Source organism: Centropristis striata, chromosome 18 (genome assembly GCF_030273125.1).
Source record: "Centropristis striata isolate RG_2023a ecotype Rhode Island chromosome 18, C.striata_1.0, whole genome shotgun sequence".
NCBI lineage: Eukaryota > Metazoa > Chordata > Actinopteri > Perciformes > Serranidae > Centropristis > Centropristis striata.
The window spans coordinates 11,936,766-12,214,265 of NC_081534.1; the positions used below are offsets into that span (position 1 = coordinate 11,936,766).

Sequence of the window (277,500 nt, forward strand, 5' to 3'; positions counted from 1 at the left end):
AATGTTGGCCTCTGAAAAGTATGTCATCTATATGCACTCAATACTTGGTTGGGGCTTTTTGACTTGAACTACTGGAAATTTACTTTTTCCAAGATATTCTAATTATATTAGAATATATTTATATATTCCTGAGATAAGACACTTACAGGACTCCCGGAACCGCACACTGCTTGGCCGTGTATTTGAAGCTCACCACCTTGTCTTTAGGCAGCTTTGTGGAGATGAAACTAAAGCAGCACTCATCTGGACCAAAGGCGCCTGGGAAACCGAGAAGAGAACAGAAAGGTTGAGAACATAAAGAGATGAAGTGGTAGTCAACACAAAACCACGACATCAACAACAACATCAACAACCGTGTTTTGCATCAACGCATCTGAAACCTGCTCATCATAATAATTTTAATAATCTTACCAGCATTTTGAAAAATACTAAAATCTCCTGCAATTTTTTTAACATGTCTGTTTTTCTCAGCATTTAAAAAAATACTCTCAATAATGAGACACTTTTAGTCCTTTCTCCACCTAGTAAAAACCTTGATAAATCTTTTTAATTGGTCTTTTTTAATCTTTTTTAATCTTAATTTTAATCTTTTTAATAACCCAACTTTTGTTGGGTTTAATCTTAAAAAAAATTGAACTGCGTCATTGATTAATTTGACCTGTTCTCAAATAACACTTTTATTCCAATGACCTTAAGATATATATGACCTTTAAAAAAATGAAAGAAAATGTAATGCAGCCAGTCTACCTTGAGATGCCAGGACGGCAAGAGATGAGAAAAGCACGACACAGGTCACCAGAATGACGGGGTTCTTCATCATCGTCATCGTGTTGATTGTCTTCTGTCGTCTATCTGGCCTGCACTTCGATGTAATTGTCTTCTTTCTGTCCGCTTAACTCATAGCCCCTCACTTATATAATGCTGTTTGTGCGTGTGTGTATGTTCCATTACTTGACAAAAAAAAGACCATAACCTGAAACTACCCAACATGCAAAGTGCGGACATGTGGTCAATGTTTCTCAGTAAAAGAGAGAGCAGGGGAAGATGAGTGAGGGGTGAGGGGTGAGGGGCGGAGGATGGAGGACGTTGTGGGTGAGAACTGATATTGTCGAAAACATCATGACCGTACCTCAGTCATTTTACGTGTGTGTGTGTGTATTTGTGCAGCCTGCAGATGCACCGTGGTTAAAACATTTTCATCCTTTCTCTAGTGCATGTGGTTTGTCAGAGAACATGCTTTAAAATAATGAGAGACAAGAAATGATGGCTGGTTATTCACTGAATGCTAATATATTTTCCCCAGCATTTTTGTGAAATGGGGGGAAAAAACTGCATACGTGGGACAATACCTGCAATTCTGGATGAAATTCACAGCGATTTAAGAGCATTTTTGATTATTGAAACTATATACACTGACTTATGCTGATATAGGTTAGGGACACAGAATTTAAAGGTTTAGGAAGATTTCGGGGGGTGCAACAGCTAATATAAAGTGTTTCGTGTAAAAACAACACTTTTTATTTTTATTTTGAAGGGGCGGAGGTGGGGAGGGTCCCCAGCTAGGCCTGAATTGGAGCGTTTGTGGTTCATGGTCAGCAGCACTTTAACCTTCAAGCCACAGGGGCACACCTGTGCACCAGTTAAGTTCTAAAACAGTGACATACACACACACACACACACACACACACACATATTGCACACTAAGAGGTGGCCTATTAAAATAGTTTAATTTCACAACATACCATAACATACAAAACTTACTAAGTTTTTTTCATGAAAAGATCGTGAAAGACCACTTCATTTCAAGCAGCCTGATTGATCTGTTGACATGTTAGTTCAGTACAGATGTGGATGTTTTCTGTTAAATATAGTGTGTTATATTCTGAGTTTGTATCACAATGTGCATCATACATTTGCAGAAAAGAATACACATATAAAGAAATCTGCTACTACAGTGTTATGAGAAAAACATCTTCTGGTTATGAGTCATTGCCGTTATAGACACACAGGTAAAGAGATATACAGACAAACACAACACGGCACAGACTGGATGCTGCAGAAATTCACCCTCTGCTGATTTAAACGGAAACCTGTGGTTTGTAACCGGGTAAAATGTAACAAGTATGCTCTAACATGGACGTGTGAAAACAAATATAGTAGACAGCAAGTATGTTGTTGCACCTTCTATTGGCACAGACATTTTTTAGACATGGGTTATTGTATATATTATAGATAAAATCCTAACTACGTCCTATTCTAAATCTATACATTTTAGAAAACATGTCTTTGACCTTGTGGCCAAAGATAAAGTTCCTTCATCCTAACATACCGTCAAGGTATGTTTGTTCTGTATCTGTTCATTAAGTCTCAGGTAGAGCTAAAAATTTGAATACAAAAAGGTAATTTAAAGCCTTCTGTGGCTCCGGAAGGATCAGACACACTTGGAAATTTGCTCACATGACATCACTTGAGTGAGTAGAGGCTTGGTATGGAAAGGTTGAAATGGAAAATCCGACTTACAAATCGGGGTGTTGCAGTAAAGAGGGTGTTAAGGTGGTAAGGATGGTGGGAGGAGGAGAGAGATTGAGTTTCACCGCAAATTAGATCATCTTAGCTTCCTGCCCTGCCTTTACGATTCTTTTTCTATTTTGATGACTTCAGCCAAACTCAAGACATGTACAAAGACATGAGCCTTTAAACTCTTGTTTAAAATGACAACCAAACAGGCGGTAGTGGTGCAAAGCATGCAAGAGAGAGAGCCAACAGGTTGATCATTTATGACCCTATTTATGTTTATATTTATATGGTTTATCCACATAAGTGTGTCACTTACTGCCTAATTAGGCCAGTCTGTGTGGGTTTGTATAGACCAAGCTCATTTTATTTAATTTTATTTTTTTACAAATCACTTTAAAATCCAAATGAAAATTTCAAATCATAATATACAGCAAAACGTGATCTTGTAAAAAGGGTAACCCCAAAAGCTATCAGTAGTTTATAAACGGGGGCCCAGAACATCAAAATAACAATACAATATATTCTGAGGAAAAAATGAAGATAATAATTCCTATTTCTACCTGATTCCCATACCTAACCCCAAAAGTAATTACATAAGTACAAAGAGTATAAAGTTTAAACACAATGACAAAAACACATCAGACCCTGGTACAGAAAACCCCCCCCAAAAAACACAGTGACCCCGGCTTGAGCTACATATATTTCGACAGTAGTTTTTGTTTTAATCTCTTTTTAAAGATAGACAGAGATGCAGACTCTTTTTATCGTCCTCTCAAGCTCATTCCAAGTCTGTGGGCCTTAAATGGTCACGCTAAGACTTTTTCATTTCAGTTTCCGTTTCTTTGCCTTTATAAGTTGTTTCCCTCTCGTGTTGTAGTCGTGAGTGGGTAAAGAAAGTCTGTCATTGAGTCTAAAAACTACATCATACATTACACAGGAGTTGTGGAAAGTGTTGCATTCAGTGAGTTTTACAAGTTTGTAACTATAAAAAAGAGGATTGATTGACATTTTTGACTGAAAAATGAAAAATGTCACAAGTAGAAATATACATTAATAGATTAATGAACACGTGGAAATTTAAAAATAAATGTGGAGATTACCAAATAAATAAATGAAAATGTAGAAATAAATGAATAAATAAATAATAAAATACATGTAAAAACATAAAATGTACATTTATTTTTTGCATTGATTCATATATTCTATTTATTTCTACATTTATTCATTTTCTTTATGTATTTACATATTTCTACTTATGTCATTTTTCGTCCCTCATACTTGAAAAGTAACCACAATGAAATGGAGAGCAGCTGTTTACAGACTAACCACATAATATATAATGTTATGTAATATAATGAGCTTTAATGGTGCTGGTAGGTGGATAGTGTTACTGTTGGACAGAGACAGGCAGACTGTTGACAGTCATTATGCTGAGCTAAGCTTACTGGTTGCTGGCTGTAATGTTATATTTAGCCTATTAATGACAGTGGTATCAATCTCCTTATCTATGAACTCAGTTTATTTTTTAATTAAACACTTGAATAGTTTCACAAACCAAAAACCAGTACCTTTAGCCATTGAAGACACAGACAGAGCAGCTCCACTGAGCCAAAGACGAAGAGGAAACAAACTACAACAAATGATTCATATTCGGGTTGTCACGATACTAAAATTTTCAACTCGATACGATACTCAGGAAAATATTCGATACTCAATACCATTTTCGATACCACAAGGATAAAAACAAAGACCCCAAAATTTAACAGAAATATTTTTATCAACAAGAAAAATGCAACATGTAAAAATTAACAGAACCACAGGTTAAAAATTTATAATAAAAAACAGTTATGCAAAAAGAAACTGCGACTATGATAACAAGCTTCAGATAGTCGATACTTTTGAAAATGAGTATTGTATCCGGATACAACGTTTTAGTATCGATACTTTTTTGAGTATCGATACTTTTGACAACCCTAATTCATACATTTAACAACATTTAACATTTTTCAATCAACATGTTTCAGGATGCCAGAGAAGAAAACATTTAACAGTCAGAGCTGTAGTTATTTTTCGGAACTAAAACAAAAAACACACCACAGATCTTGAACAAAATTGTAAACATTCCTTGCAATTGAAAAAATTTAAATATTCCCTGTGTATTTAAACAAATTCGAACAACACAATCTAAAGTGCTGTAGATATTTGAACATGAAGCCTAAACTGTTGCAGTATCAGAGTGACCACTGAGTGGCAGCAGAGACATATGTAATCAGAGGAGTTTAGTCTTTGCTGTTTGCTCTTTTTTGTTTAGTTTATTCCAGTCATCTTATCGTTTTTCTTTGTGTATTCCCATTATTTGTGTTTGTGAAGATGTATTTGTGTAGGTTTAACACCAGAAAGGTCAATAGATTAGGCAGATCTGTGTATAGAAATCTTGTCTTAGATAAATCACAGTGGGACATTTGAATGTTACGATATTATAACTTTTGGTGTGTCACACATGGATTCCACAGTGATGTTTTTTGGGAGATTATGAATCAGATGGGAACTTTTTTCCATGTCAGGAATCAAAATATGCCACATAGTGTGAAAGTGCTTTTGTCATTTTTTAAATTGGATTATCAACTTCAAAAATACCATCAGGCTTTTATTACCACTGTGTTTATAATTCAGCTTTGTGTTTTCTGAGAATACATCCTGTCTGCGTGTTAAAGAGGAAAATGTTTAGCGAACCATATCCACAGTCTCCTCTCGGCACATCCTCTCCTCATCCTGGCTCTTGACCAGTTCAGATAACAGACGCTCATTCATCAAGTGATACAGTGTTCCCTCCGTTTTCAGTAAGCATGCTGGCTCTCCAGGACGACTACCCTGTCTGCGGGAAAAATGCTCAGCCTTTACGCAAATGGACATAAGCAAAATTGGACTATTAAGGTACAATATGTCTATATATCAGGCTATAAAATTCTTGATAAAGAACCACACATGGAGCAACAACTGGTCGTGGGAAGTGGTGGGCTAATCTGGATCTAAAAATGACATACTGACAGTAATCGTTTGATGTAAAACAAATAAATAGAATAAAAATAACAGTAGTTACTAGACTACCCATGGTGCAACTTGATGGCATATTTGATGTGGTAAACATTTGTTTAAAGTGCTACGAATCCAAAGGCTTTCTGTTGATAATATCAGAACTAAACTTCATGTGTAAAACTGGTAGTGTCCCCATAAAGTGACAGTAGAAAATGTATTCCAAAGGCACTGTATGACATCTTGAAGTAGCATGGGATCTTGGGAGTTGTGGTCCTCATTGTTTAACAAATCTATCTGAAGAGAAATAATCTACACGAACAAGTTAATATATTACAGTTTGGTCCATGTGATGCATGCTTATGTTTTTCACATTATGTCATTTCAGGCTGATGAAATAACTGTGTAATGTTAGGTAACATTAACTTGTTAGCATTAGATGACAGCAACCGTATCGACAATCAGACTAAAGATAACTTTATGAGCATGTTGAACTTTTTGGTATTTTTTTGTAACATTCTCGTACACATTACCTTAGATGCTGGTGTAACAGCACTCACTTTGACTTAACTGGTTCAAGAATCAAAGAAATTACTACCTTAACGCCGGTGATCTCGCTACGAGCCGGGGGACAGCGGAGCCGGCGAGAGACCTTTCGCCTTTCAACTTTCGCTCTAAACTATTTAAAACACCATCTACAGCTAAAGAGAGTTTCGCGTCTGCTGCAGCCATGTTGGATCCGTAAGAAAACTACAAGCTTCCATCTGCCGAGTAGTACGCATCATCGTCTTGCCGTCCCTCCCCGCTCTGTGATTGGATCCCTAAAACAGGGCTAAGAAACCTCTCTGGTTGGCAGACTGGATGGAGGTTCGAAATGAAATTCGAGCGCGCAAGGCAGTATGGGTATACCCAGGCTAGTTACTGAGTGTAATTCTGTGACATTTTTTGATTTACTATTTCATCATCTGCTTCCCCGGAAATGAGAGCAACTAGAGGGCTAAAGAGGATATAAATCCATTGACAGGTGATGAGGTTTATTGAATCATTACCTTGAATAAAATCACAGATTTGAACATTGTTGGAAATAATTAATGTATGCAACTCAAATATATATAAGTCTAGTTGGATTTTGGCATTTTAATGCAGAAATGTTTCATAATATACCTTTAAGATGATAAAAATGGTACCTTGAACTGACTATTCTCATAATAATCAGTAGGAATAATAGTGATGATTGGTCTACGCCTGAATAAATGAGTCGTTGACAGCTGAGTCAGTCTGGTGCCTGCTCTCTCAAAAAGACATTATGTTCCTTGATAACATATCAGAGAATTCCTCATTTGGACAACTCTTACATAACAATGATGAAAACTCCTGTTCCTGCATGTGGTGCACACACACTTCCACTTACATGCACACACAGACATAAAGCCGCACATATACAGGAAAAAACACCCAAATTTGTCATGAAGTGAAGAACAGGGAGTTCTCATACAGCAACACGTCCTGAAAGTTATCTGGCATGTCTCTCAGATGAAAATTATAATACATAAAACCACATTTCACCTATCTTACTTCGTCCTATCTTACTGTGTAATAAGAAGTATTGTGTTGCCCATGTAGGCAGGAGATCTAGAGTTACTAAAACAAGTAATTAAGACAACAACAGACCAAACGTGACAATCGGAATTGACAGCAGATATTATATATGTATTCTTAACAGAAGAAATTCCCAATTTTACACAATAATTAACCTATTTGTCCACCAGGTGTGAACGAAGAATCAAAATCTGGTTTATTTGCAAGTAAGTTTTCACATAGAAGGCATTTGCTTTGGTCTTTTAGTGCAAGGGAATAAACATATTAAGAGATAAAAGCAAATACTGTAGTCAAGAAACATAAATATAGCATAGATAAAATAACAATAAAAACCTAAGGTGTGTATAATATATTGTTTTTAAAAATGACAAAGCTGAACTGTTTTAGAAGTATCATTAGTTTGCAGACACATGAAAAATATCATCCAGGGGATTTGGAAAAGCTCACAGTATGAGGTATAAATAATTATTACACATAAATAACATCACAGTTTAGTTAAATTTAATCTCAGTCAAAAGGTGGAATATTTCTGGATCGAAAACAATGATGCTTGTTATTCTTAAAGGTCAAAGGTCAGATTTGTTTAGCAAGCAAAAGACACAAGAGATTCCCTGAGATGGACGTACAGTGTAACATCCAAATAAATGAACGGTTGCATCATGAACGTTGGTGTGTGTGTGTGTGTGTGTGTGTGTGTGTGTGTGTGTGTGTGTGTGTGTGTGTGTGTGTTACAGGATGTTGACCTCCTCCACGGCCTCTGTTTTAGCCAGGAAGAGGTTTAAGGCCACCAGGACTTGGGGTTTCTTTTAACACAGAGACACGTTTTACACATTAGTTGTTTCCTTCAGTAACAGGATACAAACAGCTGACCTGACGAACACCAGTTCAAACAGCATGTGAAGAGTCATTCATAGACTCATCAATGGCTCCATCAACTTTTATTATATTATAATTAGATTACAACCAGATTCATACTTGTAACATCATGTGACAACATCTCCTTCAAATAAATTTTCCTTCTAAATTCATTTAAATTTTAATTTCATGATTTGACTAAATTGAATTCATTTTAATGACAACTTCATAACAACAGTCTTGTGGTTGTTGAAAAAGAAAGCTGTAAGTGAAATAAATGTGTATTTTGTTTTGTTATCATGCCCTGCTCTCACACTTTCTGTCACCATGGAGACAGCGGGCAATTAACAGTAGGGTGTCACCACTCGACCAACCTTGTGACCACCCCTCCCTCGAGCATGCACACACTCATCGAAGCAGTAATGGCTGTGACTCAGAGTCACAAGTGGATGCGTAAGTGAGCCAGGTTCAGGGTCCTTCACAAGGACCTCCTCGGTTCGGCCGTGTGTTCCATCAAACAAAGTCGGCGTGTTTGCTGATGGGAAGCTGGTGAGGGATCTTGTCCATGTCGCTGCACTTATTACCCCAATTGGTTGGTTGAGCTGCCTGCAGAGATGTGGATTAGTCTGTGTAAATAGTGTAAACTAAACACAGGCAATGTCTTCTTGGTGAAGCTCCTGGCTGGCATTTGAAAAGAAGCAGCTGATGACAATTACTGTCAAAGAGGGGTGGATAGTGTTATTTAATGGGTCAATGGGGCACAGGTCTAATGGGTCAGGGGAGCCCTGGACCAGAGCCTCTGTTTGAAGTGATTTTTAACATTTTTACGGGTATCACTCATCGGCCACTTTACTAGGTAGCAAGGTGTACCTAATAAAGTGGCGGTGTGGTCTTCTATTGCTGTAGCCTATCTTCTTTAAGGTTGGACATGTTTATAAGAATATATGTATGTACATGTTGTTTAGATATGCATACGTGTGCAATGCATGCATGTGTATGTATGTGTGCGTGTATGTATACATAGGCCTATATAATTTCGTGCAAATCTACCTGGTGTGAATGGGTGTGTGTATGAAGGTTTGGGTTCTGCTCTGCATTCTTTATGTATGTTATCATTTTCTTTTGTTTGCTTGAATTTTACTGTAAAACTTGAAAACTAATAAAAACATTGTTAAAAAAAAAAGGTTGGACATGTTGTGCGTTCAGAGATGCTCTTCAGAGACCCTTCATCAACGAGGCATTTTGGCTCACTGGATATTTTTTCTTTTTAGGACCATTCTCTGTAAACCCTAGAGATGGTTGTGTGTGAAAATCCCAGTAGGTCAGCAGTTTCTGAAATACTCAGACCAGCCCGTCTGCCACCAACAACTGTGTCACGTTCAAAGTCCCTTAAATCACATTTCCTCCCCGTTCTGATGCTCACTTTGAGCTTCAGCAGCTTCTCTTCACCATGTCTACATGCCTTAGTGCATTGAGTTAATGCCATGTGATTGGATGATTAGATTTTGCGTTAACAAGCAGTTGAACAGGTATGCATAAATGGCCGGTGAGTGTACATGTTAATGATGGATACACATTTCTAGCAAAGCTGGGTAGCTTGCATGCATTAGCAGGTAACTTAGTGTTTGCTATGTTAACAGTACCTGGCTCTGTCTGGGCTGTTAACCTGCGTACCCTCTCTAGACCAAAGGCATCCTCATTTCCAAACATGGTCACGATTCTGACTCCAAAATAACGGGACAAAGCAGTGATCACATGATGATCACATGATCAGTTATCATATGATGATTAACTTAATTATCTTCAAACATATGTCGGTGATATAATACATCAGTTTCCAATACTTTATTCAATAGATTTTGTTGTTATTAATATTAATGAGCTGAAACTGCTGTATATTAGAGGCCTGTAAATGCATATATTATTTATTTAAACTATTACTTGTGCGATGCAGTTTAAAGCTTAAAAAAACAACAACTAATAAATAGACTTATTAATAATAGAGTTATTTTATACTTTTAACCCGTGGTTGCAGGATGACGATAGATTGTGTTTACAACAGTCATGACAGTGACATGTATGTACGTATGTTTGGGTGTGTGTGTGTGACCATCGTCCACACCCAGTGTTCTCAGATACCAGCTCCCTGGTGTGTCTGGGTGTATATGTTTAATCCTGATCTATAGCTTCCTCGTGCGTGACTCCCCAGCAGACAAACACACACATCCATCACACACGTTCACTGCACACAAACACACATAAACGCTCATATATCACCGCTGACAGACGTCTCCACATTTTTTACCACTGACGAACCAGTTCAAGATATTCCGTGTTTCCCCCTGAACAGATAAGATACAAACCAAAACCAGAGACAAACACGTTTCAGCTGTCGCCGACTCTTTCTCCTCTCTCTGTCTGTCTGACTCTGAGGTCTGTTTCCGGGCTTTTTCGGTATCTTTTTATGTCTCATTCCTCCACAAATTCCAGGAAAGACCAAAATACTTTTTCCTACTTACTATTATTTTTTTTTCTGTGACTAATTTTAGTTTTATGATGTAGGAACAGTTCCAGAACTACAAAGCCCACACACGCAAACGCACCATCAAAACATAGTGGCCTTTATATTCTCTAATCGCTGTTAATTGTTCTTCAAATTGAATATAAAAAAAGTAAAGCTGCATGTCCTCTTCTGAAACTTAAACTCCTCTGGGTTCTTTCAGTCAAGTGGCCTTTAAAATAAATACATCTAAAACAAAATTGAAGTTGACTCGTGCTCCACATCTTGTGGATGTGTATGTTGGTGTGTGTGTGTGTGAGGGTCAAGGTGGGACAGACGGGAAATGGTGGACAAGAACAGACTTCCTGTGTGAGAAAAGAGAGTGCTGCATCTTCCCTATGTATGTGTGTGTGTATATGCTTAGGGGTCTCATGGTCTGAGGGGATGCTTTGACTTCCTGCCATGCGCGCGCACACACACACACACACACACACACACACACACACACATGCATATACAAGTCCCTTGATAAAACATAAAATGTCTTATATTTCCTGTCATATTTTTTAGCTCCTGTCATGTTATGGATATCGATGTCAGTGGCTCTTGATAATAATGTGGAAATCTGCCCCTCATGTAAATACAGAACAGGACATTTTAAAGAAACATTGCCCCGCCACATTCAGCTGTATTAAAAGCACAAATAACCCTCACTGACTTACTGTAACACTGATGGAAAATCTCACTACTTGAGGTTTAACATGAAGAAATTCACTTTTGTCACTTATATCCTCTTCCTCTGCCCACATTACAGTCTTTAAAGGCTGAAGCAGGCTCACTTTTATAGCGAGAGTGAAGACACTGCTGTCATATGAAAATTGAAGACCGAATGGATCCATGCTAGCTTGTTGGGAAAGTGGCTAAATGACACTCCAATGTCAGGCTGAACTGAAAACTGACATGGCCATTTCCAAAGAGTCTCCTCTTTGCAGACATGCCCACTTTATGCATATATAGTTTTTTTGCTTATGTCAGGGGTGGGCAACCTTTACTAACTAAAGAGCCACTGTTGGCCAAAAAAAAAGAGAAAATCGCGGAATGGAGCCGCAAACCTCATATTGAGCCTTAAATGAAAATTAAACAGCCTAATAAGTCTAAATTAACCTACCAACATTATTAATAGTCATATTGAGCATTTATTAATACGATTTTCAAAACTAGTCTATCTCAGGGAACTCAAAACTAAACTCAAAGTTGGCAAAATTTAGAGGTTAAGGCGCCGGGCCGGAGACTTTCGTAAGCTATGAAGCACATTTTATTTGACTTAAATGTCAAAACTTTTTTAATATGCTGTAAAAAGGCTATACAATTTTACAATTGAGGAATACAAATAGCTTTTGGTCTACACCATTGATAAATGAACATTTTAATGTAAAAATATGTATATAATTTTTTTTGTCTCATCCACCGGAAGCCCCTGCAGGCGGCCTAAAGAGCCACATGAGGCTCTGGAGCCACAGGTTGGCCACCCCTGGCTTATGTCTTCATACTGGGGTGCCTAAGCAGTCATGGAATTTCAGAAATGGACTGACTCACATAAAATGACCTGCTGTGTCCTCAAGGATAATCTGATCCTCATGAAATGTGCACACCCTTTCATAATTTGAATAGAAGCCTAACCAAAACTTAACACAATCCTGAGCTTCTCAAATGAATCTTCAGATTCCAAGCTTTCAATGTTCACAACTTCTACATCTACTGTTGACCTGCTATCCCCCCCTAAAGACCCCCTGTCCTGCTCTCAAATATACAAAAATGGGTGTATGGTAGGCAGAGGTGAAGAGGAAAAGGTTAACATACAGTATGTTCTCCTCTATTTTTCAATAGTTGGGACCAAAACACAACATGTTTTTGTAATTCATTGAGTCTCTTGGGTGCATTGTATTGATACACCCCAGAAATTAACTAATTCAAGATGTTTGATTCTCTATCAGTTCTATTGTGCACTTTTTGTGCAACAGTCTGCCTCTGATTATGCTACTATCTATCTGAACATAAAATCCATTCTTGCAAGCTCAGGAATGAAGACATGAGCTTCTAGTGTGATTTTTTTTCTTTTTCAAATTTGATTGAAACAATGAGTTATAATCTAAATATTAACATCTTCCTTACTGAGTTAGTATGGATTTTCACTCAACTGTTGGGTTAAGAACTTAAAGAAAATGAACTGCATCTACTGTCTGATTTTCTCACAGGAAGTCAGCTTTATATACAAATGTATGTTGTCTTGTGAAAAATATAGCCACTAACCACTCTAAAAGCTCCACACACAAAAAAACAAGGCAAAAAAGTTGAGTAAATTAACTTTTATTACACTTTTGGACTGTGTATGTCGACAGAAAAGCAGTGAAGTACAGATTTAGCAAAGCATCTAAAAACAGAGGAAATACCATAACGCCAGTGTTTCCACTTAGTGTATTTACCAGTACACAGAACTTTATGTTGCAATCCGTCAGGGTCTGAAAACAACTTGTGAATTTCAAGCACTTTGTTTTGCAGAGAATGCACATTAAACAAACATCCATTTTTAGATTTACTCTGTTGATCTGATCTGGCTCGTCTGTGAAATATGAGCAAGTGATGCATAAAGCATCCGAGATGATGTGGATGATTTCCTAATCTGTGTTCATGGAATGCAAACAGTCTTATTATGTACAGTAGATTCACAGTAACAGCACAGAGACACACAGGGAGGGAGGGGCACAAAAGGGCCGGAAATATTTCAGTTAAGTCCATTCTGGAGCATTTCTTACCAAGTGGGAACCCAAATTTAGTTAGTTTAGCATTTCACCTTATGACCAAGACTTAACCACAAACATGGTCCTAATGTGAAGTATATATACACACATACTGGCATATGGCTACATGAAATGAGATTACATTTATTACATTGAACAATTTAAACACGTGAAATGAAAAGCCAATTTTTTCTTCAAAAACATTTGAAAAATGTGTTGATTAGTGTTTTGTTATCACCATTTTCAATTAGCAACCCACTTAATTATCCCCGACTCAGTAGCCTATGAGATGCTTAAGACTTAATACATATATATACGTTACAAATAATAACACTACATGTGGTCATATGCATACATACAATAGTCAGGATGTGCCCACACAGAACCGAGAACGTCTGCACATTCAACATTCAAAGTCCTTAAAATACATTTATACTGAGACTGTTGGCACACTCACGTGTCCTAACAATACCCATTATATATAGTTCCATATTATAGTCACAGTATTTCCAAACATGTTAATGACATTTAGAGCTATGTAAAAATCATAAAAGAGACGCTTGTCATCTTATTTATCCCCTGCTTGTTTCTCATTAGAAAAACATTTTCCACCTTCATTGCAGTAAGTCAAATCCAGATGCTACAGTAAAATGATGGTGATGTCATTCACACAAATAAACATCTGCATAATATCACATTTAAAATGTTGATTTTAATGAAGAGTGGGTGTAGTCCTTTGCTGACAAACCATATCACCAGAATTGTGTTAATGTTCTGTGTGTGTGTGTGTGTGTGTGTGTGTGTGTGCTTCTACACCTTTGTTTGGGTGAATTCTCAAGCGACTTGACAGGAAATCTTTGTGGCTGTTTAAAATGTCGCTATTAAACAAAAGGCAGAATTCTCAGCCGTGCCAGGAGACCGAAAATAACACAGGACCTCAAGATGCAAGAATTGTGAAATGTTTTTGGCGGTCATCTGAAATACTGCAATCAAACATATGTTTACTGTATAGATTACAGATAATAATACAATAATATTTCGCATTTTTACACCCTTCTACCTGAATGATCCTTCCGACAAACTTTCACAACAACTTCCCATTTGCTTGAAGTAGTTTGGATCACCTTAAATTGTGCTGTATTCCAGTGTTTCTTGTTGGAGATTTTTAATCTGTTTTTCTTTACTAATTACCATATCAGCTGTCCTAACATCTCTAACGATGTGTTCACACCAAATGCAGCAAGTCAAGCAAATTCTTCCTTTTGTTACTCACAAAAGTTTGAACTCTGGAACATATTGGGGTAATTTGTATTTACACGCTGCATCAACCATTGTTGAAGAAACCACTATTGTTGCATTTTTTTATCTGTTACAGTAGTCGGAAAACCAAACGCTGTCGTGTCTGGGATCATAACATAACACATCCCAGAACTGCATCTGGATGACCAAAATGCAATAAATGAATCAAAAGTATGCAGATATAATTACATCATGATGAGACCATTTCTAAAAAATCTGAATTCATGCTTTATCAGGTCTGTCTGCAAGTTGACAAGCAAATCACTTTTAAAAGGGTTGTTTTCTGAATGGAGTTTGAGTCGATCACGGTTATGCTATGCAGAAGGATCCCAAAATCAGTGTCGCGCAAATGCTGCGTATTAGAGTTGCCTGGCACAAATTACTCAAATCGCCCATTTACTCCCCATCTTTGCATTGACTTTGTATGTAATCATGCTACATGAAAAATTTGCTTTGTTTGGTGTGAACACATCATAACACCTGTCCAACCTAACAGATCCCAGTATCTCAGCCTTAAATACAGAAGACACTGGGCTAAAGACTTTAAAGATCCAGTTTTTCCAACTTGGTAAAAGCCATTTTAGCGCTACAGAAATGTAGCATTTGATTCCAAATGCTAACAGTTTTTTAAATTTAAATGTAACTGAACATTTGTTGTAATATTTGTATCTCAAAGTGAAGGAAAGACTGCAGCAACAGAGCAGGATTGGGAGTTGGATGTGGGCTCTATTTTCATTCAAATATTTTTCATTGTTCTATAATGCTACAGGAATATTCCTATTCTTATTGGGATACTTTCCTCTGTGTGGGTCTACTTACAGGTTTAAGGGGTCAGGGGTTGGTGTAATTTTACATTTACTCAGGTATTTTCCTCTTAGAAGGAGGCACCAGGTGTGCAGGCAGGTCCGATGGCAATTCGTGTCCCTCCAGTTTCACTTTTATCAGATGGTTAGCTAGCGCAAACTCCTCATCATCAAGCATCCCGTCCTTATCGATGTCTGCCAGCTTCCAGATCTTTCCCAGCACCGTATTGGGCAGTTTTGACTTCACCATCTCCTTCTTGGCGTTGGCTCCCGTCACCTTCCCGTTGACGGGAGACAATGTGTAGAAAATCTCGTCGTAAGCTGGTTTGTCACGAGCCACGACCCACTCTGCTTCGTCGATGCCTTCACCAGCTCCTTCGCCATACCCGTGGCCGAACGGGCCGTCCAAAGTGCCGTCAAACGCACCGCCCTTCACCACCGCGTTGGGCCGTTGGGTTTCTTCTTGGCGGACCAGGACCATTAAGCTAGCGATGTCGTGGGCCAGCATGTCATCCACCGCCTCCAGGAGTTTGGGCTTCAGAGCCTGGAATTTGTTGAGATCCTGAGCTTGGAGTTGGTCCTGGAAGATATCAAACAATAAGTTTAGATGTCATCTATTCAAACCTTTATCTATAAATCTACATTCCTTTGTTGTTTGCAGTTTACCTGCATCTTCTTCAGATTAGGAAAATCTCCAGGTGATATCTGATGCTCTCGTTCTATGCGTTTGTAAATATCTCCTAGACTGTTGATCAGTTCCTTCTTCTTGTTCTCCTTCCCAAACACAGTGGGCATCTCTTTCTTCAGTGCACTGATGATGTAGGCATGGACCTGCATTGTGACAGTGGAAGTTAATTTACTCACCAGCAACAGGACAAAGGACATGCGTGATGAAATGATCTTAACTAGCTACTATCACTCGTCACAACTTTCAAATCCTAAATAAAAATGTAGCCCATTTAAGTTTTATAATACTTTATAATACAGACTTCTTATTGACTTTTGGTACTATATAGCTGAAATGTTACCAATGTTATGTGACTTTTTCCACGTTTCAACAGAGTAGATGAGTGGAGGTCAACAAATCACTATTATAATGTTAAGTTTTTGTTTCTGTGACCTTCAACCAACCCCAATCTCCCCTATATATAGCAGGATGAATGCCATAGAGAGTATCAAAAATTGGGATTGACATAACAAAAGTCTTAAGGATTAGGCAATGACCTTAACTGTTGACTCCCCATGAGACAAAATGAGAGTAGTTCATCCATTAGGTCTCATGGGAAGCAAATGTATTATTTATAGGGACATATATTGCACATGCTGTTGTTTTAAGGTTTTATATAAGTAGTTTTAAATTTGACCTTTCATTACTTGACCACAACAACACAGCAGATATCTGCACTTAGTCTTTTAAGCAGCAAGAAATACGTTTTTTCCAATAAACAATGAATAATTAATGAAGAAATTAACCAAGTTTACTTCCAGTTACTTCCCAACTTTCATTGTCACGATTCTTATATTTTCTGGGGGGAGATGAGCTTTTGATAAATGTCTTACATGTAACATCATAAGAAGCAGACTGTTGCAACCCTGGAGTCCTGGGACATTACCCAGACAGTAAAGCTCTTGGATTACCTTTGCTGACATTTGTTTTTAATATTCAACACAAATTGAACATAGCTAAAGGAATGCGAAAACCCTTATTTATTATGTTGCTCTGGTGATGGGTGTGTGTGTGTGTGTGTGTGTGTGTGTGTGTGCGTGTGTGTCTCTCTCTAAATCCACCTTGTGTCCTTGAAGCTCATTGCTAAACACACACACACACACCCTATCAGCTGTCAGACAGGAAAACTGCACTCAACTTTCTGTTTGATGAATCTATGTGTGCATGTGTGTGTTTGAGTGTATACACGCATACATCCTCTGCGTTTCCTCGAAATACATCGGCCGACTGTCGCCTCTCCTACCTGACTTCCTGTCCGGAGAGGAAACAGGAAACAATTCACTCAGAGGAGAATAGGGACATTTGTCTGGGTCTATTGGTTCTGCGACAACGACAAGGTTTTTCTGTCAAGGTTAACAGCTGGACGGGGCGGGGACAGCGAATGAGTGAAGGGAAGAATAAATAGGAAACACACACACCTGTGCTAAAAACCTAAACACGTCCAATAACATCCCCAAACAAGAAGAGTAAGAATCCCCTCTTGCTGCTATACAGCAGATTCTCCATCAGTGAGTGTCCTTGTATTTCACTCGTGCCTTACCTTGGCCAGTCTTGCCCTCTTGATCAGATCGTTGAGTTTTCTAAGCGCTGCATTTCTCGGTAAAGACTGAATGTCCTTAAATAAGTCCTGCTCCTCTGCTTCAAACAGCTTCCTGTTGTCTGGAATCAACAGCGGATGGGACCAAAATGACCCGATGTAGACACGGATCACCTATCAGTGAGGGAGACAGACAGCCAAATCAACAAAAGAAGACCTAAAAGGCACAATCCAGCTAATAGCTGCATCACCATTAATAATTTGGTCAGCACCAACTGTAAAACCAAGGTTTTGTGGACATGCACACAACTACATTTTGCCTATCTCAGGTTCCCCCAGGCTCTGACCTTTTGCCCAAATTTGGAATTTCTGGCTACAGACACCAAAAATGATGATGGTGGAAAACCCCAAACTCCTCTTGTTTACTATACCTCAGGTGTGTTGACTATTTTTCCCAGTGACCACATCAGGGCACCATAGACTCTCATCAGCTGCTGCGTCTCTATCTGGTCAGCCTTATTCAGCACAACCCTGGCAAAGAAAATGAGAACAGAGAACCGTGTTGAAGTGGATTTATGTGAAAGCAAAGAGCTGCTGACAGTATAATGCTGCTATAAACTATTCACATCTCTGTTGTCTAGAATTGGGTATGTCTGAAAGTCAACCCTACAGTACCTGATCTTGTCTTCATGGTTCTTCAGGGCCTTTATCACCTCTGAGAACTCGTCAGAGATATCCAGTTTGTGGGCGTCAAACAGTAAAATGATCCTGTCCACTCGCTCTGCAAACCACTCCAAGACAGCCGCAAAGTCATAGCCTGAGAGGAGGATGAGGGAGAGGATCCAAAAAAGAGGTGGGGGTGTTAAATAAAAAGTAAAATGATGATTTTAGATGAGGGATAGGAGTGTTAAGATAAAAAAAAAAAAGAAGACGTTAGAAAAAAATCATTAATTGTGTATCCTTTCACTTTGTGTTTCTTTGCTCTCATCCCATACATGACAAAACAGCATTACAGAGAGGCACTTCATGTTCATGTTATTTTTGAGGTACAGGTCAGTTGATGATAATCAAAACTTGAACTTCAACTGTGATGTTGCAATATTCCTAGGAGGACATTATTACAATGGCTTCGGGTCATAGAGGAGGCAGTAAGAAGGACGCCCATATTGCAACATGCTGAGAGAAGAGAATGTTTACAGATGGAGGCAGCCCTGCAAAGGTTCAACAAAGTGCTTTTTTCAGGCTAAATAATGAAGGGGGAAGAAAACCAAAAACAATGACATTTTGTAGTCTTATTTAACTCACATGTTTTCTGTAAAATGCAATCATGGCAGTAATGAATGCATCAATGAGTAAATGATCTAATTAATGCCCCCATAGTGCATGAATAAATGAATCAATGATTAAGTCTGTCAGCAACAATATATCACTGCCTCCTTTGACTTTCTATCCCACTCAAGGACACAACTTAGCAGGAGAAATTCCACAGTATATGAGAGGAGAACAAAGAACAAAAGAACAGAATGAAGGATTAGTGAGCTAAAGTTTCCAACCAACACTGAAAGATGCATATGAGAACCTGTTACAGCGGAGATTATGGGACAGCAACTAGGAGCCGTTTGCTGTCAACTGATAGTGGGAAGAAGCTTTATGTTAATATAGTGAATGTCAGATGGATTATTTTGAAGAGCTATGTTTGTGAAAACATTTCTTCCTTCAAAATTTCAAACTAAATCTACAAGCATAGACTGTATAAAAGAAATGGACGTAGACACTATGAAATCACCCATTGGTTTATAGACTACTGTTTTAAAGCCTCAGGTCTGGCATTTTGGCCATCACCATTGTGGTTTTTTGGAGCTAGAAGTGACCATATTTGGATGAGAGGGTGGATCTGACTGAGATCTCAAGGACACCATACACACACACGCAAAAGAAGTTCACAATCATTAAGGGTACACAGTGGCATGGATACTCTACTATACTAAACCACTATTAAGATCACACTGCTTTGAAGAAAAATTGAAATTAGAGACCATAAACTCATTAGAAATATGTTAACTAAGGTAATAAATCAAGTGAGAAGTACAATCATTTTCTCATAGACTTCTATACAATTGAACCTCTTTTTGCAGCCAGTGTAGGCGCCCCCTGCTGGCCATTAGAAAGAATGCAGGTTTAATCTGCACTGATCCGGAGGTTACATTCACTTCTTATACACAGTCCATGTCTCCAAGCTTTGCATTTTAATCATTTTTAATATGTCTTATTCTGAATCATACTGGTCCACCTTACTTGTTTACATGGAGGCAGCCTCACTGTACAGACATAGCTGCAATAAAAAATCCCACTTGATACATACTTGCTGATCTGCGGCTATTGCTACTGCAGCTGCACTGCTGCTCCTCCTAGTAGATAGATCATTTATAATCAGGGTATATGATTTCTGCACTGGCTGTGTATATATGTATATGTACATTTATTGTAATGTTAAATGGTAATGCTGGCATGATGCCTCAAAGGTTCTTTTACCAACGATTCTAAAAAAGAAACGGTCATCTTTCAGAACAAATGTTGTGGAGTGCTATATAATTTCTCTCTTGAAAGTGAGCAAAAGTTTAGCAGTTTGTAGCAATGAGTATGTAAAATATTGTTTTTAGCTGCATCTTTCTGTCCTGTATGAGCACAGCTGAGAGGAAACAGAGGACACACTGCTGCTTGAGCAAAGCTGTGGAGGATTAACAAAGAGAGAGACAGATAACTTGGATATTTTGAATTTTAGTGGATTGTTCTTCACAGGAAGCACTTTTCACATGATTTGGGGAAGAACAAGACTGACGTGATGCATTGCAGGTTTTCATATCCTAAACCCATACTATAATGAAAGATATGAATTTTGTCCTGACAGTCGCAGGGCTGTTGATTGGCAAGAATCTAGCGATACAATACATATCATAATATCACGACTCTCTTTATTGCGATATATTACTATATATTGCGGTACTGATGGTGATTTATTTAGATTTTTTAAATCTAATTTTATGAAAATTTTGATAGTATAATGAACACACCTAAAATGCCTAAAATCCGAGTTAATAACAAGTGAACTTTTTTTTGCAAATCTAAATTTGCATTATCACAGTTACTGTAACATCGAACATCATAGCACTACTTATTGTCCAATTTGTCTGCTGCAAATCTTTACATGTAGACTATTTATCAAAGATCAATTCAGTATTTTTTTTGGTGTATCTATATATTTTACAGTTTTTTTTTCCTGTGTGTGTGTGCATGTGTGTGCGTGTTTCAATTTGTCCACCAAATTTCGAGCACAACTAAACATTTTGGTGCTGGCAGAACTATTGGGACCAAAGTCACTAACAGAAATCCACTAGTTATTGCGACATGTCATGGACAAAGGTGTTGGACAAAGGGAATTACATTAGATATAACAATGAAACAAAAGAAGAAACTTATTTGTGATTATGAATATAAAGCTCACTGCATCTGAAAATCAATTGTTGAAATACCTTGCTCTGGAAAAACCTGAAGGAAACCAACACTTAAAATGATAAACTCAGGGACACATATACTGTATATAAAGTTTTCCCCAAACCATGTGACTGAAGTCTGGTGAAGAACATGCAACAGTCCATTCATTTTTCAAAGTATCACTTTAATTAGCCTTTATGCAGCTGGCTGATGCCCAGGTTGATTATCTACAATACCTCCATAAGGACATCTATGTAGGCAGCTATAGCCTGACTCCTCATCTGGACACGCACACGCACACGCACACGCACACACACACACACACACACACACACACACACACACAAATACCCACACTGATGAAAACAATGCAACATAGTGGAAAGTAATAACAGCATTAAGAAAAATGAGACACACAACAAACAGATGAAACATGATATATGACATGCAATGAACAAATGGGTGAAATTGGGTGAAAAGAAAATGAACAAACTCTTCCAAACACACACACACACACACACACACTCTCTCTCTCTCTCTCTCTCTCTCTCTGTCCCCAGAGAAAACACAGCTGTGCTGACTCAGCAGAGGTTTAAGTGTAACCTGTAGTTTTTTTCTATATCCAACAGACAACAGCAAGGTCACACCTCACTGTGCTGCTTATTTGGTTTGACAACACGTTCAGGGGACACTTGGACAAGACTAATAGAAAGCAGAACAGAGCTGATGCGGGTCCACTTCAATTAATCCACTTCCAATTGTAAACAAAATCTGACACTGTGTCTGTGCTGACGGAGCGTTTGCTCTGTTATTCCTCAACAGAAACATTCTCAGGACGAACTTTAATCCAGACCCAACCCTGCTATGAAGTCATGTGCTGAACTCAGTGACCAGAATATGTTCCTTGTTCTTATTTAGCCTTTGGAACTTCATAAGTATGTTTATATATTTAATCATGTCAACACTCAGACTTTCATGATACTGTCCATGCACTACATTTTTTGAACAACGTAGGAAATACTGCCTCGAGTGGGAATTATTGGATTGGCATGAGCTCATATGAAAGTATCATCTCCATAGAATCAAGCAAGATTGCCAGCACTCCCATGTTTAGTTTGTGTTGTTAAATTATTCAGTATAAAACCTTCTTTCTTAGTTATGCTTTCTAAGGTCAATGATTAATATCCTGTGGTCACAAAGAGACAACGAAAATAGGCTCTGCTTGGCATAAAATTAACCTTCAAACAGTGTAAAATTAAGACTAAAGTACAAACAAGAGGAGTTAATGGACAGACAAGAGCAGCGTGAAAAAATACTGAAAGAAATTCCAACATTGACAGTGTAAGAAAGAGTGTGTGAATGTGGGAAAGAGTAAATTCTACTAGTCTTTTATTGTCCACGCTCTTTTGTTAATGTTAGCGGTTGGTATGGCAATGCCACCATCCAGCTTTGGGAATGCCAGCCATGCCAGACACATATCAAACTGTAAGAAAGCCTTTCACACCGAAACCTCTCCTCGCACTGTAGTCTCTCCAATCAGTACAACAACAGTAAAACAAACATAGATAAGAATGATCACTGTATCTTATTTTAGTGTTTTCTTCTTCCGTTTTTACTCCTACTTTTATATTAGTTTTACATACCTCTTGTTGTATTTATCCTTGTTTTGTTTAATGTTTTGCTTCTTTTTATCTGCACGTATTTCTATCTTTGAGCTGATAAAACACCTGGATTATCCCTTTGGTGGTCAATAAAAGCTTATCATATCTCATCTTATCTTAAAAAGCTTATCATATCTCATCTTATCTTAATTTTAAATTAAAGTGGTTTGGAGAGAGTGTTTGGCTGCCCTGGGTGTCAGGAGATCATCATCAGTGGATAAGCTAAATTTATATAAATTCCGTCTTCATTTTTATAGATACTAGCTAAGAATTGTTACAATTAAATGAATACGCTGTCTGTTTGACTTTCCAATTTGATCACAATAACTTTTTTTCCACAAAAACAGGAGTAAATTTAGTTAAAACGATAAATGCTTCACATGTCTTTAGTGGGTTTTTTTTATCCCCAAAGTGTTCTCTGAAATATGCAGAGGACACAGAAAACTGCAACATGTCCAACGACTGTGACTTGTTTGTGGCCTCGCCGCAGCACCATTCAGTGGGAATGAAGTGTCAACAAAAGAAAATCTAACAACCCTTTTGAATGATTTTATGGTACTGTGGTTGCATTTCGTGTTCAGCAATAACTCTGAAAATAGTTCCTGCAAATACTGAATTTTCCTTCCGAGCCAAAGCTGAAGCATATGTGACTACTTTGACTTAAAACATGCCACTCTGTTTGTTGACTGTTTAAGTTTATTGCAAGATCAAGTAAATGTGCATGTTTAAAAATCTGTGTTCAGAGTTTTAAATCCCAGCTGTGTGTGTGTGTGTGTGTGTGTGTGTGTGTGTGTGTGTGTGTCAGAGAGAGGGAGCACATTCAAAGCTCATCTTTTTGTCGCTGCTTCCTGCTCTTTGAAATGAATGAAGCATAATCCCCCTGATAGCTAAAAGCTAAAATAAACACACACACACACACACACACACACACACATCCAAAAGAAATGCTGACATCGTAGCTCAGAGTTCAGTGGGACCAGTGGGCTGCAGTTGAATAGATCCAGGGAACAAACACTGACGCACACACACACTCGCTAACTCATAAACATATACATATACAGAGGACGACAAAAGAGTGTGTGTCTTACCTCGACTGATTCTCTGTTTCTCCCCTGACAGAATCCCTGGTGTGTCAATCACACTGATGCTTTCCAGCACTGGGTTAGGCAGCTGGGCACACACAAACCTAGGAGAGGAGAGGAGAGGAGAGGAGAGGAGAGGAGAGGAGAGGAGAGGAGAGGAGAGGAGAGGAGAGGAGAGGAGAGTTAAAAGAAACTGGACAGAAGTGTAAAACATTTTAACAACAAACATCATCCTACACCAGACCTCTTCCTCCCTCTCTCCTCCTCCTCCTCGTCTATCTCTCCGTCTCCAGCTGTATAAATACTAACAAGTTAGCGGTCGTCCTCACTGCGAACCCCCCTAATCCCCACTGACAGTCAGCGTTTCTTCTGTCTCCTTTCACCAGTGGTGGGCCCTCACAGCGAGGACACTACTGCAAGAATAAAGACTTTTTTTGGCACTTTTCCTTTTCCAGAAGGATGACTCTGCAAAGATGACTGGCTGTCTCTCTCTCTGTCTGTCTCTTTCTCACTCTCTCTCACACACACGCACACACACAACAGCCATTAAAAGAGAAAAGCCTGACCAGTGAGCAGAGGGAAATTCAATCACACAGGAATGTAGAGCAGCGGTGTGGATTCTCACTAGTACTCTCACTCTCCCTTTCTTCTCCACTCTTTTCCCCCGTCGTCCACATACTTCACCCTGGTGTACCACTTTGTGTTTCCACTGCCCACACCCCCAAAAATATCTGACAGCATCTGCTTCCATGTCATCTTGTGTGACAACTGTGTTGTTTACCTGTTGAGGAATGCGTTTCCAAATGCGTTCAGCTTTCTGAAGGGCTTCTTCGGGTCAACCACCAAAGCATTGCCGGGGATGACTCCTTCTGTGTCGCCGTGCATCACCGCGATGAAGGAATCCGTGGTGGGTTCAGGGCCGATCCGCATACCGGGAAAATCCTGCTCCAACAGGTAGCTGTGGGGGGATATCGAATAACATAGCGTTACATAAAACAAGGCAAGATAAGGGTTGTTTTTGATAGTGACAATGATGGGAATGAATGGGACATTCTCACTTTTTTAAGTACAACCCTGATTCCCAAAAAGTTGGGATAATACCTTTTAATAGTGAACTTATTTGGGGTGAAAATACACATACAATTTTGAAACTAAGTTTTCTTGCAGCATGTTTTGGCTAAAAGTTTGCCCATTTAATTTAATTGTAATCACCCACTACATTTAGCATGCACAGTGTATTCTCCCACCACATGTGCAGCACACACTACAGCACTGTCTGAGCTAAAAGACTACAAGTTTTAATGTTATTATATTTTAATGATATTTCACTTAACCAGCAGATAGAAACAGCAGACTGCCTGAACTATAAAAGACATTTACATAAGTAGTACATCCACTTTTCTCAGTACAACCCTGATTCGAAAAAGTTGGGATGTTGTCAAGAGCAAATATAACTGAATGCAATAAGTTGCTAATCCTCCCTGATATATGCAATTGAAAACTGTACAAAGACAGTATATTTTGAAACTGATAAGCTTTTTGCTGCAAGGCCTGTTGGTCTGTATGGTAGGAAGCACTTCAGATATCACCAGAGAACAGGTCTGCCTTGAATTAGAAGCTGCTGGAACTAAAATTTGGGGGATTTTTTACATGATCATATGCTGGATGGCTGCTCAGCACAAAAGAAGCCACTGCTCCAAACTCAACAGAATGAAGTTATGTGGTTAGTTGAGACAAAGATCGAGGTTTTTAGCCAAAAGTAAAGTTACATGACCAAAAATCCATTTGGCAGGAGGGACAGTGCAGTATTTAACCACAAGAGCATGGTGACTACTGTCATTAGTGGTGATGACAGCATCACACTCTGGGAGTGACATGCTGCAAACTGATAAAAGTGGACATGGTAATAAAGCAGAAAGCATAACCATCAGCCACAGCTGTAAATCTTGGACTCACTTAAGTGTTCCTAAAGGGCAATTACTTTAAACACATGTCAAAACTACTTTTGGAGTTCCTAAATAATGCTAAATTGAAAATATTCTGAGTGGACTAAGGAGATGAATCTGTCCATAATTTGGTTGAGCTCTACTGCCGCTGACATGATGCTTGCCAGGCGTTTGTTTTGCATACTGATGATGAAAAACAGCCGACTGAGGTGAAAAGGGTTAAGTGACAGACAACCAGACATCAGTTTATGCATGCATGGTTTTGACTGGGCACATTTTTCAGGAGACCTATAATAAATTCCCCAAATAACTCACATTTGTAAATGTGTTTTGCTGTAAATGGGTATTATGTTCAACTTTTGACCTGATCTTATGGCAGCACAGCCAACTTGCATCTCATTTGTTTGAGGTGTGAAAGGTTGAACGGTCGTCTGTTAATTCAGTGACATCACACGCTGCAAATGAAGATAAGTGTCTTTCTGTTGAGTTTCAAAATCCCAGCAATGTGAACACAGGTCATAAAAAGGAGATTTAGGCAAAAGAGTTACAGCTAAAAGGCCCATAAATTCAAAGTGTGAGTGTGGGATGTGTATGCATTTAACTGCTACCAGATGCAAAGAAGGTTCCCTTATACATCTTCTCCAAACACACACACACGCACCTTGTCAGAGGAGTCAGCAGTGCCTGGTAGAGCCATCTCTCTGCATGCTCTCTGTGGAGAAGTTGTGCAAGGCATGTGCACAACTAGATTGTATGTTTGATATCATATGTACTGTGTGTATGTGTGTTCAATCCACATATCCACTCACACCATGGCATTTCCTTTATCGCATTCTGTGTTGTCAGAGTTTTGTTAGTGAGATGAAACTGAACAGGCACAAGCTTCACCAACCCACAAACTGATAGTTACAGTTCATGAAATTTAAAGCAAGCACCTTAAAATCTACCTTTATGAGCCAAAAGAATAGAAGATTATGCTTAGGCCCAGAGGTGCTTACACGTATCCAATCACAAGTCAAGTCCAGTCATTGCTCAGGTCAAACAAGTCACAATTTGAGTCATAGCATTCTAATAATCTATCACACTAGAGAGTAGAGCTGTAAAATTTAAATGTAGCTTTCTATCCAACGTTGACACAACAGTAAGCAACCAAATGGTTAAAAAGACACATTCACATGCCTTTCTCCTTGGCTTTTGTTGTGACAAACGAGTTTGGATGTTATGATGGTTTTGTCACAGATTATTTTAAGATGCAGACCTTGCATACTGCTGTTCTCTTCTTACTACTGTCATCAACAACATAAAATCCCTGAATCCAAATTATATTATTTTTGGCCTTGCCCCCTCCATGATAGCTGATGTGTTGGCCACTGTCAGTCTGTTGGTTTGCTTACATTGCTCTGTTTAAAAAACAACAACTTCTCAATATCTAGAAAGTATTTAATGTAATAAAAGTCAAGTCCTATCAAGTCTCTGTCTCATGTGTCAACTATAACCAAACCAATAAAGGCTATATTAGTCTGTCAGAGATATATCAGTGATTCAGGATACAATGCTTACAAGAAGATCCTTTGTCTTTTAAACGGTGTTTACAACACAGTTATTTGCCAAACAGAATACTAATACTTAATAGTTGTATTTGCCTCTAAAATTCACTTTCGGTCTTAATTCATGAATACAAAGTCAGCGTCAAAGTTAAATCAAGTCTTACTCCTTATGAAATCCCAACTGCACTGCAAACGTGTCCAGTCACCTTGAAGGAAAACTTGGACTCTGGGGATGATCGGCTCTTCATAAAAGTAGAAAATCTATCAATTTCAGGCCTAAAATGAAGACAGGCTCAGATTACTGACCTCTGAATAACCGCCAAAAACAAGGGACAACATATCCCTCCATCAGCGTTTCTCGTCTTTGCATCCATCTTCTTTTACCTTGGGCAGACATTCCTTCACTCTTTCATTATTTCAAATCAAGCAAAAATATGATTTAAATAGTCACTGTAACTTTCTGAGAAAGGCCCTGCCCTGCCCCCACGTCAAGAGTCTGAGCCTGAGATATGAAATGAACGAGATGCCGACCGAGGGTTACTCAGCAGTTTGTAAATTCTGCATCTTACTGTCACAATGTCGGGCTGCTGACTGGGGGGAGTTGTCACCAGTGAAAGAGTAACAAAAAAGATCTAGAGAGTATCAGTGTGAGACAGAAGAGGACGAAGAGAGAGAGCAGGGATGTGTGCACTGTCCTGTCTTACAACAGGAAGTCACTAACAGCATCCTCTCTCTGGCTTTCAAAGGCTTACCCCACTAATTACCCACTATGCTCTCCAAGAGTGTGTGTGTTAGTGCAAGCCTGTGCGTGTGTGTGTGTGTCGTTAACAGCAGCACTGCAGTTCAAAAGAGGCCCAACACCCAGCTGCTAATATCTTCGCTGTCACACATACACCAATAGCAGAAATATTCCAGGTCAAAAGCTGTCACAAAACTCTGAATATATAGCATTATTATTATACAAAATAAGTTATTTTAAATCTAGATTTGATTAAAGTTTGCATAAATTCGACACTTTTGTCCAAAATGACTTTAAATAACTGATTAATTACCTTTCATACACTGGTAATAAAGAGTAACTGAGTTAGTTATAAGCAAGCGAAAATTCCTTTTTTGCTAAATGTTTTACCCCTTGGGAATAAGTGGGGTTGTGGCCAGGGAATTTTAGGGGGAGATAGCAAGTCAACAATAAGTACATCATCTGAAAGCTGGAAGATTGATTTTAAATGCAGCTCAGCACTGTGTGTCAAGTTGTTCTGGTCATATATCTCTAATAAAAACTTAATAAAACTAAACTAAACTCAAAACTATTAAGGTGGGTTCAGAACATTAACTAAGATAACAAGTTGTTTTAAGCTTAAATGGCTAATTCTAATCTCCACCAGATGATGTTTTAGGAACTAGGTTTCGAAAACAAACCCTGCTGTGAAAGATGTCCATCTGTCGGTCTAATCACACACACACACACACACACACACACACACACACACCTCATCAGGGAGGGCTGCAGAACCAGGCAGTGCTGTGTTTGCACGCATGTGTGTGTTATGTTGCCTGTCATATAAACATTTTATGGATTCAATAAAACTTTCAGAGGTGTGGCTGCAAGTCTTTTGTGTGTGGGTAACGGCTGATATTTCATTTTGGTCTTTATTATTGTTTTCCAAGCAACAATTTTTCTCACTCTTGACAAGAGAGAGGGAAAAGTCAGTTTGGGTGTGTCAGCCTCTCCCTTTCTATCTTTCTGGTGCCCTCATTTGTTTACGTGTAACTCCCCTTTCTATATGAAGAGCTTCATATGTGTGTGTGAGTGGTGTTATTTTCTCACCGTATGAAGCTCGTCTTGCCGGTGGAGTACTGTCCCACCAGTAAGACCATGGGCTTGTTGTCAAAGTCTGCATCCTCCAGAGCCGGAGAGTGGAACTCGTGGAACTTGTAGCTCTCTTCCAGTGGCAGGAGTTTGGTTTTGTAGAGCTTCTTAAGTCCGTCACTGACCGTCTGAAAGACTTCAGGATCCTTCTTCCTCCTGTCGTCGGTTCCCAGCCAGCTGAACATGGTTTCTTGTAGTTAAACTAGTAAAGCCTCTGATAGGTATAACTGGCCAAAGATGCTGTTTGATAAGTGTGTGGTCTATATGAAATGTCTACAAATGTGTTATGTCCTTGAGGGATACAATACTAGGGAAAAAAGATTTCCTCACATATATGACAAGCTCAAAATTAAAATATGGAGCTAAGATCTAACCTAATTTAAAGAAAAAGATAAAGATCCACCTTTAAATCTAAACAAAAATGATAGTAAGTGGCATATACGCTCTTAAAAAGTAATCTATATTGCTGCTTTTTCGATGTTATATTTTACTGAAAATGTTTTTAAAGTCTGTTTTGGAGAACAAGAAAAATCAGCATCTATTTAATATATATATATATATATATATATATATATATATGAAACACCAGTCTGACGTGCTTCACGGGTGGTGACTGTTGTTATTGTTATTGATAATACTGAGGTTTTGTCAGATGTTATATTATCCCTAGTTAACGGTTAATTTTGTCTCCGTTAGTGACTACAACAACAAAAAATCTACTTGTATGTTTTATCAGAATTTAAAGCTGACCCTTTAAATGCACTCTCATCACTGAGTCCATCGGTCCTCCCAAGTCCAGGCCACTCGTGCTCCTGGGCCAAAAAAACCCAATGCATTCAAAGAGTTTCTTTTTTGTTTACCAATCTATTTCAGAAAACAAGCTCTGCCCATTAAAATCCTAAATCATTCCGCTCATGCACAACATCACGTTACCGCTATTCAGTTTCGTCCAAAGGCTAGCAGAGGAATCCCAAAAATGATGCACCGAGCTGCTGTCAGAGCACAACCACCGTTATTGTTCAGCTGCTCCCGCTCCTCTGTCCACTAAACAGCCCGGACCTCCTCAGGACCAGCACTTATTTCTGCCTGTTTGGCGTCAAAAATAAGAGTAGCTTGTCTTGCTAGTGCTAAGGGTTATTTTCTGTTACAGCGCGGCGCTGAATGTAGCAGCAGCTGATGTCCTGCAGCTCAATTTAAATGCCGAGTCAAAGGAAACCCGAGCCCGGCGGAAGTGCCCAACGCCTGGCAGTCCGACACGGCGCGGTCCCGCCCAGTGATGGAGGGGAACTGAAGCTGCGCAGGACGACGCCATGATGGATGAGGAGAGATGGAGGAGCGGCTTTTGGACGACAGAGCGCCACCCCATGGTAGGTTCAATGTATAATGTCAGTGGGCAATGCAGTGCGTTTTCGGTTTTCATATATACAGTCATGGAAAAAAGTATTGCACTGTAATAAATTATTCTGTAGTCATTTCATTTTACTTAATATATTTGATAAAATCTATCAAATATAAATGCATCTTTGATTTTGAGGCAGTTGTTTAAGTAACTTTCATATAAAAATGTTTGAGATAGAATCTACTTATTTTGACCACATTAAATATAATCTTTATATGTATGTAATTATAAATCAAGAGAATTTTGAATGAATTCAACACAATAGAATTAGTCCGTTTTGAAATGACACTTTACACTTCCTGTTAAGTTGTTATTAACTCAACTTGTAACGTAGTTAGATTTAATAAATAATATTGCGTGCAATCTGTTGCCTTAATTTTATTGAGTAGCTATTGTTTGTTTTGTTGGTGGTTCCCAAACTGGGGGGCGTGACCCCTGGGGGGGGGGGGGGTTACCAAAAGGGGGGGGGGGGGGGGGGGGGGGGGGGGACCGTGGCAAGGCTAAATTGAAATAATTGCATTGTTCTACAATGCTGCACTGTAAAAAATAATCTGTTTAATTGACGGAAAAATACTGTCGGCTGTGGTTGCCAGAACTTCACCGTAAAAATTACAGTGAGAGGGTTTTCTACTGTGAATTTAAATGTAGATATCAGCAAAAATTGTAGTTTAGACTGAATAATCCGGTTATTTTTAGGGTAATGTGTCATTCATTCACATATCATGGTATTTCTCCATACATTTTGCATGAAAATGTTATATTTTTAAAGCAAAACGGTGTGTTTCTTCCAGTTTATGACAGAAAAAAGTAAAAGTTTTGTGCTATTCTTTGATTTATAGTAATTAAAAGTGTCTAATAGGGTGATATACAATTTTTAATTTTACACCTTATTTCTGATGTATTTGACGGTGTTCTACTGTAATTTCTACAAATATATTTATATTACAAATACAAAAAACAAGGATGAAAAAATATGACAAGACCATTCTTGCTCGTCATCATATTTGTCCAAAGAAATTAGTTGTACCAGGCATTAAAATAATCAAGAAATTGAAGAAAACAATGGTCTAATAATTGTATTAGATTAATGAATTATAGTAGAATCAAATCAAATCAAATCAATTTTATTTATATAGCCCAAAATCACAAATCACAGATTTGCCTCAAAGGGCTTCACAGACTGTACATGGTACGACATCCTCTGTCCTTAGACCCTCACATCGTCCAGGGAAAAACTCCTTTAAAAAACCCTTTTAGCAGGGGAAAAAAGAAGAAGAAACCTCAGGGAGAGCGACAGAGGAGGGATCCATCTCCCAGGACGGACAGACGTGCAATAGATGTCGTTGTACAGGGCAGGTCTACAGAGTAGAATAGAGTAGATAGAGGTTGGGGGGGGGGGGGCAATAGAGAGAGAGGGAGAGATAGAGAGAGAGAGGAGCAGGAGTTCCAGATCCACACCCTGTGAAGAGAGAGCAGAGAAAAGTGCGAGTACTCTGGGAAAATAAAAGCTTGTGTCATGTATTATTGGGACAGAGAGAAAGAGGGCCCCGGTGTATCGTGTCCCCCGACACATTGGGCCTATAGCGGCATAACTAGGGGCTGGTCCAAGGCAGGCCTCGGCCAGCCCTAACTATAGGCTTTGTCAAAGAGGAAAGTTTTAAGTTTACTCTTGAATAAAGAGAGGGTGTCTGCCTCCCGAACTGAGACTGGGAGATGATTCCACAAGAGAGGAGCTTGACAACTTAAGGCTCTGGCTCCCAGTCTAGTTTTAAGGACTTAGGAACCACAAGTAACATAGAATTTTGGGAGCGTACTGCTCTAGAAGGGTAATATGGCATTATGAGGTCTTTAAGATATGATGGTGCCTGACCATTTAGAGCTTTGCAAGTAAGAAGAAGGATTTTAAACTCAATTCTGGATTTTACAGGGAGCCAGTGCAGCGAAGCTAGAACAGGAGAAATATGATCTCTTTTCTTGGTTCTTGTTAGTACACGAGCCGCAGCATTTTGGACTAACTGAAGAGTTTTAAGGGATTTATTGGAGCAGCCTGCCAGTAAGGAATTACAGTAATCTAACCTTGAAGTAACAAAAGCATGAACTAATTTTTCTGCATCCTTTTGAGACAGGATGTGTCTAATTTTTGTAATATTACGTAGGTGAAAAAATGCAGTTCTTGAAGTTTGTTTTATATGGGAGTTAAATGACAGATCCTGATCAAAGATAACTCCGAGATTCCTTATGGTGGTATTGGAGGCCAGGGTAATGCCATCGATGCTAATTAAGTCTTTAGATAAAGAGTTTCGGAGGTGTTCGGGTCCCAGCACAATCACTTCCGTTTTTTCATTAGGAAGTTGTGGACCATCCAGGTTTTTATGTCTTTAAGGCATGCATTAAGTTTAGCTAGCTGATCAGTTTCACCTGGCTTGATTGATATATATAACTGAGTGTCATCAGCATAACAATGAAAGTTAATTGAATGTTTTCTAATTATATTACCTAGAGGGAGCATATAAAGGGTGAATAAAATTGGTCCAAGCACAGAACCCTGTGGAACACCATGGTTAACATCAGTGCGCACGGAGGATTCATTGTTCACATGAACAAACTGGAAACGGTCTAATAAGTATGATTTAAACCAGCCCAGTGCCGTTCCTCTAATGCCAATTACATGTTCCAGTCTCTGTAATAGGATACATAATAAGGGGACTACAAGTAAATGTACATCAATTTTACATCAACATTTTTCTAAATTGACATCAAGTTTGATCCAATAATGGTAGTCCAAAGACCTCTATTTTTGATGGAAAAAAAATCCAGAAAAATAAGAGCAGAATTAGCTTTTAATGAAAACTTTCCTCAGAGCTCTGAGATAATTATCTCTTCTTTTTTTTTCAGAAAAACTCTAGAAAAACAAGAGCTGATTTTGTTTCCATGAAAAATTGTTTGAGTTCTGTATAACAATCTTGTTGAAAAAAAAACCCAGGACAGATATTTGTATCTACTCTGGCAGGTCATATTGTGTTTTTATTTATTCTGATTCCTTTATAGATTACGCAACCCAGATTTGTTAGAATTACGCCTTTACCAGCTGGAACACTATAGTGAGTCTTATAAACGAATTATATGATATAGAGTATTCTAAAGTGTTTTAAAGTTTAGTAGTTTTAAAACCAACATGGCTAGAACAATGAATTACATGGTTACACATCCGTTTGTAAATTGAAAAACTTTCCTTTTATTGTACAATAAAGTTAGAAGAAGTGTCCTTGCTCTTGCTTTTACATTTAAAAAAATCATGATGGGTGTTAGTTAACAATTTGTCCAGCAGATGTCTCTATTCACTCTCCTGTCTTATCTTGTAGAGGCAGGTTTCAGGAATGAAAGTTAAAGTTTAACCACCACATATTCAACCCTGATACCAAAGAAGTTGGGATGCTGTGTAAAATGTCAGTGAAAACAGAATGTATCAAATAAAGGTATAAGTTGACTTTACTGTTAAAATAACATCAGAACAAAATAGTTAACATTATCACTTTATTGTCATTTATTTAAATTATACAATAATTATATCTTGAAACATACAAAACTATGACAAATATGACTGACTTATTTCCCAGCATTAAACATTAAACTAAATTTTACAACTTCATGCACGGCATAACATATCACCACATTGCAGATGTATACCTGAGTTATGTAAATACATGAACCTGAAACCGAATGTATCTGTAGAGTTTCGTAATCCCCTTTACTGGGAAAACATGCAGGCTAAACTGTACAGGAAGAGATTTCACAGTAAGTCCCTGCCAGAAGTTCCCCTAATGATAAATCATGCATAGTGTCAGTAACTGCTGTGTGAAGACGGTCAAAACAAAACTTCCTTCATGTAAAATTTTGAGTGTTTATAACTTCATGCGGGCAGAAAAGATAACAATCAAGAGGAACGCCACTGACAAAAGATACAAAAGTACCATTATTACTTAATAAAATATTACTTCTGTCGCATTCCTCTGACTAACAAACAGTAGTGAAACTGACTGCATGTGCTTTTGTAACTTGATGGAATGCAGAAGTGCCAACAGTAAAATTAAATCTCTTAACTTGTAGATTAGACAGCATAAAATACCCTGACAAGCTTCTGAACATCAATATAAAAAGAGAAGACAAAGAGACAGTATTGTAATATTGCACCACAGACAATTACTGTTTGAAGAATAGAACAAATATGATGATTGCAAAACCGTGTTGATTTCTTAAATAATATTGATATATACTGTAGGCCATGGCCTTTAATTATTTATACATTTCTACATTGAGTAGAAAAATAATAAAGTGCTATGGATTGCTATTTGACTTAATAATATATGAACACAGTAATAACAAATAATCAAATCATCTTCCTCTGGAATATATCTATATATATTGCAACAAAAAAAACAGAAAACTATGATTCTATTAAATCAAAGTTTAAAATTCTGGTTTCATGTCAGCTGATCAGAACAAACTGATTCTTTACAAGGTTTTTTGTTTTTGTTTTTGTACTTTCACTAAATCACCGAAACTCACATCGATCAGGAAGAAGAAGAGAACAAGATGACGCTTATCTCTAGGAAGAACTTTGACTTCATATCATGCACAAATAAATTAAGAAAAACATTACATCTAGTATACATCTTGCAAAATTAAGGTTAAATTATTAACACAGAATTTACTTCAGAGTTGATCACAAAGTGATTTCTTCATAAGTATTCACATTGGGTTTTTTTTAAATAATCAGATAAAGAAGATCAGATCAGAAAGTAATTGGGCTGGGTATCCTTTTAAAAATTACAACACCAGTACCTTTACAGTGATACCGATACCAATAGAGTCATTTTTTTCCCAATCACTCATCGCATTAAATTGAAAAAAACAACAACAAACAAACCCTGGAGCGTTTTTCAACAAGCAAAAACAAACAATGCTTTTTTTTCTGTGTACAGAAAGGATCAAATGCAGGTATTGTTTGACTAGAGAAGTTTCAATACCACTTGGAATTGGGTCATTATGGTCAATACCAGAAAAAAAAGTTTTTTTAAGTCTGATACTGTGGACGTCCCTTGGAGAAAAGCACCCCCCCACCCAACCCTCAGTTTACTTGCTTTGTTTCACTCAGTTCTTTGGAATTATGATTGTGTTATTGTTAGACTACACCGAAACATAAAAATGTCCGTCCTGAGGCATTTATTAGTTTCTGAATCTGGGAAAGTCCTACAAACAGTGAAATCTCCCAAAACTACTCTCTCTGTACTACCTCTTTAACCAAGTCACAAACATTTAGAATATTCAATGTGATCTTCTTAACTAATGTACTGTTTTTTCACTTCCTCTATTCACTTGCCCGAAACTGTTTGGAGTCCCCCTGGGGAGTCCTGCCTCCCACTCTGAAACCCTCTGCCTTAAAGGTACTAAATATCAAAACCAAGTCAAGGCCATGCCCTATCTCACATTGTTACCAAATGTGGAAAAATAGTATGATTCAGATACGCTCCAAAACTCAATGGGTTCTTCTTTGGCCCATGTTACAACCTTCCCCCAAGTTTGATGAGGATTGGACTTGTTGTTTTTTCTGTATTCCTTCTAGCAAACCAACAAACCAAACCAAACACATAGCGTTCTTGGTGGAGGGAATAAAGCAGCAATATTCACAGATAAAGAAGTAACCCGCCTACAGTACAAAGTGCTCCTAAGAATTTTATATTAACATGTGTATTCTAATAAAACTGATAGGTCGTGCTATTGAATTTAATCAACATTATAAATGCAGAAGAAGTAAAAACATGCTAAATATTGTGATGAATATCATCTACTCGTCCATCGAGAGTACCAAGTTCCATCTGGTGAAAAAATCGCCCTCTGTTCCCTCCCCTCTCTCCATCTCTCTCTGTGCCTCTGCCCTTTCCTCCGACCCTTGTCTTACGAACACATTTTCCAACCTCAGCTCGCCCTTCACGTCCTCCCCTTCTCCTCCCATCCTGTTCTCCCTCCCTTTCCCTCCCTGCATCAACCCATCCAACCCTCCAGCCTTGTTGTATTCCATCGCTATCTCTGGCAACACTAGTTTCCTGGTCTGGGGATCCCAATCAATACAAATAGTTCCCTCTTCCTCCTCACCTGTCTCTATTTTGTGTGCTGTATCCACTCTCAGGACCCCATAGTCATCTGATAAGCAATCTGATTGGTCAGCGTGTGAGGTAGGCATGTATGTAGTGTTCTGAGATGCATAAGCAGAAAGAAGGGGCACTTCCTCATTCTCACGTCTTTCCTCCATTCCTCCATCTCTCTCTTCATCTGTTCTTACTCTCATCTTTCTATCCACTTCTTCCCCCAGTGCTTCATCCTTCATTGTTTGTAGGTTTAAAGGAATGTTGAAGAGGCCAGTTTGTGGGGTTGTGTTTATAAATAAACCTGGAAACTCTCCATCCTCCTCCTCTCCATCCACCTCTCCAATGGAAGCTCCCTGAAAAGACGGTAATGGTGCCTGAGTCCTTAAAACTGGCTGTGACCATGGTTGCGCTTGTATAAGTGTGCTCATTTCTGTCTGTGAGTCTCCAGTGGAGTGGCCGTTCTCAACTCTCCAGTCTTTCTTCTCATAACTGTTGCATTTCTGATGTTCACTGTCCAGATTATTCCCATTTTCAGCTCTGTTATTGATTTTGGGAGCCACACCAATAAACCCATAGTCGATGGACGAATCATCCCAGGGTTCCTCAAGCATTGGTGGTGTTTCATGCCTCTGGGAGGCGTATCCTGCTGAGGGATGTGCCACATGTTGCGGACGCTTGGGACATCCAGGGTTTGATTTGCCACTCTCTGATAGAGGCTCTGTAATGATGGTGATTGGTAAGAGCTTGGGATTCTCAGGTGGGAATGTCAGAGGGGGCGAATAAAAAGGAGGTGGGTCCTGGAGGTTGAAGGAGAAGATGTGTGCCATTAGCACAGAGCCCAAACAAACAACATCACTATGTCTTTTCAAAACTAGACTAGATTTGTTGCCTAAACATTACCAAGTAGTTCAGTTTCACATTGTTAGCCATGTACTTGTGAAAAGTTTAGGTGGCCATGAAATAGAACTATCATTTATGTCATTTTAAGAGTTATAAGAAAACAACCTAATCTGTTGTTTAGATTTTAACCACCTGAAAAATGCCAGTAATAGCAGCAACTCCTACTGCAAGGTAAAGTTACTGATTTTGTCAATGAAGTCCGGTGGCTCCATGGATAGATATTACAGCTTCAGTTCCCTGTTGTAAAAGGTTGTCTGATGGCAAAGTAAAGCAGTAAGAATATTCTAAATAAAGCATACTCTTAGACTGATATTGATTTTTTTTAAAAAGGTGATTCTCCATCAAAGTAAACTGGTCATTACGTGTACAGTTTTTGAAAAAGGAAATGGTACGTGTCTGAATGCCTTACCAGTATATAAGGGCTCTTCTGTCCTTTCCCTGACAGGTAGTTATAGAGAAAGTAGCCAACAACCACCAGCGTACATATGCACAGAGCTGGAACAACAATACCCACAACCACCCTCTGCAGCTGGCCAATCACAGGGTCTGCAGGGAGACGGGAATCAGGAACATGTCACACAAATACATCCATACATATGCAAAAAGGAATAAACATATTCATCATACTATGTGAAGCTATATCAGAACTTATTGTATAAAAACTAAAATTCACTGTTAATAAGCTAAAGCTTTCATTTTGTAAATGTACAAACAATACAAGATGACTCAGGCACAAACATCGATCTTCCACTTCTATAACATGTTTAGTCACATTCCTTTCTACCTGTCAAACAAGGAGATAAATATTCACACACACACACACACACACACACACACACATGTTGTACCTTGAGGCGTGGTAATGCATTGCCATGCTGAGTTCTGACATTGGGTTGGCATGGAGAAGAATCTTGACTTGGCAGAGAAACAGTACTGTGTATTGTATTCCATCATGCGATATTTGTACGAACTGGAGGCCACTGTGAAATGGTGCTGCAAACCAAACACAGATCAGTCAAGATAACTTCATGTCTGTTTGATTTAACAGCCTGTCTGTACCTGGAGGGTGGAGACAAGTTTATATTATATTTTTTCTCACCATCTGGACACGACGGGTGTTATCGATGGAGAGGTTGTAAGTCATCATGGGGTAGAGCGTTGCCATGGAAACAGCTGGGGTGTGGTTATTCGGCTGATACCTCATTGGTCCCCTCAGGGTGATGATGGCGTTGTTGTCCTCTACTTCAACAGACACCAGTGGAGGGCCAAAACTAGCTATAAAGCCAGACAAAAGCATTTAGTTTTAGGTGAATTTTAAATATCTCAAGTTGAAATGTCCACAAATGTTATCAGCTTTCCTGTCTGTCTCTTTGTATTTATGTCACTTTAACTTACTGTCCGTCTTTGGATCGAACCTCCTCCGCGTCAAGGCCCATTTGGAGGATGTTCTCCGGCTCACAGCACGAACCCTGCCATAATATCCGTGCTCCAGATCCCACGTCTCTTTGCTCAGATCGCACCAGCTCCGCACTATTTCTGTGCACCGCCGCACCGCCCTCCAGTGCACCCGTCTCCCCTTGATGCCCTCAACACTGTCCCCATAGCTGGGAATGACAGAGTAGACAAATCACAAGATGTCCCTGCACGAGCTGAGACAATAAGGATGATATAACGCACTCAAGATACACTCCCTTCGTTGTTCAATTTCACCTGAAGCAAGGAACTTAAGCTTACATAAGCTGTTGGTTGGATCTAGTTACATTTTTCTTTTGTTTTTCTCCCTTTATCGGCTTCTTTATGTCTGTAAATCCTTTGAGACTTGCTGAAGAAAGGGCTATATAAATCCTTGAAAGCTTTTAAGGTGAAGCCTAACATAAGTACAGTAATGTGCCAAAAAGAAAATAACTTAAATTATTTGCAACATAGCTTGCAAAATTGAAAATTTAGGTAAATAAATTATAAAAATAATTATTTAGATTTTAATTTTGATTATTTAAACTCTTAAATCTTCACTTACATGGCATACTGCACTGTAAAGTGCGTGTCATCTGGCGTGCCATTTCCTGGTAACCACTGCAACACATTCCTCAGATTAACCGAAGAGAAGATCACATTGACTGGGTCGGGGGGAGAGGTGGAGGCTGAGGAGGAAGAGATTTAGAATGATAAAGGAGACATATTTATTTGGAGCACATTTGTTTCAGGTTGGCATACTGGGCATTACATTTTCTCTTGCATTTGTTTTTACCTCAAATTGTTGTGCTGTAATACCAAAAATTAAGCTCATTTAATTACTTGTGCTAAGGCTGCACATTGCTGAATGTTTTATCCTGTGAACCAAATGATAAATTGAACTTGAACTCCACACATTACTCATTTTCATACCATGCACACACCCATATGACAGCTCTGTGACCGATACTTGGTCCAACCTTACAGAAGCCATGACACGCCATGACACGGACAAGTCATGCATAGGAGTCGTAGGTTAATCAAAGCCTTGACTACTGTGTGCATAGTAACAGTTGCTATTTTGATAATTATTATTTACTTCATATGATTAAAAAACTTTTTTTTTAATTATTGTGCCATGCATACAATTATACTCATCGTGCATGGACTTTTGAAATAAAATAAATGCATGTTTGAAAATAATATTTGCATGCGATGCAGGTTGTAATGACAAACCAGTTGTACTATGATAGCCTACTGTGCGTAATCTGGGTAAACATCATAAAACAACTCTATTAAATCAGATCTGCTCCACAGTGAGATTCAGATCTGTCGATGATTAAATGAATCTGCGCAACATTTCACTTGATGTCATAATCAAAGCCTAAAAGTATCATAATAATCGTGTAATAAACGCTTCATATAACTGTTGCTTGTAGTCTTTGGAATAGAAAGAATACGAAAAACTATAATAGGCTATACTCGCAGTTAATATGTAACGCTAGTTAATGCAGTCATACCTGTATAGTGTAGAGCCACCAAGTTGAGAAAAAGTAGCAATGTCCACATCTCTGTACAGAGCGGTCATGTTTTCACACTGTCTCAAGAATCACCAACATTTTCAGCCCTCCAGTCCGGCAGCTGTTCAGCCTCTGCACCGGCCTGAGGGCTCCGCAGGCTCCGTCACCTCCTCCGAAAGAACACCTGTCAGAGTCCCGATTCTTCTCCACACGGTTAAAAAGAAAACTGAGGATAAAAACATGTGTTCAAGGAAGAAGTAAATAAAAGTGGATTAAGTCGGTGTTGTTGTTGGATGTCGGTGACTGCCCAGAAGTAAAACCTCAATTACTTTTTATACAACCGCTAGCGACAGGTTTCCGTGTGGGAAGGAATGTGACCTCACTTGTTTGTGCACCTCACACCTGCGCGCGCGCGCGCGCAAAGAAATACCTACTTTGGCATTGGTGGAAGATGTAATCTGATCCGTAAGTGAAACAAACAATACTGCGTAAACAAATGATAAAAAATAAAAGTAAATAAAAAATGTTTCACAAGTTATTAAAAAAATCTCTCTATGTGAAATGGACCCTATAATATTAATAATAATAATGGATTCTAATTATTCGTTTGGTAAGATAATTCAGGTAAATAACATGTGAGCAGTGAGCATGTTATTGGTGTATGTGGCGCAACAGCTCGTTTATATAGATACACTGAATAGGCTACAATGTTATACTCTATACAACGTTCCTCCTTATGTTTTTATTTAGTTTTGTGGTGTGGTGTAAATTTACCACCCCTCTGAGTGAGTCGGAAGTTCCTTTTAGTTTTCTTTATTATCAATCAATCAGAACACTGCCGAAATACAGCGGAGACAGAACTTTGTCAATTTGAGGCTGCTGAAGAAAGGTGTCCCGAGTCCAATGAAGCCCTCAGTTCGTCTGACTCTCTGTCTGTGTGTAAGATAATTTAATTCAAATGTTACAGCCCATGCATGTGTACGTTTTCCCGGACACGAGCACGCTGCTAAGCCTACTTTTTAACCTTAAAAGGATAGAACCTATACTTGTTTATATTCAAGTTCCAATGCCTTTACTGTCTGACAATTCCCAGATATGAATGGTCATTATACTGGTTGGAACCAGTTTCTACCTGAAGACTCTGGCTGTTCTTGAAAAAAGGTTCATACTGAGGCCTTTTAACACAGCAGAACTTTTAATATTAGAGTAATGTAAATCTGTAGCAGAAAATACACTACAGTGGCATTTGTCTAAGCTGCCTTTAACTTTTTGCATACGTTTTTGGATAATGTTCTAGTTTTCTACCAACCCTGCCCTTTTTTAAACTCTGAATAAATGTATGTATTATACGAAGATAAGCGTGTGTTTGTGTATATTTTTTCTTTACTTTTTTGAAATCACATACATTAAAGTAAGTTGCTCAGGCTTTGCTAAATATAGATCATACAGGGGTCTGTCGACTGTAAGCGGTATGATACATACATAGAAATATTGGTATGGATAAACAGCAATTTGTGCCAACTTAAATTATACTTATCATAGGTTTTAATCACTATCAAGCGGAACTGTTCAGCTTGTCTGTCCGGTGTGTCTCCGGATTGTTTTTGCAGTTGCGCATCGCGCGGCGCATTCATTCCAGTGCCTGTTAGCATTTAGCCTGTTGGTAGCATTGTCTGCGGCTACCGAAAGGAGCAACCTGCTTAATTTGTGTGATGTTTCGTTAAAAAAATTGAACTGTTTGATACAAACATGGCGCTTTCGATGGAAACGCAGCTCCAGAGCATCTTTGAAGATGTTGTGGTAATTTCAATCTCTATTTAATGACCTGGGTTCAAAGCTAACACTAGCTAGCGTTGCAAACACCGTTAGCCTTTTACATTATACGTTCACTCGTGAACTTGTTGTGCAAATGAATAATTACAACAACATAGATATAAAGCATTTGCTTCTGTATACAGTTACGTTAAAGCTAACCATAAATATATGAACTAACAGCTGATATTGAAACCGAAAACGTAACTGTTTAGACTTTGTGCAGTGTGTGTACAAGAACTTGATTGTTGATTAAATGCACTCTTATTCAGCTTTACAACGTACCTCGTAGTAATGTAGTACTTCATTTGAAATTTTGTTTTCATGTTTTAGCTAATTATGAAATATGTTATGATATTTTCAGTAACGTCGTTTGTCTCTTAGGGTAATTTCCAGTTGACAATGAGAGAGGGAGAAAGCACTAATGTTGGGTGAAGTAGAATTCCCCCTACAGCTATGTTGGAATAATATGTACTCACTTTAATCTTTACCAACATCAGGTGTTGTTCTCTAGCAGCTGATATCAACTTGTATCAGACTTCCCTGTGTGCTGAGGCAACAGCTTACAATTGTTATTACTCTTACTGGAAAAAAAGAAGTGGACGGAAGAGATATAAAGAAAATATAAGCATTATATTTCCTCCCAATTGGGCTGCAACTATTGTATCGTCTATAAAATGTTAGTCCAAGGAGATAGTTTTTATACAACATTATCATATATTTATTATTATTATTATTATTATGTCTTTATTTTGCTAGTCTAAAATGTAATGTCCAGTTTAATATGATGAATACATAATATATATATACATATATATATATATAAATAAATAATAAATATATATATATATTTCCTGCTTAAAGTAAATATAGTCATCAAAACCTTTACTATTGGTCTACCATGGGTGTCATGTGACTGGAATTACATAAAATATTTTTAAATTTAGAAAAATATAACAAAGTCAAAATTGCAAAAAGTGTCCCACATTACCCAAATTCACTATATATATATATATACATATATATAAGAAAATCATTTTTGTTGTTGATAGACTAATTGATCAGTTGACTAATCGTTTCAGCCCCACCTTCCACATAATTCTATTTATTTATTTTAAGTTTTATTCCTCTCCTCAGAAAACGGAGATGATAGAAGAGGCCTTTGCTGGGTAAGATCTCTCTAAACACACATTCCCACCTCCTGTTGTTTTGATATTATGTCGTGAAAGCAGGTCTGACTAGTTTTACAGTAAAAGGTATAATGTTGATTTGAGGAAAATGTACATTGAGAAATTAAATGCTGCAGGCTAAAATTTGGATTTTGTTTCAGGATGTTTATGGACACTCCAGAGGACGAGAGGACTAAACTGATCAGTTGTCTCGGAGCTTTCAGACAGTACTGGAGCACACTACCACAGGTCTCTTAACACACAGAGACAGACACACACTTGCACATAAATGATGAATGATTGGATGGATCATGTTTTCAATTCCCTCCATGTGTTTCTGCAGGAGTCTCATGAACAGTGTGTGCAGTGGATAGTGAGGTTTATACACAGCCAGCACAGTCCAAAAAGGATCTCCTTCCTCCACGACTGTTTAGCAATGGCTGTGGAGACCAATCTGTTACCGCCCAGGTACACAAACACACAATCGTGTCTGCTTACAAGGGCATACAGCATGCATTAATTTACTCTATGGGGCTTGGCAGAGTCTAATTTTATAATTATATTTAATTAGCTTTTTGTTAGATTGGTATTTGTTTAGGCCACAATATCACTGTGACCTCTTGTCTTGTAATATATAATTAAAATAGATTAGATCTCCCCTGTGGTTTCCAATAATGCCATAATTGAAAGTATTTCTTTTCATTTTCTTTAAGTCTCATTAACATGAATCTGCACTTAATCTATTTAAAGCTGTGACATAAAACAAACACATTGTATGTACTCTATTATGTCTGTTTTTTGAGACAGTCGTACATCTAATGAATCTCTTTGTCTGTCCGCAGGATGGTGTGTGTAGCTCTGATAAACTCGGACAGTCTGGAATGGGAGAGGACTCAGCTGTGGGCGCTAACTTTCAGACTGATTCGCAAGATCATTGGAGGGGTGGACTACAAGGTCTGACACACATGGGCACAGACAAACACAAGCATGACAGAGACTTATCATCAATAAGATCAAGGTCTTAAATAAAAATATCCTCTTGTGACTAACTGAAAGCTGACACATTTGGACATGTTTTAAGATTATATGATAAGATAATCACAAAATTTTGTTCTGTAATCCAACATTTTCTGCACTTTCATTGCCCTCATCAGGCATCTTAAAGATGTAAAAGCTTTCTTCCATCTGGATATGTTTCATGTTAAGTGTGTGTTTCAGGGTGTCCGTGACCTGCTGAAAGCTGTACTGGATAAAATTCAAACCATTCCTACAACGGTCAGCTCAGCTATAGTCCAACAGCTTCTGGCTGCTAGAGAGGTATTTCCTGTCCATCTTTCACTTATCATGCCATTATTTGTGATTTATCTGCCACTCTGATGGCTTGTTTGAATAATTAGCTTTACGTTTACCAATTCCTTCTCTTTAATTTCTTACTCTGTGTGTTTTCCAGGTAGTAGAGTATATCCTAGACAGAAATGCGTGCCTTCTACCAGCCTACTTTGCCATCACAGAAATCAGAAAACTGTATCCAGAAGGACAGCTATCGCACTGGGTAAGTGCAAGTTTCTTGTGTGTGTATGTGTGCAGTGTGTCACATGTATCTAACAACTCTTTCCGTGTTATTTTCTTTTCTTTATTCGCTCCCTGTTTGTAGCTTCTAGGCAGTTTGATATCAGACTTTGGGGACAGTTTCAGACCTACAGCCAGAATCAACTCTATCTGTGGTAAGAGACACGTCAACACACCCACACTTTTAAAATATTGATTGGAAAGATATCAAGGTTTCAGAGTTTTGTTGTTCTCAAGGCTTCATGTTTTAGCAAACCCTTCTTGATTGTTTGCAGAAGCTTTACTGAAGTGCATTCTTTTTTGATATAAACTAAAAGGGGAAAGTATAATTTATGCCCAAACTGGTAAACTTTTATTTTTGTACATATACACTGTGAATTCTGAATTTGATCCATTCTGGGTCTTTTTTAAACATTTTACACTGTGTCTCAACTATTTTGGATTCCGGGTTGTTATTCGCATGTCAATATATTATTTCCAACTGTTATTTTTTTTCATGAATACTTTCAAACAGAACACGAATATAATGATTTTTTTTTAGAACAAGTCCATTTTTTCGCAATTAAAGGCACAAACTAATCTAATGTGTGGAACAGACATACTCAAAACGAACACTGTAGTGTAGCTGAGGATTTAAATAGATCCAGTCCTTACGCTCTTACCTTTCACAGTAAAAGTCCTAGACATATACACTGTCTAAAGCAATAAAATGGCTCAGTGTAGGGTTGATAGTGATGAAGTGCGAAGTACATAATGCAACAGTGGTGAAGTACATAATGCAACTATAAACAGTGTGCCTTTTGAGTCATTTCGCCATGTGTCCACAGGTCGATGCAGCTTGTTACCAGTGGTGAATAACAGCGGCGCCATCTGCAACTCCTGGAAATTAGATCCCATGACTCTCCGTTTCCCTCTGAGAGGCTTGCTGCCCTTTGACAAGGTATTATTATTAACATATGCACAACATAAGATTTTCCACAGATATACCAGAGCAGTAATACATTGTATTATTTTTGTACGTAGGACCTGTTTGAGCCACAGACGGGCTTGCTGCGCTACGTGTTAGAACAGCCATATTCAAGAGAAATGGTGTGCAACATGTTAGGACTCAATAAACAGGTAGGACAACCTCTTCTACTTTTGCTCCGTTGCTTCTTTACCAGGACCTCCACCTGCCCTCACTTTTCCTGTCCCTGACTCTCTTTATTTACTTTCCCCTTTTTAATTTTTGCCACCCCACTCTCTCTCCTCCCTTCTCCCCGCTTCCTGCTCCTGCTCTTCCTTTTTCCTTGTTTTCCTTCTTTTTCAGCCTTGTCTCCACTCCTCTTCTGCAGTCCTTTTTCTCCTTGAATTATTCCTTGATCCTCATCCTATTCTACTTTTTCTGTTTGTTTTTACCTGGTTCTTCTCTTCATATTCCTTTTCTAAATTATTTATTTTAATTTCTTGTTTCTCCTTTCTACCCTTTCGACCCCCTTCTCTTCCCTTGTTGCCCTAGTAACACAGCTATATAAGACCATATGTAAAGCAAGCCAGTGCTGTGAGCTTGACCCATAATGCACTGGTGTTAGTTTTCCCTGTTGGGTTCATGCAGTTTCAACTCAGCCATAGACACAGTTTGACCAGCTCTCAGACAGTTTATAACAGAAAGCATCAATCAACACTGGCCAGAGCTCTGATTTGGACTTTTCTTCATATTTTGAATATGAACCAAAAACCCAGAATCCAGTTTGTCTGTTTGAATTGGCTGAGTTGATGCTAACTGTGCTGAACGGACAGTGAACGACCTAGCTCCTTAGTCACCACTTTCTCTCTCTGTCTCTTCTTTTTTCCCTCTCTGTTTCTTTCTCCCTCTATCTTTGTTTCTCTCTCTTTTCTCTCTCTTTTGTCCTCTGGTTGTGTGTTGTGTTTGTCTGTCTCTCTGCCATGCGCTCTCTAGACTCTGAACATTGCCCAGGTATGTCGCTGTTCCTCTTCCTGGTCACCTGACCTACCAACTAACCAGCCCATTGGTCGCTTAGCTTTTTAGGCACGCTGATGTCATAAAAATGGGAAACTGGACAAAAAAAAGGAAAAGAAAAGAAAGCTTGAAATGGAGTGAACTTAAATGCTACAGAGCTTGAGATGGCCACAGCAGGGCTTCATAGAGATACACTCAGTAGAAATGTGGCTGAATAAAGCCTGGGCAGGTACACAGACAGTGAAACGGTTGTATAAAATATGAAAGACAAAGGCAGCAGCAGGTTGATCGATGTTTATGGATCATGAACTGTGGATGGCTTGTTAAATTAACAGGGTTGTGTACAAAGTAAATTGTTTTTAGTAACATCAATTTCCTTCATGTGCTGCCTTATCTGCTCCTAATTCAGCAGAATAGGTACACAATATAATAAATTGTATTGACTGAAGCCACAGATGGCTAATATTTATTCACTGTGTCATAGACAATATTCTGGGCAAATGTAAACTCTCCCAAAATAGACTTCCTGGCTCATATAATGTTAATATGATATTAATCCTTTACCAGCTGGTCACCATAAATGCTTATAGGGAGGGAATAGTTAGTCAGCTCTGTTGTGTTCCTGTTAAATTTTTCCTCAATAATGTTTTTGCAACACTGGAATTTAGGGCTGCATGATATTGATAAAAAAAACAACATTGCAGTAAAAAAGAATCTGCAATATGTTCAATTTCAACCTTGAGGCAGAACATGTAGTTGGTTTGTATGTTTTAAAGTTAAATGTATCAATCTGGCAAAATCTATGAAAATGTTTCTGCTGAAGTAAACAACTTAATCATTAACACATTGGTTGTATAGATATGAATGGTAATGACACAGCAAGACTGTCAGGCCCACTAGGCATGGTGAACAACACAGGTCCATGTTTCAAGATAGGTTGGGGGGTGCTGGAAAGCTCACAGGCTGTACCACGAGCCACCTCGACCTCGAGCCTTTCCAGGCTGATCTAGAGAGAGGTCCCATGAGGGACAGCACGCGGTCATCCCTGACTTGCTGAGTCGAATCCCCCTGGCAGAATGCGGGGGTCTGTTGAAAAATGTAAAAAATATTTTTGGTTCGTTATGAAACTGTTGCAGGTCTGCTTAGATTGTAGGTAATTAATGGGAAATACTGGTTTAGTCATCGAAAATGAGAGCCATGTGAGAAAATTTGTAGCATGATGTGAGTTAATTTGCCTTATTGCTCATCCTGCAACGTGACTTGTGCGTCGCCATGTAAATCCTGAGGCGATACATCATGCAGCCCTATTTGGAATTGCTTGTTATGTTAACATTCACTAATCTGTCTTTTATATTTAGTTCCCTATATTCTTGCGTATATTTGCCATGCTACAGACAATGCTCAGTTTTAAGAAACTGATCATTTTAAGATTATATGTTCAAACCCTGGATTGTCCTTAATGTCGACTAAGCTAACTGACAACTACCATCCAGTTTTTATTTCACACTGAGACAGTTTAGTCATTAGGAAACAGTACATTTAGTCCCAGCCATGTCTGGTTCAAGCTAACAAGATTTAAACCCTGCTGTTGACATTTCAAGTCCTGCTGCACTGCATGTATGAATGTAGTCTGGTTCTTGCCTGTTGTTAGCGAGGTCCTCTCGTGTCTGACCTTATGCTGCTTACTGTTGTGCTGACCTGGGCAAAACTCTATTTAGACTTATTCATGGGCTTGGTCTGTGCAGCATTATGTTTTATTATTTTTTGCAATTCAAGTAAACCGCAATGGCGAAGCAGTAATCACAATAAGACCAGCTCTGCTTCTATATCAGGAAGTCTGCAGGTCAATTAATCATTATCAGTGTTTTTTATTTAATTGCTTTTTGGTAGGTACTGTGAGTTGGATGATCTTAATGATTTTCAGATTGTCATGTCTTCTACTTCCAGTCTAATAAATGATGCTGCATTACATTAATGAATCTTAATCTTATGCACCTTATGCCATCCAGTCAATTAATTTCATTTTCAAAAATGATAAAGTGTTCTTAAATTAGTGGCTTATAATTGGTAAATTTCATGCTCTGCCAACTTCATTCCTTTATAAACTTAGCAATTCTCCACAGAGAACATCTCGTCTTTCCGGGTTAGAGATGAAGAGATGATTTTGTAATTACAAAGTTCCCAAATTTAAATTGCATGTGCACAGGCAGCTTCAAAGAGCGAAGACATGGCAAAGTGTGGTTTACAAAGCCAAACGCTCCTCACGCTCCCTTTTAGTTTTTAGTCTGTTGATCAGTGCTTTGCCCAGGTCGGCTGATGAGTGAATGAGTGAACTCCGACCTGTGTTGTGTGATGTTCATTGGTTGATGCGTGGTTGATTTCTTTCTTTCTTTTTTTCCAACCAGTTCATCTTGATTAATGGCACAGTGTTTCCCCCAAATACTTTTTTCAGCAGCAGGGGAGATATTGAGATTAGGGTTAACAGAGGGTTTGCTGATCCCAGGCAACCCCAACTCCCCGCTGGATCAGCAGACTTTCTGTTTGTGTGGTTACACAGGTTTTACCCAGTGCTGCAGCTGGCCATCAGCCTACTGTGACCCGGCGCTGCCCGCTCTCCTCTCGAGGAACTAGTCTCTATCAGCAGGTAGTGAGGCAGAGAGACCGCAGGGCTGTGCTGGATAGCTAACTCTTGTCTCATTTGTTGTCTGATAAACAGTACATTCATCAAATTCAGCGCCCCATATTGTTACTGTAGCTCTCATATTTCACAGTACCCACATGAGTGTGGTGTCGTCCCTGTTTTCCACTCTGTCTTAAGGCAAGATACTGAACTTGCGCTCTTGTTTATGTGGTTGTCATGACTTTGCAAGTGACTGACATCCTGTCACTGTTCCAGTTGCTCATCCTCAAGTTGACAGAGAGTGGAAGGCTGTTTAAGGTCAGCGGAGCTGGTAGGTCCGCAGTCTTGTGGATGTGACTTCATGAAATCTCATCAAATTCAGCTGCAATAGTTTTGTACCTTGGGATGTTGCTGCAAAATATATAGAAGAGAAACACCGATGCATAATGGACTACAAGCACAACGGCTCTCTGCCTCTCTTTTTTTTTTTTTTAAACTAAACTTTTATATGATGATCACTAGGTGAGCAAAATAAATTCTGAACGTCATAAATGCCTAAATGGAAAGCATGGGAAGGAAAAGGTTGAAATTATATAAATTGTGAAAGTGACATGCATATTTGTTTAACGGTTTGAGAACTCGTAGTGATCATGATTAGTGACTGATAGATACTCATTTTGGGGAAATGGGGGGTTGAGAGACAGTTACCTTAAAATGTGTTTGGTCCTGATACACATGTTTGCCTTTGGTTGAGTTGGTATGTTTGGAGGAGGTGGTATTGTTTTACTGTTGCTAAGACACTGGTTTGGGATGTAACTAGGTAAGCCATGGGGCTGATTTCTTTGTACAGTAGACGGAAGATACGCCTCTGGATCCTTCTCTCTTTCTCTTTCTTTTTCTTCTCTTGCCCTCTCTTTCTGTGTGAGCATGTGTGTGTGTGTGTGTGTGCGCGTGTGCATGTGTGTGTTTTGGCAGAGGAAGAGAAGTGACGGTCGCCCTCACAGCTCCTCTTCTTCTTCCCAATGACACCTCCTCCCCACCTTCCCAAACCTGTTAGCCTGCATGCAGGAATGTTTTGCACCGTTCGGTTTGGTTTGGTGTTCAGTGCTGTGCTGTTCTGTGTCATATCGTACTGCTCTGTGCTGCTGTGCTGTGCTGTTTGGATCCTTGCTATGTTGTGTCCCAGTTGTGTGAAGAGGGCTGTTAAGTCGTACAGTGGTAGCCACTGCAGAGATCCACACTCCTTCTGTCTGTCTGGTGGGTGAAGTTAAGTCTCCCACCCTGGGTTAATAGCAATTAGTCAGTATTAATCTTTGAAAAAAATTGACAAACGACATGACCAGTGTCTTGTTTTGGCATGAAATTATGTCAGCGTAGCCAATACAGGGTCCTCATGTGCACATGCACCTTGTGCTTTCTACTCTATGGCCTGAAGTCAGTTTTTATTGTGAGGCAGAAGCTGTACTATTCACCAGGTGGGGCTTTAAGATCTTGTTAACCTGCCTTCCCGTCACTATCCGCCTCCCTTTCCCCCCCTCTCTCCCTCGCCCATTTTTCTGACTTTGTCTTTATTCCCTTCCTGCCTTCCCTCTCTTTTCCCCTCTTTCGTCAAAAGAGTACCCCTTATATATTTAAGTCTCAACATTGTTGCTTCAGATACCCCAATGAAGTTCACATATTATGCAGTTATGTGTGGAAACTTTTTGTTCCGACTTGATATGATCATTACAGAAAAAAAGGTAATACTTGCACAAGGCTTCTGCTGAGCTCAGTATTGTTTTTATCAATGTTGCTATTAGGCTTGAAGATTGATCACATTTTAAATTCAATCACTGTTATTTGATGAAACATTATATATTTATTATTTATGTTTAGTAGTTTTCCGCAGGCTATGGAAGTTAACTAACTTCTCAACATAGTATATATATAATATATATATACATATATATATATATATATATATATATATATATAAATGTTTATTGAAATGTGTATTTCTTATTTTTTTTGTTTTTATCAACATTTTTACACTATTTTTATTTTGTGTGTAGTTGAATTATTTTTCAACTTTAGGAAATACATTTTTAGTTTTTCCAAAGTTTCCACTGACATTTCACATTGACCAAAATGACTGATAATGATTTCTGCCATATTCTAGAAGACAGATGTTTCAATATGCTTGCATTAGGGGTTAGGTTTATTTAAATGTTTTTATATTTAATTCTCCTTCTTTATTTAATAGGGCAATTGACATTAATCAACATGTCAGTGTGGTGACTTTAGCCAGGCTTTTTATCAACTGTTGATTTTTGGCAGGATGTTCTAAAATCACTTACCTTCTTGTAATGTCCACATTCATATTTACTTGTTTTTTTGTGCAAATTGGCTTCTGTATGTTGATGCTTAAGTATTTTAACTACCTATAATCATGTCTTATGTGATCAGATCAGCCACTCCACATAAAATGTAAGGGTGCTGCAACCTCTTGCATGCACTGGAGCTGAAGCAGAAGCTTTGACCAAATCTTACCAGCTCCAAATTACAACTTCACAAATTACTGGAGCTACATGGACAATTGTGTTTAGCTCCTTCACAGTAACGTCATAAGGACATTTGCAGATAAAGGTAAACGTGGAAAAGCCACAGGAAGGTTTACCCAGCTGACAGAGGCAGGAAGGAGATGCTGTCCTGCATGGAAGGGGTTGGGAAAAGGTTTTTTTTATGTCAATTGTTCATCTGTTAACATGAAAAATGTGTATGTGAAGTAATTTAATGACTTCTCTCCCACATTGTCTCCCTCCCTCTGTCTTCTCCCTCTTTTTTTTCTGTCTCTTGGATGTCTTTCCCTACTTTTCTCTGTTTAACTTCCTCTCTCTCCTGCCCACTATTTTCTTTATCCTTTAACACTCCCGTCCTCCGTCATCAGCAAAAGCAGCGTTGCCCAGTGCTGGAGGAGCAGCTGGTGGACCTGGTTGTGTACGCCATGGAGCGCTCCGAGACCGAGGAACACTTTGATGCCGACATCGGAGGAACCAGCCAGCTGCTGTGGCAGCACCTCTCCTCCCAGCTCATCTTCTTTGTGTTGTTTCAGTTTGCAAGCTTCCCTCACATGGTGCTGTCGTTACATCAGAAGGTAAGAGGAGGGAGACAGCAGAGTGAGGAAGAGTAAACAGTCCTAATGATGAGTCGTTTCATTTTGGCTTGATTTGATTTATTTATGATATTCATACATATATTTATAAAATACAAAATGGTGACTGTTCGGCACACTTTAGCTCAAGATGTAAGTGTCCATGAAAGAAAAGGTAAAAGCAAGTTGCAATCTCAGACTGAAGGGCAGCCAATGTAGTGTCTTAAAGCTTCATTCTTTCAAATTACCAGCAGGGGGCGACTCCAATGGCTGCAAAAACAAACCAGATTGTAAAGAAGTCTATGAGAAAATTACCCCACTTCTCACTTTAATTGATTACCTTTCAAGTCTTCAATACAGCATGATGTTCACTCTCCTGATTATGGTTAAGATGGACAATAAAACGGCATGCTTTTTGGCGTGGCTACCTTGTGATTCAAAGCTCACTACGGTGGCACATTTCTGTGTTTTTATCTAAAAATTTTACCCTTCACTATGTGTTTTCAGTTAATGAAAGTGGATTGTAACATTTAGTTGCCTAAAAATCTCGGACTATAGGCCACTCTAAGGAGTCGGCTATTCATTTTTGCACCTTGCTAACCAGCACTAGCTGGTAACTGAGCTCCACACTCAAAATGATGTCACTTCTTGCTCCAAAAAAACAAGATAGTGACTCAGATTGACTGAACTCAAAGCTTCGTTCCCACATCAATTGACAACACGCTCACTACATCCAGTTCTTTTATACGGTTTATGAGAAAAATCCTTGAGATCTCCACATTCCTTGAGGTAATACTATCTAGCATCTGTTGTTTAGCCTTTGCCTTAAAGGCAGAAGAATTTGAATATCACACCCACAAACCGTAGGAAATACATTTTCACGGTGAAGACAAACCCATGCATTTAAACCAACTGGAAGGCAGCTTAGGCAGTAACATACTTGTCAAAAACGAATGATGTGACGCTCTGCCAAAAGGAGTAAGCTAATTCCAGCTCTCTGGTGTTTGTGGCTCCTGAGAAATGTAGGTTAAAATTAAATGAAGAAAAATTTACAAGGCAAATACAAAAATATTCAGGAGTGGGTGTTATATTTTATATGTATTATAAAACCGCTATCAACTGATGTGTCACTTGTTGAGTTCGTCTTTCTGTCTTTAAAGCTTGCTGGTAGAGGACTCATTAAAGGGAGGGACCACCTGATGTGGGTCTTGCTGCAGTTCATATCTGGAAGCATTCAGAAGAACGCCTTAGCTGACTTCCTGCCTGTCATGAAGCTCTTTGACCTGCTTTACCCAGAAAAAGAGGTACAAATCTGCTCAGAAATTATTTTGTTCTATTATCACAAGTGCTCCATTTTATGCCCATTTGATTGGCTGTAGTGCAGTAGCAGTAGTGGTAATAACCTTAAACTTTACAGGCAGATTTTACCATCAGATTTGTCTGTTTTTTTTCTCCCACTCCAGTGCATTCCTGTTCCTGACATTAACAAGCCCCAGTCGACTCATTCATTTGCTATGACCTGCATCTGGATCCACCTGAACCGCAAAGCTCAGAACGACAACTCCAAACTACAGATACCCATACCACACTCTCTGAAGCTACACCATGAGTATGCATCTTTAAAGCGCTGGACCCTGAAATATGTTCAATAAATACCTAGTGCATACCAAAATACAGTTAATAGTAAAATAAAGCTCAAGTAAATATACAATTTGTTTCTATTTCATCCCTCTTGTCGGTTAGGTTTCTCCAACAGTCGCTGCGTAACAAGACTCTGGGCATGTCTGACTACAAGATCGCCCTGCTGTGTAACGCCTACAGCACCAACTCTGAGTGCTTCACACTGCCGATGGGTGTCCTGGTAGAGACCATCTATGGAAACGGACCAATGAGAATCAACCTGCCTGGCACCAGCTGCGCAGCGTCAGGTTCTGTCACCCCGCTGCCAATGAACCTGCTGGATTCACTAACAGTGCATGCAAAGATGAGGTAAGGGAGAGCAAAGGGTGTGTAAATGAATTGATGGGGTTCAAAGATGTATAGCTGATTTTATCCCTCTGAGCCCCAAAACTGGTCAGCAAGTTTGAAAGGCATGTTAAAATAATTATCCTAGCCAGAAACTAAAAGCATAAATTACCTTCAGATTTTTTTACATTTCTGGTGGTCCTTGAATTAATTGGGATAACACAATATAAGTCTAAAATAATATTTAATCAGAATCACTTTGTTCTACATGTCTTATTTAAAATAAGCCAAAAATAATCAGTTTGAACTAAACAGATGCTGTAAAAACAATAATTTCTGTGCTACTCAGTGCAACTTGGAAGCCATGAAAGACCAACAGACATATATAAAGTTCAGCAAAAATTTGATCTAAAACATTTAGTATGTGAAGCCCCCAATTTATCCAATATTGGTAAGACTTGTGGGAAGTTGTTGGAATAAATAGATTCCATTTACAAAGAAAACCAACCTGTGTGTTTTCTTTTTTTAATGACTTATAGCTGTTTAGACATGCTTAGTTTGTCCTACTTCTTGCCATGGTTGAGCTGTTTCCATAGAGGTGCAGGACTAATATATTGCAGTGAAAAAGGAGGCCACAGTGAGTAAAATTTAACAGACAAGGAAAAAAAATGTGGGTTAAGAAGAATAGACGTAAAATACACAGAGCTACACAGACAATTTATTAAAATGTATTTAACTGTCTCTTCGTACCTCTCTGTTTGCTTCCCTGCCTGCAGTCTGATCCACAGTATTGCCACACGAGTAATAAAGTTGGCCACTACCAAATCCAGCATCGCCCTGGCCCCCGCACTGGTAGAAACATACAGCAGACTGCTGGTCTACATGGAGATCGAGTCACTGGGCATCAAAGGATTCATCAGTGAGTTACAGAAACATTTCAATTGAAAACTGTGTTGAATGGTTGAGTGCAATTTGCCTCGCTTCAGTATCATTATTTTCCCTTAGGAATAATTGTTTACAGTCACAGTACAGGATTTGTAGAGTGTAATAACTCCTCCAGCATGTCCTAGTCTGGTATATATTCAGTCGTCACTGCTCGTCCACTGGGTTGCATTTTGAGCAGACTGGCTCAGAACAGTTGTGTTTAACATTAATTCGCCTCTTCAGGGCAGCAGACACATGTTGAATAATGTGTCGCACTCTGTCTGTTCAGGCCAGTTGCTGCCAAATGTGTTTAAGTCTCACGCGTGGGGAATCCTTCATACGTTGCTGGAGATGTTCAGTTACAGGATGCACCACATTCAGCCTCACTACAGAGTCCAGCTGCTGAGTCATCTGCACAGTCTGGCTGCTGTGCCCCAGACCAACCAGAACCAGCTGCATCTATGGTAATGTTTATGACACGTATTAAACGTAATTAACCACTAAAACTTCAAGCCACACATAATTACATCAATAAACCATAAGGTTTGGAGATCCCAGACCTCTGCTTGTGTACTGCCCCAGATTCAGATCCACTCCAAAATGTAATGGGTTCTTCCATGGCTCATGCTCCACACGTCTACATGTAATTTTTCTGTAATACTGCTGACACTTATGCAAACTGAAAACATAACCCCATGTCCTGTACTGCAGTGGGTGCAGCTTCAGCTTCACACCAAGGCGCTGGTGATGACAGGAATTCACAAATAATACCACACATTCACACAGTTCCTGTCATCATCTGCATGGAGTAAAACATCAACACAACACTAGACGTTTTACTGGTTCTGCAATAAAACATGTAATTGTTTAAGTTACTACTGTAAGTATTGTCTCAGGTAGGGTTAGACCAGAACATTTCGGTTGTGTGTCAGCCACATGCTAACAAAACACAATTGCAGAAATTGTGCTATCTTTTAAATAAAGCCTTATACATTTTGGGCACTCAAAAGAAGCTATGAATGTATAAGAACTACATGTGTTACAGCCCTTGAACCTATACAATGTAAAACTACATAGAACATGCACCTCACAAATAATCACACACATTTACAGCAGAGCTTGTTTATCATCGTACATGTATTTTTATATTATGTCTCCAATGATGGTCATTAAAACACACAAAAGGATAATGATCAGTCTGATAATGGTCTGTCTCTTCGTCTCTGTCCTCAGTGTTGAGAGCACAGCTCTGAGGTTGATCACAGCCTTGGGGAGTTCGGAGGTGCAGCCTCAGTTCACTCGCTTCCTCAACGACCCAAAGACGGTTCTGTCAGCTGAGTCTGAAGAGCTGAACAGAGCCTTGATCCTCACTCTGGCCAGAGCCACACACGTCACAGGTAGCACTCACTCATAATTACTTCTTTAGATCTTTTGAGGTTTAATTGCTCTCGTCTTTTTCTTAAATTGAATGTTCCTTACTTTGTTAATTTCTTCCAGTAAATTAAATGACTGGCAGCCACCTTTCCCCCCACATCCTCTTGTTTATATATCATTTTAAATTGCCTGCTTCGTTTGTGTGTGTGTGTGTGTGTGTGTGTGTGTGTGTGTGTGTGTGTGTGTGTGTGTGTGTGTGTGTGTGTTGTGTGTTGTGTGTTGTGTGTGTGTAGATTTTTTCACAGGGTCCGACTCCATCCATGGCACTTGGTGTAAAGACATCCTCCAGACCATCATGAACTTCACGCCTCATAACTGGGCCTCACACACACTGTCCTGCTTCCCCGCTCCACTACAGGTTCCTCTTTGGTCACTTATACATGAATGACATGACACATTTAGTTGGATTAATCCTGTTGTAAAGACCAGTTCTCTCTTCTTCTCAGGCGTTCTTCAAACAGAACAATGTTCCTCAGGAGTCTCGATTCAACCTGAAGAAGAACGTGGAAGAGGAGTACAGGAAGTGGAAGTCCATGGCCAATGAGAACGACATCATTACCCACTTCTCCATGCAGGGCTCACCCCCGCTCTTCCTCTGTCTGCTGTGGAAAATGCTGCTTGAGACGGACCACATCAACCAGATAGGCTTCAGGTTTGCATCTCTACAGACAAACATGTATTTATTATATAATGTCACAGATACATATTGTATTGTACTTACAGAGCCTATAAAAATCTACTTTCCGAAGTTATATTTATGAACTTTGGAAGTATTATGGTTGATATTGGGGGGAAAAAATATATTTTATAATGTCAAAACAAGAAATCTCTGTAAATTGACTTCAATTATTTACAAATGGCACAGTCCACATTCCCACCATTTATTTTTTCCTTGCATTACACATTCACTGTCTGTGACACCACAGATTGTGTTTTAATGAAACATGCGATAATGATGCATCTCACCACTGATGTTCTGGCATTTTCTACACTAATTAGCCTGAGGGGGGGAGGCATTCCCAAGTCTCCTAATAACATCTGTGACTAATTGATCCAGAGGGATTATGCAGTGTTTTTTTGGGATGATGAGCTAACTGGTTTTGTGTCCTTCAGGGTCTTGGAGCGTATCGGGGCTCGTGCACTGGTGGCTCACGTGCGAACGTTTGCAGACTTTCTTGTCTATGAGTTTTCAACATCAGCCGGTGGACAGCAGCTCAATAAGTGCATCGAAATACTCAACGACATGGTCTGGAAATACAACATAGTCACACTGGACAGGCTGATTCTGTGTCTGGTGAGGAGACTTTTGCATATGGAGAAATAAATATATACTATATGACGAGGTCTACAATGTGTGCTCATTTTTCTTTTGTGTCCAGGCGATGCGTAGCCACGAAGGCAACGAGGCTCAGGTTTGTTACTTCATAATCCAGCTGCTGCTGCTGAAACCCAACGACTTCAGGAACAGAGTCAATGATTTTGTGAAGGAGAACGCTCCGGAGCACTGGCTGCAGAGTGACTGGCACAACAAGCACATGAGCTACCACAAGGTAAACAAAAACAAAACTCTCTGTAACATCTATTATTTCATACTCTAGTATGAAATGGTGAAAAGGATAGAAACCCAGGTCCGATGTCCACAATGTTTGGTCCGTTAACAGAAATACCCAGAGAAGCTGTACTTTGAGGGACTTGCGGACCAAGTGAACCCTCCCATGCAGCTCCAGCCTCAGTACCTGCCCATCTACTTTGGCAACGTGTGCTTGCGCTTCCTGCCCGTCTTTGACATCGTCATCCATCGCTTCCTGGAGCTTCTTCCTGTCTCCAAATCTCTGGAAACTCTGCTGGACCACCTAGGCGGACTGTACAAGTTCCATGGTGAGTAAGGTTGTCCTAAAATATAAGAAATGAGGAAAAGGAGAAACAATGAATTATGTGGATTAAAAAAAAGGGGGAAACTGGTCGTCTCCTGGGATGTGAATGAAATGCGCAGGCAGTTTGTGGACACTGATGGCTATTTTCTGCTTTGTTTGTGTGCAGACCGCCCTGTCACCTACCTGTACAACACACTTCACTACTACGAACGACATCTTAGAGACAGAACCAACCTGAAGAGAAAACTGGTGCACGCAATCATGTCTTCACTGAAGGTAGGCAGACAGAAACACACCAACCAAGACAAAGCCTCATAATGTAACAACTTACTGTGTATTATTTAGTAAAACTGTACATAATTGTGGCATGCAGTTGATTCTTATTCACACCAAGAATGTTAACGGTAATAATAATTATAACTGTGAGCATCAATGAATGGAAAACAGCGTTCTGTAAAAGTGGGGAATCAGAACTCCACGTCCCTCATCTTGTGCATCAAGGTGTTTCCTAAATACCACGAATGAGTCAGAAACAGCAGATAAAAGGTACTTGATTTAGCTTTTGTCCATTATTATTCTTATGAGAAATATTAATGACAAAAAGCAGCAGCTGCTGTGCAACATAGCTGTGATGTTGTGCATCTTCCAGCACCAGGGGGGTAAAAAGAAAGACGGAGATGCTGCTGTTTATAATATGAAGTAAGCAGTTATGAAGTGTACATATTAAAGAGTTTGAATGTGACACGCTGTCAATTCTGATTGTGGATTGTTTCTATCAAATAATTCTGAAAGTAGTCCCAACGATATTGTTCGCCACAAAATCTAGTATGTCCACTAGTGATTTAAAACAATATATTTGGTTATCTTTATAGTTATCGTTCTTTCTATGAACAGTCCTTCAGTCTTTCATCTCTCTTTTCTTTAGTCCGTCACTGTGACCCAACAAAATACATTTTTGGCCATAACTCAACAATTCATCCACTAATGATGACAATTTCACTCAAAATGTCTTAACAGGATAAAATGGTGAAGTGATAACATTATATATTCAAAAGTCACCAACTTTACTATGACAATCAGCAAACACACTTCTGCCCATTATTCCATGCCATAATTCAGGAATGGAAGGGTAGTATTTTATTTGGTAAGATACTTATGTGGTGATTGTATTGATATTCTGTGCTGTCATGTTGAAGATGTGTGTAAAGCATCCATGTATAATAATTTGTAGAAACTTCCATATTTGAAACATTATCTGGACAGATACGGATGTAAACTGCAACAGACACAGTGAGGCAGTAGTTCCAGTGTGTGTGTAACTACAACTCAACTGATTTGTTTGTATTGGCCTATTTTTTCATAGGACAACCGTACCCCAGGATGGTGCCTTAGTGAAACTTATCTGAAGTTTGGCATGAACCCCAGAGAGGACAACGTGTGGATCCCTGATGATACCTACTACTGCAAGCTGATTGGACGCCTGGTTGACAATATCCTTCCTACTAATCACCGTGTTGGTGAATGATTCTTTCTTAGAGGCCCTGGTACTGACAAAAAGCCACAGGTCTCTAGGGTACCTGAATAATACATTTCTCTTACTGCCAATACTTCTAGTGTCCCTTAATGCCTCTTTGCTTTGTGAGTCAAACAGATAATATTTCACTTCTGTAGTTTATTTAACCTCAGGGAATTTTATTAAAGCCAATGTAGCTGTTACAACAGAAAACAAAACAAGATAGAGGTGGCTGTTAAAGCAACAACATTGGCCTCCATTATTTCCTCCCCCAGTGATCTTCACCCTCCTTAACTCTCTCTTACCCATGGCTGGCAAGTCACCAGGTCCCTTCCCCAACTGTGACTGGAGGTTCAACGAGTTCCCCAACCCTGCAGCCCACGCCCTCCACGTTACCTGCGTGGAGCTGATGGCGCTGGCGGTGCCGGGAAAAGATGTCGGCAACGCTCTGCTCAATGTTGTGTTGAAGAGGTACAGTTAATGACTCTAAAACCCCATCTTTCTGTAATGATAAAAGTTTATTTCAGCATTCTGGTTGAAGTGCTGTACTTGCATTTTTGGATTTGTGCACTTGTGATATCAGGGTTTGATTTGAATTATTGATCATGTTTTCTTTTACCTTTCAGCCAACCTCTGGTGCCCAGAGAGAACATCACAGCTTGGATGAATGCCATTGGACTTGTGATAACCGCACTTCCTGTAAGAAAAAAACTCAGATCATCACAGTCCTTAACTATTTGATGAATTCACACAGTTTGTTCACCATGACAACCTCCGTCTTCCCTCTTCCAGGAGCCCTACTGGATCGTCCTCCATGACCGCATTGTGTCTGTGATCAGCTCTCCGGCTCTGACATCAGAGACAGAGTGGGCAGGATACCCCTTCGCCTTGCTGGACTTTACAGCCTGCCACCAGAGCTACAGCGAAATGAACTGCAGCTACGTGCTAGCATTAGCACACGCCGTGTGGCATCACTCATCCATCGGACAGCTGTCTCTGATTCCCAAGTAAGGCGGTCTTTCCTCAGTCTCTCTCTCGTACTTCTGCTGTCTCTTTAGCCCATGTAGCATTTATGGTTGTCATCAATGTGTGTCCCTGTAGATTCCTGTCAGAGACACTGAAGCCCGTCGTCCAGACAGAGTTCCAGTTACTCTACGTGTACCACCTGGTGGGTCCGTTCCTGCAGCGCTTCCAGCAAGAGAGGACACGATGCATGCTGGAGGTACACACAGTCTCTCACACCGTCTCCCTCAAACAAAACTCACTCTGTCTCACACTCACTTACACACTCTCTCACTATGTCTCAACGCGTTTCAGATTGGCGTGGCATTCTACGAGATGCTCCAGGCGGTGGACCAACAATGCCAACATCTCAGCTACATGGACCCAATCTGTGACTTCCTGTATCACATTAAATACATGTACACTGGAGACAGCGTGAAGGAGCAGGTGAGAGCAAGTCTTTAAAATAAACATTTCAAACTGCAGTAACAATTAGGCTGTGCTGACTGGCAATCGATTGCTATGAAATGAATAATACCTGGACCAAATTTGTGTCTGAGTGACTAATGGGGATAACAGTTTCTGAAATGGCTCCCTTATTGAGGGAGAGAGCTTAAACCCTAAGTTGTTCAACAAGCTATAATGTAAACAGACAGAGCGATATATGCACGTCAATTATTGCCACAGTCCTTATTTTTTGCTGCTGACAGGCTTGTTGAACATTGACGTAACATTCGGAAATCTCATGTGACTGACAACCCAGTGAATGTGAGTCAGAGAGTTGAGACAGCCTGAACTGTGATAAATAAGCCAGCCTTATTTTCTCAACACGCTTTAAAGACCTGCAGCAGGCATTAGTACCAACGAAAGCATGGTGGAAAATATCAACTGATCCATGACTGGCGACAAAAATGTCTTTACTTTTAGCGACCCTACTCTCAAGTTCACTGGGTTATCACCAACACAAGTCACATAACATTTCAGAGTGTGACATCATTGTTCCACAATCCTGTCAGACACAAACCTGATCCTGTTGGCAGCAAAATAAAAATAACTTTTAGTGACTGTAAACTGATGTGCACACCTGCTCTGCATGTTTATATTGTAGCTCTCCCTCAATACTAGAGTGTTTTCAGAAACGTTTATAGCTAAATTCCCTCTTTAAAATCTTTTAAATTTACTTCTCAGTTAAATTCTCCTTCAGTTACAAATCAGTTTGACATCTCTCTGTTCTCCACATGCCTGCTCCTCAAGAGTATTTGTTATAGATATGATTTGAATTTTGTTACTGTTAAATGGAACATGATGCTTGATGGTGTTATTTTTCCCATGGAGCCGTTGTTTAAATATGGGAGACATTACTTTTAAATATTGAAAATTAAATGTTAACAATCTTGTTTAAACATTTAGTCACATAACTTTATCTGTATATCTTTCCGAAAGCTGAAAAGGTTCGATTATTACCAAGCTTCGTCAATAATATATTTTCTTCGACACTTAGATGAACTGCCACCCCCTGGCAATCAGATGCCCTTTTAGTAATAGATAAACGCAATATGACAAATTAGTCACGCAGACTACGGGTAAGATGATATCTGTGAACGTACAGCTCCTCAGGAGACAGTTTTGTGTTTGTATTTTCCATTTTTAGCTTGAATCTGTCACCTCCGTGCAGCATGACGGCTCCCCACCAGTGTCCAGACCTGACACCACAGTTAATTAGAGGAGATGGAAGTGTAGCTCCGTTTGTGCTCGAGGCTTAGACAAGTGTACTTAAAATGACTTGAAGTAATTAATTAAATAGACGAAGCTGCCATTGAACACTGGAGCAGTCTTAACGCTCGCTATGTGCTGTGTTTTGGGTGAAACATGTTGACACTCACCTTCTCCGTCTCCAGGTGGAGAAAATCATCATGACTCTGCGTCCGGCCATGAAGCTGCGACTGCGCTTCATCACTCACAGCAGCTTGACAGAGACATCATCAGCTGCTGCTGCTGCTGCCGCCGCTGCCGCTGCCGCCGCTGCTGCTGCCGCCGCCTCCACTTCTTCCGCCTCGTCCTCCTCCACCCCTCAGCCCCCCACCTCCTCACTGTCATCATCCTCTGCTGCTGCCTCCCCCTCCTCCACACAGCACGCACACACACCGATGTAGGCAAAGTCACAGTTACAATCATGACAGTGGACTGTCACACACCTAAACATTTTCAGTTTCTAGTCCTCCTGGAGTTGGATTTTTATCAAATTAAGTATTTCCTGAATCTGGTTCAACAGTGCATAATTTCAAAATGAAAAACCGCAGCTCATCTCCTGCCTTGGAAAAATTGAGACACTTCAGCAATCTATCTGCTGCATTCAGGACAGTCAGTAGGACACATTTCTTGTTAATATCATGGCATCTTTTTGTATTTTTCTGTTTGTAGACAATTTTTATATTGTATATTATTAGTTAATTAAAAAAAGATTTTGGTAATTCTGCTTCAGTTTCTTTTTGATGCTTCTTTTAACAAGTCTGTGTACCTTTTTATGCACACATGCAAGGTGAATAAACAGCCCGAGATGATGTTCTTTTCAGTGGACATTTAACCATCTCACATGATTTTGTATATTGTTATTATAAACTTTTGTAAAGCGCGTGTTTTCAGTTATTCCACCAGAAGGCTATTTTGAAATATGGGTGTCTATTCTTGGCTTACGTCTTTTGAAAATGCTTGTTTCTTTAACTTGCCCTAGACTCATAACTTAGTCAGCTGTTCAGCCCACTCGGACAGGTCATGACCTAGATGACCCAGTTTCTGAGAACGCTAAGCTAAGCTACTGTGTCATACAAGCAACACAGGAGCCTGACACCAGCAGGGGGAGTCCAACTTTTACAGTTGCCTTCAGTTTGATGACTGGATCATAGACGGAGAGAGAGGGAGAGATGTTAAAGACCCTATTGGCCCCCTTTAGATTGTTTCCCTGTCTCTGTGCCAGAGGGACATCTCTAAAACATCTGAACAGGCATCCATTACGTCCGGTGGAAAGCAGAGCTGTGAGCAAACAACACTTTGGATTTTGGCGGCGAGTTGGATCTGGGATTTTTGCCATTTCACAATTGGCAATGTGACTAATCGTGAGAGAAAAACTTGATTCCAAATCCAGAGGGTGTATTTGTTGGGTCAGTAAATCAAATTATAATTAAAGTGGTGCCTTTGGGTGTTAGAGGAAGCTGGAGAATTGAGGCATTGATTATGCTTTTCATTCTCATTCTGTAATGTACAACAGCATTTGCTTATTAGGAGCGTCATTTCAATTATTGAAGTAAAAAGTGATATTAAAAAAAAATGATGGTATGAAACCAATTATTCTTTATGGATCGTGACTTGAAAGTCTTACAATGGTTTAGCCTTCAGTGCAGATTTTTTTTTTTTAATGGAAAATTAAATCAAATTGTGTTCTTACAATTGAAAGGCTAATTGAATTTTGAATTTGGAGCATTGTGACACCTAATTATTGCACAACACAAAGTACAGTGGAGGCTGATGAAAGTCATTCATTTGTAGTGTAGATATTAAAACTGCCCTGTTGATAGTGCTAGATAAAGCCCTCAAATCACATCAATAGTTTGGCAAAAAAATCAGATGATTTAGTTAATTTAGGGTTAATTTTTAGGGTTTAATCCAAATAGTACTCTACGTTTAACCAATAAAAGTTGTTGAAATATGAAATTTGGCATTAAACTCTCCATCCTCTGCTGCGGTTTCATAATTAGCTGATAAAGATTCAATGTTATACTTACTATACTGCAGCCACCTGATGGGGTTTCCTCACTGCTGTTTAACAAGCGGCCCGGCCAGATGGATTGCACCAACGTTGCACCTAAAACACAGCAGTGATGTCAGAGTATTGACACTTCCTGGAATACACTTTACATCACTGCAGCAAGGTGAGAGGTGAGCAATATTTATGGGTGGTGTTTAGTTGCTCTGTAAAGCTATAATCAATATTTTTATAATATTCGGAGAATGTGAAAGTTGTTGCAGCAAGCGGACACTGTTAGTGACCGCTTGCTGCATCTTGTGAACATAGAGCATTTAGCAGCTAAAGAGCCAGATATTTAAGTCAAAAAGGTTAAAAAAATGTTCAATGTTCAAAGAAACACTATTTTTCTCAGACTGTCAATGGCTGCTGCACCTCTATTCACACACACACACACACACACACACACACACACACACACACACACACACACACACAAAAAGGTCCACTCTGCTCTGACTGGTGAGTGTACCATATTTGCAGCCAGGAGGACTGAACAGTGTATAGCAGCATTTTTCTTCACCAAAACCATCAAACAAGGTTACAGGCCCAGACCTCAATTCAACAGAGCTGCTGTTGAATGACTTCAAGAGAGCCATTCACAGAAGACATCCTCAGGATATGTCTGAGCTGAAGCAGTTCTGTAAGGGAAAATAGCTCAAAATTCCTCCTGAACGTTGTGCAAGTCAGCTACCGGAAGCGATTGGTTGAGATTATTGCTGCCAAAGGAGGTTCAACCAATTATTAGATCCAAGGGTTCACTTACTGTAACCAGCGCACTGTGAATGTTTAATGGATGCGTTCAATAAAGACATGAAGTATCATAGCTGATTGTGTGGTTTTAGGTTACGCACATTGTGTTTGTCTATACTTAGGAACCAGATGCAGATCAGATCACATTTTATGACAAATTAATGCAGAAAACTAGGTAATTTCAACCAGTTCACTTACTTTTTCTATCCACTGTATATAGGCATGTTTCCACTAGGTACTTTTTTGAAATCGGCTGAGTGTTTTGGCTACGCCCACTGGTGAGTTCCCCTCAGCCTCTGTTCCCATACAGGTACTTTTGTAGCGGCTACCCAACGGAGTTTGAATGTGATGTACGCGGCAAATACATCGTCTTCCCTTCTTTAGTTTCTTGTTCTCGATTCTCTCGTCTCAGTCTGCTCTGCTTATTTCTTTTGAAATGGCGCTGTTATGTTGTGGTTGTGTCGAGTTCTACTCAAGTCACATCCTGCCTCAACCGTATCCAATCAGCGCCGACTAGTTAGTATCGGCTCAGAAAAGTACCTACTCGAGGCAGGTCCTTTCTGAGCCGCTACCCGGTGAAGTTGGGTGGATCTGGGGTGGATCCTCTCTCCAAAGCCACACCCATAGCGGCTCACTAGAGGGAGAAGTACGTAATGGAAACGTGGCTATTGACAGAAGATAAGGTAAAGCATGACGGGTCCCCTTTAAGTTGTTTTTGTACAATCATGAAGGTGTAGACTTAAGTTTGAGGCCCTGAAGGTTAAAGGCTGTCTTGTGGTGTTCTTTGATGGATTGAGTATGTTTCACTGTCTGTAGGTGCCAGAATGGGAGACCAATTTCACCCAAGTCACACCTGGAGGATCCTTAGAAAGGTGGAAGTCTCTCATGTTGAAGGCTGTTTGAATCCTGATGAAACTCTAGTGTTTGCCTAGAAGAAAAAAACAATAAGGTTAACACTGATAATCAATCATTCCTACTTATTCGATCTCAATTATATTATATATTCAGCGGGTCAGCTGTAACTGAATTACATGAACATTAGGCAAGCTGTTACTTAAGTACATTAGAGACCTGAACATCTCTGGTGATTTCCATCGTGATGACAGTGCAAAATTAACTCTTAGTCGTCTCTGCTTGTGGTTTTGGAGGAGAGCGGCTTGATGTTAAAAAAAGGATTGATATTCATTTTCAGTTTAAGATAATTATTCCTCTTCGTTAAAGTCTCATGTATACTAGGTCAACTGTGACTTAATCACATCACAACTAATGCAGGGTTCTCTGGGTGTTTAATCCCATTCTTCTTTCTGCGTGTGAGTCACCGCATGATGTCTCTATAAGGCCCAGCTGAGATGTAGGTCACCTCATGTGCTGCTGGGCCTGTGGCTCACCCATTAAACTCTGGACCTAAATGCAATGTGGCAACATGTAGGCCTGTGGGATGCGGATGGGAGTTTTCGTACCACAGCATGGTCGAGTAAAGCTGTCGCTCCATATGTGTGTTTGTGATTCAGCTCTGCTGGCTTTGCGTGGGAAGCCCGGGTTTATATATAGGACGGCAGGATATAAGGCTCATGAGCTGTAGATGGACTGGTTTGCTGCGTGAATGTGTCATCTTTTATCGATTGCAGACTTTCCTCTAACCTAAACCTCCTCATCTTCATTCATGTTCAAGTGTCAGTCCCAGAAGTGCTCCTAATATTAGTGGGCTGTTTCTAACACTCATTTCTATTTAAAACAACATGTCGGATATAGGCTTAACAATCTGTATATTGATCTGTATTGATATATATGGATTCAGTGATCATTGATCAAATGTAATGATATGAAAATATCGATAACAAGCAGTACTGAACATGCCCTCGCAGTACACGCGTGTCGGGGCATGCTGCCGTTGGGGTGTGTGCGTTACAGGGGCCAGTCTATACCACCACTATGAATTTCATTGCCTTAAGTGTTATAGTGTGGCCATGGTACCAAATATGAAATTAGACTGCCACCACAGTGCCACCTAGGGCCGATCAATAAAACCTTAAAGGGTTATCCTCAGGAGGGCATTGACAATAATTGTACCAAGTTAATGCACAAACTATCCCTTTAATCCTCATACAGTGTCTGAAGGAGGACAGTTAGAAGAGGCAGGTAGCAATGGTGGAAAGTAACTATGTACATTTACTCAAGTACTGGACTTTAAGTACAATTTTGAGGTACTTTTATGTACATTTTATGTAACTTTATACGTCTACTCCACTACATTTTGAGGCAAATATTGTACTTTTTACTCCTCTACATTTAGCTGACAGCTTTAGTTACTTTTCAGGTCAAGATTTAAAATGAAAAACATAGTACATTTAAAATTATTACCCATTTTTATAAATGAAACGTTTATAAGGTAGTTCAAATGAGTGGAGTGGAGTCATTTCACAGTGTGGTATTAGTACTTTTACTGAAGTAAAGGATCTGAATACTTCTTCCGCCACTGTCCTTTTTACTTATTTACTTTTCTTTTTTTTTTACTTTTCAGGTCGAGATTTAACATAAAAGATGCGCGGGTCGCTTCGTGGTGCGCATGCGCGGGTCGCTGCGGGGTGCGCATGCGCGGGTCACTGCGGGGTGTATAGTGAATTATAGTGCAGTATCAAGTTAGAGTTAAATAAAGTTTGCTGTGGTCTTATCAATAAGCACTTTGTATATGGTTGTATATGTCTTAAAAAGATTCATCAAGAATATGCATCTTCTCTTCTGATTTTAGAGTATGTTATTCTCTGTTAACAGCTAATTTCATGCTGAAGTTGAAGTTAAAAATCCAGTAAGCACACTCAGGTCTTTCCTACGTACTTCCTTCACGTTCAATTATTGCTGAATGGGAAGCCCTGAGCTAAACACACATGCACAAGCACAGAGCACCACATTTCCTCATCCGATGTTGCCGTGGTAACCGGGTGCATCTGGGGCGGGGGGTATATCAGAGGTATATCAGTGTGTGTGAGTGTGATGATCTCCTAACCCCGTCTCTATCAATCTCGTCTGATGATCCGATTGCTGACAAGAAGCAGGGAGACGGAGGGAGGGGAGGGGAGTGTGAGGGGGGGAGCAGGTGAGAGGAGAAGAGGAGAAGAGGAGAAAAGCAGAGGAGTCATAGATTGACCAAAGTGACAGAAGTGGCGCACAATTGAAACAAAACACCTGCTGCACATTGGAGATGCACTCAAATCTGAAAAGAGATTCATCATGCACACAATAGTGTGTGTGCGTGTTTGGAAAATGCAGTCTAGAGGGTAATGATGCCAGAGAGGAAGCAATTACTGACATAATTGTCATCTACCACACAGTAAGTAGGGTTCCTGTAGAGGACAGAGACAGATGGACAAGGACGAAGAGAGCAGCATCAGGTTGTTTAAGTAGTTTCACTGCAATCAAATGACTAATATATACAGACGCTATAATAATAGAGAGAATAATCAGAATTAATTTATACATAATACATGCATTTATGCACCATAGAGCATGAGGTTACCTGTAATAATCCCAAAGATATATAAAAAGTAAAGCTCCGGGAGCCAAAGGTTGACAGATTTTATTCAGATAAAAAAATGTTCAGAGTTCCAAGAGTGCTGATATTCACATATAGAACTCAATACATATTAAAGAGATAATCAAGCAAAAAAGATGTTTGTAAGTAACTGCAGGATTTAACAAGGGGAAGAAAGAATAGATCTGATCACAGAATAACACCCATTTAAAGCTCTGTATTTTTCAACTTCGACCCTGTTTTCCCATGTTTGTGTGTCGAAGGGACTAATGGCGACAACAATTTTTGAAACTGGTCCAGTATTGAGCAAGAGCCCTGCAGCCACGAAACCTTTCACTATATCTGGTCTGTTTGTTATTGTGTATGGAACATGTTTTTCTCACATACCTCTACTGTCAGTGGAGAATCTAAAAACTGCAAGCAACTGCAGTAAAACTTATTACATCCACTACCTCATCCTAAAGATCCTAAACACAGACAAACCACTACACAACTGTTTCAAATGTTGCTAAATCCTGATTGGTGCATAGTGGTACATGACATCCCTTTTTTTCAAAACACGTCTACTTCAGACATGTGAGAAAAGCTTCAACAAAACTACAGAAATCTCTCAATGTAAACAAACACTTTTTCAGATCCTTTAAAAGGGTTTTACTATATGCAAAAATAAACCCTCATGAGACTAAAACTTCAAGATCAGTTATAAAATCCCGAGCAGCACTATTATAGATTCAATGCGTTTTTGACTGTGCAATTACTATATATTCAAATCAGCGCGGGGACAGAAATAATTTCCATGCAAATGTGCTTTGCAGCTGTGTTGTAGTTGAAACTGTTCTGGCCGCTGCAGATTGCTGATTGCCAGCAGCGTGTCTCCAGCTGATTACAGCTGCTTTTTTCCCCAAAACTTTAAGCCATTACACACAGAATAAGTTTGCATGCTTATCTGTGGACTGCTGCTGAAGAAGCTGCTGATAATTAGGGATCTGAAGAGTGAATACAGTAGACAGGAGATTCAGAAGAACAAAAGGAAAGATTTATTTCTGTGCTGGACCTGGGCTTTAATCATCACACACACACTGAACTAAAAGCTCCACTCGAAAGTGAATTAAAAGGGTTTTCTTTTCAGTGCTTAGTCACTCAACTAAGTGCTGGTGACTAATTTCTGTGACTGTAAACCATTTTCTATTTACTTTGAAGGAGTCCCACCTGCTTAGGAGTGTGTGTGTGTGTGTGTGTGTGTGTGTGGCCAGATGGTAGTCTGTAGTGTAACGATGAAGAGTGAGGAAAACAACAACCTCCTCCTCATCTATTGGTGCAAGGGGAGTGTTGAGGTTTACAGCTGCCCAAGGATAAACTGAAAAATTTAACAATGGAAATAAACAGTATCACCCTGAAAAAATTGTGATTCATGATTATGAGACAGAGCCGCAAAACTCTTAAATGTCTCAAATGTCTATTTAAACATTTGGTCCTTTGCGTCGAACAAACAAATACTGGACTGTGACAACAACTTTCCACAAAGTAATGGCATAAATACATTTTAAATATACATTTTCATTAAACATGTGCAATGTGCTATCCAAAAACATTGTCCATATAATATAAATTTAACATAGATATTTGTCCTCAAGCCACATCCTCCTAGCATGAGAGCATGGGGTAATTAGCGAGCTAGGTAGCTAAGCTAACTAACCATCTGTTAAATAAGTAAAATATTAACAACTTCATGATTCATCCACACACTTGTCACAGCGCAGGAAAGCACATTGTAAAAAATTAGCTCAACAGAGTTTTCAGGTATCATGCAATAGCAACTAGCATGACAGTATGGTGGAATTAGTATAATATAAGCTAGCTAACTTTGTGTTCTGGTAAACAGTCAATTTATCAACGCAGTTGTTGGGCTTTAATCAGATGGCGTTGGATTGGAAAAATGATCGATGGGGACATTAAGCCCCACGTTCTAATCTGACTCCACCCCATTCTGCGTTCAACGACGAGGACACTTTCTGTTGTGTGTCTGTTGAGTGCTTTCAAACATTCGGAAAAAAATTCTCTTATATAAGAGAAAAGCAGCAACTCGAAAACATTGGTGAAGCCAAGATATCAATGGGCACTAACAAAATAAGAATAAATTCTGGACACAATTGAAAATAGGAGGATATTATTGCTTCATGAGGCCCAGACTGTACAGTGGGAAAAGAAAAAGACAGACATGCAGATCAAAAAAGCATGGCACCACATCTACTCTACCCTGAGTCTCTCTAACAGAAACAAAGCTTGGACATATTGTCTCGTTGAGAAGAGGTTTGTGTCTGTTGGAGCTTCGGTGCAGCTGGTGTGTGTGTGTGTGTGTATGTGCTCTAGTAAACACTTGGGTGCACTCTGCCCATTTGTGGCTTTGGAAGTTTCTTCTCCAGTGTCAACAGCTAGACAGCAGCTGATATTTGCTGAGACTTTATGTGCGTGCGCTGCGTGGGCGGGAATGTTTGGGTACATTTGCAAGTGTGTGTCTCGCTAATAGGGACAAAATCTTTGAGCAGCTTTTAATAAGTCTGTGACTTTTATTTCCTGATTGAGGCAAAGCTGAGCGATGAGTGCATGTTATGGTCATGCCTGCATCAAGCGTCTTTTAGTAACTTGTAAAGCACTTTATAAATAAAATGTATTATTATTATTATTTTAAAGTACAAGACCTATAATGCAGCTCAAACAGCTTATAAGTCAGAATTTGAACTCTGAACAGGATCAAACAATAGATTTGCTTTCAGTATGTGTTTCTGCACACAGTCATGCACAGACATGCATGCTAAGTAACCACACTCACAGGATGTTCACAGAGCAATTTGCTGGTGACATTTCGCTGCAGTGCAAATTGCAGCAGTTATTAACAGAGTAAACATAAATCTCAGTTTGAGGCTGTCAGATATAAAACCTTTGAAATAGGACAAGACACAAAAGCGATCCATTATTAAATCCTTTGCTTCCTCTTTCTGTCACCATGTTCCTGTTTCTAATGATTCCACATAAAGCCACAATGACCATGCACACACACACACACACACACACACACACAACAGCAACATTTATGGCATACAGCTCAGAGCATGTAAGCTTTATCTATTTGTATAATATATTATAACTCAATCAGACTCAACATTACTACCTGCGCTATGCTTTTCCAAAGTACAGCGCAGTTTTTTAAATTGGATTTCTACCTTCCAGGCAGCATCATGCAAATCACCCTTCAAAGCTTTTGGAACTTTCTCAGAAAAAACAAATCCATCACAGTGAACATGCATCCTTTTAAATGCTTTGTCAGGGTTATTTATTATTATGATTTATTGCTGTGGCTGCAAAAGATTGCCATGACCATCCGAGCTGGTAACGTTGACGTAATATTAGCTACTTCACTAGATGCAAGCTTCCTTCTGCGTGGTGATGTGGTTGGCAGGTGTGGTTTGACCGAAATAAAATAGTTTCTACATGAAACTGCTCACAACAAGGTTTGTGGATTATCTTTAATAACTGGGTCATGATTTCTCTTGAGCTTTTCAAATTTAGTTTTTGGGCCCTTTGAGCACCACAAATTAGCCAAGATCCCCAACACTCTGCAACACACACCAAAACAATGTAGATTGATCAATAACACTACAGGGACGAGGAAAACATCTGCAGTTGACGTTAATGCTGTACTGAACTGAAATAAAAGCTGCCTTAAAAGGTGGAAAATCGCAGTGATGTTAAGTATAATTGATTTTAAGTTAATGGGCTAAAACGAAACCTTAATTATGGCCCTTTAATGTGTTCTTGTAGCTCAATAAAAGCAACTGCATGGAGTCTGGATAATTAGTGTGCTGTGAGAAAACCAATCTGAACTTCACTAAGTAAACACATTTAGAAAAAAGGCCATAATCAGTATAGTTTGTACAACTTGTATGCTGATGCTTTAATCTGTGATCTAACCTGCAACAACTACATAATCTCATTAAATGGTAGTCTCCTTTAAAGAATGCAAACAACTACTTACATTTACAATCCTTCAGATATCAATCCTGGTTGAGTCCCCTGCACTGATGCTGATCGGGTGTTTAACAAACAGGTCCTGGAGTTATGTTCAGAATAAAACATGTTTAGACCGCTCAGAAAAAAAACAAAACCTTGAAGGTCTACACTGTCAGAAATGCAAATTATTTATTGGTTTCCAGTGAAGCCGAACAAACCATATTACTGGTTTCTACTGTTTAAATAAGAGGACTTAAGGGGACATGTTCTACTCATTTTCAGGTTAACCCTCTGGAGTCCATGAAAGCGCCGGAGCATGACTTCTTCATGACGTCACAACGTAAAAACCAAGCAGCATGGAGCCCTGCTGTCAGCTTTTCTCTAAAGTTTTGGCTTTTCCACAAGTTTCCATGTCCAATTTAATGCATTAACCATTTTTTAGCAAAGGGGAAAAAAAACACCTCAAAGTGTATTAACATGATTTTGCTTTTTTTGCAGAGATTTTTCTAATTTAGCTTTGTGCATTTAGCATTTGTAATGCAATCTGTTGTGTATGCTGTTTTTTTTTTTTTGTAATTTCTTTGTGTTTTTTGCATTTTTATTGTGTTTTTGGTGTGTTGTGAGTGTGTTTGTATGTATGTGTTTTTTGTAACTTTGTGTGTGTTTTTGGTTTGTTTTTCATGTTTTATGTGTTTTACATGTGTTTTTTGTAATTTTTTTGTGTTTTTTTTGTATTCAAAATGTTGATCCAGTAAGTCAAAATGAAAAAATAATCAGGTCATATATATATATATATATATATAAATATTTGATATGGACACATTCTGTGGGCTGGAGCCATCTGCCTATGTCCTGCTGAGTAAAGAAAGACAGAAAATCTACTGCATACTACTGTAGCATGTGCATGCATACAGGCCAGGGCCCAGGCACAAAACACATATTTATTCATTCACAGAACAAATAATGTCACATTTCTTGGCACACACAAAAACAACTCACTCAAACAGAACGTTCACAACCGTCATGGCTTAAAAAGCCTCACAAACACTTTCCTGTGACGGATTCAAAAACAAAACAAAACAACCTCCGCCTCCTGTTATACAGCCGTCACTGAGAACACCCTCGCGTCCTCAGTTTCAAACAACAGCTCGGATAAAGAGACAGATGTCTGAATCCTGTCACCCTGTGCTCTCTTTTACTCAACACAACCTGCTTCTAAACTCAATTTTCCCACTGCTGGATGGAGATTCAATTCATTAAAATGAGCGCCACTTGTCACTACCTACATTTATGCACTATGACCCATTGATGTGCTTTTTTCAGGCTTCATTTATTGTGTGTTTATGTATAATGGACTGCTGTTGTGTGTAATGTGTTTGTTTTGGTCCACTGACAACGAGCGGCTGAGAGAACTGCACCCACAGAGCTGAACTTAAATTGTGATGCTGATTGAAACCCTGGCTGCATAAAATTTTTCCTGAGGGGCACATTACAGTCCAATAACATATACTCCAAAGTCTGATCAACCATAGCTCCTCCGCTGTGATAAGAAATCCATGAAGAGTCCTTCAAGCAGAGTCAGGGAACTGTGATCGTAAAAAAATATGGCTGGAGGTGACACAGTTATGTTTCTGACTAACTGCTTCTCCTTTTTTGGCTTGCCCCGCCACTGTAGCTCCTGCTACCCAGGCTAACTACCCTGATACATTATTTAAAGCATGAATTACAAACAATGAATCAGTGCCTGTGTTTGAGCTGACACTCTGTGTTTATCACAGCAAATTAGCAGAAAATGGCTTTTGAGGTAATTTATGACGTGTTATTAAAGTTTGTCAAACAGTCCATTGTTTACGACGCTGTGCATTACGTGAGATGACAGAGTAGTTTATCACAGCTGCAGGCTGTGAAACTAATTGTTCCAACACCTTATCTGTAGTAACATGCATTTTTCATAAGCTAAAGCCACAATGTGAACACACTCTAGTACAAGTAAATGACTTAAATTTAAAAACGTACAAGAGTATTAGTCTTATGGTTTCAGCACATTTAACCTAAAAGCTACATCTATGTAGCCAGAGAGTCAGCAGCTGGTTAGCATTAGCATAAAGACTGAAAGAGCGGCATTTACTGATGTTTATGTTATAGAACAAAACGTTAAACTGACTTAGGTTTGTCTCAGCCACAGACCTTATTTCAGGCATCTAACCAGAATGCATCCAGTATACCCATAGGGCCACATGCAAGAACCACCTGTACCAACAGATTTATTCTTAAGTGGCTTGTACCAGTGATGAGAACTTGCAGCATTCACCAATTTTCTCTTATTTTGGATTTTCTCTTTTGCACAAAGACAATTTACTTTTTAATTTTTGGATTGTATATTTCTTTACTAAGAAGTAGTTTTAAGTTTGAAAATCCATATAAATAATAAATGACGAAGTAAGAGAAAGTTTAATGAGATTATGAAAATGTTCTTGCATGAGGCCCACTGACTTTGAGAAAAAAAAAGCCCCTTTCGGACTACCATTTCAAGCTGCGATATTTTGCGGCACTTCTGAAAGGGGCTAAAGTGGCCAAAAATGCAAACTCATTACCAACTTTGCAGGACAGAGAAATTACAAAGATCCTTCGCTCCTACAGCCATCAGGCTGTCTAATTCTTCAAGAGCTAACAGACTAACTGAATTTCCCTTCGGGGATAAATAAAGTAATTCAATTTTGGATTTTCTGTATTGAACAGGAAAACACAAAAAAGTAGCCAGTGTCAAAATATGACTTATATTAGTTGGTTCTGTCACTTTTCACTGATAGTGTACTTCAGTGTTAAAGTGCATATTTAATAAAGAATCCTCAAGTGAGACACATGTTTGTCAGATAAATGACCTTCGGTAAAAACTCCACTTTCAATAATTTTCTAGTTGTATAAAATTAGCTGGGAAACTAAACACACCTTTCTTCAGTTGAAAACAATTTGCGTTCCTGGTGGCGCTAAGAGATGTACTGTGTACTTTCCTGAGTGGATGACAGAGACAGCATCATTCTTCCTAATAGATTCTGTGTATCTGTATGTGGGTGAGCGGTGGGAGGGGAGGGGGGGTTAGCTTGTTCATATTCCAGTCATGTTTGAGTCACCTTGCAGCTAAGGCTCTTCAACACAGAGAATGGCTCTTGCTCTACCTCCCTCTGCTGCCCTTCAATTCCTTAAATTCATTATAGTGATAATTGCCAGCTTTCAGCCCACAGCCTCGGGAGATGATTCTCTTCTTTTTTTATTATTATTACAGTAGGTGTTGTGCAGATCTGGAACTTATGGGAGAAAAAAAAGTGAGATCTATGAGGTGATAAGTATAGTACACTGACCAGGCACACATATGGAGAATATAGAGCCCACTCACTCACTTTGTTTTACACTCTCTCTCTCTCTCTCTCTCTCTCTCTCTCTCTAACAAATACATGTGTTCAGTAAGGCAGATGGTGCCAGATGGAACTGCTACAAAAATAGAAAGAGAAAAGAGGGTAAAAAGGAAAAAGGATATTTTGTCTTCCAGAGCAAAAGCAGAGAACAACCCTGTGGGCTTCAGAGAGCACACACACAAACACACACACAAACACACACAATGTAGAACACCGACACTGCATCAGAGACACACGGTTGTGTGTGGACGCTGACCAAGTTTTGTTACTTTTTTTGTATACAATAAAAGTAAAATATGAAATGCAATAAGTTTCTCAAGGGGTCCTGAGTATGAACTACAACCAGGATGACACTTCCCACAATGCAACTCAGCAGTGTCTTCCTGCTTGGCAAATGGAGAAGACCCTGATAACATTTTATGAAGGTTATTTTGACTCCGTCCAGATGACAAACGGCATTAAGCAGCTGTTTTCCCAAGCTGAATAGTGATAAACTGACCTTCCTGAGTGAACTTGATGGATTGCTTCTTTAATTGTACTTGGCCTTCCTCATTTTTTGATGTTTTTTTTCTTCAAAATAACCAATCACTGTCCAGTAAATCAGAGGAAGTTCATCTGATCAAACACTCAAGATTAAACGGACAGTAGATACTTGAAATATTCTCAGAAGAAGTCTCAGTTTTTATGAATATTCAGAACAGGTCACATAACCCAGTCTCTGGTTACATCATGATGACTTTGAGAGTCAGCTGGTAAGCAAAATGTTAATGGTAATTTACTGCAGGATCTACATGAATCACTCTGAATCTAGACCAATCACAGCATTATATCACATACAGGCTGGCTGATGACTAAATCACAGTACCAGCTATGCAGCATTATGCAGCATTACTCCACGTGATTCACCAGATTCTCACATTAAGAGGAAAGCTGTGAAATAAAGGGGCTGGTGAGGTCTCATGTTGGTAACACCTCATGACCTTGTTTCACACAGTTCGCACTGACTTTTTTGCATTTATTTAAGATGAGGCACTACAGGCAAAAACAATTTTTTCATGCACTGGACAGTTTTTTCTCTACACCGAGCTATTTTGCTTGCATAAAATGTCTTCTTTCTGTCTTCTTTTTTTTGTTCGTTTGTTTTCTTTGCGGGAGTAATAGAAATTCTCAGATCTAAGTTGTTTAATATACTATGGTTGACTAATAAGAAAATAAGTAAATAAATAATAATAATAATACATATTTATTTGACATTAAGTGGCTATATATAGAGATACAATTTCTTATTTTTGAAGTGTTGAGTATCAGGGGATAGGCCTAGATAAGTATTTTTTACTTAAGCCTACTCCCTTTTTTTTCGAACCAAAATGATATAAGGAAATGCATATTGAATATTAAGTTAACTGGTTCTTATTTCTATCTTATTACTTAAATGGGGCAGATGCATGTATATGTATAGGGCTTTATATACTGTATGTGTATAAATGTTTATATGTTTATGTACATCTGTTTAATGGTGTCTATGTGAGTATGTGTATGAATATGTATATGCATCTAGCCTACGCTGTTGTAGTTTATGTTGTTTATTTTTTTTTTGGTTCGAAAAGAAGAATTAATAAAATGAAAAAATGAAATTATCTCACTACAGCTTGTCTTCATGTGACTACAGATTTACCCTAAAATCTTCAAAAGTTACAATTAGATAATGCTCCATTTGCATATTTAAACAAAACATTGCAGAAAATTTCAAATACAAAAAATAATTGTCTTAATGTAAGTACTCGAAGTGTCATGATGATATAGCGTCTTGTCTAAAAGGTGTGTCTTATATGCTGTGTGCTTGCTCACCATAAGTCTCAGTTGTGCTGGTGCAACAGGTGTGCGGCTGCATTAATCACTTACGCCTACATGTCAGCAGAAGGAAGGTCATTATTGTTCATCAAATGTCTCGTTATGCTGCTAGCATGAAACCCATGTGCATAATTTCAGTCAATGGTTTTGTTGCCTGTCCTATTGTTTTAATTTTTACATCTGAAACAGCTTATATATTACAATCCCCCCAAAAAAACACTCATTCATCACTGTCCACTTATCTGCCTCCATCCAGCCATTAGGAGTCATGACATCTCCTACAGATGAGACACTCCGGCAGGATCATTAACTCACCTCCTCTCTTTCTGTGTGGGGAGCTTCATGTGACACTGTCCTTGTTTTCCTGTGAAACCAATTACTCACAGGGAAAACACAGTTGACAGGTCCTGCAGGAGTTTGTCCAAACCTAACACTTGCAACAGAGAGGGAGGGAGCTGTCAATCAAGGACCAGTCTAATCAGGTAAAGTGAAATTACTTGTACGTAAAAAAACACCTTGAGGAAGGTGGAGTTACCTGCAACCTACTAAACAGTAAACATGGTGAATTAACTGTAGTGTTCAGCAGTAACACTGCTTCCACAGATAACTCATGTCATTCTCATTACTCTGCTTCCAGGCATCACAGCTAACGTCAGTTAAACCTTTTGACTTCTTGTAGTTATTTCACATTAAAAAAGGTAGGATATGTTGAGTTTGTGTATGTCTACATGTCCCTGAATTCTAATCACAAGTGTGTGTGTGTGTGTGTGTGTGTGCGTGTGTGTGTGCCAAAGGGATGGAGACCCTTAATACCATCAAATTCAGGAGAATCACTGTTAACAAATGCAATTAAACGCCTCAATGTTTATTTTGATGTTTTCTTTCCACTAGTCTGAAAGACAATGGAAGCTACTGTAAATAGCCAGGAGTCTCAACATTGGCCAGTGCATGAAAAAACAATGTTTTTGCCTGTAGTGTCTTGTATTAAATGACCAAAACATGAATCATTTTTACTCTACCATAAGGCACACACCACTTGGCAATGATACGAAGATTTTAAAAGGCATGAAAAATGTTACATTTTAGGGAGCTCTCGGTTTTATATTATTTAAATCATGATTAAATGCTTTAATTAAACAGACAGGATGGTCTTTATTTGTAGCAAAAAAAGGATATTCAGAATGTGCACTCTCTGCATTATTAAAAGCAGTGTATGTTGTGTTAAAGTTAGCATCCTCTTAAAGCATTTGCTCATAAAAGAGCTAATTTTAGAGAACAAAAACTTTTTTTTTTCAAATCCTGCCTGATGCATTTACCGCCTGGCATTTCCACCAAGATGGAGATGACTTTTGGGACACTGGAGACCTGTCAAGCCCCCGTTTTTCACCTTTTTTTTGTCACCTGGTAGCTCTGCTAGCTTGTTGTGCTAACTTTAACACATGTTGCTAACGGTGTACGGCTAAAAGTTTCCCGACACTATTTGAAGTTACTACAAAACGTTTGCTTAAAATAAAATGATAATACACTAATTTACCTTATCGTGTAAGAACATGGTTGTTCCTTAAAATGTTTGTTAATTATCAAGAAGACGGGTTCCCGCCGCATGCGTTGGCACCGTGTTACGGTTTAATGGTAACTGGCGAATTTCAGCCGGATGTGTCTGTGGGCAGCTGTGGAACAGAATTTTTTAATTTTTTTAATTTAATTTTTTTTACCTTTTTTAATCCTTTAAAGCAGGGATGGGCAACTGGAGGCCAGCACCCTCACTTGAAGTGCCCCCCAGTACAGCTACATGCATTTGAGCATGAAATCTTAAAAGTGCAGTGTAAAAATGCACAAAATTACTTCTTGCAATTAATCTTGGTCTGCTGTTGTTGCACTGAAAAAAAGAAAATCACAGTAAATGGTTATTTTTTATTTGCTTCACCTTTTGTATTCCTATTTATACTGTTAAACATGCATTTGAGCATGAAATATGTTAAGTTACTGCACTGTAAACATATTTAAAATTGCAGTTTCATCATATATGGTTAAGTGCACGGCCCTATATGTGGCCCTGTGGTAGTCGATGAAAAATTGTGGCCCCCTCCAGCATTTGTTGCCCATCCCTGATTTAAAGTGTCAAATAGGTAATAGAAGTGATACATGCATACTCAGATTCCAAAGATCAAATATTAATTCTGACATTGTAATGAAAAGCTAAACAAAGAGGGTGGCTACGTATTTTCTCCCTGTTTATAACAGTCGGCTGAAAGGGTCACTAAGTAAACTGTAACACTGGAAAGCTTTTCCTTCAAAATAAAAGTCCCATTTATTTACAATTCTCTGCCTACAAATTATATTGTGAATATAAAAATATAGTCGTTTCGGTCTACTTCTTCCCAGATATTTGCTATTATTTCCTAACAGGTTGTCAGGCCTAGCAACAGCATTTTAATCACTACTGTTATTTTTTAAATATTTTTTTATTACTCTCACCATGGCCATGTTCCTTAAATTATAAATTGCAATTCTGTTGTACATGGTGAATGAAACATGGCTATGTTTTCATCACATCACTGATGTTTGAATCAATTTGGCTTGAATTAAATCAATTTACTTTCAATAATGTATCTCTAGTTTTCAATTCACCTCCTTTTCCATTATTATTTGTGTGTAAGAAGACTTATGGGGGCAATGGCAACCTCAAAATGATCTGTCTTGGTGTAAACATATTGTACACACATACACACTCTGTAACCACTGTGGACCTACATGGACACCCAGACTGAAATCAGGAGACGAAGAGAGGGATATTGGTTTTGAGACTCATATCCTGTTTTATTGTTCAAATATGGCAGAACAAGATATACAACACAGTACAACCAACACGCCCACCTGGTCAGACGTACACATGGACAAATGGAAAGACAAACAGAAAAGACAAATTTGTACATACGCTCACACACAGGCACACACACATCACACAGCTCTGAGTTGTCATGATTGATAGAGACAAGAATTTCTCTGGGGAACCATTGATCAAACATCCTACAGTCACACACTCTGAAACACACACAGACATGCTCTCAGAGACAGGTGAACAGACTAACAAACAGGCCAACAGGACAACTTGTGTATTAAAGGGGATTTTAAGGAGATTAAGGATCCGGTGATGACAAAAGATCAAAGTGAAAACGTTCAAAGTCCACCTTAAGACAGAATTCACCTCTGTTATTGACGTTTGAATGAGCCCACAGTGACAGGACTTAAGTGGATTTCACAGGGATGGGAGCACATTTTCGAGCTCACACCTGTTTGCTGTACAGCGAAATAGACCTCACTTGGCTGAAAATCTGAGCTGTTTTTCAAACACTGATGTATATTTTTATACAGATGACATGAATTGTGGACAATTTTTAACATTTAACTCAAGAATCCAACTCTTTAGCCACAGGTTTACATTTAAGAGACTTTGGTAAATCTCACAGAAAAATGAGCCATCATTACCCACATTGGCTAAAAATGTTATCTATGCATTGTCACCTTAAGCACTTACAGAAAAATCTATTTGTTTTAGTGACTTAAGGCCACTCTGAACAGAGGTGATTTGATTTAACAGCATGTATATATTAACCTGCACATAAAAAAGTGAAATTAAAAAAAAAAAAATCATTTTGTGCTTTTTCACCTTTGAATGCAAACTGAATGCTCTTTTTCTCGAATTAAAATTAAACATCTTTTAACATGAAATTAAGTTTTCTTAACAGAGACAACAAAGCATTATTACGGAAGTCAATATCCGCCAGTAAAGGACAAATAATAAAGTGAAGACAGCATTGTGATGAAAAAAAGATCCTGTCAGTAATTTTTATGAGAACATGTCAAAATACTTAGTAGCTCAAAATTAGTTGGTTTTTCAAAATAATGACTTAGTATCACACAATAACAAGTTTGTTTAAAAAAAAAATGCATTAGTATTTCAAAATAATAATAATAATAATAACAATAATAATAATAATAATGAAAACAAATAATTAGTTGTCTCAGTATAATAAGAAACTTTCTCCAAAACTACAGTCATTATTTCCAGAAAGTTTCACATTATAATGATATGAAAAGATCTTTTTTTAATCAAACTGGCAGAAATTGGCTTCAATACATCATAAATAATAGTAGAAAGGATAAAATAACGTTTAATATCAGAGAGCAAACCAGTCACTTTGAATCATAGCTGTATCATCATCATCTTGCTGTCAGTGGAAAACCTCATCTCCAGGAAGTCAAGTTTTTGAACAAATATTCAGACAATCCCCCTTAATTTCACACTGACGGCCGTGTGTTTCTGAATGAATTTCATGAGCTATGGGGTCAAACGCAGAGCATGAAAAGGCCAATTTCATTTTCAAGTTTAACAAAAAATAAATGGATGGAAGACACTGAAATCAAAAGCCGGAGGGTTTTCAGCTGACAGCAGCGATTGTCTGAGTTAACCTCCCCGACATCAGCATCACCATCTAAAGAACTCACTTGGCTGTAAATGCTCTTGCGTGTACAGTACTTCAAAATAAAAGCTCCTCAGATCAGCATAAATACTTCCTATGAACACTGAGCCTCAAACAGACTGTCTGTGGAGACCTGCTGTTTTAAATTCATTTCACAGAACAAAAAGACAATAAAATATGTCAACAAAAACAAAAAATAATTACATCTATATATGATCAGGCAGGATGCAGAGTTATGAAATTAATGCATGTCTGTTATAATAATAGCCTATCACGTAGTTTTCATTGAGACAAGCACCCAGGTAGTTAATGGAGGTTTTGGCATAAATGGAGTAAAAATGCTTTCTTGGCAACTTATAGTGTATTGATGGAGTGTTATTTTATCTTTAGCATACACATTTAAAGGTATACTATGCAGGAATTGTCACTTACCTGTTTGTAAACAAAAAAAAAAATCAAACCCCAGATTCACTCTTATTTTGGGACAAGCTTTGTCTCCTTGGTGGTTCACCTCGCTATATTTGCATTTTTTTCAACACTTTGCTATTTTCATAGCTTTGCGCTGATGGCTGATGCCATGAAACATATGACTCTATACATTGTTTTGTTGGAAAATCTTGCATAGTATACCTTTAACAAACTCCAATTTACTCTTTGTAAAGTTAGTGCCGTTAGTGTGGAGATAAATTCACGCCATAAGGGGATACCAGTGTTTATGTTCCCACAGTGTTTGTGGACCCAATAGAGTCCAGATTGGGTTATAAAAGGCTGGCACATAGTTTCAATTTAAAAATGTGAATTCCTAGCATAGAACTGATCTTAAATTGGTGATTGTCTCAGTACTGTCTCGGCAGGACACACTCTGTCATCAGTGTTAACATACTTTCTTCAGCCACGAAGATAAGCAGATGTATAATCTTTTGTCAATGAAGGCAGCACTGATTTTCGAGAGAAACATGCTAAAAGAAAAGTTAAATATTAGAAACAATAAAAGTAAAGAAGAAAGAAGTTGTTTTCATGGGAAAGTTGAAGATATTGAGTCCCATTTTTAATGAGGGTGATGGTAAACTAAACTGTTTATGAACAAGCTATTCTCATGAACGCTTTGTAGGTATTCCTATGAAAAGTGAATGCACTGAAATTTTGTCCAGTGACATAGCAAGTAGTATGAAAGCCACGTATATCCCCTGTGGGACGGGCAGGAGTAGTGGTGGATAGATCAAACCAACCTACAGCTTTCACCCAAGAGACTTGTGCTCTTGTACTGTTGGAACTTATGTACAGAAGTAGCCCGAACCCTGTTGTTTTCCCTAACCTTAACCAAGTAGTTTGCTGCTGAAGTCTAACCAAGTAGAAAAAAACAGCAACTGGTCCAATTGTGTAGGATATCCTAAGAACTATCTTGAGAACCGGGCTGTAAAAGTTTTGGTATACAACCCAATCATGAGAATACATTGCTACAAAATATGATATCTTAGTCTAAAAGGGCAGTTTTGTGGTTGGCAGGTCAAAGTGAACCCTACACGTGCAAGTGTGTCTCTAGAGGAGTGCTTCACATATGGTCTCTGGGTTTGGCGTGCAAACACAGACCCACAGCTGAGTGAGGATCGAGGGATGATATCCTTGTATGTTAACTAACAGGCAGCTTGCTGGCCTGTTGGGACGGTCACTTAGCACTGAACTCAAGCTACATTATCTATTGTGTCATGCTAGGTCAGTTGGGCAGGCAGCTAGCATGACGCGCTAACTGTTGTGGTTGGCTAGCTGGGTTAGCTGGTCAGCAAACTGGGCTTCTGACTGGTTGGCTGGTTCAGGCTTTGTGCCCAGGGCTTACTGACTCTTCGCCTTGTTAGCCAGGCCTGGCTGATGTTTTCTGGGCGGCTGTTTTTTCAGTCTCTTTACCTCAGTCCAATGATGTCACTTCCTATTGTCTGTGGTGGAGTTAGCTGTAGTGTCTGTCTTTGTTGCAGGTTCGTCAGTGTTTCCAGGGGGCTGCGGCGCCGTGGCATTAGGCCCACCCCCATTTTGAAGTGTTTCTTGTTTGTACTGTTGCAAGGCGCGATTGACTGCATCCTCCACCAATCGCCTGCTGACTCTCAGTAGCTCCGCCTCGTCGGGCTCAGACCGGCGACGCCCACCTGTTTGGAACAAGCAGCATAATTATTCAAAAGAACACACTTTACATTATCATTCATCCGGAGATGTGTTTGTGGCCACCTGATGGATGTCCAAGTTGCACTCTCTTTAAGCTCTGTTTTTGGTCTCCACCATCTCCTGTACAATATCCAGCTCTTTAACTTTTATGCAAATGTTCCACTTTGTTCACCAGCAAGTCGCTAACCTTGTCATGTGATGTCTGCTCCTTGACACATAGGCTACACCAGATACACCTGAGCTTTCCTGCTCAGACAATTTTCATTATAGATGTTTTTTTTCAATATTTTTTATATAAAAAATGATTAGCGTGAACTGTAAAAAGATTTAAAGCCAATTAATAAATATGCCCCTGGAATAGCACTCTGGGAAATAATATCTTTCTATTATTCAACCTTAATACTGGTTGGACAATGTAAACATTTTCAAATGGGTTTGATATAAAATCAAAGATCGGACCGATGTACCGAATTTTACCAGTAGGTGTCACTCTAAGACTCAGCAGCTGCTCCAGAGTGTAACATAATGAGAATGTTGACTCTAATCCACTCGGTGGTGGTAATGCACTGCATCAAAATAGTAAAAATAAAAAGTTTATGCTACCATAACAGTCGTGCTGATTCCCTAAACACAAAAAATCAATTTCCAATCATATGAAGACAATATACACATGCATTTTGAAACCTATTATCACACTATGGACATTCCAACTGTGTCATGGTCTACTTCACTATATGCGACAGGAATACCATGTTCAACTTCAATAACTAAAATATCTAAACCCATAAACTGCATAATGAATGACTGTATCTGTGGTGTTTGGGTGTGTTTTCAAAAATCCCGATTTTATTCTTAATCCAGTATGTTGAAAATGAAAAAGGAACTAACTATTAATCTGACAACGAAAAACAAGTTTATATTCAATCATCATAGACTGAATGCAGCAACTAAGATTGGATGTGACATCAACTGAGACAAAAGATGAGATGTGACAGAGTTGATTACAACAGATGAGCCAAAAAAAAAACATCCATAGATGCATTTTGGATTTAATCTACCTCCTGGAGTGATTGAAAGTTCTCTAACACACAGCTGGTTTTGTGTTTTCGACAGACAAAATGACAATGATAGAAGAGGAGTCAGACAGACAAAAAGCCATTTGGGGAAAAAAAAATAAGACGGGCACATAGTCAATAATTCATGAAGGAAGACAGTTAAGGCAGGCAGGCCGTAAGAAGGGCAGCCCACACTAAGCCCTTCAGAAAGCGTGATAGAGAAACACTCAAGCATCCAGTCTGTCTGACACACATACACACAGATTACTGCACAAATACACACTATAGCAATCTCAACATTTGATTACCAAGGCCAAGAGCAAAATCCCTGAGCTCATCTTCTATACCACAAACTCCCACCGGGCCCATAGGCTTGTTTACATTTGAAAGCAGTGTGGTGCTCCATTATTCATTATAGAAAGAGAAGGTTCATACAGTAGGAGTGAGACAGCAAATGAGGAGGATAGATGTTTGTTAAGGTCAGAGACATATCCATAAAATGCAAAGTATTTCTATTGGGTTGTAGTTTTCTTAATAATCTGTTAATATTTAATATTTCCCTTTTGCATATTATCCTTCATGCTAGGGTAGGCAGTTTCCTAGAAAAATGCGAGAATCAGAAAATAAAGCCTTCCTCCTTCAGCTCTCCACTCTCTGTTATAAGCCCTTACCAACAGACAAGCACCAGCATATGTACCAGCTTCATTCAGCACAAGTACTAGTCATATTTTTAATAATCCCGATTACGGGTGTGATCCTGATGCCGATACATAGAGGTAATTCTGTTTTCTTTGCAAACTTGTGGGCTTGTAAAGTCCTTTGAGACGACACACTGTGTGTGATTTGAGGCTCTGGCTACAGCTTGGCAAAAGGCTTAACTCTAAGCCACATTTTCTCTCAATTTCTGAAACGCCTTGCTGATACTGACAGGTTTTATTGCATTTATATTGAGACTCTTTTGTAAACAACTTTTTTTGGGTTGCTTTACAGCGCATAATAACTTCTTTTGCAGGTCACGGAGTCAGATTTTCACCATCTGAAGGAAGATCCAATAGAACAATAGAACAGTCAATAGTAACACCCTCCCTCTGAAATGACCTGAGATTCAGTGAAGGTCTTTTGTCTCCTGAAAACAAAGCCTCGGACCACTTGGATTACAACAATATAAAGTTATTATTTTAATTTTTGCTCAAAAGGTACTTTGTGTTGAGTTTTAACCAAGCGGCAAGCTCCGGTCCAGAGCTGAGAAGCCTATGCGGAAGTACCAAAAACTGCAATTCCTCCACTCGCCGCTTGAGGCAGGCTGCAGAAGGGAGCAAGTTAGATTGACTCTCATGTTAAAATGTCCGATTTCACAGTAGAAATAAACTTGTTTACAGCCTGGTTCAAACGATGGCTCTACTCTCAAAAGCTGATTTCCGCTTTCATGTCAACTCTGAGGGGGGTGAATTATTTTATATCTCACTAGTTTAAGTTTTGAAAATTCTGCATAATAAAGCAGTCCCCGCTCTGAGTGACAGGTGACGTAGCGGACGGCACTAGCCGCTAGCTGTCTGTAGCTACTAGCGCCGTGGCTAATTCACTGGAAACTTTCCCTGTCGGCTGTCGGAGAGTTTTACAGGCAAACATCGGACTATTAACACCACCTGCTGTGTGGTGAGCTGTACCACTGCTCCACAAGAAGCCCAGGCTCCAGTTGTTGGTGAGTGTTATTCTCGTTTTATTTTATTTATAAATGATCATTTATTAGCGTTTACAGTAGTTTGTTAGCCAGCTAATGCTGCCTTCGATGCTAACGGGAGTGAAGTAAAGAAGATATTATTAAACCGGTATGGTGACTGAAGTCATAAGTAATACAGAAGTGTTATAATTTATTTTTGTAATACGTGGAATCAAACACAGCGTCTGTGTGTTTGGAAAATAAAGCTTCACCATGTTAGTATGGTAACATTATGCGATGTTATGAAATGATGACTAAACTTACCATTGCATCAAGGTAACGCTACACTCGGCCCAATTTAACATGTTCATCTGTGTATAATTAGAATAATATCTGTGTAATTAAAAAGAATCACATTTAAGCATGGTTCAGAAATAACGGAGTTTGTTATAAAGACTCGGACTGTGAAATATTCGTTAACGTAAAATTTGACGGCGCAGGACCCGACTTTATCTTTTTTATTTAATATCAGTATCAAAGCAGGCATTTTAATATGAAAACACTCCAGAAACCGACTGATTGTGATCGACTTTAGTTAACACATAACGTCAAGTCTGAATTTCAGGAGGAACTGTGCAAAGCATGATAACGTTTACTAACAGGCTATATTGAGAGTAGTCAATACTGTTGAATGTGTTTCGTCATCCTGAACAATAATCAGTGTATTAAAACTGAAATGAAAATAAAGCCTGTCCGTTGTAACACATATTTTACTTACATCTCTATTTGTCTGTGTAAAGTTTTCCTCTGCAGGTGATGCAGACAAGGTGGACCTCTGATGCTCCACATGAGAAGACACAACTGGACTCAAACACATCAACAACTTGTCAATATCTGAGGTTACATATTGATGTTTTTATGTATGTGTAGTTTGACTTAAATATTTTGCTGCTGTAGTGTTTTTACGTTATTGCATTAAATCATATTATTAAAAGCACCCATTTATCAGCTTCCTGATTGTATTCTCACATTTTTAAAATTAGACATATATCACCTGGAATAAGAGTTGAACATAAATGCTTAATGTTTTATCTGTGTTGTATTATATCAGATATTTTAAATCTAACATTTTCACACAGCAATAAAGACAACGTTAGCTCAAATGCAAATGTAATTTATTGAAATGCATAAAAAACAAAAAGGTGGACAATATTTAAGTCTAGAAAAGTTCTCCATGATGGTGAGCAGCTTGACCTCTGACCTCCCCCATGCTGCTGCTGCCGTCACAGTGGAAGAAGAAGACATCTGGGCAGCTCTTCCTCAAGGAAGGGGAGAAGGTCTTTCCACCACAGTCCACCAGCAGACACTGATGTCCAGCAGCTCACTGGACACAGAGCTGTCACCAATGATTCACACTGACTATGGGAGGAAAATAAATGAGAGTATTAAATGCTTCAGGTAAAACAATATATATAACAAAAAGCTATGAAGAGTGCCTAAATAATGTTGAAAACACTAGGATTTGAAGGATAAAATGGAAGAAGGGATCCACACCTCAAAAATATAAAACATTATTCAAATTAATTAATTTTTTAGTCCTTTGAAGACAGATAATGTGATCATAATGTCAGCCGTCTAAAGTCAAGTTACCAAGACTGGAAGTTAAATTTATTGACAAATGTACTGAAATAAGTAAATATAAATATAAAATGGCCTTTCTGTCTTAACTGATATTCCAGATAATAATCCCAGACAGTCTGTCAGTGTCACATCATAAAGGTAAATGCATACTGTTTAATAGCGCTGTGGGGGATTATCATTTTACACGTTAACTGATACGCCCTGACACATCTACACTGAGAAACAACTCGCAGATTTACTAATGTAATACGTTTGTTTTAATCATACCTGAGTAGAAGTTATTAATAAGCAAAAAATATATAATTGTGTGCCAGTATCAATCCAACATCTACGGTAAGAATACTAACCTAATTACATATCACTCAGCTCATAAAGTTTAATCAAGGGTCATCCAAAATAAACAACTTCTAGCTAAAGTAAAATTAAGTTAAAAATTAAAATTCAGGTTAACATGTTTGCCTCATGTAAGTATCCGTAAACGTGTTTATTCAAGGTAACACTGGCGACATTACTGTAAGTCTCGACAAAACCGGTATTTCAAATTACCCTAATTATATATCTAAAACAAGTTGAAGTTGCTGTGGTAAAGTTTTAGAGTAACTTACCCTGAGTTAAGCAGTGTAAGCTGGGACACCAACAGACGGGAACATCACGGCAGTAGTCAGCGAGCCGGCCGGCTGCTGTCCGTCCCGGTGTAGCATTTAGCCTAGCTTGTTAGCTCCGGTAGCCTCCGCTAGCTTGGTAGCTTCAAGCTAAGTGGGCGTGTTTCAGCCGCCTCAGCTGCAGTTCTATGTCCATTTATGGATTATCCGGGGGAGTTGGGCGGAGTCAACTTTGCCAAAATGGCGACTGTGGGAACGCCCACAAAGCTTCATTTCAGCTCTTCAGAACCCTATGGGTGACGTCACGGAGACTACGTCCATATTTTATACAGTCTATGGTTTTAACCCACTAGTAGCACTATGGAGCTTCAAGACAGAAAGTAACATGAACTCTTAAAATCAGCTAATCCATATAGTCATAAAGGGTGCAACTCAGTCTGGGTAAAACTGTGCATTCATATTTGTGAATGCACCTGCCAGCTGCTATGCATGACACACCAGTGCCAGGTATACTACTGCTTGGTATGGATTTAAATTGGCTTTACAAAATGCTCTTCAGGGATCTCAGTCCATTATTGGCACATCCATGCTGAGGACATTTTATATATCCCCTTCTTATCCTCCAGGTATTCTGCTGCTTTGAGATCCACTATAGAGACCACCGGAATAAATTCCAGTCACGGTTATCTCAGCATTTCACCATCACTACCAGCTTGTGCTGTTGACACATTCATTATGTGTTATTTATGCCAAATATTCAGCGTGCAAACAGCATAGCAAACAGAAACCACATATGTGCACTCTTCACTCATCCAATTACGGTGCCATCAGCTTCACTTTCTTATTTTTTTGCTAAATTGATTTGAACATGGTGTCCTGTTGTTGTACACTACAACTATCTAATTCATGGTTTATTGAGTTGTGTTGTTCTCAGAAGCCCTGCTGCTGTTCTGCTGAGATGCTATTTGATTTCCTGCAGCCTGCCTGTCAGTTTGAGTGACTCCCACCTCTGACCGCTGGTTGATGAGGGATTTTTTGCCCTCAGGACTGCAGTAGACTGAATTTATTCTTAATATGTCTTCCATAGTATACCGTAAACATTTGTATTTAGAAGTAATAGGATGTTGGATAATTCTTATTAAGCTAAAATTGTCACTTCTGGCAGCATTTCAGAAACATTTTTTATTATTTACACCTGGTATTAAAATGCATTCGGAAAATAACATTACATTTTCAGCCTTTGCATTTACACCTGGTATGAATCCATGTTAACAATATGTTGAGACTTTCAGCATTATAATTATACTCTCAAATAATTTAAGCAGGATTTATGTTACCATGAGTGTCACTCATTTTCAAATCGCTTGTTGTGATAGAAGACTTTCTAGCTACTGCTACTCCTTGTACCTCTCGTTAAGCATGTTCAGCTAGCAGGAATAAGTGGAGTACAGTGACCTTTTAAAATGGCTGGCAATATTTTATTCTGAAGAATGTGGCCTCAGTGTACGGACTGTGTCCACAGCTGGCTGAGCTCCAATCACAATGCGAGCCCAACAAAATCCAGATGTTGTCTCGCCATTCTGTGTGTGTTTACTGTCTTCTGCGTTTCTTCTTGTCAAAAGAAGATATTGAGATACAAATTGCATCTTGATACCAGTCATAAATGGAGTCTATCCTTAACATATTAAGGGCCCTGTGAAATTTTATTCACTTAGTGTTGGACACAGCACGCACCTCTCAGCACTAGAAAAATATTGGTCATGCAGACTACTTGCAGCTTATTATTTATGATTGGCTGTCTGGTCTGTGGTTGTTCAGCTGGTGATCACACAGAACAATTTTCTTGTATGGAGGGAACCTGAAGCTATATCTGCTTTTCAATTGGAGCAATTTGAAGGTCCACTGTGGGAAACCAAATGTGGAGCAGAGTCCCTTTGTTCCATCTGTGTGAATGCTGTTGAGATACTGTATATGTGTCCTGCATTTCAAATAAACACACTGCACTGAACACAGGTTGGATTATTTAAACACACCCCAATCCAACAGAAGTCAAATAGCTGGTTAAAGTAACACTTTTCAGATTTTCAACCTGCTTTGTGTAATTGCAGTGTTAGTAGTATATGCAGATGAAAAGTGTTGGCGTCCCTCCATGTTGCCTGAAGGTCCCTTTCCAATTACCAGCAAAAGTTGGTGGTTTCACTTTTTTAAGGCCTAGAGCGGTGATCTATACATTATTTACACATAGCTCATGGTGTGGTGGAGGAAGCTACAATATTTCAGCATAAGCGGGAGAACGTCTGTTATAAAGTCTTGCAAATAAAGTGGAAACCGCTTATAGTGTTCAAAATTCTTGGGATGGAATAATTTATACACAAATACTGTTTGAATAATTATGGTAATCAATCAGTCTGCCTACAGTGTTCATATTGGGAATTTTTTTAATTTTTAACTTTCTTCACAGTAACCTGTCTGTCTTTTCAAACTCTGATTGCTTACAGTTTATTTTCAGGGCTGTTAAAAATGTAGAAAATGCACTGAAACCACTGCCAGGCTGGGGCTAAGCAGCCTGTTTGCACTACTGAAGTTACTGTAGTTTACAACTGTTGTAAACAGCATTATACGGTTTTATTCTGTTATTACAAATGTCATTGAGATGGTAAAATGCATGTCAAATATAAGGAAAAGAATGAAATCTGTATAATAACCATCTAGTTTTACAGTTTAATTTGACCTGGACAGATGTGCTCACCTTCCTATAAAGGTTCCACTGTAATAAAACATGTGAAAAGAAGATATTAGCTGTGTTTAGGGCTGTAAACAAAAACTATATAGACATGTTTTTTTATTAAAGTAGTCATAATGTGATACTTTATATATCTTTGTAAGGAAAGCCTTAGATTTGTCCGCCTACAGACTTTCTTGATGATCAAGGAAGCTTCAGGCCCTAAACTCAGCAGGCAGCACATTTAATGGACAGACTTCTTAATCACTTCCTGTCCTGCTTCCACACCGGACGCTTGGATCATTTAGGTTAATTGAATTTAATTTGATGAGAGAGGTGAAATCATTATAGAGGAGAAATATGATATTAGCTGAAAGGAAACACTGTTTCATTGATCATAAATGTGATTTCTTTTTTATGTATATGTATTTTTTTACAGTTCAAACAAAGACTCTTTCTAGGAAAAAATATCCCCATGATTACAGATCCACATGACCACTTAGATTATCATCTTTTGAAATCAATATAATTATAGTAATTCAGAGGCTGCTGAGAATAATCATAATCATTAATCATCCTGTGTTTCATTGTTTGGTGATCTGAGTATAATTTGTGTAACGTTGATCAGCTTTAAAGTGAACATAGACACATACTTGTGCGTTTGGCATGGAGTGGGTTCAAATCTGCAACACAAACACAAACATTAAATATTAAATAGAGACACACATAAAAAAAAAAATGCTGTCTCGTGGATTTCATACACTCATGAAGCAGCACAACCATAAAAGCCTCTTTGTCTGTTAACACAAGGGCAACACTCTTAGTGCTAGACAGCAGTGATTTTTATAAAGATTAGATTTGGACCCCTGGGCTACATGAAGACTAAAATGGATGCAAAAATACTTTGAAGAAATATTGTTATCCAAATCCACTGCTGAAGAACTGCAAAAATCTACAGTACATAGGGTACAGGTGTGCACATTCTGGTGCAAGAACAGCAGAAAAAGAGGATAATTTATTACACAAATCTTTACATAGAAAGAATAAAAACATCTGTGCACTGAAGAAAACTCTTGACTCTTTTTATGCAAACTTATACAAACGTCTGAATGTGTTTCAGATGAGGCAGCACTTTAGAAAAATAACTGCTGGCTGATTTAAATAAGGGAAGATTACTGACATATGAAGACTAAATCCTTCATTTTGTCTCCTCCCTCTTATTCCTGCTGTCGTTATGAATACCAAGAAAATGTTAGCTGTTAGCGTTTTGACCCTACATAAGCAGACTTCTGTATGCTAGCCAAAGGTCTGTTCTGTACCTTTTATAGGGGTGTGTGTTTGTGAGAATTAGTTTTTATCTGCCTTTTCGATCTTGACCTGACAAAATGAAGGCCATTATGATGGCAGTAAAGCTGCCCTCTGTACCCATTACACACTAACACACACACACACACACACACACACACACACACACACACACACACACACACACACACAGGTAAGCCTTTCTCACTGACTCCACAGCAAACAAGGCTGACATGCACAAGGCCATCTCTTTCTCAGCATATCTGCCTCACACACACAAAAACACACGTTCAACAGTATCTCACACACTCTTCCTCAAATCTTTTCATCCTCGCTCTCACACTTCTCGTTTTCTCTTTACTTTCCCTAACCACAGCCTCTCTCTTTCTCTCTTTTTTTCTGGCAGTGTTGTCATGGTGACGGGATAAGAACCCGGCCAGCACTTTAACTTTTAACAACACAGGACTTATATCAGTTTTTTGGCAGGTTAATATTTCGTCTTTGAGTGTGCTCTTCCCGCACATCTGTTCCTTCTCCCTCAACCTTCTCGTCTCTTTCTCTGCATCTGACTGCCTTTTTTCCTCGGACCGCTGTTTCTCTCCGTCAGGCTCATTTTTCCCATATTTATTGACTGGTGTGTCTGTTTGCGAATGTCTCACTCTGTGGGCTGATATCTTTACCCCCTCTGAAATCTATCGCTGTATATTTGATATCAGAGAAGCAAAAGCAAAAACAGTGGACCAAATCTTGTGAGTAAGCTGAAAATACCTAAGCATTAATATCTATAAGCAATTGCAGTTTCAATGAAAATCAAAAACAGACCTAAAACCTATGCATTCCCTTCTTTACCAGCATGTATTGCACTAAAGTCAGTCACTGCCTCTGTCGCTGCAGTGTTAATTCATATACAGCCAGACTAAACCTCTCAGCCCATATGGTGCAAAGCAAGCCAATTAGTAGTTTCTGGTTAAACCTGTAGTGGAAATGGGATTAGTCCAGGATATGCTGTCTTCTGGCCAACAGCAATAGCTTGCCAGGTTGTTTTTTCATTACTCTCTTAAGTTTTTAGCCATGCTAGCGTCACTGCTGTAAGACTGTTGATTGATCTATCACTTTGGCCCATCCTGAAATATCTCAAGTAGGGCTCCAACTAATGATACTTTTCCTCACTGTTTAAAGGCATACTCTGCAGGAATTTATAAAAAAAACAACCCAGTTTATTTATATTAGACTTATATAGATATAAATTTCACAGGTGATGGTTTTGGTGGTGTGGTTGTGTCTGTTGCTACAGTGACCCCACCCTCTGCCTGTATTTTCTCTTTTCTTGTTCAGGAAATTTCTGGGCATCACTTTGTACATGAAGCTACAAAAATAGTGGACACAGAGCTGAAGAAATGAAAATATAAGGAAGTAGACAAAGAGCATTGTAATATGAGAGAATTTGGAATTTGCTTTCACTTTTGTGGAGCTGGGGACTAGTTTGAATGATGTGTTAACAAACGGTAAGCGGTAATTCCTGCACAGCATGCCTTTAATTTGCTGATTTTTTCCTCTATTTATCAGTTTATCAGCTCTTTGGTTTTCAGACACAATCCTTTGTTATTTGTCGTTTCAGTTCCATTGTGATATGTTTGGAAGAGATTGATTAATAAAGTTTAGAGAAGATTGAGAAGACACTTTATCCGTCAATAATAAATCACATTGTTACAATCATTTCATGGAAAGAGGTAAAAAATATTTTATTCCAACTTTATGACCAACCGTGTATTTTTTTTTTTAGAAACTCGTCACTATTTTCAAAACCCCCAGTGTCTTTACTTGTCTTGTTTTGTAGAACTAAGACTCCAAAAACTGAAGACATTCAAGTAACAATTAAATATATCATTGTAAATTGAAATATAAATATCAAACAGAGAGAAGAAGAAACTGGAACCAGAGGATGGTTGAGAATTAAGTTAAATGATTAATGAATCATCACAAAATAAGAAAATATTGGTTTATCACTGAATGCCTGTAAAACTAATGTCATTCCCATCGGGGTGTAGTTACTTCTAAGTGCTACGTAGCAATGCTGAACTAGGATTGTAATTGAGGTAAATATTATACCTGCTAAAGGTCACTAATGAACTGCTGGGCCCATTTACAGCCCATACAGTTGCCTGCATTGCTGTGGACTCTTACGCCCGACTTCACAATCTCTGCTGATAGCACCACGAATCAAGCATCAATTGCCACTGCTATCTTCTTTGTCTAAAGGTCGATTAAAGGAAGATATTACAATGCAAACAAACCTGAAACATTTACAGCTGAGTGCAATTTGCCCCATTTTTGGCCTCTGGAAAGTATAAATCTTGCCTTTGAACTAGGAACACAGTAGGCAGAACAACGGCAAAAGAGAAAAAGAAAAATGTAATGTTTAGTCGTAGAGCTGCAGGTGTTGACGGACGAGAGGCGTTCCTCAAAACTTGAGGGAAAGAAGTTAAATGTGACAGAGATTTCGGTTTATCTGTGCCTTTGGTGTTTTCAAACGCACAACTTCAGACTTCAGAAGAAAATGACAGGATCACTGGAAAGCCTGGGGTTAACACCTGTAATAAATGCGTTTCAGTTACTTTGAACTCCCTGAAGATCAAATCATTTCACTGTAACTTTGTGTGTCTGTTAGCGCTGCTCTTTGTGAATTGCACTGTTTTTGTGATGAGGCTAACATAGAAAGGGGCCAATTTTCCTACAAATGAATGCATATTACCTCATTTGAATATGTGAAAAAGATTTAGCAAAAGCCACACAATCCTGATTTTAAAATGAATTGCTAGTCGATCATTGGCAGCATGCAGATATTTGCATTTAGCTCAGGAGGCCTGATCTGCTAGCATGGCTGTAACTTGTTTTTTTTCCTTCTTCCTCTGTGCTCCTCTTTCAGGTTTGCTTCCTCTGCCTTTGCTCTGATGTCTCAAGGTTTTGTAGTCACTCAGACAAGCAGAAAGGCTGAAAGGTTGTTGGGGTACAGTTGCTGTGTTTGGGATTATGATTGTACTGTCAGCAAGCTGTGAGGCTGTGCAATGTCAAGTGACAACTACTGTGTGTCTGCTTTGTCTTTATTTCATTCCCAGCGTCACCGCTCTGCTCCGCTTTACTTGGCTTGGCTCTCTCCTCCTGGGCTCTGCCCTGCTGTGATTTATGTTGCGCTTTGTAAGAACCTTTTAACACCATTACTTCAAACTCCCTTACACACTTATTTATCTTGCTCCTTCTCCAGATAACTAATAGAGTCTACTTCCTGGTTGGAGTCGCTCTGACATTCTGCTTAAGTCTGCCAAAAAATTTTAGGCAGCCGCTTTCAATACTTTGTACTTTCCATGATGGAAAGAGCACTTTATAATGTTCAGTTTCAGCTGAGGTAGCTCCTCTGTTAAAGCTGCCAGTACGCACACATTTCACATCTACATGCAGTATGAAAAAGGGCCCATAATAATCCCATTAAAAGACCTGAATCAAATTGACTGGATACAGTAGCCTAACTGATTATGTTTACATCCGACCTAATAATCTGCTGCTATGACTCATTTCTCCTCTCTCCAAATTAAGTGATTTCCTAAAAGCTCGAGCAGCGGTTTAAGCAGAAATTAATTCATCATATCTGGTAAGAGGAAGCCGATAAAAGCACAAGGGAGTGAAATGGGCAGATGAAGAGGAGGAGAAGCCTGAGAAAAGGGGGGCCAACAGGAGGAGGAGGAGAAACACTAGAGTGTGGTGTGAGAAAGAGGAGGGTGTACGTGCAGTTTGATGAGGTTTGATGTAGGGAAACGAGAAGGACAATGAGAAAATAGGGGAGACAGTGCATTTGAGGACAGAGAGGGAGGGCTGATGAGGAAGAACAGACCTTGGAGGAAGAAGTAAAAGACGGAGATAGTCTGTAGAATCTTTGGAGTTGGGGGGGGGCAAAGAGCACTGATGGTGGATCGGTTTCCTGAGGAAATACCAGAGTCTCTCAGACACAAGATACAGACTGCAGCACAGTCAAACACACTGTATTCTACATCATATCCAGGTTACAGGCTTACTTAGAATAATCTTCTTATGGATTATTATGAGTAAACATTGCATTACCAAAGAAACCAACCTCATGGAGATCATGAAAACCGACAGTACATCACAGAACGGCAGGTAGCCTCCTGTGTGTTTATTGGAGAAACAAGTTCATGTGCCACAACGCAAATGCACCTAAATGCTGAATGACATCGTGATATTGATGTGCTTTACCTAATGGAGATTAATTCAGTTAATTAAACATCCGGCTAAAAGTCACATCAATAAACCTGAGCTGTAATCATTGGACTGGAGAGTAGCTGATAAACCCCACCGTCCTCATCAAACTGCCTTTAAGTAAAATTCTGCAGCTCTGTAATCTACTCATTTTTCTATAGCGTTCCCTAAAATGTGGCCTAATGAGCCTGCTTTTTCCCCATTTTTTAAGTCTACAACAGGAGGAAAATAATTACATTCTGACAATCACTCCTTTGTGCCAGAACAATGGGATGCAGGGTGCTGGTGCCCAGACGTGTGTGAGTGTGTTCCTCTCCAGCATGGCGCTCATCGACAATTTCACGGCCGATAAATTCCTCCATTGAGACAGCGAACACCATCAAAGGTCTATTTTCACAGCCAGCCTCAGTCCCTCCTAAAGTCTTCATCATCCTCGTCATCATGCCACTTTGGAGGCATAAGAGGGTGGTATCTGAAGGTGTGTGGTCATAGAATACTGACGAGATTGAGAGACTGAGTGAATGGAGTAAAGGGATTTGGCAGTAATGAAAATTGCTGGTTGAAACCGGTAATTTTGTCTTTTTGAGCTGAAACTGATGCGTATGAACAATGCATCATTTTGAGAGAAAAAGAGAAGAATCAGAAGAATCAGACACTAGAAAATAAGAAAAGTCTTCACTTTGCTCAAAAATGATTTCAGAGAAAATTTGCATACTACTTAAGTCGGATTTGTCCATGAAAGAACGATACAATTTAACTTAATTAGGTGAAAATTATTTCAAGCTTCTCCTATTTGTTTGAACATGACTAGGAGTTTAAAGCAATGCTACAGAGTCTCCATGAGGCTGTCTAACATGCTCACAATAATTATCATAAAATGCTGATGTTTAGCAGGTATAATGTAAGGTAGAATCAGGATAGAGCTGTAGCAATGCCAGTACACTTAAATAGCCGTGAGCTTGTTTTTGGGTGTTGTTCATGAACTTTGACCCTTTCATAGTGTGTTTCAGAGATGGCTCTGCTTTTTTTCCAGTAAGTACATCTTGTTTTGAGTTAGCCAAAATTAGCCTTCTGAATAATATTACAATGTCAATGATGGATGCTCTTTGCTAACTAATCTAGCAAGCTAGCCCTACCATTAGCTGGTAACTTTACATCCTTCTCCACTGCTTGACCCTCTCGTCCAAATATGGTCACTTCTGGCTCTTTAAAAAAACAAGATGGTGATGGTCAAAGCCAAACTTGAGGCTTCAAAACAGTAGTCCACATACCGATGGCTGACGTCATGTTGGCTATGTCCACTTCTTTTAAATAGTCTATGATTTTAGCTGCTAATATTTACTAAGTAGCACAAATCACAAAGTACAAAGCACTACAAAGTCAGGGGACCACCACAGTTAACAGGATATATCCTCTGGGAACCATGAATGTTTGTACAATAATTTAAGACAACCCATCTAAAAGACACTGAAAGTTTGCTGGATTTCTGTAACAAAACGATGGACTGATCGATTAACACTGCAATCTCTACAGCCATGCAGCAAAAATGTCTAAAAAGTTTAAATTAATTGATTTTCAGCATTGCTTCTTAAAGAAAAAAAACTGTGGCTCTCTTAACATTTGGCTCAGTGGTGTGAAAGTGGACGCAGATTTTAAAGCTGAGCAGCTGGGCAGGTGTGTTTCCTGTGAATGCTGCTTCACCGTAGATCAAACAAACAGTCCGGCCTTTCTAGTGAGAGAGGACAATAGGCTAAACATATACTCTGCTTTGATTTGACATCCTAGCCTCCTTGAGGCTGGTGTCACAGCACAAGGCATCATAACCTTGTCTGTTAGCTAACTTACAAAAGCATAACAAGGCATGACTTGGCACTATCAGCTCAGCACAGGCCTGCTGTGACTAAATGTGATACGTTGTGGTTTCTGCTGTGAGTCTTCATCTCTTAAATTTCAGAAAATCAAAGCAACACAAGGAATCACATGCCTCTCCCTCTTAGAATCGCCCCTGTGCCTTGTCTGAGACACCAAACTGGCTCATATTTATTGCTTAAATGCATAAATGCGACCTACTGCAGCTTTATTATGAACTCGATATCTTCATACAGCATGCTGGCAGGGACTGGCTTCATTCTGAAACATGTCTAGCTTTAATAGTGTCCGGCTGAGCAGAACCGCTGGCTGCAGTCCAGTCAGACCTCGACACAATCAGACAGTGGGGAGACGAATCATTGAAGTAGTCTCTTATTGATTGCACCTTTAAAAAGCAGCAACGGAGCAAAACCATAGTCCCTTATTCCCCCTAGCCAAGCTTCAAGATGTGTGCGCAATCATTTAAACCCAGCTGTGCCTCCCCTGCTCTGTGTCAGGACCTGACTTGTGGCGAAAGCAGTCAGTCCGTATTCAGGTTTGGCTTTTTCTGCTCAGTGACCCAGCTCACTGAGCTCCAGCGGGCTGTCACACTCATGCAGACCTCTAGAATTTCTGAACAAAGAATGTGACTAGTGCTTTATCGTCTTTGAAAAAAGAAATGATGTTAATGGGAAGAGAAACAACGATTAAAACAGGGAGGCACCAGAATGAAGGAAGATAGCTTGGTAAAAAGGACTGAATGGGAGAAAAAAGATGAATTAAGCAGTGCTGCATGCATCTCTGCTCCCTCGCTCTGCTCCCTCCTCCCTGTTCTGCTCTCATCTTTCTCCCCCTCTTCCTCACATGTGGTCTCTGCACCGTCTTTCTTTGTGCATCGCTCGCTCTCAAATTGCAACTGAATATTTAACATTTATTATTTCATGATACCACGGTTGTGCAAACTTCAACAGCCGATATATATTTTTAAAAATCTCGTAATTTCAAGGTCATTTCTCTCCTTCTGTTGCTACATACTGTCAGGTGAACAGCTCGTGCACTGGCCAACCAGAGGCTGAGCCACCCTTGATTTGCTTATTCCTAACAAGCTGTGTCACTCTGTGAGGGGTAAGGCTGCCTTTATCTCACTGTTATTAGAAGGGCAAAATACACTGTGATAAGAGTGTGGAGAAAGGTTAAGCACAAAGCCACTTAATGCTCTGAAAGGAGAGGTGTACAGTACAGTCATTTTAAATGGATCACTAAGAGCATCATGGTACACCATCCATGTGTATTAACACAAAGAAATTATAATGCAACTTTAAAGGAAAGAGTTTAAAATCTGTTCAGTCAACTGTGAACCTACTGACTGAGTGTTTAACAATAAAAGGGAGGAGCAGTGAAGGATTGGCAGGACACATCAGCACAATTTAATGACTGGACTGATTAGATTTATAGTGCAGATCAAACTCCTATTTGTTCATTTGAGTTTATGGTTGTCGTCCCCCCCAGAAAATCAATCAGAAGCTATTTAAAATGAAAAAGAAACATTATTCGTTACAGCTGTTTCATCAAAAAAAAGAAAAAAATAATTGTACGGTTTTAGCTCTTCAAATGTGAACGTCTGTTGATTTGCTGTTGGTTGTAAAAGAAAAGTTATCTGAAGACATCACCTTGAGATTTCAGAGCTTGTGATGAGACTAAACATTTAACCTTAAAAAAATCAACAAATAACTGCTAAAGTAAGTGTTGGTTTTCTGCAGCCCTACATTAGATGCATAATTCCTTGGCATAACACACTTCCTACCACACTGCCACCTACTCAAACACCTTTCTAAGCACCAATCCCACAACTGGCTTCTGCAACTATTTTGTCAAATATATGGATAATAAAAAATACTTTTGTTTTTGTTAAAGCCCTCTTTTTTTGGGCAACTTTTGTTGTAGTGACAATAAAGTACATGTCATGCAACTGCGACCACATGTAAACAACACATGCACATATCAACCACCTGATACTGCAAAATGTCATGGTATTTAGCCCATGGGTTAACCTGACGAGCCAGATGGTTTGTTACAAAGAACCATCTGAGAAGCCATCATTGGAAACTGGAAAACGCAGGAACTTGCAAAAAGTACTTGGCAGGTGATTGGATGAACCATCTGTCTTATCACATCTATAACAAAACATATTTTCCATCCGGAATAGCCTTCAGTGCCACTATTCTTTCAATGAAGAAATACTCTCCAGTTCTGATGTAACTGATGCTATCGCAGCATCTATGCCAACTTCTTTGGGAGCCTCCATCGTTGTTTTGAACGTAGCTGCCAGTAGCTCCTAACAGGACGCTGATTGGTCAAACCAATGGTGGTTCTGACACAAACGCATTACTTGAAGCCTGACAAGGTAGATAAACAATCGCAAGAATCCAGCTGCTGTACCAGGTAACCAATAGGTGGAACAAAAATAGAGTGACAAATTCTAAGGTCCATAGCTCAGTAGGGCTGTAAATTGTGGGTTTCATCATGGCACGATAATACAGTCAACAAAAAAATTATTTGACCATTGATTTCTTCAATTTCTTGTTCATTTTAATGCCTGGCACAACTAAAGATACATTTGTTTGGACACATATATAACGATAACAACAAAAATAGCTCAAAAGAGTTTAATTCAAGAGCTGATATCTAGCCATTTTCCATGTTTTTCTTGAAAATAACCAAAATCATTATCAAGAAAACCATGGAAAATGGCTAGATATCAGACCGAGATTAAGAGATTAAGTTGTACCAGGCATTAAACAAACAAGAAATGAAGAAAACAAGGGTGGTCTAATAATTTTTTCCATGACTGTAGATTGATTCATTGGACAACAATACGATATTGCCAATATCACGAAGTCTGCCGTGGTACAACTTCAATTTGGTTCGATTCAGGGGCCAGAATCGATATGAGACAATATCATGTACCCATTTAGCGCAAACTGGTACACTTATATCAACTCACAAAAAAACAAAATTATATTTCTGAGCCCTTCCAGATATTTAAATGAAAAACAATCCATTCTTAATCAATACAAAGAATAGAAATAGACCTTCTGTTCCCTATAAAGTCCAACATTGCATTGCGTGCAAATGTTTTTTTTGGGTCTGTGATGATCAACCCAAGAAAGGGTTCTATCTGCGTGCTCAGTTTACCTCTCAGAACAAAACAGGGAGATTTTCAAAATAAAAGCGTCTATTAAAGACGGCGATACACATCTATGTTTGGGCAATGCATTAACTGATATATCGATCTATATCGTTATACCAAAGAGGTGGTCATGAGTCACACAAGTCATCCTTGCATAAAGCTCTAACATTTCCAAAAAATACATATCATCTTCGATACGTTTACAGTAAAAATGTAACAGTTTATGCAAAGATAACAATGTCTCACAAACAGCTTTTACGGAGCTGGAAAATTATTTACATTATGACCTGTATTTCTTAAAATAACTGTGAATCAGACTAAGAAATTCCGTCTGTGTGCATTTATGTTAGTGTGTGTGCATATCAGGTTCTTGGCTGTGACAGGTAGTGTGCACAGGAATATGTTTTTAACCCGCAGTGACTGCCAACACCACTGTGTGACACCTTGTCATATTGGCCATGGTTGAATTCACAGACACACAGACACACACAAACACACATGTGACTTGCTATGCTCACAAGGGTGACTGTCACCACATCACAGGGGGAGCAGCTGACCTACACACACTGCCTCCCTTCTCCTCGCCTCTGCCTTTGTCTCACTATCACCATTTCTCTTAGAGCCCGTTCCCTCCTTTACCCTCCTCATCTCCTGCTGCATCGCTCTTTCCCCCCTTCTCCCTCCATCTCTCTCCACTGAGAAGTAGGGCACAGTGGCTCGACTGTTTATAGCAATGCAGCTGCAAGCGGCGAGAGAGAGAGAAAGAGAGAGAAAGAGAGAGAGAGGGACACATGGGGGAAAAACAGGAGGGAAGAAGAGAAATGGAGGAAGAAGAGTGCACACAGTATTTGTATGTGCAGCCCAGTTTAATATTTTTGTCTTTACCAGAATGGTGCAACAAAAGAGCACACATGCGCCCACACACACACACACACACACCACCTATTTTCAGAATCGCCATTACAGCCAGTGTCAAAGTCTGCCTTTATGACAGGATGATCAGCAAGATCGAGATCCAATTTACAGCATGCAAACACACACGGTACAGGCCACAAATTATTGGCTCATAATATGACTTTGTGTCACTGTTTAATCATTAACAGGTACGCAGCAGTGATAGCAAGTAGAGGCTGTACCTTTCCACTGTTAATTACCAGGGAAATGTGCTTTTCTATTTTTAATTAACAGGAAAATGGTAAGAAATCTACACCAGTGTATTTAGTTTGATTGAAGAGGACCTGTTATGCTTTTCCTTAGTTTCTGTGATATGCATGAGGCTACAGTGTAGGATTTTCATATTAAATGTGGCCAAAGTGTCATATAATGCGTTAAACATATGTAAAAGTAATCCCATTGAGAAGAAACTTTAGATTTCTGAGTTCTGAACGCTCCAACAGTTTCTTCTACTCTCAGGTGGAGCTGATGAATTTCTATATACCTGTTAAATGCAAGCCACTGCAGTAAATAAATTACATACGTGGCTACATGCAGCTATATGCTAATGTCAGTGAAAACTTTTTTGTAATTTCTCCCCTCTTTCATGTCATATTTCTGCTGCAAAATGTTGCTTTGTAAGTGATTTTTTATGGCAGAGAGTGCGACAGTGCAGTTACAGTCATTCAATTGCTACATGTAGCTACATGCTAATATGAGGGAAATCTGTAATCTTGGTGACCGATATTGTTAATATATGTCCAATATCAGATCACAATCCTGCTAAAACATTTTTGATTGTGTAGTTTTTGGTTTAGAAGCTTCTATTGGGGATTTTTCACAGTAAAACTGTACATGTTTCATGGCCAGATCAAAGATACAGAAACACTGAGCAGTTAGAGCAGATCAACCATTTTCGGGAGTGGGGGCTTAAAGAGACAGGCCCTAAAACGGAGCCTCTCAGATAAGAGGGTGAATACAGGAGCAGGAAAAAAAGTGTTATAGTTCAAAAACAAAATATAAGTAATACATCCGAAAATGAGTTTCTTGTCAGCTGCATGGGGGGCAGAATTGGTTTAAGTATCTTAATAAGATCAATTTCTTGCGTTAGCATGAAAACTGGGACACGCAACTAATCCAATTTACTCCTGACACTACAAGGGAAATTGTAAAATTCTAGCTCAATCAACCGAAGCCTTCTTTTTCAACAAAGCTAATCTACAACACGCTCCTAAAACAGAGCAGAAACAACCAACATGCCAGTCTGACACTTTAATAACATGATGAATTGTTCGTAACGATTATTATTAAAATGTTAAATTGTTCTAACTGGCAATTAGAGATGCAAAGACAATGACTCGAGGAGTAGTAAGTAAGTAATAACAGAGTAGTAAGACTGGTTCTACTCCTACAACATTGCACATTTACCCAAAACCCAAATTAAGGCCAAACTTCAGCTGCTAGAGAACAATGAGAGAGAAGTCGCTCCTTAAAGCTGTAATCAAACCACAAGCTGCGTCAGTAATTATCCTCTGGAGCTCGTTTCATTTCACGTGAGCTGAAGCAGATCAGCTAGTTATCGCTGTCATCATGTGGAAAATTTACTCTACCTTTAACTTTGGTCTTCTATTTATCCACTTTAATTTTCCTTTAACTGACCACAGATGTTGTATAACAACATTTGTTAGATAACATCAGAGCTCAAACAACACTCATCCAGAAAATGTAGTGGTTTTACAGATGAAGAGATATCTGGCTAATCTGTACCACATGGTCGTGTACTAAAGGAGAGTGATGTTAAAACCCATGAAAAAAGTTAGGTTTGAGTTTAAGACGTGTTTGTAGAGCTGTGAGATTTTGTGAGATCATGATTAATTTGGAAGCCAATCATAACTATACACAAGTGTGATGAAGAAAAGCTTCCAGCACCAAAATACAAAGAACTGCCAAGCTGTTAAACTTTTTAAATTACCAATAATCTCACAGTCTGGATTCTTAAATAATTTAAAAAGAGTAGATGTATTTTTTTTAAACACTTCTAAACTGATTATTAGTCTTAAAGCATGTCTGGAATGGATGTAATAGCTGAAGTAACAATTTAAAAAGAAAAAAACAGTTATCCAAACATACAAATAGAGAAAGTACTACATTATAATGCTGCTAATATATAAAGAGGTAGAAGAAACAACAATTAACTGATAAAAAAAAGAGCAATTAAAGAAAAAAAAGAGTGGTAAAATGGATGTGAAATGAAAAATAGATGCACATATTCATCATTCATCATTTACAGCACAAAACTGACATTTATTATTTAAGGAAAGTGGCCTCAGGGGTGGGAGGAACAAAGAAATAATTGAAAATGAATGGAAGTGATGAAAAACGCTTACACATTATTCATGGACATGATGAAATGTATGGAAAACTAGGAAAAGAGTGATACATTCTCAATTGATTTGATAAACACTATTGATATTCTATTTGAAACAGTGTTGATGTTATAATTAACTCCTAAATTAATGTGAATTAAATCATTCACAGCTGACATTGGTTGTATATTTTTGTTACTTATGCCCAAAATGTCAATGAAAAGCCACGCCCTGACTTATTGCTGGATCAGCAAACTGTGTTGCTGCTGTTACACAGGTGAGACCCAGCACCGCCACTGACCACCAGCCTGCTATGACCCCCCCCTGGTGGTGGTTTGTTCTGGCTGAATCGTAGTTGCTACAGCAGATAATTGAAGGTCCGTCTCCGCAAAATATAACAGCTGCAGCAGCTTGGAAAATAGAGATACGGGACACGTTTTGATGAATTTACTGTTTGTCTGACCACAAATGTGGCAAGAATTAGCTAGCTAGCGCACCCTGCAATCCCTGCTCACTGTCTGACGCTAGCAGACTTCACCAGGAGGAGAACGGATGGCGGCTCTGGAGACAGACCTTCAGTTAGCAACTTGAATCCAGCCAGTGCAAACCACCACCACCTGGGGTCTGATCTCGGACCCCCCACCAGATCAGCTAACTCTGCATTTACGATTGATTGTAAATACAATTGAAGATGGTAAAAAAAATATGTAAAAAGGTGGGAAAGATATATTGAATCCGAAGGCTGGTGAGAATTTTTGTATTCAAGAGGGAGGACAAATACATGTGGAGTCCTTACTATTGGTTGTTTGTTTTAAATTTAATGCAATTTATTTTTAATTGTCTTTCTTCTTTTCCCATCGCTCAAACTATACGGAGGAGCCATTGCATGTATTGAAGGACAATTAACCTGAGTACAAGAAAGCAGGCTCAAGCACTGTATTGTTAGTATTTTTTCTCTCTCTCTCTCTTCATTTTTCTTTTATGTTTTTTCCTTTTATCCTTGAATTTTTGGTTGTTAATTGATGGTTAGACCTGATTTGTGGTATGTCATGTGTTCTGTGTTATGTTGTTTGAATGTATGACCTTTTCTGAATAAAAAACCCCCAAAAACTCTGCATTTACGTGCATCAAAAACATGCATATAGGCAGGAATGCCAATCATGACCTGCCACCAGTTACACGGTAAGAAGCGTAGCAATGCATCAACAAAGGCAGTGAAGAAGAAATTCACAATCTTGGTTTAAAATACTTAGAAAACTGGCTTTGCAAATGAGTTAGACCTCAAGGACACACAGAGTTGTTGGTGAGAAACACTGAATGTAAACAACATTTGTTTGCTTTCAAGAAAACTCTTAAGAGCACCTTTCAGTTTTTGTTGCCTTGAGGTGAATGGGAATAAGGTTTAGGAACATACTTAAAGTTTACTTAAAGCTAGTGACGAGTTTTGACAGCTGTTACTTGCAGTAAGGAGGGTCTGTTTTATCATGTTGCAGAAGCTCATAAATCACAAGTCAGCCGGTTAACAATGAGAGATGAATTGCACAGCTGGAATATAACCGTTGCTTTTCAAATACACATGCTATGCAACACTAGACTGCACACAAAGGGGAATTCATGGTCACACTATCTCACATGGATACTCCTTGTCCATCTGTAGGTCACAGACGATCATGGCTGTAGCTGTGCGCACACACACACAGAGGCAGTTGACACAAAGCGACACACATGCACAGACACAGTGTGCAGTATATTCCCACACTACATGCATACAGTGCCGGTCCACACACAGCACCGCTGAGTACATCAATCCAATTGGTTTCTCCAACAGTGCACACCCACGCATGGAGAGAGGAGCAGGAGACACTTACTGATTTTCTCCTCAGCTTGGGAGAACGGGAAGCAGCACAGTTGACCCATGGCGCCTCCTTCGCTCTCCTCCTGGTCCCCTCTCCCCGCTGTTACCCCCCTTTTCCCCTTGTTCTAAGACAGATTGATGGAGCAAGAGTCCTGCTTCTTCCCTGTCTCTCCCACTCTTTTTTATCTCCCCGTCTCCCCTTCTGTGTCACTCTTCTCCCCCCCCTTGAAGGACAAACGGACCCGGTAAAGATGGGAGGCAACACACAAAAAAAAAAAGCCCTGCCTTTTCCTCCGTGCAGCCCCGAAGAAGACCGAGCAAGTCAGCAGACGAGGGGGAAAAAAATGAAACGAGTGGCTCCTTGCTCTCGCTCTACTTTGCACTGACACAGGGAGGAGGGGTCTGTGTGTGAGAGAGAGAGAGAGAGAGAGAGAGAGAGAGAGAGAGAGAGAGAGAGGGAAGGGAAGAGCTGGAGTGTGTGTGCGTGCGTGCGTGCAGGAGACAAAAAGAGGGTAATTTGTTCATGTGTGTGAAGTGGGGAAAGCGGAGGAGGGGTATTTTGAAGATAAAAAATGTGTGTGTGTGTGTTTGTGGCACAAAGGGGACAGAGTAGGAGGAGTATGTTGTGTGAGAGAGCTTTCGTAACTGTATATTCAAGACAGAGACAGAGTGAGCGTTCTTACGAGTGTGGCAAGTGTATGGAAGAGTAAAAAGGAGCAGTATATATGAGGAGACAGCAGACACTACCATGTGTGTGCGTGTGTGTGTGGAGGGGCAGGGGGGGCTGGGCTCCGGGCTCCAGGCTCCACCTCTCCTCGTCAACGTAGCTTGAATAATGGTTGTAGGAAAGATGGCAGCTGCTGCCTTCTACTGCATCTATCTGTGTTATTTATGAGACCTGTAATGGTATTTCGTCCCCAAAGAATTGCAAAACATTTTTTGGGAATTCTACATGAAAATAGGTCAATTTCAAGGTTAAGTATGGATTATGGTTAAGACGATAGTCCGGGGTTAAAATGGTTAGTCAATGGTGTGGGTCAAGAGAATATGGAGACCGACGCCAGCTGTTTCATATTTAGATTCAGTATATTTCATTATTTTTTTTGTGCTGCAGTCATTCAGAAAAAAAATGTTGCACAGCTAATGAATAATAGATACTCCATTGTTGTATTTACATCCTGAGCCTAACTCAGCCCGACCTGACGGTGTTGGGCAGGTTCAGGCTGTTATTTCTTTGATTCCAACTTCCCAGAGTGAGCTCTGGTTTATTTTTACTCACTTATATAATAAGTTATACTCCTCTAACCATGTGAGGTTTTTTTAACTTATTATTTTGCCGTCAAAGCTTGAAAATAAAGACAACTAGAAGGGCACTCGCAGAGCGCAGACCTCCACCAAAGCACCAATTTTATCCTTCGACTAGAGGGACATTCACCAGAATTTTCCCAGTTGGAAACTTATTTCTCACATTATTCCAACACCACATTAATGCAGCACAAATGATTAAATCTTGCAATGTGAAAAATGACTTGTGTGTGTGCCCCATGATTCGGATCCACTACAAAATGTAATGGGTTCTTTCCAAGCGACAACCTCCGGGCCTGAGCAGTGAGGCAAACCAGGAAGTACCGTAAGTGGCATTCTACCGAAAATTCCTACAGGGGGTGCTAAGTGTGGCAGCAAAAGCATTTCGGTCCATTCATTCCAATACAAAATGAGAAAACTTCTCACTTGATTTATTACCTCAGAATTTTTTTAGGACAACACTATGGTCTCAATTGCTAGTTAAATATCTTCTTCAAGGCAATTTGATGTAAATAGGATAAATACTGGTCCCATTTAGAAGAAAATATAAGATAAAGAATCGTACAATTTAGGGCGTGGTTATCTTTGATTGACAGGTCACTAACAAAGCGAGCCGTGACCAGGAGACGCAAAGCAATGCCTATAAAGTTTTATATAGCTATAAAAAAAGGACGTTTACCGGTTTCTTCTCATAACTTTGACCCTTTTTACACTGTATTTTTACTTAATGACAGTTTATTTCAACATTTTGTTCATTTAAAAATGTCTTGTTCAGCGTTTGGTTGGACTAATAGACACTCTAAGGAGTCGCTGTTCATTTTCTTAGGTAAGTAACATACATTTTGTTTTTGTTATTTGATAGCCACACAGTTAACACACATTAATGCTACAGTTAATGCTAACATGAATTAGCAGCGTCTTTGGTTGAGGTGTAGAGAGGCGTGTAGTCAGTTTCGTCAGATCCCTCTCGCTCCTCCACAGTCCAAATATGGTCTGCTCCCCGTATCGGAAACAAGATGGCGACACAAGATGGCGACGAGTAACATCACGGTGACTACGTCCATTATTTATACAGTCTATGGTTCTTTCTTAACCCATGCTACATCATTCCAATAAGTTTCATGAAAATGTTACCACTAGTTTTTCTGTAATCCCACTGACAGAAGTGGAAGTAATAATAATGAAAAATGCTTTTTCGATATATCCGTAGAAGCTGATGAATTGGTAGATAAACAGATAATAAAATAATAAAATAAGGGATTCCCAAGCCTAACAGCAGGATCAGAGTGAGGGATATCTGACAGATGCCATCCACTTGTCAATCCTTGTTTAGTCAGAAGTGCCTCACTACACTTCTGTAGTGTGTTTGTTAAAACACAGGAACAGCACAGTGTTTTACTGCAGCCATACACTCCTTCAGACCATAATTGACTAGTCGTGAGTATGCATTATCATACCTCAATCAGAGTTCAATCCCACTGCACAACGTTGGCAGAATCATTTGGTTATTTGCATAGTGAGAGTAGCTGAGCAATTTTGATGTAATATAAGTTGTGGTGCCAGAAAAGCCTCACTTTCCTGCTCTGTGTCAGCTCAGCGTCAGACAGGCACTCAGATGTAATGACCCCAAATGAGTGTTCACAGTCGGAGATCGGTTTAGTGTGGCAGCGTGAGTTGCTCGCGCTGAAATCTCTTTTCTGACAGAAGAGAGCAGGAAAAAAATGCTGAAGTAAGTGTTATGATGGTATCTAACTAAAAATCAGAAGACAGCATCAGTCAGTGAGCTTTCATTGATGAAGGAGGGTTTTTGTCATGTAAAATTATTCAATTTATAACCACTGGCATACAGTGAGGGAAATCATTATTTTATCCCTTGCCGATTTTTCTTTTTTTGCTAAATTTGCCCACTGACAAATAAATGAACGGTCTATAATTTTAATGGTAGGTATATTTTAACAGTAAGAGAGAATATGAAAAAATAATATCCAGAAAATCACATTATATGAGAGTTAAATTGATTTGCATTTAATTAGAAAAATTAAACAATAGATAAATATATGAATAAATGAATGGATGAATTAATTAATTAACTAAATAAATAATTCAAGGGAAATAAATAAATAAAAATAAATAATTCAAGGGAAAATGGTTATTTATGTTATGAGTTGTGTGAATAAAATTACACAAACCATAACCTTAAAAATATCTTTATAGAATTTTTAAATTCTCAAATATCAAGATCCATATTGGCCTAAAAAATCCTCTATTGTTCTTGCTTTAAACCAAATGTTACAACTGATATCAATATGAATAAAAAATAACATCCAACTCAAATTACAGATACATGTTAAGTCTTTAAAAATCTGTTATTTACAAGGTGCTTATTTCAATGTGTCACACTATGTGAAAGGATGAGGCTGCAGGTAGAAAGTTGATAAGACACAGAAGGGTTTGATTCAAGCCCTCTCAGCAGCTCTGCTGATGAGTCCTTGAGTAAAACAACAAATCTCAACCAGTTCCAGGGACACATCTCAACTCTCAAGGGTTAAAGGAGGATTACAAACGAGCGGACAAGGTGATGTGAGTGTGAAGGGTGAGGGAAACGATAAAGCAAATAAACACAGACATAAACACGCCACGTAGATTGTGGTGCATTATGCACAGAGCTCAGCTGTGTGAGTGGACACTGGACGCCTGTCTCCAACAGCAGCATTCAGCTCACAGCTGCTACTTCTCACACACACACACACAGCTGTGAAGACTGCTATTTGTGGGGCTTAAGTGTTGTCATTGACAGAGCCAAATCGTTATGGAGCATCAGTTATACTATTCCCACATGTGTACACGAACACATCACCCATGCTTCCACAAGGAAATAATCTAATTGATTTGTTATTTTTTCTTGATGGGTACAAATCCGGTTGTAATCCAAAACCATTAATCGGAATGTAATTTGTGGATATTTTATGCACATTTCTCTCAACTATTAACCAATCAAGTAATAATTTCTGATATGATACATTCTGTAATGTGAACATTTGGGAGTACATGTTTGAAAGCATAATATTTAATTTTCTGACACTTGGGGTTCTCAATCAACAAAAACAAGAGACGAAGTTTGGTGGCATCGTGAAGTTGCGTGTAATCATGTGAGTCTTCACCACCGCCTGTCATTGCAGTCAGCTTCTCCTGCTTAAAAAATAAAAAATAAAAAATAAAAATTCATTTGAATATACTATCTCAACATCCTCACCCGTCTGATCCATCTCCTGCACAACTTCCTCAGCAACAGACTGCAAACTGTGTGGGTGGGCAGCACCATCAACACCGGAGCACCTCAGGGTTGTGTGCTGAGCCCTTTTCTATACACACTCTACACCAATGACTGCACCAGTCCGTCACCCATCACGCCCTGCTCACTGACAATCATTCTGTCCTGGATTACCACAGCACCATCACACACTTCACCAAGTGGTGTGAGGACAACCATCTCCATCTCAATGTCAGTTAAACTCAAGAAAATATCATCCAAACTCACACACATGACCAACACTGCTGCCAAAATAATCGGACTCCCAACACCCAGTCTCACAGAACTGAACAACCGGGCCTCTCACGCATTGCAACCACAATAGAACAGGACATTACACACCCACTCAACTAGTACCTCACCCCACTGCCTTCCAGTCGGAGGTGTAGAACCATAAGGTGTAAAAAGGCTTGCCTTAGGAAAAACCTGAACCCTGCAGCCATTGCTGCTCTAAATAAAAGAGCACGATGAGCACTGAATGTTATGTCCATTTGCCATGTCTCGTTCTTCTGTTATGTGTTGTTGTGTGATGTTACGTTTTTTCTGTTATGTGTTGTTCTTTGATGTTACGGCTGATCGTATGTGTTATTTGTTAAAATGAATTTCCTCCTGGGCACAATTAAATATAATCTAATCTAATGTTTCTAACCAGGAACAGAATTATCAACAGGAGATCCCCCTCTCCAAAACAAAAGGAGCACATAATTGAGCGCTGTAAAAATACTGGATAAAGCCATTTTATGTTGAAAATTAGTGTTTGGCAGACAAAATACATCTCCAATGCTAAATTACGATTCATAATACCCCACTCTCCTCTGATTGGCTAATACTCACTGCCTTTGGATTGGTTTAGGCATGAGGATTGAGATTGGTTAAGGTTAGGGAAAGAATATCAGGGTAAGCCAATCAGATGCAGAGTAAGACACAGAAGGGGGAGTCCCAGATTCGGCATGGTAGAAAAAATAAATAAATTGCTAATGTTTGCTGAGCTTGTTTCTTTGTTTACTTAAGATCCAGGTGTCTGATGAGTAAAATCCTTGTATTGTTACAATGTAGCTTAAAACTGGAAAAAATATCAAATTTATGACAGCTTTTGGCAGAAACATGTGCAAAATAGATATGATGCCAATAAGAGGGGGCCAGACCAGTGATCTTAATTAAAATAACAGCTGTTTCGAAGGTTTGTTGGAAACATTTTGGGACAATTAATGCACAACTTAACAAAATATGTAAAATAGGTCTTGTGGACCCTTAAGAGCCACATTCAGCATGCTTCCATAAAAGGCCTTACAATGCAGAGAGAGAGAGTGCAACAGTGTTGACTTTGTTTAGCTAAAGGTCGACTCATGGTGCCTCACTACTTAGTCACAAGACAGGTTATGCACACAAAGAGAATAAGACAACTGCATGCTGCAGATAACAGAAATTTCAGTCTGCTCCTTGATATTGCTTACTGCTTATAATACTCATACAAAACCAATAAATACACATACCATGATGCCTAAGCACAAAAATAAGCACCTGTGTGTGTGTGTGTGTGTGTGTGTGTGTGTGTGTGTGTGTGTGTGTTATGAATAATGTTACAACTATGAGTGAAATGCCTTCTGCCATTCTGGCACTTCTACTAGACTTTTTCTTCTAGACATGGCATTATTCTCGACAACAACTAAACGTTTGAAGCCACACAGACTACTTTTACTATATTTAATATTAATTTAGTACTGGTATGGATCCCATACATACATAATATGGATATATGTATTTTAGTATTCTGAATGTACACAAATGAAACCAAGGAGTGTCTGATAAGTTTTTCATTATCAACATATACATTGAAAGTCATTCTGATTGCTAGTTTGATAAAGCACACATGTAAAAGCAATAAATAGCTTTATTTCTTGGTCCCTGACTTTGTACCGACAACATGTCAAACACACACGTACCAACCAGGAAGACCATAAAGAAACACAAAACAACAACAAAGAGAGACACAATGACACAGAAGAGACACAAAACAACTACAAAGAGAAACAAACTGATCATGAAGAGACACAAAATAATGGCAGAGACACAAAACGACAAAGAGACACACAATTACCAAGAAGAGACACAAAACAACCACAAACACACATTATGACCAAGAAGAGACACAACACAACTACAAAGAGACATAAATTACCACGAAGAGACACAAAACAATGACAAAGAGCCAGAAAACAACTACAAAGAAACACACAATGACCAAAAGTGACTCAAAAAAACTAAAAAGAGACCCAAAAAAACAAAAGATGAGGCTAAACAACTGCATAGTTCCTATGTAGGAGAGGTTTTTTTAGGTCTGTGTCCGGGGCCCCATTTTCTCATAATCCACCCATGTTTGTCACAGAGGTGTAGATTTTCCACAACGGTTACCACTCTTCTCTAGGTGTCACCAAGAGAAGAGTTTTTTTTACTGTACAAGTTAATTGACACTTAATCGGTGTGACAAAGAAAGATTATGGACATGCCTCTCAGATTTCAGCCAGGTTTAAACACAAAACAAACATTGTGGAGCACGATGTAGTGATTCCATTGTTGGTCCATATTTTACCATTGAATTATTCTAGTCAGCAAGAACACCATTCATATTTTAGATGTAGTTGTAGCGTTATCATTTCATAAGCCTGTTTGCCTTCCACTCTCTGTCTCACACACTCACTCAGTAAAGGCCTTGTTATGCCGTGCAGTGATTTATTGTGTTGAATCGATTTGGTGAACATGCATTCACGCTCCTCAGTGTTCCCTCACACTCCAGCAAACAAAATAACCATTCAGTTAGTTGTTGGGTTGACTGTGACTGCTCGGTGGTATTTTTATTTGCTCATCCCGGCTGTACAGGTCGTTAAAGCTTCTCTGAATCGATCATGCGGGTTACAGCTGTTGGGGTTTTTCTATTATGTTCACTGCTGTGGGTTTTTTACTTCTACCACATCTCGAGGTTGTTTGCATTATTAACATAGCCTGAAATTGGATTTGAATCAGTAATTTTTAGGGTAATTCTGACACATAAAGACATGCAAAAATATATTTAAAAAACATGTTCCCTTACACAGCCGGTTGCTTTTCAAAGACACAGTTCTCATGTGATGCAGCAAAACAACTTGTCGCATATAATTAGTTTCTATTAAAATGTTTGACAGAGCTCTTGTAAATAAATCTCCACAATGATCAACACTAGAATAAAATGTTTAGCCAGACAGAGAAACAGATGGAGGGAAATGTTTTAGTGTTTGATTCTTATCAAACATTATTCCTCCGTCTGTGGCCATTCTCTTCTAGTATTCCTCTCCTTTTCTTTCCATCTCACCGTCTGACTCCTTCTTTGTTTGACCCGGCCTCGTTGGCCCTTCCTTTAATACCGAGCTTCAATACGCTCGTCTGTTTAATGTCACCTTCACTCAGACTCTCAATTTTCTCTCGCCATTTGTCTGGCCATCCTATCGGCTTGTCTCATCTTTGCTATCTGTTTAATTCTACTGCTTCTCCTCTCCGTCATCTCTCCTTTTCTCTTCCAATACCCGTTTATCATTCCCATTTCATCTCACTTCTTCCTTACTCTTTTCTCTTCGATCTCCCTCCCTCGTCCTTCCATCGTCCAATCTGCTCAGTCACTGTTGCTTTATTTTCTTCTTCTTCTCTCATCTGTTTTATCTCACCCTTTATCCAGCCCTTCTTCTATCCTCTTAACGTTTACTATTGCAGTTGCCACTAAGTTGTCAGGTGCTTATTGTTTGCTGCACTCAATGCAGATTTAGAAACCGACTTCAGATAAGACACGAGCATGCTATGCACAGGCTCTGCTGTTCTTGCTTAACCATTATCTGAATCGCCTTAGCAGGGCCTTGTTGCTATCGAGACGCCTATAGGTTCCTGCAGATGCTGTTGGCAGCCACGTTCTCTTGTGCAATGTGCCTTTACCCAACATTCAGCAGATGGAACGCCGTATATATTCAAAATACAAGGGGTGTAACGATATATAGGTATAGATCGATATATAGATTAATCGGTGAACGAACCAACTGCATCAATGCAATACTCATATATATTTAAACGATGATTTTATTTTAACAATCTCCCTGTTAGAACCCTTTCTTGGGAATGGTCTATGTTCATAATTGAAAGATAATCACAGGCTCTTCAAGTCAACCCATAAAAACCATTTGTACTGACAATTTGTACACAAGGTCTATTTTAATTATTTGTATTAAAAAACGATTGGATTGTTTTTCATTTAAATATCTGGAAGAAACCAAATGGAACCAAATCGAAGGATTAGGTGGCTTTGTGATACCAATGAATCCATCTACAGGTGCATCTCAATAAATTAGAATATTATAAAAGTCTATTAATGTCAGTAATTCAATTTAAAAAGTGGAAATAACACATTATATAGATCCATTACACATAGAATGAAACATTTCATGTCTTAATTTATCTAATTTCTTCTAATTATAATGATAATGGCTCATATTTAATGAAGACCTAAAATTCAGTGTCTCAAAAAATTGAATATTACAAAGACCAATTTTAAAAATGTTGGCCTCTGAAAAGTATGTCCATCTATATGCACTCAAACCTTGGTTGGGGCTATTTGACTTGAACTACTGGAAATTGACTTTTCCATGATATTCTAAGTTATTGAGATGCATCTGTAATATTGTGTCGTGATGAAGCCCTCGATTTACAGTTACATTTTGCAGCGCAAGGAGGGAAAGAGATTTTCCCTTAGTTATTTATTCATGACTATCATAATCTGCAACACCTCGTCCTTTTTGATGATCCAACCTTGTGAGTCTCTCTTCATCATGTGGACTGCTGACTAGAAGGAAAATGTAAACGTCAAGGACATCGGCTTCAATTTTGACCGGTGAAAATAACGCATCTGCAAATGTCACACCTGCCAGGCTGATATCGTTTAGTCGGCATATTGTGAAACAACTTGCCCAATGCAGTCGAAGTCTGCAAAGTTTGAATTTATTGCAGCTTTTACAGAACATTGTCATGAATGGGTAAGAGAGAAAAATGTTATTTTCACTTGGTATTGTTCACTAATGGATACCCCTGTTGCTCGCCTAATCACACACTTGAAAAGCCTGAATAAGTAAGTATGGCAGTGTAATGTATGTACAATGTATAAAGCCCTTTTTTAAACCAGTAAAATCAAACAAACTCTATACAGTCTCTTTTAAATGAGCTTAGTGAATGCAGCATAATCAGGACACCCTACATGATGCCAAATCATGTCATTCATGGTTCTTACAATCCACATGTATTCAAACCTTTAATTTCTATCTAACAAAGCGCTCTACTGGTTGGGTTACCGTTAATGTTTTAATATACAAAGCAATTTCTCTAATACCAAATTATGACCTGCAGAGTTTTTGAAGCTATAAAACTTCAGGCTCAATAGTGATAAAATGCTATGGAGCTATCACCAAACTAACTTTGGCAATGCCCCTGTGGAACGAGACAGATATTTGCAACACTTACAAACAAAGACCTTATTCAGATTCTGTCTCACTCTAATTAATTAGACAGAATAAAGAAAGGGCGATTAGGGAAATTAGTGTCTAGTTTATACAATGAAGCACTAGAAAACAGAGCCTGTAGTGATGTGCCAATCTTTCTATGAGGGATAGCTTAAAGCAAAAAAATATTTAGACAACGACAAGCTGGCCTTTTTTTTTTTAATACCAATTTTTGTCCCCATGCACCCAGCTCAGAAATGGCTGTCGTTGATAGGAAGTGAAAAAAAATTAAGGGAGAAAATGCAAATGAGCTGCTGAGCCCCAAGAAATGATTAACAATTACACAACAGAATTGTGATTGAAATTGTAATTTTATAATCCATTCCTCAATTAAACTGTTATGAATCCATTTTTTTTTACCAATTTATTCCAATCAGATATGTTTTCCTGAATATTGAAAACAAACCTTTTTTTTAGTGGTATTTTTATAAAAAGAGAGTGTTTTCTGTGCAAGACGAAGTGTACAAAAGAAAAAGAAAAACATCCAAGCAGCTTTATGGTTCATGGTCATAATCCCTATTAGAAAGCAAGATGCTTTCAAATTGCTGTTTCACAGCTGACATTATGAAATCAATATTTCTGTGCTTTTACTACTCGATTTTATTTACTCCGAACAAATTCAACCATCTCCTGCAAGACTTGACAGCTTCTACGGATTGTTACGCTACATTTTACATTTAAGGCCTCAATGATCGCTAAATACTATTAAATAACCCTTAACTTGTACATATTGATGTATCAAATGCAGCAGTTTCCTGTTTAAATATTTCTCCAGAAAGATGTTAGCCCACTTGCATGCAAATTAGAAAATTGCGTCATTTGGCACTGGTGGCTGGAGAGTGAAAAACAAGCACTGCCAAAGAGTTGTTTTGTAGGAAAAACGCCAAATAGCACAGTCTGCACAGACATGAGTGACCTTATCTCTTAAAATACCAAAAGGTCACAGAGCAACAAACCACCTTCATCTGTCCATGTGTGTATGTTGTTTGAGTGCTGGGTATTTGCGTCGGTGTGCGGCTACTGTGTGTCTATATAAATGCAAGTATAGATGTGTTTCTGTATGTAAAGCTGTGGGGGAGAGTGTAAATACCAACAGGCCATGACAGGAACTAAACCTACCGCTCTGCTGAAAGAGTCTTATCTCCACTTTGCAGATCATCTTGAAATGTCATGCTGACCATTTGTTTGTGTATTCCAAAGCATAAACAAGAAAGAATTTGTTAGCAAAGTCACAACATTTAAATTTTTTCGTCTTTCAACTTCCCACTGGCTCCAAAGAAATGGTCTTTTCAGGCTCAGTGAAAATAGTTGCTTACTAAGTAGCTCTTAAAGTGGCATGATGAGTGATGAGGGGACTTGTTGTCATCACAGCACCTCTTTTATTTATCTCACAAAGACGCACTTCTTTAATTACCTCCATTCTTTTGCTTACATTAACATCCAACAGAGCAGTGTGTGGAAAAAGAATGAGAGCAGACTATAGTGTGTGCTTTTGTTTGAAGTTATAAACCATCATCCATCTGTCTAAACAGAAGTGCCAACGCAGTGTTAATGCCATTTCTTTCTTTGGTTTATAGAACAGAGGAGAGAGGAAACAAGACATAAAGCAGGAAGGAGAACAACAGTTGTAATCCTAATTCACAACAACAGTGTGTTTTTTTTTACGCTTGATAGCTCAGTTTCAGCTCATTGTTTAGCTGTCTGGCTCGCAACTCAAGTGTTTTTCAGTCCAATCGCACTGTTCTGAGCGTCAGTTTCAGAAGCAGCAGGCAGCTGTTTTCAGTGAAAAAGCTCAGAACTACACTACCTGTTCAGCATCAAACTGCAGACTGACACAGTTAGAAACTAGCTGTTAAAAAAGTGGAGCACTGGAGCAACATAAGAGTCAGATATTTCCCTTATGAGTCAACAAAGACTAAAAACAGCTACAAGAGATTGAACACTGGACTTACATTCTCCAGGCAGCAAAAATATATGGGATTTTTGATGCTGACGATTCTGATTTTAGAGGGGAAAGTTCATCGATAGCCAATACGAAAATAATGTGCACTGATTTTTGGCTCTGCAAATAGAGCTGCAGAGAGCTACTTTTTCAAACATAAAATCTTACTGAATAATATTTAACATTATTATACATCATACAAACAATGAATTCCATTGTCAACCAATTATATAAATGATGACTGAGAACATTAAAAATAGATGGGAATAAAATAAATAGCTAAATAAACATTATTACTGTTCAGTGTCAGTCAATGGCTGACTATTTTTAAAAAATAGAACAATTAATACCTAACACCAGTTATAAATCAAGCCGAGTTACATTTTCTGCATTATATATTGATTAAAAAAAGTTTTCATAACGGCACATATATCGGGCAGCACATACATCGATGCCAATATGCCTTTGATGATAATATCTGTCAATCTCCACATCCGTCAGGCTCTAAAATAAACTGTTCATGCTCATTATATAAACTTTGACGGTGAGGATATAAGCGTTTTCAATGCCTGCAAGTGGCAAAAAACTTAAAAGTTTTCAATGTTTTTGAAATTTCCAGCCTTTTATTATTTGTGGTTGGCATTTTTTCAGCAATAGCCAATAAATGACCATTATAGCTCTCCTCAATAACTACATTCACATTGAAATATACCATTGCTTGCAAAATTCCAAAAACGGCAAGTTTCCCTACTAAGCTCTTTACATGGCTAATGAAAATGAATATTTCATTAACATTTCCACCCGTACACAGCGTCGACATTAAGCTTTTATAACAACAAAGGGCCGGGGCTTGGAAAACGATTAATCAAGACTCATATTCCAAATTAGCTGTATACATGTTCAAAGAATGCTTCTTAAACCCCAATTATATTGGCATATCCTTCATTTTTAATTGGAAAATGCTGCATTTGGAATAAGGACTAATTTGGAATATCCAAACTGAATATGCTGTTTACAGGACCATACCAAATTCAGAATATTGTCATATGAGTGATTGGTAGTGGTGGAGTTTGCCATTTCAGCACTGGATACAAATGAAACTGGCTGATCAGTAAACAGACGTATCAGACATCACAACGATGGCGTCACCAAAATCTAATGGTATTGGAATATTAAGGGTTTTTTACTTGAGAAATCACAAATATCCTACAGAAAATCCTCTCTTTTTCTTTTTTACCTTTCTATATATTCTTTATATATTATTGCCCCTCCCCCATCCCATCCCAACACACAATCACATCTCATTGGGTTGTCTATCACAGGCTTTGTTGTGGATTATGTTGTACTGTGGATTATGGGATTAACAGATACACACATAATCAGACACTGACCACTGCGCTCTACCAGAAAAAGCACACTGAACTTCGAGTGTCAGAAACAGTGATGTAGAGGAGGATAAGCCTGGCAATAACTAACCACGAGATAATACTTTCTGTGGTGTAATCTATACATTTTGATTAAATGTTATCCCCTGCTGCGTCATGTCTATATTTAGCAACTCATGTTGAATGCTGGCCGTGCAGCTAAGTACTTCTCATCATGGATTTATACTAAGCTCTATCATTCTTAAACCACTGTTTTCCATTTGTCAGTGTTGTAATTATCAGTTAATTGATAATCTAAAAATATATGAGATTGGGATGTGAGAGTATATCCTACTAGTGTTTCTTTCACCTTGTCCCTGCTCTCCAGGTTGCCACGACCTAACGCATACCATGCTTTAATCTATATTTTGCTCTTAATAAAACCATAATTTATCAGTTAAACATGATGCTGTATTGAAGAATTAAACAAAACAACAGATTGAGAACATGAGCTCATTATGATTTTTTTTTAACCAAGGTAATAAATCAAGTGAGGAGTAGGGTAATTTTCTCATACACTGTACACAATCTGAGTCTCCCCCTGCTGGCCATTAGAAATAATGCAGGTTTAAGGCACTTTAAAGTGCATTGATATTATTTTTCAGAGACTATGTCCACTTTTTATAGTCTATAGTCTCACATTAACACATTTCCTTAAATTTGCTAAGATTCTCTGGAGTCATTTGCTTTAAACACATCATCTCCTGGTGATATAATTTTCTTTTAGTATGTAAAAGAATGTAATTACACCATTAAAAGTATGAGACATTTTAAAAAATACTGTCACAATCAGAAAAGTTATATCAAAGCTATTAAACTGACTCAGTGAAGTCAGTTAGATAAGAAAGCTAGCTTTGGCTAATGTTGCCTAACTGCCCCTTGTGGGATTAATACCCTTGGTCACACCAGTAGTTCATATTAAGGACGATTGTGTTTTACTTATAAAGTCTCAGTTCAAAAGTGTTATGTAACTCAATGTGACAATACTTGAACCCTCCACACTGCAGCACTGTTCTGCAGACAGTCACAGTGCTCTGTAATATCAGGGGACTGGGTGCAGAGCAGTGCTGAGTTTCATCTTTCGTGCATTTATAAATATGTATATATTGTTGTGCAAAAGCACTTGACAGAAACACAAGCTTTCAGATGATGAGAAGTGTGAGGTAAACATCCCTGTGCTCTGTCGCTCACTCCCACACACACACTGTCACTCTTTGTCTCTCACAGACAGCCCAGTGATCCACAAAACATTGTGACAGCCGAGTTCCACTAATACTGACAGCATCTCTCTCTCTCATACACACACATGCACACAAACACAAACACAAACACACACACACACACACACAGCAATCAGTGTCACTACTGTACAGTGGGATTCAGGGAGTCTCTTTCAAGTAGCTTATGTGTACTAGGAGGTATTAAGTAATCTGGTTAACTCCATGGTAACCCATGGTAACAGTGTGATAATTTATTCATGTGTATGTAGTAATTGGTGATCTTCAAAGACAAATCAAACCTGATTTCTTAAAAGAATATTTAGAACTGTTACCGTTTTTTTATTTGACACTGTTACTTTAAAACAAATTAATTTGCACAGCCCATGTCCCAATATTATCTATTAACTTTAACCCACGATGGCACATCATCATGCTTTCTTTTGGCTAAATGCAGCATCATTTTTTTTTCATTTTGGTTTCTCTGTCAGCTCAAAGCTCTGTGATCATCATAAGGCTGGTTTGAACATAACCACAGACCACACTAGCTTGTAGTTCAAAGCAGGAATCCACCAAGTTACGATTTTCTGGGGGTGCAGATAAAATCGCTGATTTCATGTCACTACACTCAATTCGAAATAGATGACACGGTTCCTGTTTTTACAAAAAAGTTATTTTATGACAGACCCTGAAAAAGCCACTGCTTTTGCCTCCAATCTAAATGCACCATGTTACACAACTTGTCAGCCATATCAACAGTAATATGTTATTTTACTGGGAGCAGACACTCATTAGGTTTAACGCATTTGGTTACTACACAGCCTCAGAAACCGACAATGCATCCTGTTTATCTTCAAAATTATAGGTATTACCCCCAAAACGCTTATTAAATCATAAAGCAGTTTAAGGATTAAATGATATAACAACAATGTTTTTTCCTTTTTTTCCAGACACTTCTCATTAGGAAGCAGTAGCGTTGCATTTGTCATTATCACTGCCAATCGATCTTGGACTCACAAAGCACCAGCACTTGTTGCATCTCACATCCCTGTGAGCTGTCTGCTGAGGAGATGCTGTGGTACAAAGAGCCGCTGCTCAAAATCTGATCCTTACAAATGGTTTCAACTGTGGACATACAAAACTGTCCTCTTTCTTTTAGAGATGCTCTGTTACAGAAGTCCCTATTATACTGTTGCAAGCCTCCAGCAATTGATAGACATTTAGGAACAATCAATACTGCCTGTCTGGCTTCAACCCAAGTCCCATAGGGGTCAACAGCTCCCTCTGGAGTTCATGCGGTGCTACACAGTCACATTATCTACTGGATCATCAAATTGTGGCCATTTTTGTAATAGGGACTTAGTAGGGAATACACAATAGAACAATACATGTTCCACTCACATTGATTTTTTAATTAATTACTGCAACATCTTCAGCCTCATCAGCCTTGCATTCATGCAGCAACCTTTATAGAGCTGCTGATCTTCAACGCTGCCAACTTTTGCAAAAACTGGCAGGGTGGTTATGCCCAAACTGGGCAGCCATGACTTAAATGGAAATGAGCTCCTGAAAATCCCTGATTGTGTTTGATTTGCCAGTTCAGTTTTACCTTCTGCAAAGCATATAAAGTTTGACGTTGTTACTTTACACACTTGGGCTCCCAGTCACACCACCAGCACTCCCAGCTTCATCATGAAAATAGTGAACAACCTTTCCAAAATTAATTAGAAATTAATGCAAATTTTAGATGTCTTAACTCTCATCAAACATAATCAGCAAAGATTAAAAAAAATAAAATTAACAATGACAGAAATGTATCATTTTGTCCCACAAAAAACAGCTTATAGGTGAAACTCTGTTCAGTATGTGATCAGAGAGCGCCCTCTGGTGGCTAAATTATTATCTATGAACAATAAACAAACAAAAAAGACTAAGATTTGTATGTGTGTGTGTGTGTGTGTGTGTGTGTGTGTGTGTGTGTGTGTGGTACTTACCAAGTTGTAGTGAAGTCTCAGTGTGGTAATATCCATCTTGTTGCTTCTTTTTCAACATGGAACAAAGATCAACCCGCTCAACTGTTTGGTCTCCAAAAAACCTGAGTGTTGGAGTGAGAAAGTAAGAAAGTGTAAGAAAGAGTAGAGAGTGTTGATGCCCCCTGCAGGCTGATAGAGTTAGGAAACAGCATTGTTCAGTCATATTAAAATGTGAAAGATAAAATCAGCCGATATTGTCATATCAGTATCTATCAATATCGGCATATATATTGTTTAACTTTGCTGCAAAAGCCACACAGAAAAGGTCTATTTTCATTCCAGCAGAAACGTGAAACTGTGAATTTTCCACTCTAATATCGGCATTGTTCTCAAAAACCCCATATTGGTCAGCCTCTAATTAAAACTGACAACCAAATAAATCCATGGTTGGATATGGCCATGGATTTTGATTTTCTATTTAGGCCTCAAAACTGAACAATGGAAGCAAAATATTATGCAAGGTTGTCAATTATAGGGCAATCAATTTTAAACACCAGTGAGTCACAAAATTGATTTAAAAAGAGTTTGAACTGTTATGAAAGTGTAGTAACTCTTTCCAGTTACTGTATGTTGCCTGAAATATGGTGCTTACATCTATAGTAAGGAAACAAACCATGACACAATGTCCCACTGCACTTATTATTGAGTGCTGACCCTAAAAATGGCCAGCATTCTTTGTTTCCTGAATTGTTAAATGAAAAAACAAAAACTTACTTGTTTGTATAGTTGGAATAGAGAGCTGGGTCCACACGTTTTATACCCTGAAAGAGACAAAGGGAAAATGCTGTTTGTCATGTTTATCATACTTCTGCAGATTGAGGAAGGACAAGGATGCCGCCTGGCAGACGCCAGTCAGGATACAATGTCATCAGGTGTCAAAGGAAATAAAGATGGACACCGTCTTTCCTCTCTTTACCACTGCTCATGTCTGCTTATCTTTCTGTTCCGCTTCCTTATTTATATCTTTATCCATTTTATACCCATTTCCTCAATCACTGCACCATTTTTTCTCTCCCTCTCTCATATACTGTTCTCTTACTCCTGGGTTTTCTACCCCGAATCCATCCTAATATAATGGGTCGTACACTATAAAATTATATACATTCAGTTTTATTTTAAAATACCACAGCAGGCGGGTTATTCCCACAAGTAGTTTTGGCTGGAGCAATAATTTGGCATCTAACTATTGGATGATATTTTACAGCCACTGGGAGGAAGGTGAGGGGAATACAAAGAGTAACACTGCAGCTGTTTGGCAGTTCTGTCAGTTTCTACAAGAAAGCACACTACCAGGGACTGCCTATGAAAGCATAATTGGAGTGAGTAGTACACTGCAAATCAATGTTGTCACTATCCATTCAAACAGATCCTGTCAGTGCAACTTTGTTTTTATTTACTAAAATGTCATTGAAAATAATATACAAGTTATGGTTCTGTGGGCAATGGCCGGGTCAACCCTTAATTCAAAATTCAAATTCAAAATTACTTTATTTATCCCCGAGGGGAAATTCAGTAGGTCTGTTAGCTCCTGAAGAATGAGACAGCCTGATGGCTGTAGGAGCAAAGGATCTTTTAAATCTCTCCGTCCTGCAACGGAGAGAGAGGAGCCGTCCACTGCTGAGGACCATAAACTCAAAAAATTATGCTCAACCAATCAGGCAAATGTTGTTCACACTTACAGTGTGAAATAGAGTAATTTTCTCATATACTTCTATGCAATCTGACTAATTTTGCCCCCTGCTGGTCATTAGAAAGAATGCTGGTTTGAGGCCTCCTGCATTGGCTTTGTTCATTAACAGTGATGACATTTAAAATGCAAAGACAATTACAAGGCCTTCAACAATTTTAAACACCAGTAAGTCACAAAATTGATTTAAAGAGTTAGAACTAAAAAGTGTGGCAGCTCTTTCCAGTCTAATGTACATAAAAACAGAGTATATCAAATTCAGAATGAGTGTATATATTTACAAAAGACAAAAGTTAATCCATTTGAACTTTAAATATATCATCTTTGTACTGTATTTATTAAAAAAGGATTAACATTGATTTTATTACGGCTTTCACAACGTCCCAACTTTTTTTGGAATAAGAAAAAGGGGATTATTATAAGAGGATATATTGAGTATCTCTACACACCCAGAATGTGTGCGTCTGTAGGTGGATATGATTGTTTACCTGAGATCGTAGTTTTGATGCTCTCGACAGCTTCATAATGGTGAGGTGGGGTTCAAACCCACGATTGCCTTCTTGCAGAAGACCCTGCTCTTCAAAACGGCTCCGCAACAACTCTGCAACACACATACACAACAACCATTTCATTGATATGGCCGAACAGACAGGCTGTCAATTATTATGTCAGCTGACTGAATGCAGTTACCATACACACACACACACAGGAGAGACATGACAGAGGTCATGAGACGAAATTGAAGCACACAACATCACGAGTATGCTGTACATCCACCTCTACTTGAACCCTCTCAAATCCCCATTATGGACTTGTGTAAAAGCAATAATGGTGGACACAAATAGCACAAAAACACAGATGGCAGAGAATCTATCACAAGATTAAGAAAAAATGCTTTTTACTCGCATATCACTTTGACATATCTCGTGAACAAGGGCATGAACACATACAGTAGACAACCCGCAAGGGCAGACACACAGACAAAGACGCACCAAATGGTGAGCATTAGAGGGAAACCATAAAGGTATTTTTAGAAGAGGAGCTCTACAGGGAGCGAAAGGTTAGTATATAATCAATAACAGGGGAGGAGAGAGCAGACGAGAGGACAGGAGAGTCTGACTTCCTGCCCTTATCCTTGTTTTGCTTTTTCAGGAAATACATTGTGGTGTTTCTAAATGTAATCTTCTGTTGTTGTCCTTTACGTTTTAAAGTAAAGAGTGAAAACTTAAAGTAAGTAAAACATTTAACTTTAAGCCATTTACGTCATGGCTGCCCAATCCATCCTCTGTTTACAGGTCATACAGGTGTTCAGACTGTGAAGAAGTGTTGCTGTGTTTTGGGCCGTTATAAAGCCTAGCTACTGCCATACTTCACCTGAGGCAGTAAAGTCAAAATGTCACCGCCCAAATGCTGAGAAGATGAAATGAGCGATTGAGCAAAATTGCTCCTGTTAATACTTTGAACGCACTTCACATATGCTGCAGCACACACTCAATCACTCAAGGTTAGGCCTGGTCGTGTTTGATTGAGTCTATTATGGAGGGTGTGCCTCTATTTATGTCCGCTAAGAGGCACAGTTTGATGGAGTAGATCTAGATTTAATCATTGTGATGCTGCATGTTATATGTCAAAGCAAGAAGACACAGCCTCCATCACTGCAGGCCTCCGCTGGTCATTTGGTATGAATAGCTGACCACTATTTTTACCATTTAATGCCTGATAAAAACAGTCACATTCAATTCAAAAATATATTTTTTTGAGATGAAACAAAATCTGATAGCTGAAGTAATTATGAACAACCTATGCCCTTGTAGCTCTCTCTCTTTAAAAGATTAATTTACTGCATTTTCCATTTATATCAAGCCCGAGATGAAATGCCTTTTGGGATTTGTCTTAGCTTGGCCATCACTAATATGCCAAATGCTGTATTTTCTCTGACCTGAGCAGTTAATACACTGGATGAGCCAGGAAATCCACACGAAAGCAGACTCCGAAAAGAAGAGGCACCTTGTGGACATTAATGAGCAAAAAGTGCATAATTTCCTGTTGTCTGAGTGCAAAAATGCCTACCGTCTACTTTTATTATTAACTGCATATTTCTTGTTTAGCAATTATTACTTTGTGTATGTGTGTGCGAGTGTGTGTTAGTGCTGCGAGAGCAATGGAGCGAGAATCCTCTTAGAAATGTTGGCTTAGAGTTGTTGCCAAAAGGCACAACACAAAAACATACACGCAAATGTGTCTGCATACGCCCCCTCACATGTTCACAGATGCGTAATGACAAATGTAAGAAGATAAATGAAGTCATGCACACACGCACAATCCCAGATGTGCGTGTGAATACAGTATGCAGGAACACATACACAGAGAAAAAAATCACACAAATATCATATTGTTTGACCAAATCCACTTACACCATTTTAGGAAAGAGGATATGAATGTGGTATTCAACAGCTAGAGCTTACACCCATTGATAGAATATGTTGTCACTGTGTTTTGTTTTTGATCAGAACTGGATTTCTACATGTAGTGCAGGGCCTGACTGCAGGTCAAAGTCTTCTACTGTTAAAGCTGCTCCCCAGGTTGCTCCACTACAAAATTGAGGCTTAAACCACTTACAAACCTCAAATGTGAGCTAGCCTACTCAGTTTGGCAAAAACAACCCCCATCATACACCCTGTGATCTCCTGAAGCGGTCTAATTTGTGACCTGCCAGAGCAAAGCCCCCACAACAGCATCCACCCTGTGGGTTCTTAAGAAAGACAACAATTCGCCCAGCCAGCTGCAGAGCTCCTCAGCTGACCCTAAGTTCAGATGTCCCTCCACAGGGACACAACAGAGAAAGTACTGTATCACATTAACATCCTCTAATGGAATCCATCTCCTGGTAATAACACAGCACTGGAGGCACTTATAAACCTACATGAACAAAAATGGAATTCAATATATGTACAGAGAGAGACAGACAGAAGTGCTAAAGGACGACAGAAGAAAGAATAGAGGACAAAATGAGAAATAAATTTATCTCTTACCTGCTAGACTGTCCAGAGTGTGTCTGTGTTGTCCAGGGGCCAGCCCAACAAACACCACCTCCTTCCTGAAGTGACTGATCCCTGAGAAGGGCAGCACTAGATTCCGCCCACCCAGCAGCTCAGCCAATGAAGGCTTAAGCTGAGACAGCATGGATGCCGCCCTATAAGGAAATATGCACATGAACATACACACACACACACACACACACACACACACACACACAAATTCACAACTTAATCCTCTCTCTGCTTCGCTCTCATATTACATAACGAGAGAATCTAGTGATTACTAATGACACAATCTTCTACTTGATGTAGATTAAGCATCAGTATCATCACAGAACATGCCTGGCACTTTCCAGAGCTGCGTGGAGTCGGGTCACTATAAAAAGCCCTGGATGTTTTCTGATGATAGGATGCAGCTTAAGAATATGAAATGGCTCTTTGATCACATATTCAATGTGGGAATTTTTTTTTGTCATTTTAATATTAAATCAAATATTTCAAACTGGTATCATTGATAACACTAGTTAAATATCTCTCACTATATGGGCCATTTTACCATTACAAATGAAAACAACGTGATAAATAATACGACCATTTACATGACAATTACTGAGATACTGAAAGGGAAAAGGGTCAAATTTATCAGAATTTCATCAGAATAAGCGAGTTAAAAGTAGATATCTCATTCTGACTGACATCTTAAGGCCTTTGCAGACCGGGTGTAATTTTTTTTATAAGTACTTTGACCACGGACTGTCTAACTATGTACAGAGTCTCATAGGTTTTCGAGTCATTGTAAAGCTCATTGTGGTGGCTCCAGCTGTCGCCATCTTGGCATTGCCTGACTACTCCGAACTTTTAAGTTTGAGTTTTGATCGGCCTAATACAGCGGTAAGCCACCTTTGATGGCACCCAGCTTTTATTCATGCCCTCAATTGTGCAGAAATTATTATCAATGTATCCCCCACCCATTCATAAACAGGAATATTAGCTTTATTTCATATTTAAAGTTGAGCATTTGTCATGGGGGTCTATAAGGATTGACTGACTTTTGGAGACAGCCTCAGGTGGCCATTTGAGGAACTGCATTTTTGGCACCTCCACAACTGCTTCACTTTTGAGACCTGGAGGTTGCCCACTGACTTTATGAGGCAATAAAAAGGCGACTTTTTTCTTCCCAGTAGATTTTTCTCAGCTTTTCCATTTCAAATAAAGGCATCAATCGATTACACTGTGTTGTACTTTTGAGGATTATAAAACAGCAACAAGGTGGTTAGACTGAACCAAGAGGGCAAACTTTATAACCCCTTTCACTGTTGGCAAATGCAGCCAACCAAGTCCACTCCTTCATTTCACAATAAAAGCTAGACGCTGTGCCACTGTTAGCAGACCAGTACAGTACTTACAGTAGCTAAAGCTACAGCAAAACTTCCCTCAGACTGTCAGATACCACTCCAAGTTCAATACGGAGGCCATTGGGCTTCTGCCTGCATTGGTCGTGCAAATTTAGGATTTTCTTGTCATTTTTTTGTTACACCCCCAGTGTGTAAGGGCTTTTATTCTGATTATTAGTTGGAATAAACGCCTCAGACTACATTGTAGCCTCAGGGTCTGTTCTCCTCCAACACTGTTTTTAAAGCTCATTATTGGAATCTAAACCTAAAATATTTATAGTGGTATCAACCAGTTTTCCTGAAAGTGCTTAGAGGAAGAGATAAGACAGAAGCAGTGACATCCTGGTAATTAGTCACTGCAGAACCCTGCATCTCAAGCACAAACTTCCGTCTGTACATTCACTACTGCAACAAACAAGAGCAAGATCTGTCAGGCTATCTGATGTTGTGATAATGTACAGCATCACAGGGACTGAACGGGACAGCATCAAAAAATATGATTGTGGCTGTAAACCAATTTGAGAGGTACTCTGTGTGACTGATGTTCAGTATTTTAGCTGTAGTGTGCGTTATATCCTGGGAGAGCAATAAAGAAAAAGGAAAAATCAGGACAAAAAGGGGGGAATTTATTGTATTCTATCTTAAATCACAGATTAGAAATGGAAATATAATGAAACAGCACAGGTGTGTGTGTGTGTGTGTGTGTGTACATTAGGGGAGGTCCAAATCAATATTGCAATAAACTGAATAAGGTCTTCTCCAATCCCTTTTATTGATACACTAGCAGCAGAACTGAAATACATTCTGACCTTTGAACTGTTCTGCTTTCTGGCTGCTCAGCCTTTACCAGTTAATGAGACGTTTGGCATTTAAATAATGCCTCATTTTCATGTAGTTGTGTGTGTAATGTAAGACAAATTCTATACAATTTGGTACACACTGTTTGATCTCAGCTGAATTGAAAAATCAATAAACCTAAAAGCTCTTCGTGATTATTCCTGTTGTTTTTTTAACATAATATGGCAAATAACAGGATACATTTTCCTTTTCTTTAGTTATCTGTGGCATTGTTATCATATGCAAACAATTGCGACGCATGTGGGTATGACAATGTATCTTTATAATAATAATGAATCTGATCTAAGCTTAATAATAATATAGATATTTTTCAGGCAAGTTATATTTGTATGTTTGAGTTTATGTGTGCATGTGGATTCACTCACAGGTCTACTTGCTCCTGACTGGCGAGATGAGTGACTAGTAGCGTGATGTGGAGAGTCGGGACAGGGATCATGGCTTTGGCCAATCGTGGCTCCTGCTGAAGAATCGCCTCTTGGACCTCGCTCACAGCTGAGCTGATCTGTCATTGGATAAATGTATGTTCAATCAGCAGCAGCAGCAGAAACATACTGTCACATAGGCTAACTTCTTGTTCTCTTTTAATGCTTCAACACCTGTCTTTCTAAGAACTAGCTCAGTATGGATGAAAAGAGACTAAAAAGGAGAAAAAACTAACTTTTGCAGTTCAGCATCACAGATGAGGTGTCAATAGAAAATGACCATGAGGTAAATCAATGTTCATTCAGAGGAGCTTTTTGGTCAATAAGCATTAAGATTTCAGTGTCATCATCTGTCAGGTAATTGAATGTTAAAGGTTCTTTTCCAGAAGAGATTTTCTCCCGGTATAGATTGAGCTGCGCTGACGATGACCAAGTGTCAAACACTGAACCCATCAATAGTCTGGAGAAAACAGAGAATTCAAAGACTTTCTGAAATAGGTTTTCTTATCTTATTCTCCTCCGTTAACCCACACCTGTGGGTTTGAATGTTTTCGCCAGTTCACTAAAAATCTTTATCAATTTTCTGCCTATTGTCCCAAAACTCACCACAGTTTATAGGGCTTTAGAAATTCTTAGCTAACTAAAACTCGTACGATTCTGTTGAGTTATTTGACATGACTTTTCTCATCAAGCAATCATACAAAAGCACAACTTTAAATCGTGTGTTTACAAGAGATGTGCTCATAAATTTGTTGAAAATCAATCATTCAGTATCAAAAACACATTTTAAAACATCAACCACAAAAATCACACATTTCTATTGATTTTTTTTTAATCAGGAAACAGATAATCCATCACACTGGAAATGATGATAGGTTGATTTTCTTTTTTCGGCAAACTTCCATAACATTATGGAACACAGATTGTTTCGAAAAATCTCCTGAGCAGATGGTTGAATTGCCAACGAGCACAAATGTTGTGAAAACTTTGATAATGATGAATTGGTAGCTGCTTAGATATAAAACAAATGAGCCATTCGTTAATAAGTTGGTTAACTGAAATTAAATAAAGAATCTAAAATGTTGCAATAGATGGATACAAACTGCTGGATGATTCTTAAAGTAGATAAACAAGTGAATAGTTCCTAACCTGTGTGTTAGTGATGGGGATGGAGACAAAGTAGTTAGGTCGCTGGCTCTCTTTCTTTTTCTTCTTCTTGTCTGCATCCTCTTCACTGTCCACTCGTCCTCCACTGTCTCCTCTCTTCCTCTTTCTCTTCTTCTGGGTTGTCTCTGAGCTGGAGACTAGAGAGAAAAGGTAACCATACTTAATTGAAGTTGTAATTTAAAGAACGATTAGAAAATTATATTAAGAAAGTACACACATCCTAGCTCTTTCCATGTGGTGGGGCTGGTTAGTGAAAACGGAAGCTCGGACATGAAATTGTCCATAGTGTCAGCAGACTTGAGCTGTTTCTTCATCAGTTTCCTCTTCTCCCTTCTCATCTTCCTCCTTGTCTTCTTCTCACTCGATCCTGCTGGAGCTGGAAAACAGAAAAAAATTACACTTCAACAGAAATATTTCATACAGGAGGTACAGGGACATAGTTCAAAGACACAGTAAACCCTGTTTTTCTCGAGGGGGCCTGTTACATTTATCTTACAATATTAAATAGTTTCAACAAATGATCAACTATACAGTCAGTGTGCTTCACTAAGGCTTTGGAAAATAGTTGCAACACATGTATTACAATTGATAAGTGATTTAATGTATAAAACAAAAAAAGACATTGGTAAAGTAAGCAAAATATGCCATGATTTGACTGCTGGAGGTACAAATTCTCATTTATATTGAAAACATAAACGTTGTGAAAATGATAGTGTGAATTTGTTTGCTAGATATTAGGCAGTTTTATTGGGAAATTGAAACACTTGACTGTGCTTAATTTAGTCATGCATGCGTTAAATATTGCACAGTGACAAAGTAGAAAAAGCCACTTAAACGGAGTTAAGAAGGCATTTTTGATACCGATACTCAAACACAGATCCTGTAGTGACACTTCTATATGAGGATGAGATATATGGGTATTGGTATATACTTGAAACAGGAAAATATCAGGTAAAGCAAGACAAACGTGTTAAACTGATGCCTTTTAAACTACATTTAAATATTGCTCAAGCCAAAATTCAACCTATGGTCAACTTAAAGTGCAGGTGTAGGAGCCAACATTAATCCCCCGCCCAACTATACCCAGGGTTAAAGTTGGCCAGCCCAGAATATACCCAGGGCTAATTATACTCAGTGGTCTGGCTAAACTATGTTAATTCAAATTATAAAACACACTCAGATATTACATTTTGATTTTATTTCTCACACTGAACAACCTCTCAACAACCATATAAACTAAAATACACAATTTTAATTGCTTAATTGCTTTTGCAAACAAATTAAGTGCTAATAATCCTACCTCTCCCACGGGACTGGTGGGGTAATACCACCAAATAACTCATTCCTAATTCCTAATCTTTTAAACCTTCTGTATAAAATATGCTTTTCTGAAGTCTGGGACGATTGCGTTATTTTCTTACTTCTCATTTGTTAAGTTAAGGTCAAATCTGATGACTTTGTCATCGCTATTTCCTAAGGTTTCTCCAATTTCTAAATTTGTGATTTAATCAATAAATTAAACCAATTACTTATACGAAATTCAGTATATTATTCCCCCTGAGTTACCCGTATGTATGAAAATCACAAAGAGGTGTAATGTGGACTAGAGAGGTGTATTTTGTGCAAGCCACTATAACCCCGGGCAAAGTCTGGGAGCCCAAAATATACCCCTATTTTGGGCTGTGCAAAGACAATGAAAAATCTTTTTTATTTCGAATCCAACAGTGCCAGGCCGTGACTTTACTTTTTTGCCAGTCTCTGAAGTTCATCATGCTGTTAGTATAGCTGTAACTTTGTTTTGTTGCCACATGAGCAGTGCACTTCTGTTTGCTAATTCTAAATCTTAAATTATGTGTAAACTATGGATGGGCAGATGACACCAAAGCTTGTTTCACTCCTGTGAAGCACACAGTTTCCAAACATATACCAGTGACTTGTGACTTTGAAAGCATTAAATGTCACCAGTGCTTTGTCCAGAAGATGTTGCATTGAGTTACAGAGTTATTAAAGTTGTGCAGCTAAACAGTGTGATATTTACATTAGTGGCGATCAGAATAATTGAAAGGGATATACACTAGGAGGACATAATTATAATTATAAGTATAGGGACATTTAAAAGTGCAACAATTTAACATTAACATTTTGTGTCAGTTAAAATACTCAATATAAAGGCTTTTTTGACAATGCATTTGGTCATTATTTTACTGTAGCATATTGTATATTAGAATCTACATTCAATGCAGCACTTTTGGACAATTACAAAATTCATAATAATATTCAACCTTCTTGGATATTTATTTGTCAAAAATTTGATTAAAACTAACCCCCGTCTTGATGAGCTGCTATATGTTTTGAAAGCCAGCAGATGTCACTACAATATCAAAAAATATGTATTATTAGCTCAAATAGAAAGCCCCAAGGCTTCATCCATCTATCACTAGTGTAACCTTCATCTAACACATTATTTTATTCATCCAGTACAAAGCGGCATTGAGTCTGTTTTTTTTTCATAATGTAGCCAGAGTTCAACAGATGCTGATTTATTTTTCTTTTCAAACCCTGTGAGCATCTCAGCCAGTCAGCTGTTCTCACCTGACTCTGTGGACTCTGGCTGGCCCTCCATGGTGACTGCATCCACCTGACCTGCAATCAGCACCATCATCTTCTTTAGCTCCCTATCTTCTGTCCAGCTCTCCTTTCCAACCACACCCTCCTCCTCCTCATCATCATCATCATCATCACCTGAGGCAATGGCAGTGCTCTCTTTAAGAAGTGAGGAGATATTGGCTGTCTGCATATCACACACTGTTCGCTGATACAGACAGGACTGTACCTAAAACAGGGAGGAGTGATATAGTCATGGTGTAAACACAGTGAGGACAACAAGGGCTGGATTCACAAAAGTGTTCTTAAGTTAAAACTTAAGAAAAAAATAGGATGTTCCTAAGAATGTTCTTAAATGCTATTCACCATTTTTTTCTTAAGAACTGTCGTTTGTCTTAGGAACTTCTTGGTTTTCTCACTTTTATTTTAAACATTTTTAACTTAAGATCATTCAACCCTAGGCCTAGGGAGCCTATATTGTCTAATTAAGACCTGATTAGGGAGTGTAAGAGGATCCATTCTGTCTCTCAGAGGCCTATTGGTGGATTTTGCTCCCTAGTTGCCACCCAAAGAACTTCCATCTAAGTTATAAAAGAAAGGACATAGTTTCAGTAACTTGGCCTGCTTAAACAATATGTTCATAGTGATTAATTAAGTAGTATCAAATACAACAACTGCCTCCGTGATTTACTAAGAGTACATTGTAGTGTAATCTAGGAATAGTGTCACATGTCACAGTCTGAAAGGACATTTCAATTATATGTCAACTGCCAAATTAATACATTTGTTAACAAATTAGGCTAAACTAAATATAAAAGAAATCAAATATATTTCATTAAAAAATTGTTCAAGTAAATACATATCAAGACTAAAATTTTCACTGTAGCTGTTTTCAGACTGGTGAGGGCTTCTCTTAAAATTGTGGAGAAATTTGAGGAGAAATCTAAGAGCTTTGTTTTCAAGAATCTCATTTGTTCTCAAGTTCTATCTTAGGAAAAAACTTAAGGAGAAAGTTAAGAAAAAAAAACTAAAGAAAAGACAAGAACTTCTTCATGAAAACCAAATCTTCTTAAATGTTGTCTTAAAAGCAAAGTTAAGAAAAAAGTGGCACTTGAGAAGCATTTTCTTCTTCAGAATGCTTTGTGAATCCTGCCCCTGGAGTTCTTTTTGTTTTACAGACTTTATTTTACATACCTTAACTCCGGGCCGGTGTGCAAATGTCTTCAAGGCGCTGACGTTGAGACGGTGACTGGTAGATATGGTACGCAGCCTGCTGAATGATAGTTCATTGATAGAATAAGTCCTCTGTAAACAAGTTATTTTTGAACACGTCGATCTGATAGTGACGCGGCCGAGGAGCATGACACAAGTGTGACAAACTTTGGCTAACTGACGTTAACAGCCGGCTAGTTGAGCAGACATCACAGCTAACTAGAGCTAGCCTGGCCGAACAAACAGAGACCATTAGCCTACAACTGTCTTCAGGACAGCTGCCGCTGAAGAACCTCCAGCGATAGTTTTCCTCGCTGTACCCAACACCTGTTGAGATGAATCACACAGCCATACTGCAGAACATCTGTTGAGCTAGCTAACTGTTAGCTAACTGCAGCTAATTGGCAAAACTAACTGGAATGACATCTAATAAAAGTTGTCATGTGCTGTTGGTGCAGAAACCTCGTTGTTGGCAGTCTTTGTCCGAAATAAAGCCCAAACAAATGACGGAAAATAACGTTTAGCTCCACAGCACGCGCTAACTCAGAATGCCGACTGGAAGCAGCTTGTTTGTAAACAATATTGTACTTCCGGCGTGGTTTTTCAGAGCAAAAGAGCTTTTTTTCTTTTCATAATAAAAGCATCGGGCACTTGACCTTTAAAAAAAAATTGCACTAAAGTGTTTTTTTTAACTTGAAGAAATAAGTTACATTTTGGTAAATGTGTCTAAAACTGTAATCAAAATATATTAACCCACTCTTTTTCGGCTTTACTTTGAAAATAAAAAGCATTAAACAGTTCAGCCACACTATTGCATATTAAATAGTGTTAAAAAAATTGTGCATATTAGACACACTTGGCATTGGATCCAAGTTGAGCAAGACATATAATTGCAGGCCTTTATAGTCAGCCATACCGGACACAGGGTGATTTTTTAATTCGCTGATGCATACTATGTTTATTTTTTGTTTTTACACTATATACGTGTGGTGAGGTCAATTGTCCAAAATTCACTTGATTCTTATAGATTCAAGCTTTAATTAGCAGTGTTTGTTATTGTCGTTATTATTACTGAGTAATTCATAATAAAACCAAAATGATTCAGGATCCACACTATTCTTAAAGATGCATGGTGTTTCAGGTTCATGGTGTTTAGTCATACATATGATGCCATAAAGAAAGACCAAAAGGGACCACCCATATTCACAGTTTAATAATCAACACTCCTTATATATGCTTACTGCAACATGCATTTACAATAATGTACAGCAAAAACACACATTCATGCTTTTAATGGGGAAAAATGTTTTCAATTGTTTAATTATCTGTACTAGAGAAATACACAAAGGCAACTCTTTATCTTGATTCTTTTGTTGCCCTAATTACAGGAATCATGTTGTATTATACAAAGGTTACATTTTGAGTTAATTTAAACCAAAACTCATAAAAGTCTGATGGTCAATGGCAGCTCAAAAATGATTGCATCAAAAATGATAATTCCTTAATTTCTTTGTTTATTTTAGCATTTGTATGATGCAATTTGTTTTTAATGACAGCAATTTAAGATCATTGTGAATGTAATTTGACTATACATATATGCTGCTGTGATTTGTCGTGTTAAGATAATTAAAAAAAAAAATCAAAACACAAGTAAAATGATGTAGCTTTAGAAATACAACAGCAGGAAATATTGTGTTTAGCTACTTACACCCTCAATTAACATGTATACTGACATCATTAGGACACAATTAGTAGCTGATCTTAATTCACCTCGGAGGCTAAAATATTATTTTAGCAATCAGTAAGTAGTGCAGCTCAATTCATTTTGCTGCCCTACCAGCTCTACTTCTTTGACCCGAAAAAGCCCAAAAACCCATTGTTAGTATCAGAACTCCTGTCCTTACCACAATCAGCGCCTACACCCCTCCCATTTCCACTGGTATTGTTACTTCCCTGATCGAATCGCTCCATTAATTTGCTAAATATCTGAGAGACAGCAGCATTATTTTCTTCACACTTCAATAATCCACGCACTGTCTCATGGTAGAAGACATTGACATGCAGCACAACTCTATCATCTGGACTCCATGTTCTCATTGATGTTGTGTGCTTGACCACATGCGAGTGGTGCATCAACACCAGAATGACAGGTTTATTACCTGAGGAAACAAAAAGAGAGGAGGGATAGTGAGGATAAGTCAGTAAGACCCTTGTAATTAAACATTCACAAATAAACAATTAGAGATTTAAAAAAAACACCTGCAAATTGCAAACAAATTGCTATTTCAATTCCAGTATGAACAGGCTGAAAAGCCCTGCCCTAACCTTTCACATCAGTCATGGCCGCCTCAACATCTGATGCAACGCGTGAACTGATGGGGCAGAAGACAAAAATGACCGCATGGTCTTGACTGCCTTCAGAAAGAGAGATGGCCGATTCCTTAGCTTGATACTTCACTTTTTCCATCAGCTGTAAATGTGCATCAAAGGTTTGACCGCCAACAACCATCTGGTACATCACTGGGACTACAGAGAGAAAAATAAATGTGCAAATGACAGATTTATACATTCACAAAAAAGGGGGGAAAGGAAACCTAACAGTAGAATAAAATAATCCATCAAATATTCTTGCTATGTAGCTCCTAAAAATCAGAGGAAGAAAGTGATAAAGCTTTAAAGAAATAGTTTTACAGTCATGTTCATTTATATAAATATTTAAAATGTATATATTTAAATAGAGTTAATATTGCCAGGCTCTTAGTTAATTATCCTGCAGAGCTAACATATCCATAAGCCTCTCAGAAGGACAATAATCTAAGTTTTAACTGCAGAGTGTCTAATTATCATACACTCACCTTCAGAAAGTTACAAGTTGAAGGATTCTCAGAAACAGAATTATCAGTCAGATTCTATGTTTTCTATATTCAACATATGCCTCAAAAATTTGGATTTCAAGTAGCTGTTGTACAAAGGTACAAAGTCAGATATTGTTCCCCAAAACGTGCCATTCACTTTACTGGGTAGGTATTCCAGCATTAAATAGTTAATATGGTAGCCTGGCAGACATGGAAATTAAATATTTGAAGCTCAAACTATTTTCAGACCTCATGAGTGCAAAAGAGCACCTTATTTTGAGTTATAATAAAATCTCAACGAGAATACTACAAATTACAGTACTAGTCAAACGATTGGAAACATCTTCTTATTCAATGTTTTGTCTGTATTTTTATTATATTTTCTACACAAAGTTGGCTATGTCAAAGAATCTAAAATATAAAACACATTCTGATTTGTTTAACACTTGTTTTTACTACATGAATCCATGTGTTCTTTCATAGTTTTGACATATTCAGTATTAATCTACGATGTTGAAAAAAATATTAAGAAAAACCATTGAATGAGCAGTTGTGTACAACTTTGGACTGGTACCGTACATGTATGCAGCACCAGATTCAGGCAGACAATTGCAGCACTCATCCAAATCAAGGTCAATAATGTGGCTGCTGTTGTAAACATGAATAAATATTAATATAAGAAAATGTAATATGTGAAGAGAAAGAGAGTTCAATTTACCTTGTGGTGGCTTTTTATAGCCAACAGGTTTGTGAGAAGTACCACGGGTACCTGCACATGGGTCTGTAATGTAAAATGACATAAATGCACCAAATATTATAGTATATTATTTAAAAATCAAAAATGATATCTTCATTTTGTGAAGTATACTACTTATTAAACATGCACAGTATGAAGTGGAAGATTCACCTTGTGCTTCTTGTTGATAGCCAGCACTTTGGCCACTGTAAGGCACCATTGAACCAGAGGAGGCTGGGGTACTTGTCCGAGGCCCTGTTAGGTATGATGACATAATAACAAATATTATTGAAATCATTACAACACCTACAGTATATGTAGGAGCGAGGACCAATGTTAACCCCGCATCCAGAATTCTACAGAAAACGAGCTTCTTCCAGGGCTTTTGACTGCATCCAACAGCCTTCTGCAGCAAAATGCTGCAACCAAGTGAACACAGGCGCTTGTAGTTGTTTAATGTCAGTTCTCTGAGTCTCAGTGTTCTCACAGCAGTGAGTTTAGACATGACTGCTCAGCAAGTGACATTATTATGCTGAATAAGGCAGTGGTACACAGTCAAAAACTGTGGAGAAAAAGCTAGCAAGTGAACCTTGAAGTTTTAACATTTTATTGCATTTGTGTTTCTGTGGTCAACAATGGACCTCCAGCTTTCATCTCATTTCATTAAAAACTGTACACTCACTGTTCTGCATTAAAACAATGTAAACACACCCTATTTTTTTCTTACTTACCCTTGGCAAGCTGCTTTGATTAAGTATAACTGACTAGAGCCTGACCGATTTGGGATGTTTGAGGCCGATATCGATTTTAGACGGGAAAAATCCACCAATAACTGATATGGTGAATTTTTGAGCTGGAATTTGAAATTGATGTGGATTGTGAACTGATTTTGCATTGGTATGACTCTGCACAGATACTCAGAAGGCTACTTGGTCAAACAAATCGTTTTATTATAAATATTTTCCATTATTTTCCATTGTACAAGCAATGTATTAGTGTTAATTTATGACTATTTAAATAAAATAGTAAGTATTAAAGTACTTAATCACCACAAAGATTGTTTTCTGCATTATATACAATTATATTGGACAACATATACACCGATGCTGATATAGCTTTGATTGGCCAATATCTGCTGACAATCCATATATCAGTCAAGCTTGATAACTGACTCTCAAATTGCTTGAGTTCAAATTTCCTCGTGATGACGACGACATTATGCACTAAAGGTACAGTTCACTTAAAGTAGGAGTTAAATGGCAAGGTCTGTGGAGAGTTACTGTGTGATGATATCTGAAAAGAGACATGAAGCTGCTGTTATAAACATAAACATTAACATGAGAAAATATTGTAAGTAATGAGAGTGTAAGGAGGAAGAAAGTTAGATTTACTTTTTGCTTTACGGCCACCACTTTCTCCTTTACCTGGCAAGTCATATAAAATGGCACGCTTAAGGACTCCAGATCTTACAGGATATGTTTTAAATATCAACTTTCACTTTCAGTTGTAATGGAACCTCAAAGCAATTACTACTCACGATAGCGAGATTCACCTGGTGCTCCACTTGGGACCCCCACAGAACCAGGTCCCGGGTCAGGCTGACTTGTTCTTAAATCTTCCAGTAGAGTGATATTGGCATCAAGGAATGTCTGGACATTATCCACTTGGCTCTTTATGTCCTTCAGAATATGGAGGTAATCAACCAAGACCCCATTGTTGGTGAGAGCAGCTGGAGAGAGAGAGAATCAGTTTGAGGGTTTTTTTGAATGTGGATGCCAAAATGAACAGTTACATAAGGGTCAATGACGTGATCTAACGCAGTGTCAGTTGGTGTAACTAGTATTTTTTTTTTCATTAAAAACCTGATTAAATACAGGAAAATAAATGTGAACTTAAATGAGAAAAAAATACAATCCATGTTTACATTGCAACATTATGGTATAAAAAATATTTCACATAATTTGTCAAAACTTTAGAAAAAACTGGTTGTTTTAAGAATATGTTCTGTTCAATATTGATGAAATGTGTAAATGTAAAAATACTCAGAAATATCTTTTTTTTTTAAATGAAGTAATTATATGTATAAGTCCGCTTAAATACACTGTAGGTGGATAAAGTATTTTATATTTATCATTCTTTTGTTGTTACACCATTTGGCATCTTGCTAATCCTTATTTGTCACTGACCCATAAACAGCCTCAGCTGTCAATGTGAAAGTGAAAGAAATGCAAGGCTGTACTCACCTCTGAGAGAGTCTTGTGGGATGAACTGTTTCACTTCTTTAAGGACTACATCAATTGGTTTCTGAGACAACAAAATTATATGACAGAATTATTTTAATGGACCTTAATCTGTAAAACTCCTGATAACTAGTCCCATCAGTGTGATCTCCATTTGAATCCCTCTCTAATGACATTTAGCCTTTTTTAGCTCACCTGTTTGTGTGTTATGTCAAAGATTTCCCGTCTCAGCTTGAAGTTGTCTAGACCAGGAAACAGCTCATGCAGATCTTCTCGAGTCAGTGACTGGATGTCTGAGTCAGTGCATAATCGTGCCTCTGCAACAACAATTTAAATTAACTTTACCACATATTGTTTTCTAACAGAGAGAGAAAGAGTTGGTTTTATGTTTGTAACAGCCTGTAAAACTGAGAGCACACACTGTTATTATGTTTATAGTTTATTTACTCTAAAAATGGTGACTTACCTTCCAACACTTGAGCTGCTTTCTTGGAGTGGCGCTTTATTTCCTTCATTAAAAGTGACATGACTTCACCTGTAGAAAAAGAAGACAAAGGCAGGTTTATCACTCTGTTCTGTCTGTCTACTTCGCCTTGTTAAAGATTTAGATACAAACATGTCGTGTACACGAGCTAAACTCGAAAGAAAAGATGGAAAGAGAAATACAAACCTTTGTGCTGGTCGAACCACGCGATAAATAATTTACTTCAGTAGTTTGATAAATGATTATCAGTCGTTGTCGAAGTAAGCTATCCGTTCTTAAGTCTTATTTCACGTCGTACTTCAGTCTACCTTCGCAGTTTACAGTAAATGGAAAGTGAAAGTTTAAGACATTCAAAGGGTGACGTATCGTGATGACGCTTCAAACGGCCATTGGTCGCTGGAATAGAGTGATTGACACATGTGTTAGTCCCGCCCCGTCGTTGTTTTTTTCAACCTGAATAAAAATATGATTGACACTAACAAATGTGTGTGTTGATTTGTGTTCAGAAGTACTGTATGTGAGCTTGTAAAGTATATTTTTGAATCATTGTATCAGTGGAGGATGAAGAAGTACTAAAACTACAAATTCTATTATAGGGCTAAGGGCTTCCACTGAAAATGTTATAACTAAAAGTAAGTAGTAAGAAATATGCACTTAAAGTATTAAAAGTGAAAGTATTCATTGCAGAAATATGTGACTATTAAATATGAAATCATTAGATAATTATCACTCATGCAAATTATTATTGATTGATGATAATTTTTATTATGATAATGATTATTATGATTAATCTGCAGATTTTTTTTCTTCCAGTAACTGTTTCATTATTTTGTTTGTAAAAATAGTGAGATGAACTGTGAGAAATGCCGTCACAATAACCCCAATTCCAAAATGACACCTTTACAGTGTCTGTTTTGTCTCAACCTCAAAATTATAAAGAAAAGAAAAAAAAACATCAGCATTAAAATGATTAAAATACTTTAAAGGAAAATTAGCAAAATGTTTTGTATGGGGGAAAAATATAGTTTTAAAAGTTGATGTGGCTGTCAAAAAATCGTTATATGTAAAGTAACTACAACTAAAGCTGTGAGATAAATATAATGAAGAGGAAATTACAACATTTCCCTGAGATGTAGTGGAGTAAAAGTAGAACGTGGTATGAAAAGAGAATACTCAAGTAAAGTCCAAGTACCTCAAATTCTACTAAAGTGTACTTGAGCAAATGTACTTAGGTTCACTCCACCTCTACATTACAATCTGTATATGTTATTTTTTCAGCATATATACAGGCGCTTGGTCTATAGACAGAATCAAGATAAAAATGAAGAATGAATTAACCTTTAGGCTCTCATCCATGTCAAACTTTATTTATAACATGCAAAGTGTTAGAATATATCCAATATTGTACATTTACTGAGCAACACTCACAAGCTGGTTTTACAGGCAGGGAAACACTTTCTTCTACTGCCAGATGTGACCAAGATTTAGGTCCAGTCCGGTCCCTTAGGCTGCTGCTGCTGCTGCTGCTGCTGCTGCTGTGCTAATTAGAGCAGTGCTTTGTCACTATAGATCCACCAGTCATGCGTCACAGCCTGAAAGTGGCATCATGTGTCAGCATGTTCATGTTTACAGCAACACCAGCAGGGAGCAGCACTGTACAGCTTTTACCACCACATTGCAACATCTACACCTGCCTGTTCATGCATGTGAGACAGTTACTGCAGTTACACATGTTGTAAAATAATCATCTCTGTTCTGTATGGGTGTATAATTATTGAGGATGCCACAGGACATCGGCAGAAACACATTTTATTTCTGAAATCAGAGTCAGAGGACAGAAATCTGTGACTTAATTGCTGAGTATATGAATCTTTTTGGGCAATTTGAGCAAGTATTCATGAACCTTTATGCTGCTTTTAAAAAGGTTAAATGTTAAGTTATTTGTTTTCTTGGTTTTGAGTCATGTATGATAATTCTCTGCAAAAATATGAACATTTTAAGCCTCAGGGACAATAGTTTAACTCTTCTAATCTGGCAATGCTGTTCTAATCAAAATCTGTCAAAGTCCGTGTTGACAATACTGGAAGAATGTAACTAAGTACATTTACTTGAGTACTGTACTTAAGTGCAAATTTGAGGTACTTGTACTTTACTTGAGTTTTATGTAACTTTATACTTCTACTTCACTACATTTTGAGGCAAATATTATACTTTTTTCTCCTCTACATTTAGCTGACATGACTGATATACTTATTTGAACCCAAACCACAAGCTTTTACTTCATGAAACCAAGTTTGTTTCCTTAAGCTAACCAAGCGAAAATCAACCATGTGTTTAAAACTGTGACCATAATATAGAGAGTAAATCCATTTCTTTTGTGAATGCAGTTTCACTGTTTGGGAACTTATGGACGACGACTCAGGTGTGTGTATTCATCTGTTTCTCACTTGTTTGTCTACGGGTTTGGACAAATATGGTGCCACTAGAAACTCTCTGCTTCATTCAGTTTACATAATGTTCTCCCCTCAGACGAGCTCAAAAATAAAGAAAAGTGATGTGTGTTTGTCCATTGTGTCCAGTGCCATTCAACGGTTTGTCTGCAGGTGTTAGAAGCTGTTGGCAGACATTGACAGCAGGTGAAGTGTTTTCTTCTGATGTGTGTCTTTCTGCAGGGGGCGAGACAGCTCCTGGTGGCTCTGCCTCGTCTCCTTCATGTATGACGGGGGGAATAAAAGACAGTTTTGTGTGGATCTGACTGCGTAACATATCACTCTCTGTGTAATGACATGCAAAGTCTGTTGGAGAGTGAAAATATGTGTCGACTCGTTCAGCAGCTTAAGAGCTGAGATGGTTGTGATGTGAGATTCAGTCTTTTGAAGCCTCTTCAGTGGAATCTTTGAACACAACACAAACATGTAAATAAAAGGATTAAAGATTTATTTCCAGTGTGTACAGCTGAAGTGTTTTGATATTTTCAGTCTTTAATAAATACATTTAACCATACATACAAGTGTTGGTTCGGAGGGCTTTTACAGGCAGTGACGACTGTCGGCCTGAAGATGGTAATCAGATATCAGGGGTCCATCTGTTTGATTGAGAAAATGTTAATAGAGAAGTTTGAGGAGATGATTTGGCCTCCAGCCTGACTTTCAGATCCTGCCAGCTCTGCAGTGCATCAGCAGATTTAAGTACGGAGCCAACAGTTAACACAAACAGATGCCTCAGTCCTACTCGCTGATCTCATTTACGACTATCAAGATTATATCAAACATGTTCTGAGTAAGAAGCTAAAGATTTATTTATGGAGCATTTTTCAAAACAAATGTGCTTCACAATAAAAGCATGTAAAGTAAAATACCTCAGTTATGAATCAATAAAATTGTCTAAGACTGAGAGGGAAAAGATTTCAAGACTTTTCTTAATAGAGCACTTTCACAAGCACAAGTTAGCCAAGCTTTTCAGCACTGGCTTTTGGTTTCACAAGGGACATGAACAGAGGTCTCCTGGGTAAAAGTCCTGTGCTTGTTTGACCCAACCATCCATCCTTATCTCCTCCCTATGTGGGCATAAGGACTTTCCTTAGAATCATATTTGTGATATGTCAAAAGGAAAAACAATATGGGAGAAAATTGACTGATATGATGCATTTTCGATGTGGTTTGATGGAGGAGGAGAAGAAGCGGAGAAGTGGCGTTCAATGCACTTTTAATGCACACAACGTCGGATTCAGTTCTCGAATGCAGCAAAATGAGACAGAGAGCTCTTATATATGTCGTGGCCCAGTGCCAGTTATTTTGGTACATTGAGGGTTCCTAAAGTTTCATGGTCAGTCTGTCAACACAGAAGCAACATCTTGCTTAAGTTCCAACTGTGCAGACGTAAAGTCTGTTCCCAAAATACACACATTCCTAAGTACAGAGTTTTGTGCTGAGTCTACAGTTGCATACTATGCAGGGTCACATAAAAAGCATCCAAACTATTGACAATGCAGTTTTGTTGTAAAGGCACGACCAGGCTTCAGATTACAATCAACAAGTCATTATAAAAACAGTTAGAATCAATTCTAATGATGCAAGATGAAATAAATAAAAGTCAAATTGAGTAATTCATAAAATAAAAAAGGTTTTATTTTGGAGATGGTATTGTTTGTCTGTGGTTGTTTTACCTTTGTACCTTTTCATGGTTGTTGTTTTGTCTCTTTGCAGCTGTTTTGCATCTCTTTGTAGATGTTTTAGTTACTTTGTGTCTTTTTGTGTGTCTTTATGTTTCCCATAGGAAAAATGAGTTGCTCATGCGTTGCTCAATCTCTTCTCTTTAGATCAGTTTGAGCTTCTCATATCCGTATCATTCTGTGATCATTTGTTTCTGAGTTACTTCTCCTAAGGGACCCTTAGGAGCAAGAGATAAGCTAAAGAGAGACAAGACATCACTGAGACAAAGGAGGTTGAGTTGAGAAAAAAATTTGAGCAATACTTGAGAAGTGGGATCAACTGAGGAGATCTCATAGTTGTATATGCCCCTGATCGCTATTATGTCTAAATTCAATTCTCCTTAAAAATAACCGAGACATAATTGAGATCAGGGGCATAGCTCAAACTGATCTCAAGAGACAAGATTGAGCAACACATGAGCAACTCATTTTTCCTATGGGTTTTTGTGGTAATTTTGAGTCTCTTCCTGGTTGGTATGTGTCTTTTCAAGTGACATATTGCAGGTGAAGCCTGGGGCGGCTGCCTGAAACATCATCAAGACCTGTATTTGGTCAAACCCGCTTTTAATCTCGAGAGGCATAAACAGCAATGTACATCTGAGAGCAAATCTGCAGGCAAAAAAACAGTGTTGGATGACTTGTTTGCTCAGTTAATATCACATCCTCTGCCTGCATCATCGACTCGACTGCGCAGAGTTGATTTTGGATGCCGGAACACAAAAGTAAATACAAAGCAAATTGACACTGGCAGAAATGTTTGTGGTTGAGCTTAGAATTCGACAGTACGATCAGACTCTTGTTTAGTTTGGATTGAGTCATGATAACAAGATTATATACATTGTGAAGCCCCTGGTGTCCACTTCAGTTACTTTACTCAACTGCAGTGAGGTAAAATGAGTTTAGCAGCACATAATGTAACAGGTGGGGGTGTTTCTCTGGGCAGACCCAGATAAAGTCTTTTGGCAAATTCACATGAGATGACAAAGTGGAGCAGACAAATAAATACCTAATTATAAAATCCCTCCAGAGAGGTGGAATCCAGTTGCAAGACAGCAGAAGGTAAAGGAGAGACACAATAGGTCAGTAAGGTAAACTAATAGATATCACCATGAAGCTTCCCCAGGTAATGACTTATTATATACGTTTTCTAAATATGCAAAGAATATCTTATTTGATGCTTTCATTTTGTTGACATATTCTAGTCAAAAAAGGTTTTGGATTTGGATATGTCTATTTTATCACTCCATAACAAATAAAATACCATCCACACACAGCCATTAAAAAGTAAAATTTTTGCAATGTCTTTAGGGACAAAATGTTCTATAGATCTCAGGCAGGCAAACTCAGGGTCATCTTTTAAATCTCTTCTTAAAACTACATTTTATCATATTGCCTTCTATTGACCTTTTCCTTCTTTTACATTGTTTTATAAATTGTTTAATTGTTTTATTTATGTGTTCTTAATTGCATCTTGTTTTATTGTCAAGCAAATTGTAACTTTGTTTTGAAAGGTGCTATACAAATAAAATTTATTTTAATTTTAATTCTAATTTAATTCTAATTTAGTTTAATTTTATTTTATTTTATTTTATTTTATTTTATTTTATTTTATTTTATTTTATTTTATTTTTATTTTTATTATAAATAAGTGACTATGAATAGCATAAGAACAAACCCCTCTGTAAAAACCTTCAGAATATAGATAGGAATTAATCTGGAAAGTTTAGTGTATGTACGTGCTACTGGGATGGAGATTTCTGCCTTAGAATGTGAGAAAAAAAAATGCTTTTTTGAGAAAACAGCCTTGAAAGATACGTATGTATTGCAAATCAACTCAAATGAATAGGGTAAAAAAAACAGCAACAACTAATTAATAAATATCACTATAAATCTTCCCCAGCTTAGAACTTACATTAAGACAATTATTCTTTGTATTTTCCTGAAATGTTATGTTTAATAGATATTCATGAGAAATCTACAGACGCAAATACTCTATGTTCAGTAAAATAAACACTTAAATGGATATATTTTTATGTGTTCTTTCAAGTAGTCAGAAAGTAGACATGTTATGACTAAACAGCCCAAAATCTCCAACAATGTGTCTTTGCCTGTAATGTCTCCATAGGAACAGAACAAATGATGGACTAGTTATTGAACCATGGCTGTGCGCGCTGGAAAGAGCAGATGTTGACCTTTGGATGTTTTACTCAAGGAAAGACAAATTTGAGTGGAGAAGAAGAAGACTTACTTATGTATCTGGTTCTTTGATATGAATGACAGTGAGATAAGGAGAGATGAGACGCTGCTGTAAAACAATGATGCAACTCACGCTCCCTCACACCAGGAGTCTCATCTTTCCTTCTTAACATGCTCAATTATCGCAAAATGTGATTTTCTCTCTTCCAGGCACAAGCAACATGTTAGATTAAAAGTCAGAGCTTTGTAGAAACAAAGTCACACACACACACACACACACACACACACACACTCTTGCTCACAGTCACAGACATTGCCCTCAGTTATTATGCATTCATAAATCAAAAGGTTGTGACGGGAATTAATCTAAAACGATGGTGAGTGTAAGTCACCGGATGCAAATATGACAGCTTTATTAGAAAACTAGATTGCTTGAATTTGTCTGAATTAATGTGACACTTTTTTTGATTAAATAGCAGCTCCCTCCCTTCGCTGACTGAGTTGGGGCTGAAGGGGGAGGTGGAGGAGGCAACAGTAGAGAAACAGTAGTGGCCTGTTCTCAATTTATTTATTTTTCCTGTCGTCATCAGTTCACAGGGTACACAATACACCCACACTTTTTAATTGTGTTTAATAATTAATTCTATCTGTGGTCCAAACAAATCATTGAATGTGCTTTGAGTTAAATGCTAACATCAGCATGCTAGCATGCTCACAAGGACAATGCTAACATGCTGACACTAGGAGGTTTAATGGTTCGTTCCATTCAAACTGGCAAGTTTCAAGTTCCCATTTGGAAAATTTCAAGTGGGACTCTGGAAGTCAGATGAACCTCACTAACCCTGACCTCAAAATCCAATATGGCTGCTCAAGGCACAACAAGTGAAAGCTTTAGTAATTTGCTCTATATTAGGACTTGTGTTATTTGTGTCTCATTAAATTAGCCGTACACACTGTGCTGTTCTTCTTTATGTGTTATTGTCAACTGGTTGGCCTTTAGACCACACCCAGTGGAAGGGGAAAACACAATCATGGGCTGAAACGATAACAAGAAGCCTGTTTCTAGATAAAACTATAAGATTTTAGCATATCAAATGATAATTTTGGCACTCTATGTCTGCCAGAGAGGACAAGTTGGCTGTTATTAGCAAGCTAATGTTAGCTATGATAGCAAGCTAAGGCACTTAATACAGCAAAGCTTCCTGAATTATACATATTCCTCTACAACATGAGTTACAAGTGGCAAATGCTTTAGCTTTACTTACAGAAATGTAGTTAAACTGACTCAAACTGACTTTGGATATATGACTTAGTGACAAAACGCATTGCATAAATAAGTTAATGTTAAATATACTGAGTTTCAGGACTGTTTTCCCCATTGTAACTGCTGATGTAAACACTTGTATTGACTTTGTCCTCTTCTAAATTATTATTTTTTGGTTTGTCGGCTTGTAAAAACATAGTTATGGGTTCTTTACCCTGTTGTTAGTGCATTTCTATTACTAACAATGGCTAAGTGAGCTAGAGAAAACGCCAATTCCCCAACACCTTAAAAGAATGAAGTTTTGGCTCATTCTAGAAAGCAGTCAACTCGTGCAACGCCATTCTCGGTTTTGATGACCAATTTTAAAAGAGAAAAATGAAATGCATTATTCTGTTTAATGTGATCATTTCATACATGTTATAGGTGTATGCTAACATTCACTAGTTAGCTAAGTTTTGACTTGTTGATGTTGAGGTGAGCAACTCCCCCTTGATATAACCATAGACATATATACATGTATGTCTATGGTTATAACAGTATAGGATAAGTGCCCTTTTATCAAAGCATGGCTTATTTAATTTAATTTAATTTATTTTTACTTTGGTAAAGACCTGCCCTTATCAAGAATAACATTTTTCTATTATTCATATTTTAACTATAAATAAAATGACCTGGCTGCTCTCAGGTTGAGAGCGGTGAAAGATCATCATTCATGTGATGTGACCTCTGTTTTGCTAACGTGCAAAACCTAGGATGCTGCAGACACACAGCAGCAACGTTTATATGGTGACTTTGTGTGATTGATTTTATAAAATATTGTTTATTTATAGTTTTAGCATTAACGCAGCGTCACGTTCAGATCGTGTGTTATGCAACATAATACTGGCCCCGACTGCTAGTTATAATGATAGATATTTCGGGCACACAGTTATGCTCACATGCATTTAACTCCTCGCTGTGCAGTGGTTGGTGTTATTATGTGCTGTACCTGGTTTACCTGAACACTAAAGCTGCTATTTGGAGAACTCTAGTTGCTCAGTCACCTGTTGATGAGTCTGTGCAGGTCTGCTGGTAACTCTGATGAGTTAATTTTGCCGTATAATGAGTCATTAGCTGTAATAAGACCATGTGTTTGCATTAAATCTTTTTGATGTGGACTGAACTGTGAATCTGTGTTCCGTCTTTGTATTATTTAGTACTGATCTGTATCTCTGAGCTTTGTAGTACTGTATATATTTCTTTTGTTTTGTGATTAATATTTTTTATTTTCCATTTTCATTGTACAACAATAAAATAAAAAATACGACCCCCATCACCATCAGTGCTAATCCCTTTCTGGTTACAAGCATCTCTCACCGTGCTCCTTCATATATATCTATTACACACATACAAAACATAAAATAAACTAAGCCTCTGACTCAAAGACTGACTCAAAGAAGGTCAATACAACAAGTAAATAAAATAGTCGTTGCATGGAAGACATAATTTGTTCACAGATAAAGAGGTTAAGAATAATAATAGCAAACATAAATACATACATGAAAAAGAAAAAGCACCGGTATATATTTATCCACAAATAACTAAATATAAAAATAAAAAAATAAAAATAAAATAAAATAAAAAACAACAACTAACGTCTCTCTATATAACCCCCTTCAGGGCCCTTTTAGAAAGTGTAAATATTTATCTAATTTTGCTTCATATAGATCCAGTCTACCCAGTTGTTTACATGACATTTCTTGGAATGCTGCGACTCGTGACATCTCAACAGCCCATTTTCTCAGAGAGGGCACACCCTCCGTCTTCCATCCCCTGACTAGTATTTGTCTGCCTATCATAATACTAGTTTGGACAAAGCTTATAATATGTTTATCCTGTCCTGTCAAAACTGAATGATCACTAGAAACAGATAATCTTGGACTAAATGGAATATGAATTTGCATCTCTGTGTATATATTTCTGAATGTTAAGAAGTAAGTCATGTGTCTGTGACATGGGCATCTTATGACAAAACCATCTTAACGTTTTCTTTATTTATGTGTTTCCATGTTTTCCATACTTAGATTGCAGCCTACTATATTTGAGCTCAGGTTTTTAACTTTGGGATATCATCAGTAATTCAATCATATTTTACCAGTGCTTCTTAAACTGAGTTGAGTTTAAAGTCTGTTGATGTAGTGCAGGGAGGTGAAGTGTTGCATTGCCTCTGGGTACTAATGTATGCATACTGGGTACTAATATTTTGGGTTGTCCCATCTTGGGCATACTGCATATTTATAGGTCAGAGTGGAGGTAAGGAAGGTAATGCTTTTCCCCCTATAATATTAATTTGGTAAGCCATAAGTTATGATCTCATGGCTTGTTTTAATGTATACGGTCGCCCATGAAGTTGGGATGATTTTTTTTTTCAGACACACTCCTCTGTTAATTGTGGTTTGGTTTTTATTGTGATATGTTTGGAAGAGACTGATTAATACAATTTTGAGAAGAAGTACACTTTATATGTCAAGGAAAAAACCACATTGTCACAATCATTTCAAGGAAAGAGGTAAAAAAAAATATTTCATTCCAACTTTATTGACGACTGTGTATTTACTTTCATAATCAGTTATGTTGATTTGACTTTAGTTGAATATTATTACAGTTTTTACCATAATAATAATAATAATAATAAAAATAATCAAAAACAAAAAACAACTGCAAGTAGTCTTACTATTAAAGCAAGAGTTGATTTGACATTTTTGGAAAAAATTTAAATATATTTATATTTTCTTTACTTTGAGCACCTGCTCCTTTAAAATTCTATGCATTCAGGGACATGTGTTGCCGGACGGAGGAGGAATAATAGTTTTTTTGGCTACTGTGGTGAATATTACATTGTTGTATTGGGGCAATTGCTGCTACTGAGATTTCTGGACAGTGATTATATAGATTCTTGAATGTAACATGTGGAAGACCATTAATGGCGAGCAATAAATATTCCATCAAAAGCAAGAAGAAGAAGTTTGACTCTATTATTTCAGAAGTGCTACTAATATGAGAGCATCAGTAATTATCCATTTTGAGCTGAGGCTTAGCTGCTACACTTCTAAATGAACTCCTTCTGCACCTGGCTGGTGGGAAAAGAAACATCAAACTATTCAGTGTGCAGCTCTGCTGAGAGTATTTATCATACTTACTCTCTCTTCTGTCTCAGTGTGGATCTTTCTCATAATTTCCCTCATTTCCTTTGGTGCTCGCTCACCCTACGGCACTCGCTCACCTGCTCTCATGGGAAGTCGAAAGAAACACTCTTTTTTTCCTCTTGATTGAAGTCATCAGGAAAGGAAGACGAGTTAAATGTCTTTCCTGTCAGTGCTCAATCCCCCTCATCCAAATACATGTGTGTAAAACATGACAGGGAGCGATACATTTTTATACATGTGGAAAAGGAGCTCTGACTCAGAGGTGACGTGATGTATGTATTGAAGAGACAGGTTTTTGGGTTATGATGGAAAATAGGGAGTGACTCTGCTGATCTGACTGGAGCAAAAGTTATTCCACCTTTAAGAGAGGAAGAGGAGGAGGGGAGGAGTGGAGGGTGAGCGATAACCAGCCGGCCGCAGGGAGAGTCAAGCTAAGTGGCAGCTAACGACAGAATGCAGATCAGAGGCCGACGTGCGCTACTAGACTGTGGCCTGGAGGTTTGAGCAATGGAGTTTTGTATTCGAAGCAAACAGCCTTGTGAAGCCAGTGAAGGGACTGCGGGACGTGTGTGCGTGCATGCATGCGTTTGTGTGTGTCTGTGGGTGTGTGTGTGTGTGTGTGTTGGAGATGGATGTAAGGGCTAAAGAGTGCTTTGGGAGTCGAGCCAGGAGGGATGTTGCAGCAGCCCAGGCGGGATGACTAAAGCATGAAAGGAGGGCTGGGTAGAGTCCCTTGCGAGGGAGGAGGTGGGGGTCTGATACTGTGGATGGTGTGGACTGCAAACCTGCAGCGGCACATCTACGTGGTATAAACTGTGGTCTTTAGAACAAATACCAATCTGGTACTGGTGCTGGTATCCCAAAAACCAATATACAGCCACTTTCTGCCTTCGACTCGTTTTTTATGGCTTGGCTGCTTCCTTCAGATTGTTGAAATACCTCTCTGGTGAATAATATCCAACCCCCTTAAAAAAATGTGGAAATGCTGAATATTTCAGGCTGTCTGCTGCATGCATTTTGAAACCATATTGCAGCCACAGCAGGAGCCACATCTTCATTTATTTCAAGTAAAGGAAAATTAAACACAGCATTAGAGTTACAAGTCTTCATGTGGCGCACACTTAATGTCTTATACTACTGTTTTAGATGAAAAACAATCAAAAAATGTTTTAAAAAAGAATCTCTCTATGCTGTCTCAAATGGCGTGGGAGCTTCGACTGATCATTTACTCCCTTGTTGGAGTCTGCTGTGCAGCTGCTTTGAGTATTGGTGCATGAGAGTGTGTTGAAATGTGTGTGCGTCCATTCCCACACTGCCATCTTCACAGCACGAGACAAGCTTCTTAAAGAAAACCCACAACATCAAGCGGCAGTCAGATTTGCTTTGTGTGCGTGATTGTAAGTCGCAGTGTTTGTGCCACTGGAAGTCCATGTGAATGCAGTGTGTACATACGTGTCAGGGTGTATCCATGTTGTGTCTGTGTGGGTTGTTGTGTGTGATAGTCATGGGAGTGCGATCCCTTTGATCACGACAGCAGCATGGAGAAACAGATTACCTTTCGCAGCCGCGGTGACAGAAGAAAGCGCTCTCAGGTTGACAAACCTCACCAGCAAATTTAATATCCTTCTCATTTCGCAGACAAACACTGGGCTACAAGGAGTTGTATGGGGAGCTGAATCAAATTTGTTTGTGTGTTTCATGCTAAAGAGGTTGACAATATCTGTCTTATTATTTCATTTCTGGAACACAGTGCTGCGCTGGGTTTTGTTAGGCTTTTTAAAAAAAGATTGAACCACTACATTAAATACAGCTGAGAGAAGATTTAAATAAATCCCAATTGATAAAGCACAAAGATTGTTGGCAGGGAAATCATAATCAAGTACAAGAAATCTGGTTATACGATACTACCAAAGCAACGCCAGTTCCTTGAAATTAAAATGACAGAAACAAATAAAGATTGAATCAAAGTTCTCTGTGTTGTGAATCTCTGCTTTGATGTATGTTGTATTGAGAAATATTCACTTAATCTCATTTTATTCAGTTATTCAGTTATATTCAATGTGCTTGGATTAGGGCTGGGTAATATGGACCAAAAGTCATATCCTGATATATTTAGGCTAAATATCGATATACAATATATATCCCAATATTTTATTGCAAAGTGAGAGCAAATGTTCAGTCAAAGCCAAATATGACATCACAAGCAGATTTATTGAAACCATTTATTTGAACATAAATACTGTATAACAACAGGAGAACCTTTTTTAAAAAAAAAATCAAAGCTCCATAAAGTGCACATTTAAATAAAAAAATATATTAAATAAAAATAGCCTATGAAATGAAATTGGCCAATCTTTTTCTGAAATTAATATATTTATATGAGAAAAGAATAACGAACATTACAAAAGAACTGAATATGACAAACCCTAGTAAGGGCAGCATTTATATATATATATATAAAGAATAACATTTGGACTATATTGATATGCGATATGGTCTAATTCCATATCACATTTAAAAATATTATTGATATATTTCTTATATCGATATATCTTCCAGCCTTAGCTGGGATGCATTTTTACAAGACATCTTTTTGTGGTGGAATTTACTGTATGACCCTTCCTCACACACATACACACACAATAATACTATTGTATAATACTATTAATAGTATGCTCTGGGTTACCTCATATCACCTCTTTAGCACAAATAGATCCTCCAAACCAAACAACCTACATTTTTTCCTACACTAAATTACGACCCACAGGAGTGTTTCTTAATTTAACGCACCTACAGGTTGCAGATCAACACCTCATCCGTAAATGTAACGGTTGCAGTTAACATTGTGAAACTGTCACAGTTTTGTTAGATTTAGGGAACAAAACTGCTTAGTAAAGGTTAGAGGGAAAAGGTACATGGTTAGGCTTTAAAAAAAATGATGGTTAGGGGCATCCTGGTGGCTCACTGGTCAAGCTCATACCACTCAGACTGAGTCCTTGTTGCAGCGGACCCGGGTTCTAATTCTAAGTCAGTACCAAATAAAGCGTGAAAGTGCCGCAAAAAAACATCTTAAAATGTCAAGGTAGTTTGTAGTTGACTCATGCATCTATCCCTCTTGCCCTCCCTAAACGGACCTTTTAGTTCTTTATACTTTGTTTACTTACCTTTGCTTTAACACTTCCACCATGGCATCCTTCATGATTACTACGGCCACTAGAGGGCACAAAATGTAAATATGGCTCACAATCAGCTGACGTACAAATGACACAAATGACATATTTGGTGTTGACTCCCTCAACATATTGAATTTTTATAAAATATTTTTATGCACTTTCTAATGAAGAGTTGGATGAGAGGACTGATACGTCTCTTGTCTCATGAGAAATGAGAGAGATATCAGTTTCTCATCAAACTCCCAGCAAGAAGAATTGATGACTTAAAACCTTTGCCGCTGCTGGTTTTGTCGGCATCAGTCTCTTATCAGACTTTCATATAAATGCTGGATGCCGTAGCACCTGGAGAAAAGCATTGAGAACTTTTCAGACCAGACACTAATCCAGGGGTGGGCAATTAATTTTCCCAAGGGGCCACATGACCGATACCACGAAGGTTGCGGGGGCCGGACCAAAACTCTGAACTAAATTTTGCTCAACATTAATTAAATCGCTTTATAAAATACAGTAAATGATCTGGTTTTGAGCTGCTTCTGATAAGAATACATGTTATGATAAGACTGTTAATGTGTAGTAAATCAAATATAGTAGTAAAAAGTAGTAAATACTCCAATCACTATATCACTTTTCCATTTATTTTAAACACAACTGTAAATTACCTTTAGCAAGGTTGCTATTGGTGTTTTTGTATTATATAGCTTTTTTTTTTTTTTCATGTTTGTACATTTTCAAGGTGTTTTACAATGTTGTGATGCTTTTATATCGAAAAGGTGCCGTCCAGTGTGAAACGGGTGCTTTAATTTTGAAAGGTAGTGACAGGAAATAACAGGTGGAATGGTAAAATGAAAAACGAACGGTAGATAATAACGAGTGCGTCATAATTCATATAAAGTTGATATAAAGTATCATAAGGCTTCTATAGTGGCTGGCTGACAGGAGAAGAAAGTTTGTCAAAGTTTCTTTTAGTCTGTCATAGATATTAGTGGCTATATTTGTTGTCTTAACTATAGTAAAAGTGCTTTGTTTGCTCAAGTGCCAATGCTAATGTTTGTTATTGTTTTCCACCTTGTAGCTCTTACGGTGGATTCACCAGTTAAAGAGTCGACCGTCATTCAGCCAGGAATGCTACTAAACATGCATTCAAACCACAAAAACAATATAGAGCATGTATGTTATGCAGTAAACCAGTAATTTATTAATTTTATGTAAAAAGCAATACGTGTTTTTGACAAGGTACCGAGGTAACTCGGGTAACTCAGAAATATATGTAAATTGCCTTCAAAATAAAAGCACTGCAGTTGTATTGATTTCTAATTCCTGGGTAACCTCACATGGGCCGGACAAGGACAGCCAACGGGCCGGATGTGGCCCGCGGGCCGCCCAATGCCCAGGTCTGCACTAATCATACCTTACTGCATAACCTCTCCTTTTACAATTTGATCCCTGAAGGTTCTCATTTGACTAGTTACACCTTCATTCACCTGACATGCCATTTAAAAGCCTAATCACAGGTATTAGTAAGCTTTGTGTCACGGCAAGGACCAAGGCACATTCCGACTTCATATTGATATTAAAATTGAACTCTGGCTTGTAATTATTATAAGAGTTAAATGTTTTTGTGCAATAACCTGATGGAGGCCATATCCAGTTTTGAGAAGCTCTCGTACTGAGAGAACAGCAGCAGCACACTCCTGCAGAATGAGAATCCAGTCAAATGTTTGCTTTTGTGCTTAGTGTTCGATTTCTGTCTAATATTACGGTTTCAAGACTCATTAATGAGAGGATCTGAAGAAGCATGTAGAGTCAACAGCTTATTGTGATTATGATTATTACTCAGCGGGATCATCGGTGACATGGGCGAGTGCTGTAAACACCGTCTGTAAACACACTCTGGACTTCTGGCAACATGGAACTTATCATGGGGCGAGTGTAATCAAAGGTTGGTGGCACTGCTGATCCTGAAATCTGTTTCGGATTTATAGGAGGGCCAGGATAGAAAATATGAGACTCAAATCAAGACATAACTAAAGACGTAGGGTTTGTAGTTTATATTTTATTAACATGCAAGGATGACAAATCTTGAATAATCACATATAAGATATCATAATACGAGGCAAGTGTTGATTCTTTCTTATACATTAAACGGAAACTCATTCTGAACTGAAGTTGGCAGCCTCTGCCACATGTTATACTGCTGTAAGGACAATTTGGACCTGGCATCCCAACCAGCCCTCCACAGCTGCTGGTGTCTCATCTTGTCAGCACGGGGGAGGGGCTAACAACTAAATCTGGCAACCCAGAGGAAGAAGAGGTGGAAGTATGCTGCTAGTTTTTGGATCATTAGTGCAGCTTCCATCAGTTTGCTCTTTCTTCACCTACCAAGTCTGTCACAGATAATGTTCCCTATCCGTGTTTTGTGGCAGGTTTTTTGACAAATGTTACCCATTTTCGTACAGATATTATGAAACATTGAACATTTTTGATATTGTCAAAATACATTAAATTGAAGTTGCAGTCTGACATTTTAAGTAGAAAAATGCAAGAGGAGCTGCCGTTCCAGACACAATGTTTCCCTTACTGACAAAAAATGACACTTTTAAATGACAGTTGCAAACTAGATTTGGCCCAAAAAATAAATAAATCACTGTATGTTACATGCTACACATCCATAATTAAAATGGCTTTGAGCAGAAGTGTCATCAGCTTGTGATCTTGTAATCAGAATTTTTCTGGTTCTTATCATCTGATTGAGTTGTACTTGAGTATGGTGAGCATATCTGTGTGTGTGTGTGTGTGTGTGTGTGTGTGTGTGTGTTCCTTATTTTAACATAACTATTTCACTTGACTATTGCTGTTGAAAGGAACAAGCACTTACTTTATGAAAAGGAGTGGATGTCGCTTTCAACTCTGAAAAGTGAAGCCAATGCAGAAGTGCCTTAAATCTGTGTTCTTTCTTGCTAGCAGGGCCAGCAGGGGGAGACTCCACTGGTTGCAAAATGTAAATTTTGGATGCACCTGGCTAACCAAGCTAGCTAGCATTAGCGTTAGCTGGACCATTTTAACCTCTGCAGCTCCACCCTCTAGTCCACAAACCAGTGTAACAGTGGCTATGGCCAAGTCTTTATACAGTCTATGGGAACAAGTCAATCTACTATCTCTTGAAAAAACATAAAGGTTTTTTAAATTAACTTGTGTGGGGTTTTTTAAAATATATTTTTTTGTTTTGTCTTTCAAGCTTCACTGACGGAAGAAGGAAGACATGCAACAAGGGGGCCTCTGGCCGGATTTGAACCCAGGTCCGCTCTAGCAGTGAGCCACCTGAGATGAATGGTTTTGATGGGATGCTAGCAGGCTAATGGTGATAATTGTCATCTCTGCACCATTATCATAAAACATTTAAAACTAACATGTTTCTTTGTGAATGTGTGAAATGTACAGATGGTCTCTGAGATGGAATTTGCATACAGAAGACATGCAAGAATATGTCCTGCCTGGTGCAGATGTGTGTGTCATATGCACTTTTTCATGTGTACATGTGTGAACATGTGTGCATGTGCCATTCCCCTCCCAAGGTGGTTCAGTTGTGTGTAATGCACCTAGCCTGAGGGCCAGGGTTGCCAGGTTGTGTAAATAAATTAAAGCAACAAATTATGTTTAAAAGCTTCTCCCTCAGGCCAGGGAAAACTAAGATCCATTATTCATGGCTTTTACTGCCGGGAATCTAAAGGCAGGTGTGTGTGTGTGTGTGTGTGTGTGTGTGAGAGAGACAGAGAGAGAGAGAGAGAATGTGTGTGTGTGTGTGTGTGTGTGTGTGTTAGTATTTTTTTGTCAATTATTCAAAGATTAACTGCCCTTACTCCAGCGCATTATCTCGTTGATGAAATTGAATACCATTTACATTTTGATACCGGTAATGAAAACCACTACACTGGATGTTGAACCCCATTTATTTGCGCTCTAAATGGAGAGATTCTTGTGCGAGAAACATTTGAAAGCTGACGTAGCGGTTTTCATTTGCATAAGCAATCACAAGTTTCAGTAAACAAAGGAAGACACGATGAAAAAACTAATTATTTTTTATTAGAAAACATTGTAAAGAAGAAGAACAAGAAAAGCATGAGTCCCATGTGTGGGAATAATTTCTTGATAATATTATTTGAATATTTTTCTAGTAGTGAAATGCTATTTGAAATGAGTAATTGTAGGAAAATCTACAGAGGAGAGCTGCAGCAATCTTTTCCAGGTCAGCAGTTATAATTCTGGCAGCATGTCCTGGCTAGTACAATCTGCCCCAGCATGTAGTTAGTCCATCTCCAATAGGAACCTTCTTCACACATGACTACACCAACCTGGCTTCTCTTATCTCCACTGTAATTGTGGGAGATTCAATATTGACATAAAAATATTCATGTGTAAACCGCGTGTTAATTTCCTGAGCTTTTACTGTAAAATAAATGCTCTGAAAAATAATTTTAGGAAGAGTTAGATGAAAAGCTCAATACCACTCTCATGTATGTAAAGTTATTATGAAGTTGACTGTTACAGCAAGAAGCTGGCTAGCTTAGCTTAGCACAAAGACTGGAAACAGGGGGAAACGGAGAGCCTAGCTCTGCCTATAGGAAAAATTATGCCTTCCAGCACCTTTATAAACATTAACATTGATTTGTTTGATCTGTGCAAAAACCGAAGTGTAATAAAGACACATTGAGAAAAGTTCTCGAGGAAGTCACTAGGCTAACAGATTTCTGCTGCTCCCTGTCTTTTTGCTATGCTAAGCTAACTGGCTGCAGCCAGGGGCTTTTTTGAGACTGGCCTCCCCTCAAAAACAACCAGTGTTGCCAACTCCGCTGTGCTAAAAGTCGCTAGAAGCTGCTAAATGCAGTCATCACCTAATTTGCATAATTTACAATGTGCATGTGCTTGTAATGGACGCTGTAGGAGAGAGGAATAACATAGTGGGAAAGACAAAAAGTGAGCAAAAAAAAAAAACCCGTCTAGAACTGCAAGTGCACTGTCTTCTGTCACAATTCCAACCCTCCTCCTTTATCCGGCCTGGGACCGGCTAAAGTGACCCAAAAGAGACACTGAATGTAAACCAGCCAGCGGCGACTTTGTGCATGAGAAATTTGCAGTCTGGACGCTAAGGGGTTAACATCCCCTACGGCTCTTCGACTGCAGCTGGGAGAGACTCCTGCGGGAGGACTGGGCCGCTTGTGAGTGCTTTGGGACAAGGGATGGCTGCCGGCAGCACAGGCATCTTGTTAAGAAGAGTAAGAAACAGCAAAAGTCGAGAGTCGCTTTTTTGAAAAATAGTCGCTATGGGGGTCTGAAAAGTTGCTAAATCTAGTGACAAACTCACTAAGTTGGCGACACTGCCCATAGGTTGTTTGTTCAGGCAGCAAAATATGACCCATATTTATGTTTTTTAGTCCTCTAACGGCCGTAGTAATTGTGTGTGACGGCGATGCAGAGTTTAAATTACGGAAGTTGGACTTTAGGCAGGCGGGTCGAACAGACGTCGGACTTTCACCCAGGAGAACGGGGTCGGTGTCCCATGTGAAAATAAAAGTAAACGATCTGATTCAAACATACTGAACCCGTGCATCAGGTTATTTCATAACTATGTTACTTCATCCTCATAACTACTTTTCTTCCGGCATTTACATACATTTATCCACTGTTGAAACTGTCTTTAATAACTTCTTACCAGGGATTTTTTTTTAATCTTAAACCTAGTTCAGTGGTTTTGTAGCCGAAATTCAACAAAACTACAGCCTTTTTTTACAACCACAAACCGTAGGTGTAATGTACAATGACGTGCGCTATTTTTAGAATGCTCAACACCGTACATCGAGCCTTAAAACACCTAACCTATTCTGTTGTTTAGGTTGGAGAGTTGTATCATTTTTCTCATCCAACTCTGCTAAAAAGCTGATTTTGATATTTCCCAACATGTGACTTTTCTTAGGCCGAGTCCATGCGTACACAGGTATTTTAACAGCTTTTTCAATAGATTTTGGCCTTTTCGAACACACGCAGACTGTTTCTTGAAGTTAAAGACAGATGCTGTTTCCTTCCTTTCTAGGATTTTCTACATGTTTAAACCAAATTGTACAGTTGCCCTGCACTATTTTGAGGAACAGAGACGTCACAATGTGCTACAGAGCGATCGATGTGCTTTTACAGCATGGTAGCCCTCCAGTAATAGGTTTTTCTTCTAAGAACTGTGCTTGTGTGGACACGGTATTTTTTGAGCATAAAGGAGGCAAATCTCAGTCTGCATGTACTCTGGTAGCTTTGGAAGAGACAAAGTCTAAGTGGTTGAATCCTTTAGTTTAATTTTGTTGGCACATGCAAACCACACAGTTTAATTAAAAATACATCATCATTTACCTTTAATTCTGTGCTAAATCATTGTCTGAATGCCGCTCAGCTCCCACACAAACTATTACCGGAGTGAAAGAGACTTTCATTTGCTGTTCATTTACTTAAACGGTGATGAGACGGTGGGTGCATTAGAGAGGATGCTGTGCTTGCTTTGACAAATCAAAAGCCCTTTTCATTTACACCTCTACTGAGAAGAATGAGCTCATGTAAAGTAAATTTTGTCTTAAAATCTGAAGAGGTTTTTCTGTCCTGTTATCTGACCATTCTGGATTAACAAATACAAGGACATAGCCTAGATGTTACTGATTTATTTTTATTAAAATGTCTTGCTGGGCAGGGTCTGAACAGATGATGATGTATGATGTAATGTAATTTGCAGAATTAACTCCCTGTACACTCATAGACCGCTTCACTGATATATTCACTATAATGTGGTTTAAATCCACTAGAGATGTAATTAAGTTATAATTCCATTATGATTTCATTTTAATTTCACGACAATTTAATTATGCCAGAAACACATTCCCACAATACTAATTGAGGTTCGACTCCTTTGATTTATTTTGTATATTATATAAATGTGTCCTTTTAAGGCTGCAGACAATGAGGAGGATGCCGAGAAATGAGGAGGCAGATGTAGATAAATACTGTATTTGTTTTGGAAATTATGACGATTCACTGCTTTAATTTTTTTCCACTCCGTTATGCACACACACAGGCCCCCAATACACTCACACAGGACCCATAGACATGCAGCTGGGAGACATGTTCGATTGATGGGGCTGCCCATGGTCAGGTACCCCAGGACGAGTTCAGGATTTGGTGGCTCCCATGCCCCTCGGCAGCATGGAGGGATAACTGAATGGGCCTGATGGGTACAGGCCCAGGGGGCCCCCAGGCCTTCAGCTACATATGTCACTCAAAGAGACACGTTCCAAGCTGTAGGAGACTAAAATTACCAAAAAGATACATAAAACTGCTACAAAGAGACACAAACGGACTACAAAGAGAAGCAAAACAGCTGCAAAGAGAAACAAAACAACGACAGAAGAATTAATAACTGTGTGTCATGCTTGGAAGTGTCCAGAAAAAGAAATGAAAAGTTATACTGCAGCTACATAGCAGCATCACATTACCAACCTTATAATGAAAACTTTTTTTTTTTAAAGATTATTTTTTTGGCATTTTACTGCTTTTATTAGATAGTGACAGATAGAAAGGGGGAGACAGAGGGAAAGACATGCAGCAAAGGGACCTCAGGCCGGATTCGAACCCAGGTCCGCTGCAGCAAGGACACGGCCTTAATGGTACGTGCTCTACCAGTGTGAGCCACCGGGACGCCCTATAATGAAAACTTGCAGCTGCATGAGCCGAACGTCAGTTTACTCCAGTAGTGTACTTACATCAATTCCATTAAAACAGAGGTTCAAAGTTCAGAGAGCTGGGTTTATTTTACAAATAAAAAGTTCAACAAAACAAAAGATTTTTAGGGCCCTTAAAATATGTCAACATAACTACTGAAACTCTATTGACAGTAAAGACAGCTTAAATATCAACTAAAACTTGGTCTGGTCCGTGGTTTGGGCCTCTGCATGTAACCAGGCTCCACCCTCTTTACAGGAAACTCAACTCAAAGACGAACAAATTATTAGACTGACTAACAATATGACAAACAATGTAAATTAAATGTGTGTGCTTTATCTAGAAAATGTGTTGTCAAAATGTGCTGATAAAGAGTTTTAAGTGACTGCAAATGATGAATGAATGCTGACATGTAAATTCACCAATGATATTGATCCAGTAATATATGACTGCCATATGACATCGACATGGACCATTTTGCATAATGAATATAGTTTGTTATAAAACACATCTGTGCACATCTGTACTTTTACCTGAGTAAAACTTTAACACAGGACTTTTGCTTTTAGTGTACTACTGTACTTCCCTCTCATTTTTTCCTCTAATGCCTGTTTTTTTCAATGGATTGCTAAGGTGATACGAGGTAACAGTATGTGAGGTATTCATATATTTTCCTGGTGATGTCATGCTCAGACTTAAAGTCCATTTTTCTTGTGTTCTCACCTCCTTTATTCAGCCGTTTTCTTTTAACTGCGGGTCACACCGTCCTCTTTATCTCAAGAAGAATTATGAATTTGCCGTTGTGTGTTTTCTCTCTGTCGTCCACCATCACCTGCTTCTACTGTTGGAGTCAGCCAGTCTGATGCCGCAGGGGCCCACTGCAGGCCACTCGATCCTTATCTCTTCCATGTCGGCTTCCTCCTGGCATAACTGTTCATCGTTCTGCTGTTACTGTACCTCATCACTTTCCTGGTGTCAACCTGGGGGCTTGTTAGTCATCGGCCATCTTCTATTCAGACCACCTACTGTGCAGATGGAAGGAGTGGAGAGGGAGGAGGGGAACTGAAGAAGGGCTGTGAGCGATATTACAGAACAGGCTCTCATGGAAAAGCCCGCCTCTACATTATGTATCAAATCTATATGTGAATCCTACTCAGGGACAGAAATTATGATTATAATGCTTAATGTTTGAGGCAAGTCTGCGTGACAAAATCAAGGATTTGGGACATTAAATGCTTTTTTTCTTTCTTTTGGATGGTTTATATAAAAGTGTATTTGGTTTATATACATTTGCATATTTTTTAAAAAATAGAGAAAACATTATTAATGTCTATATTCTGAATATTTCATATATTGTATATCATATTTATTATAATTTATGTATATTATATTATTTAAATTCAATGTATGTGACACCAAAATATATTATAAATAAATTGACTGCTACTGAACAAATGATTAACAAGTAATAAGGCATTGTTCTCGCTTTAGATCGAGTAGTTGCAAAAAGCATAGTTAACTTATAGTTAACTTATAATAGATGAGCAATAAAGTATATTTTAATATCAATAAGCAAACAAAATAAGATTAATAAAGGCATGGCAAAGACATAATGGGTGGGTCATGGGTGTTTGTAATGCCATTATTAACACTTATATAAGCTTATAAACACACAATAATGTTAATAAGCATCTTGTAAGGACTTACAAGGGCCTTATTACTTGTTAATTAATGGTTATTACAAGGACCTTAATATAAAGCGTTACCAATGTATTTATTCAATTTCAATTATTAATATTGTATATTAAAATATAATATATTCTATTAAATAAAGTAGTAGAAAATTAAATATTAAAGGCATTCAGGAGTCTCATTCTCAGGACTTCAGATACTGAAACTTTGGATTAGTTTGGTATTTGACGAATGACTCAGCAACAAATACTACCTTTCCCAAGAATGGCATACTGCACTTCTAAGTAATAAACTAAATATTAATGTTTTTAAGTTTGTTTTTAACTCAATTAGGGAAGGTGTTAAATGGTGCATGGGGAAAATAAGGAATAGATTTTTTAAAAAAAGTGAATACATTAAAAAATCCAGTGAAAGATAAATGCAATTTGTTATTATTTTTTTCAACTGACAAAAAAAGATGGAGGGCAAGTGTTTGTGAGGTTGTGTATATACAGCCATGGAAAAAATTATTAGACCACTCTTGATTTCTATAGTTTCTTGTTTATTTTAATGCCTGGTACAACTAAAGTTACATTTGTTTGGACAAATACAATGACAATATATACAATATAATATATACATATGTTGTTGCAGCTATTGCAAATTCGTTATTGTCATTTTTTAACCAACAAAAGTATTCATTGTATTCAGCTACAGTTTTGACAAAAATTATAGTCTTTTACTACATGCTGCCAGCTTTTTGGGCTCCATAGCACAGCTTGTAAAAAAAAACCTCTGTAACTAATTTAAAACATCAGTCCATTATTTCACTCACCTACTCTATAAATCCAGTAAACAGTGTGCAGAATACAGATATGGGTAAAGACTTTCACGCACAATCAGAAAAAAGACACCAAAGCCAACGATTCACATTGTCAGTTTTTATTCATCAAATTCCAGTTAACAACAGCAAACAGAAAGAAACATAATAAACTGTACATCCTCCTCCTCTTCCTTCTGTTTCTTTACATCCTTTATTCCACTTCAGTCAGACACTTCTCTCTTTTTGTCCTCTCTTCCTCTCTCCGGCGCTTCATACTTGTCCATTCTTGTCCTCTCTCCTCTCCTCTTGTTCAGAGCTCTTCAGAGTGGAAAGCTGAAGGCCAGAGGAGAAAATGAGCTGTTCATCAGTCCCAGTAAGTTCATCAATCCTGGTTATTGCAGGTATAAATATTAAACCCAAAATGTCAGTTTCTTCGCTGTTACTATGCAGCAAGCTGTAATTACTATGCAGCAAGCAATAAATATTAACTGTTGTGTCTCGCTTCAAAAACTTCACTCTGATGTCCTTAGAGGACAGTCAAAAAACTGCCATAAAATTCTTTATAACCAGTTATTTTATTATTTATTATTTTCTACTTTGACAGTTCAGTTAAGTGCATTTTCAGAATTTTAACTCTTTAAATGTCAGTTTGTTTACATAATGCCACTGTTGTTTTTAATTGTTTGAAAAAATTTGATAATCTTCTGTAAACTGAATTTTTGGGGATTTTTTATTTTATTTTCACAGTCTAATATGCAAGTGGGAAACTTTTTTGTGCAGTGTTAGATATATCACAACAACTTTCTCTTCAGAAAACAATAATGTCCCTTATTTTAAACTACTTTTATAATATTATATATAAATATTATTTTCTATTTTCACTTAGTTTTCACATCAGTCCCAATCACTACTGCCAAATATTCATTTTCAGTATTTTAACACTTTAAATGCCAGTTTATTTACATACAATGTTGCTTTCAGTTTCTACGAAAAAAAGGGATTATTTTCTGTATACCAAATTTTTTTTTTTTTTCACAGTCTGGGTTTTGTCAGTGATGAGCAACATTGATTTTGATGCATCAAATTCTGCAGTGCTCCATAATACGGCAGCAAACCTGCAAATTAGCATGTATTTGCCCTATAGGGCAACATTGAGAAATGGAAGAAATAGAAATTGTAAAAAAAAAAAAAAAAGTTTGAAGCCAGCTATGAGTGAAAGTCTGATATAATAGAATGCAAAGGTTTATTTTGCTGTAATGGCTGTGAGATCAAAAATTTTGGTTTTTATGGGTTTCAATTAGGACATTTTTGTCCTTAAGGAGTGTCTGTATATTGGATACACAGTTTATTATAGACTTATTATAAGAGCTGAGGTCTAACTTTAAGAAATAAGAGTAAAAAAACCTAAAATCCTTTGTGAAATGTATTCTATATACATTAACACAACAATAAAGATTTAAAAATTAAAAATTAAAAGTCCAAAATAGCCTTAGTAGGGCACACAGGTTAAGCTGCCTGCCAAACATAATTATCTTTTCTTCTGTCTTCCCGCTGTTGTTTTGGCCTTTGACCCCTTCTGTTGTTAATTAACTGCTTTTATGTTTGTAATATAATACTCTGACTAACATATCTTTCTGCCTCTCAGTCTGAATGAGAGCGTCTATTAAGTGTTGTTGTAGTGTTGTGAAATAAATAAGTGCTGCAGTTCAAGCTTTCAGTGTACAGTTAATTAGCAGTATTTTAATGGGCTGCTGGTTCTGATAATTGAATAAAGAAAACAAGACTGAAAGTTTATTTTATGCCTAATGTATTTCCACCATTTAGCGGGTTAAAGGGGCATCAGATAATTATGACTCTGTTCGGCAGTGAGTGATTATATTCTGACAGCTCCATCATTGCTATTATCTGCACGGCCTGGATTATCATGAGCATATAGTTACTTTTCAATACATTTACATGCTGATTACTCGTTTTTCCAGATCAAGAATTTTAAAATCTTTCACTCATGATTTGGTGAGTGGTGCCAGGTCCTGAATAAGATGTTAGGCAGGATAAGCATCTTATTCACAATATTAGTTATTAATAATGTCCATCAATAAATGGTTCATTAGTATGAGGTGATGTTTTCTTACATGTGAGGGTGTCAGTTAGCTGGTGAATACCTTCCTCCTCCTCATCAGGAGCTACCAAACTGGCTGCAAAAGACCATATCACCTCCAACCAGTCAGTGCTCTCCTGAGCTGTGAGGCCAGCAGGGACCCCGGCAGGGCTGGATTTAACTGGACGGAAACCACCTAAATAGAATAAGAGATAAAACAATAGAATGGAATTTAACATCATTTATTCTATCTTTATTTTAAAGTCAAATTGAACTTGAGAGAAACAAGGAGGATGAAAGTAGGAGGAGATGGATGGTTTGTTGAGCAGGCCTACTGGGCACAGACTGAGGATCTGAAAGTGTCAGGGCTCCCCTTGAACTTCACCCACAAAATGTCACTCGACAATCAATAAGCCATAACGACAATAACCACACGACTCCAACGTGACAGAATAAGCTCAAAGACTCACAAAATGACCTCAAAGAGACACATGACCCCAAAAACACAAGACCCCCCAAAGAGATACCAAACGATTACAAAGAGACACAAAACAACTTCAAAAAGACCCAAAAAGAATACAGCGAGACATATGACTACAGAGAAACAAATCTACAAAGAGACACAAAATGACCTCAGAGACTTACAAAAACATGCATGGCGAAGCTGAGGAAGGCGAAAAGACACAAAACAACAAAACAAAACAACCAAAATTAAAACAAAACAAAACAAATGAAATCAAAGAGACAAAACGACTGAAAAGAGACAAACGACTACAACTAGACACAAAACGACTACAAAGAGACACAGAACGACTTCAAAGAAACACAAAACGACTACAACTAGACACAAAACGACTACAAAGAGACACAAAACGACTACAAAGAGACACAAAAGGACTACAAAGAAACACAAAACGACTACAATCAGACACAAAATGACTACAATCAGACAGAAAACTACTCAAGAAACACAAAACAACTACAAAGAGACACAAAACGACTCAAAAGAGTCACAAAATGACTACAATCAGACAGAAAACTACTCAAGAAACACAAAACAACTACAACTCGACACAAAACGACTACAAAGAGACACAAAAGGTCTACAAAGAAACACAAAACGACTACAAAGAGACACAAAATGACTGCAATCAAACGACTACAAAGAGATACAAAATGACCGCAAAGACATGAAGCTTCCAAAACATGCACTACGACGACAAAGATGAAGCCGAAGCCGAAGAGACGCAAAACAACACCACAAAAAACACCACATAGTCTGTTTCCTGCTCCTATGTAGGAGAGGTGATGTTGCCTTTTGCATGTCTGTGCCCTTTGTCTCATTATCTGCCAGTGACCAGGGAACCTGAACCTACACACTGCAGTCTCACAGTACATATAGAATGCATGTAGGTGGTCAAGCTCACACACTGTGGTATGATTTTTATATTAAATGGAAAATGTAAGTCTCATTTCGGTCACACTAGGTTACTAATGACATATTGTCTCATATTAGCTATATTTAAACTGAATGTGAAATGAGGTGGAGTTCTGCTTGCCTTTAGCCTTCAAACCTCTCTTGGCGATGGCAGAAGGTGGAGGGAGACCTGAGGGGGAGAGCCACACGAACATAAAATTAACAGACAGCATGATGGAAAACACAGAGTTCAGGTTGAAGAGAGACAAAGAAAATGAAGCAGAGAGTTAAAAAAAAAAAAAGACAGATGAGAGAATCCATAAAAACAGTTAAAGTCACAGAGAAGAATAATGATCAGTGGTCCACATGGCACCACATATTTTCAATCATTCACAGTCACATACAGCTTTAGATGTTTTTTTTTGCTTGCAAACATGACAGAAAGTATGAAAACAAATATCACACACAAAAAGACTTACTGTACTGTATCTCTCGATGATGCGGGGGACATGCTGGATGAGAACACAGCAAGAAACAGCAACAACTCAAACAAGTTTTCAGCAGCATTTCACCATTACCAACAAAGTTTTATCAGTATTTACACCACTGACATTGTCTGTCCCAGTATACTGTTTATCATTATTTATACAGTGTCACTCACTAACTTTTGTTTTCCACAGCAGGAATCTGTAACAAATGTGCTAAAACATAAATATCTAGTGGCAACCTTTTATAAAGGGATCATAAGCTGTAACTAGTGCCTTTGTTAATGGATGAAAAACAGTTATATAATGATTTATAGATCAGTTATAAGTCAATAATATGAATTTTGATATCGAGCTGCCAGGTTTGTTTATCTCTTTAATTTTGCAGGTAGAACTTCTGATCTTCAGGGAAAAATCTGCAGAACAGCTGGAGAAAAAAGCAATTGTTAACAAATATATATTTTTTAGAAGTGCAAACTTTAAGGAGATTCATACAACTCAGTTATTAGCTTATGAACATATACAATTCAAAATTAATTATTCACTTTTGCGCTTGACGTATGAGACAGTTTAGTTCAAACTTGGCAATTAATGGCTCAAAAGACATGGAGATTTTTAACAAACCCCAAATTTCCTCCACATAAAGGCTTATGACCGATCTATACAGCATTAATAAATGCTTTATTAACTGGTGATAAAACTATTAGCTACAACTTATAAACCATTTATTAAGGTTAACTTATAAAAGAGCCCTAACAACCATAGACTGTAGCCAATGCAGTAAGTTAAGTCTAAGTGCCTTAAACCTGCATTCTTTCTATTGGCCAGTAGGGGGCGACTTCACTTGCTGAAAAAAGTATATACACAGTCACGCAAAAAGTTGGAATAAAATTAAAAAAAAATTTTTTTTTAAAAAATTTTTTTACCTCTTTTCATGAAATGATTGTTACAATGTGATGTATTCTTGACAGATGTGTTTATTTTCTTAAAACTTTATTAATCAATCTCTTTGTTCTGTTCTCACAATAGTGTGTTAATTGTTTAGATCAGGGATTCCCAAAGTGTGGTGCGTGCACCACTGAGGGTGCGCGAGCTGCCGCTCGGGGGTGCGAAAAATGAAAAATCTAATGGCGGTCTGATAATTACACAATTCCATTTTTTTCCCCCCACACAATAAAGACGTGTAAATAGACATTTCCTTCAAAAACTGTAAAATTATTTAATCTATAAATGCAGGCTATTCAAAATGCACTTCATCTTAAAATGAAGCATAGAAGAAGTTATCTTCTTCCCTCTTTCCAACCTGTGGTGATTGGGTTGTTTAGCTCCACGGTCATTTAAACTTGCTGCAATTTTTGTTCAACGCGCCTCTTAAAAGTGGAAGCTTGCACATAACTTTGTTGCATTATATTGAAACTGTGTTACAGATTAATTCAAATGTGAGAGTGCATTGTTGTGATCTTGATTATTTTATTATATGTGTGTGTTTTGGTCATTTGAGCATGATTAAACATGCCGCCTTTAATATGGCTATAAAAAAGCTTGTTGCATTTTGTTTTGTTTTTTAAGGTGTGGGGGATTTGGGGTGCATCAACCCGGTTGGAACATAGAAGGGGGTGCGTGGCTAAAAAAGTTTGGGAACCGCTGGTTTAGATCAAAGCATCAAAGGAAATTGTGTTCTGGCTTAATGTATTAACCTATTGGAAAAGGTAATGAAGAGTAACTGCCGTAGACCAGTTCTGTCAGTGTTCCAGAAGCAGTCTAGCAGTGCATCCATGAGGCTCTGAGCTGTAGATTGGTCAACGCTTCTGCCAGGGAGAATAAGCAGGATTATTCTGCTTTGTATTTATTTATTTGTCAATATATATTTTCTAGTAATTGCTTGTTTGTATCTGCTCTCTGTTCTTTCAGTTTCACAGTATGCTTCTACAATAAATATGCACCAGAAAAGTCAAGCCTGGCTGTTTATTGGAGTAGGACATATTGTTAGCTAGCTGTCTAGCATCGCAAAGTTTCGCACTGCAAGGGCAAACGTACCACAATGAAAATGAAACCACAATTAACGTAGAGTTGTGTCTGAAAACAAAATTATTCTAACTTTATGGATGACCATGTAGAAGCCTATGAGAAAATCAGCCTACTTCTCCCTTGATTTATTACTTCAGTAAACATTTTCCTAATGAGTAAAAGTCTCCATTCCTAGTTGCAAGTCTTTTTCAATACATGATGTTACTTTTGTAAATTATGGCTCTAATTAGAGTAAAATAGACGATAAAGTAAGATGTGCTTTTTAAGGCCAGATCACCACCACAGTGTTCTGCCGATTAGGACAGAGGTGTAGCATTGCGTATCCATGGCACTGTGGTAGTAGGTAACAGGGTCAGCAGCTTTGCAGTGGCTACTTCTTTATACAGTCTAAGGAACCAACATATTGAATGATTCATTATAGTTATTTTTATTTTATTATTTTTTATTAGTGAAAGTCGGTGTGAATTCACACTGCAGGAGACAGGAAATGTCAGGGCTTAATAAAGCTGGTAACATTTTTGCCAGTTAATGATGCAATGGGGCCTTTTAAAGCAAAGCTCGTCACTTACACCAAAAATCCTTTTAATTATTTCCACTTTTATTTTTCTACATTGACGCCTCCCTTGCTATTTACAGCGCCTTGGTCCCAGCGGCTGCTTTAATTAATTGATCTTTTTAATATTCCCGCTCCCAGGTGGAAGAAGCTTTGTGCCTGTTTGTTGCCCAGTGTGGAGGAGTCGTATAATAGATCCTCATAAACAGCTGATTAATGCACTGACATTTCTTTGATTGGCACTCCAGACAGAGGACACCAGGAATAGAAGGCGAGCATTTCCCCTCCCGCTAACTCTCTGTCCTCTTGTTATTGCTCTTACTTATTCTTTCAGTTATCCACTTTACCTTTCTGTTCTCGGTGTCTCTAATTCATTCTATGTCTTTTTTATTCTTTCTTTACATCTCTATTTTCTGTCTCAGTTTTACTTACATGTTCTCACTGGGTGTCTCTTATCTGCTGCCTTTCTCTACCTTTAGTTTTGTGCGGTTTGGAAGCCACATCAAAATGATAAAACACAAAGAAAAAAAGATTAAAAATACAAATTGTGCTGCAGACAAGTAAAAAAAAAAGGGGACCCAGGGGGCTCTGAAAAACCTCTGAGAAGAAAAGAGAATAAGTAGTAGCTGGAAATAAAACATCTGAGCTGGATAAGGAAAGCTAAATGATACAGAGCTTTGTTTTTCCTTATTACTTCTCTTCCCTCTTCCTGCCTGTCTGTGTCAGCGTCCTCCTTCCTTCCCTCAATCCTCCATCCTTCCCTTCTTTTAAGCTCTCATTTCTCTTTCTTTCCTCTTTTACTTCTCCCTTTGTTTCTTCCTTGCTTCCTTCCATCCTTTTTCTATTTTTGTTTTTCTTCCTTCCTGCAAGCCTCCCTCTTTTTCTACATTCACATTTATTATTCTTTTCTTCCTTTCCTTGGTCCTTGCTTTCTTCCTTAATTATTTCTCTCTCTGTGTGTTTCCCCCTTTCTTCCCTCCCTTAATCCTTTTTTCCTTTTGGTTTTTTTGCTCCTTCTGTTACTTCCTTCCTATTGGCCTATTGCTCCTTTGTTCATTTGTTCGTTCCTTCCTTCCGATTTTCTCTCTTTGTTTACCTTCATTCCTTCCTGTCATCTTTCTTTCTTTCTTTCTTTCTTTCTTACATCCTTCCTTCCTTCCTTCCAAGTTTCGTTCTTTCTGTTTTCCTCCTTCCTACCTCTTCTCTTTCTTCGTTTCTTTGTTTCTTTGTTTCTTTGTTTGTTTGTTTCTTTCATTCTTCCAAGTTTCTCTCTTTCTGTTTCCCATCCTTCCTTCCTTTCTTCATATTTTCTTTCTTTCCCCCTTTCCTTTATTTTCTTCCTTCCTTCCTTCTGATTTTCTTTCTGTTTATCTCCTTCCGTCTTTTCTCCCTGTCTTCTTTCTTTCATTCTTTCTTTCTTTCTTTCTTTCTTTCTTTCCTTCTTTCTTTCTTTCTTTCTTTCTTTCTTTCTTTCTTTCTTTCTTTCTTTCTTTCTTTCTTTCCTTCCTTCCTTCCTTCCTTCCTTCCTTCCTTCCTTCCTTCCTTCCAGGTGTCACATTGCGTAGTGGTATTGTAGATAATACTTAAGTTAAACAGCTCACCCTGTGCAGTAACGTTTGACTTGAGTCAGAAATGAATCACTATATGGTTGAAACATTTCCATCTGTCTCAATCTAAATAATCACGTACATTAAGCGCTGCCTCTCTAAAACAGCAGTGCTGCTGCTTTGTCTCTAACCTCTCTGCATACAGTATGTGTGTGTCTCCCCATTTCTATATACCATTTCTAAAGCTACTTCTAGTGTATACTCTCTCCCCAAACACACACACACACACACACACACACACACACACACACACACACACACACACACACACACACACACACACACATCTCTATCTCTGCTCTTTCACGATGGAGAGAATTGCATTTCTTCTTTATTGTCCGAGAATGTCTCCTTGCTGTTTCATTTACACACACTGGCCTTTATTGAAATGTCATGATGGGAGAAAAGCCTTGTGATTAAAAATGCAGCCCAGCATTTTGTCATTGTCAACTTGCAAATATTTGCTTCAGAGAATGGAAGATAACTACAACGTACAGCGGAGGCTTTGCTTTTTATGTGCAGTTCCTCCTCAGCTCAGCACTATCCTTAACCCAGGAGAAATGTTTCCTCGACTTAGAGAAAAGATTTGTAACTTTTATCGATATCGCTGCAAGAAATATATGAAATCTCATTCAGGGACGCTCTGTTAAAGTTTTCTTGGATTATCATGCAGCTACATCCACTTGAACATATTTTTCAATGTCAGCGGTCACAAGAAAATAAATCTGCAGAAATTGCACAAGTGATTCAATTTGAAATCCCAACAGGCTGACAGATTTACTGTTGTCATTAGACACAATAATCATAACCCAATATTCTGATATCTATTTTAAGCCTGTGTATCACACAGCTTCTTAGTCACTGAGGACAGTTAGCAGGTCCAGTGGAAACATGCAGCTCCACAATAGTAATTCAGGCTCACAGGATTTGGGTTGTCATGCTGAATACAAGGCTGAAAATATGCAGATTGGTGACAAACTAAAGAAAAAAACATCCATCAATGAATGTTAGAAATGCAGGTGTTTCTATACAGATGACAATTTACCCAAATGTGTATCTGGAAGATTTGGAGGGATGTGTTTGACAGTGCTCTCCACGACCATCAAACATTTAATGATGGTGGCCGAACACCTTCTCAGACTTGATGTCGGTTTTCCCCTTTAATTTGCCCTCAATCTGCAGCTGAGAGGCTCGATAAACAATTTTCATGTTGATAGCAGTGAGTAAAGAAGTGAACCAAGTTTTGCATCAGGAAACATTCAAAGGGTAAATGACCACTGCAGTATCACAGCTAACAGCCACATATATTCCCAAGATCAAGAATGTGATCTTGCATGTTTAACACAGTGAATCACTGAAAGACTAAATTCACCAAAATGTCAGTTTCCAGAAATATTAAATGATAATTATTGGTGGGGGTGAAATAACTGTGTGTCAAAAGTGATTTTTGACCTGCAAAAATAGACTTATGTTTTAGCTGCCCAGTTGCCAGATTTTTTTTGTCTGCAAACCAGGATACGTTTTTATAACCTCGGTATGTTTTGGGTACCCTTTTAGTTGGTGATGTAGCATAACAAGCGACAAAGTTCATTAAAGGAGGAGGTCGGGAGGTGGAGGTGTTAAACAGACACTGGACCTTCACCCAGGAGGTCGGTGTCCTGGTCCCGTCAGTGTACCATGTAAATCCAAAAATCAATGTTGTTGTTTAAGGTTAACCTGTAAATTAACTTTTGTATGCACATATGTCACGTTCTACGTAACTGGCAAAACTGAGTTTATTGTAACTGTGTTCATGTATGGAAGTCTTTCTTTTAACCCAAGCCCTTATTAACTTTCTCCTAACCTTAACCAAGAACATTAGTTTGATTTCACAACGTTAACCATGTGTTTAAAATTGCAGTCAAAGTAGGATAAAAGACGTAGTTGAACTGGTTAAAAAATGCTGGAATTTAATATTTCTGCGGGTTTGCAGAAAAGTACAATGCACATTCTGGCGACTGGATTGCTTCCAGACAACCAGTCACATGCATATTTCCTGCCTGAGTTCTTACATGTAAACCTGTGATAAATCCATACACTATCTTCATGAAGAAGCAGTTGTCTGATGGCACCCATGAAAATGCATTATTTCAATCAACAGTGGAGAGAGGTAGGATGTATTTGTAGACATCAGTAGTTTAGTTGTTTAAGGCTGGTGATTGGAATATTTAGATATGTTTTCAAGTATAAAAATGCTAATAAAAACAATAAAATGTAAAAGTTTGTCTGTGAACTAATGCTACGCTTCCCACCTCTGTTTTTGTCACCTGCACTGCTGAGTGTTCAATTGCGTGTTAGTTAGCTAAAGAAATATTGTTTGACACGGTCAGCCATTTTTAGAAGAGATGTTTGGGGTTGTTCACTTGGAAAGCTAAGGAGCATGCATGTTGGAAATTTAAACTTAGAAATGATGGACTTTGATTGGAATGTGAATTATTAGTAGTATTGTCCGGTTAGCGACTTAGCTAACACGCTTGCTAACTAACATCTTGATAAAACAGGAAAATGACTTAGCAAATTGACAGCTGGTGGAAAACACTTGCTGATGGAAAGAGACAGAGAGAAGATAGAAACACTTTTGTGTTGATTTTGTGTCGATTTACCCTTTAAAATGTTACCAACAGACTCACATTAGAAATACTGAACACACACGAGACCAGGATCATCTTGATGATGATCTCTGGTCCGTCACAGGCAACACTCCAGTACAAGCAGGCAGGGCGGTCAAACTGTTAGTGGTTTTTGTTGTTTTTACCAGGAGATAAACACACGGGGTCGTCACAGTATGATGTGTACTCTTTGGATGGGATGGCGGGTGATTGACAACATGAGGATGAAGAAGAGATGAAGGTGGGGGGGTTGAAGGAAGGAGGAGAGGAGTTAAAGATGAGTGTGTTGGATGTGTGAGGCAGGACTATCCTCACACTGCAAGATAGTCCAAATACATGATGTGACATGTGATGTGTAGTAGTGGTGGGAGTGATATGAAGCAGATATGAGTAGAATTGATAGAAAGGTCATTATCACAGTAACCGCACAAGGGAATACACCTTTTACTAAATCAAAGGGATTGATTTCCTGTTGTGTGGTTGAAAAAGAAGGCAGTTGGACCTTTTTGTATGTCAGCTCTATTATGTTGACTACTGCCGGTGCATGCTAATGCTTTACTGTTATGTGATGGTATGCATTATTTTACAAGTCCATTATTTCTGAATATTTTCCATTCCACCAAGATGTCTTCTGAAAAGAAAACTGTATTATGTATCTGTATGTTTCTAATGAAAGTGCATATCTATTTTGTGGTTATTTGTTGAATATTTTGAACTGAAATCAAAGCAATACTTGAAAATAAAACATCACATTCTAGTTTTAAAGTAGAAATCAACTTCTCTAAAACAGTAGGAAAAAAAACTAAATAGCATTTGTTGCAAACAGTTTTTCCCCAGTGTTTCCATTTGACTTTTTTTTTGTTCTGTGTCGTCTTCCCTGAAGCTAAACCGTGTCCAAATGATGGACATGGTATTTTTATCGAGTACAGTTTTATCTTTACCTAGCGCGACACTTAGTATTAGTGCGAGGCAGCACTTGATGCGTGTCATATGACACACCGCAGTGATGCACACACAGTTTATTTTCATTTTTTAAACAGATTTTGCTCTCTTTGGACAAAGTCAGGCTAGCTGTTTCTCCCTGTTTTCAGTCTTCATGCTAAGCTAAAGGACTGTTGGCTACATGTTATCTTTAAATACAACAGATAACAGTGAATTAAGCGTACAATGTCTCCATGTAAAGCTGGACTCTAATTACATCAACATAATGACGTTGTGTGTAGTTAAGAGCCCAGAATGTGTGTTTACCGAAACAAAACAACGTGCTGAAGAGTGCGGAACAGTTGTTCTCTCTTGATTTCTCCTGTTATGCTGCAATCAAACGTTTCTCATTATCTCAAGATATAAATTAATGGGTGTGCAGAGCCTTGTAAGCCTGATCACAGCGTCGGTACCAAGCAGAACTGAAAAAATGTTTGAAGGAGATCTCGACGGCAGCATTCACTTTAATCAATCAGTAACATACTTGCGTTCTCATGGAAATTCATTTTCTGTTATCTCATGACAATGGAGTAATTAAAGTGTGATCACAGAAAGCGAAATTTGATCAGTCGAGACAATTAAGTTATGAGCTGAAGATAATGGGATTAGAAATATGAGGAAACAAAGCTGCTCGTGTGTCTGCACTGCAGCAGGCAATGTATAGAATTTTAAAGAAGAATGTGTTAACCTGAGAAATCATAGCTTTTATATAGACAATATGAAGTTATAATAAACAACAGGAAGTGCCCTTTCAATCCATTCTACCAGTGTATGAGATTTAAGTGAAAATGAGGAGGATCACGCTCACTTTTGAAGTCTACTTCAAAAATGTCAGAAAGGTTGTTTAATGCTCTGATGAAGTGAATGATACGTGGAAAATGGGTATATATGAGTTGAAAGAAAGTGACATTAGATATAATAAAGCACTAAATCATTACATTATGATTGGATTATAATTATTGAATGGTAAAAATGATTGCAAACCTTCATTTAAAATGCAAACAATCTATTAAAAGATTAAAACTACAATAAAAATCAACAGTCAGTCAGGTTACCTGTCAGAGATTTATAGTCGAGCAGATCAAAGAGAACGATGGCGACTCCCGACCAAGTGATGACCAGAGCCACAACCAGCAGCCACGCCATTGGGGAACTAAAGGTCAAAATGACATCATCCAAAAATGTCCTGGTACGAGTTGAAGGGGCCACCTCCTCGCTGTTGGTTTGACCGCCCATTGTTGAGCTGAGCTAGGGACAGAAAAGGGGGTCGGGACAGAGAGAGAGAGAGAAGTTAAGATGTGTTGAAGTTAGACATGATTATCAGAAAGAAAGGACAAAATGAAGAGAGAGGAAGAGTGATCTAAAAAAAAGTGTGATAGAAGAGTGCAGGAGGCACGTTTTTTGGGATATAGTTTTTTTATATATAAAAAATAGTTGATATAGTTGATTTATAAGTTTTTACTTTCAAATCAGAAGGAAAAATTCAAGAACTTGCTTACTTACTTACTTACTTACTTACTTACTTACTTATGTAAAAGTACTAATACCACACTGCAAAATTACTCCACTACAAGTAAAAGTCCTGCATTCAAAACTAAAAGTAAAAGTACAAAAGTATCAGCATCAAAATGTACTTAAAGTATCAAAAGTAAAAGAACTCGTTGTGCAGACCCACTCACATTGTTTTATATAGTCCAAATATATAATTGTTTTGTTATTTTTGATGCATTTACAGTAGCATTTTACTATCGTCAAAGTTTAATTTAATTTAATTTAATTTAATTTTAACTACTTAATATACTGTAATGTGGTTTAATTTATAAACATGGTGTAATCATTTTAAATTGATTTCATGTTAAATCTCAACCTGAAAAGTAACCAAAGCTGTCAGTGGAGTAAAAAGTACAATATTTACCTCTAAAATTAAGTGGAGTAGAAGTGCCTCAAAATTGTACTCAGTATAGTACTTGAGTAAATTACTTCATTAAATTCCACCCCTGTTTTAAAGATTACCATGCAAATACAATTGTTATTGACAAACTGTGTTATCACCATTTTATAATTATCAACGAATCAGCATTCATGTCGACCTGAAAACCAAAACAACAAGTTAAAAGACTCAAAAGTTTATAGCTTGATCATCATCTTGTCCCTGTTCAGGTCCAGGAAACAATATAGATCCCACAGTGTAACCTTTTTTCCTTTTTTTATTTTGCTGAGACAGTAGTTTTTTTAAGTTCTCTAAAACTGCTGATCTAACCATTAAAAGTGTCATTATCTATCAACATCTATAGGAATTAGAGGGCAATGCAATTAGCATCTGATTTATGAGATTATTAACATAAAGAAATGTCTGGGCAACATTGTTCCATTAGGACACATGGAGAAAGAATTAGTGTATTATGGGATGGAAGGTCCACACAGGCTTACAGCATGTAAAGTTAAAAACATTTCCCCAGCATTGAATTCACCACCAATTGTGTTACTTTAATCTGTGCTCCATATGAGTAATATCTACAATATGTACAACAGGCAAGTCTGCTGCTTTCATGTTCCCACGTCTTGTGATGAATGCACACTGCAGCTGTTAATTCACATGGATGTCATGTCAGTGACTCATTCCAGTTTTTCTTTGTGTGAGGATGAGGAGAAGAGATATGAGGAGGAAAGAGAAAGAGACAGACAGAGATTACCCGAGGTGATAAGTAGATTAAATTCCAGTTTACTTTGAAAAATCTGCTCTAAAAGACAAATTACTTCTCTAAAGAAAGTTTTCATCATTGTATGGCAGCAGGGCCGTGCGCCATAACATGATTATGTGCCCGCTTTTGGTTGTTTGTGTTCATTATGCGGCGTGCTGCGATCAACGCCCAAGATGATTTATTTTTCCTTCTGTTTCTCCGCCTGCCTCTCACACTGCTTATCTGCAAATATAAAGTGATAGCTACACTGTTGGGGAGATTTGAATTAAAATAGGGACTGACTCACTTGGAAGAAATATGCCCTTCTCAAGGTTATTAATGAGGCCCTGCAGGATGCGGATCCACGCTAGTCCAGCTGAGGCATTTAACACCATTCATTACAACAGTCTCATTGACACAGTTAGGTAGCGGCTTGGAGTCTAATGGTTCTCATCTTCACTGTCAATTAATAGAAGCTGAGTGTAGATTGGTAACAATGCCCCCCACCCCTCTCCTCATTTTATAATATATGTACCTCAAGGCACAAATCAGGCTTTTTCTCTCTTTATATATGCTTCTACTTGAGTAAATTGCCCATATTATAGTAGCCTGTGCACTCAGACCCAGACGCCTTGCTTGACTGCACAAGACTATTAAACAGTGAATGCAGCAACAAGTATTAGTGTGATGAAAAAAGAAAGAGCACTTTGGCAGGTCCGGATTAAACTCTTAGGGGACCCAAGGGCAAAACATTGACGTTGGACCCCATTTTAAGCCCTCCATCCACCCACAGCCTGCCCTCTGTGCACACATACTTCCAAGTTCCCATTAATGTCCGAGCATGCAGCCAGCTATTCTTGGCAGCTAGATACTGTGTATGTCATAGGACCAACTCCTGTGATGAGATTATACTACCTGGCCCAAGTGTCAATTTTTGGTATTTTTAAAAAAATGCCAGACTTCGGTAAAGTATCCATCACTAACATGCAGGGAAGGAAACCCACCAAAGACCAATTTTACCTTTTTTTGGTTTATACCATTTGTTACACACATTTGGCGGGAAATGCCATCATTTTTACTTTTTGACAAGTGATTAAAAATGGTCAAAAATGCCTCCAAAATACTGCATTAAGACCTCAACACCTTGAGGAACACCACAGAAAAAAATCCATGCTGTGATTTGATATAGAAAAACTTTGACATCTGGAGGTGTTGAAGAATTGCATTTTTTTTGATGATTGGATGGCGAGCACTTTTGTTCTGTAAACTTATTGTCAATATACTTACAGCCATACACCCTCTGGTTGCTCTAGGTCTCTAGTTTATGGTTGTAAAGTTTAATGAGGATGTGATTATCCTAGAGGTCACAGCAGGTCTTTTTGTAAAGTGAGGTCAAGTTTCAAAAAAGGCTGCTGCAAGATGCATGAGTATTGCCCCAAACTGCATTGGACTAATATAAAGTTTGCATGTCTGTAAAGGGGAGACTTGTGGGTACCCATAGAATCCATTTTCTTTTACATATCTTGGGATGAGAGGTCATGGGAACCCTTTAATTTGAACTTTGGTGCGTTATTTAGCCCCTTTCCCAACAATCAAACGTGACATGGTTGGTACCAATAGATGTGTTGTCTTGTCTTGTTTCGTATGATACCAGTATCTTTACTACAAATTCAAACACTTGGTTAGGTTTAAATAAGCTTACACAACTCACGTTACACAGGACATGAGCTGTGGTCTCCTTGATGATCCACCCTGACCTCCTCTCTCTGTGGATGTTTGTTTTACAATACATCACCTGACTTCTAAAAAGCACTTCTAATAGTTTGGCAGATGGTTTTACATTGGAATTAGATGATAGATTAGTGTGTTTCATAGACACTCACTGGTCACTTCATTAGGTACACCTGTTCAACTGCTCATTAAAGCAAATATCTAATCAGCCAATCACATGGCAGAAACTCTGCTTTTAGGCATGTAGACATTATCAAGACGACCCACTGAAGCTCAAAGCAGCATCAGATTGGGGAACAAAGGTGATTTAAGTGACTTTGAACATGGCATGGTTGTTGGTGCCAGACGGCCTTGTCTGAGTATTTCAGAATCTGCTGATCTACTGGGATTTTCACACACAACCATCTCTAGGGTTTACAGAGAATGGTTCAGAAAGAGAAAATATCCAGTGAGCAGCAGTTCTCTGGGCCAAAATGTCTTGATGATGCCAGAGGTCAGAGGAGAATGGACAGACAGAAAGGCAACAGTAACTCAAACACCCACTCGTTACAACCAAGGTATGCAAAGTGCAATTCACAGTTTGACTGATATCCAACAGCACATGTATTGTATCACTTCCTTTTAGTTTAAAACAATAAAGAATGATGATTTCTCACATACTTACTGCAAAAAAATCAATATATCTTTCTATCTTACTATATAATGTTTATATGTGATCCAGTGTGGTTGTATAATGTGAACAATTGATGTGTTTTCAGCAGCTGCTCTCAGCCTGACCTTTCTGTTGCTGCACTCAGATAACAAACTACAAAATCAATTTAACATAATTCTGCCCACGCACACTCGAATGTACATTTGTGTGTGCGTCTGATTCAAGAAAGCTAACCATTGATCTGGTGATCAACAGTCAGCGTGTGTGTCATTTCAGAAGTGGAGCTGAGGGTTTGTGTGTCTGTGAGCGTGTGTGCGCGATACAAAAGCTGACCATTGATCTAGTGAAGCCCTGGCAACGGCCAGTCAGGCCGACACATTGATCCACAGCAGGTAAAACAGTCACGATGTTCCACTGACAGAAGGTTGGAGCACAGTCTAAATGTCCTGCAGCACAGAGGAGAGAAAGAGCTGCGCTGTGCAATCATCCACTTCAGCACTCTTCTCCAAACAGTCTAATTACAGTATACTTCTCTTACACAGCCCATGATTTTTAGTTTCTGTCGAAGTGTGAGTCACAGTCTGCAAACATTTTTCTCTCGCAGTACGTATGTGCCTGTCCCGATGACCCGACCACCTGTTGTTACCACCAAGTGCCGAGCTGATCTTCACACACACACACAAGGACACCAACTGCTGCCGCCTCCTCCACACCAAAGGAATGAACAGAATTAGAACGATGTGGGTGCAGGCTACTAACTGGTGTTTGAGGGCAAATGAAAGGGGACAAAAGCACTGTGGAGAGCGTGAGTCATTAAATGCATCCACCATTTATTTAGAACAGCAACATAATAACAAATGCACATAAAACTGCTTATAAATTACTTTGGGTAATAGCTGGACAATACCCAGAATGAGGCGGGTCTCACTTGCGGAAACGCCCCTAATTTGAATATGAGCAGTCCGGAGCCGGCTTTTGTCGGGACTTTTTTAGTCCCTGTTGAAGAGCAGGGTCTTTTTTCTCCCCTGAAAACAGCCTGGTTACTTATTGGATAGATCGCTAAGCGGGATGTAACACAGTACTCTACACGACAACAACACACGCCATTTCTAAAAGCCGGCAAAGTAGTGTGCCCAACTTAGCGACTTTTCAGCCACCCTTAGCGACAATTTTTCAAGAAAGCGACTGGAGACAAATCCAGCGACTCCTTCTTACTCTTGTTAACAAGACGCTAACGAGCCGGAGGCCAGCTTGTTAAGGAGAGCCGCCGTTAGCAGCAGTTAGCTACAGTTAGCTCTGTAGCGGTACAGTGTGTATGTGCTGCTGCTGCAGGAGGTGTTCACTTAGCAATCTCTGTTTGTTTACAACAAGCACCAGACACACAAAGTTAGCTATGCCATTAATTCACAATCACTATGTTTATGATAAGCGGAGACTCTGTGCATAATTAGCCATGCTGCTTTCAGCTGATGACGTTGTGCACAATTAATGACGGCAAAAACCATCACCGTCACCTCCAGAGTCTCATAAATCCCTCTGGGGGCTAACTTGTAGTCGAAACAAGTTAATTTAAGTACTGTACTTAAGTACAATTTTGAGCAACTTTTCATGACTATGTAAGTTTATGAATCTAATATTGTATTTTTTCTCCTCTACATTTATCTGACAGCGAGAGTTACTTTACATATTCAGAAAAGTAAATATAAATGTGCGTAGCAGAACTTTATTCATTTCTTTTTTCCTTTCCCTTTATCCATGTGAGGACCCTTTAGATTTATACTGTGACCCTGTTGAGAGGCCCAAACCCTAGGTTGGGAACCACTAGACTAAACTATAAACTGTGTATTCATTAAATAAAATGAGTACAACAGTAAAATACTGTTTAGATATTGATGCATCACTATAATGTCATAATAATGTGTTAGTCACAGGGGTATTTTTTCTTCTGAAAAAATACCTTTGATATTTAAGTACATGTTGATTATATATTTCCCTTTGTCCTTTGACGAAAAATAATAATTTTACCTTGCAGATCACAGGAGTTGCCGTTCTACTGCAGTCTCAATCAGTTAGTTTGTTTGTGTTATTGTGTGACTATGGTTTTTTTTAAGGGTCAGTTTAGATTTATCAAAGTCACACAATAACACAAAAATACTGAACTATAAAGGCAGCTGGAGAACAACAACTCCTGTGTTCTGGGAGGTAAAATGACTGGTTTTATTAATGGAGTCTGGTGGATTTGACAAGAGCATAAACAAAGGTGGGGCTACACAGTGGTGTAGTTGGTGGCGTAGTCGCCTCACAGCAAGAGGGTTGCCGGTTCGCCTCCCGCCTGCGGCTCTTCTGTGTGGAGTTTGCATGTTCTCCCCGTGTCAGCGTGGGTTCTCACCGGGTACTCTGGCTTCCTCCCACAGTCCAAAAACATGCACTTAGGTTTAATTCTTGCCCAATGTCAGCTGGGATCGGGTCCAGTGACCCGTGACCAGAATGCGAATAAGTGGTTAATGGTAATGAATGAGTCCCCTTTAGGAAAAACAGTGAGAATATTCTAATATAATGTACATTTGTAATAATGCTTTTTTTAGGTGGTACATTGGTAGCTTCTGTGCTGTACAAGTACTGAGCTGTTTCATTTTAGGGGTCACAAGCAAAGGTTGAAAAAAAGAAAAGGTTGGAAACTTTGTTTGGTTTGAAATGTGTGTAGGAGAATGAAGAGTGAATGGTGAGTTCCAGGCCAAGGGTCTATGAGTAAAATGTAGCTTTTTCCATTAATTTTGTGTTCACAGTGTGTGGGAGTAAACAACCTTATTGACTGACCATTTAAAAATGTTCTGTTTATCTGTTGTCTACATTTTCGAGATGTTATTGGTCATATTTTTGTTGTAACAATAGAGCAACAGGCTACAGTGTGGCATTTAGTCATGAAGTGACACATTTGGGGATTTTTAAATGTATCTCTCTCTTCAAAGTAAAACAAAAAAAAAGCATTTGGAAGATAAATGAATGTGACTCAAGCAGAGTCAGAGTAATATGAGATTTTTGAAATGATACTGGTTTTAGAGCTTTTAGTTCACAAATAACTGATATGGTGGCCGATATAGTAATTTTTTAAAACTGGAATGAAAATAAACCTTTTTTTATGCGGCTTGGGCACCGATTTTTCACCACTCTGCAAATGTACACAGAGGGCTACTTTCTCAAACCTAAAATTATTTAAAATTGCTAAACATTATTATACAAACAATTTATTACATTGCAATCCAATTCTATAAATGATAACAAATAAATAGGAATAAAATAAATAGCTAAATAAACATCATAACTGTTTTAGTCAATTGCTGACTATTGAAAAAAGAAAAAGAAAATGAAAAAAATCAAAATTAATAGCTAACACCACTTCTAAATCATGCCAACCAATATTTTTTTTGCGTTATTATAAATATATTGTATTATTTCATTATTATATATTGTGTAAAAAAAAAAGTTTACATAACGGCACATATTGGACAGCATATACACCGATACCGATAGGCCTTTGATAGTATCTGTCAACCAATATATATCTTTAAGGGAAGAAATGATAAAATATCAACAGGAGCTAATAGCTCACATTGCAGCTTAAATGTTCAATAGATTATAACACAAATGGCTATAACAATTAAAATTCCTTAATCACCATTAAAGTTCTTATAAAGTTTAGTATTCATAGCTAACCTTTAACAGATATTTTAAGTGGCAATAAAAAAACGGCCCACATAGACCTCCAGCATTCCCGAACGCCAGTATCAGATCATTATTATAAAGTTCAGCCGGAGCGACATGGATTTTTACAGTACCTTGGGCTTTGAGTTTGCTGGATGTTCAGTGATAACCTTCAGTCCTTCAGAGGCTCTGGAATAGCACCGTTACCATAGAAACGCGCATGTAACTCCTTCGTTTAAATCCTCTTTTGGCCCCGGTTGATTGTGAGAAAAAGACGATGTGCACAGCAATTGTAGTTAAGCTGGATCACAGCGGGTCTAAAAATACACTGAAACCCTCCCCACGGGAGAAAATGGCAGGAAATCCAGTCAACACTTGGTCTTTGTTGTTGTTTTTTTATCTCATTCTTGATAATTTCTTCTCTTGAAAAGTTCTTCTTCAAGGTCCAGGAAATTGTTTAATCAAAGTTTTAGTTTGTAGCCGGTTGAGAGAGAGCGAGAGAGACAGAAAGAGTGGAGCAGGCAGAAGGGCTGACCTACTGAGAGTCACCCTGCCCCCTCTGAGGGTCCAAAATAGAGAGATAGAGGAAGAGAAGAGAGAGGAAGGGGGTGTGCAGGGACAGTGGAGAAGAAAACAGGGTTAAAAGAGCAAAAGATCAAGGGATGGAGAGGAGAAAAGAATAAAGTGAAGAGATAAAGGTCTGAAAGTCTCCTGTGCTGCGACTCTTGAAAACACTGAGCTTATTAATCATGTTATAATGATGGAGGCAGTAGGAGGAAGCTAACAGCTGATGATTCCTCCTTTGAGAAGCCCATTACCTCACCTGTGCTCACCTGTCCACCAGCCAGTCCCCTTACACCTGTAAAGGAGCGCTATCATTGATTTAGTTTAATTTATTACATGTTTAAGTACCATAAATGAGCACAACATCAGAACCAAACATATTTAATGTGTGCCCTCAGCAAACAACTTAGAAACTAAAGCACTCAGAGCCTTAAACTTCTAAATCTCCCAACCGTTCCAATGTTTCCTCCAGAGGAAACACTTTTCTTCCTAAGTGCCCCCGCTTGTCAAACAGAGGTCACAGCGAAGAGTAAATAAGTGAATAAATATCTAGTTGAGCCCCGTGTGAGTTCTTAAGCCCTGTCAGAACCTGTTTTTTTTTTCGAGGCCCAGTTTAAACGAGGGTTGAGTGTGCAGTGGGAAGGAGTAACCTGACCCCCAGTCTTGCCCTGGGAGCCTGCGCTGCCGAGGCTATAATTAGAGACACAGACAGCAGCTGGTGTTAACATTGGATTGGACTGCTTTATATGTAGGGCGCACAGAGGGGGCTGAGGGCTGGAGGACACAACACACACACACACACACACACATAGACACAAAATTCAGGTCCTAACTTCTGTAAGACCATACACAATTAAAAGTTAGGGACTGTATGTGAATTACTGGGGTGCGGAGGGGGCTGAACTTTTCATCGTACTTTTTTAAGAGCAAAACCCTTGACAGTATTATTAATATTTACTTTGACTTCCAAAAAACAAACAACCCTACAACACACCCACATATCTCTGATGACTACAGTACAACAGTATGTGATTTGTTATGACAGAATTGGTACAACTAGTTTCAACATCAGCATCTCACAGAGACAAATAATGAAGAATTTAAAAGCATGTTCCGTTATTTCAATCTTAATATGGTGGTAGATATGGATGAGAAAATCTGCCAAAATAACAAAATAAATAAATGGATAGATAAATTGATATGCCATTAAATGGATCAATGTAATGTCACCTACTTTTTACTTTCTTTTTTATTTCCTCATGAATCCAGCTTGTAGCTCTTCTGTGTGGAGTTTGTATGTTCTCCCTGTGTCAGCGTGGGTTCTCTGGGTCCTCCAGCTTCCTCCCACAGTCCAAAGACATGCAGCTTAGGTTTAATTGGTGACTCTAAATTGCCCGTAGGAGTGAATGAGAGCATGAATGGTTGTCTGTCTCTGTGTGTCAGCCCTGTGACAGTCTGGCAACCTGTCCAGGGTCTACCATTAATTCATTTAAGGTTTATAAATGAATTAATGTTTATTTATTTCCTGAAAAATTAAGCTAATACCTTAAACCTGCAATAAGAAGTCTGATTGTATAGAAGTCAATGAGAAAAACCTTCACTTGTGACTTGATTTACTATCTAAGTAAACATTTTCTTAATAAGTTTAAGGTCTTTATCACTAGTTTTAAATCATCTTTAATACAGCATGATGTTCATTTGGTTGTGTTCATTTTGTACAGGCTCATTCAGAGTAAAATAGATGATCAAGCAGGGTATACTTGTTTTTGGCTTTATTATTTTATGAAGACTAACTTTGTTAGCAGCAACTTCATTTGGCATAACCGGGAGCCAGATATAGTCAGGTGGCTGGTTTAGTTGGCTGAGAACAGTGTCCTCAGGTTCTCAGTCAGATCCACCGCCTCGCTCCTCCCCAGCTCCTCCCTCTCTGGCTCCACAAAACCAAGCCAAACTCGGCATGAAACAACAAACATTTCCCATTAGAGAAAAGGAACATTTTTATTTTATACTTTATGTCACGCATTTATCTTTACTTAATGAAATTAAGGTGGGGAAGGTGAAATTAAAGATACATTTTTCAAGTTTTTCCTTATCCAAGGTCGGGGTGAAAGGCCTTGGGGTGTAGAATGCTCTACAGATTGTAAAGCTCCAAGAGGCAAATTTAAGATTTGTGATATTGGGCTGCATAAATTAAATTGAACTGAAAAATCTTGCTTTTCTATGATCTTTTGTCCAACACCAATTATATCATTTTTGAGTATTTATTTCTAAATCCCTTTTTGTTCTTTACAACATTTTTGATGAATCATCGTGAACTCAGGGGCAAGTACATACTTTTACATTTAATCATACAAGGAAAAGACGACATAAATACATTCATTGACCCCTCTTTGCCTTCCAAAAGAAATAAAAATATTTAATCTTCAGCCATAAAATTAAACAAAACATATATCTGTACTGCTGCATAATAGTGTGTTCAAACTGCAAGCCTCCCTGAGAAACACTGAAAGGTTATTTTCCCTGTTCAAAAACGATATCAGCCAAAGAAAGACGAAATAATGAGACAGTTCCCAGTTGCTCTGATGTTCATTCAGTCGAGGTGCTGATTACTTGGCTCAGCCACCTAATAAATGTTTACTGTTGGCCTCATTTGGATTTTCAGTTATTTATCTGTCATTTCATTTGTTTTTTGTCAGATAACAGCTATACACACATACAAATCCGCACGCCAGAGAGAGATGTTCTGATGAAACCAACCATCCAAAGTAATGGTGATGAAACTAACAGCAATCAACAAGAACAACGCTTGTGTCTGCACTACAGTGTGTGTGTGTGTGTGTGTGTGTCTGTGTCTGTGTGTGTTGGTTCGACAGAGAGATGCATCCTGAATTATTCTCCTCTACATCTGTATCTCCAGATATTGAAGAGTTAACGCTCAGAAACGTCCTGCTAGCTGTGAGATTTTCAGGGTTTCTGAGCAAAACTGAAGGATATTTCTGTCTCTTTGAAAGCCTCAGCCCAGAGAACTTCACAGCTCCTCGGGCCCTGGCTGTGGTTCAGAACCTCGGACAGCGCCAGAGATATCCGGTCCTGCCGATGCCCGTTCAGAACTGCGGACGATGAACAAACACCTGTGGCAGCTGGGAGACACAGCTGGGTTCGATCGGGACCAATAAGCTGCTCCAACAGCCCCAGAGGAGAACTGTCACACATCCAGCACCACTTCTTCACTTCCAAACCTGTAAGTTGACTCCAACTTCTCACTTCCTCCCTGTCTTTCAGAAAGCTTGAAGGTTTTCATGTTAACCATGTATGTCACTGACCTTAGGTCTCACCCGCAAGACCCCAATTACTGTTTGTCCAAAGGTCTGAGTCCACTAAAAGCTTTTTTGATCAGTCAAATCATTGATTTTTCTACAGGCATGATGCAGTATGAACCCTTCTGAACATGTACGGACTGGTGTCCGCAGACTGTTGGGTTAATAGAAAACACGGGAAGCTGTTTTGTCGCTATGCTTTTACCTCATGGCGACCAAGGTGCATGTAGGTGTTAAACTTGGTTTGTGAGGAGCAGAAGCTGGAATTCATTGAGGCTGGGGGTTGGGTACAGTTGGTTTCCATAGACCACAGTGTTACAGGGACTATTTATTCAGTTGAAAGTAATTCCAATAGGGGTGTGCCATATCGTATTGTTAACGATAAAACCGGTATAATTTTTTTATGGGTAAAAATGCATATCATGATATTGGCACATTCCACCTTCTTGACGTAGTGGTGTAAGGGTTGCCCATTAACTACCTGTGGCGGTCCCACCAGAGTCTTATGTGCTGCGCTAACGTCACATTTCAAGCTACTGAAAGTATATCTACACTATTCATAATATAAAGTTATTCAGCGTTGTGTTGCCCTTGCTCAGCAAAGTGTCTGTCACCCGTCAGTCAGTCAAAACCCAGACCCACCTCTCTGTCCTCCTCAAAAACATGCTTGCACATTCACACACTTGCACACACGCACTGAATTTACAGATCTGCCGTGCATACCGGTCTGTATCAGTCCTGTCCCCACATGATCTCTCCTTGTGCGTCTGTGCGCGCCAAACTAAATACTATCAACCTGTCCGAGGTCCAAACAAACTGTTGCATTGTGCCATTCATTGGCTGTGAGCTAACATTAGCTAACAATTAAAGTTGTATTAATCACAGAAAGCTACTTCCTGTCACTAAACAATGCAGCTTTCCAAATAAGAGCCACACCACAGAATTTACAAGAAGACTGTCAAAATAAGATGCCTTAAATTAAACATACAAGAACCTTTATTCTCCTTTACAATATTTCATTAAAATACACAATGGTAAGTTCAGTGTATATGATGGAATAGTGGCATTAGAATGTGTGAGAGGCCATCAAATTTGGGCTTTTATGAAGAAAAATAATTTCTCCAGGGGGTTCCACTGTCTGGTTACTCCATGTCCTTGTGGAAAGCCCTGTTGACTGTCGAAAATGTAATTTGACGTGTTTGCTAACATTTAGCTCTCAAAATGGACGAGATTTATCACATTGTACTTAAAAATGTACACATTTTTTCCCTGGGAGGAGTCAAGAGTAATATTTTTTGGCAACTGTTAAGATTTAAGATTGAATTACTTTCATTAATCCCACAATTCAATATCTGTATTTAACCCATCCTTTTTTACACACAAGTGAAAGCACCATGCAAGGAGCAGTGGGCTGCATATTGCTGCGCCAGGGGAAAAATCATATATTCTATATTTTTCAGTATTTTGTAATATCGTCAAGACTATTGTTGTCGCAGAAAAAACATGAAAATATCGTGATTATCCTTTTAGGGCCATATCGCCCACCCCTAAATTCCAATTGCAGACACTACTGTTGACTTTTATATTTTTTATGCTGATGTATCACGTTATTATGCAGTTCCGAACTAGATCCGCCCTGTGACGCTATGATTGGTCAGCCTTACATCTTTCTTGCTTAACGTCCATGTGGCTTCACGTTAACATTAAAGAGAGTATGGAAGGATATTTTCTCAACTGGCTGCTTAGTTCAATTTGGAAGTCATGGGGCCATCAAACCTTTGACTTTGGGTTTGACTCCCTGCCAGTGTAGATTGGTGGGAAAATGGTTTGAAAACAGTATCTTACAGTTTCTTAAATTCTTGTCTTTGGAATTGTTATTTAAGACAAATACACAAATCACACTACAACAGTGGATTAGGATAAAGTGAATTGTTAGAGCCTTCATTTATTAGAAACCTATATTCCTGTCCATGTGTAAAAATCAGTGTTGGAAGAATTATTCAGATCCCTTACTGCAGTAAAAAGTACTGATACCACACTGTGAAATTACTCCACATCAAGTAAAAGTCCTGCATTCAAAACGTAATCAAATAAAAGTACAAAAGTATCAGCATCAAATTGTACTCAAAGTATCAAAATGGACCCACTCAGGTTGTTATGTATATTCCAAATATGTTATTGTGCCATTATAATTGTAACATTTATGTAAGCAGCATTTTACTGTCCAGGTAGGGCTTATTTTAACTACTTAATATACTGTTATGTGGTTTAATTAACAAACATGGGTAATCACTTTAAATGTTTTTAATGTTATATCTTGACCTGAAAAGTAATTAAAGCTGTCAGCTAAATGTAGTGGAGTAAAGAGAAAAGTACACATACTTCAAAATTGTACTTAATTAGTACTTTAGTAAACGTACTTAGTTACATTCCACCACTGGTAAAAATAGACATATCTTTGTACTGAAACAACTACAGTTTCTATAACTTATAGGCTTAGTGCAGTAAGTTGTGCTGTCATTAGTTAGCCCATTATCTGTGTCCTTATTTTTTATTCACATAAATCCCATGGAAATATTCAATTCAAGCAGCAGAATGTAAAGCTCTCTGTAATAACTCAGCTGACAATGATTTCACTATAGAGGTGTCAGTGAAAGTGTAAGTGAAATTTTATTTATAGATCAAATTAATGAGAGGCTTGTATTTCATGTGAAGCCTATTACAAGTGCATGATGTCAAACACTACACACCTGACACACCTGATAATGTAAAATCTGAGAAGTGAAAGCTGTGGAAAAACATGCATTCATTTGATACATTACCAACAGTTAGAAAATGTTTTTGTGTAACTTGGGTTGGAGACATTAAACCTTTCTTTTCGCCTCATGAAGTTCGTTTACACCCTTTTAATTCTGTCAGAGCTCCATACCAACTTCAGCCTCAGCGGGGCTCTAATTAAGCAGAATAAGTGCAAACACCTGTGAACAGCCTTTAAATGGAAAATAGCCATCGTTAAAGTTATTAGTTGCACCTGTGCTTTTCCTGCTATGACCTTGAAATGAAAAAAAACAAACAGAAGAGGCAATAAGCCGAGGTGTGTCGTCTTCACAGAGACATGAGAAGGGCACAAATATGGCAAATCATTAATTATCTGCTGCGTGTGTTCCATAACATGTGAATATAATTACATGAGAGTCTATAGGGAAGTCTCACTTCATAATGAGATCTTTTTTGTCTTCTCTTATTAAATTAGGTTGAATGCTATAGAACAAGCTGTTCAATTACAAGTTTTCTACACTGTCAGATGCACATTTTGTACTTTCTACTTTAATTGACAGACTTAGCTACTATTTAATAGATTATGTTACATTTAATTCAGTTTAATGTATATAGCCCACACTGCAAAAAAAGAAAAGTTGGGTGAACTCAAAATTTCAAGGCAACAAACTTCGATAAAATTTTAAGTTGGACAATTAAACTAACTATTTTAAGTTTTGTTTTTGAGTTTGCTCAACTCTGAATTTCTCTGGCACGATTGTAAAGCCGCTATGAATGTCAGCTAATGTTGCGACCACAATTTTGAGTTAGCATTGATACGCTAATGGCTACTCTTGTAGCTGTAACAAGCAGCTCCGCTAGCATCAGTTAGCCGCTAGCATCAGTTAGCCGCTAGCTTTCGCTAATGACCAAATTTCACAACAAAGAAATAAGAGTTAGCAGAACTATTGTCACTTGTTTTGAACCCCAACTTAAAGATATAAGTAACAACAACTCACAAACTTGTTTTTGAGCATACAACTGGCTTCCTTGGTTGTGCTAACTTACATTATTGCCCTAAATGTCAGTAATTTATATTTCCAAGTTTTACCAAATTAAATCACTGTTTTAGGCCAAAAAATACAAGTTGGCTTTTTTGCAGTGCAGAATCACAAATTTGCCTCAAAGGGCTTTAAATTCTGTACATATAATAATTTAATATAATTATATATTTTTTGCTTATTATCCTTATAAAAGGTGGCTACTTTGAAGAATCTAAAATCTAAAACATATTCTGGTTTGTTTAACATTTTTTTGTTTACTTTATAATTCCATATGTGTTCCATCATAGTTTTGAAGTATTTAATATTAATCCACAATGTAAAAAAAAAACATTGAACGAGGTGGTGTGTCTAAACTTTTGACTGTACTGTACATCTCACCAAAAGAAATACTATTCATTCAAATATAACCCTAAAATGTCCCACATAAGCTAAATGAACGCCACTAAAAAAGGGGTTTAAGCTAAAAACCCCACTTGGATCCGCTGGAAAACACATCGTCACTTTAAGCTATATACAGTCATGGAAAAGATTATTAGACCACCCTTGTTTTCTTCAATTGCTTGTTCATTTTAATGCCTGGTACAACAATATAATGATAACAACAAAAATAGCTCATAAGAGATGAATTTAAGAGCTGATATCTAGCCATTTTTCATAGTTTTCTTGATATTAACCAAAAGCATTATCAAGAAAACCATGGTATATTTGTCCAAACAAAAGTACCTTTTGTTGTACCAGGCATTAAAATGAACACGAAATTGAAGAAAACAATGGTCTCATAATTTTTTTCCATGACTGTATATACAGGGCTGTTTTTTTTAACCTCATGAAATGTTGTTATACCGGGGGATTTTTTGAGTTCTGTAACTCTGTCTGTCACTTGAGGATGGTGAGCTTATGTAGGTCATATAGAGGCATCAATATTAAACTGAGAGTGTTTCATAACCAGTTCAAAGTTGCTCATAGAGCCTTTAGATGTGAATACTTCTTCCACTGCTGGCTTAAAAAGACTAAGAGTGCATCCTGTCTGCGTGGCTTTCAATAACACATGTATTTTGGCTCCTGCTCTGTGTCAGTAATGCTGCCAAGGGGGAGCAGCTACCTGTTTGAGACATGCAGGCAGCTGCAGGCTCTGAACCGGCAGAGGACAGCGAGGGCAGCGAGTCCGTGATTAAAAGAGAAGTGAAGAACACAACAGTCACACATCAACCGTACATCTCTGTCTCCCTGCAAGACTCTTCTTCTTCTTCACTACTGCCTGACTCCTTCTCCTGCCCTCCTGTTTTGTCTTCCTGTTGTCTCTCACCTTGTACCTCCCCCCGACTCCCTCTACACCTTCTCTCCGCTTCTAACTTCATGTCCTCCTTTCACCCTCACCCCGTAGTCCACTCCATCTCTGTCTTTCTTTACCTTCACCTCCTTTCTTTGATCCTTCCTGTTCTACTTCCACTGAAATCTTCCCATGTCTCTTCCTTTTCTCTGTTCACCTCCTGCACTTATCTATCTCCATCTCTCTCCACATCACACTCCATCTTTGTTTCTCTACCTCCCCAAACACACACACATATGCACACACTCAGCTCTTATTATTAAATTAGTAATAATGTCACCATGCTCCCTCCCAGGAGACCAGTATTATTGACTTCATTATGCAAATGTAAACCAGCCCACAGCTATACTACTGATGGGATAGGACACACACACACACACACACACACACACACACACACACACAAGCACACAGTTTGTATGCTGCGTGTGCTGGCCAGGAAAAATTTCTTGCTGTTTCAGATAATTATGTCAACCAGTGGAGCTGATGTGTGTATTAGCATGAAATCTGCTAAATCCAACGGGCCTGGGGCTTTTTATATCCGTCTTAGGGTGACACTGTGTTAGTATAGAATTCAATAGAATAGAATAGGAAATAAATGCAAATTTTTTATCTGAATCCGGCACATTGATTACCACTTTATGTATATAAAAAAAATAAAATTATAGTTGATTTCTGAAGACACTTTGTACTTGACAGTCCTATATTCAGAGGTTTTCTGTGTGAGACTCTGAATCTGAAATTGCTCAAAAATGAAGTTGCTTTACTGCAAGAACATCTGTCAAATTAATGTCATGTTTCATTTGAACACATTTATTAAATGTGAGGCTGGCCATGGGTGAGAAGACTTCTATTTTCTCACTGATATATAGGCAAAAACCTATTGCAAATATTTTTTTTTTATCATTATTTAATAAATGTATTATAGTTATCTACAATGTAAAATCTACAATGTCATTTAGCAGACGCTTTTAACCAAAGCAACGTGCATTTGAGAGATAATAAAACACAAGCAAGGATGAAGTCAAGAAACAACACAAGAATAATCAAGAATAAGTAGCATGGACTAAGTTGAGTCCTATTAGGACATACTAAGTGCTTTTAGGACGTAAGTGCTTTTGAGTAGGGAGTGCAAATGGTGCAATTATTTTTATTTTATTTAATTTTATTAAGTGTGCCAATTATGTGTGAAGATGATCAGTAAAGAGCTGGGTCTTCAGCCTCTTTTTGAAAATTGACAGGGATTCAGCAGCTCATATGGAGTTTGGAAGCTCGTTCCACCACCGGGGCACTACAGTAACAATATGTTACTGTTTTCTGTTATTTATCAATTATCCTTTTAATTTGAGATGTACATTTTCTTTGTTCATCCTATGTCTGACATCATGTTTGTTAATTGGGCGCCACAGGAATGAGTACTTAAACCAGGAAGTAAGTTAGCATTTTAGCACCCTGGGGTCTCTCCTCTCAAACACGGACAGGAACTCTTTCACTAGTTGCCTTACAGCCTCTAGTCATGTTTTTCAGTGCTCTTTCAAACTCTTGTAGATTGGAGATTAGTTTAATAAATAATTTATTAGGATACAGTTGCTAGCTTGTCAAAACTGTTGGTTAGCTTGTCAGAGATGAGATGGAGTCTGAATCGTAACAGTAGTTGAAGTCATGGGACTGTGGTGTAGTTCGCTGTAGCCTAATATTAGCTTTTTACTTCTGTCGGCATTGGCACTTCAAACATTGTATAAGTGGTGTTCTTTTGTGAAGATTATTCATCTGAACAAAACGCGTAAGCATCAGAAACGTGTGTTTGCCACGGAGCTTACTTTCTGCAATGATCCAAAATCCAATGCTAAAATGAATGAATTAAGTAATTCTCAACAGACCCCGTGGTGATGCTACTTCCATGGTTGGCCTACAAAAATACCTAATTTCGTTTCCTATCTATATGGAAATAAAAGCATGGCAGTAACATGTTTTGTTATGATGCCTCACAATAAAAAATTGTTTTAAGCATTTTTACAAATTAATTTCTATATTTGACTTCAAAGACATAAGAGACATAACTGTCTTGGACTAAATACACACATTCAGAGATTTCTGGCCGCCTAAATCTAAAAAGCCTATTTTACATTTGTGTTGGCTCTTGATGTTATTTTTAATGCCAGCTTTAACAAACATATTTGGCTGTGAACATCTCTTCACAGGAAAGACAGACTGATGGGAGTGCAGGCCAGGTGGATGTATCCAGTGTGTACCTGAGCGGCCCGTGTGCCTTCTGCAGTCATTTTGGCTTTGTGGCTCAGCCAGGAAGTGATATTCCTCTCATCTCCACTCTGATCTGCTGGTCGTGCGGCTCTTTCCGTCACACTGGCACTCGCTGGTCGATGTCGCCAAACCATGCTGTGTCTTCTTGATGCAAGTTCACAGACCTGGAAACGTACCGGGAAGTATACAGTAAACACACATGCACACACATGCACACACACACACTTGCAAACACAGTATTGGCAGAGGCAGTCTGGACAGATGGAAAGACAGCAGAGAGCAGGAGGGAGTGGAAATTAAAGTCACAGTGTCAGGAAGAACAATTACACTGACTGACTGAATATTAACCAGAGGAAATAACAATGAGGACACTTACCATTTTAGTAATATGATGTCATTTTTGCTACATTTATTATGTTGGACTGATTATTCTACAAAAATAAATAATTGGCATAGACTGATGACTGAGTATGAGGGGGAAACATTTATTAGCAAACAGCATCATAATCATTAGTTAAAAATCACGCTTACATCAAATTATTTGGGAATTTATCAACTTACAAATTAATACATTTAAATATGTGATTCAAAAGTGGCTCAAGAAAACCACATTGTGAATTTCACTAATGGCAAAGCTGAGATGTCAGTTACAGTTACTCTGTCTAGCTAAGCTAGTTAGCCTAACTTTTAGCATGGCTAGTTTAGCTAATTTTACTTACTGTGACTACATTTAGCTTATGCCTCATGTATGTGATATAATCAACTAAATTACCAGGATATATTTTTCAACAAAATTGCCATATTTGAATTAGCTAGTTGGTAAAATAAAAAGAAGTAAATCTAGCTTAAGCCACGGCTAGCATTGGCTATTTCACTAGCAAGATTTAACTTAAATTTGGCTATCTTGCGTTGACTTTTCATATGTTTTAAGCTAATGTCTTTGTAATTATACATTTGTTTGGCACAGAAAGTGCAGTATAAACATTCACAACTGGTCTGAACTAAATTTTGACTAAAAATACAGTTTTTGATTTTTTCTCTGTCCAAACTGTTAGACATGCAAAACTAATAACATTGTCATTAGTCTCGGATGTAATTGTTTTTGTGCTACAAGCAAATGTTTGCATGGTGACACAATAAAGAAAGATGGCAACATTGTGAAAAAAAGATACATCAGTATGCAAGGCTGTTGTGTTTTAAGAGGTTAAACAATGTTACAAGATGCTTTTCAGAGAAGATATATAGGCTAAGTGAGACATTTCGACCAAAGCTAATAAAAGTAAAATGACATTAATAGCAAAGCTGAATGCAAAATATGATGCCTCTAAAACATATGATGGTGCGACTAATTTATCTACTGACTGATTGTGTAAGAAGCTGACAAACGAAGGAGATGCCTGACTGTGTTTCCATTTGCCTGTCTGAGTGACTGAGCGACTGATTTACTGACTGCCTGACTGAAAGCCAATGATAGAAAAACAGCTTTTCAACACAGTTATTCGGGGAGATGATGCTTCAGACTGTCTGGTCACAGGGCATTAGAAATGAGGAGCTGCGCACCAGACACCTCATGCATTTTTAACCAATCAATATCCTCTTTTCTACATCTCTTTCACCCTCTCTGTCTGTGTCTCCATTTTTCTGTTCGCTGCTTATTCCTTTCACTTACTTTCTCCCTGCTATCACGTATATGTACTGTATTTGTTTTCTTCTGTCTCGCTCTGTTGCCTTTTCTCCTTGAACTTCTGCTAAGTTTATACATTTCTCTGATCCGTCTCATCTCACTCTGTCTCTACTCTCAGTCTTCCTCTATTCTCAGTATCTCACTCGTTTGTCTATTGTTCTTTTCTGCCTTTTCTTTCTTACACTTGCTCCAACCACTCTGTTCTCTTTCCTCATACGTCCTGTCCTGCCTCTTTCATTACATCATGAAAGACTCGGGTTGTAAACGCCCTGCCCCATTTTTTCCTAACTTTGGAAATAATCTGTCCCGGTTTACTTTGTCTAAATTAGAGTAAGAACATAGTCTGTCTAAGCGTCGTAGCACAGACCCCAAAGTGAGACACACAGAGACTCACACAGCTCACGTTAATGCAGAAATATCAGGGTTGTCTCACCAAATTACAAAAAAAGGAAAACATATTTTTTCTGTACTTGTATCTACCCATGCAGATGCTGTTTTGGTTTCATTTTTCCACATTTTAAGATGTTAGTCCGTTTCTGCTGCAACTGCAATACAACAGAGGTAAATAATGTGTTTGTGGTGCACACTAAATTAAAAAAATACATTTAGATAATTCACCATCAAAGACTGCCCCGAAACAATGTCTTTGGCAATCCAATATAAATGAGTGATACCATAAAATTTGGCTATATTAGAGGCAGATCAGTGATATCAGCTTTATTATTAAAAACATTTAACATTATATTGTGTAGGGGTGAATGCATCATTTCTAGGCAATTTCTGACTCCTTTTAAATTATCAAATATTATTACCACTGAATAACTTGATGAACAGTAAGTATTTATTTTCTTTATTCTCTTAATCCTCAGGCATTAGTTTAATTTACTACCCTCTTTTTTTGTTTTTTTCCTGAATAACAATACTGACATCAAGTAGTCAAACTAGTATTTCAAGTTAAAATCCTCAAAGTGATTTAATATTTGGTGGTTTTCAGCAGGGCTGAAGTTGTTTAACAGATTTATGCAAAAAAAAAGCAGAAACATACATTAATTTGTAAGGTTTTTATAAAAGGTTTTTGGAAGTGGACATTTTTATCCTTAATGACTTAAGAGGGTAATACATTTTTTCACAGTGAGATATTGATTGATTAGAAAAAGAATTGTCAAGAGAGAGACTTTCTTACAGAAAATTGTGCCATTTGCACTAACACAGCCAAAATGGAAGGAAACAAAACATCCATGATGATGCATGAGGGTTAATCACGTGCATGTTAAAATGCAAGACTACGAAAGACGAGAAAAAAGTGCCACGCTTGCAAATATTCATTTTTATGCAGTTATCTCGAGATCACAAGTTATTAAATTAAATGATCTTATTATGTTGATAACAAAGCTTGTTTTCTCAGGGTTAATTTAGGTCGCTTCTCGAGTAAACAAGACAGTTAGAGAATGAGTGTCTGGATCATTTCATCAAAGCTGATTTCAGCCTTTAAGATCACTGTCATTAACAGCAGCCTAATCAGCACCACAGGGCCTGGACAGCTCCAGGGTTCAATCATTACTTTGTATTAATTGTAATAAAAACATCATGTTTATGTGGTTGAATGGGCTGTGCAGCTCAAGGATATGGCTGTATTCTACAAAAATATAATCCATGCATGCTGGCATGCAACTTCTGATCTCTGATTAGTTTTGATTAGCCGGACGTACCTGGGAATAGATTGGCTGTTCCCTTTATGGTGCCGCTACAAGGGAAAAAATGTTTGTAGTACTTTAAACTAATCAGAATCATTTTTGGCGGCATTAAGCCCTAGTGACGGTGTCCCTGCATAAAAGATAGCAAAGACAACAGAATTGCAGGGATATAGCATGTTGACTAATTGCAGTATACATCCAGTGAGTCAGAATAATCTCTGATAAACAGGAAACAATCTTTTGTTGAGGTTGAGTATCTTGTCATGATGTCAAAACTCAATGTTTTTGAAAACATATTGCAAAGATGGCTGTTCCATACCAGCCTGTCCTCCTGTCAAAACATCAGTATAGGTTGTGTGTACAGGCAGCGACTCTTGCTGACGTAATAGTGATTGACAGCCAAGTGACGTTTAAAAATTCCCACATTCAGTTGGAGGATGGGGTGGTGGATGGGTCAAACAAGCAACGGACTTTCACCCTGTAGAGCGGGATTCACATCACGTGTAAAGTAAACCATTTTTAATTTAAGTTACGTTCTTTACGTAAGTTATGTGAATCACGTTTTTTTAACGCAACTTACGTTTCTTTATATGTGACCCTTGTAACTACTTCATTTCCAGCATGTACATACATTTATTTACTGTTTAAATTGTATTTTATAACGCCTTACCAGAATTTTTTTGCCCTAAACCTAAGGTCAGTGGTTTTACAACATAAATCCACAGAAACTTCTGCCTTTTTTTACAACCACGGACCGTACGAGTGTGCTATTTTTGGAATGCACCGTTGTACAACGAGCCGCTCCGTGATACCTTAATATGTGCCGTGAAACGCGAGCCACGATACGTACCTACGTGCCGTAATTCGTGGTACTGACACAAGACCTCTTCTGTTGGAGGACTTGTTGTCCATACAGCCTTTACAGCTTTGAATGGCAAATAAATGTTTTATTTTTAACTAACAATGCAACTGCTACACAACAGAGAAGGAAAGAGGACTAATTGACACACCAACAAGACATCTGTAGTATCGATATTTTGATCAATGTGCCCATCCTTGTAATCCACAGACAAAACTACAGTGAACAGTTTTCATAGGAAATACTACTTCTAAAAAAAATACTCCCTACGAAGTGTTGACAGTGTGTTCTGCAGATTATGATTATGAAAAATAGGAACGCTACTGCTTTTGAGTTTTTCTTTAAATGTGACCTTTAAATGTTGTGAGCAGCAGTAATGAAATGATTACATTATTATAAAGACAAAGACCTTGAAAAATAAAGCAGAAATCTCAGAGTTGTTTCTCAAAATCACACCAAAAAGCAGCAAACATGCCTGGCTGAAAACCATTAAGAGAGAGAGAGAGGGAGTGGGAAAATATTTTATTTCTGTATTATATATATTCTGATTTAAGTGGATGTACACTTTAAAACACTTGTTTAAACATATTGTAGCACAGTGAGTGTGTTTGCATATGCAGCCACACACTAATGCACACATGAAATAGATCAAAAACATAATCCCCCGTAAAGCGAGGACACACAAACACTTTGAGTCAGCCTTGTTCAGGAGGAACTGAAAGGTGAAATTACCCTGTGATTCGTTGAGACAATAGCAATAGGAATAGGAATAATTTAGTAGGTAATATGTATTTACAGAGCAAGTCTTTGTATAAAGAAGCACAGAAGCAGCAGGTACGATAGCAGTGTTAGAGGTACTTCTGAAGAAGGTAAGAGCGATTTCTGCCCTGGATATTTTCTGTCATACGTAAGACAAAAAATGCACGAGCTGCAGAAATAAATGTATTGCACAGGAATCGACCCAAGGCTGCATTCGATAATGGGACTTAAAGCTCGTTGTGATTTACATTATACATTTAGACTCCGCTCTTGATAAATATATGACAAACGCATTGAATTGTATTGAGCTCCCGTGAGCTACTGCTGCAATATCCAGGTCTAATAGCACTCACCGTTCTGCCTCCAGGGCACACACACATGACTGAGTGCATGCTCACACACACACATACACACACTCGAGGCTGGCCTATTAAAAAGGAAAAACGCTTCCTGAGACAAGGAGCACAAATAAAACGGAATTAGTGTGTGATTCATGGCACAAATGTCTATATCCACACGGAAGAGACAAAACACACACACATACACACACACACACTCTGGGATGCCTTTTATTTTTGCATGGTAAAACCTGAACGAGCACTCTATTTACCCATGATTTTTTTTTATGCTTTAATGCAGAACCACATTTGTGTTTTAATGCTTTTTAGCTTCTCCTTTAGTGCTGCAGCTTGTGTTGTGATTTCTGCTCTGTTTTAATGTCCCTGTTTTCGTTGAACACTGAATAAAATGTTCAGGGACAGTATTTAAGTTGAGTAAATAATTTCACTCTGCACAATTTGCAAATTCAAATAAATAAAGTGGAAAACCAAAGAAAAGGGTCTGTTAGAAAGCATAGTTAGTGGCAGCATGAAGAAGTAGCATGCTTTCTGTAATCATGCTGCGCTATAATAATAATTATAGGGGGAAAGATACCTCGGCTGATGCATCACTTGGAGGCATATGGAGTAATTGTAATTGTGAAATTAACGACAATCACTTCACAAAGCCTGAAGCAATGCTTCACAATGATTATAGATTAAATTCCATAAAATGAGTCTTTAAATGGGATGACGATGAGATGGAAGGACTATTTCAACTGTGGAAATCAAAGACAAGGAATGTATATATTTTTTTCTATTTTTTAAACAAGTGTGCTTCTGGCATTCACGCTAAGTACATTTACTCAATGATTAACTTAATTACATTATTTAGGTATTGTACTTTTCTTGAGTTTCCACATAGCTTATACTTCTACTCCACTATATTTTAGAGGCAAATATTTTTTTTACTCCACTACATTTAGCCAACAGCTTTAGTTACTTTTCAGGTCGAGATTTTACATGAAAAACATGATTGATTTAAAATGAATAAACATTTTTATAAATTAAACCACATAAAAGTATGTTAAGTAGTTAAAATCAGCCCTACCTTGACAACAATAAAAAGCTGCTTACATAAATGCATCAGTAATATTAATTCAATTATATATTTTGGAATATAAATTACAATCTGAGTGGGTCCATTCGGCAAATGGAGTACTTTTAATTTTGATACTTTAGGTATATTTTGATGCTGAAACGTCTACCACCACTATTAGCAATAAGCAACAAGCTATTATATTTTATTTTAAGCTCCGGCTAACTTTCTTCATGTGCATAATATAGGTTGGGAGTTTCTGTATTTCAAGGAGGACTTTTATTTTGTAGTCACGGTTCCTGTAATCACTGCTGTTGAGTGGAAACCATCTGTTAACATAAATGTGCGTTGACCTTGAAATCTTTCACAGGTTTCAAGTTTCATACATCTCCACATCATTGTAAATTGAGTATGAAAATTATTTTTGAATGAATGTTTTCTTTAGACTTTGAGCAGTTTTATTTAACCTTGAAAACATTCAATGCCTGACACTGACACTGAAGCTGACTCGACCCCCTGCAGTTTGCATACAAACAACTCACTGGAGTGAACGATTCTGTCCTCTACATGCTTCACCGTGCCCTTGCTCATCTGGAGGAAACTGCTGCTTATGTGAGAATCATGTTCTTTGATTTTTCAGGCGCATTTAACACCATCCAACCCAACTTGCTCAAAAACAAGCTCACAGAGATGGGAGTTGATCTTTCCTTCATCTCCTGGATCACAGATTACCTGACAGGAAGACCACAGTATGTCAGGTTGGGGAACTGTGTTTCTGGGACATTAATGAGCAGCACAGGGGCTCCACAAGGCACTGTTCTGGCTCCATTCCTGTTCACACTGTACACAGCGGACTTCAAATACAACTCTGAGTCCTGCCACATCCAGGACTACTCGAATAACACTGCTATTGTGGCGTGTATCAGGAATGGACAGGAATCTGAATATAGGGATTGATATAGGGAATGACTGGAGTCACAAGAACTATCCCCTACTGAACACCTCAAAGACTATTGAAATGAGACATAGATTTCCGCAGATTCAAGCCCCTCCTTCAACCCCCAGTGGTGCCAAGTTCTAAGTATCTAGGTGTATACCTGGATAATAAGTTGGACTGGTCCCTAAACACAGACGATCTCTACAAAAAGGGGCAGAGCCGCCTCTTTTTCTTCTTGAAGCTCAGATCTCTGGACATCTGTAGTAAGATGCTGCAGATGTTTTATCAGTCTGTGGTGGTAGTGTGTTGTTTTATGCTGCAGTCTGCTAGGGAGGCAGCATCAGACACAGAGATGAAGGCGGTTGGACAGACTGGTATAAAGAGCTGGTTCTGTGGTTGGAGCCAGGTTGGACACACTGGAGGAGGTGGTGGAGAGATGACCTGTCAAGATGTTCCAGGCCATCCTGAAATACCCGGATCATCCAATACACAAAACCTTTATTGACCAAAAAAACAGCAGTGGATGGCTCCTCTCTCTCCGTTGCAGGACGGAGAGATACAAAAGATCCTTCGCTCCTACAGCCTTCAGACTGTCTCATTCTTCCAGAGTTACCAGACTAACTGAATTTCCCCTCGGGGATAAATAAAGTAATTTTGATTGATTTGATTTGATTTGATTTGATTTTCTTTCAGCTGTGAATAGAAACATTTTAAAAAATCTTGTCTTTGTCTTGATCTCAAGGGCATACATGGTCACATGGGTAGTTCAAATTGACAGAAATGAAGATGTTGATAGATTTCTTGCCTGAAAACATCAAGACTCTCAGTGCCACAACTTTAAAAAAAAAAGTCTTTATGAACCACCTTGTGTTCTCAGCCAACTGCTTAAAGCTGCTCTCTTGCTGCACGACAACAGATTAGTTGCTCAGTTTGCATCTCATCCTCTCTTCTGCCACCAGCTCCATGCTGGTCCAGGGTCAGCTTGATAATGATACTAAATTAGTAAAATCAATCTGTATATTTTTCTCTCCACAACAGCAGTTTGACACTGAATGCTCCACATTGTTTCTTATCTGTCTTTTCTTTCAGAGTAAATCCATGTTGTCAGACCTGTCCATGCTGTGTGAAAGTGTGTGACTGCAGCCTCCACCTCCTCAACCCGGATGTTGACAGGTGTTTGTATTGCTTTCAACAACCAAATACACGGTTGCCCATAAAGTTGGAATAATTTTTTGGTTTTCAGGCACAATCCTCTGTTAATTGTGGTTTAATTTTCATTGGGATATGTTTGGAAAGATTGATAAATAAGGTTTTTGAGAATATATATACACTTTTATCTGTCATGAATAAATCACATTGTCACAATCATTTCATGAAAAAAGGTAAAAAATGTTTTATTCCAACTTTATGGGCCACCGTGTCAGTACCTTCAAAATTGAAAAACCCTTAGATATTCACAGATTTACCTGATAAAACAACCATCACACTAAAGGGCATAGTTTGAATTACTGTAGATTGCATGCCCTAGTTTGTAGAAGCATGCAGTGCGGGCATGGTAGCTAAGCTAAGTACCACTTAGCATGCAGCAAAACGTAATTTAGTCACCTAAAAAAGTACCAAAAAATTTCAAATAAATATCAGTTTTTGTGCATGCTATATTTAGAATACTTTCACTGTCGTACCTTGCTGTCAGACAGCCCTGTTTAAGTTGACGTGGGGGGAAGTGAGGCGTTAACTGTGCTCCCTTTAGAGCCACCAGACTCCATTGACAAAAACATTCATTTTAAACACAGAACATGGGAGTTGGTGGTCTAATCCATCAAAACACCAAGCTATGTTTCCATCAACAAATTTTGATGTGCATTTTGAAGATTTACATGAGAAAAGCTTGATGGAAAATGTGTATTAAAGTTTTCACGCTCGATTGAGGTGGCTTTTGTCTTTTCAAAAAATAGTTAATGCGCTTAATGGGAGATGGAAACAATTATATAATTATAAGTTGCCCAATTTAATCTAATCTCCTGAAGACTTATCTCCATTTTCTCTCATGGGGAGACAAATTGTCCGATTAGCAACCTGTTTTTCTAAATTGTTTTTTTCTCTCTTGCTCAATCTCTTCTTCTTCTATTGTTTACTGATGGATTAGCCTACAGCTATATATTACACTGACATCTTCTGACAAAAGTGCGTTAATGCAGCTTTGTTTATTCGAGCTTAACCAGTTGAAACGTCCCTAATTCGCATTTTTTTAATGCAACATATCAAAAGTTTTGCTTCAAAATTCGACTTCGAATCAGACTTCAATGGAAACATGGCTAATGACACAAGCAAACAAGGCAGTGGTAGACCTGGTAAATCCTCTCCTCAAATGAAACTGAGTGTAAAATTGTCTGGGTGAGCGTTTCTTAATAAAGCTATTAATGTATAAATCAGTAAAAGAAGGCCAGAAGCAAGCAGTCTTGTAACTGTCACTGAGCAACCTCTTAAATGTAGTTTTTGCACTGATTTGTGCATAGGTACTGTGCTGCGTTACAGAGTAGCCTACAGTTATGCTATTATGCAGCAATCAGCCAGTCAGCAGGATATTTCACTTAAATGCTCTGAACTTTCTCTCATAAGGCAGTCTCTTCTTTATGAAGGTTTTCCACTCTGAAGTGCGTTAGTGAGGAGAGGAACTGGTTGGTATATTAAGCACAGTACAGGATTGCCACTGGCCCTTTAAGTAGCCTATATACATTATAACTGCTATTCAAAATAGCCTTCAAAAGTGCTACTACTGCTATTAATGAGAGTGGCTTTCATTCACATCTATAAAATAACAACCGATGAAATTACTATGAAATGAAAGAGGTTTTTCTTAGTGATGAACCCACAGAAAATAATGACCGGACATCTTTCAGCTTGTTATTTTGGTTTTTCAGCTGGAAATGTAACTGGTTTGATTCAGTATTCACAGCTCTCGTCAGTGTCATTTTCAGCTGAAACAACCGGATGTTTTTATTTTTGCTAAAAGCTTTGATAACCTGCCCAGCACAAGTTAACCCAGCACAAGTTAACTTTAAGTTCAGCATTTAGTAACTGAAGAGCCTTCAGAAGTTAGTGGAGAGTATAAAAGAGAGTGAATATTGGACTTACATTTGCTAGGCAGCAAGAAACACAACTCCTAATGAATGTTAGGAGAACCTCTGTTTGAAATGTATTTTCTTCTATTTTTACGTCAAGATCCTTCTGGTTGCCTTTTTCTCATCAACACATTATCCTCTTGTGGAGTCTTGTGTCTCATTATCCCTCTACACCTTTTTCTTCTCTGTGTCATTTTGCATCTTCCTCCATCTTTTTCTGTCTCTCATTTTCACCCTCTCCTTCGACATATCTAAATTCTGCCCCTCCTCATTTTTACACAGTGTAAACAGCAGATATGGGTCTACTCTTCACTAGCTCAGTCAAAGTAACTGATATTCCACATTCATATAAGCTATTTTCAACTACCTGGGTCTGCACTTAGATAATTTTCAGATAGGACGACATGTAGGAGGTATAGCATGTCATGAGTGGCTTGTGCACGTGTGTGTGTGTGTGTGTGTGTGTGTGTGTTGGGTGTGTGTGTGGGGGCTGATAGGCTGGCAGCAGCAGGCATCTGGTGACATCTGGTCCAGGCAGATAAAGTAAGAAACATGTACTCACACTGTCGCTATCTGAAAGGAGGTGTAGCCTTTCTCTCTCTCTCTCTCTCTCTCTCTCTCTCTCTGTCTCTCTCTCTCTCTCTGTCTGTCTCGCTCCGTCAAAATCCAACTCAAATTAGCTTTATTGACATGACAGGAAAGTAGCATGTGTTGCCAAGGCTGTACATTTTTTCAAATCCCCTCCTTTCTTCTATCTCTCACATATCTTTCTCTCAAAATAACTACTGAATGGATGGGAAATGGATGAGAGTTGGTCTCAAGATTGGCAAAGCATCCATGGAGTCTCATGTTCACAACTCAGACCCAATGCTGCTAAATTATAACTGTAAAGCTGCTACTGATCAGTAATGGTGTGTTCACGCCAAAAGGCAAAGCAAGACATTTATGTGACACTGTCACGAAAGCCTATCAGCGTTACAATTCTGCCACATTGCATAGCCCTGATTGATCCAAACTCAATTCAGAAAACAAGCATTTAAAAGGTGATTGCTTGCTTGCAGACAGACCAGAATAAATAGCGACTTTAACTGGTGACTCGTGTGAGACCAAGAATCAATGTTGTTTTTTTCGTGTTAGTAGTTAACTGAACCTAGTCAAGAGGATTTATTGCCCAGAGTTAACCATTTCCTGTTAACTTTATTTTGAAAAGCCAGTATGCATGTAACAAGCAGGACGTGTCACACAGTCCCCGACATGTCCAAAAGTGACACAAAAGGTGTGCATCACTTTCTCACGCCAAGGGCTGTGAAAAGTGTTGAATATGTTGTCAACAAAATATAAGCCGTACATGTCACCAGTATAATGGTCATTTTGAGCAAGCTCTGATAATAACACACTTTGATAGTATTTGTTATTTCAAGGGGTGCAGTTTATCATTATTTTCATCATAGATTATTTTCTGCAGAATACTTTCTTGATTAAATAATTTGGTCTATAAAATGACAAAAAATTGTGGAAATTTATCCCAGATATTACCTTTACTTACAGGAGAAATAGAAAATATTCACATTTGACGTCTGAAAACAGTGATTTTTAAATTTTATTTTATTCTTTAAAATGACTCGATAACTAAGAGGTTTTCTAAAAAAAATTTCTGTCTGAAAGCACCAATAATGGATTTTTGCAATCGTTTCAGTACGGCAGATGTCATATTGTGAAATTAGCTTTGATATCTGCTCAGATTCACACACACACACACACACACACACACACACACACACACACACACACACACAGATGAGATGTGTGATATGTTCACCCCCTGAGCTGACCAACCTCTGACCATCAGGGGCCTCACCCTGAGGTGAACTGGGGCCGAGGTCCCAGCGGTCAGAGGCTGCCGGGCGCTTACCAAATTGGCCCGGTCAGTAGCCTTCATGAGAGAACAGATGATGTGTGACAAAGAGAAAATTAGAGAGGCCGACTATTACAAAGGCCACAGAAATGACAAAGACTGGGACAGAAAGAAAGAAGAGCAGCAGGAAATTATATAAAAAGTGAGATGGAGGGATGTTGAGGATAAAAAATGGAGAAGTTGAGGCGAAACATGGGCGGATGGATGGATGACTAAGTAGGTAAGATGATAAATAGAAGAAGGGATGGTTGGATGAATGGGTGGATGCTTTGACACATGGCCCCCAGGGAATCAGCCATTATACATGCCACTGTCACTCAAGATTAGCGGCATAATTAAACTCCTGTCTCACTGTGTGTGGTTTGAAAGTGTGTACGTGCGTTTGTTTGTGTGTATCTGAGTGTGTGTGTTGTTTTCCTGGGTGTGTGTGTGGGAGGGGTAGGCTGTGACAGAGATTGATGGTGAGGGGAAAGCAGGCCATTATGTTGTATAGCTAAAGCAGTGATAGCCTCTACACCTCTGTGTCTGTTTAAACTGCTGGCCATTTCATAGGCGTGGCACAAGTGACCTCCTACAACACACACATGCTCACAGACACACACACAGACACAGATTCCCCACTTTTAATTGCCTGTTTTCAGGAGCATTTTGCTGCCTAATTTGGCTGTAGTCTGGAGCTGCGGTGCCTTCACTGAACTGCGGCCACTGTGGGAACGACACAGCTATTGAGTTAAATGTGTCATTCATAAATGAGGCAATCAACCTCTGGCATGTGGACCCAGGGCGCTTTCCAATAATTGATGGAGAGTTATGAGCAATTTTAATATGGTACATGAATTTTTTTAATACCTTTTCCCCAAAAAATATTCAGCTTTAATAGCAGGCTATCAGGAAACCCTTCAGCCTTCAATTAACTGACTGAGAAATGAGGATAGAATGATTATCTTGACAACTCAGCCAGGACTCCCCACTGAGAGAAGAGAGAGAGAAAGAGAGAGAGAGAGTCTGGTTCACTACAGTGGTTGAAGGCCATGTTCTCGAGCAGCTGCACGCCGACCAAAGCTACATCTTTCTCTGTCTATGTTTGTGAGTCTCAGTGAGTGAAAAGAGCCCCGCCGCTCCCCTGCCGAGCGGAACATCAGCCTCATCAAGTCAGCGAGAGGCAGCGACAACAGCGACGGAAGCAGGATCCTTCAGCCTTCAAAATAAAATAAAAGCACAAAAGAGTCAGAATAATTAAACTTTCTGAATTCAACCTAATTATACCTGTCAAATTAAAAAAAAGGAAATTATAAGCATGCTGTAGTGAGAAATAACAAATGTCCATTCTTAATAATGTCAAGGCTATAATTAACGATAACCTAGCAGAGCAGATAAATTTAGATTCAGAGAATGTGCGATTTTTTTTGTTTGTAAAAATGTGGAACTCGACAAGAAAACTTGTTTGGCCTCTGAAAGGCACAAGTTAAGTTAAAAAAAAAATCCTAAAGGAACCAGAGGACAATCAGACCTGGTCCAAACAGGGTCAGCCGGCCTATTTTCCCAGGTCTTCACCATCTTGCATCTTTTCACTTTTCTCTTAGCAAGTGTGCTTGAATCCTTGTGTGGGCTTTACTGACTCATACAGATCAATATAGGAACCCACTGACTATCACTAACCATGTTTGCCTACACAACTGGCTTGGTTCACATTATTGCCTGTGTAAAACCGTGCTTCTGGAGGTTATGGTTTTCACTAGAGAGCATCAGGTATTGAAATACTGGATTTGTAGAATGTAAATAAACATGGCAACACTCCAGGGTGTTACTATAGTTAAAGATACTAAATAGAAACTTTAAACTGTTTCTGCTATATTGTTAATTCTGAGTAGCTCCATCATACATGATGTGTAGGCCGTTAAATCAAGCATGTGTATTGTATCTTATGGACACATATCATTCATTTCTGGCTAGTTGTGTACATGCGAACAAATAGTTAATAGCAAGTATATCTCCAACCTAACATCAATTTAACCTGTCAGGCATCAATATTTCTGCAGTTAGACCTACTGCAATGAAATGGGACCCTACCAAGACCCAGTTAGATTAAATAAGGTTTATTGAACACAGCCCAGCTTTGGTCCCAGATCAGGTTTTCATTAGAGCCATCACAGTGGAAATTAGGTTGTCACAGCAGTCCGGTATTCAAGTACAATAAAATACAATAGAATAAAATACTAAGGTAGAATAAATAAAAAAATATATAATAATAATAATAATAATAATAATAATAATAATAATAATAATAATAATAGTACAGTATATAATATATAATATAATATGTAATAATAAATAGTAACAATATGACAAAATAAAAATAAATAAAATAATAATAAATAAAGAACTATGATCTATAATGATGACGTGATGACATAAAAGTGAAACAACGTCGAGCCTTGCCCTCAGCTTCCCTCTAAAGTTCTGGCTAGAAACTCCATACCAGATTTTTTTTTTAATGAAATTCGGCCAAGTAAAACCGGAGATAATGTCAAATATATTTAGTGTAGAAATATAGAACTAGAGATTATCCTCATTTTACCTGTTATATGTAAAATTTGCAACCTGAGTTCATATTTTCAACATGTACATTTCTGTGTGTGAAAAATGATTTTCAAGATCAGATTTTATGTTTTCCTTTGTTTCTTTTGGGTTCAACATTTTTGATCAATTGAGTCAAAGTTAAAAAATAACAATCAGGACATATAGGTGAGGTAACGCTGAAAAACTGATGACAACATGGCATGGCAAGATTTTTTTTAACGGACATAGCCCAGGATTTCAGAGGGGTAAGAATGATGAATGAATGGATGTTTGAGAGTAGCCGGTTCAGGACATATACACTTTTACTTTGAAAATCCAAACGGGAACAGCTTTGTTGTTGCGCGGTGTTTGACTTGACAGATGGCAGGCGAGAGACGCTCCTCGCTGCTGTCTCTCTCGGTCCGTCGGTCCATCCCGGTTCCCATTGTCTCCCCTTTTCACTCCTTGAAGACAAACCCCGAGACGACAAACTAAACTTAGCCCTTATTCCGCTCACACCGCCCTGTGTACCTCACGTTTGGAGACTTACCTCGACCCGAAATCTCACCCCGTCCCTCTCCAAACGAAATGTGGACATGCTTTTCTGTGTTTTTGTTATTTTTTATTTTTCCTGACGTTGTAGAGATGTGTTCGCTGTAACGGAGCAGGCGGCGAATTACCGGACTACCGGCTGGATAAAACGGCGGTTGTGTTGTGGATCTGACGGGGAGATGAACCGGAGGAGGAGGACTTGTTAGCCGAAATCAGCTTCCAGCGGCTGGTGACATATCACAACATCCTTAGCAACAATTTTCCTCACCATTGTCTGAGTGGATAAAGAAACAAATTCAGAGACACACACAAAAAAAGCAGAGACACTGGATTACAGGCGCGTTTTGGAGCTAAAACGCTGTTATTTGTTACGGTGTGAATGAAAGGATGTTACTTCCCCTGAGAGGAGAGCAGGAGAGAGGAGAGGAGCTGGTCTGAGAGAGGAGGAGGCAGGGACCACTTTCACTTGTTTTCTCCACCCTGAAACAAATTAGGCTGTTTCAATCAGTCACATTCAAGTGGCGCTTAATCGGATTATTAAACAAAAGAGCGTTTAATCTGGGGGAATATGTCCATCTAATCTCACCATCTCTGCCTGATTTTACAGTCTTTTAATGTCGTGTAAGTGGCTACTGTAACCGTGCTAATTCTGTGACAAGGATGCCACTAATCGACGTGATTGTAGACTTTCTGATCCAGTAGATGATAACTGGACATTACTGGAGAGTCAATGTAACCTTTGTCTCATTGGTCAAGATAGTTTTATTTGTGCCCATTTGGTCAGAATAAAGTCAGATTTCTGATAATCTATCAAAATGCACCTCATCATCTGATTTATCAGACTACCAAACTGCCTTCAGTTGCAGAGGCTTGTAAAGGGTTTTCCTCCGTGGACACATCAAGAAGAATTTGTGGACTTGAATCATCCCCAAGGCCCACCTTCCATCTTTTGATCCCTGACCCCATGTGTGTTGGAAATCCAAGAGACCACGTTTCAGGCTGTTTACCTGTCAGCAACCGAGCCCATTTGAATGAAGTAGTAGCTTTTTATTCCCCTGAGCTCCAGCGAGTACAGGGGCTGCACTCTGTTCGCTGAGGCCGAGCAGCCAGAGCCTCTACCTGGGCTGCCAGCCAGCCAGACGGCCCTCCAGGGGGCTTTTGGATTTTGAAGGACCAGCTGGAGGATTTGGGAGTTTTACCCAGAGTTCTTTCCTCCACGTGGATCGCTGGAGAGACGGAGGAGGACACCATGGGGTGCTGTAGTGGCAGGTGCACCTTGGCCTTCATCTGTGGCATGCAGTTGGTGAGTGTTAATTTAACTATTGATCCTGTAAGGGGGGTCGCTAAATGGGCACATCAATCAGGAGAAAGAAATGTCTTCTTTTTGAGTTCAATGAAAAAAGTCATTACAAGGAATCGGAAAACATCTTTACCTTGGTGACACGACATGCAGCGGGGTACGGGGGGATAGATGGATGTATGGATGGAGGGAAAAAGATGGATGACTGAAAGGTCGCATTTCAGAAGTTAATAGGTGCGTAAAAGGTCATGATACAAGCTGGGATCTGGTTTCAGGGACAGACTGACAAATGGCTGGATTGAAAGGATGAATGGCTGTTGGTGGGAACTCTAAGAAGGTACTAAGAGTTCATAGGAACATTGATGGATAGATGGGGGCTGGGAGTGATGGATGGTAGAGGTGAAAGAGGGATGGATGGCAGCTGGATAGACGTATGGAACAGGTACATGTGATTTATGGGGAAAAATGTATAGACGGAGGGAGAGGAATGGAGCTGATATAAAGTCATGGAATCAACTCCCTCTGAGTCTGTCTCTCTTTGTACCTCATTCTCCCAGCACCATCTGTGTCAATGGAAACTGGTGCCAGGCAAGACAATGGAGAAGGAGGGATGGGTCTCTAGGTGTGTGTGTGTGTGTGTGTGTGTGTGTGTGTGTGTGTGTGTGTGTGTGAGGGTGAGTGTGTGCATACATGCTATCATTACTTTGGTCATGTAAATCTTGCACATGAAAAAGAAAATCCCATCTAGAACTCTTAATGATACGAAGCTGATTGATCGTTTTTGTTTTCTCAAATAAAAATGGCCAGTTGTATATGATCTTTTGTCAGGAAAAGGGAATTTCCAGGACAGCTACAGCACTATATATTTTATTCGCAAAGTGTTTTTCATCTGAAACCTTTTTCTTCAGCCTTCAATCATACAGAGAAGTTTATCACAACTAGTCCTGTTTCCTTCAACGAATTTCTGAAGATTCAAATGAGAAAAACTTGATGGAAACACAAAAATTTGATACAACTTTTGCAAAAGTGTATAAATGTTTTTACGCTCACTTGAGGTGGTTTTTGTCTTCTTCGAAAAATAGTTAATGAGCTGAACGGGAGATGGAAACTAATCCAATTCCTAAAGACTTCTCTCCATTTTCTCTTGTGGGTGGCTAAAGTTGTCTGACTAGCAACCTCTTTTTTTGTTGTTTTTTCTCTCTCCCGCAATCTCTACTTCTTCTACTGTTTACTGTCGGATTAGCCTACAGCAATACATCACACTGCTATCTTCTGATGAAAGTACGTTTATGCAGCTTTGTTTATTCGCTAGAAACCAGTTGATGGAAATGTCCCTAATTCACATTTTCTTTTATGCAACATTTCAAAATTTCAACTTTAATGGAAACACATATTATGTCCTACACATGTAGTCACATGTGAACCTATTCAGCCTTTTAAAAAAACATTCTTTTCCTCATTTTTCTGTACAAGCACACATGAAAAATATTGATTGCTGACATTCGTCTTTTCAAAATCTGATGTGAACTGTCCCTCATTCACAGATGCTTTTAGAGTACTTCAGATGAAGCAAAATGGCAAATAAAGGCTTAAAGGAAAGGAAAAAGACAACCCTTTGGTTGCAGTTAAGGTTGTGTCTAAAAATAAGGCACCGAGGTCTCCACTCAAGTTGTGATGATAATAAAAAAAAACATCAATGGTGGCCATGAAAGGACATCATTGAGGAAAGCATGGTTCTTCCAAAATAAATGGAAAACATTGTACATCTCTAATTGGCAACCTCAACGTTATTATTTACCTGGGACAACATTCAATGAAAATTTAAAATTGAAGACTATGTTTAAGTTGTACTTTCTTTGGAGTACTGAAGCAAAACACATACCTAAAACCATGCTTCAAGTGAATTCAATGGGCAGTAATCACCATCATTTGTAATCGTTTTGCCGCCCCTGGGCCCGAACAACCAATACTGATTGAGAAAACAAGTCTCAGTGTAGCTGTCAGGTAGCAGGAAATAACCCTAAACACTGTGAGGAACCAACTACAAAATACCTCAGACGCAAGAAAAGTGATGTCAATGGAGATTCTGAAGTCAAAAGAGCCATTCATGGAAGACATTCCTAAAAATTGTTAGAATTAAACAGATTTGTACAGGGGAAATGGTCTAAACTTCTTCCTGGCCACTGCTGTTAAATCAACTTCAAATGTATTTCTTTGAAACCAGTCACAATTGTCTTGGGTGCTGTTATGCCCAAGATGCAGTGACGCTGCTCCTGCAAAATAGGTAGCGGAAATTAGAGGTCGACCGATATATAGGGCCGATATTTACGTTATTTACTTGTATCGGCACCGGCGATAGGTGCGTGCGTTCGCCGATCAATTAGCCCATTTCACTGAGCCAACAGCAGGCAAGGCTTGGTGCAACAGCTGATGTGAAAAACACATCAAATATGTGGATCATCTGAGGCGCCACCACCTTGAGGCCTATCACAACATACACATTGTTTGCTATCCAACTGTTAATATGTTTTGTTTGTTTTGTTAATAGATGTTTCTTTTTTGTTTAAATTGAGACTTGTGTAACATTTGTTATCATTGTGTCATTTTTATCATGTAAATGGAGGGAGAAAAGGCAATATCGGCTTCAAGAATCAGCCCAAAAAAATCGGCAGCACGTATCGGGGATCGGTTAAGACTGATGTCAAAATAATCAGTATCGGCCTTAAAAAACCTGTATCGGTCGACCACTAGCGTAAATGCTGGAAGGGGACTGAGAATGCTATGTGTTAACTAAAACCAAGGGTTCACTTTCTTTTTCCAACCTGACTTTGAAAGTTCAAGCCACAATTACAATTTCTGGCAGATGTAGCTTGTCCTTAATTGGGAATTTGAAGAAACTTAAACCACATTTTGTGACTACATTATACAATAACGCAAAGAAATCCAAGGGGTCTGGAGCCACATGTAGCTCTTCAGGCCATCTGCAGAATGATTGAAATGAAATGGTTATTTCCTTACATTTTATTTTTATTCATTTATCATGTAAGCCCAAATCAATCTGTATTCTTCCAATGTAAAAATGTGTAGCTCCTATATATGCATAAAAAATGCTTAAAAGTAGGCTTGGGCGTTTGGAAGTAACCCGCCAACTCTATTATCTATAACGGTAATGATCAATTAATCGATTAATCAATATGTTTTTATAAACACTCCAGTATGTATAAAACATGCATACATTGGCAAAATAAAAGATATGTATACAGAACTATGCAGAAGCCTGTTCTGATAACAGATGCTTTTATTTTGAAAGGACAAAAAGAGACTTGATCCTGTCCATCTTCAAACTAACGCAACTGAGATTAAACTGTAAAGATAATGTCAAGGAGTTAAATGTTTTATGTTTTGGCCCCAGAAAGGCATGAGGTTAGTTTTCACAGTAATCTTGCATATTTAAGTGTGTTTTGTGTTTAAATAAGTTTTGGACCAAATTAAACCCAATATTCATGCTGTGAAAACTAGTTTTGCTCAAATTAATACTCTTATATTTCTGTGTGTTTTATAATTGTCATTGCAGCTTTCAGTTTGCAAACTGTAGCTTTATCCAACTTAATTCTCAGCTCATTGGCTTATTCACGTACGGCCGCAGAACTGAACGCTCGGCCGTGTTTCAGTTCAGTGAGTACTGATACGCAGTCAGAGATAAAATAAAAAAATACACAGATTGATTTAAAATTCCAATTCCAATTTCAAATTCTTAACAAACATTTTTAATCAATTATTCCCATCCCTACTTAAAAGGTCTACGGCCCAACACGTCAACTTATATTTTGCCAACTTCAAGTCTAGATTTGAGTTTCCCTAACTAGGCAAACTTTTCATTCCAACTTTCGAATTTTGTGACTTCATTCTGACATTTTTTTCCTCTCTTTGGCCAACAATGGCTCATTTGTTAAAAAGGGTCACCGACCCCTGGTTTAGGCAAAGTGGCTCCACTCACCACAAAATAAACCCTGCTTTTCTTTAAATGCAACAGAGGCTGGTCTGGAATCTGTAGCTGTACGTTGGTATAGAATGGGACATTGTGGGCATGTGCACAGATACATAAACATGAGCAGGATCGCTCATACCGTAGCATTCTCATCTCTTGGAGTCATGTACAGTAAGTAACTGAAGACCTATTGTCATGTTGAATGGGACACTGTTACAGGCATGATACACTGTGCATGCATGAGTGTGTATGTTCGTATTAAAATATGAAATCACTGAATTTACTCTAGGATATTAATGTGTATGACCCTCGTTGTGCTTACAAAGAGTTCATTTTACTCTGAAAGGGGACATTTGTGTGCATATTTCCAGTCTTTTTTAAATCTGTTTTTAAGCCAGCATGTTCACAATACAGTGCTGATGAGATTGCCACATGTGCTGTACATACATGAAACACACCATTGTGCTGTAAATGGGGATGCTGTGGGTGAAAAGGAGGGGAGCGTTTGTGTGTTTGTGTGTGCCGGTGAATGAGATGCTGTCACAGTGATAGTCATTGTGTCTAATGCGCTGGAACTAATGCTGTGCCATAGTCAACAACATGTTTTGCTCTGTTAACTGTTGTAATAGCTAAGCCAGCTGATACCACCACTAGCTGAGCTGGAGGTCTACAGTAACACTACTGTATGCTACAGTGAAGCCATGCTCTGTTAGCTTCAGCCATTTAGACACAAGCCCCTGATGGTGAAATCTTCACAAAAAACAACCCTTCTCCACATTGTAAGGAAGTCATGATACAGATTTTATGTTCTTCTAGTATCATAGCTGTAGGTACCGACAGAAAAAAACACACTGCCCACAATCCTCTTTGTTCAAAGCAGCCCTAATTGACCACAAATTAAAAGACTCCGCTCGCCTCTCTGCGTACCCCCTGCTGGAGGTAATTGTTTTTGCCATGTAAGCTTCCACTTAATAGTTGACCTCGCCGAGCAGAAAACAATGCCGGTCATTGTGTCTTATGTAGTGGAACTGATGTCTTATGTAACTCTTAACAGCAGTTTTTCTCCCGCTTCATTAGCGAGGTTAATTGGGGAGATAGGTGATGTCACTATAGCCGAGCAGAGATCAATGATCCTGGTTGGAGATATGTGGGCTTCACAGCTGACGTCACCACGTGTCAGGTATAATCAGTCCCAGCAGGTGAAGCTCTGCCAGCTTGTGATCCTTATGAGATGTAGATGGAGACACACTACGTCTCCTGTGTGCTGGGCTGATTAGTGAGCTCAAGGGTTACTAGCTTTTTTGCCATCAAATTGAGGTCTCAGTGGGAAATGCTGATTGGAGGATTGGCTCAAGTGCTGTAATCATGTGATTTGGTTGTCACAATCTGAGATCAAGTGTGGACATAGTTTTTATTGAATAAACACATCTGTTCCAGTGAAAATCTTACTAATCCTCAAATATTTTTTTCCAGACTGAGAAAATATTTTGATGGGATTTGTTATGTTTTATTACATATTGGCCGAAGGTGGTACAAATATGTTCTTGAGAAATAAGATTAGAAGATCAATACCACCCTGCTTTGTGTTTGCTACAGTAAATATGAAGCTACAGACAGCAGCTGGTTAGCTTAGCTTAGCTTAGTATAGACTGGAATCAAGGGGAGAACAAGCCTGACTCTGTCAAAAGGGGACAAAATATTTGCTTATTAAAACATTGTATGTTTCTTGTTTTATTTATCTGTACAAAACCAACGTGTAAAATTACTTTTATTTATTTTCAGGGGACTTTATTTAATAATTCCACTTTTCTCATTTTATTTCCAGGGAATTTATTACATAATTTATTCTTTTAGTCTCTTTAATTTTATATTGCCATTTTTAGGGGACTTTTATTTAATAATGACACATTTTTTGTGGACTTTAATAATGCCACATTTATTCTTTTATTTTTTATTTATTTAATAATGCCACATGTATTTATTTCAGGGAACTTTTATTTCATTATGCCATTTTTTTAGTGGACTTTTATTTCATGCCACATTTTTTAAAAATGGGATTTTTATTTTACAATGCCACATTGATTTTTTTTATAGGGTTATTTTCTTTGCTGATGCCACATTTATTTTATTTTATAATTCCACATTCAGTTATTTCAGGGGACCTTTTTAAAAAAAAACTTATTTTGAAAATGTATTTCCCAGCTCATTGTATTTCCATTCTTCCCTTTTTCTGTAAACGTCCTATTTTAAAAAACAAACATGGAATTGGGTTATTTAAATCCCAATTAGTTGCAACAGTAAAATGATGGTGTGAAAGATGGAACACATACAATCTGTGAAAGTATGTGTTGTAAGAGCTGTAAGCAGAAGAGAAGAAAAGAATATAAAGTTGGTACAAAATAAAACAGAGCAAAAGGATCATAGTGGATCAGATGGTGTTTTTACCAACACCTTCTTCACACACACACACACACACACACACACACACACACACACACACACATACGTAGAGAGATATTCACATATGCCACTGGTGACTCACTTTGTGTGGCGATGGTTATGGTCCTTGTTGCTATATCAGGCCACACACCCACCAACTGCTGTCACGAAGATGATTACTCAATCATCCAATGGCAGCAGGCGATGGCCTCGCTCCATTGGCTGCTTCGGTGGAGGTCGTGCACACGGTTGGTGGCTGTTTATGTTGATGAAGAGTTAATTATGTTGTTGGTGTGTACGTTAATTGAATAAAGTTAATGGAATACAGCTTTGCAAAACAGCATAGTGCACAATTATAGTGAGATAATAATTCATGATCCAGTAGAATACATATGGAATTGATCTTTTTTTTCACTAAAGACTAGGACAGACTGGCAGATATTTGTACATATAGAGTGGCCATAGGCTGTCTGAGACACAGTGTTTGTCTCTCTGTGCCACTACATTCCTGTGACATTTCCACCATTGAGGGACATAATGAATAATTTACCACTTGGAGGCTGCCACATGAATGCAGAAACGGTATCTCTGCATGTGTGCCGTGTGTGTTACCTGATTGCAAAACAGTTATGTGCAGTCATTCAAACCCAGAAGTCAATACTCATCAAGGATGCATCTCAGTGGAAAAAAAACACAGATAAATCAATGTTGGATTTTCCAGAAACGAAGTAAAAAGATATTTTGACTTTGGAATTATTGGCAAACATCAATTTCCCCAACTTAAAATGTAAAAAAAACATTTACTGGTGCCTTTGAGTTTAATAATTTCCATCAAATTGGTTTGCAAATTGGAATAAATTGTTCATTTAAATTCCAATATTGCAGTTATGCAAAAAGGTTTTCTCATTCAGTTGGATTCTGGTTCAACTTCCATGTAGTTTATGATATTTTCATCACAGTTATTTTGTGATGTCCTGGATGTGCATGAAGCTGTTGGTTTTTCAGTATTTCGAAGCAAATTCACTTTGAGAGTGCTTTGAGTTGAAAGAGAGGAGAGCTCCCGCACTCTAGCAACAAACATAATCTTCAGACCTCCTTCCTCATCGCCACAACTCAGTGAGATAAAAAGGCTTTGCTATCCTTTATGTACAACGCCGCTTTCAACAAGGGCCACACGCAATCTCAGCTGTGAGTCTATAGATTTTCTGTCGCTTTTCTTTTTCGCACTCTCTAATTTGTCAGTCCCTCTTCCCCCAGGTCTCTGTATTTTTATATATATGCCCACTCTTTCTGTGTATGTCTTTCTTGCCTTCTTTATTTCTTTTTCCCATCTCCACCTCCTCTCTCTTTCTGTCTCTGTTTGGAGGAATGCAGCCATCACACCTTGGCCACTGACTTGACTGGATATTCATTCAATGTGTTTCAATAGAGTCTGTGCACAAAACAGGCTTTCATCCTCTGGTCCTGTGGAGGTAGTTCCATTGTGCCAAATCAGCCCGACATTAAACCTCGAACCTTGTAGATCAGTCCAAGCTGCATTCCTATTGTTCAGGTTGTTCTCGGTGATAAAAGGGTATTCTCCCTTTCTGGCTTTCAGCTGTCAATAAAGTACAGTGTCTTGAAAAGTGCTGGCTTTCTTACAGATTGCTGCTGAATGCATGTAAGGTGCTTAATGGTGAGTTTACAGTCTAAAGGTTTTATCCCTAATTTTCCATTCGTCAAAGGTAAATTGGCGGTCGCTTTGTATGACTTTTAGAGTCAGATTAGGTTAGGTTTGAGATTCACTGAGGCATCCCAATGCCTGAGAGTTATTAGGTAGGTTAAATATCTCTCTTAAGTAGTGTGAGAGTTTTTTTGCTGGGTTTTTTTTTGCTAGAGATCTAGCTTATGGCGGACGTCCAATTTTGGACGAAATGTTAAACTTGAGGCTGGGCTTGGACGTTTTTTTTACAATTCTACAACTACACTGTCATTTAGCAGACACTTTTATCCAGCATGACTCTATCAATTTAACTGATTAATGCATAATGCACAAGCAGACGCTACCGGAGGTCAGTCTCTCAGCAGATCAGCTGACAAACATGGCGAATTAGGGCGCTTTCACAACCCAAACTTTAGTCTGTTTCAATCGAACTCTGGTGCAGTTAAATCCTTATTTGGTTCATTTGGTCGTTAGTGAGCGATCAAATCATACTCTAGTGCCAGCCAAAATAACTAGTCCTAACCAGGCTACTTGCGAGAGGGGTTTTGGTCCGTTTCCAAATGAACCCTAGTACGGTCTATTGGACTATGAATGTAACCAAAAAGCAGCGGTTTGTGGGCTACCTGAGCTGGAATTTTGTGAGATGTACACAGAGCGACATATGCAACAGGACTGAGAAAGGACTGACTTGGACTTTTTCCGAAGTTCGATGTTTGCTTAACATCTGGGCCGTCGTTTGGTAGGAACATCAGAGCAGGATTACGGCGAGTATAACCAAAGGTACCCAGGGTGAGTTCAGCTCCATGTTGGTTTGTTTATTTCCGTGTTTACATTTTCCAGCCCCAACTTTTCCAACCAAAAAGGAATAACACCGCGGGTATATTTCCAGCCCTCTGCCTTTGTAAATGCTGCTCTGCAAATCTTTTTTAATTTACCAGTTTTCCTGGCTGAGAGCCGGCTCTTTGGCAATGAACTGGTTCAAGATCAGGCACAGGCTCTGAACCGGCCCTGCAACTGCCTTGGTCAAGAAAAAGGGGTATTACAGGACTAGTAAAACTCAAATCTTTCAACATGGACCAAGCTGTTTTTGGGCAATTTTTGTCAGTTTATTTGGCAAGTTTAATGGCCTGCCTGAGAAGAACGACAGAGAGCAACTATGATGCTGCTCAGCTGACAGTTAATCAGACGGCATGCCGAGGCATGTCAGAGAGATGGTGGGGGAAAGACGGCATGCTGCCAGCAGGATTTTTTTTTATGTCATACTTGGTTAAAAAAAATATTTATTTTGTCCAAACATGAGTTTGTGGTTGTTCAAGAAGTGGAACACAAATACTGTCATATATTGAATACCCCAGTGAAATGTTGGAAAAGTATGACGGTATTAAAAAATGGATGCTGCCCAATCCTACTTGACGCTTCAAAACCAGTGAGCAGTGGCGGTTCCACACAGGGGCCTACAGGGGCCACTGCCCCTGTGAAGAAGCCCTTGGCCCCTGCTGTGGCCCCTGTGTCAAATTAATCATAAAATGATCAATTTATAGCAATGAACGACGGAACAATTCTTACCTATTTTTTGTTCAAACAATATCTCATTGTACACAAAATGAACCCATAATGTGTACATTGTATAATAGTTTAATTGTGCAATAAAAGCTAAATATAAAGATCATTCTCACTGTACTGCACTTTAAAAATTAAAAAAAAGTAATTGTGCACAAAAATGAGAGTTAATGAGTTAATGTTGGTAAGTCTCAGTGTTTCAATCAATGTAGTTCTTCCAAATATGAGACTTTTAGCTTAAATAAAGGTTTTGAATGCTTAAATATCATTTTTGACAATTTTTAATGTGCCCCTCTGATTAAACACTGGCCCCCACACTAAAATTGGCCTAGAACCGCCACTGCCATTGAGTGATATCCCAGCGACTATGTCCATTCTGTTTTTACAGTCTATTGGTTTAGCAAATAGTCAACTGCAGTTTGATTGTGTATATATACTGTAAATGTCTAATTATATCTTTTGAAGTTGTGTAGTGGAAACCAACACACCAACACCAGATTCATAAAAGCTGTTAAAACTTTTCTAATTCACTTTAACTGCGGATGCTTGTAGGGCACAGTCAGAAAAACAACGGACCAATCAACCTGTACCATGTAACTTTAATTTAATACAATCATTGTTTTTTGTTGTTTTTTCGTTTGCAGTGGTGCAGAATTAATATTTCTGCAGCAGGACTTGTATCTGCAGTGGCTGAACTCTCCCAAAACAATTACAGTGCTATTGACAGTCAACCTGATGGGGAGATGTTCAGTTTATTTTGGGGCACTGTGGTACTGTGATACACATTATCCAAGGTCAGACAAATGGATCAGCTCTGTTCAGGCTAACAGATATTTTTAATTACTCTGTCGGAACCTCTGCTTCCTCTCGGACACTAACACAGAATGAAAGAACTTGGTCCTTTTTTTAGTTCTCAGCATTGATTTTCATCTCTTGGTGCTTTGCATAGAACCAATCATGCTCTTATCCTCAAACGCTGAATGATAATACAGTTATGTTTTACACATCAAATAACGCCTGTATTAAAAAGTGTAAGTAGCGGGGCAAGGCCGGCTTCACTCCGCTGTTGACTGCAGTACACTGCGTGCATAATTAGGGCGGTTGGTTGTCATGGTGAACAGTCATCTCTTGGGGTGGGTCTGATGATCAAAAGTGTCTGCACATTCACAAGTTTCTTTGCAGAAGTTGGCTTCTACTGCATGTTCCACTGAAAACTTAATAAGACTCAAAACTAACCACAGGCCCATCCCAGATGTTCTTTTTTGTATCACATCTAATTTAACTGAAGCTGTCAAACATGATATGTTCTAACATCTGGAATGTCTGGGATGTTGTGATAAATAAAACTCTATAAGGGCGAAATTGTGTCTGGTCTACTTCTGCTGTTTGGTTGTAAATGTGGGACCATATTTGCTGCTGTGCTGAAAAAAAAAAAATCCAAAGCAGTCCATAAACAAGCTGTCAGCAAACAGCACATAATTCTCCACAACCTGGAGTCCTCAAGTTCAGTCAATACATTAAGCTTTGGAAAAAGACCAACTTCTGCAATGAAAAATGTGCAGGAAGGTGTATTTTGCGTTGGAATGTGTTCAAGGACTGTTAGAGGCTGGATGTTAAAGTGCTGTTGCTGATGACAAGGTCTTTCACAACACATCTGGAGGTGACAGAGCCTCTCCTGTCACCAATTGATCTCTGATGGTTCAGATAGGATAACGGAAGTGTGGAGTTGTCTAGGTATTCGAGCCCTGCTCTAAGCTCCTGGTATCATATTTAAGACAATGAGTCGCTTGAGCTTTAGAGAGTTGGAGACCCTCCTCCACCAGTTCACAAAATCAAGATCACATAGCATAGCATTCCCAGAAACTGGATAGGCTAAAAACCTTAGCTAGTTGGTATGACCGCATTTCGGCCTTTGTTGTGGCTCAAAAACTGACGCCCATAGAAAAGTTTGGTCTCATTTTCGACCGGAGCATCTGCAGAGTAATTCCACACTATTTGCTTTTGCCTTTCAAAGACATATTGGCATGCACTGTAATAAATTATTCTGTAGTCATTTCATTTTACTTAATATATTTGATAAAATGTATTAAAAATAAATGCGTCCTTGGTTTTGAGGCAGTAATTTAAGTAACTTTAATATAAAAGTGTTTGAGATAGAATCTACTTATTTTGATCACATTAAATATAATCTTTATGTGTATGTGATTCTAAATCAAGAGAATTTTGAATGAATCCAACACAATAGAATTAGTCAGTTTTTAATTGACAGGCACTTCCTGTTAAGTTGTTATTAACTCAACTTGTAACGTAGTTAGATTTAATTAATAATATTGCGTGCAATCTGTTGCCTCAATTTTATTGAGTAGCTATTGTTTTACTGTGTAGTATTTGTTGTTCTCGGTGTATTAACAACATATAATGCACAAATGATGCTAGCTTTGATTTAGAAAAATGTGTACCACACGTGATATGTTCTGATCCTCTGATGTTAGACATGAAAATAGATAAATAAATCCCCGCCTTGGTTATATTTCCCACCATCTTGACTGTACGCGAGTGGATCCCACGGATCTCATGGGACATTACAAATCTCCTCTGACTGGGCAGTTTTAACTTTACTGTCGATGGGAGCAAGCAGTTAGATTGAGATGGTAACTCAAGATTTGGATAAAAAATCTTTTACTGTGTGTCAGGCTTTAACTGGCACAAACCAAAAAGATGGAGTCAATAATGCTGCACAGTCCTGCTCTGAGCTGTTGTTTGTATCAACAGAGCTTCAATTAAAAAACAAGGAAAATAACAACACACTTCTCCAAAGTTGCCAGTAAAACTAGATTCACTATCTTTTCTGTGCCTGTGCAAGTATTATTTTAATTCCATCCAGTTATTCACCCCTCTTTTCACCAGAGAATTGAATGAGATTTAACCCTCCTCTTTGTTTGGGAGTGGAGAGGGAGACACACTGTGTGTTCGCATCTGTAATTCAGTGTGTTTTCTCACACCAAAATTTTCTTAGAGTATTTTTTTTCTGAAAGGATCAGCAATATTCTTGTGCCCATATTCTAAGCTAAATGAATATATGTAATCTTTTTCCAATGGACCGCCTCACCAGCACCAGGCTCACTGCAACACCACTCTCTGCTTTTTCTTTGTAAAGCTTTCTCATAAACTGCAATTTTCCACCCTAGATGTTTTTTATTGTAAAAACACCATGGGTTCTTCTCCCACTTGAGATTGTGGCATGTCGTGTAAAAGCATTTGGGGACTCATAGGAAGTGTGCAAAAGCATGATAGTGTATCAGCTCACGCTGACATCATAAAACAGCCTGCGAAACTGTGGAAGAGTGGAATCAGTAAAAAAAAAGTGAAATCTTTTTGTTTGAGTTGGAAAAGCTGACTCAATCTATATTCTTCCACAGTTCAGTGGAGGCTTTAAATTGAACCCTTACACAGTTGGATTATTTGTTCTATCGTCTCAGTGATACTGACAGGCATAGTGTGGAATCACATCCACTGTATAAACCACTGTTGCCCCTCTGTGTGTGGCACTACACACTGTACTGCAGCGCACAATGTGGGAGTTACAACACAAGCAATGCTAATGATCACTGAATAGTGTGATTGCAATACATGTTTAGTTCAGACAGACAACTTTTTTTCTATAAAAAATGTCGTTTTTCTGTCAGTTTGGTATTCTGAAAGACTGTAATACTACAAAACCCATGAACCTCCTTTGCTATGTAGAGAAGCCAGTCAGAGGCCTAAATCAGAGTTGTAGCAAATTAAAAAAATATTATTATCATTGCAGTTATGAACAAAACTGGCAGCGTAGTTTCTGAATTCACCCCCAAAATGACCCACAATCAATTCAGCTAAACTGCATATTATTAACAACTTTCTTAATAAAGTATAGGTCCTTTTCATTGAAGACATTTTGACTTGCAACAGTTGGAAAATCACAGGTGTGAATGATAAAATTAATGAAGGCTGAATTCCATTTACCTGCAGGGTTCTGTTATTGTGAATGCGGGCTCACTGTCAGCCTGTCAAGGCTTACTGGGACACTTGAATAGAACAGAGCCATTGTCAATGTTACACTGGTGCTTTTCATGCTATAATAAGTCTAAAAGTCAGTTTGCTTTTAGACAAAGTCTGTCTTAATCTGTCCACCGTTAGTGAAGCAAGTGGCAGAATTTGAAGCTTGGTAATTGGATGTTTTACCTTGAGTGTTAATATCACACATAATGTTTTTTTAAACTATTTCCTAATGCAGTTCTCCTTTGTACTGATGATGAACCAGGGGAGTTTCTTGCTCATTCAAGTAAAAGTGTTTCAACTGTCACATCTTATTGTTTATGGAGAAAATGTATTGGAAAAATATGCCCGCCAACATTATGTCCAATATATTCCACTGGCCTCTCTTGATGCGGCATTTCAAAGAGAAACTGTATCAGAAATAATACAATGTATGGCAAACTTCATAGGGCTCACAACTCCAAACACAAAGCTACAAACATGGCAACATTTATCAACAGTTTTTATGCCTCTGTGCAAACGACAACCGTGGCTGGAAACATTATATCGTGAGGTTGTCAGTCCCATTTTCATGAACACCTCATCTCAGGAACACCTGGAGGAAAATTCTTAAAATTTGTCACAAATGACCGTTTGGACTCAAGGATGAACTGATTAGATTTTGGATGTCAGACGACATGTCACTGTGTCCTCATGTCCGTTCCATGCTTGTGAACGTGATATCACAGGAATGCCTGGAGGGAATTTCTTCAAATTTGGCACAAACAACCATTTGGACTCAAGGATGAACTGATTCGATTTTGGAACTCCAAAGTCAAGGTCACTGCAACCTCATAAAACATATTTTTGGCCATAACTCAAGAATTCATTCATTACTTATGACAAAATTCACAGATAGGATATCGGAGATTGAAGTGATGACATTTTATATCCAAAAGGTCAAAGGTCAACTTCATTGTGACCTACGCCATCACTCAGCAAGGGGAGGTATTTGGTGGGATACTGAATTGGTGACACTAATCTTAGGTGCCCACCTTGAAACTCTGGTGACTGTGTATGTGTTTTATGCTGCTGGATTGAAGATGTGGGTGACAAATCCACTTCTTAGAATTTGTAGCTTCTTGTCAGCAACATCCGTATTTGATCATTGTCTACTGCCGTGGTTACATATGAGTCCGAACGGACAAACTGCAACTTGACTGGTTGACGGAGGTATAAAACAGCAAGGCTGTAATTCTAGTATCTTCAGCAAACACATTGGTGTCTTCCTGTCGAGTATGAAGGAAAAAACAAGCAATCACGCAACAGATTATGACACATAACAATGTTTTGAATCATTTCATACATGCCAATTTTATAAACCCAAATTTCCAAAGCAATCTTCACTACACCCCCCCAAAATCTTCAAAAGCTTTTCAGCGGTAACTGCATCTGTGGAGGGCCCCGACAAAACCACTGCAGCCGGTTACACTGGATTGCTTGTCTCTTCAGAGCAATTTCAATCTTCCTGCATCACACTCCGACTCCCAGCCACATCTTTGAAAATCGCCGGCGGTTTCATATCGACACTCAGCGGTGGAGGGTGAGAGGAAAGTGAGGCGACGACATGCAACAAAGGTCGTGTACTGGATTTGAGTGAGCGATACCATGGGCGCATTTGCCTGCTGAGCTGCTAAGATTTGTATCGACGGTGCTGGAAGCTGACCTTGTGCGTGACCACCACTGATGGATGAGCTGATGGTGTTGGGCTGAATTCTGCTGCCTCAATATTTACACACAGGCAGACAGGCAGCTTGACATAAAGGGTGCACATACATACAGATATACAGACAGACACTTTTCTGTCTGCTTTATTTTAATACACTTCAAACTGCAGTGGTGCTTGCTGCTCCTGTATTGCTATTTACCCCTCAAGGTGAAACACTCCCCCATTGTTCTCTGAGAACTCATATCCTGTTGATGTAGTTGTTGCTATTGTTGTTGTTGCCGTGGATCCTGATATTCCGCCTGCGCAGTCGTTTTGATCTTATTACATCAAAGGAGTGCTTGAATTATAATGGCGAGCGACTGCAAAGTAATGCCTCGAGCTTCATTACACATAATTATGAGATGGAGATATGACTGGTGTCAGAAGAACACCTTCCATGTGGTGGGAAAAAAAAACGTATTTCAGAATGACGCTGATTTTGTCAAGTGTAATGGATTCTTGGGGGCTAGAAAAGTTTCTCAGCACAGAAAGGTGTATGAAGTTATCAAGACTTTTATTTACACAATATTTAGCTGGTTTTACCCTTAATAAAAATCTCCTCAGACAGTCTATAAAGTTTATCTTACTGTCTACAGTGTCATAAATACAGATAAAAACTTGTAAAATGCTTTTGAGTCCAATTTTCTTCCATTCCCCGTCTTTCTTTCTCTTTTGGCTTCTTATTCTTTGCCACCATATTTTTCTCTCTCTGTATCATGGTTGCCCTTGTTGCCTTGTAATTTCTCTCTCTGCGTCTCTCAATCTTTCTCCCAGGCTCCCTCGCTCTTTTATTCTCTCTTTCACTGCTCTGCACAGTCTCTCCCGGGCCATTTGAGTTGCTCAGGGAGCTGTGAAAACGATGTCTGTGTGTCTTTGCGTCTGCATCCTGTAGGGAGTGCCTTTGTGTGTGTGTTCACATGCAGGGACAGAGGAGGTGGTGGAGCGTGTTAAGTCTTGCTGTAGAAGCTCTTCAACTAGGATACGGAGCCAAGGGAGGAAGGAGCAAAGGAAGGGAAGGAAGAATGGATGGCTGGATAGATATATTCATAGAGGATAGATGAATGTCTGCGTGTGGATCGATATTGGGATGGAGGGATTGAGATTTGGATGAATGGACGGCGAGAGGGCCGGGGGAGATGAGTTGGGGAAGCAGGGGAGGAGCAGACGATAACAAGAGAGGATGGATCGATGATGGATAGATACCTAAGATGCATGGATGAACAGATGATTAATGGATGAATGGGTCGTTTAACAGTGCAAAGTTATTAGTATTGACCATAGATGGCAGACAGTGGTGGGAGCCAAATATGTTGGGTGTTGACTTTGTGACAGTGGGGTAAATAATGTGTACGTGCTGTAGTCTGGCAGGAGACAGTGGTAGTTTAGAGTCCAGATAAACCTGTCGGCTGACCTTCCAAAGACCAATGAGCTAAATTAGAGCAGGAATCCAAGAGGCCGATTAGCAAGCTAATCTACTCGGATGCTTACGGTAGGTCTTTTACTGAAGTCTGTTTCCCTCTTCATAGAAATAACTGGTGGGGACTTCGGTAAGGATGAGGTTTAAGAAAAATAGCAACCGAAGTGAAGGGGCATTATTGTAATCCATCAATAATCAGTCTGATAATGATTTCGCTTGTGGGGGCAAAGGCTAATATTTCTGGGGTTCTGGTGTAGCTGTGGATATCTGGATAACACATGTTTAGGCCAAGACTTCGTCTTCTATTTCCCCTTTTTGACCAACGCAAACCTAGTTCTTTTACTGATTTGCGATTACGCTCTTATTAACACTGAACATAAGAGGGGTTTGTGGTTCGAGACCAGTTAAGTGTTGGTGCCGCTCTGGAACCAGTTCAGTTCTTGGCGGAGAACCGGTTCTTTGGCAGGCAAAAAAGTGATGAACTTGTTCAAGATTAGGCAACGGCTTCGAACCAGCCCTGGAACTGCCTTGGTCGAAAAAGATGCACAAGTCCCAGTCATTTTTTAGAGTCTGATTGAGATGTGAGAATAGAGGATTGTTTCACAACTGTCCAGTTTATCTACATCAGCTAAGCTACTAAAAAGCTAATCATCTGCAGACAATAGCGAATGCGTCCCAGGATTTCGGCCACTGCATTCCACCTCTTTTGCTCTCAACATGGATTGATTATCTACTGTCAACCAAAGCCCACTCAACTGTGATTGGTCAATACTACTTGGACTATAAACGGCCTACCAAAGGAAACCAGAACACTTGCAAAACCAAAGTGGTCCCATATCTACAAACTCCTCATTAATAGGCAGAATCTGATTACAGAGATTAAGGAAGAGGAAACACAAATCAATGGGGAAACAGACTTCGGCACAACACAGGTTTGCTTAGGTATATGTGAAAGATCAAGGTTTTGGTTAAGATACGATTAGGGGACTTTTATTGTCATAATTAGAATGATAAACATCTAAGGTTAGGGAAAAATAATATTTTTTCATTTTTTAGACTGGCTGTCAGTTGGAAACCACCAACAAACAGTAGTCCCCTGTTTTAAAGTCCCGTGTATTGTTGTTGATGACATCACCATCATGGAGTTTGCCTGTTCTCCCAGTGTCAGGCCAGCTTCCTCCCACAGTCCAAAGACATGCATGTTAGGTTTAATTGTGACTCTAAATTGCCCCTAAGAGTGAATGAACTACTATTACAATGCTATCTTATGGACCAAACTGGCTTTTACAGATCCACGGTTAGGTTTGTAAATGGCCTTTTATGAGTTTTTATTAAAAAATATGACAATAGTAAAAATTCAGTAGGAACTGATTATTGAAAACGACATTTTTTACTGCAGCAGCATTCAGCTGTGTCCTCTGCATTAGACTGGCTGAGCAGAGCTGATGGAAGTCTTTCACTGGGTTACAGACCCACACATTAAAGAGTTTGTGGGAAATGTTTGATCGTAGAAGTGTAATCATTTTGAGAGCAAGTCATATTGAAGGGATAGTTTGTTTCTCTGACTTGAAAGTCTCCCCTTTTGATATTGAGACTTCATTTTGCTTTGATGTGATTGCCTCACAGTCAGAGGAAGTGGACAGTGGCCAGAAAGTGACAAAGTTTGAGAACAGGCCAAAACCAAAGGTTATTGTGGGATAAAGTAACCGACCAATATGTCGGGTGACCTTTATTGATATTTCTGCTAAAGATTTACTGTCACTTGGTCAATAGAGACTCTTCCTCAGGTTCAGAGGTTCGATCCACACAAGGACTAAAGTTCTCATTTTGAACCCTGACTCCATCCATTCAAGGCTGAAACGGCATGCAGTCTTATTTTTCTTTTCTGGCAGCCATGAAAAGACACAATCTGTAGTGAAGCAAATCTGTATTTTCTTGTGCAAATTAAGTATTTATCATTGCAGGAATTCAAGAGTTTACAGTGAACAAATTGTTTATGACATTAACAATACTTCTGTCACTCAGTGGATCTAGTGCCGAGCACCAAGGTGGCAAGTAGGTGGTTGCTTTAGGTAACAGCAGGGTAGCTTTAGGCCATTAGCAACAAGAAAAAGGGTATCATTTCACATTCATGTTCAGAGTGAATAAGCAGTGCAATTTTCCACTATAAAATCATATCCTTCTTCCTTTTTTTATAGCAGTTGCTTATTTGTAAAAATTAAATGCTACTAGTTTTTTGTCTGTTCAACCGTTTATTGTCTAATTAGAATATCCAAAAATCCTGGGGGCTGATTCAAATCCTTTGTTCTTCTTTGTGTATTGATACTTGTCACACGGGTTTTTTTAGTTATTTTTGGCACTTCTGTGGACTTAAGTGCAGCAACAGAACAGATGGTACAGCGTGTAGTGTAGCACCAGGCCTACAATAATGTAATGATACCCAACACATTATGCTCAAGAAAATACATCCTGACTGATCATGACTTCTGTTGTATTTGGCAGGATGATTTAAAAGATAAATAGAAACAGATGTACTGAACGCTGCATTTTTGCTTTGTATTGCAGCTGCAAACTTTCCGGCAATATCACGTTTATGACAGCTGCGGATCATTAAACAATCAGGGAATCAGGACAGTCTTTTAATTTCAGTTTGCAGGTGAAGCGGCAGTTAAAAGGTGCAGTTCATTGGTCAACAATTTTCTAAGATGCAGCTATCAAATTTGGCACTAAAATGCACTTGCAAATGTGTTACCTTAAGTGTAACTCTGCTAAATACATAAATTACTTAATCAACATATCTCTGCTTACTTATTTGTATAATACTAACTTGCAAGCTTGTTTGATATTGTTGTTATAATGTGCCTACAAAACAGTCTGAAGCCCCGGTACTTTTGGCCCAGGATATGCCCAGTTGGTACAACTGAACTTAATTATTAGGCCAAAAAGACCCTCAAGAGACCCCCAAGTGGGACGAAAGAATAAATTGTGAAATGCTGAGCCAGTTTATTTTTAACACACAAAAGGCTCATTGTATTTGCAGCAAAATCCACAGAGAGACATGTTCCTCTTAAATTGTTCCATTAAACATAGAAACCTTTTCTGATAAAAAACACTTTTATACTCTATAGTTTTTACTTTGCTGTTTAATGAGCGATAAGAATCCAATTTCCAAGTATGTGCGCTTCACACGCCTGACACCACTTTCATTTCAAAACAGTTTCTCCTGTTTTTTTTCTATCTACGAGACCTTCCCACGTATTGCATGGCACGTATACGTTATTAATAGGTATCATGCAAGACAAGATAATTAGGCGTGGCTTTTACAGAGTAGTTGGACATATTGGGAAATCTGCTGTCTCATATCTGTGCTTTATGAATGAATATGGAGCGAAGAGGTGAATAGTTTAGATTAGCAAGAAGACAGCAGGCAGAAATGTTAAAATGACAAGTTGTGGTTTTGCAGAGAGTTTAATGGACCAAAGTAGGTTTTAGGCGGATCCATTGGCAGAAAATGAATATAACATTCATAAAGATGTCTTGTATGTGTTTTTGTTCGAAAAAAAGAAGAATTCTTAGAATGAGCTCTTTGTATCTACAGAGAGAGTGTTTCTTCCTCCACAGTGCCTGCCATGTTGGACTGCCATGTTTCTACAGTAGCCTAGAACAGACAAACCAAACACTTGCTCTAGAGGGCATCACATTTTAACTTCACCTGAAGGCCACCGTAGGTTCTCCTACAGTCTTGAAATCCTCCTACACACTGGACCTTTAACTACTTAAATTATTTATTGGTAGAAAAGCAACAGTAGTCTGATTTTCCTCTTAAAGTTGAGCTGAGCTTCATATTTAGCACTCAGACACAACAGCATCAATTTTCTCATTAAGGTCTCAGCAAGAAAGCAAGAAAGCAAATAAGCACAGACTTATTTCTTGAAATATCAAACTCCTTTCAGATGAGTTTTCTGTGGCTGCAGAATTTGCCTTGACAAATAATTGAATGTTGTAGATGTTGAGTTAATTGTGTATTGAGCTACAGCTTGTAAAAAAGGAAATAGTTTAAAATGGAAATCACAGAAATTCAGACATATTTCAAAAGATTATCTCATATTTCAAAAGTTAGTACAAATGCAAATGTTTAACATTTTTGCTCCATAGATGAGCCAAACAACTATAAGGGCAGTCAGAGAGTGCAAGGTCAGGCCAGATGGCAATGTTAACGAAAGTGGAAGATTATTTTTGGATCCGTTAACAATCCAAATTTAACAAAAATAAAAAGTGTTTTCACTTATTTTTCCACAATCCAGCTTACACATGACCAAACCGAAACAAAAACATAACATCCTCCAACACAGATGTTGGAGGTAATGTAATGTTAGATGTCAGATTAATTTGATATGAATGTTACCTAACATTCTTAACATTACCCAACACACCAGATATACATGACTCAGGGACAAATATCCTCAAAGCCTTGCCTCCTTGGTCTTCATGTATTTGTAAATAATATCAGGCATGTAGATCGCTTCCTTTTTGACAAGCACATTTATGTTTGAAAACACAAAGATTAAGCACATCACTTTACAGCCCCGATACTTGTTAGCCTCCTCGTCTTGGTAGCACGACAAAAATCACGGTACAAAAGCATGTTTTGACAGCAGCTTTCTTATCTATGATGGGTCACATTTTTGCTGCCGCCTGCCAAGGTCTTCTGTCGCTTCTCCAAAAGCTGCCATTATTTTGATCTATAAATATATTACTTGGGTCTTTGTTCTCTTGCAAACACAAATGATCATGCAATGCGCAAATTCACATCCTCACAGTGCCAGGCGTGTACACACAGACACTGAGAAACAGTCTCGCTGTGCTTCGCTCTGATGTTTTGCAACATGAATCCAGAGAATCCGCTTCTCCTCACTCTGTCCCTGAAGGCACCAACGAAGAAGAGTTTTGTTTCAGTTTCCAATCCCTGTAAGGACTGTAGAAGATATTGGGTGATGTGTGAGAGCAGAAAGAGCTCAACATTACACTTTCATCTTTACCTGTAATCATTTTGCCTCCACCACTCATCCCTCTCTCATGCCCTCTTCTCCTCTTCCTCTCCTCCCTCTCCCTCTCAGTATGAATTGATTTAGTCTTATTACCTTACACACCTGCCCTCTGGTTTGGCTCCACTCTTATCTCTGTCTCTCACATAGACACACACATATACTGCCTTCTATTTTTTTCCTCTGCTCCCTCCGTCATACTCACACATACACAAACACACACAGACACAGTAATCAGATCCGGCAATCTCTTGTATTTTTGAATACGGCAGCTAAAGTGAGATACGGATACCGTCTCAGCTTTCAGCCCGGCTCCGTATCAGCATATCAGCCAAACTGTAGTCGCGTCTCACCAAAATAGAAGCACAGTATGTTTTTGAATGTAGGAGACATGGTGGTGGCAGCAGCGATGTTCAGTGTGTGTGTGTGTGTGTGTGTGTGTGTGTGTGTGTGTGTGTGTGTGTGTGTGAGTGTGAGAGTCAGGGAGTCCATTGCGTATATAGAAGTGCTTTGCCCCAGTAGCATGCCATTAACACTAACAGGGTTAGGGCTTTGATTCCCACAGGGCCACCTGTACGAAAACTGGGCACATTATTCAACACTTCAGGGAAAAATACCACAAAAACAGAATATATGAATATATATACAGTATATTGCAAATATAAGGAGGTGCAACTTCTTTTTTTCTTTTTTCGATCATGGTATATTCTGAATATTGCACCTGAAACTGTTCAAATCACAGTCAAAAGTTATATATTTTTTACTTTAAATGGAATGCAATTTAAAATGCAGTATGGGACTCGGAGGTAATTACTCTACCAACTAGTTTTATCTCCCTGTCTGAAGACTTTTGGCAGTCATCCTCATGTCCAACGCTGTCACAAAGTCATGGCACAGTAGTGAAGAAAGGTTTTTTTGTGCTTCCGATGTTCTTAAAATAAAAGGCCCGTTATTTTCTGCACAGACAATGTTTGGTGACTGGCAGTTGAAGCACTTCCGAGGCTTGGATGAGCATGAAACTCTCCTGGTTGAATCATCGTTATAAAAGAGAAACAACTATGTGAGGAAATAGCGTTGCGGGTTAAGATGCTGACCATGACCCACTGCGCCCCCTGGTTGGAATCCAGATGGAGGCTTTTGTTGGAGCCTTCTGTCTCTCGTTTACTGTCTTTTCACTTCTGGTGTCTTGTAAAGGCTTAAGAAAAAATATTGGATTCTTTGATAGAAATTCACAGGTACAAGCATTTTGTGTAATTAAGAAAACATCCTATCATTTTTTGTGCAGCTGAAGGCATTATGTTTTTGTGTTATCATGTGATCATGTGATATGTTAGTAACACATTGAGGCAATTGTTTCAAATTTTGCACACAGGTCCGCCTGGACTCAAGGATGAACTGATTAGATTTTGATGCTTAATGGTTGCTGTGACCTTGTGTTTTCATGAGTTAATTATGACAAACTTTCACACAAATATCTAATAGGATACAATAATACAGTGATGATGTCTGTGATGTCATAATGTTCAACCAAGCACTTTTCTGGCCGCCTTTCAACACCATAACTCAGGAACTGAGTGAGAGATTTTGACCATATTTCACTGTATGGTGATTGTATAGCTCTTTTGAGATGCCAGGTTGAAGATGTGTGTGCATATCTTCTTAACAGTACACTCAGTGACTCAGACAATGGTGTCTGCCTTGTGTTTTCTCTTATTCACCTTTGTGTGAAGTATGTGTACCCGCATTTTCTAGAAGTTTCCTCATAATCATGGCAGCCATGTTTCATTTGAGTTCTACAGACAGAAAATACTTTTACTGGCACCTCTGGCAACAACTGCACAGTCCCCGAATAGTCTGCAGATAACTTTACGCCCAACTTTTTAAAACCAAGCCAAGTACAAACTGGCTGTCTGTTTTTATTGGCCTATCAGTGACATTGCCTACAGTGCATTAGCAGCTGAACTTAGCGGTGTGACATTAAAAAAATCCATTCTATACTGGTACAAACTGTATAGCCAAATTTTTATAATATCACGGGGCATCTCTACCATTGTCGGTAGTTACTATACTGCCCACGTCCAACAGAGTAGACTTTCACTGAAAAACACCAAAACACATATCCTGAACAAACAACAGAACAAATTAAAGCAAATCTCTCCTCTGGATCCGACATAATCATTCACTGAGTCTGATGAAAGCCAGCCAATATCATTTGGCAATCTGTGGGCCCTTTGCAGTGCAGAGGACATGATTGATTGAAATAAAGGTAGACGATGCGTACTGCAGACAGTGTCAGCTGTCCAATCCCCAGAAAGGATTTTATGATTGATGGCAGGCAGTAGCATTTAGAAGTCTCACACCTCTGCACTGCACTCCCAGCACTCACAGTGATTACATCTAAGAGTGTGTGTGTGTGTGTGTGTGTGTGTGTGTGTGTGTGTGTGTGTAAGTGTGTGTGCAGTTAGTGCATAAGGGAATAGAGCAGGGACGGTTTGTGTGTGATTCTGCATGTGTGGGGTTGATTATGGCGTTGAGCGTCTGCTTGCTTGCATGTATTTGTGTGTGTGTGTGTGTTTGTGTGTGTGTGTGTGTGTGTGTGTGTGTGTGTGTGTGTGTGTAAAGGTGATGGTGCAGTCTGTTCATGTGTGATTTTGTGTGCTGCTGTGGATCCCTGAGTGTCAGTGGTGATAATGTGGGACTAAAGGAGGGAGGGAGGGAGTGAAGGACAAGTGAGGATGAAGCAGAAAGGGATAGATGTAGAGAAGGAGTAAGTGAGGGATTCATAGCAAGGCTGAACGTGCACCAGACGAGGTCCGAGGAAGATACCGAACCTGTGCAGGATGGATGGATGGTTAAATAAAGCCGCAGCAGATGGGGACAGGGAGACAAGGTGGTATGAAGGGGAGGAAAGGATTGATAAGGACGGAGAGATGGAGAGAGGAAGGAAGGAAGGAAAGAGGTAGAGGGATGCAGGTATTGGTAGGATGGAGAGGGAATAATGAGCAGAGATATAGAAAGATGGGTCACAGAGAGGATGGAGGTAGAGATGGAGGAGGAAGGAAAGAGAGAGGAGTCAAGGACACATAAAGGTGTGACAAAAGGGAATAAAGTGGTGAGATAGAGGAGGGAAGGGGAGGAGGGGAAATGTGCTGATGGCTGGGAAGCTTTAGGGATGTGTTTACTGCGAGTGGTATATCTGTGTGTTATTCCCTTATACTGAGACTAAACAGACATTTCAGCAAATGCTGAAAAATGATGTTTTTCACATTGAAGCGATAAAGCTCTGTAACAGCTCGCAGAATGTAACTTTCATCCATTGTGAGCAAAACAAAGAAGTTCTGTGACTGTGGAGCCACAAAGTCAGCAAAGAGAGGTGGTTGGAGGGCACAAAAGGGTCAAACATAGACTAACATACAAGGCAGCTATTCGATTCACATATCCAACTGACAGTCAACTTTGGTTTCTTTTGACCATGACCACGCTCCTCACGGTCGAAAACCGTTGCCAAACGATTATGCGATGATCGAAAACCATAAATCCCTCTGAGGCCATTTTTTGTAATGGAGACACGCCGAGTAAGAGGCCATTTGAGAGGCCGTAGCCTGAAACTTTCCCAGCGGCCGTAGTTTAGTTTGCTGTTGGACAGGCAGGCTGCATTGAACACATGACATGTGGACCATTCGCTGAGTGGCTGCTGCAACACTACGCTCCCTCTTAAATAATGAAACGGGCTACCCCAGCTTGGTGGCCCATTCTCCTTCTGATGGTCATTTTGTTTAAATCACCTTAATATCGACATAGGAAAAAACAATCGTCAATCATTGCTTTAGTCGTCAATACATGATCCCATCGCCAATCTGTAAAAGCCAACCTTTATCATTCCTTTATTTTATGAAAGCTAAGCGATCTCTCATGACTACTGGGTAAACTCCATCCCCTAAAAAACTATGAGATAGGTTTAAAATCCTGTTTTCATCAAGCTTCTTTTCCTATCAAGTTTATCTATATTCTTATAAAATGTAATGCTTTATATGCAAGAGGTGGTTTAAACGTGATAACAATGTATTACGACTAAGTGACAAAAAACCTTAAAGTTAACTGCTAAAGCATTTGTCCTTTCCAATCACAGAAAGCTTGAGAAGATGTTTAAACACTCAATCTAATGGCCCAGTGTGTCTACACATTGATTCTGCAGTAAACACACAGTAAATCCAGCTAAATCCTTTATGCATGGACCTGGAGCAGACTTACTTGCTTAGATTCCTCAGAATAAAGAAAGAAAAGTTGTCATGTGATTTAAACAAAGTTTGTATTAAACATGGCAGATATCTGTTCATTTACAAACAATGCTCATCACCCAGCTATATTCAGCATGAAGTTTGTTCACACCCCGAAACTGTCTAATTCTTGAAGTTAATTCATGAGAAACTGTTTTGCATAGTTAGTAAAAAGTCCAAATTCTTTTATGCCATTTTTCATTTCTCCTGCATTGTTGTTGTGTTCCATTACAGCTGTCACTGTGAATAATGAGAATGGGAAAATTACTAAGATGTGTTTTTATAAACACTCAAAAAGTTATTTTAGACTATCAGACCTGTCTTATTAGTAATGCTGATTGTGACCCTCCAAGTGATTGTGAGGAATGAATCATCCCGAGCTGTGTGTGCGTGTGTTTGTGCAGAAATTCATCAGTAAGGTTTGTGTGAACATGAACGCTTCATTGAAGTCAAGTCAATTTTATTTATAAAGCCCAATGTCACAAATCACACCTCAAGGAGCTTTACAATCTGCAGTAAACTCAGCTCACTGTCCTTCTAGCCTGCTTTGTATAAGGAAATACTCCCCAAAAACTTTAATAGGAAAAAAAAGTGCATACAGATAATACAACATAATAAAATTACTATATAAACAATGCATATGACAAAACTCCACCCTACTTAAATGCAAAAAGAAAAATAACAGAAATCTGTAAACATTTTGGAAATCTAACTGATGACAAATGAGGTTGAAACCAGGGTCATGGTTACCAGTATATTATAGTATGACAATGGAATACATGGACAGTGATCACAGATGACATTTTTAATTAGGTAAAATGAACAATTTATAATATCCTTAACCATTTCCTTTATTTTAAGACAGGTTAGTAGCTTTCATCTTTGGTTCCACACACACACACACACACACACACATACACACACACACATAATATATAATTTACATAAAAATAAGAATTAGAAGTTTCAAGAGAAATAAAATAGTGTTAACCTAAACCTTCCACTTAGTCTTTCTTTAACTAAACTAGACAAAACACACCTCTTAAATCCTTAAAGTGGTACACTGAAATGAATCAACTCATCTTGGCAAAATATGTAAGTTGTACTGTGTATACTCATGGGGCTAATTGTTGGACTGCTGTAGCTAAGAAGCTAACACGTAGCTCGCTAGCTGGTTGGGCTAACACTAATCAGTCACAATAACTCCCAAGATTCTTTCACTGTTCACTGCCTCTGGCTTTTGTCGATCCTTGTACACCATTTAATCCAATAAAAAGTTGTTGAAATGGGAAAACAAAGCTCTCACAGCTCTCAGTTAGCAAACCTATTAGCTTGTTAGTGCCTTAACTCAACCATTAATGGGACATTACTTCAAAATTTCTGTCGTAAATGTCTGCAGAACATTGCTCTTTTGTGGAATCTTTAATATTTCGACAGAAGAGCTTATATAAGAGTGAAATGTTACTTTCTCCATTTTGGACTTTCCTGCTCTCCGTGTCCTCAAAGGTCATGGCTTGCTGTTGGTCAACAATACAAATTTTAGGATCAAAGTTAACCAAAGTTGCTTTTTGAAGCCGTGGTGATATCATATGAATTGAAAAAGCAGGTTTGATGTTGTTACTTTGATGCCATGGACAAAGTGATCATCGTAAATAATCTCTTAGGTTTACGTTCTTTATAATTCTTTATAGTATAAGTAATACGAAAATTATAGTAGTACCTTACTGTTGACCACTAGCAGTGCAGGGATGTTGTTGGTGTACAGGAATCAATGCATTTCCACATCAGGAGGAGAACCATTGTACAATCTGCTCCTTCTTTTATTATTTACTCGACTTATTATAACAGCATCAGTGTGGCAGGCCTCCAGCAGCTCTACAGAATTGACTTCCCCTGGTTTTAGCTCCCAATTGTCAGGAAAAGAAATCACATCTTTAAAACTTTTTAAGCACACAAGAAAAGCCACACACTGCACCTTCGAATTAAATATCAATACCAAATTAATTTTGCTACAGTTTGCTTTGCTGTGCAGTTATCCTATATGGATCATTAGTGATTTGGGGTCCATTTCAGCACTGCACTGCAGAGGTTATGTGACAAGAGCCATATTGGAGCCATAGCTTTATATACAGCTTAAAAGGACAAAATCCACTGATTATCAGTTTATACATTGCAGTCCCTGCTGCTGAACACTCATGTTGTCATTAGAATGAAAGTGTGAGTGACTGTGTTTGTATACTGGCTGAAGTACTTTTTTTACAGTAGGGAAAGTACTATTTCAACAAACTCTGCTGAAGAACTCCAATATATCCACTGAGCTTATTATAACTCTCAGATCCATGTTCCATACTCATAACATTTAGTCTTAATGACATTTTCATTTAATAAACGTCCTACTCGATTGCTGAGTGGTATTACACATTAGTGATTCAATCTTCCTATGATTATTAAGAGAGGAAACTGAGCAGTTAGCAGCCGCTGTGATCAGCATGATGGCAAAGACGGCAGTGAGGAGCTAGTACCAAAGATGATGCCAAATTCCCCCCAAAAAACTAAAGATTTTAAACTGAAACATAAACCCCATTAGTAATAATGATAATTACATTCATTTCAAATCTGTAAAGTTTACCAGCACAACATTCCAACAGTTCTTATCCCAAATAGCCAATAAAACAAAGTGCTGACTCCCTCGTCATGCCATTAGGTTAATGGAAAAACGAACATATGGTCACACAAACATCTTTTCCCTCTTTCTCTTGTGCCTGTGTAGAGGGACAAAAAAAAACAGTAGAGCTTTTGTAAGAGCTCTTTTTTTCAGGCAGACAGTACTGAAGCTCAGGCTGTTTTTGGTGGCTAAAGAGTAATATTTTTAAGTAGGGTGACAGTTGGAGTGGCTACTTGGCTTGGGGGAAGATGGACACAGGCACAGATGCTGGAACACACACACACACACACACACACACACACACACACACACACACACACGCACACACACACACACCTAGTTGATGGATTGAAGTGGTTGATAAATCACATTACAGAAGAGCATTTGGAGGACCACACAAACTCTGGCATCATACACACAGACACAGACACACACACACACACACACACACACAAACACACACACACACACACACACACACACACGTATTTGCTGGGTTTAATGTAAAATAGAGCTACAGTTAGGCCTTGTTCAGACTGCCAGCACAAATCTGTTTTCCTTCACCAATCAGAGACTGTTACACTTTGGGATTGTTGGTAACGCAATACTTCTCCATGACATTGCAAAACAAACCATTCCATCGTTTCACAATGTCATAGCTAATAGTAAGACTACTTTAGATGGTTGTGACTGGGGATGGCACACTACCACTTCAGGTCGGATACGATACCAATGTGGCAAACTTAAGTGTCTGCCCATACCGATACCAATCTGATACCGTCTTTTTTCCTTAAAAAACTTAAACAAAAATTCTGAATCAACTTTGCTAAACTTGGCCATCTAAAAAAAACCATCATGCTCAAACTGTGAAACAATTACTCCCCTAAAGGAAGAAATACATTGCCCACAAAAAACCTCAATATAACACCAACTGTTGACGTGACAGATGCTGCTCATCTATGTAATAGTTTAGGTTTATGGATTTGATCAGATTTTACTTTTTTTTCTTGTGATGTCCGATCCAGTGAATATCGGATCGCTGCATCCCCAGTTGTGACAATATGGCTAAAAATCTAAATCCTGATTCAGAATTTTAACTATCAGAACTTCACTCTTGAGCTCTATAGATAACTGTTTATTCATTTAACAAAATATGCTGTTATAAGCTGTATTTGCTACTTACCTCAGTTTTTTTTATCTTCTCAAAATATGTAATAATGTAATATCTGATGGTCAGACAAGAAAAAAAGAAGCAAAAAAATCCTTCATGTTTCACTATTTTGGGGCATTTTATGGCCCAAATTCAGTTAATTGAACAATTAACTGGCAGATTAATCAATAATGACAATCACTGGTTCCAGCCCTAATATAAAATATAATTTTATTTATCAAAGACCCTGTTAATGTATTAGTGCTCTGATTTCCTCTTGTTATGACTCAGCAAGCACCTGCAGCTTTTGTACCACAAATGAATCAGTTTCTATGAAGCTATGCCAGCAACACCGGAGACAACAAATCACAGGTAAATGAAGGCTTCGTAGACATAACCCAGTTTGAAACCAGGCCAATTGTGCCAGGAAAGCAGAGACCAGCTCAGCCCACGACTGAAAACATGTTTGGCTTTATTGGAAAGTGCTGTCTGTTGGCCTGTAGTAGCAGGTAGCCCGCTGACGCTGAAGCTGCAGGGGCTTCCAGATTTACAGCACCATAAATGGCTTAAGTGCAATCTGCTTGTGGGCGTTTTTGTACAGTAAACACACACAGACGAGCCTTCATGTCCACACGCACCAGGAGCAAGTGCCGGCTGGATGTGCTCCACTGACAGCGAATGGGCGATCAGCAGCGTGGCCTCGGCGATAGCACCCGGAGTAATATTATGGAAATATGGCCACATTTTCTGCTTCATAACAGCGAGCGGGAGGAAATAAAGCACCCAGCGCCCATTGATGCTATGAGCGCTGCGAGGACAATGAAGCTCATTTAAATAAGGTGACAAAGTTGGCCGGCAGTTCATTGTCAGCTGGGACACCACAGGTTCTTTTCATGTCTCGCATTCAGCTCGGGACACAAAGTTAATTTAGTCTTGGCCCGCGACCCAAACACAATAAAGCACACTGATGCTATTGTCTCCTGACTTAGTGAAGGAGCTGAAGCATTTTGGGGAACAGCTTGTGTTTAAAAAGTCTACCTGGCTGCAGTCAGCTCTCAGATACCACAAACTAACATGCAAATAACAGCCTTTTCAATCTTCATAATGACTGAAATGAACCCTCTTTGCTAAATATTACGCAACACACACTGTCTTGTGCATGTTTTAATAGACACACGCACGCGCCGCAACCACCAATGATGTGGTTGATTTCATTCGGCTCCCATGAGGTTATTCAGAGAGGGAGAGGCCAATATCTACTTTCCACTCTGTGTGTGTGTGTGTGTGTGTGTGTGTGTGTGTGTGTGTGTGTGTTTGTGTGTTAATGTGTTAGTGCAGCCTTAATGTTTCTTAGCCCGCTGGGCGTCCATCTGTGGGTTTGTCTGGTGTCATTTCCACTCTACATATCCTGCTACTCCTCTCTCTCACACACACCACACACACTTAAGATACTAAATATACTGAACACACAACACATGCACTACCATTACAGCGTTCACACACTAAAAAAAAAAAAAAGGCAAAATCCAGGCTCATACGATGAGCCGCACACTTTAAACATGCAGACATGAGCGAACACACAATGCTCGCACACACACAACAAGAGCCCCTGGGTGCTATAGAGGTGCCTCCTAATACTTCCTATTTATCATGCAGCAGTTGAACCCCCCTCGTTCTAACTAGCACATGCACACACACACACACACACACACACACACACACATTTTATCCTCATAAAAGCATTGCCTGCATAGATCGGCCATTAAGATATAAGAGTGTACGAACGGAAAACCACTGGTGGGCTGATAATTCATTTACAAACTGACTGAGGAGGGATGCTACTGTGTGTGTGTGTGTGTGTGTGTGTGTGTGTGTGTGTGGTGAATGGTAACACAGAAGCCGATTAAGAGAGAGAGGGAAGGACGGAGGCGTGGGGTGAGAGGAGGATAGACGAGGAAGGAGAGATAATGGGAGCGGAGGCAAGGAGAAAAGACAGAAAGAAAGGATGATAAAAACAGAGAAGGAAGGGGAGAAAAGGAAAGGATGGAGGAGAAAGGGAAGGAGGAAAAAAGAAAAACTGACAAGCAGGAAGCAAGACTGACAAGACAGGTTTTTCTTCAAGGATAGAAAAAAAAGAGCAATGAGAGAGAAAGGGAGAGCCACTTGGAGGGTTGGAAGATAACGAAGAGGGGAAAAGGCAATAAGCAGAGGAAGCCCAAACCATCAAGGAGCCAGGAGAGGAAAAGCAACAAAAAAAAAAAAAACGTTTGCACAAATTGGATAACTCCTGACATGTGTTTGAAATCACTGCAGCTGTACAGTTCACTGCAAATTCTTGAATGTACAACCACAGGGCATAACAAGGTTTTGCCCCTAACAGCTCAAAGAAAGCGTTCTGAATAATGTATCAGAAGTATAATTTGAAATTTAAAGAGCCCCTTTCTCCTCCATATTTGAACGAGTTATCTAATCCAAACGATAGCTGTCCAGCTCTGTTGTCTTCTCTCTTATGTGCTTTCGTCAAAATCGGTCCAGTTAAGATCAAAGTGGCGGTGCAGATAAAACATATTGAGACAAATCCAAGCTTTTCACACATTCTGCCTGCCTCTGATAATGTCAGCGTTTCTTTGGTCAGGCCGGATCAGACGGAAAAAAGGCAATCTGACAGACAGATAGAGGAAGAAAAGGCTTTCAAAGGCAGCGGCCGGGAGGACAAACAGATGGACAAGCTTTCCATCAAAGACGGTAAATCTGCTACTAGATAGTTTGAGAATAGGGCCGAGATAGAGACAAAGGAGAAGAGGTGAAAGGGAAACAGGTGCGTTTTTTCCATAATGTGTATGATATTAATTATAATCAGTCAGTCAATTATGGTAAATAACTATAAAGAGCTTCGGCTGCAACCTGCAATTATTACTAATGACACTTTCAGCTCAGTATCAGCCCAGGGCAGACACACAGTCCAACACACACACACACACTGTCATACGCACACAAACACACACATGTTCCTGTTTGAGGCCGTTTAATGATATCTGATTGATAGTCTGCAGAGAGAGAATGTCCTCCAGCCCCGTGTACGTGTGTGTGGATCTATGTATCAATGTTGTCTGGCTTTTGTTTCGTGTGTGTGCTTAATTGTGTGTGTTTGGATTTGTGGAGCCTTGAATGCATGTGGGTGTATTGTTGTGTGCACACCATTCTAACGCTATAAATAACCCTCCCTCTGTCTGGGTTTGGGGATGGGGACAAGCAATCTATTGTACCTCACAGTTTAAGGTTATACTAAGATCTCAGGTGAATAAACCTTACAATTTGACTGATGTTACCAATTGTTTTTGTGTACTTATTTGGTTAGATTGGAAGTACCCAAATGAAGAAATGTAGGTTTTATATATATTTCTGCTGATCTCCAGGAGGCAGGAATTTTGGGTTCTTCCTGACAGTGTTGGTGGTACTGAAAAATCAGTCTAATATCTATCTTGGTGGGCACCAAAATTGGTTTGATGTATCATTTCAATTCCAACAGCCACACAAGCAGTTTTTCGCCAGCATTAAACACAGCAAATTGTCACAAGTAAACCGATTCATTCAAATAGAACTGCTGCAACTAAGCTAACTAGCTTTCTAACCAACAGTAAGCTCCCACCCCTCACTCTTTATTGAATGAAAAGGTCTACAATCCTGACAACAAAATGTCACAGAGGGGGGAACAGTTTTATACAGAGAAAACCAAACTTCCATTTGCTACACACAAACAATTAAACTAAAATTCTTCCAAATGTGTAGTTTAAAGTTCCTGAGAACAATCATTCCAAGTGTTTCAGGCTTTGAATTAACAGAGCGTCTGTTCCTTATTTACAACTTCACTCTGTCTGTCCAAATTCTGTGACTTGCAAGAAGCTGGATTCATGAGACCACGCAAGAATCATCAGCTGGCATGAGATCACAAGATCTGGCGAGAATCTCGACATCACACAAGAGTAGCTACCGTGGTAAAAACAGTCAGTGCAAAATCAATAAGGTTCAATAAGATCTCCAACCTAAACAACAGAATATGTCATTTGTCAAAACCACCCATAACAACACATATGAGTGCAGATTGATAAAAAAATAGCGCGTAAATCTTGTACATACTATGGTTCGCGGTTGTAAAAAAGGCTGAATTTTCATTCAATTTAAGCAACAAAACCACTGATCCAGGTTTAGGCCAAAAAACGTCCTGGTAAGGCATCATAAAGGACAGTTTAAACAGTAAATAGATAAACAGTAAAATGCAGTGAAGTGAAGTAGTTATGAGGGCAACTTTACCAAAAGTGACGTAGTTATACAAAAACGTGATGGATGAACGTTCAGTGATGTTTAAATCACATCGTTTACTTTTATTCTTATGGGACATGAACCTTGTTCTCCTGGGTGAAAGTCCAACATTTGCAGGGAAAAAAATGCTATTTTGCCTTTGGCTGTGGTCTTTGCGGTGTGTTCAAATGCAACTATTTGTCCCACACACCACTGAGACTTTGTCGCTGTTAGTTCTTTGATGTCGGTTTGGTGTGTTTGGGCCGATAGCAACACCAGCTTTCAAATGTCGGTCAACAGCTGCCATGGGTAATACCCACCCAGAGGCCTGAGTTTCAGATGCTGTTTCCACAAATGCAACCAAAAAAGCTTTTATCCTCTTTTGAAAAGTGGAACAAGTCTATGTTGACACCTGTCATTCAGTTCAGTTATCCTTCGAAAAATTGATCAAAAATCAGTCAAAATCGAAAGCAGCTTCGGGCCGCTTAAAGAAACAAGGTAAAGGAAAAAGAACATTCAAATGACAAAACCAGGATTTTAAGCCAGACCTTTTTTCCCCTGTTGTTTCCAGGCGAAGATAGAGCAGCACCCAGCTGACAGAAAACAAAAGAGCAACGGCAGAAATAGATAGAGACAGAGGGGTGGACATTCACAGACAGAGAGGGAAGATCTGTTGAAATACCAAACTGATTAGCCGGTGTTTCTGACATTTAAATGCCACGTTTACATAAAGAAATATTTCCTAAGAATATTAATCACTCCAGTTAATTCACAAGGAGATGTGAAATGGATCCCTGGTGCTTGTGGCGGGAGAAAGGGACAAATACAGAGGGTACATTGGTAAAATGGTGCATTATTGGTATTGATGGCAATGTCACAAAAATAAGTTGAAATTTTAGGTGAGTTACTTTTATTACCCTTCTTCTTATTCTTTATTACCCATTGTCGAAGATGCTGGTGTCTTCATGACCTTCAAAACCCAATGGTGTTCAACAAACATGATAGGACCAGCAGTACATAAGAAATACCATTTAGTTAATGGCTTTTATCCAAAGTACCGTAAAGTCGAAGGAATGCAAACACTGTCAGCATACAGTAGGTTGTTTCAGTGTAAAATAGAACCTCTGGCAACGTCACCTTAAGTCAATGGTCCGAACACTGCACAGCCCATTTAGTTAATAGGTGAAATCATGTTGTCTACCTCTTCATCTTGACTGCTGGGCTGAAACAACTTCTCAACATGTGGTGCTCCGCTACGAGTTTCAAGTGAGCAAGAAGTTGAATGTATTGCAGCACTGAAGCACTTTGTCAGTGACATTCCAAGCTGAGAATAAAAACGACAAAAGAATAAGAGGAAGAGCAGCAGACACAGTAACAGGAGAAAAAAAAAGGTAATTCCCTCTGTGGTGTTTCTGCTCAGGGAGCAGAAAGATTTATGTAAGGTCTATCTGTCTGTCTTTCCGATGACATTCTATTTAAGTATGTCGGACATCCGTGGGACTTAAATTGCAGTTACAATTTGTTCAGGTGCTCGGGCTTATTATTGCAAATTAGGCGAGAAACTGGATTTTGCCTGTGGGCCAGCAGTTGCTCATCACAGTTCTAAGTAGCCTGTCTAGGGCTGTAGCGTAGAGATGAGTGACCATAATGACAGCCTGCAAGTGCTCCTCTACAGCACAGCTTTCATTAACACACTGCCATCTTGATCCATCTCGGTTGTTCCACATGACACATCAGGGTACTTACAGGGTGTTGCTAACTGGCTAACACTGCCTCCATCCTCTCTTTCCATCTGTTGACAGCCATGGCAGCCAGATATATAAAAACTGACATTATGACAGGCCAACAAAAGTGCAAAACAGATGAATCAAGTGCGTATCATCTGGCAAGGGACATGAGCTATGACAAGTGTTGGGTCAGACTGATTTGTTTGGCCAGTATTTTTTATATCCAATATTGGCCACCCATGTAATTATGACAGATGGTCTTTCTTGACAACAACATAAAAAACATTTACAAAACAAGGACTTTTCTTTCTTTTGATATTCTCTTTCTAATTAGAGTTTTACACATTGTGCCTTTTTAATGTAAAGGAGTGTCATGCTATTCAAATGGTAGGGTTATTTAACTCAACTAGTGTACAATTCAGTCTGAATTTCATTAACTTGTTTTGGTTTCATTCACCCTGAGCTTTGCTCCCTCTGAACTATGGAGTATGTACAATACTATTTCAGTTTGTTTTGGCAGAATAATAGCATTCGACCTTTGGTGCAGAAACTGCCTGAAGTCATTGGTGTTGAACCTCTTCCAATGGACAGAAGTGCTTTTGGTTTCTACTCTCCACACATTTTGACAAACCATGCACCTCTTGACTTGTTGGGCCAATAAGTTCAGTTATTTTTAGTTTTGTGAGCATTCATAAGCTACAATAAACTGAGCAAATTTTGCCTCCTCCCGTTTTAGCAGCCATTTACTACATGACATTCTGGTATACTTTGTGCTGTCTTCTTCTGTTTCTAGTTGCATTTCTTTGATGTTTTTAGATGAAGTCGAGTTCAAGCTTAAGACCACCAAAGAAGTTCCTTCATACCCTAAGTCACTTATAGAAACTTTGGTACTTTCTGATGGGGATAATAAAGCTAGAAAATGATGCTCAATAACAACACTTAAGGGCAGTGTGAACACTAAACAGATTGGGAGTATCTTTTTCTGCAATGATACAGCCCAAAGAGAACCAACCCCACATGTGATCACACCCTTGTACTGACCCATAGTGGTCTAAATGTTTCAGAAGCATTTTAGGTTTCAGTTTTGATCAGGTTCACGTCTTTTGACCAGCATTTGCACTCTTCTGGTTCCTGTTTTTTTCAGCTGAGGAAGGCATCTTATTTGATTATCTAGTTGTCAAAAATGTAACTTTTGACCAGGGACCTGCCTATATTAATGATTTATACACTGCAAAAAGCCAACTTGTATTTTTTGGCCTAAAACAGTGATTTAAGTTGGTAAAACTTGGAAATATAAATTATTTACATTTAGGGCAAGTTAGCACAACAAATGAAGCCAGTTGTATGCTCAAAAACAAGTTTGTGAGTTGTTGTTACTTAAATCTTTAAGTTGGGGTTCAAAACAAGGGACAATAGTTAGTCTGCTAACTCTTATTTCTTTGTTGTGAAATTCGGTCATTAGCGAAAGCTAGCGCCTAACTGATGCTAGCGGCGCTGCTTGTTACAGCTACAAGAGTAGCCATTAGCGTATCAATGCTCAAAACTCAACTCAAAATTGTGGTCGCAACATTAGCTGACATTTCATAGCGCCGTTACAATCGTGCCACTTCAGCACATTGCAGAAGTTAGCAGAAGTAAGGATTAAAAGTTATTACAATGAAAATTATAAGTTAGTACAACTTACAGTTGAGTTGACAAAAATCTGAATTCAAAGTTGAGCAAACTCAAAAACAAAACTTAAAATATTTAGTTTAATTGTCCAACTTAAAATTTTATCGAAGTTTGTTGCCTTGAAATTTTGAGTTCACCCAACTTTTCTTTTTTTGCAGTGTACTGCATCCAACAATTACAACATTTCTGCCTACCAGCAACTCTAAAACTCACTAAAAACATGTTATATCTAACTTGCTTAATTTGTATTAAAACTGCAGTGAAATGCAAAAGTTTTGTGGCTGCTGGCTGTACCTTCAAACTAAATGGACAGAAATAACAGTGATAACAATCTTGTTGAGTTATTTCTTTTAATAGATCAATAAGTGTTGAATACCTGATTTTTTGGTAGATATGAAAATAGTCGAATTGACAGATTCTGAAACAAACTTTAGTTCTAGCCTAAAACAGTGGTACTTTCACATATTATGTAAACCCTGATGTGTTTTCCTACCAAAAGAATTGAGTCTGAAAACATCCCAGGTCTGAAAAGTGAAGCCAATGTGGAAATGGCTTAAAACCTGCATGCTTTGTAATGGCCAGCAGGGGGCAACTCTACTGGTTGAAAAAAGAAGCCAGATATTATGGAGGTTTTTGAGAAAATTACAGTTCTTCTCACTTCATTAAACATTTTCCAAATGAGTTAATTGTCTCAGTCGCCAGTTTCAATTCTTCTTTAATACAGCACAGCATGATGTCCATTTTGTAAATTATGGTCCCATTGAGAGTAAAACGGATGATTATCATCTGGACATGCTTTTGTAAACATTTTTCTCACCTGTACCTCAGCATGTAAGCCCAAATGATATACTATATTGCACAGACAGTCAGATATTAATCTGTATCGCCCAAATCTCTTAATAATCTCCTTCACTGGGCCAGATAGCCCATGAGACCAGGAAATTTGAAAGGTGCACCTCGGGGCTCAGACGGAGCTTAACACAACTCTCTGGAAAGTTCAGCAAACTCACGTTAACACACCAGCAGCATGAGTCACAGGTGTGTTACCACAGTTATAAGGCATAAGAGGACAGGCTTAAGTAGTATACCAGCCTGATGGCTGTAAGGCTGATTTAAGTGGAAGTCTTAGTTGAGCGTTGCACAGTCGATCTATAACTGAGTGACTAAGCTGGACTTTATGGCTATTCCAGATATGATTGAACAGTTGTGACGACAATGAGTGGGCCTGAGTGGGGAAATTGGATATTAAATGGAAAGGTTTTCACCTATGATCATCATTGTCTTTTTCCATCTCCGCCCTCCTTCTATCTCCTTTTGCTTCCACCATTTAGTCTCTCTTTCCCTTTTTCTTTCCTCTACATCCTTTTATCTTTTTCCCCCCTCTCACTTTGCTCGCCCCATCTTCCCTGCCGTCTTTCCCTCTCTCTCCAAGCCCTAAGTAGCCACAAATGGTCCCTAATAGCCTCCAATGGAGATGAATTGATCGTTGTGTGAACCGAATCGATAGGAGATTGCTTTTGCCGTGCACAGTGGGATACGGCACAGGCAGGCGGCCTTAATTAAGTTAACAGTAAACCACGACCACTTCAGAGTTTTATTAGGAGAGTAAAGTTTACGAGGAATACAGAAGCAGGAAAAAAAAATGATTTCAGAATCAATAAGGAGGGAAAAAATTGCATATATTTACCTCGATGTGTTTCTGATTAGTTGCTACTCAGTCGTGATGCTTCCTGTCTGACTCATAAAGTGTTGGTTGGACATTCTCTCACTTCCTCTGCCTGTTTTTCCCCCGCCACTTCCCATACCTCCTCTCCTCTCCCATCTCTTTCTCCAGCTCCTTCTTCTCGCTATCCATCTCTCGTCCTACCCCGTCTGACCTCCTCTCCATCCCTTCACCCCCCCCCCCCCCCTTCTCTGTCGTCTATAATGGGATGAGCAGCAGAATTTGATCAGCAGTTTTTTAAAGGTCACAGAACCAAGCAAAAAGTCTCAGCCAAAAAGCACCGAGGGAACGAGGGAGAGGAGGATGAGACCGTGGAAAAGGAGGAGGCAAACGAGAGGGGGAGATAACAGGCAGAGCGGAGGATGCAGGGAGGGGAAGGAAGGAGGGCTATAAGAAAGGAAATGCTGCATGAGGAGAAGACGGGAGCTGGAGATGGAGACAGCAGAGACAGGGAAGAAGGAGAAGACGGGAAGGTAATGGAGGAAGGAAAAAGGGAAAAGAGGGAGGTGAGGTAATTTACTGTTTTATGACACAACAGATCTGCTAACAGATGAATTCATATTAAATATGTAGGAGAGGAAAGGGAGCAGGGGGTGATGAGGAGAACAGGAAAGAAGAAGGAAATGAGAAGATTAGCAGGGAGAAGAACGAGTGGGCGGGAGAGGGAACGAGTTAAGGACGGAGGCATCGAGGGACGATGAGAAGATGAGACATTCTCATCTCTCTCACCCACCGTCTCCGTCTCATCTCTTCCGTTATCCTCAGGAACTGTCTCATCTTAATCACCTCTCCATCTCCTCAGGCCTGTTCATCAGATCTCTGTGGCCTGTCTCTCCGTCCCTCACCGTCTTATTCTCTTCTTCTGAGTAAGATAAAAGACACTTTCATCCCCGTGCAGTGTCTCATAATGGTCACACAGTGCAGCTGTCTCGCTGTCTGGAGCAATAATAATTCTTTGATATCATTCTATCATTCATTATCAAATAGAGCAAACTTATTCCCAAACTGACTTTCTCCCTGTTGTCTCCTCTGCCTCTATCTGCTGTCCCTTTCATCACCGGCGTCTTTCCGCTGACAATCTATTCCCTAAATGTTTGAGTGTCTTTCTCGATCACTTCAGCTATATGTCTATGGCCTGCATGCTTTCGTGTGCGCGTGTCAGATTCTTAAATATTTTTCCAGCACTGCTAGAAAACTAAATGATCGAGGCCCTATTATATTAATAACGGAGAGTGTATACAGCGAGCATGGACAACAGGACAGTGATGGATGCACTGTGGCTCTGTAGTCAGCCTCTCAGCTAACTACTGCAATGGGGAAAGTTGTGCTAACAAGAGCATCAGTGTGTGCTAACGGAACAGTAGGTGGAATAAACATTCTTGGTCCCTGAGGGATTTTGTGCAGGCATTAGACAGATTGACAGACGGTGGCTGCATATCAGCTTTCTGTGTTTTGTGAAGCATACACACAAACAGAGATACTGTACTATATTCATAGACATATTAAATATATTCATTGCACACTTGTCAGTGTTTATATAGCTCTGTAGATAGTTGGCTGCTGTAAAACCATGTTAGCTTCAACCATCTGAACCCCACAACCTGCGTCAGGTTTGACATTTTTTTATAAAAAGAAATTGCCAATATTACACCATTTATCATAGCCTTAAACTGTAAAAACAGAAAATATTGGTGATTTCCACATTTTTGATGGTCCTTGAACAAATCATGTGGGATTCACACTTTTATCAGGAAAATTATTCAAATAAAAGCTTACAATTGTGATATTTCATCACTTATTCTACATGTCTCATTTAAAATGTCTTTAAAAATAAACCATTTGCACTAAATGGATCCTGTTAAAAACATTAAATTTTGCACTTCTCAGCACAACTGGGAGGTCATGATTGACTTAGCTAAGACCAACACTCATGTGACAAAAATTCTGTGAAACTTCGACTGAATTGCAGGCTGAAACTAGAGGTTGTAATATAAAATAATAAATCAATATAATAAAGGTGAACATTTGTGTGACATGTAGAGCCCCCGTTTTTACTGTCCATGCGGTAACTTGGTAAAATCCCTGTATTACGTATCTAAAATACAAAATATGAGCATGCAGTTTGTCTTTAAAAATAGATTACTTGAACAGAACCGTTTTGGTTTGTTTGTTTGCTTGTCCGTCTGTTTGTCGGCAGGATTACAGAGAAACTTCTGGCCCAATTTTGATGACACCTGGTGAAAGTGTGCAGCCTGGGGCAAGGAAGAACCTATTAAATTTAAGAGTGGATTCAAATCAGGGGGCGGATACACAGACTATGTTTTCCTTTCATTAACTTGGCGAGATAGGGCATGGGCTTGGTGAAGGTCTGCACTCTCTGAGCGCCCTCCTAGTTTCCTTTTGTTTTATTTACTCTAAAAATCATAAGAGGCACACATGAACAGATTTTTTGGCAGAGGAGACACACAGCAGGACACTGTCAGAACTGTGTTTTTGGCATGGAAATGTAAGACCCAGAAAAATGAGCTTGGGAAGACGATTTTGAAGTATTTCAAAAGGAGTCCAAAGCATTTACAATGTGTAAAATTATATTATACTTCATAGAAGACATTTTTGAGTTCTTCTCACTTCCTGCCATGAATGTGCTGTTTCTATAGAGTTGCAGTACTAACTTATTGCAGTGAAATAGAAGCCACTGTGAGTAAAATGTGACAGAAGCTCGGGGTTAAGGGGTTTTAAAGAGAACAAAACTTACATCATTGCAACTGTAAATTATCATGTCTGCAAAGTCAACACATATTAAGACTAATGTGCTGGGTCCACAGGTGGATACACAGAGTAGATAAACAATGTGAATGTGAACACGCCCCTGCCCTTGTGCTTTAAGCAGCACAACTGAAAGAAACATCTCTGTCGGCAGCATCAAAGCCTGTCGCAGCAGATCCCAGAGGACCCGGTTAGCCAGCTTGAAGCTCCACCTGTACAGGCGCCGAAGCTTTCATCAGCTGCACATATCACAAAACTGACATATCTGCTAACATAGCTGCTGCTAGCGCTGTCTGCAGCTCTCTCCCCGGAGTCGTAGTTGTTGAAAGGCCGGGCGACTTCACACCTTATCTGAAGCTTCTGTCATTTGACACATGCAAAGGATGCTGGGATTCTGGCAGAGGGAGGGCTATGTGCATGCTCTGTCTTTTGTCTGTCAGGACAACTCAGTGACTTAATTAAAAAGAGTGATGTACCGAGGCAGCTGAAGTAAGTTGTTTTGCAGCTGAGCCATGTAATGAGAATTTCACATCAAAAGATGAGTGCGGTGCAAATGAACAGATGGTCTGTTTTTGAATATTGCTCTTTATTACCCGGGTTAGAAGAGTAAACAACAGCAAAAATATATTTTTAAAAAATCTTACACTCCAGAGAAATCGATATAGTTGTCGCCTACAGTGTACAAACGCGTTCTTTATCCCTCCTGTGAAATATTCTCTCTGCCACTTGTCTTTGTGTGTGATTTATTGTGTGTTTTTGGGAAGTGTGTGTGCGTCCCAGCTGGAGTGAAGACTGTTTATATTATTGGTGATGAAAGAGGGGCCCCCAGGGGCCTCCGTAATGGGCTGGGAGGCCTCTGACTTCTTATAATGGCCTCTGCGTGTGTGTGTGAGAGAGGGGCACAATTGCACCACTATATAATTGTCAATAGGAGGACACACTTTTACATAATAAAATGAAGCTGATACACAAAGACAGAGAGGCAGTGAGATGGAGCCTGTCCCACACATAAAGGCAGGGACACAAAGGGACACAATGTCTCTCTCACACACACACACACACCACACACACATTGTGGTGCCAGCTGAGCCCAGTGTGTCCAATAACAGCAGGTGCTGTCAAGTGCAAGCACAGCAGACCTGCCCTGACATGGAAACACACACACACACACACACACACACACACACACACGGGTGGAGGCACATATGTCAGCACACCACACAATCATTCATACACCCTCCTCTTCCTTGAACTCTCGCATCCGCTAAACATTCATAGTTAAAGCTAATGTTGAATAAGTGTAGTTTACACAAGGTTACTGCTGATGTGTGTCTGTGTGTGGGTCTATGTGTGTGTCTGTTCGCTGTGTATGTCTGTGTGTGTTTACCTGCTATTTGGCTGTGAAAGGCTGTAGTGTTGCCATATGGTCTCACATTAGGGCACTCTAAACCCAGCCATCCAGAAGTGTGTGTGTGTGTGTGTGTGTGTGTGTGTGTGTGTGTGTGTGTGTGTGTGTGTGTGTGTGTGCGTGTGTGTGTGTGTGTGTGTGTGTGTGTGTATGTGTGTGTGTGTGTGTGTGTGTGTGTGTGTGTGTGAGAGAGAGAGAGAGAGAGAGAAAGAGAGAGAGAGAGAGAATAACAGGAAATAAAGCCTTTTATTTGATATGTTTGCTGCAGTGTTTAAACACTTCTGGTTGATAGTGTGGAACTGTAGATATCCGTCTGTTTTTTAAGCTAATAATGTTATTTCTTTCTTCTTTATTTTTTACCATTTTCCTCTCTCTGTTTTCTTCCTTCCCTTGATCTTCCCTTCTTTTCCTCTTTTCCTCTGTTCATCCTTCTTTCCTTTCCTTTCATTTCCTTTCATTTCCTTCCTTTTCTTTCCTTTTTTCTCTCTTTTCTGTTTTCCTCCTTTCCTCTCCTTCCTTTCCTTTGTTCCTTCCTCCTTCCTTACTTCCTATTGCCTGCATTTCCTTCCCTTAATCCTCTCTTTCTTGCTTTCTTGCTTTCTTTCTTTCTTTCTTTCTTCATTCTCTCTGTCTTAATCCATCCTTCTATCAATCCTCATTTGTTTTCTTCCTTTTCTTTGTTTGTCTGGTCTTTCATTTCTTCCTTTGAAATTCCTTTTTCCTTTCTCTTTTCTGTTATCCTCCTTTTCCCTGCTTCTTTTCCTTTGTTCCTGCCTCCTTCACTCCTTCCTATTGTCCTTTCGTCCTCCCTTACTTGCTTCTTTCTCTGTTTGTTTTTTCTTTCCTTCGCTTTTCTGTCTGTATTCATCCATTCTTCCTTCCCTCAATATACAATACTTTCTCCCTTTCTTTCTTTCTTTCTTTCTTTCTTTCTTTCTTTCTTTCTTTCTTTCTTTCTTTCTTTCTTTCTTTCTTTCTTTCTTTCTTTCTTAATGCACCACCTGCTTTGTCTCCCTCCACATGTCCCTCTGAGTGTGTGTTAATGTATTTAGCAGTGCCATATCATACGCTGTGCTGACTTCATTAACTATCTCAGCATGAGGTTTCAGTGACTGAATGATAATAAACCTACAGTACAAACACACACACACACACACACACACACACACACACAGTCCTGGGAGCCTAACACTAATGCATAGATAACTGATAACAGTTTATACTGATTTTCTTGCTGTCACAAACCACAACTGTTGCTGATTGGTTGTTTCTCACCATTAATCTCCTCTCCCTCCTCTCAGGTCAGCGTGTTGGAGCGCCAGGTGATAGATTTCCTGGGCTACCAGTGGGCTCCCATCCTGACCAACTTCCTCCACATCATTGTCGTCATCCTGGGGCTGTTTGGCACCATTCAGTTCAGGCCGAGATATGTCACCGGGGTAGGTTTCACACACACACGCACACACGCACACACACACACACACACACACACACACACACACACATACATATCCTTTGCCCTAGATTTAACACCAGCCTCTCATTAGCCTATGCTCAGCTCTCTACTTGCATAACGAGGGCTGTATAATATAGGAATGGAGTGACAGTTTAGAGGTTTTATTTTCTGTCTCACTGGCAGTAATTTGGATGTCTCATAACACTGACATCCATGAAAATTTTATCATAGTCATGATTGTAATCCTCTGAGACCCGCTGGAGCCCTGGCCAACATTACTGTCTTTCAGAGGCTGTAGTGGGATCATTTTTAAAGGCCACATTGAGGGTATCATATGAAACTGGAAGACCACAGGAATCCATTTGTACCAAGCATGTCATCATATCTTGTGGAGTTATAAATAATGCTTCTGCTAAAGTAAGGCAAAATTTTGGGGAGACAAGAACCCACATGGCCATTTTAAGATTAAGATTCCCTTATTAGTTCCAGCACATTTCTGGGCCCGGGGAGCTGTGTGGAGGGGTTAGGTGCTCAAGGCCACCGGTCAACCGGCCACTCTCTGGTTACAAGCTCGCTTCCTATCCTCTAGGCCATGGATTAGAGCTTAAGAGTCAGACACGCCCACTTTATGTTAATGCTATGCAGTTTAAGACAAATACCATATTGTTTTCCTCATGCAGTTATATATTCATCAGAATATGGTACACTGTGATCATAAAGGGATTGACATGGTCAGCAACAATACTCAGGTAGACTGTGGTGTTTAAACCATGCTCAGTTGGTACTTTGGAGCCCAAAGTGTGCCAAGAAAATATCCCCCACACCATTACACCACCACCAACCTAAATACAAAGTGGGATGGATCCATGCTTTCAGGTAGTTAACGCTAAATTCTGAACCTACCATCTGAATGTTGCAACAGAAATCAAGACTAATGAGACTAATGAAATGTTTTTCCAAACTTCTATTGTCAAGTTTTGGTGAGCTTGTGCAAATTGTAGCCTCAGTTCCACCACCCAGTGTGGTCATCTGCTGCTGTAGCCTATCTGCTTTAAGGTTGGACATCTTCTGCGCACCTTGGTTGTAACCAAGTGGTTTTTGAGTTACTGTTGCCTTTCTATCATCTCCAACCAGTCTGACCATTCTCCTCTGACCTCTGGCATCAACAAGGCATTTTGGCTCACTGCATATTTTCTTTTTTTCAGACCATTCTCTGTAAACCCAGATGGTTGTGTGAAAATCCCAGTAGATCAGCAGTTTGTGAAATAGTCAGACCAACAACCATGCCACGTTCAAATCAGCTTTCTTTCCCATTCTGATGCTCAATTTGAACTTCAGCAGGTCGTCTTGATAATGTCTACATGCCTAGATTGCATTGAGTTAATGCCATGTGATTGGCTGATTAGATATTTGAGTTAATGAGCAGTTGAACAGGTGTACCTAATGAAGTGGCCAGTGAGTCTATATATGAAGAAATATGGCCCTGTCTTTATTCATTTGAAATAATCTCACCCACGGATCCTAGAAGGAAGACAATTCCAATTTCATAGCATTTTATTTATATAGTAAATAAAAGGTTATTAAAGGGATGTTGAGGGGGAGTAAGAATAACTTGCCAAGTGGAATTTATTTGTTTCCCTTTTCTGTCTCTGGCAGCTGTCGATAAAATAATTCATGTGTCAGAAAACTTTTAAAGTTCCCACAGCGGCTGCAGGGCCTCCATGCAGCCCTCCCACACATCTTACACTGTAAACTGTAAACCCCACTGACACATCTCAAAGACCTCCTCATGCACACACGCACACACGGATAATTGAGAATATTCAGATAATAAAAAGCTATAAAAAGTTTGATCCAGGCTTATAAATTCTGCCTTACTTCCATCATTCATTCATTTGTTCTTTCCTGCTCCTTACCCCTTGTTCCACACAAACACACTCACACAGTCCTGCTATCTCTTTCCTCTCTCTTTTCTCTCTCTGTCTGGTTTGATTCAGGTGATTGGTTGCACTCCTTGCGTTGTTTTTGTTTCTCCGCATCTTAACAACATCAAAAGTGAAGCCTCCCTCTGTCTTTTCTCTCCATCTCCAGCTCGCTCCGAATGCAAGACATGAACATGCTTTTTAAATTCTCCAACAAAGACCTGTCAGATCTCGTCTGCCTCTCACTTTCTTCTCCCTCTCCATGTTTCCTCTGCAGTACGCTGCCTGGCTGGTCGTGTGGATGACCTGGAACGTTTTCATCATCTGTTTCTACCTGGAGGTTGGAGATCTGTCCAGAGTAAGAGAACATTTCTTTGGATTTATTTCTGCATCCTTGTCAAGTATTCTACTGTACTTTTTCAGAGTAACATCAAAGACAGAACAAGGACTGCATCTTTTAGCACTATTACATGCAGGGTTTCTGGGGCTAGCATGGATCTCTATGGCTAATTGACACATTTTCACACTCGGTTGAAAGCAAAATGCGACAAGGTGCAATGGAAAAAGAGTTATAGAATGACTGATGACATACATGAAGCTTCTGCTGCCCTGAAGAGATAAAAATAGCACTAGAGAAGAACAGCCTCCTTCCTTCTCGTCACTCACACCTTCCCCACATTAATACGTTAAACAAACATCCAACCATCAACATTTCTACATTTTTTTCACTGTTTAAGGAACGACTGGCGCTCTTTTAATTGCGTCATCTTGCTGCAACTTCTTCTGCAATGGTATAATGTTTTTCTGACTGAAGAACTGGTGCCACCTACTGCTTATAATCTCATAACAGTGGTAGATGGAAAAAAGCGTTAATTATTTGTATTTTCTTTTGCAGAGTTTCTCAAAAATTCAGTTAAGATTTGCAAATATTTTGGTTGGATTTGGATGGAAACTTAACTAAAGATCCATACCTTTGCACTGGGTCAAATGCTTCTTTTTTATAATGAACGTAGGCAATATAGTTTATATGGATCAGTCTCACAAACACTGTCCTGCCAGCATTAATACTCACTAGCGAACCCAGTGTGCATTCATCTGCAGCTGAAAATATTCGCCACAAAAATGTACAACAAAATCCTGTATGAATAATGTACGTTCAAATAGGTTTGGGGTTAAGAGCCACAAGCAGGGTAGAGAAGTTGAAAAGTCTAATATAGAGTAATAACTTCTTGGTTTGGGCCTTCCAATTGGTCTTGTTCACAATGAGATACAATTTAATTGACATTTAGCCAAAAAATCATCTTCCTTAGCCAGTTCACAAATTTTATTGTATCTATATAAACTGCATCTATATGAACGTCTCAACTTCCCCACCATTTAGAGCCAGAATGTGCGCAGTAGTGATAGAGCGATCAAACCACAATCCAGAAGGTCCCAGCCTTACAATCATATTGTCACACTCCCTTTTTATAGCATCAAATGACTAATTAAAACCAAACGTATCAGAATGTATTATTATAATTAACACTTGAACTTTGTAATCATTGTGATGAATATTTCCTAAAAAAACATCTTTTTGAAAATTTACTCTACATGTACTTTTTTTTTTTTGGCATTTTTTGCTTTTTATTGAAAGTGATAGATAGATAGGGGGAGACAGAGGGGAGGACATGCGGCAAAGGGACCTCAGGCCGGATTCGAACCCGGGTCCGCCGCAGGAAGGACTCAGCCTTAATGGTACGCGCTCTACCAGTGTGAGCCACCGGGACGCCCTCTACATGTACTTTGATGTTTTAGTTTGACACATGTCCCATCCACTAACATGGAGGGGGCGGGGTTTATGACCTATACTGCAGCCAGCCACCAGGGGGCAATCACATTTCTTTGGCTTCACTTCTTGGCTTCACTTTTTGGGTGCTGTCCATCTTTATTTTCAGTTTGTGGTCCTGCCCTGCATGATGCAGATCTTAAAGACCTACTTGGTAGTTTGGAGCTCCTGGCGCTCCCCCTACAGCTTTGTGGTGTATATTTCAGAACACTGTTGTGAAAAAACTCCCCTCCCCCTTTCTACCACTGTGCCATGTGTATTTTTGGTGGCTCAGCCATGATGAACATGTAATAGTAAGAACATGAACAGCTTGTTCTTATAGCTAGCCGGCGTGGCTAACCGGTGCTTGAAGGGGGTGTGTGTGTATGCATCTCGCAAGACTCCAATCCTACAATACCAGGTTGCAAGTACAGATTTGCAAGGCTGGTTTTCCACCAGGAGACAACAGGGGGGCAGGGAAGGCCGAAATTTTCCCCCACAGAGGTCATTTTACCATCATAATGATTTCTAAACTGTTTTATTAAGTTGAAAATGCTGCATAGTTCTACTTTAAAAAGCCTTTTCTAGGCTGCTTGGTAACTGTGAAGAAATGCCACAAGAAGAATAACTTTTGTTAAGAACTATCCCACAAGTCCCCTGACAGAACCATGAGCGATACAAAAGTTTGGTCTTCACTCACTCACACTGCTCTCCTACCTACACAGATCACTGCTCTCTGAAACTACACCGCTGTCTTCTTGATATGCTTTCTGCAAGCCGGTGTCTGCTCTCGGCAAATGATCATTTGTGAAGTAAAAGAACTGCCGCTCTGCAGTATCACTCTGCTGTCGACAGTGGAAGGTTTGTCTAGTTCACAAACACACCTTCCTGTATGATAATAGGCCGTGGAAGGATGTCACTACTTTGACCGCAAGCGACGAAATCGCTGAAACAGCTTTCTACCTGTCTTTTCTGACAGGGAGGGTCACATAATTTCAGTGTAATTTTAGTGAAACTTCAGCTGCCATAATCACAAGGGCAGGATCCTGTCAGTGGCCACTTCCACAGACTGCTTACTGAGTTACACTTTAGAGGAGGAAAAATCAGGTATGCAGCTTGGACACATGGACTCATGTACACTTTTTAAACATCCCTCTAGAATGTGAAGACTGTATATAAATAGTAGATGTAGTCACTGTCATGTCACTCATTGGTTTATGGACTGCCCATTTGAAGCATTGAGTTTGGCATCATGTCATTGCCATCTTTGTTTTTTGAACCTGGAAGAGACCATATTTGGACTGGGGAGGAGCGAGGGGTGGATCTTCCTTGAGAACTGAGGACATTGCACTGCATGCCCATCACCGTGTTAGCGACCTGTCAATCATAAGGTAGCCACGCCCCAAATCATAAGCTGCTTTATTATCTATTTTCTTCTAAAAGTGACCATAATTTACACAATTAATATTATATTCAACATTTAAAACTAGCGATTTTGTCGACCCCTGCTGGACTGGAAAGAATGCCGGCTTAAGGCACTTCCACATTTGCTTCACTGCTCAGACCGGGAGGTTGCCGCCTGGTTTGTGATTATGTTTGCATAATGAAAGCACAGCAGTTCTTTGCATTGTTCACACACCGAAATACACCCTGATTCCAAAGAAGATGGGACACAGTGCAGAACTTTATCCATTTGAACATTAATGCCTTTAAAACCCACTTGCCCGAGTAGGTTTAGGGGTAGGAGAAGGGCTAGATTTGAACAAAAATAAACTTGAGCCAAAGCTTATAACTTACTATTTATGAGGCTTAATTTGAAAGCTAAACTCTTCTAGATTCTACAGTTTTGCTTGTTTAGCATGTGGCTAAAACACATCCGAATCTACATCACTTAAAAAAAAGAAACATTTTTTGGTGTAACAGGAGGGCAGGGGGCTTTAAAGGGTTAAATATATACTGAATATATGTCACAAAGGATTATCAAATCATGGCATTCTGTTTTATTTACCAGCATCCCAACTCAACATTGTAGATTTGAGGCATAATTTGAGGTCACTCAAGTCTGCAGAAGTTTAGCCCTTCTGCGGATGAATTAGTCGATTTGGAATACAGATTATCAACTTGCACAATTAATTAGAGCTAATCAGCGCTTCCACAAACAGAAGAAATCAGTTGATGGGAGTGCTGATTATGGCTGATTACACTCCATGGTGTGGTGTTGAAAAAAGTATAGCTTCCCTATCACAATTTGCTCTGTCGGACAGTTATGTAAGGCCTGCTACCAGTTTAATAAATCACACAGAATTGCACTTATAACAAATCATCTATCTGAATCCTAATCTTGGGCCGCGTTCAGACTGCCAGCCAAAATCCGATTTTTAGCCCATCCAGATTGGAACTGGATGGCTCTTTTGAAGTCTGAACAGTCACAAATAACATGAAATCCGATTTTTGCGAACCGGATCAAAACCACCTTCGGGAGGTTGTTTCAAATCGCATTTGGACAGATGCGTCTCAGTCTGAACCGCTCCAAACACTCAGATCGGTTTTGACTGTCCGTGACGTCACTCTACGCGGCACGCATAGTGCGGGCAGCGCGGAGACAAGGTGTCCACCGGCAGCCGCGCCCGACTCATGCGGGCCCAACGGGGGCGTCCATCCGCCCGGTTTCTCCCCTGGTGCGTCTGAGATGTTCTGCACCTCTACTGGACAGTGATAAGGCCGATATACTGAGGTGACCTGCCTCCATCATGTTTGTTGTTCTTGTTCTTGTTGCTGTCGTAATGATATGGTGTCAGACGCTCTGACGTTGTAATGGCGTCAGACTCTCTGACGGCGTTACTACAGCAACCTGTCAGATCAGTCAATAATGTGGCCCAGTCTGAACAGAGCCATATCCGATTTGGACACTTGCTAAAAACAGTGTGGACAGGCAGCCCTAAAAATTTGAGTAGGAATCTGATTTGAATCTGATTCGCCTGCAGTCTGAACCTTATTGTACTCAATCTTAATTACTGTTTTTTTGGACTGAAGTGCAATTGCCACATATTCTTTTTGCTAGTTTCCCTGTTCCCTCTGGTGCTCACTCACTGCTACATTCGTCGCCTGTTTTTCTGCTCTTCCCACACACACGCACAAACTCGAAGCCTTGTTAAGTTTTGTTGCCATCCAAACTAGGGCCAGGAGTTTTACAGTTGTATAAAATCCCCACCGCCACCGTCTGCCGAGGAACCGGCTGCTTCGGTGATCTCTGATTTTAATGATATTTACACCTTTCACTGTCCCCGAGGCCTAGTTTAACGCTTACATCAACCACTACAGCAGAGAGGACAGGGGACTGCAGTTTGGGTTTTGGTTTTATCACACTAAAAAATACAAGCCGGCTGCCATGTTGGAAGACGAGAGAGCAAGGTAGGAACATCTGGAAAAGCTGCATAATGAGGGTTCAAAGGCTAATTCATTAGAGTACAATTAATTATGTCACTAACATTATCATTTATATTATTTTATGAAATGATGCAAGTCTAATATTGCTCTTCATTTTATTGGAAAAAAGCCCTTCAGACCAAAATCACCACATCTGGTTTCTAACGAGGGTGAAGCAGCCAGTTAATTAGGGACACCTTTATCAATTACCCGCTGACCAATCGGAGAGAAGCACACTCGCACCAGACGCTGAACAGCTTGTTTTTACGAGCAGAACAGTTTGCGTGCGCCTCGCTCAAGGGCACATCAACCTTGACCCAGTTACTGAGGGAGAGAGGAGCCACAAATGCCCGTTTCCCCCACACCCACACCCCATCCGCCCAGATTCACCAGCTGTTGTATGAAATACAAATCCATCACCTACCGTTCCAGGGCTTGTTTACTGACCTGAAGGTTATAATTACACTGGACCACGTGTAAAACAAGTATGGATATGTCTGCCACTCACTCCGGAACAAAGAAACTCATCAAGAGAGTTTCTGTTGGGAGGACTGCACAATGTCAATCAAAAAAAGCTGCTTAAACAAAGAGCTTCACTTCATTATGCAGTGTTAACTGCATTAACAGAAACTATGGAATATGTGAAAAAATAAAAACCCTTTTTTCCAAATAGATTGCCTTAAGAAATAGAAAATTAAACAATGTATAAAAGAGGCAAAGTAGATAAATAAAATACTGTTTAAATGCAAAATTCGTACTCAATACACAAAGGTTTCTTGGCTGCTTTACCTTGTCAGTGCCCGATACATCCAAGCTGCCTGATTGGTTCTGCACATGTGCAACTTTCAAGATGTGAGATGAGAAAGAAGCGATATGTCTCAGTCATTCGCTAGTTTCATAATCAGCCCCGGAAAAATTATCATTCAACATAGTATTGATTAAGACTTTTTCAAAACACCTCCTAACATCTCTGTTATAACTTGTTGGGACAGTTCGGCAATGACAGACCTGCGCTAATAAGCAGCATACCTAATGTCTCTTTTAGTAATGTTGGTAACAGAATGACATAAGAAGCAGCAAGAAACAGCAGGAAAAAAATGAGGACAACATTTTAAGTACTCATCTTGAACTATTTCCAGACAGTGAAGAGATGCAACAAGTCTAAGTCGAATTCTTTGTTGACAAAAAAAGACCCCAAAAGACAAGAAAAGCTTTAATATCTTTACTTTTGGGTTGTTTTGTGCAAAACGGGAGATGGAAAAATTTAAGATTTAACTCACATGACCGATCAGCAGTTTCCACTCTGCCAGAAAACCCAAAAGAAGGAGTTTACCGATAGATTACCCAACACAGCAATACATTTACATCTACACTGCCATCTTCTTATGAAAATACATTTATGGAGCTTGGTTTGTTCCATTTAAACCAGGTAATGTAAATGTCCCTAATTCACGGCTAGTGTCAAGGTTGAAAAGAGTAACAAAGTTTGTCTTCTTGGTTTGGCCTACAAAGTCTTGGGGTTGTTTTATTAACAATTTAGTCATGACATAAAAAACAGTAAGGAAAAATAAAACAAAATATGAATGTATTGCACAGAAGAGGCATGAAAGTTCAATAATCAAATGACTAATATATGACTAAAAACCAAAGTACGTTTTAAGCAAAATCAGGTGTCAAAATGAACATTGTTCTTTGCAGCCAAATTAATTAAAAGTTGAAATCTAACATCTTGACAGCCCCGCATAAAAAGACACTACAGGTTAAGATATGGATCACAAAAGATCAGAAATACAGGGTTTAGATAGAAATCAAAGCGCAAGATGATTATATACCATAGTTTTATGTATCCAACTCAGTAAGCGAACTGGATCAGAATAACTCTTTGGTATTTGATAAGGGTAATGATGGTGTGCTCTGTGCTTCTGTGATAGAAATGAAAATCTCTTAATCTCCCTCTCTATTGCTTTCTGATGCCGCTTCCCTCTTTCTTGGTCTCTCCCTCTCTCCCTCCTCCTGTGCCTCGCTCTCTTCATCTCCATGTAATTCATTCCTCCTCTCCCTCTGCTCACCCTATAATCAAGTCTTTTTCATGTTGTTTTGCAAAGTGCCATGTGAATCTGTCCCGCGCTGCCTCTTCCGCCTCGCTCTTTTTCACCTTCTCGCCTCCTTTTCATTCACTCTCTTTCTCTATATTTCCAATGTCAAGACTTGAGGAAAAGTGTCGGCGTCAAGAAGGCTCTGCTTTTTATGGTCAATAGCGATTCACAGTACGGGGCTTTATGTATTGGCCAGTACTGAGTGCCAATTTAATACATTACTTTATACACTCAGGCCATTACTTCAGGGTCACAGGACAAAAGTGGTTGCGACAGACTCCATTTTTCTTCATTACAGCGATCTGACATCTTTCTGTGTATGAAAGAGGCACAGAATCAGCCTCGCTATGATTTATGCCATGTTATCAGTGACTCTTGGATTCGTACTGTAGCTTTGATGTAATTTTCCTGTGCCAACACTCTGTTTTATCCATGAATAGAACTAATGTCCAGATTGTGCACCCCCAGTGCCAGCAGTGTAAGTTTATCAGAACACTGATCAGACTGTCAGGGAGTTAAGTGAATACTTAGAGGCTGGGCTTCCCGTTCGAAACGAATGCAGTTGCATTTCAATACATTTTAATGTTGCAGACAAAGAAAACAAGTCAATTCCTTTCACGGTGACAGATACCTATTACTATACCTAGACTATTTGATGTTTGGCAGGTTATACAGCTGTACAGTCAGAAAGATTAGGACTGTAACGGTATGAAATTTGCCAAACACCTCTGACATTTCTTCTTGATAAGGAGCAAACCTGAGACAGTGAGTGGGGAGGGCAAATGCGTCAGCTCAGTTTGATGTCAGGCGGCCAGATGGACGGACGTTGGAGGAACAAACAGATCATCATGATTGAGATAATGATGGCGTCCATGAGACATCGTGTCATGACTCACTGACATTGTCCCACGCAGACAGTAGGGCTGAAGCCCACAGTTGGATGTGACACATTTTATTTTATTCTTCAATTATTTTGAGCTTGATTGACAAAATAAACCCAAATCAATGTCCGCTCACCTGTCCTCGACTATATTGTCTTTCCTGATAATGACCATGGACTGTATAAAAAAATGTGTGACACAACTCAACTTCCTCCCACTGTCCAAGATTAAGCCAAATAATCCTGGATAGTGCACTGCCATATATGCTGATGATGTCAGCAGAAATCAGCCGGTGGAGCCCCTGTATTGAGTTCCTGCTGATACACCCACCCGACCAATCACGAGTCAGTCACAGCTGTCAATCATGGCGGTACTCCCCTCTGCCATTGTTATTTTGAACTGACACTCGCCTCTCTGTGTCATCACACAATATAACTGCCAGTAGCTCCTCACAGGATGCTGGTTGTTTCAGAAAGACACACACACACATTTTTTGAAGCCTTACAAGATGGATTTTCGTGTGATCTCGTAATCCTGAGATTCTCTGATGATCTTGCGATATAACAAGAATCCAGCCACTGTGCGAGATAAACAGTTCTCATCAGCAGATTCTGTTTTCTCTATTTCAATGGATGTGTTGCTGTTTAAACTTGATCCTGATCAGCCCCCTCATCCAGATGAATGGATCCGATGCATTGACACAGCAGGGGTGCAAACACAATGCGCTCCAGTAAAAAACAGAACATCGTCTGGTTGAAATAAAAAAGAAACTGCTTTAACTTTTACTGCAACACAGTCGAACATTATTCAGGGAAGTGCTGCGTTTACCAATCAAATTGCTCATATAACAGCTGCTCGTCTACGTGTACATATTGGTAGAAAAGAGATACATCATCATTAAGCCATCGTTACACTTCAAAAGAAGTGCTTGTCAGATGGTCGAACAGCATATGTAACCCCTCTCCCCTGCTGCACAGCTTTCTGACACGGCTCCATCAAACAACTTTTGTGACTTTCTGAAACCCACAATTCAAAAAATTGTTTCCCAGCTTCGGGCAGCGATTGGCCAGGTGTGTGGAGGTGTGAAAGTATGGATCCTTCACACATATACTTCCTACACTATTTGTATGTGCACCTTAATGCAACACAATGTATATATTTCATAAAAGTGGGTCCCATTTGAAGCAGCTATAAACACTTCTTCCTCCAGACATGTTTGGACTACAAACTAGCTTGTTTTATGCATCCATCCATTTCCGCTTATCCAAACTTGGGTTGCTAGGGGCTGGAGCCAGTCCCAGCTGACACTGGGCAAGAGACGGGGTACACTGTGAACATGTCGCCAGACTATCACGGGGCGGATACATATAGACCGACAACCATTCAGGCTCTTATTCACTCCTACGGGCAATTTACGGGCAAGCTAAGCTGCATGTCTTTTGACTGTGGGAGGAAGCAGGAGGACCTGGAGAGAACATGCAAACTCCACATAGAAGAGCCACTGGCCAGAATTGAATCAGCGACCCTCTCGCTGTGAGACGAGACCGTGAAGCCTTTGTTTTATGCAAAAAAATGACATGATTAAAAAGGGCTGCACGGTGTTGTAGTGGTTCTTGCTTTACAGCAAGAGGGTCACCGGTTCGACTCCGGCCTGCGGCTCTTCTTTGTGGAGTTTGCATGTCCTCCCTGTGTCAGAGTGGGCTCTCACTGGGTTCTCCGGCTTCCTCCCACAGTCCAAAAACATGCACTTAGGTTTAATTGGTGACTCTAAATTTCCCGTAGGAGTGAATGAGAACGTGAATGGTTGTCTTTCTCTATGTATCTGTACCTGTCTCCTGCCTCTCGCCCAATGTCAGCTGGGATCAGCTCCAGCCCCCTGTGACCTGAGTGCGGATAAGCGGTTAAGGATAATCAATATGATTAAAAAATATATGTTCTGTAAAATTTCTGCTCAACAACTGATTGATAAACTTCTTTATCACCAGTCTTGTTACAACATGTTTGCCTTCTCAACCGTTTGCGTTTGATAGAACTTTCTATCTAATGTGTATCGTTGCTTCCCATAAGGCCCCCGTAGAGCCCCAGAGGCAAGATAAGGTGTACATCCTGTCTTGACGGTAATTTGAGTTTAAGCCTGAGATTCATACCATATATCAGTCTGTCACACTCCCATCCTTGCTGCCACTCACCACCGCACTATCTTATATAGCAGCAATGCCATAGAATTAATCTTTAAAAAGATTTCTGATGTGGCATCCCTGACAGATTTGGAGAAGAGCCTGTGGAGAGGGAACTGTCACCATGTCGCAAACACACACTCGCATATTCACATCAACTCTCTCTCTCTCTCTCTCTATCTCTCTCACACACACACACACACACACACACACAAACACACACACTTAGACAGTGAACTGTCAGTAGTCCACTGTGTCATATAAAAGATGCAGCCACCCTCTGGGCGTCAGATGACACACGGATACAGACACATAGATACACACACACGCCTCGCTCAGCTGTCAATCATTTACTGAAAGGGGTGGGGTGCTGTGTGGGAGGGTTGTCCCGCATGCTTTTTTGCATACCGCATGTGCCAAAGTGTGTGTCTGTTTGCTCTGCCAGTAGTCGGAGAAGCTGCCATTCATTTTATCAGTCAGAAGAACACATGAGGGACACACACTTGCATATGTGCACAAAGTGTCAAAAACAGTGCCATTTTGAATCCCATATCTGTCTCATTCCAGTCTGGAAACACACAATCGTGACAGAGAGAATGAGATAACTGCAGGGATAGTGGTAGAATAAGAGATAAAAACAAAAGATGGAAAGAGCAGAAGAACTTAAAGAAGACTGAAAGATTGGGGGTAGAGAAGGCAGGCATCAGGGGCGGACAGGGAGACGGAGAGGTTTAGACAGGCGAAGGTATGATAGGAGCTATAAAAGATGACGTGTTATGGGATGAAGCCACATGTGAATCAGAGTCCCTTTCAAGAGAGGGGAGACAGAAGGGAGGGAAAGAGGGGGCAAGGGAAAAAGAGAAGAAGAAGTACAAACAGAGAGAAAGTTGGAGCAACTAAACCTCTAGGGAAGATAGGATCGCTTATCTAAGAGAGAAAAAAATACGTCTCTTTCATATCAATTTCATATCAACATCAATAGCCGCTGTTGTCAGTGCAGGGCGAGCTTTTTACTGCAGGATAAATTGTCGAAGAAATATGACAGTAAATCAAATTGAAAACCACCCAATTCATCTTGCAAGGAAAGTGAAGAAAAAAACAGATTGCTGCGGCCAGTTTGAATGCTAATAGTCACTTAATTTTACTCCCCCCAAGTATTCATTCTGCACTGCCGATTGAGACAATGAATCAGAGGATCCCGCACATTTAATCATAGACGTTCTAGTTAAAACATCCACCCTGATTCACTGAGTAAATGCATCAACCCTGACTGTGTTTGATCAATGGATGCATTTGTTGAAATCGTGGCATGAAATTGCCTTTTTTCATCAACACGTCTCTAGTGGGACATTCCTACCAGCCAATTTTGTCACTGGGAGCCCTGAGCTATTATTGCTGCTGATTCGATTTGATTATTCATTGTTACTGAATAGTTTCATGTGCAGCGACAGGAGTTGGTTTTTACTTGTTAAAACAGAAGCAGCTGATTGAACACAGATTGGCTGTTTTGCTGCTGTAGATAATGGATTTGATTGACTGGCATGCCACAGTCAAACTAGATCCAGGGTTCGGATGTTTGGTGTTGATTTCCAGCTTTGAATGTAATGGATTTAGCCTGGGTGTATACGCAGTAATGTTTGTTTTATTGCACATGCTCGAGGGAGGAAAAGCCTTTCACTGTAATGTATATTTCTTGAGTTTAGATCAAGGTTAGAGTTTTGGCTGTATTTTTGTAGTTTCAGACATCATTAGGGGTCCAAGCAGTGACGCTGGCTGCTGGAGCCCTATTGTTGTTTTTTTGTTTTCACATTTTTCTTATTTTTCTTGGCTAAAAGTGTTCATGCAGCAAAATCCTGCAGACCAAAGCTCACCAACAATGGCAGTTGGGTTGAAAATTTCACCCACAACGTAGCCCATATAATGACACTCATTGATTTTAAGGTGACGCTCAAAATTACATTTTAGCAATTATGTAACACATCTTGGCTTAGAGTAAATGTCTTTTATCATGTTAATCTCTTAATATAGTATGTAATTCATCTGCTCTAAAAATGTCACATTTTTATGACTTTTTCTCAATTTTCTAAAAATCCTGTTTTCAAAGTTTCAACAAAAACTGCCAATCGCCCCAAAACTGAGTTCTCAACATGATTTTGCTGATCTTAAGTTGTTGTCGATGTTACAGCGACTTATGTGCTTAATACATTTGCAGATTCCACTGTTTTGATTGCAAAAGAACACTTGTTTTTTAACCAACTTTGTGCAGATGATGGTGTGTTCTTTATACTCGGAACAGTGTCCTAAAATTTGATAAAAAGTTATACATATCAACTTGCTTACAGTATCGCAATATTGAGTTGTAACCCCTATTGAGTTGTCATGAGGTGCATCGTATTGGCAAATTCATGACAATACGGAGCATTAGTACTGAAAAGGTAGTGTACAGAGCATCTTGGCTACTGGTGTGACCAAATAGTAAAGTTGCAGGCCGAAAAAAGAGAAAAAGCAATGAGCTAAATACACTAAAATGTTCCATCGAGCTGAGGGGACTACAGAGTTGGGTAATAATTATCTTTGTGTTGAA

The 277,500-nt window shown here is 38.9% G+C and overlaps 8 protein-coding genes across 15 annotated transcripts in view; 2 read left to right on the top strand and 6 right to left on the bottom strand.

Annotated features, from left to right (window-relative positions):
* LOC131991400 (C-C motif chemokine 4-like) overlaps positions 1–881 on the bottom strand; it is a 1,483-nt gene extending 602 nt beyond the window's left edge. Inside the window, exons 1-2 of the mRNA XM_059356803.1 lie at positions 748–881; positions 147–258 (exon numbers count right to left, since the gene is read on the bottom strand). Coding sequence (XP_059212786.1) covers positions 147–258; positions 748–826 — 191 coding nt within the window. The 5' untranslated portion in view covers positions 827–881. The remainder of the gene's footprint in view (positions 1–146; positions 259–747) is intronic.
* Positions 882–12,855: 11,974 nt separating this feature from the next.
* On the bottom strand, positions 12,856–30,521 carry ehd3 (EH-domain containing 3). Its single transcript, XM_059356217.1, has 8 exons — positions 29,225–30,521; positions 24,685–24,861; positions 23,910–24,007; positions 18,344–18,485; positions 18,100–18,199; positions 17,672–17,842; positions 16,071–16,235; positions 12,856–15,984 (listed from the first exon to the last, which is right to left on the bottom strand). The coding sequence occupies exons 1-8, from the start codon at positions 29,449–29,451 to the stop codon at positions 15,457–15,459; spliced, it is 1,608 nt and encodes a 535-aa protein (XP_059212200.1). The 5' UTR covers positions 29,452–30,521; the 3' UTR covers positions 12,856–15,456.
* Positions 30,522–34,212: 3,691 nt separating this feature from the next.
* On the bottom strand, positions 34,213–40,991 carry il20ra (interleukin 20 receptor, alpha). The gene is made up of 7 exons (XM_059356518.1): positions 40,684–40,991; positions 39,729–39,852; positions 39,107–39,315; positions 38,811–38,986; positions 38,560–38,704; positions 38,121–38,257; positions 34,213–37,608 (listed from the first exon to the last, which is right to left on the bottom strand). Exons 1-7 carry the CDS (start codon positions 40,730–40,732, stop codon positions 36,511–36,513), a joined length of 1,938 nt encoding a protein of 645 aa, XP_059212501.1. The 5' UTR covers positions 40,733–40,991; the 3' UTR covers positions 34,213–36,510.
* Positions 40,992–42,320: 1,329 nt separating this feature from the next.
* On the top strand, positions 42,321–64,287 carry med23 (mediator complex subunit 23). Of its 2 annotated transcripts, XM_059356260.1 has the most exons (31): positions 42,321–42,483; positions 43,633–43,664; positions 43,826–43,913; positions 44,008–44,132; positions 44,507–44,618; positions 44,883–44,981; positions 45,115–45,216; positions 45,319–45,388; positions 46,061–46,173; positions 46,257–46,352; positions 47,173–47,190; positions 52,740–52,946; positions 54,104–54,247; positions 54,407–54,552; positions 54,687–54,932; positions 55,685–55,827; positions 56,122–56,296; positions 57,066–57,229; positions 57,500–57,624; positions 57,713–57,918; positions 58,380–58,560; positions 58,646–58,816; positions 58,928–59,144; positions 59,307–59,416; positions 60,504–60,630; positions 60,959–61,124; positions 61,280–61,352; positions 61,446–61,660; positions 61,755–61,875; positions 61,971–62,102; positions 63,554–64,287. In XM_059356260.1, the coding sequence occupies exons 1-31, from the start codon at positions 42,433–42,435 to the stop codon at positions 63,806–63,808; spliced, it is 4,230 nt and encodes a 1,409-aa protein (XP_059212243.1). In that variant the 5' UTR covers positions 42,321–42,432; the 3' UTR covers positions 63,809–64,287. The 2 variants fall into 2 exon arrangements, with proteins under 2 accessions (XP_059212243.1, XP_059212244.1); XM_059356261.1 differs by lacking the exon at positions 47,173–47,190 and having other exon boundaries at positions 42,322–42,483.
* A 17,516-nt stretch (positions 64,288–81,803) lies between these two features.
* Positions 81,804–138,849, bottom strand: LOC131990843 (A-kinase anchor protein 7-like). 2 transcript variants are annotated; one of them, XM_059356007.1, is made up of 11 exons: positions 138,255–138,849; positions 137,049–137,289; positions 134,674–134,832; positions 134,439–134,593; positions 133,233–133,369; positions 130,610–130,770; positions 128,066–128,178; positions 126,605–126,651; positions 125,852–125,952; positions 93,980–94,009; positions 81,804–85,630 (listed from the first exon to the last, which is right to left on the bottom strand). In XM_059356007.1, the coding sequence occupies exons 1-11, from the start codon at positions 138,420–138,422 to the stop codon at positions 85,410–85,412; spliced, it is 1,533 nt and encodes a 510-aa protein (XP_059211990.1). In that variant the 5' UTR covers positions 138,423–138,849; the 3' UTR covers positions 81,804–85,409. The 2 variants fall into 2 exon arrangements, with proteins under 2 accessions (XP_059211990.1, XP_059211989.1); XM_059356006.1 differs by lacking the exon at positions 93,980–94,009 and having other exon boundaries at positions 137,049–137,099; positions 138,255–138,364.
* A 616-nt stretch (positions 138,850–139,465) lies between these two features.
* On the bottom strand, positions 139,466–145,001 carry LOC131991101 (uncharacterized). 4 transcript variants are annotated; one of them, XM_059356401.1, is made up of 10 exons: positions 144,774–145,001; positions 144,570–144,638; positions 144,299–144,420; positions 144,107–144,167; positions 143,416–143,592; positions 143,255–143,287; positions 142,035–142,118; positions 141,846–141,908; positions 140,598–140,798; positions 139,466–140,431 (listed from the first exon to the last, which is right to left on the bottom strand). In XM_059356401.1, exons 2-10 carry the CDS (start codon positions 144,628–144,630, stop codon positions 140,115–140,117), a joined length of 1,119 nt encoding a protein of 372 aa, XP_059212384.1. In that variant the 5' UTR covers positions 144,631–144,638; positions 144,774–145,001; the 3' UTR covers positions 139,466–140,114. The 4 variants fall into 4 exon arrangements, with proteins under 4 accessions (XP_059212384.1, XP_059212382.1, XP_059212386.1 ...); XM_059356399.1 differs by having other exon boundaries at positions 143,401–143,592; XM_059356403.1 differs by lacking the exon at positions 143,255–143,287.
* A 24,089-nt stretch (positions 145,002–169,090) lies between these two features.
* On the bottom strand, positions 169,091–189,716 carry trdn (triadin). 3 transcript variants are annotated; one of them, XM_059355750.1, is made up of 7 exons: positions 189,576–189,716; positions 181,731–181,923; positions 179,841–179,882; positions 172,853–172,885; positions 172,516–172,563; positions 170,991–171,152; positions 169,091–169,191 (listed from the first exon to the last, which is right to left on the bottom strand). In XM_059355750.1, the coding sequence occupies exons 2-7, from the start codon at positions 181,909–181,911 to the stop codon at positions 169,169–169,171; spliced, it is 489 nt and encodes a 162-aa protein (XP_059211733.1). In that variant the 5' UTR covers positions 181,912–181,923; positions 189,576–189,716; the 3' UTR covers positions 169,091–169,168. The 3 variants fall into 3 exon arrangements, with proteins under 3 accessions (XP_059211733.1, XP_059211734.1, XP_059211735.1); XM_059355751.1 differs by lacking the exon at positions 179,841–179,882; XM_059355752.1 differs by lacking the exons at positions 172,853–172,885; positions 179,841–179,882.
* Positions 189,717–215,980: 26,264 nt separating this feature from the next.
* nkain2 (sodium/potassium transporting ATPase interacting 2) overlaps positions 215,981–277,500 on the top strand; it is a 97,472-nt gene continuing 35,952 nt past the window's right edge. Inside the window, exons 1-3 of the mRNA XM_059355926.1 lie at positions 215,981–217,535; positions 262,453–262,590; positions 264,807–264,887. Of these exons, the coding sequence (XP_059211909.1) occupies positions 217,482–217,535; positions 262,453–262,590; positions 264,807–264,887 (273 nt within the window). The 5' untranslated portion in view covers positions 215,981–217,481. The remainder of the gene's footprint in view (positions 217,536–262,452; positions 262,591–264,806; positions 264,888–277,500) is intronic.

Bases quoted from the DNA above. Each gene is read 5' to 3' on its own strand.
- ehd3 (XM_059356217.1), bottom strand. From the start codon at position 29,451: ATGTTCAGCTGGCTGGGAACCGACGACAGGAGGAAGAAGGATCCTGAA. The intron at 18,486-23,909 runs GTAAGACACACA...TCCTCCTCTCAG, and splicing joins GAAACAGAGAATCAGTCGAG to GCTATGACTTTGCGGCTGTC. The intron at 16,236-17,671 runs GTAAGGCACGAG...GTCACAATGCAG, and splicing joins AGAGGGCAAGACTGGCCAAG to GTCCATGCCTACATCATCAG.
- LOC131990843 (XM_059356007.1), bottom strand. From the start codon at position 138,422: ATGCTCCTCGGCCGCGTCACTATCAGATCGACGTGTTCAAAAATAACT. The intron at 130,771-133,232 runs GTGAGTGAATCC...ATTTCCTTATAG, and splicing joins AGTCAGGAGCAAGTAGACCT to GGCGGCATCCATGCTGTCTC. The intron at 125,953-126,604 runs GTAAGTTTTTGT...TCCAACACTCAG, and splicing joins TATTCCAACTATACAAACAA to GTTTTTTGGAGACCAAACAG.
- il20ra (XM_059356518.1), bottom strand. From the start codon at position 40,732: ATGTGGACATTGCTACTTTTTCTCAACTTGGTGGCTCTACACTATACA. The intron at 39,316-39,728 runs GTAAGTGAAGAT...TGTCATTCCCAG, and splicing joins TTTACAGTGCAGTATGCCAT to CTATGGGGACAGTGTTGAGG. The intron at 37,609-38,120 runs GTAAGGCATTCA...TTCAACCTCCAG, and splicing joins AGAAGAGCCCTTATATACTG to GACCCACCTCCTTTTTATTC.
- LOC131991101 (XM_059356399.1), bottom strand. From the start codon at position 144,630: ATGTCACTTTTAATGAAGGAAATAAAGCGCCACTCCAAGAAAGCAGCT. The intron at 144,168-144,298 runs GTGAGCTAAAAA...TTGTTGTCTCAG, and splicing joins TTGACATAACACACAAACAG to AAACCAATTGATGTAGTCCT. The intron at 143,593-144,106 runs GTGAGTACAGCC...CTCTCTCTCCAG, and splicing joins CCCACAAGACTCTCTCAGAG to CTGCTCTCACCAACAATGGG.
- trdn (XM_059355750.1), bottom strand. From the start codon at position 181,911: ATGGGCGGTCAAACCAACAGCGAGGAGGTGGCCCCTTCAACTCGTACC. The intron at 172,886-179,840 runs GTAAAAACAACA...GTTCTCATCCAG, and splicing joins CCCCGTGTGTTTATCTCCTG to CATGTCCCCCGCATCATCGA. The intron at 172,564-172,852 runs GTAAGTCTTTTT...TCTCCCCCTCAG, and splicing joins TCATCGAGAGATACAGTACA to GTCTCCCTCCACCTTCTGCC.
- med23 (XM_059356260.1), top strand. From the start codon at position 42,433: ATGGCGCTTTCGATGGAAACGCAGCTCCAGAGCATCTTTGAAGATGTT. The intron at 44,133-44,506 runs GTACACAAACAC...GTCTGTCCGCAG, and splicing joins ACCAATCTGTTACCGCCCAG to GATGGTGTGTGTAGCTCTGA. The intron at 45,389-46,060 runs GTAAGAGACACG...ATGTGTCCACAG, and splicing joins CAGAATCAACTCTATCTGTG to GTCGATGCAGCTTGTTACCA.